This window comes from Engystomops pustulosus, chromosome 11 (genome assembly GCF_040894005.1).
Source record: "Engystomops pustulosus chromosome 11, aEngPut4.maternal, whole genome shotgun sequence".
NCBI classification, from domain to species: domain Eukaryota; kingdom Metazoa; phylum Chordata; class Amphibia; order Anura; family Leptodactylidae; genus Engystomops; species Engystomops pustulosus.
Window position 1 is genome coordinate 51,417,051 of NC_092421.1, and position 288,358 is coordinate 51,705,408.

General features: G+C 43.9%; 1 protein-coding gene across 4 annotated transcripts; it reads right to left on the reverse strand.

Annotated features, from left to right (window-relative positions):
- Positions 1-5,597: 5,597 nt before the first annotated feature.
- PLPP4 (phospholipid phosphatase 4) lies at positions 5,598-112,518 on the reverse strand. 4 transcript variants are annotated; one of them, XM_072131026.1, is made up of 7 exons: positions 112,151-112,518; positions 39,966-40,074; positions 37,553-37,643; positions 36,823-36,886; positions 35,749-35,873; positions 8,279-8,449; positions 5,598-6,771 (listed from the first exon to the last, which is right to left on the reverse strand). In XM_072131026.1, the coding sequence occupies exons 2-7, from the start codon at positions 39,969-39,971 to the stop codon at positions 6,572-6,574; spliced, it is 657 nt and encodes a 218-aa protein (XP_071987127.1). In that variant the 5' UTR covers positions 39,972-40,074; positions 112,151-112,518; the 3' UTR covers positions 5,598-6,571. The 4 variants fall into 4 exon arrangements, with proteins under 4 accessions (XP_071987127.1, XP_071987126.1, XP_071987128.1 ...); XM_072131025.1 differs by having other exon boundaries at positions 112,058-112,518; XM_072131027.1 differs by lacking the exon at positions 112,151-112,518 and adding an exon at positions 99,138-99,222.
- Between the last annotated feature and the right edge of the window lie 175,840 nt (positions 112,519-288,358).

Below are 288,358 nucleotides of genomic sequence, written 5' to 3' on the forward strand. Positions count from 1 at the left end.
AGAATTAAATAAATGTTTTATCCCCATAACCCGTGATATTTTTTCTCTCCAGAAAGGCATCCAGGCCTCTCTTGAACATGTACATAGAGTCCGCCATAACAACCTCCTGCGGCAGAGAGTTCCACAGTCTCACTGCTCTTACAGTAAAGAACCTTTGTCTATGTTGATGGTAAAATCGCCTCTCCTCTAGGCGTAGAGGATGCCCCCTTGTCCTGGTCACAGGCCTAGGTATAAAAAGATCTTTGGAGAGATCCTTGTACTGTCCGTTCAGGTATTTGTACATTGTAATGTGGTCTCCTCTCAGTCGTCTTTTTTCCAAACTGAAGAATCCCAAATTTTGTAATCTGTCAGTGTATTCTAATCCCCACCATTCCACTAATAATCCTGGTTGCTCTCTTCTGCACCCGTTCCAGCTCTACTATATCCTTTTTAAACACTGGTGCCCAAAACTGTACACAATGTTCCATGTGTATTATATTAATGTTATCGGCTCATCAGGTGGTGCTTGGGAATAGCGGAATCTAGAGAAAAAAATTCCAACAGAATGGGAAGCAACCTATAAATGGATGTAAATAGTGGGTGGAGGAGGGTGGGTAGAAACAGGGAAAGAGTAGAAATTTATGCTTAAGGGGGACAGATGATACCATCAATTAGTATTTGAGAGTTTTATTATATTATTGTGATTAACAACGCGTTTTGACACCAAACTGGTGTCTTCATTAGGTCAGACAGGATCCTCCAGTTGGCATCCTTTTCCAACAGTTGTGTGATAATTAACCTTGAGACTCTTAATGGAGCCCCATCTGTCCAGCCATATCTGACCAGACGAAAACGCCAGTTTGGTTTATAATCTGTCACCCTTAAGCCCAAATTTCACCCTTTCCCGTTTTTTCCCCTACATTTTACTTAATTTATTTTCTGGTCTACTACTGGAAACATAGAGGGTGTGTGCTGCATCCATTGGATGAAACAATGAATGATTTTATGATTGACTTTTTAATACTTCTGAAAACAATACTGTCTACCACTCTACACCATTGGACGCACCCTTTTAAAATTTCATTTTTTAGGTGTTAATGAATATTGTGATTTATATATTGAATTAAAGAAAAACAAACAATTAATGTAGACATTCATTTAACTTTACATATAATTGTTGTCACGGTTTGTCCCTAGGAAAACTCCTTATACCATCTGGTAAATTTCCTGCAGAGAACAAGGGTGTTTACCTCCTACTTCTCAGTTCTATCTTTGTCTGGAGCTACAGCTAGAGATGCTCCTGCTCAAGCCGGGTCGTATTAAAACCAGGCACAGGATAAATGGATATCACCAAGTTCCTGTTTCCTTTATATATATTTCCAGTTTTGAAAGTCAGAAGAATAATCTGGATTTTATTTGTATAGTGTATTCAGCTAGCTTTCCGCCTCCCTGTAAAGATGGATATATGGAACCAAGCTTATCATTTTAAAGGGTATGTTTTTATAGGACTGGTTATCAATTCTGGATCATGTGAGGGTCTGACAATGAGATTGACCACAGTCCTGGATGTCAGCTTACCGTAAATCAGAATTAATAGAAATAGTTCTGGAATATCCCTTTAAGTCTTTGCCCATGCATAGAATGTATCAGACAAACATTTAAAAGCATAAAAAGAAAAAAAAAAAAATAGTATTCCTTGACAGACATTCACTTGCAGAACACTGAATGCTGGCAGCATTGTGCCAGGGTGATTGTGTTGTAATGAAATCTCCTTTTAAGTCTACGGCTTAAGTGAGCTTTTGTTCTGTTGTCATTAAACAGAGAATTGTTAAATCACCCCATGCGGTATAATGGATTGTTTTCTTATTCTGCAATAAATCCAGGTTTAGGCATAAAAAGAAAGCACAAAAAACCCCTTTGTACCTGTGGATGCACACTGCTGGGCAGAGTTGATGTAGACAGCTTCATTTTCTCTCTCGGATCATGCTTCCTCCTGGGCACTTAATCTCGCAATCTTCCCCTGCATGTACACCAACTGTTTATGAGCAAAGCAATATCTGCTAATAAACAAGACATTGGTTTCAGACAACCCTGTAGCGGAGTTTGTGAGCTAGAAAATGTACTTTTCATTTAATAATTTAAAAATCAATATCACCATTTTAACCCATCATCATCAGAGAAAAAGTCATAGCCATTATCTGTCTTCTGTGATAGATACAGATTTTTCTAGCAGAGGTGAGGTGTGGGCAGTCTAATTGATGAAAATGTCATAGGAAATGATGATATTTCCTGCCCAGATAGAAGTACAGGACAGGGAATGGATAATTCATGGCATTGAGCTGTATAGTAGTGTATGCTGGAAGAATCGACTGTCATAACAACTATCCAATAGAAATAGGTGATAATAATAGCTACAGTCAGGGCCGGCACCAGCACTGGGCAAATGCTGGGGCTCAGAGCTGCTAGGAGGCCCACATAAGGCTGTATATAAGGAATTCATGGGAGTAAGGGGGTTGATTAGGATGATAAACTAGGGAATATTTTAGGGACAGGAGGCTGTTTTAGTTTCTGAATTTTTAACACTTCCATGGGAGTTCACTGCAAAGGGGCCTGATGAAACCTGGAGCTGGCCCTAGTTATGGTAGTCACAGAAAACCCTGCGTATAATGATGGATTCCATTTCATAATTAATGATGACTCATCAGGCTGCATTCATCCCAGACCTGACAACTTTAACCCCCCCTCCCCTCTATCTGCCTTGATAGCAAGAAGATAGAAAGATACTAAAGTGTCAGATCACATTGAAACTTTAGGTAGAGGGAGGGGAGGAGGGAGTCACAGCTGCTAGAAAATTACAGCTCAAATTAGATAGACACTGCAGTAAGAAAAACAGCAAGAGAGACTATTGGACACATAGGGGGATATATTTATGTATGCCAGCATTTTCGCAGCACGATACATCAAGAGGCTTCAGCCTCGATGTATCGGACAGACCCTGTGCAGTGAGTGCGCAGGCGCGGGATAGTAACGCCCCGTGGCGGCCCACCCCGACCCCACTGGCTTCAAGGTGGTGGATTAGGGAAAATATTTGCATGTGCTAGCAACAAGCTAAAATTTGCAATTATTTTAGGCGTGGCGCAGAGGTCCTGATAAATATGCCCCATAGTGTACAGAAACTGTGTTATTTATCATGTATCCACACCAATTTCTGCAGACTTTGCTTCAATGTAAGGTATGCTTTACAGTTTTCATTTTTAAATAAAGGCATTTATTGTTGTCTAATTCCATTTGGTCTCATTGGCTTTCATAAAAATGTTGCATTTTGCTTCCATAGCTTCCATGTATCACAGGACATGGTAGGCTGCCGGATGCCAGAATTCAAGAAGTCCATTAGGATACTGATCTGATAGCCCTGTCTTTAGTGCAATCGGTGTTCTCCAGATTCATCATCTAAGCCTCATGTTGAACCAAAAAATGACAGGTTTGAATTTGGACAACAATGAGATATGATAATTGTTGAGAGCAATACAGGAATCACTGGAGTGGAGCCGTGTTGTCAGAAAACACCTCTTCTGGATACAGCTGTGACTGGCACTCCGCTGCTTTCTTGGTGCTGTGATAGACGAACATGAAGATGCAAAAGTTATTTTTAAAGGGGGAAAATGCTGTGGCTAAACTTGACAACATTTTTGGAGATCGTGTTCTGTTTACAATACTTTCCAGGTCCAAGTCTATGTGAAAGGTGCCAGAAAAATATGAAACCCAGAACATGCCATGTTGTGAAAATACCTCCTGGCCTCAGAAACATGAGACAAACTGCAAAAATATTACCTTAAAAAGTTTCAAACAAAGTATAATTATTGTAAAAAAAAAAAAAAATTCACAAGCACTATTGAAGTGGTTCACATGGTTTTCATAACCACTGCTTCGTGTTATTTTATTATTTGTGTGGTATGTGTAAAAAATTTTTGATATATAATTAAGGATTTTTTTGCTTTTATTAAAAATGTAGCTTGAATGCTTTGCCGGTCCTATTCCCTTACTGGTTGTTGCTACAGGAGGAATAGGAGTGTCTAAGATCTACACTCGCTCTGTTGCTTTCCACATCTATATATTTGGTTTCATCCTACTAAGGCTAGGTTCACTGCACGTTTTCTGTATACTCAGGGAACGCTTCCCACGTATATACGGAAGGTATACATTGACATATAGCTACAGTTGGAGGCATAGTTGTTTTTTCCATCTGATCACTATGCATCGCATCTGGCGGGAAAGGCAGGATGAAAACAGCTTGTACATTGGCAGCAGCCAATCTCTGGCTGCTGGCGATATACACTCCCCCCCCCCCCCACATTCAGGGGGGATGTGGGGCCACCGGGCAACGTATCCCACTGTATAAGCATAGAACAGGATAAGTCTATGCCATATGTTGTAAGGACAAGTCAAATTTCAAAATGTGAACCCTGCCTAAGAAAACTACTTATTCTTTGTTTTTACCAACTAACAAAAGGGAACCTGTCAATTAAACTAACGGACGTTAACAAAAACTGTTATTATGCAGCAGTACAAGTGTCTTTATATTCTTATGTCCCATGCCTGTAAAGTTCCACAGCCTGTTTATAAAATTTACTCACCATCTATGCAAACGACCCCATGCGCATCCTATCATTGTCCATCCTTTGAGCTGAGGCTGGGATATTGATATTATTCCAGCTAAGATTCAGCTCCAGCATACCAATTGACAAGGGATGTGCTCTCTTCAGCTGAGTATTCAGCTCACCTACCTCATTACCCCTCCCTCAGGAATGAGAGAGACGCTGGTTGTGTGCGAGTCACTGAAGAGAATTCCTAAGGGAGGGGGGAATGAGATAACTGATTTCTCTTCAATAATTCACATGCAGCACACGTCTCAGTCAGTCATTCTTAAGGGACTGGGGGAATGAAGTAGCTGAACTGACTTCTCAATTGAAGAGAACTCCACATTTCAATCAAAAAGCTGGAGGTGTGGCTGAAGTGGTAGAATATAAATTCTACCAATTTTACAAAAAGACTGTGGAACTTTACAGGCATGGGGAGGAACAATATAGGGATAGTTGGTTGTAATGTAAAATAGCAGTTTTCAAAGATAGGTTTGGTTAGTGTGGGTTAAATTAACCTGCAGCTTCCCTTTAAGATCTACTGGGGACAGAAACTATCCAGATAGTAAATCACCAGAGGTCAGACAGTATGTAAATCTGAGACAATCTGAGGCTTCCCTCTGACTTTGTTTCCTGTGATTTCTGGTGGTTTAACTTTTTTGTATCTGATATTCCTTCAACACAATTTAATAATAGACATTGCATACTATCCAATCAATGCCAGCACTATCAAGTAGGGACACAGTCTTACATCAAGGGGAAAAGTATTACGCAGTTGTAAATTTCATAATGAATGTCCAGGTATGGTATTTTCTATAACAAACATGTCAGAAAAGTTTATAGATTCTCTCCTAATTCAAGACAAATATCAAATTGAAGGGTTTTTTTCTTCTATTTTTCTCTATCCAAATCCTCTTTGTAGCATGAAGCTCATTGCATGAGTCCTCCAAAGAAGGGCCCAAAAAGCATGTTTTCTACAAAAATCTTACAAATAATTTTTATTGGCAGTAAGTAGGAAACCCGTATTACCATGTAATTTGTAAATCACTGTCTCTTGTTCTAGGGTTAGGGAGACGATGGTGCCGGCTACAAGAGGAAGTGGTCCAACATACACAATACCATTAGCAGAGACGAGTCCAATGAAATTGTATGGAATAGACATGTGATTCCAAAGGGTCAATCATTTGGATCAAAGGTTCATCTGAATTACGTGGCTTTGTGTATCATGCAGCAGTAAACCCCTCGCTAGGTTACCATCACCAACCACTAGAAGATTATTGCACTCACAGGATATGACAGGAGTCATGACGAAAAAGCTTCACATGCATCAAACTCTTCTGCGCAATCCCCAAAAATTACACAGGACACCATAAAAAAACTACATGCATGGACAACTAACTATATCTATCATGTCTTCTTCATCAGTGCAAAACATCAAAATGTAAATGCAGACATTTAGAAAAACCTGTGTTACACAGCAACACGCCAGGAGACCTCATACGTATACAATGAAGCTACAGGAATGCCTCCTAGGAAGAGTGGGGTACAGGACATCTTAGGAATGGGGTCGGAGTCTGTATAAGTGCATCAATGGTTGAAGTAAAGATTCCTGCACTGTGTTTAGACAGGAAGCGTGAACCTTCAATCACAAACTGGTACAATGATCTTCTATCACGGCTGAAAAAATGAGATGTAAAAGTATCAGTTGGTGGACAATGGGGAGAATGAATGTGCACATTTAAGTAACACACAGCACCATTTTAAAACCATAGTACAGACTCTGTATGGAGATACCATGCTTCTTGAATGTGGGCGACACTGTCAAGACCTTGTCAGGGCATTCGTTGTAGTACTGCTGGTCACATAGATACATTGTCTGATACTATACACACAGTGCAGGAAACCTCTTAAATGAGGCAATGTGTGGCTACAAGTCATATGGGACCACTTGCTGGTCATACAGGGCCTTCCGTCAATCCTTCATGCATTAAGCTTTCGTTGTTTTCAGTAGGTGTTGGTTCTTCTTTCTTTTGGGTGCTGACCTGGCGGAGACATATGGAGGGGCGGTGGCAGGAAGAATGTGTTAGTTCTGGGTAATGTTGCCGATAGCAGAGATAGGCTAGAATCAGACCAATCACACCACCTACAAAGGCATCTGGAAAAAAAGGTGAATTAATAAAAATTAGAGGTAATTTATAAGTCTATTCAAATCATTGTGCCATGCAGGACAGGTTGTCAAGAACGAGAAGTGCTCCACATAACTACTCAAACTTCAAACCTCACTAATATACGGCAGTTACTTTTTGCAAACGGAGCACATTCACCACCAGCTCTAACTCTCAGAATCCTTTAATAGGTAGTCCTCCACCAATTCCAGTGGAGTTGAAAATTTGCATGTAGCAGTTGATGGCACCAATTTAAGCATCAAATCTTATTAGGCTCTCTACTTTCAAGTGGTGCTTGGCTTGTTTTTCAATTCCAAGGATATCTACTTGCCAGCAGAGAGCATAGTTGTCATAATGGATGCCGGATTTACCTATATTCATTGAATAGGAACAGTGGGAGATATAGAGAAAAATGAAACTCCGCCAAAATAAGTGGAGAAGGAACTATCAAAGGATGCAAAGAGTTGGAGTTGATTTAAGGAGATGAAAGGTTACCTTTAATACTAAGGGGTGTTAATATATTTTAAAGGGATAAGGAGTTTAAATAAAAGCGAATCCATTTATGCCATGTCCAGTTCTGTAAAGCATAGACAGTAGTGTACGCAGCACCAGCGAGATTTATTCACCAGTTTTGCACTGGCCAACCAGATCTGACTTTATATTGGACTCCTATATAAACAGCACAATATTCGATGCTAGTAAGGTCTGTTTCCTGGGGATGATGAAGAGTAGACACGTAGAAAAAAAAAATTATCTGGTGGGTACAAGGAATCCCAGTCCAACACTGCTTTGACCTTTCTGTTTCTATGTTTGCAGACTACAAACATTATGTAGTCGGATTCTATAGTGATACTTCTATCTATCAATTAATACAATGTTATATTATGTAATATAATATTATACCTTATATACTCGAGTATAAGCCTAGTTTTTCAGCACAAAAAATGTGCTGAAAAACCCAAACTCTGCTTATACTCGAGTCAAAAAAATAAATAAATCAAAACTTGCCTTTCTGGCGGCACCCGTAGATCTTCTGTGCGATCCATCCGGTATTGTTGTGCTGCATGACGGGGAAGGGGGGGGGGGGCTATATACACTGGGGCAGGGGCTGGCTGGCTACATACTGGAGAGGCTGTGACCAATGCATTTCCCACCCTCGACTTATACTCGAGTCAATAGGTTTTCCCAGTTTTTTGTGGTAAAATTAGGGGCCTCGGCTTATACTCGGGTGGGCTTATACTCAAGTATATACGGTAATTATTATAATATATATTATATATGTACCATAACAATATGGGTGCAGATGAAACAAGGCATAACTGTAGGAACCAGCTACATAAAGTTTGTAGTCTATAGCCATAGTTTTTCATGGGAACAAACTAAATTGTAGGTCATATTTAACACAAATTGCTTGATTTTTTTCACAAATCAGATTCTGCTTTTTTACACATATATAGGAAATAGTAGGACGTCAGTATCACAATTGTAGATAATTACCTTGCCAGTGATGTTTGTAATCACACATACGTGACAGGGCGATCATCATAGCACAATACAGGGGCAGGATAGCTGCACAGAGGCGCCAGCTTCTCCCTTGTCCAAATTCTGTAAAACAATGTAATTTTCCTGCCAAGTAGAAGGAAGTAAAACCCAGGCCAGAAAATGCAACTGTAGTAAAAAATAAAAGCAGAAAAAAAATAAAAGATTATATGTATAGATAGATGTTCGCAAACAGATGAAACATGGAGGTAACATCCATTCGTAGCCCAATTAGCAAAAGGTAAAATGATGAGAGACAGATAACTAGGAGTAAAAATAAAACACAGTATAGAAGATTCCTGGGGTAAGGCAAATGTCCAGTCGTTTGATTGGAAATGTATTAATATTATACAAAATTGACAGAAATAGTTACCAAATAATTAGAGAAGTCTTCAAGTTACAGAATTTGTGGCAGCTGCCAATTTATTGGATAGATATGTTGTGTAAAATAGTTCTAGGGGAGCTTCAAGTTATCCTAGTTCTCTGGTTTGTAAAAACTGGCCACGATATAGCTTATGGCCATCTTCCCTGACAACTCAAGGGATAAGATATTTGATAAGATGAAAGTCTTAAAAAGTCTACCTCACCTTTCCACAAACTTTGCAGAAATCAGTAGTCCATTGTGTGTATATGAGTGGTCAGGGATGTATCTAGTAGAGACATGGCCTCATAGCAGACTTCTGAATGCCCCCCCCCCTATTCCCTCCAAAAAAGGGATGGAAGCATACCATTAGCCAATGTAAGTAGGCGAATAGACAGTTTGTGTTAACTTTTAATCTTGATTCATGCCATTTTTCTGGGACATTAGAGCGTATTCCTGGTGCACATTAAATAATACATTGGCTATCCTTACCCTGCCCTGGTACAGCTATGTAGGTGCCATCAGTTTACAGACACCAAAAGCTCAGCCAAATTTGTTGGTGGCCATGGGCTTGATATAGCTTATCAGTGGCCTCAGTAGGCCCCACAGACAGCACTCACAAGGCTGCGCTGATGTCACTTATTGACTATTGCTGTAGCGCATAATAGAAGACTTTGGGGATCGGTTAAAAAAAATTGCTGTAAGAATAGCACCCACTGCCATGGATGATATCACCGCGTCCCTGGCTTTCCAGAAATACCAAGGTGCCTTCATGTTAGTTCCTAGTACAACATGGTTTCTCTTTCAGTTCCACACAGAATTGGTGGGACCCTTTTTTATTGCAAAGCTGCTTTAAGACTTTGTTTGACTTTGTAGACTTCTTGAGAGTGTTATTAAAGGGGTTATACCATTTCTATTTTCTCTCCAAATGTCATTGCTGCTTAGGTATATAATGATAATTACATTTACCTAGAGGTGCCCTGGGGCTGTTCTTCCCATAGTAGTGCTATAGCTCCTTTGCTCATTTTATTATGCCAGAGGACACAGTTTGTGAGAATGAGAAGGTCCCCAGGAGACATGATAGGGAAATTAATCACAGTGAGGAATCTGGGTTAAGATCACTTTGGCATCTCTGCTATAAAAATGTGGGGCGAACAATAAGCTGTCGAGGGAATTGTATAATGTAAAGGCCTAACTATGCGCAGGAAAAACTAAATACTGAGACAATTCCAAACATAAGAATGGAATGAACACCTGCTCTGAAAACAGACAAAAAAATTAGAGTATTAGCCACAGGATGATGTAAACAGTACAATGCATTAAGTCAGTGATGCCCAAACACTGGTCTGCGGCCCAAGACAGGGTGGTGGAACACCACGGCCAATGTAAAAAAAAAAAAAAAAAAAAAAAACAATACTCGCCTCCCCGTTACCCTGAAAGAGAGGGTGAGGGTATCTAAAGGAAAGGGGACATGGGAGGGGGGCATGCTGCAGGAAAGGGGACAATATAAGTGAGGGGGGCGCTTTTCAGGAAATGGACAATATAAGCTAGGCATACAGGGAGTTATGGAGGGGGATGCAAATGTACATTTTTGGCTATAAAAATATGACACCAAAACAGAACACCCCCCCCCCCCCACACCTACCGGTCCCTGGAGAAAATGTATGTTTACAGCAGGTCCCTGTTCAATAAAAGGTTGGGGACCACTGCATTAAGTGGAATGTCCACTCAACCTACAACAAGTACATCATCTGAGAATTGTGATGTTCTGCAGCAGCTGAGGCGTGCATTGTGATGTTCTGCAGCAGCTGAGGCGTGTATTGTGATGTTCTGCAGCAGCTGAGGCATTCTATTTCAAATTCTCTTCTGAGGCAGTTTCGTACTTGGCAACTTAGGGCCCACGAGTGAAGTTTATTCTGGGGGTCCAACTACTGCTACATAGGAATATTAAATACACACTTTTAGGCCATCCTCAAATGATGTGCTTGAATTGCATTTTGAAACACATTGCAAATGCATCAAGCAAAAAACATCATTATTAATGGTAAAAATGCAGATGTGTTTTTCACCTCGTGTCTTGCAATGCGTTTTAATAAATAATGTAAAGGCCCACATATAGCAAAACTAGTACGGTCTGTACTATGTGCAGTTTGCGCCAGATTCATAAAAACTGGCGCAAGGTCTACATGATTCTGGCGCCTCCTGCACTGCTCTGGAAGTGTGCACCATTTTTTTTTTGGTGCACTTTGTTCATGCTGCAGAATTGTGGTGCATACAGAATTGTGGTGCACATTGGACAGCATAGTGGCGCAGACACTGACAAAGCAGTAACACGCCCCTTTAAGTGCACATTTTTTCTGTCTTGTCGGAGACAGCGCAGTCATGACACAAAACTGGCGCAGACACTTTATAAATACATACTTTAAAAAATACTTGGGAACTGGACCCTTATCTGCAGATGGCATTTTCAACTATGTCAACTTGCTGTCTGTATCTCTAGTTCCGTAGCTCACAAAGTCTCATTTGAAAGACTCAATCCTTATGTGATATTTTACATACAAAAGGAAATTCTAGAAAGGACATTCACATCATTCATTTTGCCCAAAACACTCATCACTACTGAGAACTTAAACCCTTTTGAGTTTATACTTTCTAACAAGTTTGATCCCTTGGAGAGGGATTCATTGGGAATACCTAGTATACACTACAATCTAGTCTTGGCCACAAAAGCAATCTAAATTGTTGTCCATTACGGGAATAGATTTGGAAGAGATTGGACCCTTGGCTTTCTATGGTTCTCTCAGAAGTAGGCCGTAGGTTCTGATTCTGTAAGGAGTGACATATGGTTTCCTATTAGTCCAAACCATATGCGACTAACGGAGTAAGTAAAGGGAATTGGAAGCACAATTTGTTTGTCCAATAGCTCTCGAATGGTCTACAGCATCTGTAGTTACACCATCACCCCATGACTACAGGATATTGAGAGTTCAAACTTATTTTCTGAGTTTCTGATGCGTTTAATCTCCACATCATTAATCATTTATTGCCGTATTATATTGCCAGATAGCTCAGGCAGAAATATTCTTTAAAGGCATTACAGTCTTCCACACTTCATATAACAGCTACAAAAGTTGGCTTCATGCTGCAATATTTTTCCAGTAGCATTAAATTCTCTGTTTTCGGCAGATTGTATCGCAGGACATGTCCCACCTCCTGTACTGTAACCAAGGAACCATGGAAAAGAAGATTGTAAAGCAACTAAATGCTTGATGCAAATCCATGTTCCAGACATAATAACTGATAACTGAATAACTGACAAAACTGATCTTTTCTGGGGATGGTCTTTTCAGTGAAGAAGGCAAGTATGCATGGCTTATGGTAGAACGTCAAATTGCCCACTGCCCATTTATCGTCTGTTGACCCTTGTGTGATTCCACATTCATTGTCTATTGTCATTCATTGTCTTCATTGTCTTTCCGATTTAGATTTAAATTTTTTTTTTTTTCTATAAAGACCATGTAGATTTTCAAAAACCAATGCAATGAACTAGTTTGGTTCATAGAGGCCATGTTTTTTTCTAAATTATTTGTTCACAAAAGATCTTTCACACTAGATTTTGTGCATAATTGAATCCAAGAGAAGGTGCTATACCTTCCCAATGCATATGATCCCACTGCTTCCTGTTTGCCCATTGGGCAAAGATAGTTACAGACTTTGTTGTTTTGAATAGACCCCCATAAGATATCCAAATAACATGCATATTATGTATATGTAAGTTCTGTGTGCCACAATCTCGCATCTTTTTACTTAATAGGCGGGGATGAAAACTATTGGGAGAATGTGAGGTATTAGGCAGAAAGTGGCAGTGATAAAATGATTCAATGATCCAATTTTTATGGACATCTTTGAAAGCTACAACAAACTTTGACTTACAACACTGGGGTAAAATTTAGGATATGTTATTAACTTAATAGATGGGGGCCTCAGATATGGGCCAATGATGAAAATATAGGCCGTACAACCTTATCTTGAACAGCTTAATTACGTTAGGAAGACAAGTTGGAGAGTGTTATTAACTATCTGGGAAGTATATCCTCAACGAATTAAACCAGCTCTGGAGGCACAAACACAGAATTCCATCCACATTTTTGACGAGGACACAAAGAGTCATAAAAACCACGTAAATTAGATCACCAATATGCCAGGTATAGAGTTATGGTCCTTCGCAACCCAAGGACAATTACATATTTGGGATCAGGCAAAAGCGTTCCTGGGTCTCAACTTGCTCTAGCGATGTTGGAAACTGAGATATACAGAACTGTCAATGGGAACATAGGAGATGGATTATGTCTAGTCTCAATAGAATCCAAAGATTCATTTGATCAGAACCCTGATCCTATGACTTCCCATTGAGAAGCTAGAACTCATCCATGGTCCTGGATCTAATCCAAAGTAGGAGGTTTCCTATGACCCTCCTTTGGGAGTGAAGGGGTATGTCTACTTTTATATAAGCAAATAATACCTTCTGCCCACGGTATTTGCGTAGGGCAACTTTTTTTCCATCATTAAAAGCAGGAAAGATCTACAATTTCAGATGAACCTCTTTCTCCAATTAGTCCAGCACGAGGTAACCGACTCACAAATTGCTTGTACTTGTAGTGGTGTGCTTGTACTCTGTTACACCAGGTTTAATCTAACCCAATATAATCCTATTACAGGCTTATATCAAATGAGAGTTGGTGGCAGTCTACTGTATGGTGCTGGTAAGTCTCTGTTTCACTGAGGCTAGTGAAAGGGGACCTTCAGCTGTCCCCAAACGTCACAAGCCCTCCTCTTAATGGCATCTAAAACAAATTCGGTGAATATCTCATGAATGTCTGTGTCACGGGTGCTCCCGCAATCCCGGGCTCGGATCACGAGTGCACCCGTGCCTCTCCTTGGTCCGGTTGCCGGCTTCACTCACCTCCCCCAGCTCCAGCGGAGTCCTCCAATGGCCTTATTTAAATTCCAGCCTCTTCCTATTGTTCTTGCCAGGTCTTCAAACTCCCCTGAAGAGAAAGCTCCTGCGTTCCTGTGATTCCTGAGTTCCTGTGTGCCAGTCCGTTCCTGTGATTCCTGCGTTCCTGTGTGCCAGTCCGTTCCTGTGATTCCTGCGTTCCTGTGTGCCAGTCCGTTCCTGTGATTCCTGCGTTCCTGTGTTCCAGCTCCTGCGATTCCTGACGCGAGTACTGGCGTGCCTTCTTGTGCTATTCTCCTCCCGTCACTCCGTGTACAGACTGTCTCCTGTGTTACAACCTTGGCAGCCATCACGGGCTAGTCGCACCTGTGGAACGACCTGGTGGTATCCCGCCGCAGCAACTCCATCCCGCTTTGCGGCGGGCTCTGGTGAACACCGGGTTCCACTTAGACTCCGGTCCCAGGTCGGCTAGTACCACCTCCCGTGGTGGTCCCGGGGGTCCACAGACTCCCAGTCCTTACAGTCTGAAGTAGCAATGCCCCTTAAATTCTGTGACTTTACATAATGCAATGTAAAATCTTCACAGTATAAAACTTTTCGCTTCAATAGATATTTAATGCCCATATTTCCATATTACTTTTTGGTAATATAAATGTCATTAAATTCTTTGAGGGAAAATGGATTATTTGTGGTAAACATACAATGGGGCAGATTTACTTACCCGGTCCATTCGCGATCCAGCAGCCCGTTCTCTGCGCTGGATTCGGGTCCGGCTGGGATTTATTAAGGCAGTTTCTCCGACGTCCACGAGGTGGCGCTGCTGCGCTGAAGAGCATCGGAAAGCGCTGGAGTTCACCGAGCCAGGCTGAGTGAAGGTAAGTGCAAGCTCCGTGACAGATTTTTTTTTTTTAAATGCAGCGTTTTTTCCGAATCCGTGGGTTTTCGTTTGTCCACGCCGCCCTATTTCCGTCGCGTGCATGCCAGCGCCGATGCGCCACAATCCGATCGTGTGCGCCAAAATCCCGGGGCAATTCAGGGGAAATCGGCGCAAATCGGAAATATTCGGGTAACACGTCGGGAAAATGCGAATAGGGCCCTTAGTAAATGACCCCCAATGTCTTCAGTTTCAGTTCTACTTTATCCAGGATAAAAATTTCGATATCTAATTTTTCTGATGCCTACGTTATAGATAATAATAATAATAATAATAATAATAATAATAATATTTTGATCTTTAGAGCCAATTGCTAAGCCTTTTCTTATAAAATGATCAATTAAAATAATTTTTGTCTCAGAAATCCATCATGTATTTACTGGATCACATAAATAATTTTTGGTTTAAGAAGAAAAACACAATTTTTATTTTCATTTTCTATTTCTAAAAAACTTACACAGATATGGAGACGAAATTTAGAGAAATGGATGAAAAAGCACAAATTTAATGTGAAAGCTCAAGAGAAAGATAACAACAACTTAATATGAATTAAAACAAATGGAGTATGTAGTTGTTTATCAGTTATCCATGACGAACTTCAAAATGATAAAATCCACTATGAGATCAAATCAAAATTATCACCTAAACATGAATCAGTTACATTATGCTAAAATTCTGAGTTGCTATAATGGTTTTCTTTGCACCTTCTATATAACTATAAAATATATGGATATGTGACAATGAAATGTGTCACATATTTTTTTGTAATAAGTTTTTTTGTAATAAGTTTAATTGTAGATTTTTTTCTCCTATTGTTATGATGATTAGAGCTGCCATCTTGCCCAAGTTCTATTAAAAGCATTAATCGATATGATTTACAGCAGCCGCAACTCCTTGCACGGCAACTCCTTTTAAAATCAAGCCGAATTCGGGTGTCCAAGTGTCAGGATCTAAGGTAGTGGATCCTCTGTACCACCGTGAGCGATGGCGTAAGCAGACACCTGGGAGCGGAGTCTAAGTGGCACCTGCTTTTCAGAGCCCGGCATAAAGCGGGATGGACTTGCTGTGGCAGGGTACCACCAGGTCGCTCCAGGGGCGCAACTTTGCCCGCGGTGGTGGCCAAGGCGTAGTATAAAGTTGTGAGGCAGAATCAGGGTCAGGGACAGACAGGTCAAGACAGGCAGCACGGGATCAACGTCAGAAACAAAGCAGGAGGTCAGGACAGGCAGCACGAAGTCAAAGTCAGGAACGGAATGGGGGCACAATGGGAAATCAGCAGACCGGCACTAGGCGACAAAACAAACTTTCTCTGAGGTATGAAGCACAAAGATCTGTCAGGGAATGTAGGAAGTGGCCTGCTTTTATAAAATTCCTGGAAATGGCCGGCACCAATTAGCTGTGCACTGGCCCCTTAAATCTTTGAGCGCCGGTGCCGCGCCTCCTAGGAGGTGGGGATGCACGTGCCGGGATGCTGGATCTGGAGCAGGAGCGTGGAGAGGTAAGGAAGTATGTAGGGGAGCTGGGGACCGGAGCGAGGCATGGGTGTGCCAGGGACCCGGGACGTGGATTGCAGGGACACTCGTGACACCTAGAATGTTACCATAACTCCCATGGAAGTAAACAGGACTTTCGGAAATAGAATAGCACAATCAACTATGGTGTTTCTCTAACTCCCAAAATTATAGATCCAGATCCAAGTTGCTCTGCAATGATGCTTTTGTTACTCCCATTATGGTGAATTGTTGTAACAGAAACAACATAGAACTTTTGCATTCAGCGGTTTCCCATAATTCCCATCCTGGACAGGAGAAGAGGTACAGTAGGTATTCCCTATCTTGTTTGGCCAAGATAAAAAATTATCTGCTTTAAGTCTAATTAATTCTATAGCTGAAGTTTTCTTTGTGTTTTTCCTAGTGTTTTAGGAAAGCATGCCTCGAGCCTCAGTCCTTGCATAGGTTCCCAAAAATTATGGCACCATCATCATGTTCCCCGCATGAAAGACAAGCTGGTTTATCGCTGACGGCTCCGATATAATGAAAGCCTTTTATCACTAGTAAAGGAGATTAAAACAACCTCCGAGTAATTATCAGATGCAGATAATGAACAATTTCAATCCAGAGACTGCCCTGGAATACAAAGATCCTGGAGCAGCAGAATGCCACAAATTATCTAGTCACCTCCGGGAAATTAGTCATATTTTCTTAACACTCAGCACTGTGATGCCATAGCATGATGGATATGCTGACAGTCACAGCAGTCCTGGTTTCCCATTTATTCAAGCAACAGGTTTGGCTTAGGCAGTCAAGCTGAAACCTACCTAATATCCAATCTCAGACCATGTACCATTTAGTTCTTGTACCCCTGCTACAGATCCTGGAGACGGAAGATTGCATTCTCCTGCTTGGTTTTATTGAAATGGTTAGTGATGGTCATTGATTTATATCTCCATAATATAATGGCAAAATTTTATGTTACGCCAAGAGGTTTTTATATGAAATGCATTATGGTTCATCTCTGCAACATAAAATTCTATTAAAGGGTATCTCCTTTCCACTGTATAGTGGATAAATGTTTGTTCTCTAAGAAACATACAGTAGTGCCGGAACCCCTGGCTTCCTGAATCAGCTTCTCCCTTAGATATTCTTGATGTCTCATAGAAGTTAATGGATCTCTGCCCTGCACTTCACAGATTTCTACATTATTTCCGGGACACTGTACAGAATGAGTGATCCCCAAATTCCTATCAGGATAGGGGAGTTCACACCCAAAGTGATTAGAAAATTGGTGAGGTGTTCAATACTTTTTTCACCCACTGGGTGTCCAAGTATGCATTTTTAAAGGTGCCATTGACATGAAATCATCACCAGATGTTGGTAACAAGCCATCAATTTACATTGGTAAATGATTTAAACGATGAAAACATTGACAGAGGAAAATGTATTGAACACATGAAGAAATAGAGATGGAAAAAGCCATGAAAAGTCATGACAGCATCTGAAATCTATCAGTAATTAGAAAACAATTATGCCCTGTAAAAAATAATACGCAATCCACTAAAATGATTATTAATTTAGACAGTCACCTTATGGTAGGAACTGATATCATAGCTGACTGGTCAATAGTGTTGGGATGACCCAACCTCGAATTTCATTAGAAGTTCAGGTCCACTGGCGGCTTTCAAACAGTTAACACCTGCGATTAGTACCAATCCCAGACAGATTTTTAAAATCAGTTTAGACTGAATCAAAATTTTTGCAGGTCGGCTCATCACAACTGTTCAATGATATTCCGACCAAAATCTGGTTTATGGCCAGCTTGAAGGACATCTACCACCAGGATCAAGGATTGTAAACCAAGCACACTGACACAATGGGGTGTGCCTCCTCTGGCAGGATCTGCTCTTCTCTTAGCTTCTTATGCCCAGGTTTTTACAAAAAAAAGAAGAGCAGATCCTGTCAGAGGGGGCACACATCAACATGTAAGTGTGTTTGTTTTACAACCCTTGATCCTGGTGGTAGATGTCTTTTAAAAGAACATCTACCATTAGGAATATTGATTGTAGGCGCCTGTAAGGTACTTGCACATCAAGAAGATTTCTTTACAATAGTGTTTTTATGTAATCCTGGGACAGCTCATTAGGGTTTTTATTAGAGATGAGCGAGCACTAAAATGCTCGGGTACTCGTTATTCGAGACAAACTTTTCCCGATGCTCGAGTGCTCGTCTCGAATAACGAGCCCCATTGAAGTCAATGGGAGACTCGAGCATTTTTCAACGGGACCAAGGCTCTGCACAGGGAAGCTTGGCCAAGCACCTGGGAACCTCAGAAAAGGATGGAAACATTTCCGTGGGGAAATGGACAGGAAACAGCAGGGGCAGCATGCATGGATGCCTCTGAGGCTGCTTAATCGCACCATTATGCCAAAACTATGGGCAACAGCATGGCAATGACAGAGTGACCGAATGAGGCTAGATAGAATCTAAAACATCCAATAATTGACCCTGACACTATAGGGGACTATGCAGAGGCAGCGGCAGGCTAGAGTGTCTTGGCAACATACCCCAAATGGACTCAGGCTTAAAACCAATGGGTGGCAGAGAGGAACCAAAGGAGGTGAGCAAGAAGCGCTCAAATAATATCGGTAAATGATAAAAGTTTGCCAGTATATTTTGTGGATTACACAGCAGGGTGGCGACAAAGTTAACATGGAAGCCATGAAAACAATACAAAATTCTGCCTGACACAGCTCGTTTGATAAGGGGACCATGTATGGAGGCAGCTATATGGACTACTTTTGGAGGCAGCTATGGCGATGACGTGTGGAGGTAGCAATGGAGACAACGTGTGAAGGCAGCTAAAAAGACGACGTGTGGAGGCTGCTATGGAGACAATTTAATTTGGATAGTGCCTGTATGTGGCAGTCCAAAAAAGTTTTCAAACCAGAGGAGCAGGTAGCTGGTCCTCCAGAAAAATTACATAGATTGAGTGCCTGTATGTGGCAGTCCAAAAAATTGTTTAAAAACAGAGGACAGGGTAGTTGGCCCTCCAGAAAAATTAAATACATAGAGTACTATAGCCAGAGCCAGTTGGCCCTGGCAAAAAAAATAGCCAGTTTCCTCTGCTTTAGTGTACAAAGAGGAGGAGAAGGAGGACAATGAGGAGGAGGAGTAGTGCATACATTATTCAGGTTCAGCTTCTTTCACCTGGTGGAGAATGGAAATGTGAAGAAATCCAGGCTTTATTCATCTTGATAAGCGTCAGCCTGTCAGTCGACAGGCGTGTACGCTTATCGGTGATGATGCCACCAGCTGCACTGAAAACCCGCTCGGACAACACGCTAGCGGCAGGGCAGGCAAGAACCTCCAAGGCGTACAGCGCCAGTTCGTGCCACATGTCCAGCTTTGAAACCCAGTAGTTGTAGGGAGCTGTGTGATCATTTAGGACGATGGTATGGTCAGCTACGTACTCCCTCACCATCTTTCTGTAAAGATCAGCCCTACTCTGCCGAGACTGGGGACAGGTGACAGTGTCTTGCTGGGGTGACATAAAACTGGCAAAGGCCTTGTAAAGCGTACCCCTGCCAGTGCTGGACAAGCTGCCTGGTCGCCTACTCTCCCTCGCTACTTGTCCCGCAGAAGTACGCCCTCTGCCGCTAGTGCTGTCAGAAGGGAAATACTGTTTCAGCTTGTGCACCAGGGCCTGCTGGTATTCATGCATTCTCACACTCCTTTCCTCTCCAGGGATGAGAGTGGAAAGATTTTGCTTGTACCGTGGGTCCAGGAGAGTGAATACCCAGTAATCGGTGCTGGAATAAATTCTTTGAACGCGAGGGTCACGGGATAGGCAGCTTAGCATGAAATCTGCCATATGCGCCAGAGTCCCAACGCGCAAGAATTCACTCCCCTCACTGGCCTGACTGTCCATTTCCTCCTCCAACTCCTCCAACTCCTCTTCTTCTGCCCATACACGCTGAACAGTGAAGGACTGAACAATGGTCCCCTCTTCTGTCTCGCCAACATTCTCCTCCTCTTCCTCCTCATCCTCCTCCACCTCCTCCGATATGCGCTGAGAAACAGACCTAAGGGTGCTTTGGCTATCAACAAGGGAATCTTCTTCCCCTGTCTCTTGTGACGAGCGCAAAGCTTCCGACTTCATGCTGACCAGAGAGTTTTTCAACAGGCCAAGCAGCGGGATGGTGAGGCTGATGATGGCGGCATCACCACTGACCATCTGTGTTGACTCCTCAAAGTTACTCAGCACCTGACAGATATCAGACATCCACGTCCACTCCTCATTGTAGACTTGAGGAAGCTGACTGACCTGACTACCAGTTCTGGTGGAAGTTGACATCTGGCAGTCTACAATCGCTCTGCGCTGCTGGTAAACTCTGGATAACATGGTTAGTGTTGAATTCCACCTCGTGGGCACGTCGCACAACAGTCGGTGAGCGGGCAGTTGGAGGCGGCGCTGCACTGCCCTGAGAGTGGCAGCATCTGTGCTGGACTTCCTGAAATGCGCACAGATGCGGCGCACCTTCGTGAGCAAATCAGACAGATTGGGGTATGTCTTGAGGAAACGCTGAACTATGAGATTTAACACATGGGCCAGGCATGGCACATGTGTCAGTCTGCCGAGTTGCAGAGCTGCCACAAGGTTACGGCCGTTGTCACACACAACCATGCCTGGCTTCAGGTTCAGCGGTGCCAGCCACAGATCAGTCTGCGCCGTGATGCCCTGTAATAACTCTTGGGCGGTGTGCCTTTTAGCGCCTAGGCTCAGCAGTTTGAGCACCGCCTGCTGTCGCTTAGCGATGGCACTGCTGCTGTGCCTAGAGCTACCGACTGATGGCGCCATGCCCACGGATGGTAATTCAGAGGAGGAAGTGGAGGAGGGGTGGGAGGAGGAGGAGGCATAGTAGGCCTTTGAGACCTGGACCGAAGTAGGCCCCGCAATCCTCGGCGTCGGCAGTATATGACCAGGGTCAGACTCGGTCCCAGCCTCCACCAAGTTAACTCAATGTGCCGTCAGCGATATATAGTGGCCCTGCCCGGCAGCACTCGTCCACGTGTCCGTGGTCAGGTGGACCTTGTCAGAAACGGCGTTGGTCAGGGCACGGAGGATGTTCTCTGACACGTGCTTGTGCAGGGCTGGGACGGCACATCGGGAAAAGTAGTGGCGGCTGGGGTCCGAATACCGAGGGGCGGCCGCCGCAATGAGGTTTCGAAAGGCCTCGGTCTCTACCAGCCTATAGGGCAGCATCTCCAGGCTAAGCAACTTGAAGATGTGGACATTGAGGGCTTGGGCGTGTGGGTGGGTTGCGCTATACCTCCTTTTGCGCTCCAGCGTCTGGGGTATGGAGAGCTGAACGCTGGTGGATGCTGTGGAGGATCGTGGAGGCGAAGATGGGGTTTTTGCACGGGAGGTGTTTGGGCCGGGGTCCTGGGCAGGGGGCTGACTAGCAGATGACACAGGGGAAGGAGCAGTGGTGTGCCCGGCCGGAGGTGAACGGCTTGGTTCCATTGAGTGGGGTGTTTAGCATTCAGATGCCTGCGCATACTGGTGGTAGTTAAGCTAGTAGTGGTGGAACCCCTGCTGATCCTGGTTTGGCAAAGGTTGCACACCACAGTCCGTCGGTCATCCGGTGTTTCTTTAAAGAACCTCCAGACTTCTGAAAATCTAGCCCTCGCCACGGGAGCTTGACTACGGGCGCTGATGCACCAGCTCTGGCCCTGCCTCTCCGTCTGGCCCCACCACTGCCTCTTCCAACGTGTTCTGCTATAGGACTCGCCTCCGTCTCAGAAGCACTGTGTTCACCCGGCCTATCAACCCAGCTTGGGTCTGTCACCTCATCATCCTCCGATCCCTCAGTCTGCTCCCTCCTCGGACTTCCTGCCCTGACAACAATTTCACCACTGTCTGACAACCGTGTCTCCTCATCGTCCGACACCTCTTTACACACTTCTTCCACTACGTGAATAATGTCATCATCACCCACAGACTGCGACTGGTGGAAAACCTGGGCATCGGAAAATAGCTCAGCAGCAGCAGGACAAGTGGTTTGTGACTGTGGGAAGGGTCCAGAAAACAGTTCCTCAGAGTATGCCGGTTCAAATGCCAAATTTTGGTGGGAGGGGGCAGACTGGGGGGAAGGAGGCTGAGGTGGAGGAGCTGGAGGAGTGCCGATTTCGGTGATATGGGTGGACTGCGTGGAAGACTGACTGGTGGACAAATGGCTAGAAGCATTGTCCGCAATCCACGACATCACCTCTTCGCACTGTTCTGGCCTCAACAGTGCTCTACCACGAGTCCCAGTAACTTGAGACATGATGAACCTAGGGAGTGTACCTCTGCGGCGTTCCCCTGCTCCCCCATCAGCAGGTGGTGTCTCACCCCGCCCAGGACCACGGCCTCTGACCCCTGCAGTAGTTGGACGCCCACGTCCACGCACTCGTCCTCTACCCCTAGCCCTCGGGTTAAACATTTTCCAAATTAAAGTGTAAACTTGAAAAAAAAAAATTGTGTGTTTATTTTTTTAGTTTTTAATTTTTTTTAACAAAACGATGCTATCCTATTGCTATGGCTAGTTTCTAACCTACACTGACAGCACACAACTGGATTTTGTGCTTTGCAAGATGAGTTTGAGCTATAAAATGAAATAAAGGTAAAAAAAAAAAAAAAAAAAATCAGCAGACTCTGCCTAATTCTACTCAAACCCCTAATAAATTGTCCCACTTTGGTGTTTGAGGTGGATATGCGTGTCACTAAGAGCTAAACACAACGGTAGCAAGTCCCCCTGCAAATTCCTCACAGTATGGTACTAGCTGCACTACTAGTGCCAGCAAGCCCAGTCACAAGCAAACAAAAAAAAGGAAAATATAACGCTATTGTAGGCCTAAGTAAGCCGTTGGGGTTCTCCTATGGCTATTTTGTAGCCTACAATGAAAGCACACTGCTTTGCAAGAGGAGTTTGAGCTATAAAATGAAATACAGCTAAAAAAAAAAAAAAAAAATCAGCAGACTGCCTAATTCTACTCAAACCCCTAATAAATTGTCCCACTTTGGTGTTTGAGGTGGATATGTGTGTCACTAAGAGCTAAACACAACGGTAGCAAGTCCCCCTGCAAATTCCTCACAATATGGTACTAGCTGCACTACTAGTGCCAGCAAGCCCAGCCACAAGCAAATAAAAAAAAAAAAAAGTATAACGTTATTGTAGCCCTAAGAAGGGCTGTTGGGTTCTTGTAGAATCACTCCTGCCTAACACTATTCTAATAGAACACCCTAACGCTTTCCCTGACCAGCAGCAGCTCTCTCCCTAGCGGCATCCAGACACAGAATGATCCGAGCAGCGCAGGCAGGGGCTAGTCTATTCCAGGGTCACCTGATCTGGCCAGCCAACCACTGCTATCGACGTGTAAGGGTACCACGTCATGCTGGGTGGAGTGCAGAGTCTCTTGGCTTGTGATTGGCTCTGTTTCTGGCCGCCAAAAAGCAAAACGGCGGGAGATGCCATTTTCTCGAGCGGGCAAAGTATTCGTCCGAGCAACGAGCAGTTTCGAGTACGCTAATGCTCGAACGAGCATCAAGCTCGGACGAGTATGTTCGCTCATCTCTAGTTTTTATCTAATCCAGTGATTTCCCTAAAAAAGGTTTATAAAATATGCTATCGAAAAGAAAGCCCCTTGATGTGTAAGTAAGTTATCAGTGTCTACCATTAGTATTTCTGATGATAGATGTCCTTTAAAGCAAACCTTTTGTAAAAAGCTCTAGCTCTCGAAGTGATAGATAAATGCTCTAAAATAAAGTGCATCAACTCATTCTATCATTGATCCGGATGGATTCCTGCTTTTAAATTGGACTATGTAGCAATCGTAGTAAGTTGCATTGTATGCAGCTATGGATCTGTGTGCTGTCTATGTGCAGTTCATTGTACATTCAGAGAGCACAAGTGTCAAAAATGGAATCCTAAGCCCCATACAATGCAGAGTTATTTTCTTTATAGATGTTTTTAGTGCCACTCTATTTTTGGTTTCTTCCGTATACCATTTGCAGTATTGGAACTAGTGTAAATGAATACTGGCCAGACGTGTCGCCAGCTGACATTGTCATCCCCATCGCAACAGGGGCACAAATGCATTCAGCTTCTATGGAAATGCATTTTAAGGTGTAAACATATCTGTCACCAGAATCACCCTTGATGCAGATAATAGATGAAGGACACAAGGACAGGCACGTTGGTATAAAATATTAGGCTTCAAATGCACCCTTCTCTGCGGAGAACACATACAATCCTTCATATCTGCTGTTCCTGCTGCTGTACTGCTACAACACATCCATTCAATTCAGCTGTGCCCTGCAGCTATCTGTTTGCTGGCGCTGCTCTCACCACTGAAGGCAAACATTGAATTAAATGTCACAATGGATGCTGAGGCATTGAGTATCGCTGATCAATGTCCTGCTGCAGAGATGTATGATACATGAATTCTGAATTCTCCCTGCCACGTGTGTACTGTAATAAGCAGTAAAAGTATAAGCAAAAGCTTAAAAGGGGTATTCCCATGTAGACAAGATTCTTAAATATACACACTCAAAATATCACATTTTCTAATTCACTGTTAAGAAAAATACAGCATTTCACCAATAGAATTCCAACCTGTCTCCATCAGTCCTGGTGTACAAAATTTTGGTTGCCCCTGGATCTGACTATAAATCTTCTGACTGTAGGGTCGGAGATACATATTGGGGCTCATTTACTAAGGGCTCCGCGGCCGCACTTTCATCGGGTTTACCGACTTTTTCCGTTTTGCGCCGAATTCCGCCTGGATTTTGGCGCACGCAATCGGATTGCACCAGCTTTCACGCGACAGAAATGGGGGGCATGGCCAACAGAAAATCCGACGGAACGTGGAATTTAAAAAACGAAGTATATCGCAAAATCAAGCACTTACATGCACCGGGAAGAACAAGGTGAACTCCGTCAGACCTCGGCGCAGCAGCGACACCTGGTGGACATCAGGCGCACTACCTTAGTGAATCGCCGGAAGACCCGAATCCTCCACTGAAAACGCGCCGCTAGATCGCGACATGACCGGGTAAGTAAATCTGCACCATTATATACAAATTGACACATTTACTCTAATGTCAGTTTGAGCAAGACTCTCTCATTATCTACCCTATATGCAACAGCTGAAGATCAGCTTATATCAGTATATTGTTCTATTTATCCAGACGGCTGGTTCGCTAACACCTTATATAGACACCACCTGCCGTACTCTGGGAGCTAGATCAGGCTGGTCGGTGTTTATGGTCTCATTCAAAAATACTTTATTCATGCATTAATCATGTAATCATCTATATCTACTTATTTTTCAATCATGCATATATCTATTTTATTAATTGTATTCACACTCATTTTATTTTTAATAGAATACAAATTTCTTGCATGTTATACACAGCACCAACTTTTTAGAATTTTTTATTTTTTGAATTTTTATTTCTTTTGTTTTACTGAAAAAAATTGTTTTATTATGTACACTTATACTATTGTCCTGATTAATAGAATACATGTGCTCTTTATGGACGTGAAGAAGGGTGCAATCCGAAACGCGTAGCCCGACATATTGCTCTTATCCCATCCTGCTCCATTGAAATAAACAAAGTGTCCGATTGAGAAGGGCGTTTCCTGCTTTATTTTCTTTCTCCAGTGTAATGTAATAGTACGTCACACGTCGTCTGGAAATGTTTGGAGAGGGCTCATGGGATGAGCATTTTGCAGCAAACACCCTCCGGCAACACCCACGATCGGTGTTTACACGGCCATCGCCACCGGCGGCTTTAAATCAATAGCGGCGCATGGGAGATAGTGGTAGATTTCCTTTAAAAGCTTTTCATGAAAGATCTACATCTCAGAGGACTTGAGCAGGATTTACACCTATTTTCAGGAAAATCCATTTGCTATCCATAGTTATAGATTTTTCTTTATATTGTTTGTCATGTCATTTTTGATAAACACTGCCCATTATACTCCATTAACTTTTTAACAAAGTCAATAAATGCTAATTATACAAATTATATGAAACACCTTCTGTTCTATACTGATCTCTAGTTCAATAGTCGGTCTTGGACCACGAGCTTGAAATAAAGTTGTTATTGCATAATATTTTGTAAGGCTTCTTTATGCACTCTTATGTAAGATTTATACAAGGTTGGACAGACCTTGCTTTGAAATATGTTCCCCACGATATCAATATATCACTGGACACATTTTTTATTATTACACCCATTGTGAGCTTCAAAGATATAAAGCAAGTGGAGAAAGCATGTTAATAATTAATGTCTTCCGCATGCCGAGCTCTGACAGCATAATGTAATAATAGAAGGCTAAGAAATCCCTGCCCTCCGGTGCCACACCGGCTATTCAGAGGGAACATGGTGTGCATTGGTGTAACTTAGGAATTGTTATTCTGTTTTACATGCAAATTGTGTTGGATATAAATAATAATACCCACTTAGGGGGTGAAGGTAATAGTGAGATAACCACCTCAGGCAGTGTGTATAAGAAAGTGATGATCTGTACATTGCGAGCACCAATTGTAGTAACAATCTCAAGTATTTTCCATTGTTCTTTAGACACTTCTGGAAGTATCGGCAGTCACAGTGGACACAGCTCTGTGACAGGACCAAGGTAAATAACTTTTTTCTTGTCCCCTCATTGGCCTCCTTGGTGTTTTCTTGCCAAACTGGATAACCACCATAATATTGTGCCCACCATCTTCAGGCCCTTTAACAGAATAGAATCCATGTACTTCTGTGGCTTTTTCATGCAGTTTGGAGTACGGACAAGTTTTTGAAAAGTCTTTTTCGTTAAAGGGGTATTCCGGGAATATGAACATCTTGTCATTAGTCACAAAACGGAGCTTAAATAGTTTGATTTTATGATTTACAAAATTTATGGCTTCTCTAAAGTAGGTGGAGTTATCACTAAGATGGCCGCCACTGGAAACTACAAGTTCCATGATCCTTTAGTTCTCAGTAACTCCTCCTACCTCTTATGCTCTGCTCCCAGTGATGATGTAATAGGTTTTCTTGCACTGTTACCATAGTAATGATGTGTAACTGCCATCACCACAACACTGACCATACTGGATGCACTGCAACCAACCGACAACAGCCAAACGTAGTGGTGATCACATGACATGCCCAGCCAGGTACAGGACATGTGATGTGGACATGTGACCAGCGGCCATCTTCTGTCCTGCAACGGACCGCACGGAGGAAATCAACGGACTGCTACGGGCCAGTAGCATTTTAATTCTTCATTACAGTCTATGTCACCAGCATTTTCTGCTAAGGGGAGCAAAATTTTAAATAACAACTAATTACACATTAGCTTATATTTTGAGTGCCCACTTGTATATGAATTATGCTGATTTCTGGAATACCCCTTTAAGGGTCATTAGACGTTTGCATGCCTTAGAGCCTATGTACTGGCTATGTACTGGATTTCCTGAACTGAGCCTTACTGGACGGAACTGAACATGTCAGTAGTCCATTGGTTCAAGGTTTTAGAAATCCCTCCAGCACACAGAGCAAGTTTCTCATTGGTGACTTTGGTGTAACTGTACATAGCTTTGCTAGTGCCAATTGTAGTAATGAGGTGGTGAAAGGTCCTGAAGGGTTCTTGAGCACCTGTCTCCCTAAAAATTTGGTGGCAGTAGATGGGAAATGCCTCTCACCATTTCCTGGTAGAGCAGAAAGAGGTATTTTCATTTTGAATGCAAACTTAGCTTCCAGCTGTAAATCTATGAACATTCTATCCTTTTGTATTTTGTCTCTTTTTTTTAATCACAGTTTTTGTAAATGGAGTTTATTTATTTTGATCGCAACAGTATCACCCTAGAAATAAGTGTACAGTTTCTCTTCAGCACCTAAACAGTAAAAATCAAGAATTAACTTGCTGTAACTGTATTTTAAGGGGTGAACAAACAGGGGCACAGCATGGAGGGACAATGTAATTACTAGTTTATTTTTTTGGGCAGCAACCACCCCCCTTCCCTGGGCAACTCAGAATTCTGTCCTATTCTCGGACAACTACTTTAATGGGATGTGTTTCTGGACATGCTGTCCGGAAAGATACATAAGCACTGTTAGATATTTACTTAAATTTAGGTATCCCAATCCTAGTCTTCCAGTTATGGAACCCAACAAAAGCTTTCCTGCTGCTTCCTGGGACACATAGCACCCTGCAGGCTGACACTAATCACCTCTTGGGAGTAAATACTTAATTCAACTTCATGATCATATGTAATGCAAAGAGAATACAAGGTTATTTTACTGAACCAGGTGAAAGCTATTTATTTGTGATGTTCCCACAATAATGTAATGAATTATAACATAACATAGTAAATTGGACTTAATTATCTTTCCTTTTCACTACCACAAAGATACATTGGCAAGAATATATTGCAAAACACTGAATGCTTAGTCAATTAGCATTATCATGCCGCAGATTAACAACGTGCCGGGAGTTCACCATTGACAAACCAGAATGCATTAGGGAATGATGGGAGTAATTATGGCTAAAAACCTAATTCTCCTTGCAGTACCACTTTTCTGACATATTCTGACAATAGAATACTTTAAGGAGGACTGGTAACCATGTAAAAATGCTAAATGACACAAATTCCATTGGCATTGTGCCCCTGATCAACATGGACATGGGATTATTTATCATGAGAGACATTTTTGAAGTTACTTGATGTAGTGTGTATTGCTATACTTTACAGTGAATGGCACATGGTGTTTGACAAATTTGGCATTTCTATAAGTTTGTTCTTAAATAGCTTGGTCACCTTTAAGAGAGTTAACCCCTTTCTGGAAACTGCCTGGACTCTACGGAAGTGCTTGTACTATCCAGCAGAATTCCAGACTTCCTTTGACCTCCTGTGTCCTGCTGGCTTCTGGCCAATGGAGGAGATGTATAGTATATATTAGTATATCACCATACATGGCTGGAGGGGCATGCGGCTGAGCCTACCCCTCCAACCACTCATAGGAGAAAAGTTATGATGGAGGGGGTGAGCAGACAGTAACGACTGCATAGTTCCTCAGCCAGAAGCCAGCAAAGAATGCACCCAACAGCTAATCCTTGCTCTCCTGGATGGTGTGATTATGTGACCCACTGCTCACGGAGCCTTCCAGCTGCTCCAAGGAGGGTTTGATGGGGGGAATATAATATGGGTGACCTTATTAGGGCAAGCCACTTACCCTGCTAAACGTCCTTAATTGGGAACAACCCTTTAAAATATTTAAATCTCCAAGAGAACCTTCCAACAATTTTTGCTACTTTTTTTCTTTTTTTTTTTTAAAAGTCAAATTACCTGATTTGGTCCATAGAGGCTAACCAAATCTACTTTGCCACTCACTTATTTTTAAAGTGAAGTGTGTGGTGTTAAAGAGGAACTGTCACCCCGAAAATGACCCCCACAAAATGTGCCCCCCCCATACTCCTCACCCCAGCCCCTTTCTCCCCAGACAGTTTTTAAAAAAATGTATTTGTGGTTAATTGCTTTAAAGCGATCCGACCTCTTACTAAATAAGAGGTCGGATTCTCCTATCTTGTGCCTGGGCAGTCGGCCTTATTCATTAGGGGGCCGGCCGACACAGCCCCTCCACACCCCCTTCACACCCCCTGTCTGCGGGGACCTGCAGGAGAAGCCGGCAGCATCGCATGTATTGTGTATTGTCGGCTCTCCGAGATTCGGTGCTGTATATAAGCCTGGCGCGGCCCCAGCTGCTGTTAGTGCAGCGCGGCCGGCCGGCAATGTATAGGAGAAAGTCTGTGGCCGCAGCCGCTGTCAGTGTGGGGCAGCCGCATCTCGGAGTGTCGGCAGCAATTACGCAATACATGCGATGCTGCCAGCTTCTCCTACAGGTCCCCGCAGACAGGGGGCGTGGAGGGGGTGTGTTGGCCGGCCCCCTAATGAATAAGTCCGACTGCCCGGACACAAGATAGTAGAATCCAACCTCTTATTATTATTTATTTAAAATTAAAAAAAAAAAACTGTCTGGGGAGAAAAGGGGCTGGGGTGAGGAGTATGGGGGGGCACATTTTGTGGGGGTCATTTTCGGGGTGACAGGTCCTCTTTAAACTTCAAAAAGTTGCAACACTTTGGACCAAGTAAACCCTTATAGTTCTATTTTACAACTTTTTGATGCCAGAATTTTGGTGTGCCCAATAGCCAAGAGGTAATCTTTTATTTGCATACACCACACAGAATATTAACGGTACTGTAACAGTTCCGAAGTTAAAGGGGTTTTCTACAATATTAATACTGATAATCTACAATAGATGGAGATCTGACACTGTGCACCCACCGACCAAATCCGCATATGCAAATTTAGGAAAAAAGTATGTTGTTCTATAAAAGATAGTACAGTTTTTATTTGTTCATACCAATTAAGATAAACCCATACATTCTTATTTTTAAAGTCTACACTTGCATAATGCACAAATTCTACCATTGTGCCTCTGTCAAATTGGCTGAAACCTTGCCAAGTCATCGACAGATGCTAATATGAAAAAGTCCTCGCCTCTGTCACTCTGAAGAAAATGTCTGTCTGTCGGTGAATATCAGCAAACCTGCATTGATGTAAAAAAAAAAAAAAAAAAAAAAAAAAAAAAAGGGTCCCCAACCCCTCCCATAGGAGATGTTCAGGTTCAGGTTCAATTAGAACATAAAGGAGGTGGAAAGAGAATCCCATTTATCTTCGGTTTCATTGTTGGAATAATCTACTAAGAATTTAGCAGTTCCATCTCCCCAGACATCCGCCGCAGCCGGCAATCCAGCAACTCATTCATCTTAGTGTTCCCACAGCTCCCAGGCGTCTACTTAAAGCCTGCGGGAAATGTTTACAGGTCCAGACAAGATGCGCCTCCAACTACTGTCAGAAGTGTATTAATATATTGCACTGTGGCGAATTTCAGGGGTTTGAGCATCGCTTCCCTCATAATATAGTTTTATATTTCACACTGTGGATTCACTCATTGGGATTGATCACACATATGGTTGCTTTACATTTTCTACATTAAAAAAAAATCTAAATCTAACTACTTGACATTGTCAGTTTTCCTAAATATAAATTGAAATCCTGTAGAATTTTACACAATACTCTCTGTATCAATCTCAGAGGTGGACTTCTCATATAAAAATGGTTTTCAAGAGGATTCTTGCAAAAAGGGAATTTAAAACCACCTTGTGCAGGGACAAGCATGGGTACAGGGTAAAGGGTCTTTGGTACAGCATCTAACATATATAATTTCAAGACCTATAACTAGATCCGGTCCCTAAACTAATGCTAGCCCGAGACCAGACCCTGTAATTAATACAAACCACAAACCTCTCCATTTACTAAGACTACCCCAGACCCCTCCATAAAAATATACACCAGACCTCTAAATTAATACAAACCCCTCAATTTATTGATTACCCTAGACCAAAATAGACTCCTACATCAATGTTAATCCCAAGACACCTGAATAAACTTAAAACCAGAACCTTTGTTTTAAATAACAGATCCAGCCTCTAATTTTAGACCCCAGACCAATATTATAATATATAACTCTCAAGCCTGACCTCTTCAGACTTCAAACTAATGTAGTCACCCCTTCTATATCATTACTAAATATTGATTATTCTAAATAGCCCTATTAGACAATGTTGGGACCACCAAGACCACTCCAGAGAAATAGAGCCTTTAATTTAGGATGTCTTCTGCTGTATCTATGGGACCCAGTATTGGGTAGGAGCCCACATCCTCTGGTACTCTGGTGGGCCAGTCCAAGACTGTTACAAAGCCAACAGGCTTGCATGTATTGTAATCTGTAACCGGTTGCAAAGCTCACTATTGTAGACCTCTTATCACCTGGCAGAACAGTTTCAGGACATAAAGTCTAGTCAAATCAATAAACATCATCCAAAATATGAATTTAAACAATATGGAAAAGTTGCTAAATTCTAGGCAGCCTGCAGCACCAATCCATCTGTCTCATAGACCCCCTGCAATGTCCCTAATACTGGTCCCTGTAGGAGACTGGCTGTGTGAATAGAGAAATTAACTCCGCAGACTGGTATGGAGTTGAGTGCTGTCATAACATGCCGCTATTATTATCATCATGTCCTAGATCCTGAGACATTAAGGAAGACTGCAGAGACGCGGCCATTGTATGGCTCCTCAGGTGTCAGAAGTAGGACAACTTAAAGAAAAGCTCTTGATGGACGTCCACAAGTAAACTGCTCTGCACAGTTCCTCCAATACTAACAAAAAACAGCTTTAGCTAAACAAGAACAGGATTCAGCCCTCTGCCAGTGCAGGAACTTTGCAGTGTGATCTCATTGCGGGATGAGAATACAGAGCGCTTTGACTAGAAGATATTTCTCTTGCTGCGGCTTATAGATTAAAGGAAATCAACCAGGGTAAAAAAAAACACAACATATATTTGCCTCTGCCTCTTCATCTTGATCCAGATGGTGTTCTTCGCTAGTCTTGACACACTGGGTTCACCTAGTAATGAAACTTATAAAGAAACTGCAGCACGGAGCATAGGACAAGATGTCCGGTGCTCCGGGCTCCTAATTATGCACGCCCCCCACACTTACGCTGGGAGAGGGAGGTGACGTCACACAAAAGGCATGAATTCACGCCTCTTGCGTGACCTCAGCTCGCTCTCCCATGCTCCCAGCATGCATAAGAATGCTGCCAGCAGAGCCAGACATCTTGTCTCAATGCTCGTAATTACTTGTTCTTTACCGGGTGATCCTGGCGTGTCAAGACTAGTATAGGAAAGCACCGGGATCATGATGAAGAGGAGACGAGGTAAGTATTTGTAACCTTTTTCTATTTTTTTTAGTGGTAGATTTCCTTTAAGTAACATATTCTTGGTTCATCTTGTCTCCTGGGTAATAGCAATAAGTTTGCTTTCTATAGTACAGTAAATCACATTGCAGTTTATTAGCATAGTAGTAGTAATCACTGGTGTAACTTGAAGCAGTTTGGCTCCAGAGTAAAATGTGTGCCAGGCTCCTCAATTTACAATCATTCACCTTTTATCTACACTAGAGCACAATAGCCGACATTAAACCTGTCTATGCCCTCCACCACCGAGGACATTGACATTAACCCTGTCTTTGCCATCCACTTCCATTGATGTAGACATTCAATTCTCTGCTTAAACTACCAAGGGTGCTGAAATTAACCCATTCACAGTCCTTGATCACCAGGAATCTTTCAATAAATCTCTTACTTTTGGGATAAGGGATTTGAACCTTTACCTACTCTACAACTACTCTATAATATTGGTTTCATAGACACCAAGTAGCCCTTCACTATATATCCGGCTGTTGTATTAATAACTATTTGGGCTTTATACAGAAAGAATTATTTGGCAATATTTGGGATTGCCCTTAATGAACAGTGTCCCGTTCTCCTACTGCCAGACTCTACACTCACCGGCCACTTTATTAGGTACACCATGCTAGTAACGGGTTGGACCCCCTTTTGCCTTCAGAACTGCCTCAATTCTTCGTGGCATAGATTCAACAAGGTGCTGGAAGCATTCCTCAGAGATTTTGGTCCATATTGACATGATGGCATCACACAGTTGCCGCAGATTTGATGGCTGCACATCCATGATGCGAATCTCCCGTTCCACCACATCCTAAAGATGCTCTATTGGACTGAGATCTGGTGACTGTGGAGGCCATTTGAGTACAGTGAACTCATTGTCATGTTCAAGAAACCAGTCTGAGATGATTCCAGCTTCATGACATGGCGCATTATCCTGCTGAAAGTAGCCATCAGATGTTGGGTACATTGTGGTCATAAAGGGATGGACATGGTAAGCAACAATACTCAGGTAGGCTGTGGAGTTGCAACGATGCTCAATTGGTACCAAGGGGCCCAAAGGGTGCCAAGAAAATATTCCCCACACCATGACACCACCACCACCAGCCTGAACCGTTGATACAAGGCAGGATGGATCCATGCTTTCATGTTGTTGACGCCAAATTCTGACCCTACCATCTGAATGTCGCAGCAGAAATTGAGACTCATCAGACCAGGCAACATTTTTCCAATCTTCTACTGTCCAATTTCGATGAGCTTGTGCAAATTGTAGCCTCAGTTTCCTGTTCTTAGCTAAAAGGAGTTGCACCCGGTGTGGTCTTCTGCTGCTGTAGCCCATCTGCCTCAAAGTTCGACATACTGTGCGTTCAGAGATGCTCCTCTGCCTACCTTGGTTGTAACGGGTGGCGATTTGAGTCACTGTTGCCTTTCTATCAGTCTGCCAATTCTCCTCTGACCTCTGGCATCAACAAGGCATTTCCGCCCACAGAACTGCCGCTCACTGGATGTTTTTTCTTTTTCGGACCATTCGCTGTAAACCCTAGAGATGGTTGTGCGTGAAAATCCCAGTAGATCAGCAGTTTCTGAAATACTCAGACCAGCCCTTTTGGCACCAACAACCATGCCACGTTCAAAGGCACTCAAATCACCTTTCTTCCCCATACTGATGCTCGGTTTGAACTGCAGGAGATTGTCTTGACCATGTCTACATGCCTAAATGCACTGAGTTGCCGCCATGTGATTGGCTGATTAGAAATTAAGTGTTAACGAGCAGTTGGACAGGTGTACCTAATAAAGTGGCCGGTGAGTGTATATCAACAATGCCTTGGCGGGATAATGTGTCTTCAGTAAATGACACTTTACACAGCACGACATCCATTGTATTTCTGTAAGTAGCTAAGTCACTATTTACTATCATTTGATGAAGCCTCGGGTAACATCTTTAAGAACTATAGCTACCTGCCAGCAGCTTTGTCTTTTGTTGGTCCTACACTCCAAGGGTCCTTATATGAAGACAGATTTCCTAACTCTGGTGGTATGTTCTCTTAGAAGCAATGTAGAGGAAATATGGCCAGTGCAAGAACATGAAACACACATGTTATCATGATGTTCTGATCAAGCACATCCCCTTTAAAGAGGACTTTACTGGGAGGTCATGTACCACCAATTTTGGCACAGCAGAAAATATTTCTCTAGCCTCTGACCATTCCTTAGCTCTTTACTGTAGTTGGTCTTCTCCAGTCTAGAGCAACCACACACATGACTGCAGAAAGCATATTGGGGGTGAAAAGAACAGCACTAATTGGGGCTGGAGAAGAAACTTCCACAAGCAATAGTGCAGATAGGTGGAAGGTCCCCTTTGAGCATATATTCACTCAAGGCCAGCTCCAGGTTTCAGTAGGCCCCTGGGCAACAAAGCCTCAGTGGGCCCCTTTGCAGTGAAATCACGTGGTAGCATTAAAATATTCAGAAACTAAAACAGTACCCTATTCCCTAAAATGTTTCCTAGTTTAGCATACCAAACAGCCCCTCATGGTTATTTTATGTACAGCCCTCATATGGTTATTTTATATAAAGCCCCCCTCACCCCCTATGGATTAATTAGATACAGCCCCTCTCCCCCCCCACAGATTCTTTGTGTATAGCCTTATGTGGGCCCCCCAGCACCCCTGGGCCCAGGTACTTGCACGGGTATGCCCAATGCTGGCACCAACCCTGTGTTAACTAGTCGTGTGAATGGGAAAAAAAAATGTAGAATGAAGCAGAATACTCACAGGAGGAGTGGATACTGGGAAAACTCTTTCGGCCCTCAGACACAAGGCTGGCATCTCCAGTGCAGTGCATCTCTTCATTCGATACACCATCAGGAAAGCAGCGGTAAAAAAAATCAGGACGTGGCCTAAGAATTCAAATACATTTTATTAGCCAGACCTTCAAAAATACAGATCTTAAAGGGGTTGTCTGGAACTAACTTCATATAGCTGTGGAAGGAGGTGGCTCCGTTCACTGTGTAGTAGCAGTGCTGGATTACTTCAGCTCAGCTCCATGACTTGAACAGGAGCAGAGATGCAATACTCTGGCACTGCCACTACACAGTGAATGGAGCTGTCTTATTTCAGCTGTACATAGTTGTAGACCAGAAGGCTGCTGTCACAAGGGTCGATTCACAGTACCATGCATCATGCGACAGGATTTAGTGTTAGGATGAGGTATGCTCCTAAGAAGCTCTACACCTCCAATATAAAATAGTTCTTCAAAATCAATCTGTTAGCAAATGCTGCCTGAAAGAAGGGCAGTATATTACAGTTCTGGTAAGTGGTCTATACTACTACAGTAGTAGCCAATGCAACATTATGCTGTTTAGCTATTTGAAGCATTAAAAGAATACAATGGACTACTGGTTTAGGAGTCCAGTAGATTCATGAGGAGTGGTTGGTGACACTTCCAAAGTATAATAATTCATTTCAAACAGACAACCTATGGACAGCTGTTGCTTCTAGAAGAGAAGAGCCTTGCACAACCCCTTTAAGAAATACTTTTCAATTTGTTCTCTATGAAGGTTTCCCTTCCATTACTGTAATTTTGAGTGAACCATTTGCAAGTGGTTTTCCAAGAAAGCCAAGAAGAGTAATGATGACATTATAGAGAGACGTAGGAAGCAATTGATATTTTCATCTATTACAGCAATAATGACACACTCCTCTCACTTCCAGAAATGATCTGGTAATGATTGCACAGGAGCAGACATTCTCCAGTAAACAGGACTTGTATTGGACTGTATGACACATGGTACAGAGTTATCAAGTGGTTTCTATTGCAAACATTTCTAATCATTTTCATGTACCTACCTTCCCACTATGAGCTTGATAGTATTAGTGCACACTCCATTCAGTGCCAAGGCCAGGGAGACAGCTAACGAAACATAACATATGGTGAATTAAAGCTTTGAAATATCCTTCCCCAAGTGACAGACATGGCTGATACTACTTCCTTATAGGAAATCTAATTTATATGGGCTGGACAAAGCTTTAAACTTATAACCTGAATGGGATATATATATGTAAGATTTTTGGGTTCTGATTGCCGAAACCCAAAGAATGACAAAAGTAGGATCTCATATTCCTTGTACGATTTAGAGTGCCAGGTCGAGCATGTGTTCCTCTACTCCATTCATCTGTCTCTATCGCAGAGCAAAGTACAGCTATCAGGAGCTGCAAGGAGCTGCAAGGAGGTGAATGAAGAATCTAAGACACAAGTCTACTTGACTTTACAACCCTACAGAGAAGAAGGGACCGCCATTCCTTAGGCCTTCACTGATGAGGAACCTATCTTGTTCAACTTTATCCAAATTGGGCATTTAGGAACAAATAGTATTAGGGGGTTATAAAGAATTTTCCGATAAATTATATAGACAGTAATTGATCTGATAAATGTTGGACCACACATACTAGATAACTATGGAGTCACACATAAGGACATAGCCTTGTGCTACAATCAGACTACCACTCTCTTTGGATGTGCAATTGCCTAGAAATGAGACTCTCGTCTTAAATTAACTTTAATTAGTTTGTTACTTACCCAAACAAGCTTCTTTGATCTCTGTTCTGTCTGTTCGCTGGATGATCTTCACCACAAAAATCACAGCGAGGGGAGTTAGAAATGAAATGGCCTGTGCAAAATGTAACAAGAAGAGTCCTTAAAGGGAACCTGTCACCAGGGACCTCATTTTCACTAAATACAGGTAATAAAAGCTCATTACACCTGTACTGCAAATATGTCTTTGTGCCTTCTCTAAGCATTTGTTATAACTTACCTTGCACCCTGACAGAATCCTCTGTAAAGTCCCAGGGGTTGGTCTCTGGTTTGGATGCATTTCAAAAAACAACACGTGACTTGTCTGTGCTGTGCACTCTTGAGCTCTCAGCCCAGGGTCACTATCATGGGGGATCTAGTGTTACTGTGTTTAAGGGACCCCCCCCCCCGCTTTCCAATGAAAAGGGAGGGGCTCACAGTACCCACTACCCTCCTTTACACCCAGGCCCTATCAGTCTGAAAGAAAAAAAATCTATACTCACATTTCGGCTAATTCTCTCTGACCCAGTGGCTCCATCTTCTCCCCTTCTGGTTCAGTCTTCTCCCCTTCGTGTCCATTGCTATAACGCGGCGGCGGGAGCATCTGGGGTGACATTTTATTAAAAGAGAGCATCCAGGGTGGAGATTTCATTAAGGAGGGGCATCTGGGGTGGACATTTCACTATCCGACTATGGGCTGGGGGGAACTATCTATACACTGAATGGGCATGTGCATAGGCTATCTATACACTGAGTGAGCACATGCAATAGAGTGGGGTCCTGTCAAAAAAGTGTCTAGCTTGTCATGGCTTGAAAATGTTTAGGTTAAAAAAAAATGTGTATACAATGTTATGTATCAAATGTGGGAATGGATACTGGAAGGAAGTGGGCCCACAAAAATCTTCCACTCAGGGGCCCCAAAATTCCTAGCTTTCCCCCAGTGATGTCAGCTCACCAGGCAGTGAGCTCTGTTCCTGTGCACAAAGAAGGAGGGGGGAACTGTACAGTAACACAAAGGTGGGGGGCTGAGAGCTGAGAAGTGAGTAGCACAGACAAGTCACTTGTAGTTTTTTTTAAATGCAGCCAAACCAAAGCCCAACCCCTAGGACTTGGCAGAGGATTCTGTCAGGGTGCAAGATAACACACAATTATATTGTAATGCAAATGCTTAGAGAAGGCAGAAGGGTATATTTGCAATGCAGCTGTAATAGACTTCAGCAACCTGTCTTTAGTGAAAATGAGTGCCCTGGTGACAGATACCCTTTAAGGTAAAAGATTGACTAAATAAAATATCAGATCTGTAAAAGGTCCAAATCTAGATACCCCTATTCATACATAACTTATAAAGAAGTGTCACTGACAAAATCCTCTTTATAAGCTATAAATCATACGGTAGGTTTCCTTTAATGTGTAATAAGTGTTTAGGGCATGCTTGCTCCTTCCTAGACAAAATCAATGGATATAGTTGAAGAGAACCTGTTTGCTAAACTAACCCACACTAACTAAACATATCTTTGAAAACTGCTATTATAGAACAGTACTTGTCATTCCACATACTTGTCCGTATGTAAAGGTAACTCATCATCTATGCATAATCATGTTCTTCTAGTTCAGCCATGCCTCTAGCTTCATGGTTGCCAAGGGTCCTGCTCTCTCTTCAGCTGAGCCAATTCAGCTCTACGACATTATTTGCATGGTGGCTGTGTGACTTGTTTAAGAGAATTTGTAATGGAGGGGTGAATAAGGAGGCGGAGCTATAAACTGGCCGTATGTGATTGGCTGAAGAGAAATCAGCTCACCCCTCCTTTAGAAACTGTCTTCAGTGAAGGGAATGATCTGGAGGTGTGGTGAGGAGAAAGAGGTTGGTTGGCATTGGAGAGTCATTTATTTTAAATGGACTGTGGAATTTTTCAGGCATGGGGAATAACAATATAGGGATAGTTGTACTACTGTATAATAACAGCTTTCAAATATATGTTTAGATAATATGAGTTAGTTTAGAGTGACAGTACTTGGCTCCTTTCCACTTAAAAGGAATCTAAGAAGAGGCTGGATAAACAGTCATAGAGGTCTTGCCAATCCAAGGGATTGAATGTAAAGTTGCGTTGGTCAGGGCAGTTATAATAATCATAACTATAACCAGCTTGTGTGTTTGGTTTGAAGGGGCCCTTGAGAGGGTAACAGTGGGACCCTTATGCCTAAATTTCTTTAATCCATTCTTTATACTACAGAGCCACTAGGAATGGTTAAAATAAACTTACAAAAAAGTATAATACACTTTTATTCAATACAACATAAATATTTAATCAGTAAGCTCCCCTTCAAAGATGGCTTCAGGCAGCACAATTTATCATTAAAACACAACAAAGTAAACACAGAAATTTGGACCAAAAAAAATCAAAAGAGTTTAATAACTTACAAACATCAGCCGTGTGGGTATGTTGTCTGATTGTACCAGGGGATTCTTATACAGCCAGATCTCTTCTGGTTGGATTACACGCTGGAAAGGGTCCAAAAACTCTGTAAATCTAAAAGAAACAAATACAACAACATTGGTTTAGTAAATAAAATACCAAAAAGGTAATATTTAACACATAGACAAATCAGATATATGCATTCATTTGGTCACTTTTCTTATTTAAAACTATATACTGTATTAATCTTCTCAGCTCCTCCTGCTCTATAACACACTGCCTACAAATAGGACACTATACAAACTCTGCTCAGCTCCTCCTCCTGTATAACATGCTGCCTGCAGATAGGACACTGTGTACACTCTGCTGATTTCCTCCTGCTTTATAACATGATACCTGCATAGAGGACACCATCTATAATCAGAGACAGATGACACCGGACCATGGACCCTGGGCTGTGTGATTATTATAGACCCTGGAAGTCTGGAATTCATATCCTACATATAGTACTAGAATAAGCTTCTTGGAGCATCGAGGATGCGTCCCTTCCGCCGGCTTTCAATTTGCTGTTTCTGGACCTTTGGAGGACCACCAAAGGTCCCAAAATGGCTCTCGTACATATGAATTGGGAGCAGAAACAGATGTATGAGGTTTTCATGGGTGAAGGCCCTTCCCAGTCTTGAGAAAATTTGGTGGTTTGTTTGGGTAGCCATGGCCCCCTAGAAGGCTTGGGCCCTGTGCGAACGCCCAAACCACCTATATTCTAATCCACTACTGGAGATAAAACGCTGTAGCCCTTTAGGGTGTAGATTTAAATTCTGTTATTAAAATTGTGTCCATGTGTTGTATCTTAATATGTACATACTATATACCAATTTGGTTTCCCTATTGTTATCATGATCACAGTTGGCACATTGACCACTCAGCTAATACCGCTGGATTTGTAAAAATGAACGGCGCTGGTGATATGTATACTGGGACAAGTCACATTTACTAATTAGTTCAACTCCTCTTCAGTCTTTACATAACAACCCCTACATATACACTCACCGGCCACTTTATTAGGTACACCTGTCCAACTGCTCGTTAACACTTAATTTCTAATCAGCCAATCACATGGCGGCAACTCAGTGCATTTAGGCACTGCTGATCTACTGGGATTTTCACGCACAACCATCTCTAGGGTTTACAGAGAATGATCCGAAAAAGAAAAAACATCCAGCGAGCGGCAGTTCTGTGGGCGGAAATGCCTTGTTGATGCCAGAGGTCAGAGGAGAATGGGCAGACTAGTTCGAGCTGATAGAAAGGCAACAGTGACTCAAATCGCCACCAGTTACAACCAAGGTAGACAGAAGAGCATCTCTGAACGCATAGTACGTCGAACTTTGAGGCAGATGGGGTACAGCAGCAGAAGACCACACCGGGTGCCACTCCTTTCAGCTAAGAACAGGAAACTGAGGCTACAATTTGCACAAGCTCATCGAAATTGGACAGTAGAAGATTGGAAAAACGTTGCCTGGTCTGATGAGTCTCGATTTCTGCTGCGACATTCGGATAGTAGGGTCAGAATTTGGCGTCAACAACATGAAAGCATGGATCCATCCAGCCTTGTATCAACGGTTCAGGCTGGTGGTGGTGGTGTCAAGGTGTGGGGAATATTTTCATGGCACTCTTTGGGCCCCTTGGTACCAATTGAGCATCGTTACAACGCCACAGCCTACCTGAGTATTGTTGCTGACCCTTTATGACCACAATGTACACAACATCTACTTTCAGCAGGATAATGCGCCATGTCATAAAGCTGGAATCATCTCAGACTGGTTTCCTGAACATGACAATGAGTTCACCGTCTCAAATGGCGGTGAGGCAGTTCTGAAGGCAAAAGGGGGTCCAACCCGTTACTAGCATGGTGTACCTAATAAAGTGGCTGGTGAGTGTATTTCACAAAGCAAAAACAAGTCATGAGGCGGCAACTAGGAAGTGACAACGAATAATGCTTTATTAGTCAATACAAAGGACCAAACATATAAAACCATATTCAAAGTACATACAAATATATAAACAAAAACTGAATGAATTTGAATGAATGTGTTTGCACACGTCAGTGTGCTGGAGAGGAGGAGAGAAGTGCAGGTCCTGCGCCTTAACATGGCAAAATATAGCGCATGTTGTGGGGAAACATGTGCTCAACGCCAAAAGGCTTCAATGGGGCCGCAAATGGTTCTGCCGGATACCATGTAATGCACTCTTCGTTCGGACACGGTCTTGTCCACCCAACCATCATGTCTAGTCTTTACGGGGTAAAAAGGGCCAAAAAAAAAAAAGTGTCTCAAAATCCATAAAAAGTCACAGCACATACACTAGGAGGGTACTGGAGTAACTAGGAGACTTTTTATGGGACTTTTTGCTAAAGTCCTAAGTTATGACTCTGGCTTCGCACGGCATTACACTAGCAGTAGTTGTATGTTTATGTGAAATTAATAAAGAGGTTAAAATAATAAATAATTCCTTTATTTATATAGATCTACAGATTACGCAGCGCTACACAGATCTTTCCAAATCGGTCACAATCTAATCAACCTACCAGAATGATTTTGAGTGTGGGAGGAAACTGGTGGACCCGGTGGAAACCCACGCAAACATGGGGAGAACATAAAAACTTTGTGCAGATCCCTTTGCAGGTCCCTGGATGGGACTTGAACACAGGACCCCAGTGTTGCAAGACCAAAAGCCTCAATGTGGCTATTTTTTACACCAAAAACTAAAGAAAACCAGTGATAAATAATACCTACTATCACTATCATCAAGGACAGGTAAAGAAAGAAGATTAAGAATTATAACCAATAAAGCATTTTAATAAATAATATGTTGCTACCATAAATATAATCATTTTCTGTAAAAAAAAACAAAAAAACAAAAGAAACAACACACACATATTTAAAAATGACTCGATAACAAAACCTCAAGCGGTGAGTTTCCTTTAATAACAGGCCAGATGGGAAATATAAAGGTTTAAGCAAAAAGATAGAAAAATCGGTAGAAAGTGAAACAAGGTTCTTGTTGGATACAAATCCCTTTTACTTCTTTTAAACAAACACATCTCACCTTGTCTCATGTTAACAAGAGATGTGCAGGTTGAATGGCAGCAGAGGAAGACAGAACAGAACCAAAAGAGCATTAGGAGATCCACTAATGAGACAATACTGGAGTCTGTAATAAGATGTGACATAGCAGGAGACGACCTGTGATGTTAGTAGTAGGTACCGCTGCCCCCTCTGAGAAACCATAACCATCACAACGATATTGTAGGAGAAGTACTGCTGTTAGAGTAGTGTTATACGTTGCATATACCGGAATTTATTTAACAACCTTTGATATCAACAAGTGTTAAATATTAAAATCAAAACATTAAAATATAAAGATCAAAAAAAGCTTCTAAAACTAAATGACAGAGCTGTGTATTGTGAAAGAATGTTCTATAGCAAATCCTTGAGATTACAAAATGAATTTGTTTTGGGAGCTGTATGTGTAAAGCTTTTCCTTCCACTAACACAGTAGGAAGTCACAGCAAGATCCTTTTCCTACACTACATAAATGGTTACTGTAAAATTAAGGGGATGTCCAAATGATTATTTTTTTTTTTATTTTTTTTTAGAAAATACTCAGAATGGTGTAAAAAAAAAAAAACACACAAAAAAAACCCACTAAATATAAACACTAAATCATATCAATCCCCTACCACTTCTGTTTACATACTTTCTGGTACCCTGCTTTTTGTTGCATATTTTGTAGGAAAAAAATTCTGCGTACAACGGGGGAGATTTAGGAATGTGTCCAAGACAGAATTCTGTCGTTGTTTGCACTAGAAAACTGTCTGCGCCACATTTATAAAGGGTTTAGACACTTTTCTGGCTCTCCTACGACAAAATGGGTGGGGCCTGTGAAAAGGGCGCATGGCCTCACTCCAAAAAGTTCCGTGCACTAAAAATACTTCTAACCCGACAGAATTGTGTCCTAATTTTTGGGTGTAAAGTAAGCCAACTAATTGGAGGTTCAGAGTACGTCTAGACGGTCTTATACTAGAACAGATTTATCATCCAGCACAGACAGTTGCAACATCCCCCACCGGGGCCTAGCCTTTTCTCGGGGCCTGGAGTCAGCCGGGGCCCGCAGTACCTGAGTGGCTGGCGGTTGCGGCCTAGGCACGCTAGTGTCACGGTGCTTGGTATGGGGAACCGGAGGGCTGTCCTACAGCCTGGCAGGTCTCCAGTAGGGTGGTGTTGGCAAGAAATGATGAGGGAGAGGCTGCTATAGCGGATCTCCCTGGGGCAACCCTTTGGTCTCTAGAGTATGAGTCTCTGTGTAGTGGACAGGGTGCCTGTGATGATGGTAGTTGTAGCAGCAGGGACCAGACGGAGGCAGAGGTTGAACAAAAACAACTTACAGTTCTTTATTGGAACCGACAGGAACTTCAGCAACGTGCCTTTAACAAAGTGATGGAGTGCTGAGATGCTTTTGGAGGAAGCCACAGGAGGTAGATCGCCAGCCTGGATGTAGAGGGCAGGCTGGGAGGTAGCTGTGTCCTAATAGGAAGCTTCAGCTTGTCCTGGAGTGCTTCAGGTATCACCCTGGAAGGTAGGATGATATCCCTTTCCTCACTAACTCTAATCTATTAGCTCCACTCTTAAAAGGCAGGGGCTAGACTCTTCCTGCTCTTATCTGGTATGGTATGCTGGCTGAATATTGTCTGGACTGGGGTAACCCAGTCTGCTTCTCTTCTCATCTGAGCTAGGCTAAACTAGTCTCTAGCTGTTCTGATCTTGTGCCCTGCAGACCCAGAGGGTCTGACTGGAACTGGTCTCTTCTCCCTCCTGGGAGAGACTGCTCTCCTCTCTCTCCTGAGAGAGACTCCTCTCCTCTCTCTCTCCTGAGAGAGACTTCTCTCTAGAACATTCCTGGCCAGGGGTTTTATAACTCCTCTGGTCAGGTGGTGGCTTCTCCTCCAATCACATCTCAGCTTACAGAGGACAGGATGTAACACAAGACATTGGATGATAGATCTTACATCATACAAAACACTTAACTCCTGGCCTGCCAGGCAGGATTCTACCACTGCAATGTCCCCTGTGTGATGTGATGACATGCTGTGGGGCTTATTCACAAGCACTCCTTCGCCATCGCATCGGCGAGGGTGTTGCACAGTCTTATGCTGCACCAGATTGATATAACTGTCTGTCTAGCCTTAGGACACTTTTTATAAATCTGCTCCATCGTAGATCAAAGAGAATATCTGTTCTTTATAGGCTTATGAGTCCAGAGTGTGGCACTTCAACGGACAGCTTAGTGTGGTCATACAATGAAATTCCAAGAAGAGAAAAATAAAACTGTCCATTGTACTCTCCAATCTGGTAAAAAAAACTAAAAAATGGATCTATCCATCTATATTTATAAAGCTATAAATGGATCAATGACATGTTATACTAAATCTATACATCAACAGTATATATACAATCATTTCAGCCCCTCCTGCTCAAGAACACTGTATAATCTGCTCAGCTTCCACTGCTCTATAACATGCTGCCGCCAGAGAATACAGTATTCTTATGGTGACCGGATATGTCTGTGTATCTAGTTTTGTAATATGGATACAAGTGAAACTTAATATTCTCTAAATACTTAGTTGTGGCCTTTAAACTATTATCAAGAGTAATAGTCATGTGATTTGACATTTAGAATACATTAATAAGGAATTGGTCATACGGAAAATAAACCTACATTTAATAAATATTTAGTTAATATACTACACAAAGTCCAATTACATTCACCTGGAAAATATCAGAAGGGTTACACTGTGTAAAGTTTTCCTGTACATTTCCTGTACATTTTTTTTATATTTAATTTTCCACACCTAATAGACATGAAGATAAAATAAAGTAATAAAATACAGGTTTAAGAATGCAAATCAAGAATGAGGTGCTAATTTGTAATTGATCTGTGGAGGACCTTCAAAGGTTCTGAAATGGCTATTGTGTACAGGTGTATAGAGAGTAGGAACAGATGTACAAGGATTTCATGTGTGAAGGTCCTTCCCAGTATAAAATTTGGTGGGTGGTTGGGGTGGGTCCCCTAGAAAGCTAGGGCTCAAGCTACCATCCAAACCATCTATATTATAATTATATTATAATCCACCACTGATTTGTCTACCATAGAATTTTATGCCTGACTGTATGAACTTGAGAAGGCTTTCAGACACACTGCTCACTGCAGGATAAGAAAAGAGGAAACAAGAAGCTTTTTCCTTATTGAAGCATATTACAAAGTTTATTATTGTCACCTGCTCAATTCATTTCTGCAAGAATTAAATAATGCTTTACAGGTTTAGTTATGCTTTAAAATAATAATCAAAAAGTTAAAAAAAGTCAACCTTTATTTTTTGGTGAACCTGTCACCAGGAGTGTCAATTTTAGCTGGTAACAGATTCCAATAGCCAATTCTATGCAGATTTACTTCAGTAATTTATATAAGTTTGGTTCACATTACCAGGCTCCCTGTCAGCAGCATGTGGTGAGTCCCAGGGGTGGGGCAGCTGCAGCGGCCTGTGTCTCCTCACTTCACAACATGCCCTCCCTCCCCTGCCTGCTCAATGCACATGACAGGAAGTGCAGGGTGGAGAGCGAGATGCATGAATGTGGAGAGGAGACCGACACAGGTACACACAGGCGCTTCCCACCCCCAGGACTCACTACACACTGCTGGCAGGGAGCCAGGTAATGTGAATAAAAAACTCAAACTACTAAAATTATTCAGAATACTGACAAAGACATTTATAAAATCAGCATAGCATACATTATGGGAACCTGTCACCTGCGAAAGATGACATTCCAGGTGACCGAAAAATAAGTTACAGGATTATAAAGAAAATCTACAATCAAAATCCATAATGATAAACCAAGGCCTCTTCCCTTCTAAAATCAACTTTTAAAAATATGACAATGAGCCTGAAGGGCTCTGGGGGTCTTTACCAGTGTTCCCCTGTACTACAGATTGAAAGGTTGTTTCAATGAGGTCTTTCCTCCCCCTTCCTCAACCTGTGAAATCTAGCAGCAGCAGGAAGTGCAGGGGGAGGGGCCTTCTTTGCTGTTGTAACAACCCCAAAGTTACTGTACTGAGGGGCCCTTCAGGCTCATTAGCAAAATTATAAAAAGTTGATATTAGAAGGAAGGAGGCCATGGATAACACCTATAAGAAGATTACCACCGTCACGGTGCCTGGATCTAGGAGTAAGTGTCCCTGGTCCCTTGATTTTGAAGGTTGATTTACTTTAAGATCAGGTGAGCCACTGCAATTTCCTGCACTACTTTACATGTGTGGCCATGTCTAGTAGTGCAGATTGTCTATTCCATATTAATATGAATCACCTTATTATAGCCTTGTCAGATTCCCACTATATAGATTTATCCATCGGTGCCTGCACTTGTCTCAGTTTTACAAAATCCTTCAGAAACAGATGTTAGTCTTGTTACAAGTGAAGCGTAGAATGGAACCTGGCTTGGTGTGATATACAGACACTGAAAGGGAATTATAAATAGCTGTGAATATTCAGATGACAGCTCCAGAATGAAATATATCTCTGACTACAGACTGTAGGAGGAAAAAAAATAGCTCCACATTGAAATTGTCACTAGGAACATATTCATCCGTGATGTAATTAATGGACTTTAAATAAGGGACGTAACATAAAAGCCATTAATATTGCATGTTATGGTAATTTGAATAAGGATCACAATTTTATTGTATACAAAGTCTTAGGTACACAATACCAGAATACTAATGTCTCTGGGGGAAACAATCCATTATCTATTTTATATTACAATATTTTCAGTCTCACCAAAATGAAATCCTTACACAACCGGCAATGCGTTTCAAGCTCAAGATGCCACAGGCAGTGTCGCCCTCACAGGGTTTCACAGACCCTAAAAAATATAGTTTTGAATTATATCCAAGTCCCATCCAGGTCATCTGCAAAGAGTTTCTATGTCCTCTTCGTGTTTGCATCGGTTTCCTCCGGTTTCCTCCCACACTCAAAAACATACTGGTAGGTTGATAAGATTGTGAGCCCCATTGGGGACAGGGATCGATTTGGCAAGTTCTGCGCTGGGTAATCTGTGAGATCTATATAAATAATTACCGTATATACTCAAGTCTAAGCAGACCCAAGCATAAGCCGAGGTCCCTAATTCTTCCACAAAAACCTGGAAAACCTATATATTTTTTTACTCGAGTATAAGCCGGGTTTGGCTTTTCAGCACATTTTTTTGTGCTGAAAAACTAGGCTTATACTAGAGTATATATGGAATTAATTATTATATCCCATGCAAGGTCTATGGAAGACAGTTTGGAGTAAAATAACTCCAAAGTGGCTGATAAGTGCACACTTCAAAATCTTATATTTTTGGTTAATATTTTATTTTCAGGAGGAAATAAACATATTTTACATTTAGATCTAGAAAACTGCTGCATCCCTCAACATTTTATTGATGTTTATAGATGATAAGTTCTCAGATCTAGAAAAAATTGTGTAACAAACTGCCAAAATAACACAAAGAAAGAGGAATGGAGCTTCACTATCTACAACGCTATCCGTGTGATTAATGTGTTCATAAAGTTAAAAGAATCCTTGTCTACATACAGACATCTTCAATAAAAAGCACATTGAGTAGTTCTGAAATGAAAAATATCAGGAAATTCACTGTGTAATATTTCAAGATTTGTAGCTTTTCCTTAAACAAGTTAAACACGCAAGAATAGACAGTTGGCATATCGATCTGTCACTCAACTGTCGTAAATCTGTTTCCCCCAGCCGAACATTGTTGTCATTTCCTTTTTTATTGTATATAAGAGTATGTGTCTTATAGTAAAATTATGTATATGTTTTTATGCCTGACGAAGATCTCAGTCCGAGATCGAAACACATAGCAAAACAAAAAACAGATTATTTTAAACTACTTACCTGGAGTGCATGCAGCGCCTCGACCCAAGACTCCGTTCATCTCTATCCATGCTTGTATCCCAGACGTTCCTGAGCTTAGACAGTGGGATCTGTCTTGTTTGGTCTGTAGACGGAGACGATGGCCAGCAGCATGCCATTTTAAAACTAAGCTGATATCTTTTCTAAAAAGGTGAGTAGAATATTTTCTATTATTCTAACTCAACCATAACAAAAATAACCTTGAATCTGGAGCGCTTGTCCTTTTTCTCGCCCCCAATCTACGTGGACCCGTCTCTCTCAAGATCGTTTGAAGACGTCCCCAAGAATTTCCCAACTTCTTACAAATATTATATTTTCACATGATCTGTTGCCTTCTGGTTTTTATGTGTGTTTGTCAGATGTTTTTATCACATACAGAACTACAAGTGCAATCGTATTATGAGTAACAAAAGCTTTTATTGACTGTTAGAATGAGTTAATGCAGTAAGTCAATATTTGCAGTGTTGACCATTCTTCTTCAGGACCTCTGCAATTCTCCCTTGCAGCTCTCAATCAACTTCTGGACCAAATCCTGACTGTCAGCCGTCCATTCTTGCACAATCAATGTTTTCATTTTGTCACAATTTGTTAGGTTTTTGTTTGTCCACCCGTCTCTTGATGATTAACCACAAGTTCTCAAAGGGATTAAGATCTGGGGAGTTTCCAGGCCAAGGACCCAAAATCTCTATGTTTTGTTCCCTGAGCCATTTAGTTATCTCCTTTGCTTTATGGCAAGGTGCTCCATCAAGGAAGAAAAAAAAAAAAAAAAGAAAGGCACAAGGAGCGGCGCCTCGGGTGATATCGTCTTGGTAAGTGTTATTGGTATCACAGAAAATGTGCTCACCTTGTTCGTTCTTGGTGATTGGCAGCCTTAACCCAACCTGGGGTCCGGTCAGAATATTCCCATTCATGGTAGGCAGACACTAGTTTCCTGGATGTACCAAAAAGCAGCTCCCACGGCTCAGTGAAGAAACAGGCATCAAAATAAGATGCAAGTAGCGATTATGACAATGGAAAAGAAAAATCTTGAGCACTATTGGGGCGCTTAAATAGACAATCCAAAGGAGCAAAAATAAGTGTCTATAATACAGCTTTATTTATAAACCAATAAAAATTCATTATAATACAATAGGTAAAAATCGTAGCAAAGTACCTTGTAATAAAATAGTCCCTTTAACGTGTTTCGAGTACTTGGACCCCTTCTCAAAAAACAGACAGGTGAATAATAGAAACAGTATGAGTATTACAATCTTAAATACCTTAACCAACCTTTGTTGAGGTGTAGGGGGTAACGGGATTGGTCTTAGTTGTTGTTTTGCCACGCACAGAACATGTGTGGTTTGGCGCGAGTGCAGCCGCTGTCTCCGGTACCGCAGGTTCGCACATGCGCGCGAAAAACTGCGAGCGTACTCCAGCATGCCACTGCGCAAGTACCAGAACGGAAGTCTGTGTTTGGAGCGTAACCATGGAAATATAAACAAACTCTCGGCAGAGATAACCAGTATGGTAATGGTCACCTATGTAAGTGGTATGTATAATAAATAATTATTAGAGATGAGCGAGCACTAAAGTACTCGTTATTCGAGATGAACTTTTCCCGATGCTCGAGTGCTCGTCTCGAATAACGAGCCCCATTGAAGTCAATGGGAGACTCGAGCATTTTTCAAGGGGACCAAGGCTCTGCACAGGGAAGCTTGGCCAAACACCTGGGAACCTCAGAAAAGGATGGAAACACCACGGAAATGGACAGGAAACAGCAGGGGTAGCATGCATGGATGCCTCTGAGGCTGCTTAATCGCACCATTATGCCAAAATTATGGGCAACAGCATGGCCATAACAGAGTGACCGAATGAGGCTAGATAGCATCTAAAACATCCAATAATTGACCCTGACACTATAGGGGACGGCATGCAGAGGCAGCGGCAGGCTAGAGAGTCTCATGGCGACATAGCCTAAATGGACTCAGGTTTCACCAAAGGAGGTGAAATGATTTCCTATGTGAACAAAAGGTTGACGGTATATTTAGTCGATAACACAGCATGGTGGCGACATAGTGACCAAGTTCCATAACGTATCTGGTGAAACACCCGAAAAATGAGCCTGACACAGCTCTTTTGATAAGGGGACGACATGTGGATGCAGCCATGGAGATGACTTCCATGATTAAGAGCGACAGTATGGGGCATTCATATTGCGCTGCTATGATTGCAACTTCAGGTCTCCAGCATGGCGGCGACAGATGGGCCGAGTTCCACTATGTATCTGGTGAAACACCTGAAAATTCTGCCTCACATAGCTCGTTTGATAAGGGGATGATATGCTGCATATCCTCTCGTGCTCCAGCGTCTGGGGTATAGAGAGTTGAAATGAGACATTGGTGGACGCTGTGGAGGATCGTGGAGGCAAAATGGACAGGAAACAGCAGGGGCAGCATGCATGGATGCCTCTGAGGCTGCCTAATCTTGGGATGGAGCTGGCGGTCCAAAGCCAGGCGAGCTTTCGCCTGTCCAAGCCCCTGTCTCTTGGCTCCTCCCCACCCAAAATGGGCCTGGGGGCCAGAAGCGTTTACTTTGAAAAAATTATAATTTTCAAATCAGGCCGGGTCGTTTGAATATTTCACCTAGGAATAATGGAATAGCATATTGGTTCTTACGGAATTGTTTTTACGGAAATGGTTCCATGATTAAAAGCGATAGTATGGGGCATCCATATTGCGCTGCTATGATAGCAACTTCAGGTCTCCAGCATGGCGGCGACAGATGGGTCGAGTTCCATTATGTATCTGGTGAAATACCTGAAAATTCTGCCTGCCACAGCTCGTTTGATAAGGGGACGATGTATGGAGGCAGTGAACTAGTAGTAGATTAAAGGTGCTGCAGTTAAAACTATGTTAGTTGGATCTTGAGATGGAGCTGGCGCTCCGCTGCCAGGCGAGCTTTCGCCAATCCAAGCCCCTGTCTCTAGGCTACTCCCCAAACAACACTTCTAAGAACCTTTTGTATAAGATCAAGTGTAGTAGCGTTCTTATAAGTTTGGAATATGGCGGGTGAGGGGAATGTAAACAGATGCGCAAGAAGCGCTGAAATAATATCGGTAAATGATAAAAGTTTGCCAGTATATTTTGTGGATTACACAGCAGGGTGGCGACAAAGTTAACAAGTTTGAACAGGAATCCATGAAAACAACCCAAAATTCTGCCTGACACAGTTCGTTTGATAAGGAGACAATGTATGGAGGCAGCTATATGGACGACTTTTGGAGGCAGCTATGGCGATGACGTGTGGAGGTAGCAATGGAGACAACGTGTGTAGCCAGCTAAAAAGACGACGACATGTGGAGGCTGCTATGGAGACAATTTAATTTGGATAGTGCCTGTATGTGGCAGTCCAAAAAAGTTTTCAAACCAGAGGAGCAGGTAGGTGGTCCTCCAGAAAAATTAAATGCATAGAGTACTATAGCTAGAGCCAGTTGGCCCTGGCAAAAAATAGCCAGTTTCCTATGCTTTAGTGTACAAAGAGGAGGAGAAGGAGGACAATGAGGAGGAGGAGTGCATACATTATTCAGGTTGAGCTTCTTTCACCTGGTGGAGAATGAAAATCCGGAGAAATCCAGGCTTTATTCATCTTGATAAGCGTCAGCCTGTCAGTCGACAGGTGTGTACGCTTATCGGTGATGATGCCACCAGCTGGCAAGAACCTCCAAGGCGTACAGCGCCAGTTCGTGCCACATGTCCAGCTTTGAAACCCAGTAGTTGTAGGGAGCTGTGTGATCATTTAGGACGATGGTATGGTCAGCTACGTACTCCCTCACCATCTTTCTGTAAAGATCAGCCCTACTCTGCCGAGACTAGGGACAGGTGACAGTGTCTTGCTGGGGTGACATAAAACTGGCAAAGGCCTTGAAAAGCGTACCCCTGCCAGTGCTGGAAAAGCTGCCTGCTCGCCTACTCTCCCTCGCTACTTGTCCCGCAGAAGTACGCCCTCTGCCGCTAGCGCTGTCAGAAGGGAAATACTGTTTCAGCTTGTGCACCAGGGCCTGCTGGTATTCATGCATTCTCACACTCCTTTCCTCTCCAGGGATGAGAGTGGAAAGATTTTGCTTGTACCGTGGGTCCAGGAGAGTGAATACCCAGTAATCGGTGCTGGAATAAATTCTTTGAACGCGAGGGTCATGGGATAGGCAGCCTAGCATGAAATCTGCCATATGTGCCAGAGTCCCAACGCGCAATAATTCACTCCCCTCACTGGTCTGACTGCCCATTTCCTCCTACTCCAACTCCTCTCCTTCTGCCCATACACGCTGAACGGTGAAGGACTGAACAATGGTCCCCTCTTCGGTCTCGCCAACATTCTCCTCCTCTTCCTCCTCATCCTCCTCCACCTCCTCCGATATGTGCTGAGAAACAGACCTAAGGGTGCTTTGGCTATCAACAAGGGAATCTTCTTCCCCCGTCTCTTGTGACGAGCGCAAAGCTTCCATCTTCATGCTGACCAGAGAGTTTTTCAACAGGCCAAGCAGCGGGATGGTGAGGCTGATGATGGCGGCATCGCCACTAACCATCTGTGTTGACTCCTCAAAGTTACTCAGCACCTGACAGATATCAGACATCCACGTCCACTCCTAATTGTAGACTTGAGGAAGCTGACTTACCTGACTACCAGTTCTGGTGGAAGTTGACATCTGGCAGTCTACAATCGCTCTGCGCTGCTGGTAAACTCTGGATAACATGGTTAATGTTGAATTCCACCTCGTGGGCACGTCACACAACAGTCGGTGAGCGGGCAGTTGGAGGCGGTGCTGCGCTGCCCTGAGAGTGGCAGCATCTGTGCTGGACTTCCTGAAATGCGCACAGATGCGGCGCACCTTCGTGAGCAAATCAGACAGATTGGGGTATGTCTTGAGGAAACGCTGAACTATCAGATTTAACACATGGGCCAGGCATGGCACATGTGTCAGTCTGCCGAGTTGCAGAGCCGCCACCAGGTTATGGCCGTTGTCACACACAACCATGCCTGGATTCAGGTTCAGCGGTGCCAGCCACAGATCAGTCTGCGCCGTGATGCCCTGTAATAGCTCTTGGGCGGTGTGCCTTTTATCGCCTAGGCTCAGCAGTTTAAGCACCGCCTGCTGTCACTTAGCGATGGCACTGCTGCTGTGCCTAGCACTACCGACTGATGGCGCCATGCCCACGGATGCTAATTCAGAGGAGGAGGAGGTGAAGGAGGGGTGGGAGGAGGAGGAGGCATAGTAGGCCTGAAAGACCTGGACCGAGGTAGGCCCCGCAATCCTCGGCGTCGGCAGTATATGAGCAGCCCCAGGGTCAGACTCAGTCCCAGCCTTCGCCAAGTTAACCCAATGTGCCGTCAGCGATATATAGTGGCCCTGCCCGGCAGCACTCGTCCACGTGTCCGTGGTCAGGTGGACCTTGTCAGAAATGGCGTTGGTCAGGGCACGGATGATGTTCTCTGACACGTGCTTGTGCAGGGCTGGGTCGGCACATCGGGAAAAGTAGTGGCGGCTGGGGACCGAATACCGAGGGGCGGCCGCCGCCATGAGGTTTCGAAAGGCCTCGGTCTCTACCAGCCTATAGGGCAGCATCTCCCGGCTAAGCAACTTGGAGATGTGGACGTTGAGGGCTTGGGCATGTGGGTGGGTTGCGCTATACTTCCTTTTGCGCTCCAGCGTCTGGGGTATGGAGAGCTGAACGCTGGTGGATGCTGTGGAGGATCGTGGAGGCGAAGATGGGGTTTTCGCACGGGAGGTGTTTGGGCCGTGGTCCTGGGCAGGGGCTGACTAGCAGATGACACACGGGAAGGAGCAATGGTGTGCCCGGCTGGAGGTGAACGGGCTTGGTGCCATTGAGTGGGGTGTTTAGCATTCATATGCCTGCGCATACTGGTGGTAGTTAAGCTAGTAGTGGTGGAACCCCTGCTGATCCTGGTTTGGCAAAGGTTGCACACCACAGTCCGTCGGTCATCCGGTGTTTCTTTAAAGAACCTCCAGACTTCTGAAAATCTAGCCCTCGCCACGGGAGCTTGACTACGGGAAACATTTGGCGCTGATGCACCAGCTCTGGCCCTGCCTCTCCGTCTGGCCCCACCACTGCCTCTTCCAACCTGTTCTGCTGTAGGACTCGCCTCCGTCTCAGAAGCACTGTGTTCACCCGACCTATCAACCCAGCTTGGGTCTGTCACCTCATCATCCTCCGATCCCTTAGTCTGCTCCCCCCTCAGACTTCCTGCCCTGACAAAAACTTCACCACTGTCTGACAACCGTGTCTCCTCATCGTCCGACACCTCTTTACACACTTCTTCCACTACGTGAATAATGTCATCATCACCCACAGACTGCGACTGGTGGAAAACCTGGGCATCGGAAAATTGCTCAGCAGCAACCGGACAAGTGGTTTGTGACTGTGGGAAGGGTCCAGAAAACAGTTCCTCAGAGTATGCCGGTTCAAATGCCAAATTTTGCTGGGAGGGGGCAGACTGGGGGGAAGGAGGCTGAGGCGGAGGAGCTGGAGGAGTGCCGATTTCGGTGACATGGGTGGACTGCGTGGAAAACTGACTGGTGGACAAATGGCTAGAAGCATTGTCCGCAATCCACGACATCACCTCTTCGCACTGTTCTGGCCTCAACAGTGCTCTACCACGAGTCCCAGTAACTTGAGACATGATGAACCTAGGGAGTGTAGCTCTGCAGCGTTCCCCTGCTCCCTCATCAGCAGGTGGTGTCTCACCCCGCCCAGGACCACGGCCTCTGACCCCTGCAGTAGTTGGACGCCCACGTCCATGCCCTCGTCCTCTACCCCTAGCCCTCGGGTTAAACATTTTCCAAATTAAAGTGTAAACTTTTAATTTTTTTTTTTTTTTAACAAAACGATGCTATCCTATTGCTATGGCTAGTTTCTAACCTACACTGACAGCACACAACTGGATTTTGTGCTGTGCCTGATGAGTTTGAGCTATAAAATGAAATAAAGGTAAAAAAAAAAAATTAAATCAGCAGACTCTGCCTAATTCTAATCAAACCCCTAATAAATTGTCCCACTTTGGTGTTTGAGGTGGATATGTGTGTCACTAAGAGCTAAACACAACGGTAGCAAGTCCCCCTGCGAATTCCTCACAATATGGTACTAGCTGCACTACTAGTGCCAGCAAGCCCAGCCACAAGCAAATAAAAAAAAAATGTATAACGTTATTGTAGCCCTAAGAAGGGCTGTTGGGTTCTTGTAGAATCACTCCTGCCTAACACTATTCTAATAGAACAGCCTAACGCTTTCCCTGACCAGCAGCAGCTCTCTCCCTAGCGGCATCCAGACAGAGAATGATCCGAGCAGCGCGGGCAGGGGCTAGTCTAATTCCAGGGTCACCTGATCTGGCCAGCCAACCACTGCTATCGACGTGTAAGGGTACCACGTCATGCTGGGTGGAGTGCAGAGTCTCCTGGCTTGTGATTGGCTCTGTTTCTGGCCGCCAAAAAGCAAAACGGCGGGAGATGCCATTTTCTCGAGTGGGCGAAGTATTCGTCCGAGCAACGAGCAGTTTCGAGTACGCTAATGCTCGAATGAATTTTTATAGGTTTATAAATTCATTAGTATTCATTAGTAGCAGTATTATAGACACTTATTTTTGCTCCTTTGTATTGTCTATTTAAGCTCCCCAATAGTGCTCAAGATTTTTCTTTTCCATTGTCATCATGCTGGAAAAGGCATTGTTGATCACCAAACTGCTCTTGGACGGTTGGGAGTAATTGCTCTTGGAGGACATTCTGGTACCATTCTTTATTCATGGATGTGTTTTTAGGCAAGACTGTGTAAGAGGCGATTCCCTTGGCTGAGAAGCCGCCCCACACATGAATGGTTGCAAGATGCTTTACAGTTGGCATGAGAAAAGAATCCGAACAAGCTGTTTTCCAGATGTTCCAAACAACTGGAAAGGGGATTCATCAGAGAAAATGACTTTACCCCAGTCCTCAGCAGTCCACTCCCTGTACCTTTTGCAGAATATTAGTCTGTCCCTGATATTTTTTCTAGAGAGAAGTGGCTTCTCTATATATAGAGAATCATGAGGTCTAAGGAACTGCCAAAGGAGCTCAGACACAAAATTGTGGCACAGGCATAAATCTGGTCAAGGTTACAAAATAATTTATGCAGCACTCAAGGTTCCTAAGAGCACAGTGGCCTTCCTGATTATTAAAAGGAAGAAGTTTGGTATCAACAAAACGGTTTCTTGAACTAGCAGTCCAGGCGAACCAAGCTCTAGAGATGCAGTAGGGACATAAGAGAAAGCTCCACAATGTCAACTATCCCTGCAGCCTACACCAGTCAGGGCTTTATGGAGGAGTGTGTCGACGGAAACTTCTCCTCAGTGCAAGACATATCAAAGCTGCATACAGTTTGGGGGTCCTTCATATGTTTATTCGCAGACTATGAGAAATAAGAGTCTCTGGTCTGAAGAGACGAAGATCGAATTTTTGGTGTTAATTTTAAGCAATATGTAGGAGAAAACCAGGCACTGCTCATAACCTGCCAAATACAATCCCAACAGTTACACATGGTGGTGGCAGCATCATGCTATGGGGGGGAAGGGATAGAATGACTGTCACAACTGAAAGAAAGATGAATGCAGCCAAATACAGAGATATCCTGGATGAAAACCTCTTCCAGAGTGCTCTGGACCTCAGACTGGGCGAAGGTTCACCTTCCAACAAGACAATGACCCTAAGCACACAGATAAAATAACAAAGCAGAGGCTTCAGAACATCTCTGCGACCATTCCTGACTGGCCCAGTCAGAGCCATGACCTAAACCCAATTGTGCATCTCTGGAGAGACTTGAAAATGTCCTCCACCAATGTTCACCATCCAAACTGAGGGAACTGGAGAGGATCTGCAAGGAAGAGGCAGAGGATCCCCAAATCCAGGTGTGAGAAACTTGTTGCATCATTCCCAAGAAGACACATGGCAGCACTATCTCAAAAGCTGCTTTTACTCAATACTAAGCAAGGGGCTGAATACTTATGACCATGTGATATTTCCGATTTACTTGTTTAATAAATTAGCAAAAATATCAAGATTTCTGTAGGTGCAGATTGTACTGAGAAAAAAAGAAAAAAAAAAACTTTTTGATGTTACCAATTGGGTGCAATGAAGCAAAGAGTGAAAAATGTAAATACAGTTGTATTGCAGTATATGGTAGGAAAGATCTGACCATTTAGGGTTAAAGTAAAAAAAAAAGTTGAAAAAATTAAAACAAATGTAAACATAATAAACAGTAAAAATCACAAACACATTAGGTATCGCCGCGTCCCCAAATGCCCGATCTATCAAAATATATAAACTGTTATAGCCGGCGGTGAACTGCGAAACAGGAAATGGTGCCAAAATGTGTGAAATGCGACTTTTACACCATTTTGATCACATAACAAAATTGATTAAAAAGTGATCAAAATGTCACAGACCTCAAAATGGTAGCCAGTATATATAGAAGAGTGTGTCTGGCGGGCAGAGTCCCAATACTATCGCTGACAGCTTAATACGCAATTTAGGATGATGTACTAGGCAACCTTTGTCTAAGTTTGCTTGTTTACCTCCCTGCATGCTTATTCACCAATAAAGGACGACAAAATGGTAGCAATGACAACATTGGCTCATTTTGCAAAAAAAGACCCCTCCCCCAGCTCCATACCCCAAAGTATGAAAAAGCTATTAGCATCAGCAGATGGCAAAAAAAAAATGTTACTCTTTTATGTGCACACTTGTTTCATTTTTGAAAATGTATTAAAACGCAATAAAACCTGAATAAATTTGGTATCACAGCGAATGTGCCAAACGAAAGAATAAAGCAGAGGTGTTATTTGGAGTGCACAGTCGTAAAAACTAAGCCCACAAGAACGCACATTTTTTTTTTCATTTTTTCCACATTTGAAATTTTTTTTCCAGCTTCCCAGTACACGGCATGTTATAATAAAACTGAAATTACAGAAAAGTAAAATTTGTTACACACAAAATAAGCCCTCACACAGCTCTGTACACGTAAAAAATAAAAAGTTATGGATTTTTGAAGGTGGAGAGCGAGAAATTAGTGAAAAAAAACCCTGCGTCCTTAAGAGGTTAATCTAAGTAAGGCTGCATTCAAACGACCGCAAGGGGGACGTATATACGGCCGACGTATATACGGCCGATATACATCCCCCATAGACGGCAATGGGCGTGCGGCGCCCTACGGGAGCGGTACGGTGCCGCACACGTGCGGCCCCGTACTGCTCCGTGCCCCGTGAAAAAATAGGACATGTCCTATTTTTTCAGGGCATACGGCGCCGTGCGCCATATATCCCTATGGAGAGGGGCGGGGTGAGCAGCGCTCTCCCCCTCTCCCCGCACGCTGCCGTGTGCCCGCCGTGCTACGGTACGGCGGGCACCAGTCGTGTAAATGCAGCCTTAAGATGTGAAATCATTTATAGTCAGCATGTAAGATTGGATTTTTTTTTTGCCCACACACATTCATTTGCAAGAAGTCTGATCTAATAATAGTATTTCAGGGAAAATAAAACAGCCAATAACTAAAAGGATTATTCACAAATGGCTGATGTTTTCTAGTAAATACAGGGTTTACCCCATGTATCTAAAGGGGGCATGTAATGATTATTGTAGTGATTTTTCAATATATACTTTTATATTGTTGCTTTCTTCGCTATTATCCTACAGGTCCGCAGCTGAATATGCAATTTACACATGTAGAAAAGCCTACATCTCCTGCCGGTTGAGCAGCAAGGAACTTCGGCGCTTATTGCTGATAATGCAATCCTATTTCAATAAAAGTACTCTACACCAAAGGTAAACCTACACTTTAAATCCACTGTGACAGATTAGATCTTGATAAAAGTAGCTACACGTACACCAAAAGGCTGTAAAAATGCGTTGGAAAATGACAGCTTGAAGGAAGCATCACTTATTTATACGAACTGGGTCATTAAAATTTATTCAGATTCTTTAATTTTTTTTCGTCCCTTCTCACAACAAATCATCCAAATTCAAAAATGATGCTTAGATATTGCCTTTACTAAAATACATTTTTCGCAGCTTACAAAAACATGTGAATAGCTAGAGGAGCAAACAAATGCTTTTACCAAAAAAAGAAAATAAAAATCAAATCCCTTTTGTCTTGTTGGTTTAAGGTGAACGAACTTAAAGGGATATTCCGGGAATATGAATGTCTGACACAAAAACCCATGATGATATAAATAAATGAGTACAACAATACTCAATGTCATTAGTCACAAAATGGAGCTTAAGTAGTTTGATTTTATGATTTACAAAATTTATGGCCTCTCTAAAGTAGGTGGAGTTATCACCAAGATGGCCACCACTGGAAAATACAAGTCCCAAGATCCTTTAGTTCTCAGTGACTCCTCCTCCTCCCTCTTATGCTCTGCTCCCAGTGGTGATCTAACAGGTTTTCTTGCACTGTTACCATAGTAATGATGTGTAACTGCCATCACCAAAACACTGGCCATACTGGATGCACTGCAACCAACTGACTACAGCCAAACTTAGTGGTGATCACATGACCTGCCCAGGCAGGTACAAGACATGTGATGTGGACATGTGACCAGCGGCCATCTTCTGTTCTGCGACGGAGCGCGCGGAGGAAATTAACGGACTGATTAAAGGGCCGGTAGCATTTTAATTCTTCATTACAGTCTACAGTATGTCACCAGCATTTTTCTGTTAAGGGGAGCAGAATTTTAAATAACTACTAATTACACATTAGCTTATATTTTGCATATGAATTATGCTTATTCCTGGAATACCCCTTTAATTTAACTTCCTTTGTTGAAACTGTACTGGTACCAACTATAATCGGAGGGAATAAAAGTATTTTGATGCATGAGCACCTTAAAGATGGGCTTAATTATGTTCATCTTGTGTAATGATGCTTACAGGTAAAGTACAACCAAGGAAAGTAAGGGAAGATGTAGATGGTGAGCCCTAAACTACTTGCCGACCCTACCCTCGATAGTAGCCAACAACTGAGCGATGTTCCCTTCTTACTCCATAGTAAGAACACAGAGACAAAAACAGAGAGGTAAAAACAAAGAGGACTATGTAGAACAGGAAAAGAGTTAAGCAGTCAAAAAAGAGATGAGGACAGAAAAAACAAAGGAGTACACAATTCTCTAGCAAGCTAAAGAAATGACTTATAGTAAGTAGTAGGAAGAGGGCAAATAAACCAGGTGTGCTTGGACCAACTCTCCTAGCATCTAAAACAAACAGAAAACATACCAGCAGGGGAGAAATGTGAGTGGAGAAAGAATCTTTCCATCACAACCAGATTAATTATGTTCAGCCAAGAACAAAATCTGCAGGAGACAGACAGGTGTGGTGGAATTCAATTATAATGGCCAGGAGTGAAATAGAGCAGAGTTCAGACTAGGGCAAGACACAATGTAAAATAAGTACAAAATAATAATCCACAGTGCCATACCATATTACCAGAGGATGCCGAAGGGCACAGATGTTACATTCATATCAAGTATATGAAAAAATCTGAGATGTCCAGATGAATCAGGTCAAAAAGTGATGCTCTGGAGGGACCATTAAGTCAGGTAACACCTATATTAACTCTCCCTATCTTTGCCCAAGTTATGATGTTGCTGTAGGGTTATTATTGTCCCATCAAAATTTGTGAAACAGCGAAAGAACCACAAAAAGGACAGCCACTTTTAACTTTGATGTCAAAGTTCATAGTTTTACAAAAACTTCACGAAGAGTAGTCTGGGACCAGCATAGTATTGCAACCACTTTACTCTTGGAACTCAGATACATCATAAGTTGCCAAAATCTCCCTACCTTTTACATTACCACTCCTTTAGCATGTCTTTTGGCATACTACAAACTATGGCAATGGTGGCAAACCTATGGCACGGGTGCCAGAGGTGGCACTCAGAGCCCTCTCTATGGGCACCCACGCCATCACCCCAGCACAGAGTTTGCCAGACAGGACTCAAGGCCTCTTGCAGTCCCAGGCAGCCCAGGACCCTGGAAGGAAGCTACAATGATAATCCTAACTTGTTCTCCTTCTTTCTACTGTATGTGTGTCCTCAGGTGCCTATAAAATTTAAACATGTGACAGAGTAGGGAGTAATAGGTTATTGCTTAAATTGTCACATTGGCACTTTGCAAAACATACCTGGGTTTTGGTTGTAGTTTGGGCACTTGGTGTCTAAAAGGTTTGCCATCACTGCACTAGTGCATGCTAACTAACAAGAAATCACAACAGAACCCCCAAGGCTGTCCAATCCTATTGATTTAGGGAAGGATATGACTAACCCCGAGGCGTTAGCCAAAAGTCCCAGAACACCCTTTAATTCAGAAATAAAAGAGAAACTATATCATATATCTAAGTACTCCAGCAAGTCATGTAAAAAATCAGAAATATCATAAATTGATTGCAACAACCAGACTTGCAATTTTGCTTGTGCTTCAAAAGTTCTACTAATCCCAGTCATCCAAATATCTCTCAAATCCAAAAGTAAGGAGAAGCAAGTGACTATAAATCAGTAACCCACAAACCACCAGTGCAAACCACCCTAAAATATTCATCAACTTCATCTTATTTTAACCTTTTTTACTCCAACTTTCTTTACTTCAGTGAAACATGACAAAATTAAATTCCACAAAACGTGGAGCATTTTTTTTTCGGAGGTGAAGGTCAGGCAAAGCTTCACTTTTTCTTTTTGGGCAAAGCTGAATCTCAGATTATAAAGCTGAACAAAACTAATATATAACAATGAACCAAAAAAAAACTTGTGACAGGGAAGTGTAAAATCTGAGCATGTAATATGTGTTGAGGAAGAGAGAATCCAAGTGCGCGATTAAAGGGAGTTTTATACATCCTTGTAGATTTTATCTCATATTAATGATCACAGTGTTCTATTCTGGCAGGGCTTCTACATAAGAATAAAGTAGACTGGATGTTCTGTTGGCGAAGCGACAGTGCTGTACCGAGACCTTTACTGCACTACACATTTTATCAATCACATCCTCTCGATATCAAACTGACAGTGTGGCCTGATTTACGGGGTGATACAGTTGTCACACCGTTCCCTGGAAACGCGGATGAGGGACCTTAAAAATTGCAAGAAAAAGTCAAGATACTGGAGCAAAGTAGAAAAGTAAAAAAAGAAGCTGTAATAGTAATGAGCCTCTAATGTCCCGACGATCAGAGGCAAATCTGTAAAATCGAAATGTCCTTTTTATTAATACATAATAGCTTAGTAATACCTTTTAAAGTCCTCCCATGGCTTCTTAGAAATTGCCAGCAAGTTTTGAAATATGTCACCTAATTTGTGGAGCACAGGCTTCGAGCAGCGCGGCATATTAATGATGTCTCCCTGTTGTTTACACTCTTGATTGCACGCTGTGTTAAGGAATAATACTAATTAGCAGAATTAAAGGGAAAACTTGATTACGTTATTGGCCAGATGTATTTTTGACAAGATGTTCATTAAATGGCTTTTTTACTATTGTAGTTACATGAAGGTTTGTAATTGAAATGAGGCTTTGTGTGCTTGTACCATGCATATGCAAAGATCAAATGGCGGCAATGACAGGTCTCACAGTTGTAATACAGACTATGTTTACGGAAGGCACAGAAACAACTTGATCCACCCACTATGAGACAGTCAAGTAGCCATTATACCACCAGAAGTGGATACACAACCTACATATTCCTTGGAGCTCAAGAGATTAAAGGGATCACATATAGCTGATTTTGTTAAAGAAAAAATTGCAGTTTGAGGGGAGATACGGGATTCTGACCTTCCTTCAATGCAGTGGTGCACAAACTCTACTCTGCGGTCTCCAGTAATATTATTTATCTACTTATTGTCTGCTCTGGAGGGTTTTCCTTATTACTGTCAGCTCTTTGGTCTCCATTATAATTATTTTTTCACTCATTATTATCAGCTCTTGGGGGTCTCCATTGTTATTAGTTTGTTCTGGAGTTTCCCCTTGTCTGCTCTTGAAGGTTCTTCCTTATAAATGCTTTGGGGGGTGACTCCATTATTATTATTTTAATTTCTGGGGTCTCCAATATGTTTTACCTGGTTTGGGCACTGCGTTTATTGTCTGGTTTGGGGGCACTTTTTGGTTTCTTGGGTGGTAGTTATCTTTTCTGGGGTGGTATTTTGTATTGTGCTGTGGTTTTCGGGTGCATGTAGGGTTTTGGCTACTAGTGCAGCCCCTTGAAGATGAGTGGTATAACAATACGGCCCTCAGACCACTCCTTCTCTGAAGGCTGCTAACACAGTTTAAGGCTGGACGAGCGCTGGAGAGGAGGAGGGATGATCGTTGCTAACCCCTCCCTTCTCCATAGGAAACAGCGCTCACAGCCGAAGATAAAGTCTACTCTAAATGTTTTGCACCAGTGGCACAGTACGGTGAGCACACTCTACAAGCTTGGGAACCATAGGCATCTATGGGGACATATATTTACGTGCCCACAATGGTCGTGTAAATGCGGCCTGAAGCTATGGAAAAGCAGATACTCTATTCTCTGCTATTCAAAGTTTATCTGTCTTTTTGGTGTTGGGGCACAAACTTTGCTTTGATCCCCAGGAATTTCAAATTTGTCTCTGCAGCTCACCAAAGGTCACTGTGTTACCCTGCAACATCACAACTAAGACTTCACTTTCGACCAGGTGGAAACAGTGCTGGTCTGGTTTGGCTTAATCCCACATCATGTTTTTAGACTTCTTGTAGGTCATTCTTGGTGTTAAGGGGGCTGCCTGTCAAGGTAGCAAAAGGAGGCATTGTTTTCTATTTAACACCTTGGAAAACATATTTGCATTCTTCCCAGAATCTTAGAGGTCATGGTTACGCAAAGATATAGATCAGTGCTGAATTTTTATGGAAGAACCCTGCAATATCACCCAATTCCCATACTATGTTGAGGGACAACAAGGTGCACCAAGATTGTGTTACCCTAGTGTAGATTATTTTTAAGGCTTAATAATGACTTTTGAGATTTAAAAAGTGCCCGTTTAACCCTTCCCTAGAGGAAGCTCCTTTGTTGTCTATGGGCTCAGTCTGGTTAGGGGGCTTATCCAAATAGAAATGGTGAGGTACAATATCAGACACATACTGTGGACATATTTACATCAAATAGTGCAAACTGTATTAATTAGGAGCACAACAGAAGACATGTTCATACTTTCTAGAATTGCACCCCTTCACGACTTGGCAATGTCCCCAGCGCAGCAGTCTATAATACATCACATGATATGAAAGCTTTAATATCAAATTATCCAAGATACATTTTCCATCTATTTCACAACTTTGATTCACTTTAATTTTGTTACCGCAAATAATATTTTAGGACTAGAAGAATTCTTGCTAGATTTGTTTACTCAGAAACGAGAGAAATCGCTACGCAGTGTTTTTTTTTATTTGGTTAGGGGGGAATAAAAAATGGTGATTTATTCACTGTTTAATTTTTCAATGCAGTGAGGCATTGCAGGAAATGTATGTTTTTACTGGGAAATATGGCTTGTTAATGACATTAATGCAAGCATAAATTATTTGAAGACTATAAACTTCATTAAGAAGGAGAAGCAGATTGCATTTCCTTGCGGTTTGGAGTGCGCACAGCCCTGCATTTATGGCTTATTATCATGATCTGTATGGTGGAGATTTAGAAAGGTGATAATCACAGAGAAAGGGGCCGGTGACAGGGACATAAACCATGGGAATGAAGCACAAGCGCTTTATGGAGCATTCTCACATACCAATTTGATCTTTCTTTCCCATGGCTGGGTGATCTGAAATCTAAGAGTGATCTATTCTCATCATTGTCTACTTTAGGAGCAAACGGATCACATGAAAAGAGAAATTTATTGCAATTATATAAAAACATTTTTGGTTAAAATAGAATTTTTTTTTTTTAGTCGTTTTCATTATTCTTACAGAGATTTTGAACGTTACATTGACAATCTAAATGTCCTCTAATAACAGAAGTAGCAACAGTAGATGCGATGAGTACAGTACATATACTATATGTGAGGGCTGTCAAAGGATAGTCTAGTACACATAGAACAGGTAAAAGCAGTGCACTGCACGAAATACAAGAAGGTGGCCATGAAGAACAGAAAGCAAAAAGGTAGATAATCTCCAAGGCACATATTGTACCAGAAAAAAAAAAAATTGCTGCACTTGATTTGTAGTAAAGGTAGCGAACAATACAGTATACGAACTACAAGACAGTTGTACAGGTAAAGAGCAATATAGTGCATTATATGTAGAGCACTGTTGTACAGGCAGGGGACAGTACTTTATCTGTAGTATAAGTTGAAAGCAGTATTTGAATTACTATTAGACACTAATACAATAGATGTTGTAGTAAGCAGAATAGTACATGTAGTATGTGTAGTATGCTGTATAGTTCATTTACTGCTGGTGGTGAGCAGTACAGTACATGTAGCATAGGTAGAAAGCAGTGCCATACGTGTACTACTAGTAGAGAGCAATACAGTACATGTAGTACAGGTAAAGAGCAGTACAGTACATGTAGTACAGGTAGAAAGCAATACAGTACATGTAGCATAGGTAGAAAGCAATACAGTACATGTGCAACACCCCTGCCAACACAAGGGCAAGGTGGGTTTTGCGAATAGCGAGGTCTCCGTGTAAAGAGCTGTTAGGGAGATGACCAATAAGAATATATGCAATAAGAATTTTTATTCTATTGTAAAGCAATCTGGAAGCTGATTGGAGAGTGCTGCCACCTGACCAGGGGAGTGTAAGAAACTCGGTTGGGCGGGCACACATGGTCAGAAGTGAGAGACTCCATCTTGGAGCACATGTCAGCAAAGCAAGCAGTGTCACAATACCAGGAAGCAGAAGTGTCTCAGGCCACCACCCTGACACACTACAAGCCCAGCCTGAAGTTACTACCAGGCTGTGAACAATCCTCCTGTGGACAAGCTCTCTCTTACCAGCTTTTCAGCTCTTTGGAATCTGCAGCTGTTTGGCCGTTGCTTGCTGTTTGAAGTTAAATAAAGAACTGTAAGTTGATTTTCGCAACGTGCCTTTAATCTTGCACACACCACCTGCTGGAGACCTGCCAGACTGTAAGCCCATCCTCCGGTCCCCATACCAAGCACCGTGACCACAGCGTGCCCTATAGCAGTACAGTACATGTAGTATAGGTATAGAGCAGTACAGTACATGTTGTATACGTAGAAAGCAGCATAGTATGTGCACCACTGGTAGAGAGCCGTACATTACATGTAGTACAGGTATAGAGCAGTATAGTACATGTACTATATGTAGAAAGCAGTGTAGTACAGATGGAGATCAGCACAGTACATGTAGTTCATGTAGAGTAGGGGTGTAATGATCAAGGTTGCAGGGTGTGCCACCATGACCGGGCCCAAAGGTGGAATGGGTCTGCATCAGCCTGCATCAGCCTGAAAAAAGTGCAGGCTCCCTCCACCACTTAAAGAGGTGGAGGCACTGGAGCCAGTGCCAATGCCTGCCGACTCATTAAAGAATAAATATAAGAGTGTTCGCTGGCAGAGATACCTCTGCTAGCGGCCTCCCTATGACCCAGGACTGGGTCTCTCTCTAGAAAGCCAGGCAGAAGAGGACAACAGCAGGAAAGAACAGATTCTAGTTTTATATACATATATTTTTTTTTACTATCCACTAATGAGGAGTGATGCTAGTAAATGAGGGGTGCTTCTAAGGTATATATGAGGGGTGCTCCTATTGCAACATCCCACACCAGAGCCTAGCCTTTTTGTGGCTTGGGGACAGCCAGATCCCTAGGTACCTTGAGTGGCTGGTAGAGTGTGGCCTAATGCTCATCTACGTCACGGTGCTGGGTAGCAGGTACCAGAAGCTTTGTCCACAGCCTGGCAGGTGGGAGTACAAGAAATGGAGGGAGAGGTTTCCCTGGTGGTGAATGGGGTTCCCTTGGTGGTAAACAGCCTTACATAGGGATCAATCAGAGGCAGGGAATGTAAACCATTAAACTTACAGTTCGTTAATCGGAACTTGGCAACGGCCACAACACCAGTAACATCAACTGGGTCGAGATGGTTGGTTGGATGTAGTTCCACAGGAGATGCTCACAGCCTGGTAAAGGTAGCTTCAGGCTGGAGACGGATAGCTGGTGGCTTCAGCAGCAGGGTAAGACAGACTCCTGAAGGTGGTCTCCACATTGGCCAAGTATGCCAGGGCAGCGTTCCACAGACACATGTGTTTCTAGGCTGGGCTCAGTAGAAGAAGACCTCACGACTCTGACATGGAACTTTTCAGTCACAAGGGGTTTTATCAACTTCCCTTATGAGGTGGCAAGCTCATTCTCTTTACATTGCAATAATAACAATGCATTTTATTGATCACACAATTACAGCTCCCTTCTCATGGCAGATATTTACCAGATGCTTTACCATTTCTCCCTGGGTTGATCAGGCCATAGAGAAACCATATTGAATTTAGAGGGATGTTGCGTTTAGGTTCAAATGAGGGGTGCTGCCATTACATACAAATGAGGGGTGCTGCCATTACATACAAATGAGGGGTGCTGCCATTACATACAAATGAGGGGTGCTGCCATTTCATACAAATGAGGGGTGCTGCCATTTCATACAAATGAGGGGTGCTGCTGTGGTACTTCTTGATTAGGGATGCTTGAACAGCATATGAATTAATAAACAGGATGCTGGTGCTGTATAGCAATGTGTGGATACTGCATATAAATTAGGGGCTACTGTGTAAATATTTCTAGTGGGTAAAATATATATTTATGCACGGGGTATTATAAAATGGAATATAGTGTATATGATTATATATTGAGGGGGTGAGTCTATTTAGTTTATATAAGGTCTAGATTGCATGACACTATACTGTAACTGATATTTTTAGGGGCTGTGGAGATGTGTGACAAGGAGCTGAATAATTACAAAAAACCGTCTTGAGACGGCATAGAAGAGCCCATATCCCTTACAATAGAGCGTGGCAACTAAAACTTAGCTTTTATTGTTATATAAAAAAAATTATAAAGTAACCACTTAGTGCTCAATTCAAGAAATGTATATTAAAAGCACAGATGCCCCAGGTAGGGTCGTAGGTGTGAGGTCGTAGCTTGAGACTATGTCAATAAGTCAAAATTGGCTGGAGAAACAGCCCCCTGTAGGAGGAGGGGGAATGGGTTAACACCCTAAACAATGCGGGTGATGGAGTAATAGGTATGATGTTTCAAAAGCTGGTAAAAAGTATTTGCTAGTGCTGAGAAGATACAAACCTGAACGCAATGAGTTATTATCCTTTAAACCCATGCATTGATTTCTGTGGTATGGGATCAGTACGATCCCAACCTTATACAGAAACCTGTTACTAACACTTCAGACGTAACCCTAAGTTTAACCAGCCAAATAGATGAAAGTCACACCCCTAACTGGGTACACTGTAATTTAAAATGAAGATAGAGATTAGCCCCCCGACATGTTTCATCAGGGGTCGGGCTAATACTGATCGGTGGCGGGGTTTAACGTAGTGAAAAAACTTTATTATATTTTGATAGATTTTTGGACGCAGCGATATCTATTTATTTTTATATCAGTTCTAGGGAAAGGGGGGTGATTTGAATTTTATTTTTTTTTATTATAATTTTTTTTTTAACCTTTTTTTATTTTTACTTTTACTATTTTTCAGACTCCCTAGGGTACTCTAACCCTAGGTATTCTGATTCATCCTATCATGTACTGCCATACTACTGTATGACAGTATATGTGGATTTTACTCCCCAAGCATTACAATGTGCAATTAGCACATTGTAATGCATGGGTTAAAACCAGGGGCGGACTGGCCATAAGACCCACCGGGAGAAATCCCGGTGGGCCGATTGGTTTGGGGCCGGTCCGGGGCCGGTCCTGTACTGGTGGGGCCGGTATAAAAACAATAACACATGAAACTCACCTCTCTGACGGCCCGACGCTGCTCCCCTGCTTGATACCAGTCCGGCCGCGGTGACAACAACGTACGCGCCGGCGTCGCATAGACCATGACGTCGGCAAGCGGCTGACGTCATGGTCTGTGCGACGCCGGCCCGTACGGAGCTGTCACCGCGGCCGGACTGTGTTCAAGCAGGGGAGCAGCGTCGGGCCGTCAGAGAGGTGAGTTTCATGTGTTATTGTTTTTATGTACTGGCTGTATACCAGGGGCTGATGCTGTATGCCTGGGGCTATGTGCTGTACGCCTGGGGCTGGCGCTGTATACCTGGGGCTGGTGCTGTATAGCGGGAGCAGGCTGTACGCTATGGGCTGTAATACTGGGGCTATGGGCTGTACACCAGGGGCTATGGGCTGTATACAGGGCTATGGGCTGCAATACTGGGGCTATGGGCTGCAATACTGGGGCTATGGGCTGTACACCAGGGGCTATGGGCTGCAATACTGGGGCTATGGGCTGCAATACTGGGGCTATGGGCTGTAATACTGGGGCTATGGGCTGTACACCAGGGGCTATGGGCTGCAATACTGGGGCTATGGGCTGTACACCAGGGGCTATGGGCTGTAATACTGGGGCTATGGGCTGTAATACTGGGGCTATGGGCTGTAATACTGGGGCTATGGGCTGTAATACTGGGGCTATGGGCTGTAATACTGGGGCTATGGGCTGTAATACTGGGGCTATGGGCTGTAATACTGGGGCTATGGGCTGTAATACTGGGGCTATGGGCTGTAATACTGGGGCTATGGGCTGTAATACTGGGGCTATGGGCTGTAATACTGGGGCTATGGGCTGTAATACTGGGGCTATGGGCTGTATACAGGGCTATGGGCTGTATATCAGAGGCTGGCGCTGTGTACTGGGGCTATGGGATGCACACCAGGGGCTTTTGGCTGTAATACTGGGGCTATGGGCTGTAATACTGGGGCTATGGGCTGTAATACTGGGGCTATGGGCTGTAATACTGGGGCTATGGGCTGTAATACTGGGGCTATGGGCTGTAATACTGGGGCTATGGGCTGTAATACTGGGGCTATGGGCTGTAATACTGGGGCTATGGGCTGTAATACTGGGGCTATGGGCTGTAATACTGGGGCTATGGGCTGTAATACTGGGGCGATGGGCTGTAATACTGGGGCGATGGGCTGTAATACTGGGGCTATGGGTTGTATATCAGAGGCTGGCGCTGTGTACTGGGGCTACGGGCTGTATATCAGAGGCTGGCGCTGTATACTGGGGCTACGGGCTGTAATGCTGGGGCTCAGGGGCTGTAATGCTGGGGCTCAGGGGCTGTAATGCTGGGGCTCAGGGGCTGTAATGCTGGGGCTCAGGGGCTGTAATGCTGGGGCTCAGGGGCTGTAATGCTGGGGCTCAGGGGCTGTAATGCTGGGGCTCAGGGGCTGTAATGCTGGGGCTCAGGGGCTGTAATGCTGGGGCTCAGGGGCTGTAATGCTGGGGCTCAGGGGCTGTAATGCTGGGGCTCAGGGGCTGTATACTGGGGCTGTCTGGCTGTATACTGGGGCAGTCTGGCCGCATACTGGGGCACGGGCAGACTGAATATACTAGGAGGGCTGGCTGGCTGTATACTGGGGGGCTGTATATATACTACAGTGGGCTGGATGTATACTGTGGGGGGGGGGGTTGGCTGGCTATATACTGGGGGGGGGTAATGGCTACTAGTAATAGTAGCTATATTCTTGTACATAGGGGGCAGTATTATAGTAGTTATATTCCTGTACATAGGGGGCAGTATTATAGTTGTTATATTCTTGTACATAGGGGGCAGTATTATAGTAGTTATATTCCTGTACATAGGGGGCAGTATTATAGTAGTTATATTCCTGCACATAGGGGGCAGTATTATAGTAGTTATATTCCTGTACATAGGGGGCAGTATTATAGTAGTTATATTCTTGTACATAGAGGGCAGTATTATAGTAGTTATATTCCTGTACATAGTGGGCAGTATTATAGTAGTTATATTCTTGTACATAGGGGGCAGTATTATAGTAGTTATATTCTTGTACATAGGGGGCAGTATTATAGTAGTTATATTCTTGTACATAGGGGGCAGTATTATAGTAGTTATATTCCTGTACATAGGGGGCAGTATTATAGTAGTTATATTCTTGTACATAGGGGGCAGTATTATAGTAGTTATATTCTTGTACATAGGGGGCAGTATTATAGTACATATAGTAGAGGGCAGTATTACAATATATTTTACTTAGGGGCAGTAGTATTATACTAGTTACATTCATGTTTATTGGAGAAGGTATTGTAGTATGTTTTTAGTGTACATATATGGCAGTATTAAGTTGTGTGCTCTTAAAATAGAAGTGTTATTCCTTTACAAGGAGGCAGTATGAGTCTCTTTCTCTGCGGTGTACATGTTGATTTAGACCATCTATTAACAGTTTGCATAGAGTTTAGTAACTCCACCCACATCACAAGGCCACGCCTACTTGTTTTGACCCCCGCCCACCGAATGGGGCCACTTTTACAGTTTTTTCCAGGGCCACTTTAAATTCCCAGTCCGCCCCTGGTTAAAACGAAGTAGCCTCGGGTATTCGGAAGACCCGAAGCTACCATGGCGACGGATCCACGACAAGGTGGCGGCACCCATACGGCGCCATCTCTTTGAAGCCGCCGGCAGCATTGCCGGCGGCGATCGAGGTGAAAACACCCGCGATTGGTGCTAGCACCGATCGCGGGTGTTACCGGTAAGCCTTTGCTGCAATATGCAGCAAAGACTTACCGGCTATGGAGAGGGCTCGGCCCGTGAGCCCTCTCAATGCACCGGAACCCGGTGCGCGCCGTACTAGTATGGCTCGCGTCGGTAAAGGGGTTAATATACATTTCTTGAATTGAGCACTAAGTGGTTACTTTATAATTTATTTTATATAACAATAAAAGCTAAGTTTTAGTTGCCACGCTCTATTGTCCGGATATGGGCTCTTCTATGCCGTCTCAAGGCGGTTTTTTGTAATTATTCCTAAAAAAAACCCTGTCTGACAATTGGTCCAACCTTTGTAAAAATTGAAAACAAGGAGCTGAAGACACCTGACTGGAAAATCCTGTGGTGATGGCCAAAAGTCATGATCAGGTGCTATGCCTAATGGAAAAAAAATTGTAGCCTGTGAGGAGGCCCCAGGTTACAGACTAGGATAGGCCAGCACAGGGAGAAGGCAGCAACTGAGACTGGTTTAATCAGTAATACTATAGGGGAGATTTATCTTAAAGGCAGAGGTCGCACTAACATTTTTCCAGAAGGGTAAAAATACTCCTCTCACCATTTTTGAGGAGTATTTTTACCCAAGGAGGAGTATGAAAATTTCAGTAATACGGAGCGCACACACACACTCACAGAACGCGGCACACCACACTACACTCACAGAACGCGGCACACCACACTACACTCACAGAACGCGGCACACCACACTACACTCACAGAACGCGGCACACCACACTACACTCACAGAACGCGGCACACCACACTACACTCACAGAACGCGGCACACCACACTACACTCACAGAACGCGGCACACCACACTACACTCACAGAACGCGGCACACCACACTACACTCACAGAACGCGGCACACCACACTACACTCACAGAACGCGGCACACCACACTACACTCACAGAACGTGGCACACCACACTACACTCACAGAACACCGCACACACTACACTCAGCTTCGCGCCCACATGTCTCCCCCGGGGCCTGCGCTCTCACTCCGGGTCTCTCCGGCGCGCCCCTGACACTGATCACTGTCACGTGTCCTGCTGAGCTGTTCGGCGCGCGATGTAATCGCGCTACTGACATGTACCTCATTTGCAGCACACGCTGAACCGCTCAGCCTGCGCGCTACAGGGAATAATTGCCAAGCGTAACTTTACGCATGGCAATTATATTGGGGGGTAATGTCGCCTCATCACGCGTCTATGGCGCGTGGTGAGGCATTAATGCGACCTCTGCTTAAAGGGGTATTCCGGGAATATGAACGTCTGACACAAAAACCCATGATGCTATAAATAAGTGAATGCAAAAAAAATTCAATGTCATTAGTCACAAAATGGAGCTTAAATAGTTTGATTTTATGATTCACAAAATTATATGGCTTCTCTAAAGTAGGCAGAGTTATCACCAAAATGGCCACCACTATAAGTCCCATGATCCTTAAGTTTCCAGTAACTCCTCCTCCCTCTTATACTCTGCTCCCAGTGATGATGTAACAGGTTTTCTTACTCTGTTAACATAGTAATGATATGTAACTGCCATCACCACAACACTGACCATACTGGATGCACTGCAACCAACCCACTACAGCCAAACATAGTGGTGATCACATGATCCACCCAGGCAGATGCACGACATGTGATGTGGACATGCGACCGGCGGGATCTCCTGTCCTGTGTCTTCTCAGCGTGGAGGAAATTAACGGACTGATTAAAGGGCCAGTAGCATTTTAATTCTTCATCACAGCCTATGTAACCAGCATTTTTCTGCTCAGGGGAGCAACATTTTAAATAAAAACTAATAACATATTAGCTTATATTTTAAGGACACATTTGTATATGAATTATGCCGATTCCTGGAATATCCCTATAAGTCTCTGAGAGCTCAGCTTTCATTTTCCCACAGCTGTTTATAAAATTAAAGCTGAGCTCTGATTTGGCAACTAGAACAGTTTTACCTAAGAAATGTAGAAAGCACTATACTACATGGAGTGCAGGTAGAGGGCAGCAGAATACATGTAGAAAGCACTATATTTCATGGAGTGCAGGTAGAGAGCAGCAGAGTACATGTAGAAAGCACTGTGCTACATGGAGTGCAGGTAGAGGGCAGTAAAGTACATGTAGAAAGCACTGTGCTACATGGAGAGTAGGTAGAGAGCAGCAGAATACATGCAGAAAGCACTATACTACATGGAGTGCAGGGAGAGAGCAGCAGAGTACATGTAGCATGCACTAGACTACATGGAGTACAGGTAGAGAGCAGAAGAATACATGTAGTAAATGTAGAAAGCACTATACTACATGGAGTGCAGGCAGAGAGCAGCAGAGTACATGTAGAAAGCACTAGACTACATGGAGTACAGGTAGAGAGCAGTAGAATACATGTAGAAAGCACTAGACTACATGGAGTACAGGTAGAGAGCAGTAGAATACATGTAGAAAGCACTAGACTACACGGAGTGCAGGTAGAGAGCAGAATACATGTAGAAAGCACTAGACTACATGGAGTACAGGTAGAGAGCAGTAGAGTACATGTAGTATATGTAGAAAGCACTATACTACATGGAGTGCAGGTAGAGAGCAGCAGAGTACATGTAGAAAGCACTAGACTACATGGAGTGCAGGTAGAGAGCAGCAGAGTACATGTAGAAAGCACTAGACTACATGGAGTGCAGGTAGAGAGCAGTAGAATACATGTAGAAAGCACTATGCTACATGGAGTGTAGGTAGTGAGCAGCAGAGTACATGTAGTATATGGGCAAATTTGTTACTTTCATGTAGTGCAGGGTACGTTGTCATAGGACTAGCTGTGGACTGTTCTGGGATTGATGAGGGTCAGTGTTCGCTGGGTCTGAATAGAGAGGCCGGATTTTATTTCTCTCCTATATGGACAGCTGGATCCCAAGACCCATGCATGCTGAACCCTGACCAGCGCCTGGTACCACTGACTGGGTGAGATTGTTCCTGTTGCTACATACACGCTTTGTTGGTATACATGGTACGGATACAATTGTTCTTACTCTAAACTTCAGGTTTGATATGGAGATTGTTAAATATATCTGAGTGAAACATTTTACCATTTTTGATATTTCTAGGCCTTTATCTCTTGTATTTATTTAATGGCTTACCGGATGATGCAATTTTTTAGATATATATGAGTAAAAGTTATGTTTTATATAACTTTTTTCACCGATGCTTACACATATAGTATATGTAAAAAGCACTAGACTACATGGAGTACAGGTAGAGAGCAGTAGCGTACATGTACTATATATAGAGAGTTGTAAGGGACATGCAGTACAGTACATGTAGAACACAAAATGTAGTAAAGGTTCAGAGCAGTACAGTAAATGGAGTACAGGTAGGGGGCAGTATAGTACCTGTTCTATATAGAGAGAGTTGTAAGGGACATGCAGTGCACTACATGTTGTACAGGTACAAAGTAGAACACAAAATGTACTAAAGGTTCAGAACAGTACAGTTAATGGAGTACAGGTAGGGGGCAGTATAGTTTGTGGAGAGCAGTACAGAACATGTAGTATAGGTATAGAGCAGTCCAATACATATAGTACAGGTCAAAAGCAGAAAAGTATGTGTATTGTAATTGTGAACTGTGTCATACAAACTGCAAATTGGATGTTATCGGTTTTACTCTAATTCAATAAAGCAAGAATGATAAAGAAAAGTATGTGTATTACTGGTAAAGAGCAGTACAGTACATAATACCTAGCTGTACATGTAGCACTAGTAGAGAGCAGTACAGTACATACCCACTTTCAGACTACGATACCTAGGGCCCACCTAAAAAATATTGTGGCTCACCATTGTACAGCTATATATAAACATTTCAAAACATTAATTCACAAATTACCCAGGAACCAAATAACTTATTTGCAGGGGTATTAGGGGTTACAATACTGATCTGATATTAAATAGCTATACTAAAGATAGGAGATTAATAAATTAATTGCTTAACATCCCTTTAAGTAGGTGACCACTCTTGTGTTCCCTTTCTTCTGTATACACCAAATTGTTTACACACAAGTTCTTACTATCTACTTACATTTACGGCTTAATTTTAAGCATTTCTGTTTCTTGAAAATTAAATATGTGGACAACAGAGAGAAGGAACAGAGACAAAATCCAAATTTGTCATCTCTGCTGATCCGAATGACCTCTTCTGCAATGCATTCTTTATAAGCATCATTTATTATCTAAATAAACATAATGCAGAAACTATACCTGATGTAGGGCACATAAATAATGTATGCTGGATGGCACATACAACACTGACCGACACCATCTTATTTAGTATGGTTTATTGAGAGAGAACGAACAAAAGAGAAAGAACGAAAGAGAGAGAACGAACAAAAGAGAAAGAACGAAAGAGAGAGAACAAACAAAAGAGAGAGAAAGAACCAGAGAGAACGAAAGAGAAAGATCGAGAGAGAACGAAAGAGAAAGAACGAGAGAGAACGAAAGAGAAAGAACGAGAGAGAACGAAAGAGAAAGAACGAGAGAGAACGAAAGAGAAAGAACGAGAGAGAACGAAAGAGAAAGAACGAGAGAGAACGAAAGAGAAAGAACGAGAGAGAACGAAAGAGAAAGAACGAGAGAGAACGAAAGAGAAAGAACGAGAGAGAACGAAAGAGAAAGAACGAGAGAGAACGAAAGAGAAAGAACGAGAGAGAACGAAAGAGAAAGAACGAGAGAGAACGAAAGAGAAAGAACGAGAGAGAACGAAAGAGAAAGAACGAGAGAGAACGAAAGAGAAAGAACGAGAGAGAACGAAAGAGAAAGAACGAGAGAGAACGAAAGAGAAAAAACGAGAGAGAACGAAAGGAGAAAAAGTCGCTACTGGCTAGTCGCTACTAGGTGCATTATTAGTTCTGGCTACTGGTGGACTTATACTACTGAGATTACCTGTCCTGTGATTTGTTAGTTCTCCGGTGAGGGGCAGCTGCACAGAGACTTTTTGAAAGGAGTTTGTCTTTGTTATTCGGAAGTATTGATGTGCAGAACTTGGTTTTTGTGTTGTATTTATGTACAAAGCTTGTTTCTGGTGGTGTATGTGTTCTATCCAACTTCTAGATCAATGCATGATCCATGAGCCATGGTACACGACTGACAAAGTAGAAAGCCAGTTTAAAAAATTTGAATCCCAACCCTGGTTGGACTTCCACCAATCAAGCTGTTATCAAACTTGGATCAACCCCTTTAAGACAACTTGCTGATAAAAGGTAGTCATACAGATTAAAGTATAGTGCTGGAAGCATTAAGCAAAACTTTGTGAAGGTGGCTGAACCCATATCGAATGGCAGAAGCTTTTAAATAAATGGCAATCCACCCCACCTGAATAAATCAAAAGAAGGGACTAAATGGTTTTTTGGACAGTAGACATCCTAGGACGCACAGAGTGTCATCCATCCCCAAAGCACTTGCATGTCATTCCAAATACCACCCAGAGAAATCACATTTTGGGGTATGTATGGCTGAGCATTTCAAGTGAGAAGACAGCGTCTTTTCTGAACACTTGTCATAAAAGATGTATGCTTCAGAATTCGGCTATGCTGGTTTATGGATCACAGAGTTTATGGATTCACTCAACACAATATCCAGGTGAGCGATCTACATTAAATGGCAGGCATCGGACTAGAGAAAATGTCTTTTGCCGCCCGTCTGGCAATAAAAAGGAAATCAATGCAAACAAGAGTAGTATTTTTCTCCACAGAGAAGAAACTATAAAACAAAACATCTAATTGGTGTCTGTAAATGAGTACAAGAATTCTCCAAGGCTTCTCCTAATGCTAGCGGAAACTGGCACACACTTTACTATTACTAATGGAATTAAACAAATGGCTGACTACAATAGGATCACTGACTACTATGGCGCTATGCACCTATTATTGCTATGCTAATAATACATAGGGGACAATGAAGGTGGGTGCTTTAACCATTCATCAGTGGGGGCCCCAGACTATATGAGGATTGTACCCACTAATCAGTCTTAATTTTTTTTAGTATTATTAAATAACAAAATGTATCTTATATGGCCGGATTACAGTGTTTGGGTTGAGTCTTTGTAAAGGGCTAACACTTACCTCATACTAGAAAAATGATGTTATATGCACACCCTTGATCCAATCAGGGAGGAGGCTGCTACCCCTCTAGTGTTCAGGGGGTATCTTTATAAAGGGCCAAGACTTATCTGGCCATATGAATTACATTTTGCAAGTTTAATAGTGCTCTAGCTGGTGACAGGTTCCCTTTAAAGCATCTGATGCTTACTGCTTTGATATGGTACATTAACCAAACTTATTACGTTGATATGGTACCAGAACCAAGTATATTGGGGGAGATTTATCAGAAGCCTTTGAGGTAAAACTGTTATAGTTGCTCATGGCAACCAATCAGAGCTCTTCTTTAATTTTATAAACAGAGGTTGGAAAGTGACAGAAGAGCTCTGATTGGTTGCTATAGGCAACCAGAACAGGTCTGCTCTCAGACACTTCTGGTAAATCTCCTCTTTAGTATATAAATACAGTATCTGAACCAAGCTTACTATTGCTGTATAGATTCAGGATAAAATCAAAATCATACACACAGACACACTATCCTACATATGACCTCTAAGGTCTTTTAATCTCTAGTTACGTCTATGTTGGTAGCTGATATTACAGTTCTATTTATGGACTTGTATTAGGACCCCTATAGAGATGTCAGATACACCTCTGTATCCACGCATTTCATTTCATAGAGGTTTATTTATGTCACATGGTGCAAATACCCCCCAAAGAAAATCCTGAGGGGACATTAGCATTATATGACTTGTGAACATTATTGACCCTGTAGGCATCAAGACAATCATAATCAGAAATATATATCTCTTTCTGGAAAGAAATCACCTAGTGCTGGATAAAGTAGAAAAACTAGATAAATATTTAAAGAAATTAACAAAATGCAAAGTGTTAGGTGATTCATGTTCTAAAATGTATCTATGCTCTTGTATTATGTTATCAATCAGCCAGCAGGACCAGCAAGGCAATGGACAGTTTTCAGATTTTCAAATTTGTAAAAAAGATATACAGTATGTTTCACATGGGTGTAAAATGTGTGACTGTTTGTTCAAGTCTAAAGGATGCTCAGACTGTTTTTGTCTATAGAGTGTAGTGATCTTTTAGAAGGGTTGTCCTAAGTATCTAGAGGATATGAAATAACTAGCCGATCAGGGAGGGTCCCCACCAATCAGGAGAGCTAAAAGTTTTCAGCCATCTAGGTGGGAGCCCCAGCACTTGGGAAGTCCCCTTTAAGGAAATCCACACCTGCAATCTACTTTTTTTTTAGTAGATCCAGAGGTAGGTACCTGATGTCCGCATGTGCAGTTTTTATTTCATCTTAACTTGCCTGTTGGTTTTTATGCAAAATTACCTGCAGAGGCTACATGGATTGTGGAGTTGCTTGTGTAAGATCCCAGGGGTAAGGCAACTCCACTTCCAGATCCTCCTCCTCCTCACATGGCCGTGCCTCTTGTGTAGTTACTCCTGGTGCATTGTGTCTCAGTGAAGCTGGCAGGGGACCAGGAGCTTCGGCATAGGAGTTTCCCTCTACCAGGCTACTCGGAGAGTGGAGTGGGCTTAGACCTAGGAGCTCACAGTGACTACTCCATGTCGTGATTAGCTTCTACAGGTAATTTGCACATCAGTACAATAATGTTCAGAAACCGATAGGCAGGTTTACAAAATAAAATGAAAACAGTAGATCCAGGATAAGATTCTCAATGTCTGCCTCAACCATGTACAAAGAAAAGTAGATCCTAGCCCAGTGATGGTGAACCTTTTAGAGCCTGAGTGCCCAAACTTCAACCAAAAGCCACTTATTGCAAAGTGCCAGTGCTGCAATTTAAGCAGTAATTTAATTCTCCTTGTTCTTCGACAACTTTCAATCGTTCAGCCTCCTAAAGACACCAACGCAGTTGAAAGGAGGAAGGCAAATTCCCATATCATTGTAGGAAGACTTTTTGAGTCCTGTCTAGTGAAGTTTATGCTGGGGTGATGGCCAGGGTGCCCACACAGAGGGCTCTGAGTGCCGCCTCTGGCACCAGTGCCATAGGTTCACCACCACCGTCCTAGATGATAGATTTCCTTTGAGAGCAGTCTGCAGAATCTACTTCATGAAGCTGTCTGAGGAAATACTCCTAGCTTGCTAGTGTGGTGCCTAGGAGATCTGCAATTGCTTGCTAGTGCCTGTGTTTTAACCCTTGGCCTGTATTTTGGACTTAATCTGCCCCACCAATAGCCCGGACTTGCAACGGCCCTGAATTTTTGCTTCTTTGATCTTTGATAACGCAGACCATCTACCTGCCTTGACCTCAGATTGCCCACTGACTACTTCACTGCCTGACCCTGTCGATCCTGTTTTCATGAATGATAGGACTATTTCACATTGTAAAATGGACAATAAATATAATTTGTGTCTCTAGGATGGAGTCAAGTCATACAGGAAGCCCCCACGATGTGCTTTGGTGCACGTTACTACTAGATTTTTAAACCGGTTATTTGGTTTTTTTTCCACACGTAACAATATGTTCCAGTAAAATGAAAACTCTGTATTCAAAATAAAAAGAGTTCAATGATATTAGTAATGACTTTCATGGGAAATGAAATCACAAATTGAATTACTTCATTTGAGGCAGAATCAAGATTCCTAGAATTAAATACCGTATAAAAGAATCAGTCTCAAACAAAGACACACACAGAGCAAACCACAAGCTGACCCGCCCTGCTGTACCGGGGATCTGGTCTACACCGTAACGACAAGTCCTCCCCTCAACACCAGAATCCTGGCCATAAAGGTTACCTGGCTTTGAAACACACTGCGAGGGAGATTTATCATCAAGTTTCTGATGTAAAACTGGTCTAGATGCCCATGGAAACCAATCAGAGCTCAGCTTTAATTTTATAAAAAAAAATAAAACTGTGGGAAAATGAAAGCAATACCCTGTATTGCAGGGTATTAGCAGTGTCAGTCTATGCATAAGTTGGCACTGTGCCAGTAAGAAGATGTCACAGACGCCATCTTACTGGCAGTGCCTGCAGGCAGTGCTGGGGACCAGATCGGACCCCAGCAATTCCATTACACTGGGGTGCCGGCTATCAGTCACAGCCGGCACCCCGTGTTTTCCAATGCCGGTTCAGCTCATCAATATATCGGACGCAGAGTGGGAAGGGGTTAAATTAGACGGAACTGGCCATGTTGTTGATGGATATGAAGAGCTTGGTTAAAGGAAGTGTAGTTTAGTGGAGCCAAGTGGGACCAAAGGATAGGTCATGTTGGATTTCAAAATATGGTCTTCTTTTGTTCACAAGGCAGACCGGTTAACTGGCAGCTGTATATTTTACAATTTAGGACTGACTGTGCATGTGTATAGGGGGTAATATGTTTGAGTGATCGCATACCACCACAGACGGAAACACTATGGCTCACATTAGTAGTGTAGAGTGTGCAGTGTGAGGCAGGTTCATAATATGTGTCACACATTCTTCATGAATCTGGTGCCCACTAAACTGCTCTGGCAAAAGGTAAATTTTTTTTCTGGCTTTGTTCATGGTGCAGAATTGTGGCACAGACAGAATTGCCGCACGTCAAACAGAATTGAGGCGCACATTTTTCTGTCCTGTCGGACAGAGCAGCCCCGACATAAAACTGGCGGAGACACTTTATAAACACATGTGTGAGCATTTGCACATTCTTTCTAGTGCAAAGGCGGACAGAAAACTGGCGCAATTAATAAATGTGGCCTTATGTTTTCCTGCTAAGGGACCCCAAATATCTTGTCTGCCAAATAAGACAGCAGTAAAAAAGTGCATGGGGTCCAGATTCTTAATTCAAGGGGTTTTATCACCAGGATGAGTAATAATAGTCAGATCACTGAGGAGGTCAATCCTATGGGATTTTCGATGATTGATCCAACCAAAAAGTAAAGGATTTCTGGTATAGACCATCCTGTAAGATGTTCAGGACTTGTCCCATGCTCTATTGCCTTTTATGGGACATTTAAATTCTCTACCATTTGTTTTCATGCATCGTGAACCAAACATACCTTGAGAATGCTGTAGCTACACTGATGCAGAAACGTATCTGGTTTAAACCCCGAATTCATAGTATCATAGTATATAAGGCTGGAAAAAGACACAAGTCCATCAAGTCCAACCTTTAAGAATTAAATAAATGTGTTATCCCCATAACCCGTGATATTTTTTCTCTCCAGAAAGTCATCCAGGCCTCTCTTGAACCTGTACATAGAGTCCGCCATAACAACCTCCTGCGGCAGAGAGTTCCACAGTCTCACTGCTCTTACAGTAAAGAACCTTTGTCTATGTTGATGGTAGAATCGCCTCTCCTGCTGGCGCAGAGGATGCCCCCTTGTCCTGGTCACAGGCCTAGGTATAAAAAGATCTTTGGAGAGATCAGGTATTTGTACATTGTAATGAATTTAGTTGGTTTAGCTGAAAAAACAATTATAAAATTATGAAAATGAGGCTCTGGCGCTCCTGTGGCTTCCCTGGCACTCCCATCTTACCCCAATTATGCAATGCTTCAGAGAACGCTGTATTCACGCGGTTGTCCCTGACAGACAGAAGTAATCAATCACTGCACCATCCCCCCAGCTGCTGAGCAAGAGTCATCCAGCTCATATTGATTAGTCCTGTCTGGACAGTTCAGGAAGTTCTTTGTAATGGCATCCAGCATGCACCCAGCTTTCCCTAGGTCCCGAATTGTAGAATTGTTTTTTGTGCAAAACTACAGCATTCTCAAGGTATGTTTGGTTCACAATGCATGAAAACAAATGGTAGATTTCCTTTGAGGCTCTGCATCTACAACCTACAGGTCAAGTTTTAGAGATCTATTCACCCGAAATTTTCTGTTGTGAATAATATTACTAAAAACGCACAAAAGTACTTTTTTTCCTGTAGAAGTCACACATCGCTCTAACCAAGCCACTGGAATTGCAATCTTTCCCTTTAATCCATCTCTTCTCCTACATTGCATTTTGTCTCAGAACAGAATGTATGTTTGGTTACACAATACCTAGATAGATTGCAGAAAAAGTATTATCCATCTGTTAAGGGGAGTTTGTCATGCACAAGAAATGGATTGCTAGCAGCTCCTAATGAAACTGAACAAAGGGCTAGAATGAATATGTCAGAGTCATATCTCTCCTCTCACCGACAAGGGAAACGCAATTAGATATGAATATTATTTCACCTCCCAGATATGGCAGCGGCAACGCTCCAGGCCCTGGGAGGAATCAGAGAGTAATACTATCCGTGACTAACAGAGGCTTCTGTAGAACTACAGGAAGAACAATGATGCATGTGTATTCCTAGATATAAAGGTTTCTAGTACTCCTATGATAACGGACATTTGTCTTTGTTACAGTAATTGTCTCAGTCATGCTCAGAAAGAGAACTCACTGGCACTTACCTATTGATATACATTCTTATATGGTGACACATAAACCAATATACTTAGACTTCGGAAAGTCATATATACAACATTACTTAAAGGGGTTTTCCCCGCGGGAGAAAATTCTTACATTTCAATCCCCCAGTGAGGCTAACACAATAAAGATCATTTTAACCCCTTACTTTACAATTTTACTTAGTTTTATCACTCTCTATGGTGCCCAGTGAAAAATCCCAGGGTGTGGGCGGGGACTCTCTAGAAAGAGAGTAAGTAAATGTACTCCATTATGACCCATCTAGTTCTGTGGGGTGACAATGTCGTTACATTATCAAGGTACAAGGTGTAAATACACTTTCATCTGGCTTCTGTACTAACACACTCACACATAGAGAGAGATGAGACAGATCAGAGATGCATGAGATCCATTAGACTACACACACAGCACTGCTACATCTGTGTTCTCACAGATCTGTACCTGCCTCCCCCTTCCCCAGGATTACTTATCTCCTTGTAGCTTGTAGTTTGCAGCTTGTCTCTCCTCACAATCTCCTGCCAGGAAGTGAATCTGTATCTGTGAGCAGAAACATCTCCCAACACTCTTATCACATTTACTGCACGGTAGTTTAACCCGTTAGGGACTCTTTTTTTTCATTTTTCACTCCCCACCTTAAAAAATCTAACTTTTTTATTTTTCCATGTAAAGAGCTCTGTTTGGGCTTGTTTTCTGCGTAACAAACTGCACTTCATAGTGATGGTATTTATCATTCCATGTTGTGTACTGGGAAGCGGGAAAAAAAAATTCAGAATGCAGTGAAAATTATGAAAAAGCACCATTTTCTTGTGGGCTTGGATTTTACAGCTTTCACTGAGCGCCCCAAATCACAAGTCTACTTCATTCTCTGGTTCGGTACAATAACGAGGATACCAAATGTGTATAGGTTTTATAATGTTTTCATACATTTAAAACCTTCTGTACAAAAAAAAAAAAAAAAATTCTTCATTTTGCCATGTTCTGGCATCATTAACTTTTTCATACTTCAGTGCAAGGAGCTGTGGGTGGTGTCATTTTTTGCGACTTTTGACAACGTTTTTTAATGCTATCATTTTGAGGACTGTATGGCCTTTTTATCACTTTTTTTTGGATTTTTTTTTTCAAAATGGCAAACAAGTGGGCTTTTGACTTTGGGCGGCAGTTTCCGTTACAGGGTCAAACGTCATGGGAAAAAAAAAAAATTAAATCGCTCATATATTTTGATAGATCGGACATTTTAAGATGCGACAATACCTATTGTGTTTATGATTTTTACTGTTTATTTATATTTATATCAGTTCTAGGGAAAGGGGGGCGATTTAAACTTTTACTTTTTTTACTATTCTTTTCAGAATTTTTTAAAATTCTTTTTTACCATTATTTTAGATCCTCCAGGGTACTTTAACCCTGCAGGGTCCGATTGCTAATACTATATACTGCAATACTACTATATTGCAGTATATAGCCATTTTACTATGATTTCTAATAGCCTGCTATCTGCTGGCTATTAAAAATCATTGTACATGGCAAGCCTATAAGTCTCAATGAGACTGTAGGCTGCCATAGTAATCGATCGCCGCCCTCCAATGACGTCACAGGAGGTGTCGATCGGCCATCCAAGATGGCGGCACACATATAACGGTTAGTTAGGTGCCGCGGTCGGGTTCAGCTGGTGGGCATCAGCTGTGTCATACAGCCGTCAGCCGCTGTGTATGGAGAGAGCTCAGCTTGTGAGTTCGATAAAGTTTGTCCTCGGTCGCAAATGTGTTAAGGATCATAATTCCTTACCCCTCCTCTCTGCATGGAGATTTTTGATACACCTCCCTCTGAGACTATAGAGGAAAACACAGTTGCAAGGTTACAGCATTTCCATCACACATGCATGTTTAGCTGGTGACAGATTCCTATAGTCTATGCCAGTGATGGCGAACCTTTTAGAGACAAAGTGCCCAAAATGCAAACCCGACCCACTTATTTATTGCAAAGTGCCAACACAGCAATTCTAGCATTACATTATTAAAATCTTCTTGCTCCGTGCTATACAGCTATATGCAGATTTCAGCGGTCCGGAGGACACCAATATCGTTGACAGAAAGTTGGAAAATTCAGATTGCTATTGGAACTTCCCTTGACAACCAACTGAACAGGAAGAATTGTGTGGCCAAGAGCAGGAGCTTCAGTGGCTCCAATGATAATCTGACCCTGTCCACACCTTCTCTTCCTGCAGTCTCAGACCCAGGGTGGTTCACGTCCAGGGCTACCTGGGCCTGCAGTAGGATCCCTCAAGTCCTGTTTGGTGAATTCTAAGCTGGGGCAACAGCCTGAGTGCCCACTGAGAGGGCTCAGAGTGCCACCTCTGGCACCCGTGCCATAGGTTCGCCAACACTGGTCTATGCTATGCCAATTTTTTAAAAAAGGCCTTCATCAGCATTACAAATCATTTCAATACTTTAAATAAACCTAATTCACATTACTGGGTTTCCCAACAGCATGTGGTGCGTCCCAGGGAACTCACTATTCCTTGATTCTACAAAATTATCACACATGTCAAATTACAAAAACTATGGGTGGCGCAAAAAATTTACACAGCTTCCAACACCTAATGTAATGTAATGCCCGTTTTAGTGCTTTAAAAATAATTTGCTAGCCCTGGCCAAGGAATATTTACCCCTCAATCCCCTCGGTAACGACAAGGAGTCTTACCATTGTGTATAATGTGCACACACACACAGACAGCTCTGTGGGAGAGGGTAATGATTGGACTCAGTTTCAGACTGATTTTCTCTGGTGGGCCTAAGGAAACCCAATCTGGGGGCCCACTCTTCATTATCCCCCAGGAAATATACTCCCTCTAAACTGTGTTGTTTTCCTATGGACCTCTGGGGTTCAGTATTGGGTTGAGCCAGGGCCCCACGGGGGATCCTCTGGTAATCTGGTGGCCCAGTCCGACACCGATTGGATTCTAGTCCCTTTGCAGCACGGGCGGCTATTTTTATACAGCGTTCCAGCATTTGTAGATTAAACGGGTTTAAAATAAAATAACCAACATTTACCCCCAAAATAAGATATGTATAAAGTTGAGACATGTTTTATAGATGGGAATGTTTCTTCCAACATACATTTAATGGCCGTACAACCCCTTTAATTGGTAAAGTAAAACCAGTAAGCTAAAGCTACAGCCTATGGGAGAATCTTGGAATAGCTTATCAGACCACTAACATAAAAAAGATCATTCTCCACTTTATGAAAATAAGAAAATAAAATGCAGATATTAAATCTATAATTGCCCATTTGATCTCCCAGCCTCCAAGCAACTAGAAGTGAAGATCTAAAATGGCAATTGCTTGCGACCGGAGGGAACTGTTCTGTGTCACACAAACCTAATTACACATTGGCTGGTCCTGTGTAGTCATCTGCAGCAGAGAACATTATTACAGAGTAAAAGGATTATCTGACCCGACCAGATCTCTCAACCCCCGCTGTATGACGCAGTGAGAGCCACGAGGCCCAGGTGACCTAACACTCATAGCCATCAGTAAATCAACCGTGTTTCCAGATAAGAGATTAAAGGAGTTGACCACTTTACCTCATGTATTTTGTAATGTGTGTGTAAGTGTGAGGGGCAGGATATTAGGGAATTTACCAAAATACATCTATTAACCCCTTCCCGGGTCCCGGTGCATGGAGAGGGCTCGCGGGCCGAGCCCTCTCCATAGCCGGTAAGTCTTTGCTGCATATTGCAGCAAAGGCTTACCGGTAACACCCGCGATCGGTGCTAGCACCGATCGCGGGTGCTTTCACCGCGATCGCTTCCGGCAATGCTGCCGGAGGCTTCAAAAAGATGGCGCCGCATGGGCGCCGCCATCTTGGCGGGGAGCGGTGATCCGTTGCCATGACAGCATCGGGCCTCACGAAGGCCCGAAGCTGTCTTGTTTTAACCTATTCATTACAATGTGCTACCAGCACATTGTAATGAATGAGGAGTAAAATCCCCATATACTGCCATATTGCAGTATGGCAGTATATGGTAGGATCGATCAGACAACCTAGGGTTAAAGTACCCTAGGGAGTCTGAAAAATAGTTAAAGTAAAAAAAAGTTAAAAAAAAAAAAAATTATATTAAAAAAACCTAAAAATTCAAATCACCCCCCTTTCCCTAGAACTGATATTAATATTAATAAACAGTAAAAATCATATGTCCGATCTATCAAAATATTATAACGGTTTTTCACTGCGCTTAACCCCGTAACGGAAAATAGCGTCCAAAGTCAAAAATGACATTTTTTTGCCATTTTGGAAAATATAAAAAAATTAATAAAAAGTGATCAAAAGGTAGCACAGTCCTAACAATGATAGCAATGAAAACGGCATCAAAAGTCGCAAAAAATGACACCACCCACAGCTTCGTACACCAAAGTATGAAAAAGTTATTAGCGCCAGAAGATGGCAAAATCAAAAAAAAAATTTTTGTACAGGAGGTTTTAATTTTTTTAAATGTATGAAAACATTATAAAACCTGTACAAATGTGGTATCCCTGTGATCGTAGCAACCCAAAGAATAAAGTAAACATGTCATTTGGGACGCAGAGTGAAAGCTGTGAAATCCAAGCCCACAAGAAAACGTCGCAAATGTGTTTTTTCACCATTTTCACTGCATTTGGAATTTTTTTCCCGCTTCCCAGTATGCGCCATGGAATATTAAATACCGTCACTACGAAGTGCAATTTGTTACGCAGAAAATAAGCCATAACAGAGCTCTTTATGTGGAAAAATAAAAAAGTTATAGATTTTTGAAGGTGGGGTGTGAAAAATGGAAGTGAAAAAACTAAAAAAGGCCAAGTCGTTAAGGGGTTAATAGTTCTGCTCTGCTTTGTTGATATATATGTAAAGAGACTAGAGATGAGCGAACATACTCGTCCGAGCTCGAAACTGCTCGTTGCTCGGACGAATACTTCGCCCGCTCGAGAAAATGGCATCTCCCGCCGTTTTGCTTTTTGGCGGCCAGAAACAGAGCCAATCACAAGCCAGGAGACTCTGCACTCCACCCAGCATAACGTGGTACCCTTACACGTCGATAGCAGTGGTTGGCTGGCCTGATCAGGTGACCCTGGAATAGACTAGCCCCTGCCTGCGCTGCTCGGATCATTCTGTGTCTGGATGCCGCTAGGGAGAGAGCTGCTGCTGGTCAGGGAAAGCGTTAGGCTGTTCTATTAGAATAGTGTTAGGCAGGAGTGATTCTACAAGAACCCAACAGCCCTTCTTAGGGCTACAATAACGTTATACTTTTTTTTTTTGTTTATTTGCTTGTGGCTGGGCTTGCTGGCACTAGTAGCGCAGCTAGTACCATATTGTGAGGAATTTGCAGGGGGACTTGCTACCGTTGTGTTTAGCTCTTAGTGACACACATATCCACCTCAAACACCAAAGTGGGACAATTTATTAGGGGTTTGAGTAGAATTAGGCAGAGTCTGCTGATTTTTTTTTTTTAGCTGTATTTCATTTTATAGCTCAAACTCCTCTTGCAAAGCACAAAATCCAGTTGTGTGCTGTCAGTGTAGGTTAGAAACTAGCCATAGCAATAGGATAGCATCGTTTTATAAAAAAAAATAAAAAACGAAAAAAAAAATAAACACAAAAAAAATTTTTTTTTCAAGTTTACACTTTAATTTGGAAAATGTTTAACCCGAGGGCTAGGGGTAGAGGACGAGGGCGTGGACGTGGGCGTCCAACTACTGCAGGGGTCAGAGGCCGTGGTCCTGGGCGGGGTGAGACACCACCTGCTGATGGGGGAGCAGGGGAACGCCGCAGAGGTACACTCCCTAGGTTCATCATGTCTCAAGTTACTGGGACTCGTGGTAGAGCACTGTTGAGGCCAGAACAGTGCGAAGAGGTGATGTCGTGGATTGCAGACAATGCTTCTAGCCATTTGTCCACCAGTCAGTCTTCCACGCAGTCCACCCATGTCACCGGAATCGGCACTCCTCCGGCTCCTCCACCTCAGCCTCCTTCCCCCCAGTCTGCCCCCTCCCACCAAAATTTGGCATTTGAACCGGCATACTCTGAGGAACTGTTTTCTGGACCCTTCCCACAGTCACAAACCACTTGTCCTGCTGCTGCTGAGCTATTTTCCGATGCCCAGATTTTCCACCAGTCGCAGTCTGTGGGTGATGATGACATTATTCACGTAGTGGAAGAAGTGTGTAAAGAGGTGTCGGACGATGAGGAGACACGGTTGTCAGACAGTGGTGAAGTTGTTGTCAGGGCAGGAAGTCCGAGGGGGGAGCAGACTGAGGGATCGGAGGATGATGAGGTGACAGACCCAAGCTGGGTTGATAGGCCGGGTGAACACAGTGCTTCTGAGACGGAGGCGAGTCCTATAGCAGAACAGGTTGGAAGAGGCAGTGGTGGGGCCAGACGGAGAGGCAGGGCCAGAGCTGGTGCATCAGCGCCAAATGTTGCCCGTAGTCAAGCTCCCGTGGCGAGGGCTATATTTTCAGAAGTCTGTAGGTTCTTTAAAAAAACACCGGATGACCGACGGACTGTGGTGTGCAACCTTTGCCAAACCAGGATCAGCAGGGGTTCCACCACTACTAGCTTAACTACCACCAGTATGCGCAGGCATCTGAATGCTCAACACCCCACTCAATGGCACCAAGCCCGTTCACCTCCGGCCGGGCACACCACTGCTCCTTCCCCTGTGTCATCTGCTAGTCAGCCCCCTGCCCAGGACCCCGGCCCAAACACCTCCCGTGCGAAAACCCCATCTTCGCCTCCACAATCCTCCACAGCATCCACCAGCGTTCAGCTCTCCATACCCCAGACGCTGGAGCGCAAAAGGAGGTATAGCGCAACCCACCCACACGCCCAAGCCCTCAATGTCCACATCTCCAAGTTGCTAAGCCTGGAGATGCTGCCCTATAGGCTGGTAGAGACCGAGGCCTTTCGAAACCTCATGGCGGCGGCCGCCCCTCGGTATTCGGTCCCCAGCCGCCACTACTTTTCCCGATGTGCCGTCCCAGCCCTGCACAAGCACGTGTCAGAGAACATCCTCCGTGCCCTGACCAACGCCGTTTCTGACAAGGTCCACCTGACCACGGACACGTGGACGAGTGCTGCCGGGCAGGGCCACTATATATCGCTGACGGCACATTGGGTTAACTTGGTGGAGGCTGGGACCGAGTCTGACCCTGGGGCTGGTCATATACTGCCGACGCCGAGGATTGCGGGGCCTACCTCGGTCCAGGTCTCAAAGGCCTTCTATGCCTCCTCCTCCTCCCACCCCTCCTCCACCTCCTCCTCTGAATTACCATCCGTGGGCATGGCGCCATCAGTCGGTAGCTCTAGGCACAGCAGCAGTGCCATCGCTAAGCGAAAGCAGGCGGTGCTCAAATTGCTGAGCCTAGGCGATAAAAGGCACACCGCCCAAGAGTTATTACAGGGCATCACGGCGCAGACTGATCTGTGGCTGGCACCGCTGAACCTGAAGCCAGGCATGGTTGTGTGTGACAACGGCCGTAAACCTGGTGGCAGCTCTGCAACTCGGCAGACTGACACATGTGCCATGCCTGGCCCATGTGTTAAATCTCATAGTTCAGAGTTTCCTCAAGACATACCCCAATCTGTCTGATTTGCTCACGAAGGTGCGCCGCATCTGTGCGCATTTCAGGAAGTCCAGCACAGATGCTGCCACTCTCAGGGCAGCGCAGCGCCGCCTCCAACTGCCCGCTCACCGACTGTTGTGCGACGTGCCCACGAGGTGGAATTCAACACTAACCATGTTATCCAGAGTTTACCAGCAGCGCAGAGCGATTGTAGACTGCCAGATGTCAACTTCCACCAGAACTGGTAGTCAGGTCAGTCAGCTTCCTCAAGTCTACAATGAGGAGTGGACGTGGATGTTTGATATCTGTCAGGTGCTGAGTAACTTTGAGGAGTCAACACAGATGGTCAGTGGTGATGCCGCCATCATCAGCCTCACCATCCCGCTGCTTGGCCTGTTGAAAAACTCTCTGGTCAGCATGAAGTCGGAAGCTTTGCGGGGGAAGAAGATTCCCTTGTTGATAGCCAAAGCACCCTTAGGTCTGTTTCTCAGCGCATATCGGAGGAGGTGGAGGAGGATGAGGAGGAAGAGGAGGAGAATGTTGGCGAGACAGAAGAGGGGACCATTGTTCAGTCCTTCACTGTTCAGCGTGTATGGGCAGAAGAAGCGGAGTTGGAGGAGGAGGAAATGGACAGTCAGGCCAGTGAGGGGAGTGAATTCTTGCGCGTTGGGACTCTGGCGCATATGGCAGATTTCATGCTAAGCTGCCTATCCCGTGACCCTCGCGTTCAAAGATTTTATTCCAGCACTGATTACTGGGTATTCACTCTCCTGGACCCACGGTACAAAATCTTTCCACTCTCATCCCTGGAGAGGAAAGGAGTGTGAGAATGCATGAATACCAGCAGGTCCTGGTGCACAAGCTGAAACAGTATTTCCCTTCTGACAGCGCTAGCAGCAGAGGGCGTACTTCTGCGGGACAAGTAGCGAGGGAGAGTAGGCGACCAGGCAGCTTGTCCAGCACTGGCAGGGGTACGCTTTACAAGGCCTTTGCCAGTTTTATGTCACCCCAGCAAGACACTGTCACCTGTCCCCAGTCTCGGCAGAGTAGGGCTGATCTTTACAGAAAGATGGTGAGGGAGTACGTAGCTGACCATACCATCGTCCTAAATGATCACACAGCTCCCTACAACTACTGGGTTTCAAAGCTGGACATGTGGCACGAACTGGCGCTGTACGCCTTGGAGGTTCTTGCCTGCCCTGCCGCTAGCGTGTTGTCCGAGCGGGTTTTCAGTGCAGCTGGTGGCATCATCACCGATAAGCGTACACGCCTGTCGACTGACAGCGCTGACAGGCTGACGCTTATCAAGATGAATAAAGTCTGGATTTCTCCGCATTTCCATTCTCCACCAGGTGAGTCCCGAGTCCCCCAGACTCGGCCGTGCAGCTGAAGGCCTGCGTTCTGCGCATGCGCAGAACGCAGGGGACCCGGACAAGGGCGCACAGCTACCAGGAGCTGCGCGCCGAAGATTACCTGATAGGCGGAGTAACATGGCTACTGGGGCGTGGAGTAGCCGCGACTAGTAGCCTCATGTCCGGCTACTCCACACCCCAGTAGCCGCATAAAAAATTTTGCATATACCTGCTATAAAGTTTTCTAAAAGACACCCGGGACATGAGGATTAGCCCAAATCGGGGTGGTAGGTTCCCTTTAAATGTTTATGATTTTTACTGTATATTTATATCAGTTCTAGAAAAAGGGGGTGAATTGAATTTTTATGTCTTATTTTTTTTTACCTTTTTAAAATTATTTTTCTTATCATTTTTCAGACCAGGCTTTGTATGACCCAAGTTTGTCATAATAACAGATCGCCTTCCCCTGATGACCTCACAGGGGATGGTGATCTAAACTAAGGCATTTACATGGTCACACCTGGCACCGACCCCGGGTGTTACCATTGGGCGTTTACTGCAATATGCAGCAAACACCCCACCTGGTACGGAAAGGGCATGCGCCTTGAAGGGGTGAAACCAAGAAGTATAAAAAGTTACTAAAAATGTCCTGTTCTTTAAAGCCTAGTCAGAGAGGGGTTAAGATGGGTTCATCCTGTAGGAGTGACACCAATGGATAAAATCTTAACTTCTTATCCCATTGAAAAAAAATATTAAAACTATTTTAATGTATATTAATAACCCCTATCCATGACTAAGGACGCCGTGAGCGTCTGAAACGCGTTGGATTCTTCCTTGCTGTTCCCATGTCTCTTTTAAAATGGTCTAAATAAAAATAAAGATATCGTTTTATGCTGCAATCTACCTGGATCTGAGCTGGATCATTCCTTTGGTTTCATATTAATAACCCCTCTAGTCAAAACTTGGTATGAAAAACAATCCGGTTCCACTATCAGACTCTGCATAGGCCACAGGTTCTTCTGTTATTGATTGGATCCATAGAATACGGCGCTGCTGTCTACTTCACCTTCGAGAAATCAATGGCAAAGAGCCTATAAGGAATGACCAAACCTGCTGAAACAATGAGCCGTGAATTTGGACATTAATCTAAGGGACAAGAAGTGCTTCTATTCCAAATAACCTGATTATGTGAAACTTGGTGAGAAAGACTGTGCTAAAGTGCACACTATTAAAGCAAAACGCTGGAATATCTGAAATCATAAAAAAATACTATAATGACATCCTAAATTACTTTAGGCAGCGCTGAAATTGAATTTTTCTGAACAACAATATTAATTTGGCTCAGAATTGCCCTAAACGATGGCACCGTAATTGGGTACACATGAGGAGAGAATACACAGAAGGGGCCACGGCTGGATTGATGCTGCTTGTTCATGGCTTCATGCATGGTCTCCTCCACTGCTGTAATCCTTGATGCCCAGTTTGTTGTGCCCAGCTGGCATTCATCTTATTTTGTTCCATGGAGTGAAATAGATCCTGTTCTCCAAGCTCAGTTTAAAGTGTAAGCAATTCTAACCATATCCATTAAATATTATGAAGCTTCTGCTCACAGACTTGTGAATAGTATGAAGCCAGACTGGAGAGCAACTCTGTGACTTCATCTCCTACTATGCCAAACCTAAGCAGTCAATTTAAATGAATGAATGGGGTTCCTTGCATTCTCAAGCTATGATAATAATTAAATATATATTAGGTTACAAAATAGTTTGCCTCCCAATTGTGTACTGCACTGTCTTCTTGGTTTTGACCCGCATTTGTAAGACTATTCTTCTACATTTGTATGTTTTTAGTCTGTGTTTTAATGTTGGTGCAGGAAGGGAACATTGACCAATTGTCACCTCCCGATTATGGTAGGATAAGTAGACAGATGGAGGTAATGGGTTGGGTGTAGCTTTAGGGCTCACGGTCTGTCCTTCCTTTTCTATTTTTGGGTATATTCTGAGAGCTGTTTCAGGGTCTGTGTTTCAAGCTGTTGATATTTTTATTTATTACAATGAGAGCCAGGCATTTTTTTTGAGTTACATGTTTAACAAAAAAAAAAAAAAAAAAAATATTTACATACATTTTGTAACATTTGTACCACAGCGCTATCCTCTGCCTGAGAAGGATGGCAAAAGACGTGCTGCTGGTTATGATTTTGTACTTAATTTACATTCTGTCCTGCAACAGTCTGAGCTCTGCTTTATTCCATTCCTAATTGATTTCTAACACACCTGTCCATCTCCTGTTAACTTAACTGTGATAGACAGATGCCTCATCCACTCACCCATCCATTCACATTTCTCCCATGCTGGTCTGGCAGTCGGTCCAATCACTCTCTGGACCAAGACTAGGTCATATCTGTCCAATTCGAGTGCTTTTCAGAAGTTTTCTTTGACACTTACTAGCTGTAACAATGTATCTGTGATGTGTACCTGTAAGCGTTTGAGCTGCATCCTGTTAAAACATCGGAGGTGGAGGGCTGTTGAATAAACAAACTACAGACATTATGGAGCCGCTCCTCTGTGGAGGGGCCGTAGGAGGAGTGGACGTTCAGCTCTTTGTAGTACACACATTTCCCAGGAGGAGGGGAGGTTAATTACCGTATATAGTACAGTGCGGCTTATATGTGAACCATACTTACACTTGAATTGTGCACAGGTCTGCCACCTGCTGGTCATTGATTCTCACAATGAGGTGCGCCTTATAATCCGGTGTGCCTTATATATGAACCTAGACCTTTTAGCAGGCATTTATTGATAGTGCACCTTATAATCCAGTGTGCCTTATAGTCCAAAAAATACTGTATTCACCCTCACCCGCCCATAGGCTGGGCCTCAGAGGAAGACAATGGGTGAAGCCTATACGAGCCGGGGGTTGTGGTGTGTGGACTTGCAGCATGGAAGAGGCTAGGACCTGCGACCAGGTCCTGGTACCAAACTAAGGATCATTTGGGACTAACACAGAAAGAAGATTCTATCCAGGACTCTCATTGTCAATGGACTACTTGAGCGATCGGAATTCGGACCCGGCGTTGGTTTACTGGGTGGCGCCCCTGGAAGTGATTGATTTTGTGGGCCATACTGGTCTGTTTATCAATGGATTTCAGTGCATGTACCCTCCTCGAGTCTCCGATTCCTGTCTGCCCTCTAATACTAATCCCATCACATTAGCGTTTTCGGGGCTCCTGTATTCTTTTACGTTTTGACCCTTGCCCACCTTCTGAATATAGTTTTTCTCCCGATTGTGTACTGCATTGTCCTGCATTTGTACAACTGTTCTTCTACATTAGTTGTCCTGTTTTTAGATTCATTGTTTTTATTTGGGTGCACCAGGGGCAGATCGAGCAATTGTCACCTACCGAGTAGGGCAAGACAGCTGGTTGGGTGTTGCTTTAGAGCTCACGGTCTATCCTTTCATTTCCATCTCTTTCTCTGTTCCCCAACAGCAGAATTACAACTATTTTATTTATATCAGGGTAGACAACATGGTAATTGCATTGTTTTATTGTTATTTTTTTTAACAAATTATTGCATAGAGTAAATGAAGATTTAAAAAAAAAAAAAAAAAAAAAAAAGTTGCTTTTAATTTTATCTAAGAAGCTTGAGCCTTAATCTATTTTCTTATATAATACACTGAAATAGTTCTCTGTTGAATTGTATTTCTGTATATCTGTCAGTTTCGAGAGGAACAATAGAGAAATGCCACAATTTCATAATGGTTATAGAAAAAAAAAAATTTATTTTAATAATAAATTAAAAAAGGAACTTGCAACCAGATTTGGGATGAAATGTCTTTTCTAGAATTCCCTCTTTTATGTGAAATCTCATGCTGGTGTCATATTAAATAGGTTTTTCCTAATTTCAGAGTACATTGAGAGAAGTGGCAGGAGGACAACAGAATGGTAAATATGTGGAGTACATATCCCAATATACGCAGATGTAAATCTGACAAAAAAAAAAAACTGTACTGTAGTTGACCTGCACATGGATTAGCCATGTTGTAATATAATAATAGGATGTAGGTTTCATCATCTGTCTTCATATTTATTGGATGTTATCATGAGTTTGTGAATTGGGCATAAAATAATGTTTTAATGACTAAGCGGTAGACTAACATCACCGACTGCTCTGCGTAGACCCTGTTACTTAATTATTCATCAGCTGGGAGGACGTCAATAGGTAACAGGATAAATGAGAAGAAACTAGTAAATGCCAAAGATCATGGACTGATATGTATATAGCGTAGGGATGGCAGTAGGTGATCTCTGGAGGGATCATTTATACAATGAAATACAGTACAGATATGATAAGGACACATCTTATCCACATTGTATTACTAATGGGCCCACCAACTATCCAGGGGAGGAGAAGCTGGGCCCCATGGCATATTTTTGCCCTCTACCCCCCCCAAAAAAAAAAAATAATATATATATATATATATATATATATATATATATATATATATATATATACACACACACACACATTTGTAAGCACGTTTATAAAATCACTTGCATTTTTAAACTTATATAGACACACAAAAAGTTCTACACTCATATTTACACACATATATATACTCTCACCGGCCACTTTATTAGGTACACCATGCTAGTAACGGGTTGGGCCCCCTTTTGCCTTCAGAACTGCCTCAATTCTTCGTGGCATAGATTCAACAAGGTGCTGGAAGCATTCCTCAGAGATTTTGGTCCATATTGACATGATGGCATCACACAGCTGCCGCAGATTTGTCGGCTGCACATCCATGATGCGAATCTCCCGTTCCACCACATCCCAAAGATGCTCTATTGGATTGAGATCTGGTGACTGTGGAGGCCATTTGAGTACAGTGAACTCATTGTCATGTTCAAGAAACCAGTCTGAGATGATTCCAGCTTTATGACATGGCGCATTATCCTGCTGAAAGTAGCCATCAGATGTTGGGTACATTGTGGTCATAAAGGGATGGACATGGTCAGCAACAATACTCAGGTAGGTTGTGGCGTTGCAACGATGCTCAATTGGTACCAAGGGGCCCAAAGAGTGCCAAGAAAATATTCCCCACACCATGACACCACAACCACCAGCCTGAACCGTTGATACAAGGCAGGATGGATCCATGCTTTCATGTTGTTGACGCCAAATTCTGACCCTACCATCTGAATGTCGCAGCAGAAATCGAGACTCATCAGACCAGGCAACGTTTTTCCAATCTTCTACTGTCCAATTTCGATGAGCTTGTGCAAATTGTATCCTCAGTTTCCTGTTCTTAGCTGAAAGTGACACCCGGTGTGGTCTTCTGCTGCTGTAGCCCATCTGCCTCAAAGTTCGACGTACTGTGCGTTCAGAGATGCTCTTCTGCCTACCTTGGTTGTAATGGGTGGCGATTTGAGTCACTGTTGCCTTTCTATCAGCTCGAACCAGTCTGCCCATTCTCCTCTGACCTCTGGCATCAACAAGGCATTTCCGCCCACAGAACTGCCGCTCACTGGATGTTTTTTCTTTTTCGGATCATTCTCTGTAAACCCTAGAGATGGTTGTGCGTGAAAATCCCAGTAGATCAGCAGTTTTGAAATACTCAGACCAGCCCTTCTGGCACCAACAACCATGCCACGTTCAAAGGCACTCAAATCACCTTTGCCGCCATGTGATTGGCTGGTTAGAAATTAAGTGTTAACGAGCAGTTGGACAGGTGTACCTAATAAAGTGGCCGGTGAGTGTGTGAGATATATATATATATACACACACACACACACACACACACACACACACACACACACATTACCATACACAAATACAGTATAAAAACCAGACACATCCATACATTTGTGTACACATATGAATGTACTCAAAGTCAGGCAGCCGTCTTATCCAGGGACTACTGGTAGTAGCTGCTTACCACATGGAGGAAGTAGACAACAGGAAGTAGCGATGACCGATTCCTAGTCCTTCCGTTCCTACCCCATTTTCTATCTGAGCTTCTGGTTCACATGGTTACTGTTGAAGATGTGCACTGTTATATACATATTATGCTGTACAATGTGGATAACAGAGGTCGCACTAACATATTTCTAGAAGGGTAATAATACTCCTCTTACTATTTTTGAGGAGTATTTTTAGCCGGGAAGGAGTATGAAATTTTCAGTAATACAAATATATAACTCATAGCTGTATATAATGTTGATAGACGCTAATTATATAAGAAAATCATGTGTCAGTATCTTCTGTGTTTAAATAGCAAATGGAGGCAGTTGTAGTGATGTTACATCATGCATTGACCAAACTGGAGCTGACGCCCCCAACCACAGTCGGCGAGACCTCCCACCACCAGACTGTGGCTAACGCCGCTGACACCAAACGTCCAGACTGCGGCTAACGCACAATGTATCCCTCTCCCCATGTGACCAGACTGTGGCAGCCGCCGCCGAGCTCCAGTGTCCAGACTGCAGCCGACACTGCAAATCCATGATAGTTGCTTTGTAAAATGATTTTTTTTAAAAGAAATTTTGGTTTATTTTTTTGGTGTCTGTGTTGGGGGGGGGGGGTAGGGTTTTTTTTAGGTTTTTTATTAATTGAATTTGTGTCTGTCATTTTTTACGTGTTTTTACTGTTTATGCATTCCTGTTTCACATACACCTCATGCCACCTCAGCACCCGCCAGACACGCAGTCCCACATAACCTATACCTCATGCCACCTCAGCACCAGACATGTAGTCCCACGTAACACACACCTGCCACCTCAGCACCCGCCAGACATGCAGACCTATGTAAAATACACCTCATGCCAACTCAGCACCTGCAAGACATGTAGTCCCATGAAACATACAGGTCTTCCCTGACCTTATCACATCCACTCCTGTCAGGCCCCCTCACCTCCAAACACTTGTATGCACACAGTACCTGTACACGTTCTACTTGCAGGCAGCCATTACAGCTCTACTTCCTGTGAGGAGACTGCGTAGTAAGCCACGCCCCTTTCCAGGAGGCTCCGCCCCCTCTCGTGACATCACGGCTACCCGGAGCAGCTCCATTCTAGAAGCTACCAGCGCTGTAGTGTGAGCTGAGCAGTGCCGGCCCGCGCGGTGCCAGTGTAATGTCCTGCACACCATTGCTGTGTGCTGCGGACCGCTCAGCTCACACACTTCTGGGGAGTAAAGGCGCCTCATCATGCGTCTATGACGCTTGGTGAGGCGTTAATGCGATCTCTGGTGGATAATATGTATATAATGGTGCTGTGAGACACTGAAGGGGTTAACTGTGGATGGGCGGTATGTTTCCCCTAGGTTTTCCTATTATGCAAGGCCTTAGTGCTGAGGTTTGTGTCCAGCACCTTGGACACAGGTGGTGGGAACAGCCTAATCAGTTTTGCATAAAGCCACTGAGCAGAGCTAAAAGTGTTGTCTCTCTGGAAGGAGGCTGGAGAGCACGCAGCCTTGACCTCTGTGCCTGAAACAGCGAAAGTGTTTTGTTAAGTGGTGAGTTAGAGAATCACTGTATAGTTAGCACCCTGACGGGTAGGATATTATTTTGTTTTTTATGCCTGAATGTGAAGGCTGTTTTATTTTGTTCCTGCTGAAATAAACACAGGCTAGACCTGTTTTGGACTGTACCTTGGTGTCACTGTCGTGAACTGCATCACAGCACCCCGCTACCACGGTCTCTACTGGGCCAAATCTCCCACATATGGTGCTTCGGATTGCGGGCAGTTCAAAAGACACACACCTGAAAGGCTCGCTACATCCTGCAACATTGCATGGCCTGGGTGAAAGCAGCAGGCAAATTGCAGGATAAAGCCAAGATGGAGGACTTTATTAAAGCCATGCTCCAGCAGCAGGAGGAGAGATCCCGCCAGCAGCAGGAAGAGTCCCGAGCTAATCGACAGCTGCAGCAAGCCATGCTCCAGCAGCAGGAGGAGAGGTCCCGCCAGCAGCAGGAAGAGTCCCGAGCCATGTTCCAGCTGATGATGGAAAAGTTTTCCGGCATTATGGCAGCACCGCAAGCGATGACTACTGAGGGGTCCCATACTGGTTTGCAAGGGTATCCGGTTGTCCAGCGTTCCGCACGGGCTGCAGTACAAAAGGCTTTACAAAAAATGACGGTGACCGACGACGTGGAGGCGTATCTCACTGTGTTCGAGCGAGTAGCTGAGCGAGAGGAGTTACCAGCTGAGCAGTGGGCAGATGTCCTGGCACCGTTCCTGACGGGCGAAGCGCAGAAGGCTTACTATGACCTGAGTGAAACGGAGGCCCGTGAGTACCCCGAGCTAAAGGCGGAGGTTCTGGCTCGTCTTGGGGTCACCGTTCAAGTTCGTTCCAGCCGGGTCCACCAGTGGGCGTACTCAGAAAAACTACCCCCACGCTCCCAAATGCATGACCTGATCCATCTTGTACTGAAGTGGCTACAACCGGAGAACTGCAGCCCAGCACAGATGTTGGAGAGAGTGGTTCTTGACAAGTTCATCCGTTCTCTGCCCTCTCGGCTCCAGCGATGGGTTGGACAGGCCGGTCCCACAAATGCTGAGGAACTCGTGTCCCTAGTAGAGAGATATCGGGCTACGGAGGATCTTCTACTTACCTCTCCCACACGAAGCAGTGCCAATGACAAGGTCACCAAACCATCTGGCAAGACTGCTACTGCGGAAAAGGGGAGACAGGTCAGGTTGGGAGGGGGTTCATTGGGGGGCGTGGATACCCAGAAACCCAGTGAGGCTCGTGACAGAGGTCATAGTCATATCCAGTGCTGGCGATGCCATGAAATGGGCCATATTGCTGCCAACTGTCCACTGTCAGTGGAGCCAATGGACTGCAACCAGACCCGGCGAGTGTCACTGTTTGCCTGGCCGGTTCTGGCAGCCGAGTCGGTCACGGATGCAGAACCCCAAGTGTGTATGGTCACAATCGGGGGTCACACAGTGGAAGCCTTGCTAGACTCAGGGAGTCTGGTCACCCTGGTGCGGGGAACTTTGGTTGATCCTGGACTATACAGTGGGCGGAAAGTGGGAGTGTTGTGTATACATGGGGACACTCGCGAATATCCCACTGCTGTCATCAACCTACATACACCTTGTGGTACTATTACCCATGAAGTGGGGGTGGTGGGGACCCCGTTTCATGAGGCTATTATCGGCAGAGACTTGCCGGTGTTTTGGGACCTCTGGAGACGAAGACCCACCTCAGGTGCTGTTGCAGATAATGGACATCAGGTATGTCCGGCCTTGGCCCCTGAACCCTTTGAGGCCGATGTGCCCACACCAGCAGTAGGGGTGACCCCATGTGATGAATTCTCTCCTCTAGAGGTCCTAGCTGGTGAGGTCGAGGGCCACGAGGAGGGGGCCGACCTGCCGGACCTTGAGATTCCCCGTGAAAATTTTGGGGCTGCACAGCTACAGGACCCTACCTTGTTTAAAGCACGGGAGAATGTTAAGGTGATAAATGGGGTACTCCAAATACCAGGGGCTGACAAAATATACCCCCGAATGGTGATTGTTGGGGAACTGTTGTACAGGGTTGACCAGATACGGGGTGAGGAGGTTGAGCAACTTGTAGTACCCCAATCTCACCGTAGGCTGGTGCTAGAGTTGGCACACAAACATGTGCTGGGAGGGCACTTAGGTGCTGAGAAGACCCGAGAGAGGATCCTGCAGAGATTTTTCTGGCCCGGGGTGTGGGAGGAGGTAAAGCGGTATTGTAGCTCCTGCCCTGAGTGCCAACTTACTGCCCCGGTGTCCCACTTCAGGAGTCCTCTGGTCCCGTTACCAATCATAGAGGTGCCGTTTGAACGGATTGCAATGGATTTGGTTGGCCCCATAGTCAAGTCCACAAGGGGGCACCAGTACATCCTGCTTATCCTGGACTACGCTACGCGGTATCCAGAGGCAATCCCGTTAAGGAACAGCTCCTCCAAAAACATTGCTAGGGAGCTGTTCCAGGTATTCTCCCGCACAGGCCTCCCCAAGGAAATCTTGACTGACCAGGGAACCCCATTCATGTCTAGAGTAATGAAGGAGATGTGTAAATTACTGCAGGTTAAACAGCTCCGCACCTCTGTATATCATCCTCAGACAGATGGTCTGGTCGAGAGGTTTAACAAGACCTTGAAGGGGATGCTAAAGAGGGTGGTCAGCAAAGATGGGAAGGACTGGGATTGTTTGTTGCCTTATTTGATGTTTGCCATACGTGAAGTTCCCCAGTCCTCCACAGGTTTCTCACCCTTTGAGCTGTTATATGACCGTTCCCCACGTGGGCTTTTGGATGTAGCTAAGGAGACCTGGGAACAGGAGAGGACCCCCCACCGTAGTGTGATTGAACACGTCTCCCTTATGCAGGACCGCATAGCGGCGGTAATGCCCCTTGTAAAGGAGCACATGACAAGGGCACAAGAGGCCCAGTCTAGGGTCTACAATAGATCAGCCAGACTCAGGACCTTTAACCCAGGCGACAGAGTGCTAGTTCTGGTGCCCACCGTTGAGAGCAAGTTCTTGGCAAAATGGCAAGGACCATATGAGGTCAAGGAGAAAGTGGGGGAGGTAAACTACAAGGTATCTCAGCCGGGGAGGAGGAAACCGGAACAGATATACCACGTGAACCTCCTAAAGCCATGGAGGGAAAGAGAGTCCCTGATGACCATGGGAGTAGAAAAAGCGTCTGTCCCCAAGAAGGTGACACCGGAGGTAGGTGTACCCGATGCCAAGGTGCCTGAAGTACGGATCTCGGAGTCCCTCTCCAGGGCCCAGATTCAGGAAGCGAAGGAGTTTGTGCTCCGAAACGTGGATGTGTTCTCTAAGTTACCGGGTCGTACTTTAGTCATCAAGCATGACATCATAACTGAACCCCACATCCGGGTACACCAAAAACCCTACCGGGTCCCTGAAGCGCGCCGGCTAGCCATATCCGAAGAAGTCAGGCAGATGTTAGACCTGGGGGTTATCGAGGAGTCTAAAAGTGACTGGTCGAGTCCTATTGTGTTGATTCCCAAACCTGATGGTTCCCTACGGTTCTGCAATGACTTTAGGAAGTTGAACGAGGTGTCCAAATTTGATTCTTATCCTATGCCCAGAGTTGACGAGTTGATAGAACGACTTGGACAGGCTAGGTTCTTCTCCACCCTTCACCTGACTAAAGGCTATTGGCAGGTACCCCTTACTGACAGGGCTAAAGAAAAGACCGCTTTTGTTACTCCTGATGGGCTATTTCAGTATGTGGTACTTCCCTTTGGGCTACATGGGGCCCCCCCACATTCCAGAGGTTAATGGATCTCATGCTAAAACCTCACCGAAGATATGCCTCGGCCTACCTGGATGACATCATAGTCTTTAGTAACGATTGGGAGAGTCACCTGGCCAAGGTACAAGCAGTGGTAGACTCCCTGAGGGCAGCAGGGTTGACAGCGAACCCCCAAAAATGTGCACTGGGTCTGGAAGAGGCCCGTTACCTGGGGTACCGTATTGGGCGAGGTGTCATCAAACCCCAAGTAAATAAAGTGGAGGCGATCCAGCAGTGGCCACGACCTATGAGCAAGAAGCAAGTGAGGGCTTTCCTAGGCATAGTGGGCTATTATCGCCGATTTATCCTCGATTTTGCTACCATAGCGGCACCCCTGACTGACCTGACCAAGGGTAGAAGGGCGGTGATGGTAAAGTGGAGTGAAGAGGCTGAGGGGGCGTTTCAGCGACTTAAGACGGTTTTGTGCGAGGGACCGGTACTGATCACCCCTAACTTCACCAAGACCTTTATTGTGCAGACTGACGCTTCTAACGTGGGCTTAGGGGCTGTCCTGTCCCAAGTAGTGGAGGGTGAGGAACATCCCGTGACATTCCTGAGCCGCAAGCTCACACCTCCTGAGAAGAACTATAGTATAGTTGAGAGGGAGTGCTTGGCGATAAAGTGGGCTCTGGAATCCCTGAGGTATTACTTGATAGGGCGACAGTTTACACTGGTGACCGATCACTCTCCCCTCACCTGGATGAGTCAGGCCAAAGAGAGGAACGCCAGGGTCACAAGGTGGTTCCTAATGTTGCAGAATTTCAAATTCACGGTAGAACATCGAGCAGGAAAGCTGCATGGGAATGCTGATGCCCTGTCTCGTACCCACTGTCTGATGGCCAAAAGTGTTCGCCCCCACAGGGTCAAACAGAGGGGGGGGGGGGTATGTGAGACACTGAAGGGTTTAACTGTGGATGGGCTGTATGTTTCCCCTAGGTTTTCCTATTATGCAAGGCCTTAGTGCTGAGGTTTGTGTCCAGCACCTTGGACACAGGTGGTGGGAACAGCCTAATCAGTTTTGCATAAAGCCACTGAGCAGAGCTAAAAGTGTTGTCTCTCTGGAAGGAGGCTGGAGAGCACGCAGCCTTGACCTCTGTGCCTGAAACAGCGAAAGTGTTTTGTTAAGTGGTGAGTTAGAGAATCACTGTATAGTTAGCACCCTGACGGGTAGGATATTATTTTGTTTTTTATGCCTGAATGGGAAGGCTGTTTTATTTTGTTCCTGCTGAAATAAACACAGGCTAGACCTGTTTTGGACTATACCTTGGTGTCACTGTCGTGAACTGCATCACAGCACCCCGCTACCACGGTCTCTACTGGGCCAAATCTCCCACAGTGCCCTTTCTCCAGTGAGGCTGGTCGGGGTCTGGGGCCACTGACACTGCACACCCCCTAGATGTAGTTACGCCCCTGTTAAAACTGTCTCACCCTCCCCCTGCTCCCTCAGCACTGAGATTAAAGCAGGAATTGCTGAACACACAAATTCTGATAGACCAGGGGGAGATTGAGAGAGTGTGACAGCCTCTAAAGCCAGAACACAGAGGGGCTGGGGTAGACCCCAGGATTATTAGAAGGAAAGATATCACAGGTAACAAATACTCATAGATCCAGGCACCACAACTGTGGTAATCTTTAAATAAGTGCTGCTGGTTTATCATGCTCGATATTGATGGTAGATTTCCTTGTACGATCCATGAAGAAATATTTCTAGATATTTACAAAATAACTGAATACATCAATAACAGGATAATTGACATTTGTGAGGTCATCAATAGAATTTTCATTATTATGCAGCAAATTATAGTCATTTCTTCTAGAAGACATATATCCATGTCTGAGTAACGCTAATAGATAATAAATATAATGATCTAAGTTGCTATTTAACATAATAGGTACCAACTCTAGTAAAGTAGCGCATGGCGCTATATTGGTCACACTGTCACTATGGTGCCATTAGTTGCTATTCATCGAGGGGGACAAGTATCACTTTATTATAAATAGCAGCTGTGATACTCGGTAACCTCAATCTCCTTCATTATTTCTGTGGATTCAGACTATAAAGCAAAGGTTCAGGTTTTCTCCTGCAGAGGTTTTTGGCTTTTGTGGTTGGAATCTCTATGACATGTCTTCTGCGCAGATTGTGGTGGGTGACTGTCTCTCCATCTGCGGGTACTGGGGTGCACATGATAGGGGAAAACACGCTCTTTGGTTGGGGTCCAACTGCAGGGATCACGAGAATGGTGAATGGGTGTTCTGTACTCATTAAAGAGTAGATCGGCAGTGAATTGAACATGAATGGGAGCGCTGGAGATACCGGAGAACCGTGCTCAGTAATTTATGACAGCTTCAATAATGCTCATTCTGCCGCTCTAATGGGACCCCCATTCTCTGGATTTCTGGGTGTCCCATGCTCTGTGGATATGGATAACTGCCTAACTTGGGACAACCCCTTTAAGATGAACCTTGTTAAGCTGTACAGGAGTCCTATCTGTGGGCAATATGGTATAGAGCAGAACATATAGTTGTACTAGAAAATTTTTAGTGCAACTTGCTATTTATTTCTATAAACCAGTGCATATTCTGTATATACTGTAGGGGTCCAGGGGGTGGTTAATTAATTAATACGCACACAGATTACTTCCCTGTCCTCAATGGGGCTCTCAATCTAATCAACCTACCAGTATGTTGTGGAGTGTGGGAGGAAACCGGAGGACCCGCAGGAAACTCATGGAAACATGGAGAGAATATACAACCTTGCAGATGTTGACCTGGGTGGGACTGCATATTGTATATTGTACTGCAGACTATTCCTTCTGAACACTGGCAGGAAACACTCTTTTCATGGCTACTTGTATATTGGGGTCCTAGGGGTCTGTCTAGTTTACGTGCAGAGATCTGCCGAGGCACTGAGAGAGAAATGCATTGTGAACCTCCGACAAGACAACCATATGAAATTATCAGGAAACAGACACACATATCCTGAGGCAAGGGAACTTCAATAAGCAGGAGCTGAAATATGCATCTACAGTAGAAGCTTTTACTTTTTATGGAATTACAAAATCCAAGCAGGAGTCATATGTACGTGCAGAACAACATAGAAAAGTCCTACAAGGAGGACAAAAAGATGATGAATTATTACAAAACAATGACAAAGGGAGGAATGAGCATAAAAGGGGGAAGTGATAATCAATTATTCCTTTTTTTAATTTCACAGATTTTACCCCATTGTGCTCTCCGGTAGGGTAGAAATCCATTCTACAATTCCTTCTTTTATGAGAAATTTCAATTATTTACCACCAAAAATAAATAAATAATTCTCAAAAGTCATGTTAAAATAAGCAGAATAAAGGAGTCATATTTGCCCAGGATAAGTTAAGTTTAGAGGCTGCAGGGGGGTGGGGGGCGGCACTTCAGAACTGTCTTTGGTTCAACAGTACTTAGAAAGATGGTGTCTAGAGAGGAGCGAGTATACTCGTCCGAGTATACTGCTCGGTCGAGTATTAGCATACTCGGACCGGCTCGTTACTCGGACGAGTATCTCGCCGGCTCGAGATCGAGCAGTAAATTAATAAAATAAATTGAATAAAAGTATTTTTATTGTAAAAAAAAAATATTACACGTTTGCAGATGTTTTACTTGTAAGAACACATTGAAATAACACTATTCTTCACTTTGCAGGTGTTCGCGCGTGTTTCCCGCTAGGTTCGGAGATGTTCGGAACATCTGGAATGTGAAGAATAGTGTTCTTTCAATGTGTTCTGCACTTAAATGCTCCTGTGTTCACTGTTTTTAATGTTTTAATTCTATTCTTCACTTTGCAGCTGTGCGCGCGTATCTCCGAACCTATCGGGAGACACGCGCGCACACCTGCAATGTGAAGAAAAGAATTAAAACATTAAAAACAGTGAACACAGGAGCATTTAAGTGCAGAACACATTGAAAGAACAATATTCTTCACATTCCAGATGTTCGTGCACATCTCCTAACTTAGCGGGAGACACGCGCGAACACCTTTTATGAAGCCTTTTATTCTTAAAAAAATAAGGGCATAGGAAGCTTAAAGAAGAGCAGATCCTGCCAGAGAGGGCGCACACCAGTATGTCAGTGAGCTTGGTTTGTAATCCTTCATCCTGGTGGTAGTTGTCCTTTAAAGGAAATCGACTGTCTGATTCATACTATGTAAAGAAGCGTCACTGACAGAACTCTCTTTGCACCCCGATGCCGAATCTGGCTTAGTAGTAGTTTTTTTATGACCTCCTTTTCCTAAAAATGATGTTTTAAAAATATGCTAATGAGCTACACGAGGAGGGTTGTCATTTCCTGTGCAGCTGGAGCATAGAGGGGCTTTGGCGACACATTTTGGTTTTGTAGATCTGGTTCTACTCTGTAGCTTATCCGATTGATGACATATTTTAACAGCTGCATTTTTTTTGTTGCTGAGCACCATATGTCGATGCCACAATTTAGCTTCTTTTACGTCATTCACAACTTTTTTTTTTATCTTTTAGTATAGTGGTGGTGTCTGGTATTGCAGCTCAACCCCATTTACTTGGGACTGAGCCAAATCCATGTCATGGAGATAATGGATAACACACCTCAGGCCTGGGAATAGCATTAAAAAACACAATTCAAGCGCAGAGAGGAGAAGCTTCTCTCGAGCGCAGATTTAGACATAAACACTTGCGATTGGAATTGAGCAACTTGTGTTTTGCATTGTTTACCACCAAATGTATTGCTTGTTCCTTTTTAGATTCTGCGATTTGGAGATCTTCCTCTTTGCTGTATTTGAATCGGGTTTCCTAACGCAATTCAAACATTGTGTGAGGCCACATTCAGTTTTGTCCTGTGTTTTCATTGCGTTTGAAAAGCATTACAACAGCTGTGGAGAGGTTATTTGCCCAAGTACTGTTAACATTTGTGTTTACAAGATGCAAATAAACAAAAATTCCAATGTGTAAACACATGCAATAACAAAACACATGCGCAAAAGTTGCGTTAACAAATATAAAACAGTAATTTAATTGGGCAAACTTCTCCTCAGCTGCTGTTATGCGTTTCAAAACACAATGACAACACAACCAATAGGTAACATGCGAATGAGCCAAAAGGCTATATTCACTTTCACATCTCTTAGAGATGTCATTGAAATTAGACAAAAAATAATGACCCTCTCATCCTACCCCAGTTAGGCCGAGGTCACACGTTCATAACACTACGCCACCACACAGGGGAACACAGGCCGGGGTAACACGTTCCGCTAGCAGTGCTCCAGGAAAACGCATGCGATTGGTGACCAGGCCCCGGTGTCTTGCATTTAAACGATACAAGACACTGGGGCCAGGTTACCGATCACATGTGTTTCGTGGAAACGCATATGCGGTTGAGTCAAGGCCCGCCCCCTGTGTGTCGAGTGTTGCGTTATGAACAAACGCTAGCGGAACAGGCTATCCCGGCCTCAGGGGAACCATTCACCTCCTAAAGTGCACTATTTATTTGTGAACAGACATGCCAGACGCCGTATGGCACCGTTCTTTCATCATTGTACGGGGCTTTTATTTTGCCATTCCATTACAGTTATGAATAGCTTTGTTTTTATTTAGCGTAGAAGTAAAGTGAACAGGGTAGGTCACATTAAAATACTTTGTCCAGAGACCAGCACAGACCTCACAGACACACACGTGGCGTTTTTAGTTAGTGCGTTGCATGCGTTTTTGACAGGGTTGACCAATTATCTTAATTCAAACCGGTCAAAAACGCATGCGTTTTCAAAAAACTCACGCGTTTTTTAACGCATGCGTTTTTTCTGATCTGAAAACGCAATAACTAAAAATGGCCCAAAAACGCCATGTGTGTCTTCACCCTGAGGCTGGCTCCACACGTTAATTTAACGCGAAACACCGACGGCTCGTTCCCGATCGCAGGCGTTTCCATAGAAACGCCGATGCGATCGGGCCGAGGCCCGCCCCGGTGGGCGCGACTTTGTTTGCAAGCTCAGACAAAGCGCCACGTGTGGCGCCGGCCTAAGGCTCGACACTTGTAGATTGTCATGCGGAAAATCTGCAACCAATCACGGGCATTTGTCTATATAGTGTTGTGTTTTATATGCAGATTTTCCACGTGTTTGCGTTTTCATTGCGTTTGACACGTATAACAACAGCAGAGAGGCGATTTGCCTAATTACATTACTGTTAACAAAGCTAAAACTGTTAAGTTCTATTTCACCTTCATGAATGAAGAGACAGTTCTGAACCTTTTTCGGTCTTGCGCCAATGTATTAACCCCTTGCGCCAAACACCCAAGTATAAAATGCACAATGCTTGCACAATTCTTGGCACCCTGTGCCACAATGTCACCTGACATGGTACATGCTTCTGAATCTGGAGTAACTACATTATAAAAATGCAGACAATTGCTGACAATGTTGTAGCTTTTCCATCCATGTAACTGTACTGATAGAATGAAATACAATATCCCTTGTCTAATAGATGAGCTCCACTGAATTGTACATAATCCTATCACCATTTCATTTGAGTTAATGAATCAAAGCCAATGTTACACCTGTGGAATAAGGAGTCAGATCCCTGGATAATAGAGCAAAATGTGCACCATAATATAGTATATACATCAATATATGTACATGACTGAAAAAGATGCCTGGCTCTACGACATTACCATCTGCAGACTATGATTAGAGGTACAAGATGAAGCTTATCACCTGATCATACAAGAGATAAGAGGTTTATTGGAGGCTTAGCATCCTGCATCTAGAGTTTGAAGCAACTTGCAGACACTCCAATTCCCCAGATACATACTGCGTAGTATAATTTAACTCATTAGCAGTGGTGTATATAAGAAAGATTGTATCATAGTACGTGTGTGGGTAAAACCAGAGTTAATTACGGATGAAAAAAAAAACAAAACAAAAACCAAATGCAATTGTATTGGCATAGGATCAATCATAGAATGTAAGCTCTTGGGAGCAGAGCCCTCACTCCTATTGTTCAATATGACTGTTTGTACTGTAATGTAATATATTTGCATACGTCCGCAATGATTTGAAAAGCGCTATGGAATATGATGGCGCTATATAAAGATTATTAATATTACAAAAAATAGATTTAGAGCAGGTGCATTGACATTTGGCAGATTTGCCCAGTGATTGGGTACTTATTCTATGATTCATTACATCTACACTACCAACATGATTGGATGCAATCATCAGAAATCTCTTGAGCCATTAGCAAAACTTCTTGGACAGGATTTACCATCTTGCTCGATGCTTATTGTGACTTGTGAAGAAGCATTGGCTCTATACTCACTGTGAGAGACCGAATGGGTTATTTATGAGGCAGCCATTAAAGGGTTAATACGAGCCGATTAGGCACTGATCACAGCATATGGGATTGTTGATGGAACATATTGCATTGTTTATTGTTTTGTCATCATTTGTTACATTCTGTTTCCGGCAAATAGTTATGGCACGTGTAACACCTGCTACATGCAGAATAATAGAGCTCTAATACTACACCAGTATTCACACAGAACAAGGGTACTTACACAAAGACCCCGAACAGCAATGCCCGGACCCCCAGCTCTTCTAACAGTGCCCTCATCATCCTCAGGCATCAGAGGCACTGGCACCAGGCTTACCCAGGGATAGGCACAATGCTGGCAGAGTTGAAGTGAAGGATACAGGATCTATGTTCTCTTGCTTCCAGGTCTGGAGACAGCTGGGATATCCTGGGAGATCACTCCAGAGAGAGTTGTGCTGCTGTCACAATGGTGAGAAGGAGATCAGCACTGAGAGCTCCTCCATATGATGAGACAGAGCTGCAGTGAGATCCAGAGACTGCTCCAGTGTTCTATCAACCCCCAATCAAGTCTGTGTATGAGATTCAGGTTGTTCCACACACATGCAAGGAATCCCCCTACTGCAACTGCACAGGATCTCCTCAAGTATACAATGACTTGTGCATTGCCTCCTCTGCACACAGGCTCTGCCTCCTACACTGCCAGGAGAAGCCTCTGATGACTACACTGAGATTCAATGACTATCTGTTATACACTGGCACCTAAAAGCAAAGCCAGACATAATCTATGATATACAAAAGCAACATCTTCATATTGTTGTAAAAGCATGATGGTCGATTTTGTTTTTTACTTTGTCGCTAGGGGGGAAGTTGCCAGTTGCTGAATATTTGTCTACCATTACACGACACTCATTAAAATGTAAGATCGTATTTGGGATAATAGCAAACAGTTAGTTTTATGGGTAAAATATGGAGATCTTTCAGGAACTCGGCTTAGGATGAACCATAAAAAACTGATGGCGGAATAACTTGTTTAGTTATAAGAGCTGAAAGTGAAAAGTGTTTGACACTGCAGTTTTCTGGTCGGTATTTGGCATCAGTATATGGAAGCCACAAATCTGAGATTGTACACATTGGCGCAGATATATTAAAGAGAACCTGCCACCACCATAAAGCCCATAAGTCTTAAAAAGTATATTATTTTTGGATGAACGTGTGTCTAAGGCTGCATTCACACTACTGCGCTCTCCCCCTCCTCCTCTCCCCGCGCTGCCGTGTGCCCGCCGTGCTACGGTACGGCGGGCACCGGTCGTGTGAATCCAGCCTAATAGATATTTAAATGAATTCTGTATGTGTGAACTTTGCTGAAAAAAATACTTTTACTCCTTGTTAGACAAAATACCCAGTCACTAAGGATTCTGTTATGTGTAGCCGAGGAGAGGATAGAAGGGTTGCTGGTCTGAAGCTGAGAGTTATCCAGTCAAGCTATACCCCATCTCATCCAGATCAGCATCATTCACATGTGCGAAATTCAGTCAAACATATATTGGACACACGCACATCTGTGAATAATGTACTTTTTAATGCTTATGGAGCTCTATAGAAGTGACTGACAGCTTTCCTTTAAACTAGCTGTGCCAAGTTTCTGTCTGTTTCCGCCCTGGAAAGAACATGTAATCTGCCTGCACATGTATTCATAAAGTGCCTGAGCCAGTTTTGTGCTACAGCTGCACGTAAAAAAAGGGTACCTAAAAAGGGGTGTTAGTGCTTAGTCGAAGTTTACAACACATTTATAACAGCGTCTCGACAGCATTGTGTCACATACTGTATATTAAAGGTGTACCAATAAAAAGGGGCACACTTGCAAAGCAGTGCAGGGTGCGCCAGTATTCAATTATGGAACACCCTGCACATTCAGGAGCCAAACTGCACTAGAGCACTTTGCCTCACTTTTAAAATATCTGGTCCAGTGTCCTATCTGAGGCAGGATGTTATAGAGCAGGATAAACTGAGCAGGTATACATAGTATCCTATCTGCAGGAAGCATGTTATAGAGCAGGATAAACTGAGCAGGTATACATAGTATCCTATCTGCAGGAAGCATGTTATAGAGCAGGAGGAGGTGAGCAGGTTGTACATAGTGTCCTATCTGAGGCATGATGTTATAGAGCAGGATGATCTGAGCAGGTATACATAGTGCCCTATCTGCAGGAAGCATATTATAGAGCAGGAGGAGCTGATCAGATTGTACATAGTGTCCTATCTGCAGGCATCAAATTATAGAGCAGGAGGAGATGAGCAGACTGTACATAGTGTCCTATCTGCAGGCAGCCTGTTATAGAGCAGGAGGTGTATGTTGATGACATATGGAAGAAGGGTGAGGAACAGAGATTGGGGCAAATTTACAAAGGGCCGAGCGCACATTCTTTTTAGTGCAAACTGCTTGTACAGATATTTAAGAAGTCTCTGTGCCACATTTGTGGCGCACACGAGCCTTTTATGGCACAGCTGCATTAGTCATCATACAACAGACATTAGGGGGCGTCTGAGGCTCTGTGCACCTGATTTAATATGCAAAGTCTTACAGAATTGTGTCGCACGCCCAATAAAAAAAGTGGTGCACTCTGCCGGAGATGTACAGGGTGCACCAGATTCATGAAGAACAGACGCCAGAAATCCTGAATCTGGCGCCCCCTGCACACTACACAGGCAAACTGCACTTAATGCGGTTTTCACTGTTGTTAGTAAACGTGCCCCATTATGCTTTGACTTTTCTTGCTAAACCTTTAGCACTAAAACCCACAAACGGTTAAACAAGTAAAATAGATAACTAATGTTATACTGGTCATCTAAAATGGGCTGACATGTTTTTTGTGAACTTTCTATACGTGAGTTTTTCAGGAAAATCTCACATTCGATTGAGATTTTGTTGACTTCAAAAATTGCTGATATAATATGTGGTCATGCTTGTCAGGACATTCACCCCAGGGCACAACATATACAGCTGGAATAATAATGTTGGTAACAAAATCAAATGAAATGGACAATCATGTTATGTGTAATAACCTCCAGAATGAGCCAGGTCTTATAGAGATAAAGCAAAGCCTTGAAATAAAAGATAATTGAATGTAGTAAAGTGGAACTGAGTGCAATGTAGACCTCTGCTCTGTGGCCTGAACCAATGTTTGCTGCGAGTTAGTTCCAGTGTAGAAGCAGAATTTATTCAATCAATAGGCTGGAATGACATAAATACTGGTTTTGTGACTGGTCTTAAGCAAAATTTTGTTCAATTTTGGAGTAAATATATGGAATGGGTGATGCCTGCCCAAAGGGAATGTAGTAATGTATGTGGAAGTATAACTACTGCATGTGGGTACCTCCAGCTATGACATAGTTCTCCTGCCATATATCTACTATCAAGAAAATCTGGTTTTCAATCATTTCTGTGGTCATGTATTAGTACCACCAACCCCAGTGACCCATAGGTGCAAATTGCTGCCAGTGCCTACAACTGCTTCTACTGTACCCAGACTGATGCTTGCAGAATTTGATTTTTCTGCAGCGCTGAGACATTGAATTCCGCACCTTGTACCCGCAGCAGTATTTGACTTGATCATTTTATACCGCACACTTTTTACACAGCTTGTGAATGCTGATGCAGCCAATTGCCGCAGGATAGCTGCATATGGTCATTTATTATTTGATCATTTATTATTTGTGTCGCAAGGTCAGTTTTTTTATGGCGCACAAACCGTGTGGTTTATTAGACTGAGTTTTTTAGTGTGTCACAAGGACTTAGTGAATTGGCACATGGTCGAAAATATCTGAAATGACACCACGTTCATGAAGGCGAAATAGAACTTGGTAGATTTGCTTTTTGTGGGTCTAAGTGGGCAACACAAATTTGCGCCGGAAAGAGGCAGGGCGGTGCCAGCACTGAGCATACCCGGGCAACATAAGGCTTGGGCCCAGAGCTGCTGGTGGGCCACATAAGGCTGTATGTAAGGGGCCCACTGAGGCTCTGTCGCCCAGGGGCCTACTGTTACCTTGAGCTGACCATGGAAAAAGTTATTAGAAAACTAATAGTGCAAGAAAAGTGTTGGGATTTAAAAGATGTACCCAAATTGAGTGACAAAAAAACCCAAAAAATGGTGTGAGTGTCAGAAAAGGAGCTGATTTGCAGAGGCCACACATAATAAATAGGGCATACATGGTGCAGCAGCAAAAAAATAACGGCGGAAATCCAATAAAAAATTAACCTTAGTGTTCCATGTTTTATGGCTGCGGATACATAGATAAACCCCACATTTCCCTTACTGTACTGTATATTTCCATTATAGAAGCACAGCAGGACCCCATGAGTACAGTATGTATGATGCCGGGCTGATTCAGTCATACACAGAATCCTCCTGCCAACTGATATCTACTGTGAGGTTCATCTACTGTATTAATAGGATGATATTTCCTCACAATGTAAAAGAAGTTGTGAGGATAAAATTAGCATCTCATTAATTAATCAGACTTCCCACAACATGGCATATGACGTGCACCTAGTGTAAGGGTTACTACTGCTGAATCCAACACAGATGAATGTTATGCCTGAAAACGTATTGCATTGTATAAACCATAAAAAAGTTTATAACGTTGGATCTTCAACTTTTGGAGAAACGCTAAACAGGTTAATCTGGAGTGGAACGTTTTGTCATCTCCACAAATAGTATAATTGACTTCAGTATAATTATCGTCATAGTAAAAGGCTTGGAAATTCTAAGGAATATTATGAGGTTTGCTATGGCCTATAATTAAATGTGACTGAGCTTCAGTAAGTTGCAGTAACACACACAGCCACTACAGAATGAATGGCACGGTGCTTGGTAACAAGAGGGTTGCTGTTGGGATAGACCATCATTAACACTGTTATAAGTTACTCCAGATAATCTTCAGAGAATGGATTAGAAGCTATAACAGAAAAAGAGGTGCTGCAATAAATACAAAATGAATCCAAAATCAATGCATTTTTGTTACAAAAATTGCCTAATTTAAAGGGGTTGGACACTCCTTTACATAATTTGTCCACATGCCTCTACTGCCTTAATGTTCATCAAGTAATTCAGCAGTCCCGCTACTTACTTTAGTCATGTAAAGGAAGGAGCCACAGTACAAAACTCTGCTGAAAAGGAGGAGCTGCAGCAGGAGATGATGACTCCTTCTGCTCCCTCCTCCTCCTCTCTTCCTGTCTCTGTCTTTGTAGATGGAATGCAAGGAGATAGGGTGACATCACATGGAGGACCTGGACTAGACCTCCATGTGCACAGGGCAGCATGCTGAAATCAGGGAAAGGCTGCAGCTTTCAAAGGAGGCAAATACATGGGTACATATACATATATAGACATGTCTAATGGAAGAGATTTTTTGAAAAGTGGCCTACCCCTTTAAGCGGTTGTCCTACAGAGGCAGAATGCCAATATTTGAACTGTGCACCATTCATTTGACTGGATGGTGGTCCCATGCAGCCCTGTAGAAGTGAATGAAGCAATGGTGATGCATAAGCACTGCCCCCCATTCACCAAGAGGGCCTTATATTGCCCATTGCTTTGTGTCCCAGTGGTTACAGTGGTCAGACACCCAGCAATCTATAACTTATCCACTATCCTGTGGAAAGAGGATAAGGAACTTTTGTGAGTCAACCCTTTAAATGGGATTGATACATCGATACTCAGCACAGTCTCAAAGGTCCTTAAAAAATTCAGGATAGAAGCAATATCTACTCTTCATACCCTTCTGTTTTGTCAAACAAATTCAGACTTTTCTTTTTTATAACTGTCTGCCAATTATAAGTTACTAATCGAATATACAGATCTCCTTAATTAATTGTATACATAAATCCAATTTTTTTCCTATATTTAGCATTTCTGCTTTCCAACAAATACCTATATGGATGTTCTTCCACCACATCTATGGACATCTAGATACCATCTGCCAGATGTGATGTGAGGAATGTAGATGATGTTGTCCTAATTATGTTGCCAATGTAATCCTCCGACCCAAAGTGCGATGTGTAGGTGTGAAGGCGGTGGGGTGGTGCTGCGGTTCTCCATACTGGTTGCCAAGGCTTCTCGGTAGCTACTAACTGTGTTTGGAGGCTGATTTAATCTAACAGTGCTATAAATATATTTATATGTGAAGATTTGTTCATAGATGCTTAGCATTCCCTGACAATACTTGCTACATAGAAATGTGACCTGTAGACGTGTAGATGTGAAGCAGTAGATGTGTACACCCCTACCTTATCTTAAATACGGAGAACCACTATAATTTTAGTTGAAACAAATTCAATACAATATTGCTACATAATAACAGAACCCTTGACTGTCTGCAATCCACAGCGCGATCATTTGGTGGCCACACATAGGGGCTTATTTACTAAGGGTCCCACCGGACGCATTTCCGTCGGGTTTTCCGACTTTTCGGGGACAGGGATTTAAAAGGGGATTGTGTTGCACAAATCGGGGGTCGGCCCGTCCGACATTCCAACGGATTCGGACAAACCACGGAATTTAACATTTAAATTGTGTCCCAAGCCAAGCACTTACATGCACCAGGAAGAAGAAGGTGAACTCTTGTCCAGCTGCTCGTAGTGAGTCGCGGCAGCTGTGCATTCTCCTCGAGGAACACACCTCGGGGATCGCACAGGGACTGGTAAGTAAATCTGCCCCATAGGCAAAACAAAAGAGGGAAATGCGGCACTCACCGGAATGATGAAAAAATGCTTTCTTTATTATTGTTGTAGAGGTGCAGAGCAGAATGAGGAGCTGCCTCGCCAAGGCGCGGGCCGTTTCGCGTGCAAAAACGCTTTCTCAAGCCTTCTCAAATCTGCCCCATAGACTTATAGAATAGACATCTCTCGACAAAATATTGCAATATATTATATGTTAAGAAGATATAAAAAAAAATTGAACACACTAAAATAGGGAGACAGATAATAATGCATTGGTCATGCAGTATTAACGTACTATAATTGTATTTATCCCTATATAATTTAATACCATGAAGTTTGTTGGTAAACATCAAATAAAACCTATTGTTCATCCCTCCGTAAAGAGGGGTCAAAGACCCAACAAAAATGCACGAAACATGTAATGAAAAAATTAAATACTTTATTATAACAAAATAACACACTGGTTTAAAAATGATCCTGCCCCAGAGGGGACACAAGAAAAGGTTGCATGCCAAACCAACGGCCATGTGCAAATACAGGGTGGTTATGGGAAGTACTAGGAGTAAAGTAATTGTTCAGAAAAAGTTATAAGAGGTAGAACAAATGGCTTACCCATGTTTAGCTGATCATTGCCTGGAATGAAAACAACCCCGACGCACGTTTCGGCTGGGTGGCATGCACGTGATGGAAATCGGGGGGCATGGCATTTAAAAAAAAAAAAGTGTTGCGGGACTCGCGCTTACCTTCACTTGGTCCGGTTTGGTGAAGATCAGTTCATTCCGGGGAACTTCAGCGCAGCAGCGCCACCTGGTGGATGTCGGAGGAACTAGCTTAGTGAATCCCGGCCGGACCCGAATCCACCGCAGAGAACGCGCCGCTGGATCGCGAATGGACCGGGTAAGTAAATCTGCCCCATTGTTGATGAAGTGCCTTAAACAAATGAATACAAGATTATATATATATATATATATATATATATATATATATATATATATATATACACTCACCGGACACTTTATTAGGTACACCATGCTAGTAACGGGTTGGACCCCCTTTTGCCTTCAGAAGTGCCTCAATTCTTCATGGCATAGATTCAACAAGGTGCTGGAAGCATTCCTCAGAGATTTTGGTCCATATTGACATGATGGCATCACACAGTTGCCGCAGATTTGTCAGCTGCACATCCATGATGCGAATCTCCCGTTCCACCACATCCCAAAGATGCTCTATTGGATTGAGATCTGGTGACTGTGGAGGCCATTTGAGTACAGTGAACTCATTGTCATGTTCAAGAAACCAGTCTGAGATGATTCCAGCTTTATGACATGGCGCATTATCCTGCTGAAAGTAGCCATCAGATGTTGGGTACATTGTGGTGATAAAGGGATGGACATGGTCAGCAACAATACTCAGGTAGGCTGTGGCATTGCAACGATGCTCAACTGGTACCAAGGGGCCCAAAGAGTGCCAAGAAAATATTCCCCACACCATGACACCACAACCACCAGCCTGAACCGTTGATACAAGGCAGGATGGATCCATGCTTTCATGTTGTTGACGCCAAATTCTGACCCTACCATCCGAATGTCGCAGCAGAAATCGAGACTCATCAGACCAGGCAACGTTTTTCCAATCTTCTACTGTCCAATTTCAATGAGCTTGTGCAAATTGTAGCCTCAGTTTCCTGTTCTTAGCTGAAAGGAGTGGCACCCGGTGTGGTCTTCTGCTGCTGTAGCCCATCTGCCTCAAAGTTCGACATACTGTGCGTTCCGAGATGCTCTTCTGCCTACCTTGGTTGTAACGGGTGGCGATTTGAGTCACTGTTGCCTTTCTATCAGCTCGAACCTTTCTGCCCATTCTCCTCTGACCTCTGGCATCAACAAGCCATTTCCGCCTACAGAACTGCCGCTCACTGGATGTTTTTTCTTTTTCGGACCATTCTCTGTAAACCCTAGAGATGGTTGTGCATGAAAATCCCAGTAGATCAGCAGTTTCTGAAATACTCAGACCAGCCCATCTGGCACCAACAACCATGCCATGTTGAAAGGCACTCAAATCACCTTTCTTCCCCATACGGATGCTCGGTTTGAACTGCAGGAGATTGTCTTGACCATGTCTACATGCCTTAATGCACTGAGTTGCCGCCATGTGATTGGCTGATTAGAAATTAAGTGTTAACGAGCAGTTGGACAGGTGTACCTAATAAAGTGGCCGGTGAGTGTATATCTAAGCAACCTATTTGCGTCACCCTTTCAGAGTTAGGTTTATTTGTAACCGCCCATTATGACGTATGCCCGCAAACCACACATGCTGTTTTGTTTATCTGTTGTTGCTCATGTCCGGATATAGCGCCTGACAAACACATTTACTCTTATCTTGCGTGTCCGGGCCCGCATTGCGCACCCTACCGATCGTTGCGTCATCAGAGGCATAACAGAATACACTTAGACATACAACACTTATTTAGAGATTGCCCTAACTGCATCGGCATTGCAGCTAGAGCTTGCTACACACACATCCAGCACTGTTGCAGCCGCATACTCACAGGTGAAGATCGGGCTCTATTGACTATTGCTGCAGAATTCAACCCCAGATGTCATGGGTTCTTGAAACAAATTCCCACAGTGTGCCCCTAAAATATGTATAATGTAGGATTGGCTGCATTTTGGCAGTGCGGGTGGGACACAGGAAACAGAGAATGTTAAAAAGTCAATTATTATTACTGGAAGGGGACATAATATGATGTGGGTAATTATACAGTGTGGGACCCATTAAGGTGGGTATTATATTGTGTGGGAATACTAGGGGCTGAGTAAGAGGCAAGTAATGGGCATGGCTTATGGCATAAAATGTATTCACCCCAAAACATGTCTTTCTGGTGGGTCTGCTCAGCAGGGTTTTTGGGATTAATTTTGGAAAGTGTCTCCCCTACCCCCATTAGTGAAAGACGCTGAACACAGCAGATAGATAAAGTATATTCTGTGGGCAGTTGCAGATCGTCTTCTTCCTGCCCATTGTTTTCTGTTTAGGTTGGATATTGGCTAAAGAGGGGCTCCACAGGTGATGAAGCTCAGTTATACTCCAAAGACATTACACATGGTTAAGGCAGAGTCCCAGTTATTACAGACAGATTGTCATCATTGTCCTATTGTGTAGAGATAGCAGGCACTTACTAGGCCTATTGAAGCGTGCGATATTTTAATAAACACTGCCATCTTTTTATAATTGTCCTTAAAAGTTCTGGTTTCAGATGATTTAACACTTATGAACAGAGATGATTATAATGGTGACATCGTAAAAGGGAAATAATTAGAATTGTGACAAGGTAAAGAAGTGTTTCATCAGTGACATAGCTATAGGCAGGGTTGCCCAACCCTGGGGCACAAACATATTATACATAATTATTTACATGATACACATAATAATTATTATAATCATTTTTAGTCAAAAGATTTTGACAGGCTCCCTAAACTAAAATCCATTAGGTTTTCATAAAATATGTTATATAAAATTACCAGGTGATACCCTGTGTGCAGGGGTGTAACTAGGAGAGGCAGAACCCCATAGCAGACTTGTTAATGGGGCCCCACTTAAAAACATATTACACTGATATATACATGTGCATTTCTATACCTATATACATATGTCATCTGTAAGCGGTTTCTGAGGCAGCGCCTTAAAAATCAGTAGCAACTTCCATTTACTGCAATACAGTAGTATTACAGTAGCTGTAAACACAAGCAATTTAAAAAATATGGATTTTTTGAGACGGAAATCAAAAGATGGAAACACAAAAACAAAAAAGGGCAGGTCATTAAGGGTTTTAAAAAAATCTTGAGTTTTAGATTTCCCAGCTTTTCCGCTACCGTTTTGCCCTCAATCCCATGATGTCTCAGCACAGCATCACCTAATCAATCATATAAAAGCCATCTCTGCCATCTGTAAAGTGTCTCTGTTTTTTTTTTACATATTTTGTCATACGTATGAACTAAATATCTTTTCTGATAAAAGGACTAATGCTACACTATTTAACTTCAAACTAAGAAGAAACACTATTGGACATTTTCTCAGAAACCATCTAGAATAATATTGTACAACTGGATATAAGTGCATAATATTTACTGTATGTCAATTAATGATTTTTATTTTATTTTTTGAATGTTTTAATAATAATATTTTATTGTTTAAATTGCAACAAAGTCTGAGACAGTTCGCACTTAGTGCCCACATCCAGTATATATGAAAGTTTTTGAGGTCATGGCTGTCTACAAAGCAAAAACTCACAGGAAAGTTTTGGCATTGCTGCCAATCAATAAAATAATATAATGCATGGCTGCTCTTTCCACACCACTACAAGCACATGAGGCTTACAATGTACCGAAATAGACAGTATTGCTGCTGAATTACCTGCAAAGGAGAGGAAACCATATGGAGAAAATGGATAGAAATTAAAGGGGTTTTCCATCTCATTGAGAAAAGTAGAAAGAAGGGTTGTATGATTACATAAGGTTTCTCTTCTCTCCTATTCCTCTGCTGCAGTCCATGTGTGAGAATGTGCAACGTCCCTATAGCAATCAGGTATGTGCCGGAGGAGGTAAAGCCATACCCAGCCCACATACAAATTTTTTTAATAGTCAGACAACTCCTTTAAGGTCCAATGGGCAGCACTTCTATTTTGTGAACACCTGTCTTTTGTGAATTGTTAGCTCTTATGAGCATACGCCGCTGTCCTGTACATTGTAAGATCCTATGGGCAGATATATTATTTCCTGTAGATTGTCAGCTCCTATGAGGTAGACACCTCTGTCCTGTAGACTGTAAGCTCCAATGCGGAGATATCTGTCCTGTACATTGTAGGCTCCTATGGACAGATATATTATTTCCTGTAGATTGTAAGCTCCTAGGGGCAATCATATCTTTCCTATGGATTGTAGGCTGACACATTTTTCCTCTAGATTGTAAGCTTCTATGGGCAGATATATTATTTCCTGTAGATTGCCAGCTCCTATGAGGCAGACACCTCTGTCCTGTAGATTTTAAGCTCCTATGCGGAGATATCTGTCCTGTAGATTGTAAGCTCCTATGGGCAGACACCTCTGTCCTGTAGATTGTGAGCTCCTATGGGCAAACACCTCTGTCCTGCAGATTGTAAACTCTTATGGGCAGACACCTCTGTCCTGTAAATTGTAAGCTCCTATGGGCAGACACCTCTGTCCTGTAGATTGTAAGCTCTTATGGGAAGACATCTCTGTCCTGTAGATTGTAAGCTCCTATGGGAAGACACCTCTGTCCTGTAGATTGTAAGCTCTTATGGTTAGACACCTCTGTCCTGTAATTTGTAAGCTCCTATGGGCAGATACATTTTTCCTGTAGATTGTAAGCTCCTATGGGAAGACACCTCTGTCCTGTGGATTGTAAGCTCCTATGGGAAGACACCTCTGTCCTGTGGATTGTAAGCTCCTATGGGAAGACACCTCTGTCCTGTAGATTGTAAGCTCCTATGGGAAGACACCTCTGTCCTGTAGATTGTAAGCTCCTATGGGAAGACACCTCTGTCCTGTAGATTGTAAGCTCTTATGGGAAGACATCTCTATCCTGTAGATTGTAAGCTCCTATGGGAAGACACCTCTGTCCTGTAGATTGTAAGCTCTTATGGTTAGACACCTCTGTCCTGTAATTTGTAAGCTCCTATGGGCAGATACATTTTTCCTGTAGATTGTAAGCTCCTATGGGAAGACACCTCTGTCCTGTGGATTGTAAGCTCCTATGGGAAGACACCTCTGTCCTGTGGATTGTAAGCTCCTATGGGAAGACACCTCTGTCCTGTAGATTGTAAGCTCCTATGGGAAGACACCTCTGTCCTGTAGATTGTAAGCTCCTATGGGAAGACACCTCTGTCCTGTAGATTGTAAGCTCCTATGGGAAGACACCTCTGTCCTGTAGATTGTAAGCTCCTATGGGAAGACACCTCTGTCCTGTCGATTGTAAGCTCCTATGCGGAGATATCTGTCTTGTAGATTGTAAGCTCCTATGTGGAGACGCCTCTGTCCTGTGGATTGTAAGCTCTTATGGACTGACATGTAGATTATAAATTCTTATGGGCAGACACGTCTTTATGTTATTTGCCTACTAACATTGATAATCTCTATGGAATATAAGAATATACCTATCACTGCTTTTTTGCTGGCAACTTTGAAAAATTTAACAAAGTTGTAGACTGAAAACCATCAAAAAGAACAACAGAAACCCATTAAAACTTTATAATAGAAAGTAACTTTTCCTTTAAAAAGTTGAACTCCTACTTTCAATGATTTAGTAATTTGGTATCAGATAATTTACAGTGCTCCCTGCAACATTTTAATAAATACGTCTCACTTGTCACTTTAACGTAGAGCCTGAACTTGCCTTTGCAGCCGTGTCCATAAATCTACCTCTTCATCATCAATACTCTGCAGCTTTATCAAGGTGAACTGTGTTGTTGTAACCGCTCATCATCCTCGTCATCTTCTCCTCTAAGAGTTAAGGTCAGGTGAGGGGATGTAATTTGGTGATGGCTGGGAAGGTGAAGGGTTGAGCGATTTAATGCCATTGTTGGCAGAAAGAATAGTATAAAACCTCTGCCAGAAGTTACCAGAGCAGAAGCAAGTAGCGAGGTCCCGGAGGCAATTAAGAGAAAGCGATTAACTTGTGTCATTGTGACTTCAATCTCAAGCCTTGAATGATGGGAGGACTATATGGAGAAGTGTGTGAAACAATGGGGATGGACACTGGGACACTTTTCTTACGTCAAGGTTAAGGTTCCTTCAGATAGGAAGATCTCTAGATGCCTGGATAGAGTTAAACTTAAGACAGCTCTAGATAAGTGGCCTTCAAGGGCTTTTTTTCTATGTTGATAGTAGCAGCAGGACTGTGAAAAAAAGATTCAGTTTCCTGAACTTTAGCACCAGTGGAGTGTCTTCACACTTCTGTGCTCCCAACATTACTCCCTACATTGAGCTACCCCAAAGCCCTTCCACTCTGCTCTAGTTCAGGTGTGTATATACATTGGTAGCAGGTGCTATGGGGCCCACAGTGTCAGGGGCCGCCTCATCCGACCTGACACTAAAGAATGAAGAATGTTCACCATTATATACATACTATGCTACACACACAAATGGGGACCCCATTCAGAAGTCTGCTATGGGGTCCTGCTCTCTCTCTCTCACGCCCCTGCTCTAGGTGACTGCTGTAACAGACTTCTGGTTGAATACTACAGCAGTCGTTCAAAGAAGAGGGGAGGGGTTGTGCAAGAATTCAAAGAACAAAGAACACAGCAGTGTGAGGACATTCCCCCAGTCCTCTTAGTCCTGCTACAGTCTTATGTATTTATCTAATGTTATGGTTACGCAGTTCTCCACTGTCTGCAGTTTTGTATGGTCCCATACTGACAGATATTTGATATAGCTTAGTAAATGAATAAAGTGTGATTTGGAATTCACAAGGGGAGAGCTTGTCACAGAACATGTCCGATATCACGGAGTAAGAAGTGCGAGGGTTGATTTGTCTTGTTATCATGCTAATTAGTGGAGAATGTGGTGTCAGATAGCGCTGGTTCTAATGCACAGCAACCTCGCAGATGAACTCTTAGATTACTGCATTTACAATGTATCCTCTTGGGGCATATACTTGATCTCTTGGTGTCTCATTAATTATCTGAGCAACTACATAGCTTGTTCTGGCATTTAGTATACATCAGTCAGATGCAGCAGAGCTAAAAAAAAATATATGTCAAGAGCCTGAAGGCAAATCCTACAACCAATACAAAATGTATATTATACATACATTATATATTAAGAAAAATACCAGAGAGGGAATATTGTCATTTACTCCCACGCTCTTTCCATGTAATAAAATGAAATTGCAATATCCACTTGGTTCTAACTCTCAGCCGCCTTCTTTCTTTTTCAGACAAGTTTTGGGTCATCTTAATGTAGATCCAATATTATCACCTGAAAGCAGAAGCTATAATATATTCTTAGGCTATATTCACACTGCCGCTGCCCGCCCGTACCGTACCATAGCGGGCAACGGCAGTGCTCGGAGAGCGGAGGAGGAGGTGAGCGCAGCTCACCCCGCCCCTCTCCATAGGAAGTTATGGCGCACGGCGCCGTATTACGGAAAAAGATAGGAACGGTCCTATCTTTTTCCCGGGTACGGAGCGGTATGGTGCCGCACGTGTGCTGCACCGTACCGCTCCCGTAGGGCGCCGTGCGCCCATTGCTGTCTATGGAGGACGTATATCGGCCATATATACGTCGGCCATATATACGTCCTCCATACAGTAGTGTGAATGTAACAGAACCTGAAGAAAGAAGCGTGGAGCCCCACAATCTCCGTCAGCTCAATAGAGATCAATGGAGAAGAACGGACAGAAGCGGCCGTCTGCTCTATTTACCTTCGGGAGGGACCAAGGGTCTAACGGATGTACCTCAGACCCAATCAGAGCCCCCATTCTCATGATTTGTGGGGGTCTTATCACTAGGACCCCCACAGATCAGCAAGTTAGGCCCCTATCTCACACCTCAGTGATATTATATCTGTATTGCTAGCAAGATAGAATTTAGCAGAGATTTGAGAGTGAGGGTGCGTTCACACATCGCCGTAACACATGCGTTTTTAAACATACCAAAACAGCTGAGAAGAGGACATAGCTTTTAATATAACGTTAACAAGTGCATGTGTTAACCCAATGTTAACACATGCGCTAAAGCATGTCTTTGGTAATGCTATGTTAACGAATGTGTTATCATTGTGTTAACCCAAACATATTGTAAAAGGAATTTTAACAGGTAAGTAATCTGGAAAATCTCCTCTATTCATATGTTCTGGTGCATTTGAAAAAGCATGCGAAAAGCAAAGTAGAAAGAAAGTAAAGGGAAAGATTAGAACCAAAGGAGAAAGATTTTAGGAGTGCTCTATACTAAACATTGTGCTCCAGCATTGATCTCCCCCCGATCATGGGAGTTAACCCCACATACACCACGGTCAAACATAAACGCAATGTGTAAGAGGCTTGTCCAATGAATTGGACTCCACCCATGCTGTTTACCAGGGGGATCTGATCCTTTCTATGGCATCCCCAGGGTCTGATGAGTGCCCCGGCCTGCCCAATACATCCAGCAGTCCCTTCCAGGTCTGACTGTAAATTGTCTGCGCTTGCATCTGCATGGTCAGACAATTTACACTGCACTGCAATACATTAAGATTACTAATCATCATTAGTGCATAAGTAATACATTAGTATTCAAGTTGGACTTGAATAAACTATTAGAGCAAGGCCAAGCGTTTAAAAAAGTTAAAAAATGGATAAGAAAAATAAAAATGAAATTACTACCCTCTGCAAAAAAAAAAAAAATGTTCTAACAACTGATCAAAAAAAGGCCGCCAAATGATACTGCTGAAAAGAACAATTCTTTTGGCAAATAATGAGCTTTCAACCAGCTTTGTTAACAGAAAAATACAGTTATGCCTCTGAATACATGGCAATGCTAAAACAATGCTAAAACATGAGAAAACTTTTTGAAAATTATATAGCTGGAATCATATTGACCAAGAGAATTGATGATCTTAGATTATTCTAAACATCAAACTTTATGGTGGATTTTGTTATTTAATACATTGTGAAAGTGTCATTTTTGCACATAATCGCACCACCTCTGTGAAACATGTAAATTTGAGGGGTGCAATGTCTAATGGAGTAATTTATGGAGTTTTACTACTATTGAGGCCTCTAAAAGTCACTTTAAAGTTGAGCAGGTCCCTCAAACTGAAGAGTTGTCGTTTTTCATGAAAACGTGAAAAATTGCACCTAAAGTTCTAAGCATCATAACACCCTAGACATTCAAGAAATGTTAGATACCAAGTTATTTGGGAGGTATCTGCCTGGATAGCAGCCAAACTAAACACAAAACACATCACACAAATTTTTCAACTAACATGATGTACAATGTGTGACAAGGCAGCAATATCAGATTCTAAAAATAGGGTGTCCGATACCTGTCCAGTAAAACCACGACTGGACTGTCAGACTGGTTAAATGGAGGCAAACACCCTGCTATGCCCCTGGAGCCTACAGACCTGGCTACAACAGATAAAGCAACCCTGATAAGAACAAACCCGCTAACACTCAGGAACACGCTAACAATCTCTAAGAGACCCTGAAGATTGATGGGGAAAACTTACTTTGTTTGGCAGCTGCTGGATGGTGGAGCAGACATGTAGATGTCGCCAGATACAAGCCATTGTACTCATAAGGACTCAGAGAGGCAAACAGCAGATACAGACAAAAAAACAAAGTCGGATAGAATCAGATCTAAACTAAGATGGCGGTGCAGCACAGAATCTAATTACTAAAGAGAGGTCGAAAAAACATAGCAGAGGTCAGATGCAAAGAATAGCAAGGTCATAGCAAGCAGAAATCTGGAAAAGTTATGAGGAAAGTAGTAGAACCAGCAAGCTGTAATGGAACTGAGCAGGTATATAATGGAGTTCCTGGACGCTTCCCTCAGCAGCTGACTGGATCGGTCATCCATCAGGGCGGGCTGCAGAGGAGCTGGGTGTAGATCAGTCTATCCCAAACCTGCAGCGACCTAACCACAGTTCAGACACACAAAAGTCGGACAGAAGACGATGCTGGCATAGATATCACATAGGGCCTGCTCAGGAAGGTGAAAGCTGGCTTCAGTGGCAAAGGGTTAAACTAATTCTCCTTGGAAAAGTAACATTCAGAACAGAACAGAAAACAGCGTATCCAGAGCCACCTATAGATGTCTCCACGGTAGGTCAATGGCTGGAGACATTCATCTGCGGACTCCACTGTAAACATTGAGGAGTGTGGGTATTAATGTAGTATTTTTGTGTATTATTTGTTCATTTCACAACATTTACAATGGTTTGGGAGTGTGTAAATAAGAAGACGATGCAAATGAAATACATAAAGATTCTCCTGTGTCTGGAAAGAAATTGTGCATTATAATCATATTCCCTGCATGAAGCTGCAGTGCATATTACTGGCTTCCAGAATTGTAGAACCACACGCTGTGTACAAAATTTGCATAGTTTTGTGTATGGAAGTATAACATCAAGTCACACAGACACAGTTTCAGTCTGAATATAGTGTAGCATAATAATGGCTGAATATAAGGGTATTGCTTAGCAGACAAATATTATAATACCATCTAATACCAGGCTGCAGCATGAAAGCTCCTTCAATATGTTGAAAAAGTATGAATTTTTTCTTTTAAAGAAACTTTTTAAACAAATGCTGAAAATGAATTTGGCAGTGGACATTATATTTATGGTTTTTACTATGTGCTTGGCTTAACAACCTACCTGATGTGATTTGTCTAATGACTCACTGGAGGCCCTTGTCCCCACTATTGTCTAAGGCCAGGGGTAGACTTCAGAGACTTGGAAATGCAACAGACTTTTCCACTGCTAATCTGTCCCTGGCTTAAAGGGGTATTTAAGGTATATGCCGCAACTTCTTTGAAGTAGCTTCCTCCTATGATTAGTGGCAGTGCATCAGCCAGACATCACATAGTTTAGCTGTTCCGGCAGCAGAAAACTGTACAGAGAATGGAAGTAGAAAGAGAAGTCTCCATCACATTGTGTATTTCTATACAGAGTCTAGTTCTGGTTCTGTATTTCCATACAGAGTCTGTTTTTCTGAATGGAGCTTAGTTCTGGTACTGTATTATTTCTATGAAGCTTGGTTCAGGCACTGTATTTCCGCATTGAAGTTTGGTTCTGTTGCTGTATTTCTTTATAGAACTCAGTTCTGGCGTGGTATTTCTGTACAGGGCTAAATTCTGGTTCTATCATTATCCACAAAACTTGATTCTGGTGCTATATTTCTATATGGCGCTTGGATCTGGTGCTGTATTTCTTGAGATTTACTCCATTGGGTAAATCCCATGGCAACTACCCTGGGTGCAAGGTGTGGGTGCTGAAACCCTACTGATTACATCCTAATGACCAGTACTAATTAGAAGTGGTAGGAGTTATATGCAGCACTATGGGGCACATTGACTAAGGGTCTGTCAGACGCATTTCCATCAGGTTTCGAAAATTTTTCCGATTTGCCCTGAATTGCCTTGGACTGTGGAGCATTGGTGCCGGCTTGCATGCACCACAAATTGGGGGACATGGCCATCGGACATCCCGACTGATTTAGACAAACCGCTGAATTTAACTTTCAAGATCAGCACTCACATGTACAGGGAAGAAGAAGGTGAACTCTGGCGGACCTCGGGGCAGCAGCGACACCTGCTGGATATCGGGCGCACGACCTTAGTGAATCACAGCAGCTCCGAATCCTTGTTGGACATTCTGGATCGGCAGCGTCGGGACGGGTAAGTAAATGTGCCTCTATATGTACAGGCATTGTGCATATGAATTATACTGGGTTTCTAAAGTGTAATGTAGTTTGGTGACAACATTATAGTGAGAATATGTGGACAGGAAAGAGTCACAGAACGATGGGAAGCATCTGATCCTCCGAAACTTGCATTAAAAGGAAGCAGCGAGTGGGTGGTAAACAGCTTAATGTTCCGGTGAAGTTAGGCTTTTCCTTTCTAGGTGGTATTAGCCGGTAATGGGAACAAGCTATAGATTACTCTGTGACATAAATTAGATTAATAAATTATACATATAATCCTACCTATAATCTGCTGCGGCATCAACTATCAAATTACCATGCACAGAGAATGTAATGGATCTGACTGACAACAAGCAGCGGTCCCGCTCCTCTCCCATCATCAAATACAAACCCGGACATTAATATTATTATCATTCTCCTCCACATAGCAGTCCAGCAAAACAACATGGCACTAATGCTCCTCGCGGGTGCTTTTGCATGATTTAATTTTAGAGATTACTGGAATCCAAGTACTAATTTTATTTCATGGTGTTTGCAGGGGGACAGAGAGCTTTTTATGTGTTTGGTTCTTAATAGCTTATTGTAGCAGCAGTACGTCCTCAGAATATTTATGTACAGTAAGCGCTCCACATACAGGAATTCATCTAATATTGTTTACTACTCCTTTAATCGAAAAGGATGAGACAGATAATTGATGACGATGAGATAAATAATTGAGAACATTGAGATAGATCATTGATGATGCCATAGATAAGTTAATTCCACGTTGTCCTTAGATTTTTATTGTATTTTTAACAGGATTAGTTTAAATTTGCCTTTGTTTCTGCAAAGTTTGCAATTCCCCGCTCACTTATTGCCTGTTTAACATAACTTTGCAATATTATTATACATATTGTGCTTTAGGAAAAGTCTGATCACTCCTGCTGGCAAAATGTATCAAAAGGAAACAAATTAATGGAAACAAAACTGAAGATGGACCCAGATTTTAGTACTAATAATACAGCACGGGAAATTGTTGCTCTGTCAGCAATATAGCTAAATAGCAACTATAGTAACAAGCAGGGCTACACTAATGTCTGTTCATGATGAGAAAGGAGGTGGGAGCGAGACCAGGACTAGTCATAGGGAAATAAGTCCAGGTAATGCCTTAGGGCTCTTTCACACTGGCGTTGTTTTTCCTTTATTCCTTTATTTTTATATAACACACACAGATTATGCAGCGCTGCAGAGACCTTGCCAAATCGGTCCCTGTTCCCATGGGTCTCACAATCTAATCAACCTACCAGTATGTTTTGGAGTGGGCCCCTTTATGGGCCGCCCTCCAGTAGTCACACTGCCCCCCCATCCCCGTGTACATATTCCTCCCCTCCCCCTGTATACACATTGCCCCCCCTCCTCCTGTATACACACTGCCCCCTCCTCCTGTATACACACTGCCCCCCCTCCTGTATACACACTGCCCCCCCCCTCCTGTATATACTCTGCCCCCGGTCCTGTATACACACTGCCTCCTGTATGCACACTTCCCCCTCCTCCTGTATACACACTGCCCCCCTCCTCCTTTATACACACTGCCCCCCTCCTCCTGTATACACACTGCCCCCCTCCTCCTGTATACACACTGCCCCCCCTCCTGTATACACACTGCCCCCCTCCTCCTGTATACACACTGCCCCCCTCCTCCTGTATACACACTGCCCCCTCCTCCTGTATACACACTGCCCCCCTCCTCCTGTATACACACTGTCCCCCTCCTCCTGTATACACACTGCCCTCCCTCCTCCCGTATACACACTGCCCTCCCTCCTCCTGTATACACACTGCCCCCCTCCTCCTGTATACACACTGCCCCCCTCCTGTATACACACTGCCCCCCTCCTCCTGTATACACACTGCTCCCTCCTCCTGTATACACACTGCCCCCCTCCTCCTGTATACACACTGCCCCCCTCCTCCTGTATACACACTGCCCCCCTCCTCCTGTATACACACTGCCCCCCTCCTCCTGTATACACACTGCCCCCTCCTGTATACACACGGCCCCCCTCCTGTATACACACTGTCCCCCTCCTGTATACACACTGCCCCCCCTCCCTGGCCCCTGTCATGTCTGCCCCTCACCTGATGCAGCTCTCTCCGTGTGGTCGCTGTGTTCCCTGGCAGGTCATGTGACCATGACATCATCAAAGGTCCTTCAGCTTTCAGCCTCCGGGAAAAGCAGTGAGTGCAAATGCTCTCATCGCGATCTGTGTCCGGAGGATGAGAGAGGAAAGAAATCTCCCGGGCAGATGTCCTGCTGACCCGGGGAGATCCGGGGGTCCGAGTGGGCCCCTCCAGTACCCTGGGGCCCCGGCACTTGCATAGCTCCCAACCGTCCCGATTTTGACGGGACTTTCCCGTTTTTCGTACCTCTGCCCCGCGTCACGGGCAGCTATGATATTGTCACGGATTCTCCCCCCAGGTCCCGCTGTGTCCCGCTGCTGTGTCCGCATAGTAAATACTTTGAAAGTCTGAACTCACAGTACAGAATGGCTTCTACAGACATCGGGAGGGAATCCTTTTCAGAGAAGTGTCGGGCTTAGCGCAGAGCAGGGACCACGTCATCAGCTTCAGATCTGTCCATATATGGTCTCTGCATCTCCTAGGGTTCCCCAGAGCAGACATCGGGCAGGGAATCCTTTTCAGAGAAGTGTCGGCTTAGTGGAGAGAGCAGGGACCACGTCATCAGCTCAGATCTCTATCTGTCCATATATGGTCTCCAGGTCTTCCCCAGACACAAGCTCTTTATATAATTAAATTACATAAAGTTTTGGCCAGGCTGAGATTCGAACCTGGGACCCTCTGCACCATAGACAGGAGCCTAACTAACTGAGCTATAAGCCCAGTGATACAGAGCTGAGGATTTCTGGTAAGTAAGACATGTTATCTGCCATTTACACTGTGACACAGACTAATGCACTGATATATAGAGAGGGATCTTCTCAGAGATTATTATTGTAATTATTGAGACTATTATTATTATTATTATTATAAATTTTATTATTATGGAGATGATTATTAATAATGGTAAAAATAATAATAATCATCTCAATAATAATAATAATAATAATAATAATAATAATAATAATAGTCTCAATAATTACAATAATCTGAGAAGATCCCTCCCTATATACCAAGGCAGTATATAGTTCTTAGTTACCAAAATTCTCCACTTGTTAATCACAGAGATTATAGCTCAGTGGGTTGAGGCGCTGTGTTATTATTATACATGGACACTGCAGGTTCTGGGTTCAAATCCCAATGAGGATAATATATTTTTTTTTTTTTAAATTATGATTTTTATTATTTTTAATATGGCTAAAATTTGGGGCGTGGCCAGGGAGTGATTGGGGGTGTGGCTTAGGGGGTTCGCCGCGGCACGCTACGCGTGCCGCCATTTTGTCCCTCTTTCCTTTTCCCAAATGTTGGGAGGTATGGCACTTGCCCGGGTTAGGCGGGTGCTGACGCCGGGCCTGTAACCACAGTTGGAGAGAGCATTTGATAAGAACAATACCAACGATACCTGTACCATGCTGCTGGCATTTTCGTAACCTGAGAAATATCTGGTATAGTTAACATTATTTCTTACTAAATCAGATTCAGAGATTCCTGATATTGGTGGGCACGTCTGGGTTGTGAAATCCGCTAACCCTACTGAAGCCAGAACCCTAACCCACTAACCCTACTGAGTCACATGCTTGTGACATCACTGAAGGTCTTTTGCCTGAACACTAAGGACTTTCAAATGATGCAGGACAGCATGTCTGTAATTGGACGACCTGAAGCACGTGATGAGTCACATGCTTGTGACATCACTGCAGGTCCTACAGCCACTCTCAACAAGCCTCCTGTCATCTCTGGCTGTTCTATACGGTTTCCCATGGTTACCAGAAAGCTTGGCAAATGGAGTTTAGCCCGTAGGGCAAGGTAAAACCTCTGCTAAGCTAAGCCTTAGACCTCATAAACATGGTCCAGATTGTGCAACACACAGTCATAATGCACCTTGTAGACTACTGTCGCCTTTTCTTTTGAGCTCTACAATTACTCACCAGAGCACATTTAGGTTTCTTGAGTTTATAATGCTTAATCACAGCTTAACACATTCATATCCCAGTAACAACTAATCCAAATCCTAACATAACAAGGCTACTTTCACATTGACATATGCTCGTCCGGCTGTAACAGAGGCGCAAATATGGCAGTGCACTGGAGATGGGGAGGGATGTTCCTACGGCTCCAATGGCATCAAAACCCGGAAAAAAACATCATGCCTCATCATTGCCATTTTAAGTCCATGTGAAAATCGTCCTGGGTATATCCCGTTAGCTCTGTAATGTGAGACATTATACCGTAGCATGGATTTAATACAGTACTGCAGGTTTTAGTAAAAGGGATTAAAGCCAATTTGCTAATCTTTCATATGAAACGAGACATTATCTGAGGAACGCTTTGGATGAATCCAGCACAAATATTTATTTATGTTTCATTTCCCCGAATATCCCCGGTTTATCAATCTGGTCACATGTGCAGCTATAGCCGAGCCGGAGATTACTCTGCCTGTTAATAATTTTGTGCAAATGTGACAAAACAATTACTGCCGCAAATGCCCCAGGCTTGGATAGGCTGATAAGCATTTTAGTCTTCGGATATTGGTCATAGGACAAGTACGTGGTGGAGTAGATAGCGTTCGGATTGAATTATCTAGCTCTTGGTTACACAGACTGGAAGCTTAACTCCTGCTGCACCGCTGATTTTCTGAGAATTTTGTGAGCGAAGACTTTCCTGTTTAATTGAAGGGAAAAGAACTCCAAGACATCATACTTCATGGCCCTCAAGGTTCTGCCAAGGGGCTTTTTACAGTCAGCAAATGTATCTGAAACCGTTGCTATGCAACAGCCATTATTCTTCAACGAAAGTTGTTAGATTTCTTATTCTTTCAAGTTATTCTCATAGGACAAAGCTGCTACTATGACAAAATAAAAATGTCAGGGTGGTTACAAAATAAAGACATGTTTTCCTCTGCTCTCTCATTGACATATAACTCCGGGTGCAAATTTAAAAAAACACATAGCAAACTATCATTAAAGAGAACCCGTCAGGAAAATTAACCCCCTAAACTAAATATATTTTCATAAACTGCCATTACAAAACATTGCCTCTATCCCTTCATTGTCCCTCTACATGCCTGTAAACTTAAGCAATGAGGACCTAAAGCTGTATGCAAATGACCTGGGAGGCATAATGGTGTAATGGCTCCTCCCTGTGCTTCCTGGTGCTGGCGCCCACTGTATCCTGTGTGTGTGAATAGGAAAGATACAACAGCTCCAGACAGCCATGTTATAGCAGAACATGTCAGGTACTTGTGTAGCTGATGTCTGTGTCTCTTTGTATTAGGAGGATGCAGCATGTCAGCAGATAAAGCACAAACACTAGCAATGCTTTACTATACATTACACACAGACCTGAGCAGGGGGAGGAGAGGGGAGGGGTAATAGGGGTGACATCACTGCCTCTTACCATGTGACCAGCCTCATTTACATAATGAAGAAAAGATGATTTTACAATGATAAATGTATGAATTGACTAGATAAAGGCTGGGATGGATCCTTGTGAGCTGCTCCAACAGGTGGTGACAGAAATAGTGACAGAGACCTGATGACAGGTGTCCTTTAAAAGATTGTACATTGGCCAAATATTGCTTTTTTCCTAAATACTTGACCACATCTTGCTTGAAACTGATTACGATCTTAAAGGAAATCTACCACCGGTATATGAGTTTTTTTCACTAAAGGCACTTACAGGTGTGCTGCTAAAACTGGAACATATTGTGGTTAGGCACAAAAAAATTTTACTTTTCTCAAAAAATCAACAAAACAATGGTTTTTGTGCCTAGTCACGATATGTTCCAGGATCAGCAGCACAGACCTCTCTAGTAAGTGACTTTAGCTAAAAAAAACCTCATATATACCAGTGGTAGATTTCCTTACAGAATGAATTGATGTGAAATTCTGTGATTCCAGCAATTTAATGCCTCATAAAGACATAAAAGCTATATACTAGGAATATCATATATTTTCACAGATTGTAAGCTCCGATGAACAGGGACCTCCTTCCTATTGTTTCACCTGATGACTATGGTATGGTCCTGTATTGTCCTTATTTTTTCATGTAACCTATGATTTAAAAAGTGCTGTAGAATATGATGGTGCTATAAAATAAAAGATAAAAAAATAAAGATTTATTATTGAAGTACTCTTTTATCAAAGGCTTAAAATTGTAAGCATAACTAAACTTTCATAATTATTTTATAAATCAATTGTGGAGAAAATGAAAGCTTTGTAATATACTTTATTAAATAAATAAGTTTCTGTGTCCTTTTTCCTTTGCCTATCTTCCTTATTTAAGCCTTTTGTGCAAATCACTTTTAGGCCATGTATAACAAACAAAAGACAATTTACCACAGTCACGGCGCCTGGATCTATGAGTAAGTGTTTCTGGTTGATCATGCTTGATTTTGATGGTAGTGTTCCTTTGTGTTAGATGGGTTACCTGGGACATTGTTGGGCTTTGTCCAAAACCCATATTGCTAATTCTCGGAGAAGTCTTGGTGTAGGTTAGGAGACTCTGGAGCAAAGCAAGCTGAGGTCAGGGCAGGCAAACTACAAGCAGATAAATTTTTTAATAGAAAAATAATGTGTGTTATTTTTGATAATGGATTATGCAAAAATTGGAATGGTCTGCAACTCTGTAGAACAGGGGTTCCCAAACTACGGCCTGAGGACCGGTCCTGCCTGGTTCCCATCACTTGGCGCGCCCGCGCCTCGCCCCCGGACAGTAAGCTCCTGCCTGTCACTGTATAGTGCTCAATGCGGCCGGAAACGTCTGCTCGAGCACTATTACTGGAGCGATGTGGCTGGAAGACAACCCCGACGCAGCCGCGTGATGGGAGACTGAGGTGAGTACAACGTTTTTTTTTTTTTAAACGGCAGTAGAAAGATTGTGGTGGCCAGGGGGCCCTAATATATAAAATAATGAATTATGAGGGGCAGCATAGGAAATAATTAATGGTGGGTGCAGCAAAGGAAATAATGTTGGAGGGCAGCTTAGAAAATAATTAATTGCGGGGGGCAGCATATGAAATAATTAATTGTGGGGACATCACAGGAAATAATGGTGGGGGGCAGCATAGGAAATAATTAATTATGAGGGGCAGCATAGGAAATAATTATTGGAGAGGGGTCCTAGTGTATTTAATTAATTAATTGACCCAAATAATTAATTAATTTGGCCAATATATAAAATAATTCACAAGCTGGTGCAGTATATTAAATAATTAATTGAGAGGGGGACCAGTGTATTACGGATGCGGTCACATGTACCGCTATTAATTTTCTAATTTAGTTCGGCCCTCCAACGGTCTGAGAGGGACAGTGAATCTGCGGTAGAATCACATTCAGTATAGGTGGTAAACCATATGGTCTCATTAATCTTGGTTGCTCCTACAAGAAGGTTGCAGATAGACCTGACCTAACAGTGGACAAGTGTTATAGATGAAGGATCAGGTATAGAATGGTAAGTATCATTTTTGGTATGGGAAGCACATTTTTTCTTATAATTATCGTGGGTCCCTGAAAATCCATTTAGCAATCAATGAATTCATTTTCAGTGACTTGTTCTTCACATGCATGATACGACTTGCATCTGAAAAATAATCTCAGAAGACCAAGGAAGAAGACCAAGACAAATGTCATACGGAATAAACGGAATAAATATAGAATGAATATGTTCTCTGCATGTAGCATCATTAATTAAGAACCGCTCATCCTAAATAGAAAAAACAAATGCAAATGACAGTAAAAATGGACAGGGACTAGAGATCAACAAATCTATTTGATGATTTGTAGATTAGGGATCAATCTTTTAAAATAGCTAATAGTTTTATATAGCTAATAGTTATCACTAGCTAAGCGTGTAGGACAGGCAATGGCAATGGACTTTTCTTAAAAGTGTCATTAGTGTTCTAGTAGACTAGAAGGTGTTATATACCAGTTTTCAGGAAAATTGGAGCAACATTGGTTCATGCTGCTTCTATTCAGACCCGAACCGAATCTTTTGAAGTCTCAACGAATTAATCCCTGGATGATTGGCCCATCCTCCAGCATTTAAAGCAATGCTTTTTGCCCAGTGTCATTACATACCCAGAATCTTCTTCATGCATCCGCCCAAAGAGCTCTTCTATTTGATTAATCTTCAATGAAATCTTCTGCAGAAATTCATCTTTCCTAATATCCGTCACATATCATAAGACTCCGTTCTGTATAGGCTTTGTGAGGTTTCAGAAAGTTGAGGACCTTGCCAGTTAACTAGAGTTGCAGTCAATGAGGTTACAAGATCAGGCTTGCGTATGCTGGACTACATTGCCTCATGACCTATACTCCAGAATTTTTTTCCACATACACTGGGCTCCCTTTACTGGAACAGACCATATTCAAGTGGGACTGAATTGAAGTACATGACAAAAACAATAGTTAAACGGCCCTTTTAAGAGCTAAAACAGAGACATCTACGCATTATGCCAATACCGCAATATCGGTGACTTGCATGCTGACATCATATTATAATGCAAGTAATAGCATTGTATGAATCATTAGGTAATGTTTTTAATTTGTAGACTTGATGACCTTAAAACTGCGAGGGACTTTCTTTACTTCTCTTCATTTACAGCATCAATAATAATTTTTACATAGCCTACCTGAGACTACATTTTTTCGGATTGTAGAATCCTTTTATCTTGGAGTTTAAATATATCGAGAAAGCTGTGAATGTACAATTTGCTGAATGCAAATCATAATATGTGAGCACACTTTTACAAACTTGGCGGCCATTAAAGTTATATATGAATCTATACACTCCATAAGCAAGAGCATAAAAACTGCTGGGAAATGTAAAATCTTTAAATGTGGAGCTGTTCTGGGACACTGCACCACGTATAACAATAGCTATATAACCCCAGCTTCATCAAAATAGACGATAAAGTGGTGATATATGTAAACGCTAAAGCAAAATACCGAAACAATGATATAATGGGAACATATAGTTGATGTAATTTGACCATAATGAGACCTTTTGTTGTCCAGCTCTGCTCCTTATTGCACAGGGCTCCATTTCTAATGACATACTCCTTACTGGGACCAGAGTCTAAGTGGCACCTGGTCTTCACCAGAGTCCGCCGCAAAGCGGGATGGACTTGTTGCAGCAGGGTGCCACCAGGTCGTTCTACATGTGCGACTGGCAGGAACACACAGGAAAGCAGGAATATCGCTGGGGAGCTTTCTATAAGGCATAAGTACCTAATCCGGCAAGGAGCACAGGAAGGGCCTGGGAATTCATCAGGAAGGTGGGTGGCCAGCGCCAATTACTGGTGCACTGGCCCTTTAAATTTAACAGCCTGTGAGCCCTAGGTAGATTGGACTCGCCGCGGGAGACGCCAATGGAACCTTGCTAGGTGAGGGGCGCATAGGGGCACACCGAGGAACAAGGGTGCGCCTGCGGCCCGGGACAGTGGTTGCAGGGGCACCCATGACAGAATGCAGGATTTGCACTATTATATGTATATATATATATATATATATATATATATATATATATATATATATACATACACAGTATATTGTACTGTATAATATGTATATAACTAACAAATGTAATGTATACACTCACCGGCCACTTTATAAGGTACACCATGCTAGTAACGGGTTGGACCCCCTTTTGCCTTCAGAACTGCCTCAATTCTTCGTGGCATAGATTCAACAAGGTGCTGGAAGCATTCCTCATAGATTTTGGTCCATATTGACATGATGGCATCACACAGTTGCTGCAGATTTGTCGGCTGCACATCCATGATGCGAATATCCCGTTCCACCACATCCCAAAGATGCTCTATTGGATTGAGATCTGGTGACTGTGGAGGCCATTTGAGTACAGTGAACTCATTGTCATGTTCAAGAAACCAGTATGAGATGATTCCAGCTTTATGACATGGCACATTATCCTGCTGAAAGTAGCCATCAGATGTTGGGTACATTGTGGTCATAAAGGGATGGACATGGTCAGCAATAATACTCAGGTAGGCTGTGGCGTTGCAACGATGCTCAATTGGTACCAAGGGGCACAAAGAGTGCCAAGAAAATATTCCCCACACCGTGACACCACCACCACCAGCCTGAACCGTTGATACAAGGCAGGATGGATCCATGCTTTTTATGTTGTTGACGCCAAATTCTGACCCTACCATCCGAATGTCGCAGCAGAAATCGAGACTCATCAGACCAGGCAGCGTTTTTCCAATCTTCTACTGTCCAATTTCGATGAGCTTGTGCAAATTGTAGCCTCAGTTTCCTGTTCTTAGCTGAAAGGAGTGGCACCTGGTGTGGTCTTCTGCTGCTGTAGCCCATCTGCCTCAAAGTTTGACATACTGTGCGTTCAGAGATGGTCTTCTGCCTACCTTGGTTGTAACGGGTGGCGATTTGAGTCACTGTTGCCTTTCTATCAGCTTGAACCAGTCTGCCCATTCTCCTCTGACCTCTGGCATCAACAAGGCATTTCCGCCCACAGACATGCCGCTCACTGGATGTTTTTTCTTTTTCGGACCATTCTCTGTAAACCCTAGAGATGGTTGTGCGTGAAAATCCCAGTAGATCAGCAGTTTCTGAAATACTCAGACCAGCCCTTCTGGCACCAACAACCATGCCACGTTCAAAGGCACTCAAATCACCTTTCTTCCCCATATTGATGCTCGGTTTGAACTGTAGGAGATTGTCTTGACCATGTCTACATGCCTAAATGCACTGAGTTGCCGCCATGTGATTGGCTGATTAGAAATTAAGTGTTAACGAGCAGTTGGACAGGTGTGCCTAATAAAGTGAGTGTATATGCTGTATATGTGATCTGTATACACTGTGGGGCACATTTACTTACCCGGTCCATTCGCGTTCCAGCGGCGGCTTCTCGGACGAGCGTTCGGGTCTTCCGGCGATTCATTAAGGTCCTGCGCCCGATGTCCACCAGGTGTCGCTACTGCGCTGAAGTCCGCCCAAGTGCCCCAGAGTTCATAGTCTTCATCGTGGTGCATGTGAGTATGACCCGTGCGACCAATTTTTTTTTTAATGCGGCGGTTTTTCCGAATCCGTCGGGTTATCGTTCGTCAACGCCCCCCCCGATTTCCGTCGTGTGCATGCCAGCGCCAATGCGCCTCAATCCGATCCCGTGCGCCAAAATCCCAGGGCAATTCAGGGGAAATCGGCGCAAATCGGAAATATTCGGGTAACACGTCAGGAAAACGCGAATCGGGCCCTTAGTAAATGGCCCCTGTATGTCTGTATATGGCACTCTATGTGTATATGTAATGTGTATATAAATGTGTGTGAGTGAAGAACTGTATGTTTATGCATTTAAATGCGTGTGTATATATATATTAAGCAGGAAGGTGGACCCATTCACAAGTCTGGTATGGGGCCCTGCCTCTCCTAGTTACCCCCTGTTTTAAATGGCTTTTGCTAGTAGAAACATCAGATCATGACTAACGCCTAACGTGACAATCTTTACCTTAGAAGATTGTATGTCTGTATTGATGAACTTTTCAGAAAGATATAAAGCTGATAGTTGTAACACTGAGAGTTGCTGGACACTTGTTTTATTTTCGAAGATTCTCCTGCGTTTTTGCAGTGTCCATGTATGCCACAATCCAGGAATGGAGAGTTGGTACTTTGCCTGTTATGTTACAAGTCTTACTTACAGCTTGCTGCTGTTTATCTTGAATTCTGTATCTTGGATTCCATTACCCTTTGCCTGTTTTTGACCATCCATTTTCTGATAGATTCTGTACTGCATTTGACCTCTTGTTCCTTATTTGTTAACTACTATTCTATGTTGGTATTGTCCAGTGTTTGGGGTGCAGAAAGGGAACATCCACCAGTTGTCATCTACTGCTTTGGGTAGGCTGGGCAATTAGGTAGGGACAGCTAAGAAGGGTGTTTAGTCTTAGGGTTACTGTCCTTGTCTGCCCTTCCAAGCCATTCCCACACTACACTACAATAATGACACAAAATCAAAGTGCAGTAAAATGTTAAACGAAAAAAAATATTCTAACAGAGCTATTGTATCAATCCCTAGAATGAAGTAATCAGGTATTCTGCAGGATGAACACCTTAAAAACAGAACTCAAAAAAGCATAATAGTATAAGCCCCCTACACCTAAAATGAATACCAGTCACCCAAATATGTATTCCTGAATGGTAGCATTAAAAATTAAACCATTCCTTTAAAAAGAAACTCTATACTAACTACAAAAAGTTATAAAATTGCAATAATAGGCTGCACACCAATATGTAAAAAGAATGTACTTGGGTGAATAAAGTACCCACTTTCTTTTTACATATTGGTGTGCAGCCTATTTTTACAATTTTGTATTAAAGAGTGCAGAGGCGAACCACTCAGGAGGGCGAGCACCCACACTGAGGTGGTGCAGCTGGGAATTTTGTTCTAATACAAAAGGTTATAGGTATTGGAAGATGACATAAAAAAGAAAAAAAAAACAAATACAGAGGGTCCCCTTTAGGACACCCAACTTACAGACAACCCCTAGTTAAAGATGGATCCCTCTGCCCACTGTGACCTCTGGTGAAGCTCTCTGGATATTTTACTATAGTCCCAGACTGCAATAATCAGCTGTAATGTGTCTGTAATCAGTGTCTGTAATGAAGCTTTATTGATAATCATTATTGATAAACCATTACAGCAAAAAATTTTGAAACAAAAAATTTTTTTGTCTGGATCTACAATTATAAAATATGTGGTTCCGACTTACATACAAATTCAACTTAAGAACAAACCTATGGACTCAATCTTGTACATAACCCTATCTTGCAGGACTGCCTGTATATTGGAAATTAAGGCCAAGACTGCTTTAAGGGGAAAAAAAGTAAAAAATTCGGTGGATAGAATAAGTAGCTAACGCAAAAATTATTATTTTGCAGTAAGGAATGATCTGCTATCTATCATATTACAGCCCAGTGTCCCATGACTCTTATCACCCGGTTACTGAACCTAGGATTATATATATTTTTGTGCATTGGTTTTTCTTTGCCTAGATAGATTGAACACGGCTGCGTTGTTTAGTTCCAGCAGACTTTTACAATGTAATTTATTCCAAACCCATTTACTTATAATTACCAAAGAGTGAGAAAACATAAGGGTCATTTCCCTGCCTTCATTTGCTCGACGAAGACCATCTGTTAATCGTTCATTTTTTCTCTTGCCTATTCATTTCATAACTGGCTACCTGTTCAGTCTGATCAACACTCAGAAGGCCTCAGTGTGTTTCAGATTATGCCATATACACATGTATTTTTTGTTGGCCTAGGGCCACATTGTTAAGGAAAACTAAAGAAAATAGTAAAGACTGAGTAAGAAAACCATACAGAAATACAAGGACTCAAACTACTTTTTAGGAGTGGGTCAATCAAGTGGGTCAGCATCCTTTTGACCATCACCGTTTTCCTGGTGGCGTGTTACCAGAACGAAGACAAATTGAATTAGCTAATGTTGCGTTCCCTATAACAAGTGCCCACTGTATTACCACTATATCTGTAATACATGTTTGTTTTAACCCACTCATGCTGAATAATTTGATGAGCTCCAATTAATCCTATGCAGATGCTGTCGGGAATTGAATCTTTACGTGTAACTCACATTCCTCAATATGTGTAGCAGGGTGGCTCAGTGGTTAGCACTGGGTTCAAGTCCAATCCAGGTCAAAATCTGCATAGAGTTTGTATGCTCTCTCTGTGCTTGTGTGGGTTTCCTCCAGGTCCTCTGGTTTCCTCCCAAATTCCAAAACATACTGGTAGGTTGATTAGATTGTGAGCCCCATTGGGGACAGGGACTGATTTGGCAGCTCTGTGCAGCGCTGCATAATCTGTGTGCGCTATATAAATAAAGGAATTATTATTATGTCTTTCAGCACAAAGAACTGTTGTTATAATGTGATTGCAAAGCATCATAGTGACACCAGAAGCATAGTTCTAGGTGCTATGGAGCCCAATTTAGCACCATTAGTACGGATGCCCCTCAAGCTTCTCAGTGTGACTCGTCTCAGACATCTTTTCAGCTCATCTGCATGTACTGTCTCAGCGTTTTTTTAGTGTAGATAAATGGACAATTTTTGACATAAAAGAGGGAATTCTAAAAAAGGCTGTTTTATAGATTGCTTCCTTCTAAATGAAGGAAATACGACTGATAGGTAGGAAGTGAGGTGGCCAGAAGGGTAGTGGGTTTAAGGGAACCTATCTTCAAAATTTATCCCACCTATTTACATAAGAAATCCTAGTGATATTATCCAGTATGCCAGCAATGTTCTCAGAGAAGAACATCACAACTTGACACACATGGTATAAATCTATCTTCTATAGCCAATCTGCCTGTAGGTTGTTTCTGTGCCCTTTGTTGTACGGTAACACACTTATGGTCTAATTTTACACTCATCAGTTCTATAAAGCAATTATACAATGTCTAATGTGTATAAATGTGATTTATTTAGTAGAGGGAAGCACACTAAAAGGGGTTGATAATTAAACTCTGATGCAGGTTAATGACGGAGCCTACTTTACCAGACCACAAGTGGCTGACATGAAACTGTAAATTACATTTTTGGGTAGATGTCCTGTAATTGACAAATGATCTAAAGCTGTAACGATCAAGATGAAAGCCATCAGGCCAAAGGTTATGTACACTTTTGCATCAAAATTTTTTATTGGTTCTGTGTATCTTCAGTAACATAAACAACTTTAAGAAACTATTTAAGCATCTAGTTAGAATTCCACATACAATTTCATACATACATTTCTATCTTTATACATATATGTATATATATCTCACAGAACCTTGTGTCTCCATGATAATAGACTACTAATGAACGCTGTGCAGTCTCATCCAACAGATTTGTTTCCTATTTTTACTTTTTCTTCCATGTAGAGGTGGTAAAAGCGGATATGATGGCAGCAGCAGCTGACGTCAGAGCCTGTGTGTCTCAACGTTGCGCCAAACTGAAGGATGTAAGAAGAGGATCTACAGGGGGCGTCGGGAAGCTGTGTATTGACTTTTTTATGTGTACTGATCTTTTTATTATGTGCTTGGACTACTAGGGCTGGATATATAGCCAGCAGAGGGGGCTGGCTGGCTATATACTGTGGGCTGACAATCTTTATTAGTGCGCAGTCGCGTAAATAAAATACAGAAAATCATCTTCAAAGGGTGTGAAATGATAAATACTGCAATGCTATAGGCCAGCTTGAATATCTCCCCATAAATTCACTTTCCTAAAACATGCAGATGAACTTTACATAAGCTTTGTCTCCAGGGATACAGAATGTTTTTACTAAAGGTCCTGAGAAGAAGACTCCAATGGCTCCTCCATTTTTTACAATATGGCTGACAGTGGTCAGCATGACCTCCCGAGCTAAGACAAAAATGGTGTCTGTTTAGACCAAAATGGCATCTGTAGAGAAATATATCCCTCACACTATATCCTTGGGGCTGGCTGGCCTTATAATGGGGCAGGGGCTGGCTATATACTGGGGGCTATATACTAGGGGGCAGGGGGTTGGCTACCTATATACTGGGGCAGAGGGCTAGATGGCTATATACTGGGGGACAGGAGGCTAGAGGGTTGTCTGGCTATATACTGGGGGCAGACATAGTCTGGCAGGCTATCTACTGGGGGCATGAGCTGGCTATATACTGGGGGGAGGCTGTGAGAATGTGTTTACCAAATAAACTTATACTGGAGTCAATACATTTTCCCATTTTTTTGTGTTAAAATTAGTCTCGGCTTATATTCAGGTCGGCTTATACGGGAGTATATAGGGTACTTTTCTTTCAGTATCAGACTACCTCTAGCCTTCTTTCTTACATCCATACTTTGAAATGTATATTTTGTTTAATTCCAGGTTCATTGGAGCAGTAAAATAAACATGTTGGCAGAAGCCAAAGCTAAGTTACATTTCTGTGAAAAGTGGCTAAAGCTTTTAATAAACAGTGAAGTCTCTGCAAATATTTGAACATGATATAAAATCAATTTGCAGGTTTTAATATCTTTTCATTTTAGGGCTAGAATTTGAAGCTTATTTACCTTTAATGCCCATGTATATTTGCAGTGGACCTAGTGCAGTTTGCACTGTTTAATAATAAATGGGGGCCAATGTCTTTCTATAGAGCTATAGAGGATTTATTGGGGCACATTTAATTACCCGGTCCAGTGGGTTCCCCTGAAAATGCATTGTCAGGCGATAAGGTGCGCTGCCGCAATTCACTAAGATCGTGTGCCCGATATCCTGCATGTCAATCCAAACAAAACAAGAAAAAAGGTGGGATGCGTACACAAGGCTTGACAGAAATAACAAAAAATGTTTATTGGATAAGTAACAATTTTAAACACAATCAAGACGGGACAACAATAAATATAAAAACACTTAAAAAGTACACCAGAGGTGTGTACAAATCTGCCAAGGGCCAAGTTGCCCTAAAAATCCCTACTACAGTCTGCCAAGAGTAGAACTGCAGTAACCATAAGGACCAGAATATGAATAACCATATAGAGCTAAAGTTCAAAAAATGATGCATGAAAAGTGCAATTGAACAATGTAACAAAGCTCTGATGCATTGATCCCTACATGCCCAACATAACCATGTTGTCGTAGAATGAGACAATAAAGCAAGGCAGCCAGGTGTAGGCAGAGAGCGAGGGGGGTAGGCAGACCTGGGTACCTGGGTGCCTACCCCCCCTCTCTCTCTCTGCCTACACCTGCCTGTACTTTTTAAGTGTTTTTATGTTTATTGTTGTCCCGTCTTGATTGTGTTTAAAATTGTTACTTATCCAATAAACATTTTTTGTTATATTTCTGTCTAGCCTTGTGTACGCATCCCACCTTTTTTCTTGTTTTGTATTGGATTGTATAGCTATTGGCTTACATACATTCGTATACCTTGGTAGTGCTTGTCCTACACAATTTCGGTCTTGATATCCTGCATGTGTCACTTCCCCGTTGAGGTCCGACAGAGTTCCCCTTCTTCTTCTTGGTGCATGTACGTGCTTTGTCTTGCGACACAAATTGAAAGTGAAATCTCGCGCTCAGTTCGAGTCAGTCGAATCATCTGACGCCACCCCCCCCCATTTCTCTGTTGCATGGAAGCCAGCGCAGCTGAGACACAATCCGATCGCGTGCTACATAATCCCAGCACAAACCCCTGTTAAATACCTGTCATAGCTGTGCAAACCCCAAAAAGGTCAAACAAGCAGGCAAAAGTGCATTCCGCGACCCTTAGTTAATAAACTTCATTGTTGTTAAGCAGTTTCTAGTGTTAGTTATCAAGTTTATTTATGGCCATTTCCATGTTCCCGTTAGTGCAGGGCAGTAGAGAACACACTCACAACTCTCCATCCACTAATATGGGAGTGTTTATGATGGAGGAACTTGCTTACAATACTGACTCCACAGCCTCCTTCTTTGCAGGAAGTCAGCAGGACACAGGATGTCACAGGAAGTTCTGAATCCTTTTGCCAGCAGTTCTCATTATCTGTGGCTCCTAGCAGCAAACAACAAATTTAACAGTCTAAGTATAAAATGGGTGACCCTTATAGGGGGTTATACTTATCCTGTGTTAAAGTTTGGTATAAGTGACCAAAGCTGATTTGGTGAAGGTGTTGAAAGGATCTCTTCAAATACAATAACACCCTTCAGATCAGAGATACCTTATTTAAACCCCAGGCCATGATCAACTAGGGAATACTTTAGGGAACAGGGGAGTGCTTTAGTTACTGAATTTTTAATGCCTCCTCCTGAATTAAATACAAAGGGGCCTACTGAGGCTCTGGCGCCCAGGGACCTACTGAAACCTGGAGCCGACCCTGCACAACCCATTGCTCTCAGCCATTAGAAGTATTTCTCTTCTATGGAATTGTAATATTACCATGAAGCACATATACACCCGATACAATCCTCACAAATTACAAGTGCCAATGTCCAAGTGGTGCAGGGGACTGGGAAACACAGTTAATTTTCCAATACTCTAATATTCCCATAGGACTTCAATAATCACTGCAGTAAAGAGAGACAGGGCTATATCTTTCTTCCAGAAAAGTGCATTAATAGCTACTGTTATATTCTGCTTCAGTTCCCAACAAATGAATGTGAAACACTGGGGTATACTATAGTTAAACAATAAATGTGTTTACCATCTACGAATAACAGGACAATGTTAGTACGGAGTCAAAAAGTCAATAAATAAATGTTACCATATAAATTATGTCATTGACATCTATAGCCCTTGTGAGGGAATACTTAAGAGGGTCATACAGGTAATTAATAGGCATTTCATTAGCCTGATCAATACATTGATGTAGCTGAAGGGAGTCTAGTACTACAATAGATGTGGTAAGTGCTCATTAACTATATATATATGGCTGGAAGAAAAAGTAAATGAACTCTCTGGATTTACCTGGATTTCTGCATTGATTTTAAAATCCCTCCACTGTAAGGTGCCAGTTTCGGCTATAGGAAATATTTTGTGATTGCAGATAATGGTGGGTTTACAAAAACTAAATGCAATGGTTCACATACTATTTCCCATTGCACAGTGAAAGTTAACCTAACATGCTTTATAATAATTCTGGTGCACTTTCAATTTTGCATTAATTTAAGCAGCTTTCCTGGGGGAGTGGTTGTGGCCTTTTGCCATTTGCAATTTATAATTTAATTTACAATATCTGGTCATTCAGAATTGGTCCCTAATTTTTGTCATCCCAATTAGTTCATATGGAGTCTTGGTGCATGGTCAGCCAAGGGAAGGATCCTAAAGCAACAATTGCCACAACAGGAAATGATCATGTTCACCGCTGTATTCCACAATGCAGACCACCAAAACCCCCCTTTCCCTCAACTTCCTTCTACTATGGGTCATGCTGCTCATATGACACTGGTTTCTTGTCCTAGAGTATATGGTATTCAGGTAGAAATCAGAACATGGTTGGATATAGCTATGCAAACAGAAGTCCGAAATTTTGTATATAGACAGACTAAATGTACTCCTTTGCAGCAATTCTATAGAACATTACCTTATTGCTCAGGCACCTAAAATAATCCTGGGTGGTCCAAAATGTAGGTCCTATACATGTGCACCCTGAATGTACGGCAAGTCTTTGAGTTATGTCTACAAAAGACATGGTGCCATAAAAAAGATCTTAACTTCTAATAAAAATATTTGAAGAATTGGATCAGCTCAAAAAAACCACCACCATTTCCAGGCCATATCCAGGTAATGGGAACCTGTCATCACTAAGGGAATTTTTTGTGATGACAGGTTCCAAAAGGGCATGTAAAGTCGAAAAAAATCATTTTTGCTTAGTCCTTGAATCATTTTACTTCTTTACAATCCTTTAGTTTATCTTACCTGGCTCCATGTCAGAATCCTGTGCTGAGTCCTGGTGGGGGGCGGGGTTCAAATCTAAACGGTCATTTGCAGGGGGGGGAGGCAGGGTCGGACTGGGGTACCTTGGGCCAACCAGTGAAATTGATTTTGGGGTCCCACCGACTACTACATAGAAATATTCTGTGATAAGGGAATTTCTAAGTACTAGCGGGAGCAGTGAAGTAAAGGATAATCTAAGCCATTTTTCCCTCCCTCTGCTAGTGTTCGGCTCTTGGTTTGTGTACAGGGGCTGCAGTGGTGATGTTACCTCAGGACATTAATGTTAGGAATAGTATCAGAGTTACCCCTGGTTTCCCTAGCTTTCTGCTGGTGGCTGGGCTGTGGTTAGGGATAGTATAAGAGTTACCCCTGGTTTCCCGGGCTTCTGCTGGTGGCTAGGCTGTGGTTAGGGATAGTATAAGAGTTACCCCTGGTTTCCCTGGCTTTCTGCTGGTGGCTGGGCTGTGGTTAGGGATAGTATAAGTGTTACCCCTGGTTTCCAGGGCTTCTGCTGGTGGCTGGGCTGTGGTTAGGGATAGTATAAGAGTTACCTCTGGTTTCCCGGGCTTTCTGCTGGTGGCTGGGCTGTGGTTAGGGATAGTATAAGTGTTACCCCTGGTTTCCAGGGCTTTCTGCTGGTGGCTGGGCTGTAGTTAGGGATTGTATAAGTGTTAGCCCTGGTTTCCCGGGCTTTCTGCTGGTGGCTGGGCTGAGGTTAGGGATGTAAAAGTTCGCACTGCACCAACCTTCCAATAAGGAAATGCTGAAAGCCCTGGTTTCCCGGGCTTTCTGCTGGTGGCTGGGCTGAGGTTAGGGATGTAAGTGTTCGCACTGCACCAACCTTCCAATAAGGAAATGCTGAAAACCTTTATAAGAACTGATGACAATAACCCTACACTCTGGCATCTCCGCACCACATAGACAAGTTATACCAGGCTCTCTGACCCTATAGATATAAAAGTACATAAGCTGAGAGCTCTCTCACATGAAAAGGTTACTCAGTGATTACAATACAGATCTGACACAGGCAGAAGTAGCTCTAGTACCTCACAGGTGATGTGTCTTCTCCTTCACATCCAGAATCATCGTAAAATCTGGATGCAGAATTTCCTGGCAAATGTGTTCAGCTCTGGGAAGCAGATCCCCCTCACTGCGCCCCTAAAAATACCACAGTTACTTACAGTATAATGTCAACTGGATAAAACAATGTACCATACTGTACTTCTAAAGAATCTACACAAGAAAATCCTCTGTGCCCCCAGCATATCAAAAAATACATTGTTACCCCGAAATATATTACTATGCTACAGTCCGTAAATTAATAATACTGTACCATTAAAAAGTATGTGTGATTCTCCCCCCTCCCCATTAATTACATAATATATGTGAATTATTTTAATAAAGGTATCTATTTAATGTCCCTTCTCATAATTTTTATACATTTCCCCTACTAAAAATTTGTTATATAACAATCTACTTATTATTTTATACAAAATGTACTAATACAGTTTTATACCATGTCCTAATTATTATTATACATATAATCCCCTCCAAATTATAAATGAGCATATAGCACCCCTTCAATTATACATTTCTACAACTTGCCACCTATTAACCATTTACACATAGTATCTGCACATTATTTATTATTCTATTATCACCATACATACTCAAGTATAAGCCGAGACCCCTAATTTTAACACAAAAAAAATTGAAAAACCTATTGACTTGAGTATAAGCTGAGTATGGAAAATGCATTGGTCACAGCCTCTCCAGTATATAGCCAGCCGATCCCTGTATTGTACAGCCAGTCAGCCCCCCTGTAGTATACAGCCAGCCTGCCCCCCTGTAGTATACAGCCTGCCAGCCGGCCCCTGTAGTGTACAGCAAGCCCCCCTGTAGTATACAGCCTGCCAGCCCCCCTGTAGTATATAGCCTGCCAGCCCCCTGTAGTATACAGTCTGCCAGCCCCCCTGTAGTATACACCCTGCCAGCCCCCCTATAATATACAGCCTGCCAGCCCCCTGTAGTATACAGCCTGCCAGCCTCTAGTAGTATATGGCCTGCCAGCCCCTAGTAGTATATAGCCTATTTCAGCCAATGGCAGGTATCGGGGCCCAACGGGGAGAATCCCTGGCCCCCTGGTGGGCCAGACCAAGCCTGGAGAGAGGAGGAGAGGGATGATGTGGGAGGGTTTGATTTGATGAGAAGAGGGAAGCAATGCTGAAGGGAGGAAGGGATACGATTGAGCATACAATCTTTTATTTTTGAAGGGCCCCTCTCCCTACTCAGCACAGACAGGATTCTGGCAGGGAGTCAGATAAACTAAAGTAAAGAAGTAAAATTTAAACATGATTTATATCAAGAATTACATGTTCTTTTGGAAACTGTCATCACTGAAAAATGTCCTTCGTGATGACAGGTTCCCTTTAAGAAAAAACTACCATGACTTTTGCCCTTAGTAATATAACCTCCTAATAATTCCTCCAACCTCAGCAACAGCCACATATCTAGAATCTCTACCCTATGAACAGTTCTCCAGGCTAATCATTTCATTCCCTAATAAAGATTTTGAGGTCACAATTCTTTAGCATAAAGCCTGGTGCTATGATCGTATGATCGTAGTCCTCATTACTGTTTGTATAGTAATTGCTAGCTGGGGTATTGATGCGTTTCGCTAGGAATCTTAATCACAGAGCTGATCATTCCTCCGCTATCAGCATGAAAGATTGTGTTCAGTAGTTGGGTATGTGTGCGGATCAGAAGCCTTCATTATAGGCAGCTCTAGTTAATTCTTCACTCGCCTGTCACGGCTCTGCACAGAGATCCAGGTGGAGCTTCATTTCAGCTGAAGGCTCCTGGTGTTTGATGCTTTCTGTAGCTTGAGTCTCCCCAGCTCTGTAAATCCAGGAGAAACAATGTAAGTTCTAGATCTCCTCAGGCGGTTCGAGGCAAGACATGTTTAACAGGTTAGGAAAAGTTTATTAAATGCAGCTGAAAGTAGGAAATATATGTAACCTGAGGGACAATGGAGGATAGGTCAAAGAAAGCAGCTGGGAAGTAGAAATATTGTGTGACTCGTGGGACACAATATGGAGGAACCAGATTAAATTTTAAATGTATGATGTCTTAGGAAGAATACACTCACCGGCCACTTTATTAGGTACACCTGTCCAACTGCTCGTTAACACTTAATTTCTAATCAGCCAATCACATGGCGGCAACTCAGTGCATTTAGGCATGTAGACATGGTCAAGACAATCTCCTGCAGTTCAAACCGAGCATCAGTATGGGGAAGAAAGGTGATTTGAGTGCCTTTGAACGTGGCGTGGTTGTTGGTGCCAGAAGGGCTGGTCTGAGTATTTCAGGAACTGCTGATCTACTGGGATTTTCACGCACAACCATCTCTAGGGTTTACAGAGAATGGTCCGAAAAAGAAAAAACATCCAGTGAGCGGCAGTTCTGTGGGCGGAAATGCCTTGTTGATGCCCGAGGTCAGAGGAGAATGGGTAGACTGGTTCGAGCTGATAGAAAGGCAACAGTGACTCAAATCGCCACCCGTTACAACCAAGGTAGGCAGAAGAGCATCTCTGAACGCACAGTACATCGAACTTTGAGGCAGATGGGCTACAGCAGCAGAAGACCACACCGAGTGCCACTCCTTTCAGCTAAGAACAGGAAACTGAGGCTACAATTTGCACAAGCTCGTCGAAATTGGACAGTAGAAGATTGGAAAAACGTTGCCTGGTCTGATGAGTCTCGATTTCTGCTGCAACATTCGGATGGTAGGGTCAGAATTTGGCGTCAACAACATGAAAGCATGGATCCATCCTGCCTTGTATCAATGGTTCAGGCTGGTGGTGGTGGTGTCATGGTGTGGGGAATATTTTCTTGGCATCCTTTGGGCCCCTTGGTACCAATTGAGCATCGTTGCAACGCCACAGCCTACCTGAGTATTGTTGCTGACCATGTCCATCCCTTTATGACCACAATGTACCCAACATCTGATGGCTACTTTCAGCAGAATAATGCGCCATGTCATAAAGCTGGAATCATCTCAGACTGGTTTCTTGAACATGACAATGAGTTCACTGTACTCAAATGGCCTCCACAGTCACCAGATCTCAATCCAATAGAGCATCTTTGGGATGTGGTGGAACGGGAGATTCGCATCATGGATGTGCAGCCGACAAATCTGGGGCAACTGTGTGATGCCATCATGTCAATATGGACCAAAATCTCTGAGGAATGCTTCCAGCACCTTGTTGAATCTATGCCACGAAGAATTGAGGCAGTTCTGAAGGCAAAAGGGGGTCCAACCCGTTACTTGCATGGTGTACCTAATAAAGTGGCCGGTGAGTGTATATCTCTAATGTTAGACAGTATGCACTAATCTCTTTAACTACTCCAAGTGCTCAATATCCAATAGTGATTAAGATTGTCAGGAGATTGGGTATGCCGCCAATTTGGTTCGTATTGTCCCTGATACTTGACAGTCAATACCTTACATTCGGTAGGGAGGTCAGTGAACCATTTCCTAGTGACACTACTAGAGTCCTTGGTGGTTATTTATGGCTTCTATGCCAGAAACACCATGATCTGCAAGCATTTGCAATTATTTTCCCTTTTATGCCAGTTCCCCATCAAGGGGGCTTGGAGCACCGTGAAAGGGGGTAGGGCAAGGCTTGCAGCGCATTGGGCCCAAATGGGGAGTTGCTGGACCCACCTGTGCACAAGCAGAAGCGAGCAAAGTTTCAAGTAAAATAAAACACAGCCGGCCACCAGATACACCAGAGCCTTGCTCAGGAGGGGTATCTGGCTAGTCTCCCTTTGCTGGCTGTATGGGATCTCTATTTCTGATCACGCAAAGATGGATTAAAACATAAGTGGCTATTTATTCACAGGATGAAGGAAGGAGGTTCCATGCCATCTGGGACACATGGCTTGACTCTCCCTTTTACTGCGGTTCCCCAAATTCCAACCTAGTCACAATCTCTCTGAAATGTATGGGTCTTTCTTGCTTTTATCTAGTTACACCATGGGTGGGAATATACTGCAGGTGTGTAGATAGGTGCTTTGTGCTGTATATGTTTTAATTTGTTTGCCGTTATAAGGGCATGTGCTAAATTTCAGCCATTGTTGTACGGTACAACAATGTATGATAAACACATGTACATATACATGTATGATAAACATGCTTGACAATTCTACATGTTCTTTTTTTCTCTTTGCTGTGGAGACAATCCGGCTATGGTAGAAGACCAAGTATGCATACTGTATAACTGTAAGCTGCTCACTGTACTTTTTTCCACCATTTTACCACTGAGACTACCGTTTATGTGCTGTATCTCCACATGGCCTTTAATAAAGCTTATTAATATAGCTATCTTAAATAGTCCCCCCAGACATGTTTTACCACATCTAATGTGGTGTCCTCAGGGGTACAGGGATTGGTATGTACAACATACCTAGGGCGTGCGCTTCTAGGGCGTGCGCTCGTCGGCGCTTGAAGATTTAAAGGGAGAGCGCACCACTAATTGGTGCCGGGCATTTCCAAGAATTCTATAAAAGCCTGTCACTTCCTGCATTCCCCACCGGATCTTTGTGCTATATGCCTCAGAGAAAGCTTGTTTCGTTGCCTAGTGCCTTTCTGCTGATTTCCCGTTGTGACCCCGATTCCGTTCCTGACATTAACTCCGTGCTGTCTGCCCTGGCCTCCTACTTTGTTTCTGACTTTGATCCCATGGTACCTGTGTCTACCTCTTGCCTGTCCCCGACCATGATTCTGCCTCATGACTTTGTACCACGCCTTGGCCACCACTGGGAGCAAAGTTGTGCCTGTGGAGCATCCTGGTGCTACCCTGCTTCAGCAAGTCCATCCCGCTTTTGAGCGGGCTCTGGTGAAAACCAGGTGCCACTTAGACTCCGCTCCCAGGTGTCGGCTTACACCAGCGCTCACAGTGGTACAGAGGATCCACTACCTCAGATCCTGACACCCTGAATATTGGCAATAGCCAATCACTGGCTGCTGTAGATGTTTACTCCTTCTCCCACTTTCAAGGGACGAATAGGACGATGTATCCTACCGTATGTGGAGAGGGTCTGGACCGATTCTATGAATCAGGAGTAGAAGGGAAAAGACCAGGGCGCATCGACTCAAGTGTAGGTTTGATTAAAAAAGGTATTTAAAAAATGCTAATAAAAGCTGCTCACCTTGCGGCTATCTTTTAGCCTAGCATGTAGTCAAGTATGTGGAGTGCTGCCGGTGGAGCCACGAGGATTGAAGGTCCAGAAGTAGAATCCCGCGGTGTGGAGATGCTTGTAGGTAAGCAAGACATCTAACCACCATACATAACAAAGATTTTAGCTGTATTACGATCACTCCCACTGAACACATCCCGGAGGATACCCCAGATAGAACAACTATACTTAACAAAAAAGAATCTTATTGGATCTACAGGCTACACACATTAACCCCTGAAGGTTTAAATGAAGCTATAGAGACCTTCGAAAATTGAGATATACGGCCACCACACTCCAAGAGAACTAGCAGACCCAACTACCCCCATCATAATGTAAGAGGCCACTGCGACTGAAAATATAGTGAACACTATGCTCCTCACTTGGTCCTTTTTGACACAACGAACGGAAATCTTTTTGTCCCAGACCGGCTTCCGTAGAATCTTGCTTCAAGCGTCCGAACACAAGGAACTTTAACTAAAGCGTGGGACTGTTTCTTGCCCCTTCTATCCCCAAGCTGGAGGATCTAGACATTGAGGTAAATTGTGACTTTCTATAGACTATATGCTTGATGCTCATCTTGGTCTTTCATTCCTACTTATGTCCATTTTTACTTTAGCCTCAATGACCTATATCTCCATTTACCTACTATATCTTTAGCAGATTTATCTACCATTTGTGATAGTGGGGCATGTGCAGCACAGAATTGTGCTTTTTAAATGTTTTTAAAAATACATTTGTCTTCTGTAATTAAATAAACTTGCATATTTTGCATTGAAAAAACTTTCATAGACATCCGTCTTTTCTCTTTCATTTAAGTTATTATATTGGGTGTCTTATAGTCTGATAGACCCAACTATATAAATATTGTTCAAAGTAACTAAAGCGTCCGGTTACCATGACCACAAGTAGCCCACAGAGGTACACCCTCCACCTCAGCGATGAGTAGAGAATCCACACTTGAGTCCCCCAGGTCCCAACCAAACATAAGCCCCAACAATACACCTTCCCACTGGATCCAGCGTAAACCCCTTATTATTCTTTTTCAAAATTGTTTTTTTTTTTTTCTTTTCTTCTTTATTAACATGCTATTTTTAACCCGTTATTTTAACCAACCTATCTGTATCTATATGAAGTATGCGGGATTATTACTGTGATATTATTGTGTTTTTGTGTTATTATTGTGTCATTGTGTTATTATCCAAATATTTATTGTTTTAACCTGTAAAAACACGGGGCTGCCACTGATGGACAGCAGCATCTTCCTATCCCACCATCTTACCTATGACGTACCTCCCCTTTTTGAGAATGAGGCTCCCAGCCTCTGTGTATATAATATAGCCATGAATGTTACCTTTTATCTTGTTTGCCGAACCTGACGAAGGCGCTGGTCCAAGCGCCGAAATGCGTAGTTCATTTGCAATAAAGATTCTTACCAAAGTGAAGTTGCGCCACACTGTGGATCTTCTCTGTCTTGCTTACCTACAAGCATCCTACTGTATGTGCATACAATGGGATACATCGAGACGTTCCGTTGGAAGGATCCGTTGGGTATCCACCTGACACCACAATAAATTCACATTTTTAAACTGGTCTTGTTATGTTTGCTATTAATTCTTATTATATTTAATATGCAGTACAACTACTAGACAAAATAGAGCACTTTGTTTTTTGTAAGGTAACATTTCTGCTTCATTCAAAAACATTCACACATACACAGTGTCGGGACCCCTACAATTGGATGTTAATGATGTATCCTTGATGTAGTCATTATCTTTCACAATCAGTCGGTGTCACGATCAATCATAACAGTCAGTAAATGTATGATGCCAAGAATGATCTATTATGACCAGTGGAAAAGTGCTTGAAGTGCTGCCATTACCACATTGGTAGGGCTATAAATCTGTGAAAAGACCACAGAAGCCATAAATTTCTCCTGTGTTCTGCTCACAGTGACTAGGCAAGCGGCTGATGGAGTTTAAGAATCAAACTTATTTCTCCAATCTATATCCTATTCAACTGAACTTACAAAGCTTTGCTAGTATATTATTGTAAATACTACCTTTACAATGATATTAAATTTAAAGTGCAGACTCCACACACTAACAGGAGTGGGGCCTTGAGCAAAGTCATAGGGGCCCCACTAATAAAGAGATAGATGTATACAAGAACCTGGAAAAGTGCTTGAGGGCATCAGCATCCGTAGCTTATAGAAGGGTTGGTCAAAACAAGCAGAGGCCTAATTGGGACTTGATGGAAAGTGTCTTCAAGAACATTTGATCCATATTAAATCGTACAGACACATGCGGCCATCTTATAAGCAGCATTCTGGGAACGCAGACCCACCGGAAAGTACTAGCCCTAGGATCTTATAGTCTCTGTGTTTTTCTGTATACAATGATGAATGCCAGTGAGCAGAGAGATGGGGCTCAACCAATGGTTGTTTTGCCTAAAATTCAACCTTAGAGGCCCCGAAGATCGGGATCGGGAGCATTGACAGAAAGCTACTGGAAACCTCTCCTTGGCGTTGCAAAATACTCCAGGTGTATATATATATATATATATATATATATATATATATATATATATATTTATTGTCACGGGTGGTCCTGCCACCCATATCGCTGGACTGGTTTCCCGGTATCACATTCCAGTGGTCCTATGCGACAAACCACTGGTTATTTCCTCGGTTAGTGAACAAGTCCTCTCTGATCCGGTACGCTACCGCACTGAGATGATAACTATGCAACGTTCTGCCATGCTCTACTTCGTCTCTCCTGCTAGGGCTTCCATGGTTGCAGTGCCACGCACCAGTCCTTAATAGGAGGATGGGAGAGGTTCTCCTTTGGGCTCCGGACTGTCAGTATCATTGCTTAGAAGTTCCTCAACCAGTGTCTGTTTTGCCAACTACCCTGGTCGACAAGCCTTTGAAGAGTCTTTCAGAGTGCTACCGAGACTATGCCAACATTTTTTCTGAAAAGCAAGCGGAGATCCTGCCTCCACACCGCCCCTATGACTGTCCTATTGACCTGCTGCCGGGTACGTCTCCTCCACGAGGGCGAGTATACCCGTTATTGGTGCCTGAGACCGAGGCTACGTCTGCCTACATAAAGGAAAATTTGCAGAAGGGATTCATCCGGAAGTCTTCTTCTCCTGCTGGTGCTGGCTTGGCTTTGTATCCAAGAAGGATGGTTCCCTCTGTCCATGCATAGACTACCACGGTCTCAATAAAGTCACTGTGAAAAACCGCTACTCTTTGCCTCTCATCACCAAACTCTTTGACCGCTTACGGGGTGCCAAGGTTTTCACCAAGCTGTGTCTGCGAGGGGCATACAATCTCATCCGTATTCGGGAAGGCGACGAGTGGAAGACAGCTTTCAATGGACATTTGGAGTATTTGGTAATACCCTTTAGAATCTGTAATGCTCTAGCAGTTTTCCAAGAATTTGTTAACGACATCTTCAGAGACTTGCTCTATTCCGGTGTCATTGTCTACCTGGACGACATTTTGGTGTTTTCCCCAGACCTGCAGTCTCACCAGACCCACGTCCAACAGGTTCTCAGGTGCTTAAGGGCCAACCATTTATATGCCTATTTCATATAGGCTTCCATTTCTGGGATACATCATTTCTGATAAGGGACTTCCGATGGATCATTCCAAGTTGGCAAAGGTACTTCAGTGGCCTCGCCCAGTGGGCCAGATTTCGGGGCTTCGCCAACTATTATCGACAATTTATTCCACACTTCTCCTCCCTTGTGGCTCCCATCGGTGCATTGACTAAGAAGAATGCCAATCCGAGACAATGGGCTCCGGCTGCTGAAGATACCTTCACTAGGTTCAAGTCTGCCTTTGCCTCTGCACCAGTACTCACAAGGCCTGACACGGAGAAGCCTTTCCAGTTAGAGGTTGACGCCTCATCCGTTGGAGCTGGGCGCGCGCGACACATTTAGGAAATTTAAAGGACCAGCACATCACTAATTGGTGTGCTGGCTGATCACTTCCCTTTTAAACTCCATCACCTTCCTTACTGCCTTGCCGGACTTTTGTGCCTCACAGCCTGAGAGAAAGCTCCACTGCGATTTACATGCGTTCCTGTGTCTCCTGCGTTCCTGTGTCTCCTGTGTTCCTCAGTCCCTCCATGTTCCTGTGTTACCTAAGCTCCTCCGTGCTGCTGTTCCTGTGTACCAGTGTTCCTCCGTGCTACAGTCCTGTGTGCTGTGTTCCCGTACCCATCTGCTTGGACCTCCTGTTGCTGACCCCGGATTGGATGTTGCATCTCTGCCACCTGCCCTGACCTGTGCCTGGACCGGACCACAAGATTGTTTGCCGTTCCTGTACCTTAACCTTGGCCGCCACTGCAGCCACGCTGCAGCTTGTCTAACCCGCTTTGAGGCGGGCTCCGGTGAAAAACGGATACCACTTAGACTCTGGTCCCAGGTAGTGGCTTGTGTCATCGTCTGCAGTGGTCCAGAGGATCCACAACTCGCAATCCTGACATATATTTATATATACAGATTGTATGTGTGTAGGCTGCCTATTGTGTAGTGGGTATCAGTGAGACATGGCTGGACAGTAGCTATGACTGGGCTGTTACTATAGATGGTTATAGTCTTTTTAGAAAGGATCGTATAAATAAAAAAGGGGGAGGGGTTTGTTTATATGTGAATTCTTGCCTCAAGCCTGTCTTGCGAGATGACATCAGTAACGCAAATGCAAATGTGGAGTCCCTATGGGTGGAGATAAGGGGAGGGAAAAAGAATAATAAAATATTACTAGGGGTTTGTTATAAGGCTCCTAATATAATGGAGGCAGCAGAGGAAATGCTGATAAGTGAAATGGATGCGGCTTCAAAGCATGGTGAAGTACTTATCATGGGGGACTTCAATTACCCAGATATTGACTGGGGGGCAGAAACCTGCAGGTCCTTCAAAGGCAGCAGGTTCTTGTCAACAACAAAAGACAATTACCTGTCGCAGCTAGTCCTGGAGCCAACAAGAGGGGGGGCGCTGCTGGACCTTATCCTAACCAACAGACCTGATAGGGTATCAAAACTACAGGTTGGGGGTAACCTGGGGAATAGTGATTATAATATCATTGATTTTGTATTACGCTTTACTAAGAACGTTTAAGGGAAGACCTTAAAGGCATAGACTGGGATAATGTTCTCAAATTATTAAGGTAGTTCCTCCGACGTTCACCAGGTGGCGCTGCTGCGCTGAAGTTCCCTGGAACGCACTGAAATACACGAAGCCGGGCTGAGTGAAGGTAAGTGCAAGCTCCGCAACAAATTTTTTTTTTTAAATGCGGCGGTTTTTCCGAATCCGTCGGGTTTTTGTTCGGCCACTCCCCCCGATTTCCGTCTCGTGCATGCCAGCGCCGATGCGCCACAATCCGATCGCGTGCGCCAAAATCCCGGGGCAATTCAGGGGAAATCGGCGCAGATCGGAAATATTCGGGTAACACGTCGGGAAAACGCGAATCGGGCCCTTAGTAAATGACCCCCATTGTTTTGCCCTTATACAAATCCCTGGTCAGACCACACATGGAATATTGTGTACAGTTTTGGGCACCAGTGTATAAAAAGGATATAGTAGAGCTGGAACGGGTGCAGAGGAGAGCAACCAGGATTATTAGGGGAATGGGGGAACTAGAATACACTGACAGATTAAAAAATTTGGGATTATTCAGTTTAGAAAAAAGACGATTGAGGGGAGACCTCATTACAATGTACAAATACCTGAACGGACAGTACAAGGATCTCTCCAAAGATCTTTTTATACCTAGGCCTGTGACCAGGCCAAGGGGGGCATCCTCTACTTCTAGAGGAGAGGCAATTCTACCATCAACATAGACAAAGGTTCTTTACTGTAAGAGCAGTGAGACTATGGAACTCTCTGCCGCAGGAGGTTGTTATGGCGGACTCTATGTACATGTTCAAGAGAGGCCTGGATGACTTTCTGGAGAGGAAAAATATCACGGGTTATGGAGATAAAACATTTATTTAATTCTTAAAGGTTGGACTTGATGGACTATTATTATGGAAGCAGGAGCAGCAGCAATACTTGTAGAGTACATATAGTTTATGTTTCAAGAGGACAAAAAAGACAAACTAAATCCCAGTTAATATTTCCAGATGAACATGGGCTTGAATAACCCAATATTACAGTATCTCATGTCTGTGTAGTTTAATTAAAATTGGATTGAATCAGCTAAAAGCAGATATAAACTAGGACACAATTCAAGTAGTGGAGCACACAGCGCTCGTACATAATGAAGAATTACTATTAGAGACACTTAACGCTTTGTCTTTTTCCTGTAACTGAAACATAAAAGAAAAAATGATCCAGAGAGGAGGAACAGCAACACCTCCCATTCCCTGTACCTTCTGCTGTGTGAAACATTACTCTTGAATTATTTGCACTGATTTAAAGAGAAATGTAGTTAAATACCTGGTGTTACCAAGGACGAGAGAAGTAGAGAGGGATTTTATGGCTTCTACAATATTTTGGTTAGATGACATGTTGGAGGGGTTAAAAGAGGACTCCACGAGAGGTGAAATAAAATATTTTATTTTAGAATATACCTTTTTATGGTGGTGTGAGCAGAATTTCATGTGAATCCCATTCCAATTGCCACCATACACATCCAAGGCTGGACTGGCCGAGAGAATCCTCCGGTGGGCCTAGATTCTAACACATTATAATGGGCCCCCTAAATCCAGCAGGAGACAAATTACTTTGGATGTGAGTGAAGCAATCATGTGACACTCTTTTTCTGAGTCATGAATAATATAGGTTAGTAGATTGTATTGATGAGACATTATACATGGGGATTTTATGGATGGAGGATGGGTCATCAGTACCCCTGGTGGGTCAAAGTTACCCCAGTCTGACACTGTACACACTATGATTTATGGTACAAGGCATGCTGATGACAAGACAACAATGTATAGTGATCTCTAAAAGGAGTCTCTGGTCGATTGCATAAAACAACTCAGGTCTGATTTGCTCTGACCCCAGCCATTGTTTGATGTACTTTACAATCTTTAAAGGCGTATTCTCGTCTGGGCATTGACATTTAATTTAAATCATCTGACATATATTTACCTGTGAGAAAATAATTTCTCATAAAAGTAGTCCTGTTGTTCCTTAGAAACTGATTGCTGTCCTTCGATACGACCACCACTGCTGGAGTGATTGCTAAAAGAAACTAATTTTTTTGCTTATGAATTGGCAGGGAGTTACTGTATGTCCTATAGCCATCCTGTCATAAAGATCACTGAATCCAGGTGTGTGGTCAGGCCTCAATGAGACATATCTGACCACTGCTGCCAGAGTGCAGGGTGGTCATAACCAAGGACAGCTATTTCTAAGGGACAACATGTCTACATTTATAGGAAATTATCTTCACACAGGAAAATGTAAAAAAAAAAAAAGTTCTATTTGGCAGATGAATCAAATTACATGTGAATGCTCAGATGAGAATGCCCTTTTAACCCCTTAATGACTTGGCCCTTTTTAGTTTTTTCACTTCCATTTTTCACTCACCACCTTCAAAAATCTATAACTTTTTTATTTTTCCACATAAAGAGCTGTGTTATGGCTTATTTTTTGCGTAACAAATTGCACTACAAAGTAATGGTATTTAATATTCCATGCCGTGTACTGGGAAAAAAATACAAATGCAGTGGAAATGCAAAATTTTCTCGTGGGCTTGGAATTAACGGCTTTCACTGCGCGCCCCAAATGACATGTCTACTTTATTCTTTGGGTCGGTACGATTGTGGGTATACCGAATTTGTATAGGTTTTATAATGTTTTCATACATTTACAAAAATTAAAACCTCCTGTACAATTTTTTTTTTTAATTTTGCTGTCTTCTGGTGCTAATAACTTTTTCATACTTTGTTGCCCGGAGCTGTGGGTGGTGTCATTTTTTGCGACGTTGCTATTTTGATAGATCGGGCATTTTCGGATACCTAATGTGTTTATGATTTTAACTGTTTATTAATACTTATATCAGTTCTAGGGAAAGGGGAGTGATTTGAATTTTTTCACTATTTTTCTGACTCCCTAGGATACATTTACCCTAGGTTGTCTGATCGATCCTATCATATACTGCCATACTACAGTATGGCAGTATATGGGGATTTTCCTCCTCATACATTACAATGTGCTGATAGCGTATTGTAATGAATGAGCTAAAACGAAGTAGCCTAAGGTCTTCAGAAGACCCGAGGCTACCATGGCGACGGATCGCCGCTCCCTGATGATGTCACGGGAAGCGACAATCTGTGACAACCCGACGATCCATCTTTTTGAAGCTGCGATCGTCGGTAAGACTTGGGCCCCTTTCACACTTGCATTTTCCATTCGCGTTTTCTGCGCGTGCTTTTGACAAGCAGAACTTGCATTGCACTCTGACCCATCGTAATCAATAGGTCTTTTCAGACTTGCATTCTTTTTCACGCACACATGCGCGTTTTTTTTAAAACCCACATGCACGTGAAAAACGCACCATACAGGTCTATGGAGATGCATCAAAAACGCACTGCACTCTGAGACACTTGCAAGTGCAATGCGTTTTTCACTCATCAATTGCCATAGAAAAGATAGAGCTCAGTCCTGAGTTCATTTCACGCGCATTTTCTGCACGTGAAAAACGCATTGAAATTGCATCAAAAACGCACGTGAAAAACTGAGACACTGAACAAACTCTGACTGAAAACTGATTGCACTCTGATGCAAAATGTGTGTTTTTCACCGACCAAACCCTGATCGCACCCTGATCAAACTCTGACGTGATCTGCAACGCGAGTGTGGAAGGGGCCTTACCGGCTATGGAGCGGGCTCGGCCCGTGAGCCCTCTCCATGCACCGGGACCTGGGTTGCGCTGTATTAGTGCGGCGCAAGTCGGGAAGGGGTTAAATAATGCTTTGAACTGCATTTAAAAGAAACCTATTATTTGTTTTCATGCATTGTGAACAAAACATACCTTGAGAATGCTGTAGCGACACTGATACAAAAAACATATCTTGTTTAATCCCTGAGCTAAGTGGTTTTGCTGAAAAAAAAAAACAAATTATAAAATTCTGGACCTTGTAAACGTCAGCAACCATGCAACCAGCTTTCCCAAACACATTACACAGAGCTTCCTGAACTGTCTAGACAGGACTAATCAACCTGCGCTGGATTACTTATATACAGCAGTTGGGGGATGGTGCAGTGATTGATTACTTGTACCTGTTAGGGACAACAAAGTGATTACATCATTCTCTGGAGCAGTGCATAGTTAGGGTAAGTGCTGAGCCATCCACAGGAGCACCAGAGCTTCATTATCATAATTTTATGATTTTTTTTCAGCAAAACCACTCGGTTCAGGGATTAAACAGGTATGTTTCTGTATCAGTGTAGCTACAGCATTCTCATGGTATGTTTGCTGCATAATGCATCAAATCAAATGGTAGTTTTCCTTTAAACATGACCTCATCATGTTGGGGAATCTAAAGGTGAAGTCATGCAACATTTATACCCTATAATGGTGACCCCATAGTACACCTACACAAAAAAGATGTACAATTTTCAACATACCTCACAGTATTCATATTAATATAGAGTCCTCTTACTGAATTTGTGTGGACAAAGGCATTTTACAAAATATTGAATGCATCAGGTTTACATTACAAACTGTAGGCACAAAAGAACACAAGAAAAAAACAGCAATGTGTGAATATATGGGGGCTGGTTATATTGATAAACTGCAAATATGTGCTAATTGGATTGAAGTGAAATTATAATATATAAAACAGGGCGATATTATTATTACGTTTGTTTTTTATTACTATTATTACAGTGTATGATCTAAATGTTTCTGTAGATGAAAAAATGCACTGGATTTTTTTTCTGAAGGGGCTCAGTAGTAAACACCACTTTTCTTATGCCACCCATGCTGAACTTATCACACATAAAGTATAATAAATTAGGAAAGGGTGAAGTATGTAGCAGGGCTGATATAATTTAGTGCTGCAATATGTTTTGTGCTTTATGGTTACCTGCAGATCTTGGCATGGCTACAGATCACTACAGACACATGATGAGTTATCCCGAATGACAAACTTGTAGCTGGAAATACCTACCTTATATACTTGAGTATACGAGAAAAGAGAGAAAAAAGACAGCAGAGGACGGCGCCTCGGGTAATATCGTCTGGTCAGTCCAACACTAGTGCAAGAGAAGGCAGAGGTGCTCACCTGAAGGATTCTTGTAAAAGGCACGTAGATATAGTGTATGAAGAGGTTCCTTCTTGGTTCTTGTCAGGATCCAAGGAAAATTATTTGGGTATATGCTAGGGTGTACACTGTCTTGAGCAGCTCCCACAGTCAGGAAGGACCGGTAGCGCTTATAGCGTCCGGTAATGCAATGGTCAAAAAAGGGAGAAAAAGTGTCACCAGACTCACGTGGGGCGCTGGCAGTGTACTTCCCAAAAATAAACAATACCCTCAATATAGGAAAATCAATGAAAATTTAATCTTTTAAAATACATACAATAGTAGATGTCCAAAAAGTGACGCGTTTCGGGTGTGCAACACCCTTTCTCAAACAAAGGACAATAGATGATACATTACAAATACATTCATATATAGTACAAGGCAGGTCAAGTGACTTACGTGTTCAGATGCTACTCCGGCTCAGATTTCCGGGTACGCTTGCCGAGAAAACCCGCGAACGGCAGTATAGTGGTGCGCATGCGCAGTTGTCACTGGGGCGCCGGATGTTTGACCGACACACCATGGCAACACTCAAGCGCAAGAGGTGAGTGTTAGTAAACATGATTGGGAAGGCAATTAAGTTCAATCGGGCGCTAATGGAATTGATTTAAATAGGTAAAACTACTACAAAATAAATAAGAGCATTGATAAGTGGCATGATTAATTAGTTCATAGCGGAGATGAAACAATATAAATAACTTAATTATACAGATTCTAAAGTAACAATTGCGTGTAAAAACATGTATTTTTAAAATGATATAAAGGGAATTCTAACCAACCTATTCATAAAATTAATAAAAATGATGACAGTTGGTGATCAAAATTGCGGGTGTATAAATAAAATGTTAATAACCAAGGTTTAAAACACATAAAGGTATAAGTAAATATAAATATATATATATATATATATATATATATATATATATATATATACAAATAGACATAAGAATAATTAAAAGATTTAAATACATGAATTGTATATAAAAAGGCTATGCCTACGTTATAGAAGGTTCAGAGTTGTGTGTAAAGGGTACAATTGCATATACGGGTACTCTAGTATATGTTTTCTAGGCTTTCATTTAGTCCTGCGGGTATCAAGCTCTGAAGTTTGAATATCCAATACATCTCACGCCTTTTAAGATAATTAAATCTCTGTGGAACAGTAGAACTAATATGTTCGATCGGAAGTATACTGTACTCTTTCATATTACAGTCGTGATGAGTAGCTGCGTGCCGTGACACACTATGCAAAGTAAAACCATTTTGGATATTGTATCTGTGGGTATTTAATCTCTCCCTCAGAGGTTGAATAGTGCGTCCAATGTACTGCAATTTGCACTTACATTCTATAAGATAGATAATGTAGTTGGATCCGCAATTGACAAAACTCTTTATTGGATATGTTTCTTTTGTTATATTTGACATAAATGTCTTCTGTCTATGTTTGATGGACTCACAGCACTTACACCGTGCATGTCCACATTTGTAGCTGCCCACAACTTTGGGGAATAGGGTGGTTAAAGGATTCTTGGCTTTCATGGGTTTTAGACGACTAGGAGCCAGGATGTTCTTTAGTGTCTGGGCCCTCCTGAAGGTTAAACGTGGGTTTTTGGGAATGATACCCTTAAGATACGGATCATGTAGTAGAATATCCCAGTGTTTAGCTAGGATGTTTCTAATTTTTTTGCTGTCTGAAGAGAAGGTTGTGATAAAATTTATGTCAAAGGACCCCCCTTCCCTTGATTTCTCTTTGGGTTGTAGGCAGACTCTCTGTGTTAGTGCACCCGCTTTTTTGTTAGCTGTTTTAATCAGGGAGGATGGATAGCCCTTTGCTCTGAACCTTTCTGTAAGAACTTTGCTCTGGGTGGCATAATCCAAGTCGTCCGTACAGTTCCTCCTAATTCTTTTATATTGACCATAGGGTACATTCGTCAGCCATTTTTTAAAATGGTTGCTATCAAACCCCAGGTAACTGTTGCTATCGACTGGTTTGAAGTAGGATTTTGTTCTAATTTCCCCTTCGGGTGTATGGAATACTTCTACATCTAAAAATTCGGCATTGTTTTTCACTATACTGCATGTGAACTCTAAACCCCACTCATTCTCATTGATATTTTTAACGAAATTCCTTGCCTCCTCTTCACTCCCTTTCCAAATGATAAACACATCATCTATGAATCTTTTGTATAACTGGCAGTGTCCAAAATCTTTATGTTTGTAGATGACCTGCTCCTCGAACAAACCGACATAAAGATTCGCAAAACTGGGAGCAAACTTGCTCCCCATGGCGGTACCTCTATTTTGTAAAAATATTCTGTTCAAGAAAGAAAAATAGTTATGTTTGAGAATGAACTCGGTGGCTCTCAGTATAAAGTTAGTTTGTGCATTGTTGACTGAGGGGTCATTATTTAAATAATGGGAAATGGCATGGATCCCGAGGTCGTGTGGGATGTTAGTGTACAATGCACTGATATCCATTGTGATGAACAGCCTTGACTTGTCCCATTTTTGTTCGAGGACATGTCTAATTAGGTCCGATGTGTCAAGAAGAAAGGCATCTAGACCCCTGACATATTTCTGGAGATGTAGATCCACATAGTGGGAAAGATTAGACGTTAGGGAGTTTATTCCCGATATAATGGGTCTACCGGGGGGGTTTATCTGGTTTTTATGTACCTTGGGTAGATGGTAAAATAAGGCCATCGCTGGTTCCTCCACTCGTAGATACTTGTGTTCTTTAGTATTAAGGATCCCTACCCTTAGGCCCTCATCTAGTAATTTATAAAGGGTAGTCTTATATTCCAAAGTGGGGTCACGCTCTAACCTAGAATAAAAAGCCTTATCAGCAAGGAGACGTTCTGCTTCCAGAATGTAGTCGGACCTGTTTTGAATGACAATCCCCCCCCCTTTATCTGCCGCCTTTATTACCAGGTCCTGTCTACTGGCTAGGTCCTTGAGTGCTGACCTCTCTTTGTATGTTAAGTTGTTTTCTCTTTTAATAGTACCGGTATTATTTGAAGTGTGGAGGTCCTGGAACTCGGTGGACACCAAACTGTAAAAGGTCTCCACGAAGTTCCCTTTATGATGGACCGGATAGAATGTGGATGCTGGTTTTAGGTTAGTATGTTGGAAAGGCCTATCGGAGACTGTTTCTGTTGGATGAGGGGTGGAGATGGGGGTGGTGTGGTCCTCACCTGGAGTTGTGAGGTCAGAAACACCACCATTTTTGTCGGTAAGGTTAAAATGCCTTTTCAATGTTAATTTCCTAATAAATTTATTGAGATCAACGAACAGGTCGAAGTCATTGGATCTAGACATAGGACAAAACGAAAGCCCTTTTTCTAGTAGTGTAGTCTCTTGTATTGAGAGGGTGTGGTTAGATAGGTTAAAGATCTTGACTAGATTATTTTTCTTTCTATCATTACTCAATGGTGATTTTACCACTACCTGTTCCTTTTGTATTTGGGAGTCTCTATTAGTGAGTCCTCCTGGGATGAGGCTGTGTCGGTATCTGTTCTTGCCTCCTCTTCTACCTCTCTTGTGTTGTTTTTTCTTTTGAGGCTTAGAGGGGGGGCTAGAAGCACTGTTTCTTTCAATACTGTGTTTAGGGTGTAGGGGTGTAACGATCTTTGTTTTAATTCCCCTGGTAGCCCTAAAAAAGACTCGGTGTCATTGAGTGAGGGTATGTCCCTAAATCGTGTACAGTCAAGTGATGTCTTATTAATGTTACTATCATTTAGAGGTGTGAAAAATTGTTGTTGTTGTTCTTCTTGTGGACTACTTGGGGAGGGGCTAGCTCCATGGGTAGTTAATATCGAGTCATTAGGATCAATAACATCTGTATGAGGATATTTGCCTGATGGGAGTGTAGGTTTGGGTAGATTCTTCATGAGCTGGTCCAACTCTATTTCGTCCCTATTCTGGAGTTGGGTATTTTGGGTGGCCTGATATTTTGATGTAGTAGGTGCTTCTAGTTCATTGGTACGTTCCAGGTTGGTTGTGCAACGTTTGTCCACCCTAGGTTCAGATATGGTTTTATTAGTAGTTGGTTTAAATGTTCTAACTGGTACCTGTGCTTTCTTGGGGTAGTTCTTTTTATGTTTTCTGATGGGGCCGCCGGGGGAGTCCGTATGTGTAGCATATTTCTTATTTATAGTTGTATATTGTTCCTTGTTCTCACGTGACTGGTGATTTCCCACACTTATTTGTTCCCTGTTAACATTTTTTAACCAGTATTTAATGTTATTGGACCCATAATCCCTACGGTCCCTAGCTAATTTACCTAGTTTTCTGTTTAGTATTTCCTTCTCAAATGCCTCTATACTTACTGATACTTTCTTATCTAACTTAGTGTATAGAGAGAAATGCTCAAAAGGAGTTAGTTCAATAAGGATATCATCTATTTTCTTGGTACAATCTGCTGTGAGAGATAGTCTCTTTTTAGATAAGGTATCGAGGAGTGATATAGAACAATCATGCAGAATATTATCCCAAGCTGTCACAAAGGATCCATCATTTTTGAAAGCAGGCTCTGGACGTAACCTTAACCCCCTTGGGATAATTCTCTCATTGAGGTAAGTGTCCAGAAAAAGTTTGTCCAAATGATGTTGTGACTCTGCTTTCCTCCATTTTTCCAGTTCAAAGAATAAATGTTCAATTAGTTTCTCATCTGTCTTGTTTTCTTTAACTGTTTCGCATACCTGGACAGGTTCTTTCCATGTGGTTTTGGTGAAGATGGTGAATGCATGCTCCCTCTCCCGGAATCTCAGTTCTCCTTTGGACATTCTTGCTGGGCAGACAGGTATATCCTGGCGTCCAGATAACTCTCTGGTAGTCTGTACCCGGATTCAATATTTGAACCGGCAAATAGTATACGAGAAAAGAGAGAAAAAAGACAGCAGAGGACGGCGCCTCGGGTAATATCGTCTGGTCAGTCCAACACTAGTGCAAGAGAAGGCAGAGGTGCTCACCTGAAGGATTCTTGTAAAAGGCACGTAGATATCTCCGCTATGAACTAATTAATCATGCCACTTATCAATGCTTTTATTTATTTTGTAGTAGTTTTACCTATTTAAATCAATTCCATTAGCGCCCGATTGAACTTAATTGCCTTCCCAATCATGTTTACTAACACTCACCTCTTGCGCTTGAGTGTTGCCATGGTGTGCCGGTCAAACATCCGGCGCCCCAGTGACAACTGCGCATGCGCACCACTATACTGCCGTTCGCGGGTTTTCTCGGCAAGCGTACCCGGAAATCTGAGCCGGAGTAGCATCTGAACACGTAAGTCACTTGACCTGCCTTGTACTATATATGAATGTATTTGTAATGTATCATCTATTGTCCTTTGTTTGAGAAAGGGTGTTGCACACCCGAAACGCGTCACTTTTTGGACATCTACTATTGTATGTATTTTAAAAGATTAAATTTTCATTGATTTTCCTATATTGAGGGTATTGTTTATTTTTGGGAAGTACACTGCCAGCGCCCCACGTGAGTCTGGTGCCACTTTTTCTCCCTTTTTTGACCATTATATACTTGAGTATAAGCCTAGTTTTTCAGCACAAAAAATGTGCTGAAAAACCCAAACTCGGCTTATACTCGAGTCAAAAAAATAAATATATCTAAACTCACCTTTCCGGCGACCCCTATATATCTTCTGTGCGATCTGTCCGGCAGCGGCGGCAGGCTATATACACTGGGGCAGGGGCTGGCAGGCTATATACACTGGGGCAGGGGCTGGCAGGCTATATACACTGGGGCGGGGGCTGGCAGGCTATATACTGGGGAGGCTGTGACCAATGCATTTCCCACTCTCAGCTTATACTCGAGTCAATAGGTTTTCCCAGCGTTTTGTGGTAAAATTAGGGGCCTCGGCTTATACTCGGGTCGGCTTATACTCGAGTATATACGGTAATATTAAATTTTAAAGGGAACCTGTCACGTTATCTTACAGGATCTTAAAAGTCATTTATGTTTTTTTCAAACGATCCCCAAGGTTACGTAAGTAGTGCTGAAAAATTAAGTTGTTACTGGTCACTCGGGGGTGCGGATCCAGAGATACCGCAGACTCCCCTTGGTTAATGACTCCTTCTACATGCACATCCATCATCCGGCAGCCGGGAGTATTTGGGAATCACTCTTGAGGGTGACTAAATCCCTGGATTTCTACCCTCCCACATCTGAGTTACAGCCAATTGGTTTGCACAGAATTTTTCACCAATACTTAACCCTGGGGCACAATGGATGAGGTCATTACATGATTCCCAAGCTTCTGTGGCTAACTTTTTCAGAGGTTAAAGTGGTGTTCCCAATTAGCAATTAAATGTTGTTGTTTGTAATGAAAAGTTATACAATTTACCGTATCGATTCCTTCCAATTTTTTTTAGATCTCTGCTTGTTGTCATTCTATAGAAACCTTTAGGGTGCAGTCACACGTTGTGTTTGATGCATGCATTTTAAAACGCATTGCAACAACTGAAGAGAGATTTGCCTAATCAAACAGATGTTAAACCGTTAACGCAATGTTAACATGTGTGCTAAAAATGCGTTAACACAAGCGTTTAAGGCAATGTTACTGCATGCGTTAACAGCTGTTTAAATAAGCAAATCTCTCTTCAGCTGTTGCAATGCGTTTTTAAACGCATGCTTCATACGCGATATGTGATCGCACCCTTAATGTTTATTTCCTATATGTGATGTCACACAGGTGCATAGGCTCTTTATATCACACAGCTCTGATTACGCTCTGTAATATATAATGAAACATGCACCTGTGCGACATCACATGACCAGGGACAGTTATTTTATGTACTGGTGGTAGAGAGCTAGAAAATCACGAGGAATTGAAACAGAAAGCTTATTGATAATTTGAATATATTTTCATTATGCAAACAATATTTAGTTGCTGAATTTGGAATACCCTTTAAAATGTTGGAATTTATTATTGTAATCACATCAGTGTCCTGGCATACAAATGTCTAACAATTGTTTCACCAACAAATGTGCAACTTTTTTGCAACATTTGCCAACCTACTCCATATTTCACTTTCACCAAAATGTATGAATTTATCCAGATGTGGAAGACTGATTTATAAATAGTGGCTTTTTAAAAAGTGTTAAATGAATGGGTATGTTCATGAAATAAAGTCCTCAAATCTAAATCCATAAGTGATGCTAACATCATAAAGATAACTTTTAACCTCTTACAATTTTACTCACTTTCTTTTGGCTGCTTTAATAGTTCCTGAATGTGATATTCAGCCCGGTGGTTGGGCGCTGGCTGAGCAGGCACTTCCTGATTCCGCTGTGTTCTGCTCATGCACATTCCTCCTATCCACCTGTCGCTGTGTGCAGACAATGTGCTTGGATTATCATGGTGCAGGGATTAGCTACACTTTTATTTAGCTTCTGAAGATTCTACTAATATCTGACATGTAGAATAAGAGAGATGATACAGATCAGAGTTATGAGATGAATGTAAGATCCCTAATAACAAACTTAGCTCTGCTACCTCACCTAATGAATCAAACAATCCCTCATCACTGCTATGTATTGTTTGTAGCGCTTTTCTCCTCTTCAACTGCTGGACAGGAATTGCCTCCTGCTCTAGTGATCTCCACCTCCCCCTGCTCCTACAGTACAGCGTTCATAAGAGAGGAAGACCTGCCCGACCATAGTCAGGACTGAGTTTGTGGTTGCATCCCCGGCCAACCAAAGCACACAACAGCAGGACTGATAGAGACGGGTTGGAATTATATCTGTGAAATGTTGAATGTTTGTTGATAACATTACAAAATATTTTATTTTGTCAACCTGTGTATAGTTAAGAAGTTTTTCTTTGTGGGAATACCCCTTTAAGTTGCTGATTCATTACCCTTGGTTTAGGAAATACTTAGGAAATCAGCTGAACAAAAATCTGTAATTTTTATTTGCAGCTTTTCACCCAAAAAGTCTCAAATTCAATGTAGATAATAGCACCCCATATGGCAGACTTATCATGCAGTCTAAGCCACAATAATAAATCTGTCACACAGAAAGCTGCTAAATCCTGCTTAATGATAGATTTATTTCTATAGCGCCATCATATTCCGCTTTACAAATCATAGAGGACATATACAAATATGGAATATGGAATAATAGGAATGAGGACCCTGCTCACAAGAGTTTTGTCTTGACTCTTTACTGAGTAAAGTGAGGTCTGTATATTTTATAAATTCATTACCACATTTATTGGGCCACATTTATGGAAGCGTCTGTGCCAGTTTTCTGTCTGACTTTGCACTGAAAAGAAGGTGCAAACTGCTTGCACAAGTATTAATAAAGTGACTGCGCCAGTTTTGTGTTGTGGCTGCGCTGTTTGGCAAGATAGAAAACTGTTCATCTAAGATTACAGGGCTTGGTGTCACACGTACTGTTTTGAACCCTTGTTAGTCAGTTTTTAGTCATGCATTTTCAGTCCATTAAAAAACGCATGTGTTTTTGTCCATTTTTTATTAAGATAATTGGGAAAAGTTGTCAAAAACGTATGCGTTTTTTAATGGACTAAAAACGTGTTCAAAGCGCTAACATGACACCACCCTTAGTTGGAGGTTAAACGGGAATATAGTCATAATGGCTGGTATCAACTTTAATTCTATTTATGAAAAAAAAAAAACAATAACAGAACTTTTGGCACATGATTTAGAGACTCCTGGTCTTTCTCTGGCTACATGTGAACGGAATAGCAATGCAGCAAAAAACACTGGTGGCCTCATTGAGCTGTGAGCAGTTTCAAGCCTGGATAGCAGAAGTTATACCAGCTATCAGTCAAAAACATCAGCTGGAAAGGTTAGCTTCTCCCCTACAGATCTAGCCGGCATAATATATTCCATCCACACATGGGGAGACAGAGATGAATTCTGATCAGACTCGGGGAGGGATCATGTATCAATCATGCTGCCATTTTCTCATAATTAATTACCACCACAATATTTAATGTCTTTGTCAGAATTGTCAAAAGGCAGAGCCGAAGAATAAGAGGAAGTGAAGAGGAAGACGTGGCATCACTGAGGCTATTTAAAGAATTCTCTGCAAAACATATGAGGCTCCAAGATGTTCCGCTAGATTCGGGTTGTCTGGAAGCGAGACAATGCTATTTCTCCGCCAAGCTGGCGAGAGCTGTCATTCGTATTTATGCCAATGTATTCACGCTGTCAGCTGCTCTCCCCTTCATCATTGTGTTTATTTGATACGTCCAGGGAATCCGCTTATTTCATACCATTTGTGCATGGGCTTTGGATCCACTAGGGAAGTCAGTCTGGGTCATGCATACAATTTGTATGAATAGCAACAGAAATATGGAAAATAGCTTCAGCAATGAGAGAAATATTCCACATCTGGACACACAGAATAACAATGGGAAATATTGCTGTATAGAAATGAGTGAGTTCATTGACTTTGCTTGGTTCTCATAATGAGAAAATAAGCCAAAAAAAATTATATTTTTGCTTTGTTTGAGTTACATTTACAGATAAATGAATATATTTTATAAAGATATTGTTACATCTGTGACTGTTCAGGCTTTAGTATCACCATAAAATGAGGCAGAGGATACACTACTGACTGTAATTTTACACTTAGTTTGCATTCTGTCCTGTACTAGTTTGAACACTACGTTATTCTACTCCTTGCTGTCTTAATTGATTTCCACACTCGTCTGTCTCCTGTGACATGATCTGGGCGGTAGAAAGTTATCCAAGCTGGACAGATGCCTCCTCCATTCACTTTCTGGACCAAGACTATAAAATCCCATAAGAGCTTTGTCTGCTCACTTTCTAAGGCTTGCTATAAGTATTCCTTTGGAATGTGCTAGCGTTTTCTGGACTTTCAAATTTTAGCTTAACACCTTCTTCTGACCCATATGTCCGGTTGTCACCTGGCATTTAGGCTGGTATGGGCAATTGGGTAAATACAGCTGGGTGGTGTCTAGATTTAGGGCACACTTAATAGCATTAGTAGTGGGAACTCTGACAACATGTATTTGATACAATTGATAAATTTGGATCCATTGATTGTACAGGATCTGATTACTTGTATTTCAAGGGATTGCTAAAGGTAAACCTAGTAGTCAGCTGGTTAAGGGTACATAGGTTGCACTATGTTACATTTTATAGGGTTTTTATCAAGTAAGCCATTGTTTTTTGTCATTTCCAACCCTATTGTCCTTTTCGTTGCACCTAGTTCAACCTCAGGTCTAAGGGGGTTTCCAGCTTGCTCCTTCTCCTCCCCACTCCATATACTTTGATGGATCAATGACTTTCTGTCTATATCATTGCAAACCAGAATACAGAAGAAACAAAGTAACAATCAAATAGTTGAATGGAGCAGCACCGTTGTGCATAAACGGTCTATAGCCGAAAAAAAGGGTGCCAGCCTCGGTTCAGCTGACTCAAAGATGAAGCACAGGATATCCGAAAGAATCCGTAAGAATAAAGGTATTTATTCACTTAAGGTACAGGTGCGACGTTTCAGCTCCTCAATGGAGCTATTTTTAACCATGCTTGAAATTAGCTCCATTGAGGAGCTGAAACGTTGCCCCTGTACCTTGGGTGAATAAATACCTTTATTCTTATGGATGCGCTGCCTCAAATTTCTTTATTTCGAAGAAACGAAGTAAAAGCACCAGTTATAGTGGCTGCTGTGAATTGTGTCCACCATACCTGTATCTTTGCAGCCAGGCTCTTGACCAGAAAGAGTTAATACCATAACTCTAAATAAATACACTGCAAAATATGCAAATACGTTTCCAGGATGGGACAAGGAGGTATCTAGTATGACTTTCCCGGAAGCCTAATGACATGATGTGGGATTCAAGCCAAACCAGTATATCTATTACAGAAGGTACACAGCGCTGTTAGTTGTGGTTGAGTGAGAGGCTTTTGACTAGGGTCAGAGACTAAAAGTTGTACATACTGAGAAATTGCCAATTAAGGCTGCCTTGCTCCTTGTGGAGACTTGTAGCCATTGACGCTCCACTAGGTAATTCTGGAAAATATGGCAAATAAGTTTTCCAATGTGGGACAAGGAAAACCCACACCTCTTTTTCTTCTTATAAGGCAGCCCACTTACCATCAAGCATGACCCTCACGAAGTCTAATTACATGATGTGGGATTAAAGCCAAACCAGTAGATCTGTTTCAGAAGGAATAGATACCAACTGCCGACAGCTCGGTTTCAATGTGGTTGCATCTTTTCAGTACTTGCAGATCATTCCTTGCTTGTTAAATTCTTAGCCAGCTTAATTTCATCTTTGCTGTTTTTGCTATTTCTGATTTCTTGGTATTTGATTCTTTGACTTATGTTCCTTGTATTCTCTCTCAGTTGGGACCCGGACTGTTCACCACCCCTTATTGTGTTAATCTGTTTGTTTGTCTTGTTAAGTGTCTGCACAGCAGACTATGAAGGGATTCACTATGTGGTTGTCCCCTATCAATAGGATAGGCAGAGGCAAGCAGGCAGGGCTGCTGGGAGGTTGGAGTTTAAGGTTCAGTGTCCTGTCTCGAGTCCAAATTACCGTACAATAGGAAAGAAGTAGGAAGAAAAAATATTACAAACATTATTTGTTTGTACTATTGTTGTATGCAAAGTTTAGTCAAAGCCACACCCTAGTTTACAAAGCTATGCCCCTTTACATAAAAGCATCAAAAAAAGTGTGTAAAACCAGTAAACAATATGGTACATGAGTTGCATATAGAGATGAGCGAGCACTAAAATGCTCGGGTACTCGTTATTCGAGACAAACTTTTCCCGATGCTCGATGCTCGAATAACGAGCCCCATTGAAGTCAATGGGAGACTCGAGCATTTTTCAAGGGGACCAAGGATCTGTACAGGGAAGCTTGGCCAAGCACCTGGGAACCTCAGAAAAGGATGGAAACACCACGGAAATGGACAGGAAACAGCAGGGGCAGCATGCATGGATGCCTCTGAGGCTGCTTAATCGCACCATCATGCCAAAACTATGGGCAACAGCATGGCAATGACAGAGTGACCGAATGAGGCTAGATAGCATCTAAAACATCCAATAATTGACCCTGACACTATAGGGGACTATGCAGAGGCAGCAGCGGCAGGCTAGAGAGTGTCTTGGCAACATACCCCAAATGGACTCAGGCTTAAAACCAATGGGTGGCAGAGAGGAACCAAAGTAGGTGAGCAAGAAGCTCTCAAATAATATCGGTAAATGATAAAAGTTTGCCAGTATATTTTGTGGATTACACAGCAGGGTGGCGACAAAGTTAACAAGTTTGATGTGGAAGCCATGAAAACAACCCAAAATTCTGCCTGACACAGCTCGTTTGATAAGGGGACCATGTATGGAGGCAGTGAACTAGTAGTAGATTAAAGGTGCTGCAGTTAAAACTATGTTAGTTGGATCTTGGGATGGAGCTGGCGCTCCGCTGCCAGGCGAGCTTTCGCCAATCCAAGCCCCTGTCTCTAGGCTACTCCCCAAACAGCACTTCTAAGAACCTTTTGTATAAGATCAAGTGTAGTAGCGTTCTTATAAGTTTAGGATATGGCGGGTGAGGGGAATGTAAACAGATGCGCAAGAAGCGCTGAAATAATATTGGTAAATGATAAAAGTTTGCCAGTATATTTTGTGGATTACACAGCAGGGTGGCGACAAAGTTAACATGGAAGCCATGAAAACAATCCAAAATTCTGCCTGACACAGCTCGCTTGATAAGGGGACCATGTATGGAGGCAGCTATATGGACTACTTTTGGAGGCAGCTATGGCGATGACGTGTGGAGGTAGCAATGGAGACAACGTGTGAAGGCAGCTAAAAAGATGACGTGTGGAGGCTGCTATGGAGACAATTTAATTTGGATAGTGCCTGTATGTGGCAGTCCAAAAAAGTTTTCAAACCAGAGGAGCAGGTAGCTGGTCCTCCAGAAAAATTACATAGATTGAGTGCCTGTATGTGGCAGTCCAAAAAAGTTTTCAAACCAGAGGAGCAGGAAGCTGGTCCTCCAGAAAAATTACATAGATTGAGTGCCTGTATGTGGCAGTCCAAAAAAGTTTTCAAAGCAGAGGAGCAGGTAGCTGGTACTCCAAAAAGATTAAATAAATTGAGTGCCTGTATGTGGCAGTCCAAAAAAGTTTTCAAATCAGAGGAGCAGGTAGCTGGTCCTCCAGAAAAATTACATAGATTGAGTGCCTGTATGTGGCACTCCCAAAAATTGTTTAAAACAGAGGACAGGGTAGTTGGCCCTCCAGAAAAATTAAATACATAGAGTACTATAGCCAGAGCCAGCTGGCCCTGGCAAAAAAATAGCCAGTTTCCTCTGCTTTAGTGTACAAAGAGGAGGAGAAGAAGGACAATGAGGAGGAGGAGTGCATACATTATTCAGGTTCAGCTTCTTTCACCTGGTGGAGAATGGAAATGCGGAGAAATCCAGGCTTTATTCATCTTGATAAGCGTCAGCCTGTCAGCGCTGTCAGTCGACAGGCGTGTACGCTTATCGGTGATGATGCCACCCGCTGCACTGAAAACCCGCTCGGACAACACGCTAGCGGCAGGGCAGGCAAGAACCTCCAAGGCGTACAGCGCCAGTTCGTGCCACATGTCCAGCTTTGAAACCCAGTAGTTGTAGGGAGCTGTGTGATCATTTAGGACGATGGTATGGTCAGCTACGCACTCCCTCACTATCTTTCTGTAAAGATCAGCCCTACTCTGCCGAGACTGGGGACAGGTGACAGTGTCTTGCTGGGGTGACATAAAACTGGCAAAGGCCTTGTAAAGCGTACCCCTGCCAGTGCTGGACAAGCTGCCTGGTCGCCTACTCTCCCTCGCTACTTGTCCCGCAGGAGTACGCCCTCTGCCGCTAGCGCTGTCAGAAGGGAAATACTGTTTCAGCTTGTGCACCAGGGCCTGCTGGTATTCATGCATTCTCACACTCCTTTCCTCTCCAGGGATGAGAGTGGAAAGATTTTGCTTGTACCGTGGGTCCAGGAGAGTGAATACCCAGTAATCGGTGCTGGAATAAATTCTTTGAACGCGAGGGTCACGGGATAGGCAGCTTAGCATGAAATCTGCCATATGCGCCAGAGTCCCAACGCGCAAGAATTCACTCCCCTCACTGGCCTGACTGTCCATTTCCTCCTCCTCCAACTCCTCCAACTCCTCTTCTTCTGACCATACACGCTGAACAGTGAAGGACTGAACAATGGTCCCCTCTTCTGTCTCGCCAACATTCTCCTCCTATTCCTCCTCATCCTCCTCCACCTCCACCTCCTCCGATATGCGCTGAGAAACAGACCTAAGGGTGCTTTGGCTATCAACAAGGGAATCTTCTTCCCCCGTCTCTTGTGAAGAGCGCAAAGCTTCCGACTTCATGCTGACCAGAGAGTTTTTCAACAGGCCAAGCAGCGGGATGGTGAGGCTGATGATGGCGGCATCACCACTGACCATCTGTGTTGACTCCTCAAAGTTACTCAGCACCTGACAGATATAAGACATCCACGTCCACTCTTCATTGTAGACTTGAGGAAGCTGACTGACCTGACTACCAGTTCTGGTGGAAGTTGACATCTGGCAGTCTACAATCGCTCTGCGCTGCTGGTAAACTCTGGATAACATGGTTAGTGTTGAATTCCACCTCGTGGGCACGTCGCACAACAGTCGGTGAGCGGGCAGTTGGAGGCGGCGCTGCGCTGCCCTGAGAGTGGCAGCATCTGTGCTGGACTTCCTGAAATGCGCACAGATGCGGCGCACCTTCGTAAGCAAATCAAACAGATTGGGGTATGTCTTGAGGAAACGCTGAACTATGAGATTTAACACATGGGCCAGGCATGGCACATGTGTCAGTCTGCCGAGTTGCAGAGCTGCCACCAGGTTACGGCCGTTGTCACACACAACCATGCCTGGCTTCAGGTTCAGTGGTGCCAGCCACAGATCAGTCTGCGCCGTGATGCCCTGTAATAACTCTTGGGCGGTGTGCCTTTTATCGCCTATGCTCAGCAGTTTGAGCACCGCCTGCTGTCGCTTAGCGATGGCACTGCTGCTGTGCCTAGAGCTACCGACTGATGGCGCCATGCCCACGGATGGTAATTCAGAGGAGGAGGTGGAGGAGGGGTCGGAGGAGGAGGAGGCACAGTAGGCCTTTGAGACCTGGACCGAGGTAGGCCCCGCAATCCACGGCGTCGGCAGTATATGACCAGCCCCAGGGTCAGACTCGGTCCCAACCTCCACCAAGTTAACCTAATGTGCAGTGACCCTGCCCGGCAGCACTCGTCCACGTGTCCGTGGTCAGGTGGACCTTGTCAGAAACGGCGTTGGTCAGGGCACGGAGGATGTTCTCTGACACGTGCTTGTGCAGGGCTGGGACGGCACATCGGGAAAAGTAGTGGCGGCTGGGGACCGAATACCGAGGGGCGGCCGCCGCCATGAGGTTTCGAAAGGCCTTGGTCTCTACCAGCCTATAGGGCAGCATCTCCAGGCTAAGCAACTTGGAGATGTGGACGTTGAGGGCTTGGGCGTGTGGGTGGGTTGCGCTATACCACCTTTTGCGCTCCAGCGTCTGGGGTATGGAGAGCTGAACGCTGGTGGATGATGTGGAGGATCGTGGAGGCGAAGATGGGGTTTTCGCACGGGAGGTGTTTGGGCCGGGGTCCTGGGCAGGGGGCTGACTAGCAGATGACACAGGGGAAGGAGCAGTGGTGTGCCCAGCCGGAGGTGAACGGGCTTGGTGCCATTGAGTGGGGTGTTTAGCATTCAGATGCCTGCGCATACTGGTGGTAGTTAAGCCAGTAGTGGTGGAACCCCTGCTGATCCTGGTTTGGCAAAGGTTGCACATCACAGTCCGTCGGTCATCCGGTGTTTCTTTAAAGAACCTCCAGACTTCTGAAAATCTAGCCCTCGCCACGGGAGCTTGACTACGGGCAACATTTGGCGCTGATGCACCAGCTCTGGCCCTGCCTCTCCGTCTGGCCCCACCACTGCCTCTTCCAACCTGTTCTGCTATAGGACTCGCCTCTGTCTCAGAAACACTGTGTTCACCCGGCCTATCAACCCAGCTTGGGTCTGTCACCTCATCATCCTCCGATCCCTCAGTCTGCTCCCCCCTCGGACTTCCTGCCCTGACAACAACTTCACCACTGTCTGACAACTGTGTCTCCTCATCGTCCGACACCTCTTTACACACTTCTTCCACTACGTGAATAATGTCATCATCACCCACAGACTGCGACTGGTGGAAAACCTGGGCATCGGAAAATAGCTCAGCAGCAGCAGGACAAGTGGTTTGTGACTGTGGGAAGGGTCCAGAAAACAGTTCCTCAGAGTATGCCGGTTCAAATGCCAAATTTTGGTGGGAGGGGGCAGACTGGGGGGAAGGAGGCTGAGGTGGAGGAGCTGGAGGAGTGCCGATTTCGGTGACATGGGTGGACTGCGTGGAAGACTGACTTGTGGACAAATGGCTAGAAGCATTGTCCACAAATGGGCCCAAAAGGTCTGGAGTATGGAAGGTACCTGGTGCCGGCGCTCGTGGATGAATTGCTCCGCAACTTGTGGTTTCTTAAAATCGGGTTTTATTTGATAAGCAACGCGTTTCGGCCCGGGAGACGGGCCTTCGTCAGGCTTAAAACATCTCCCGGGCCGAAACGCGTTGCTTATCAAATAAAACCCGATTTTAAGAAACCACAAGTTGCGGAGCAATTCATCCACGAGCGCCGGCACCAGGTACCTTCCATACTCCAGACCTTTTGGGCCCATTTGTATGCATCATCACAGCGTCTTCTGAACCTTTGGAGCAGACGACCGTGAGGAAGGAGGAACCGGCAAGCTGCACAGAACAACTCTGCATTAAAGCGCTTAACTTAGCGCTACAAGGTGAGCGCATGATATTGTCACCATATACTTCTATCATTTACACTTACTTACTACACTAGGAAAGCGCCTGTTTTTTGTCTCTCTCCCTCCTCTTCTCCTCCCTGCATACGGGTCTTACCCCGAAACACTCGAGGGCACCGTACAGAGGGGATCCAATACGACCACTATAGAAGCATTGTCCGCAATCCACGACATCACCTCTTCGCACTGTTCTGGCCTCAACAGTGCTCTACCACGAGTCCCAGTAACTTGAGACATGATGAACCTAGGGAGTGTAACTCTGCGGCGTTCCCCTGCTCCCCCATCAGCAGGTGGTGTCTCACCCCGCTCAGGACCACGGCCTCTGACCCCTGCAGTAGTTGGACGCCCACGTCCACGCCCTCGTCCTCTACCCCTAGCCCTCGGGTTAAACATTTTCCAAATTAAAGTGTAAACTTGATAAAAAAAAAAAATTGTGTTTATTTTTTTTTAGTTTTTTATTTTTTTTAACAAAACAATGTTTCTAACCTACACTGACAGCACACAACTGGATTTTGTGCTTTGCAATATGAGTTTGAGCTATAAAATGAAATACAGCTAAAAAAAAAAAAAATCAGCAGACTCTGCCTAATTCTACTCAAACCCCTAATAAATTGTCCCACTTCGGTGTTTGAGGTGGATATGTGTGTCACTAAGAGCTAAACACAACGGTAGCAAGTCCCCCTGCAAATTCCTCACAATATGGTACTAGCTGCACTACTAGTGCCAGCAAGCCCAGCCACAAGCAAATAAAAAAAAAAAAGTATAACGTTATTGTAGCCCTAAGAAGGGCTGTTGGGTTCTTGTAGAATCACTCCTGTCTAACACTATTCTAATAGAACACCCTAACTCTTTCCCTGACCAGCAGCAGCTCTTTCCCTAGCGCAGTGATGGCGAACCTTTTAGTGGCCGAGTGCCCAAAAGCAAACCCAAAACCCCCTTATTTATCGCGAGGTGCCAACCAAAAATTAAATCAGTAACTTATTGCTCCCTGTTCAACAACTTTCAATCATATTGGCCTCCTGAGGACACCAACACAGTATAAAGATGGAAAATTTACATTATTTTAGCTTCTTTCCAGTGTCCCTCTGTACACAGAGAATCGTGGGGCCAGCAGGAGGTCCTCCAAAGGTAATTCAGCCCTGTCTACTCATTCTCCCTCTTCCCACAGTCCCAAGTAGCGAAGGAGGTATCAAAATACGCCTGAAAGCTGCATCTTTTAAATTGCTTGGAACTGCAGGAAGATTCTTTGAGTCCTGTCTGGTGTGCTGGCCCAGGTGCCAACAGAAAGGGCTCTGAGTGCCGCCTCTGGCACCCGTGCCATAGGTTCGCCATGACTGCCCTAGCGGCATCCAGACACAGAATGATCCGAGCAGCGCGGGCAGGGGCTAGTCTATTCCAGGGTCACCTGATCTGGCCAGCCAACCACTGCTATCGACGTGTAAGGGTACCACGTCATGCTGGGTGGAGTGCAGAGTCTCTTGGCTTGTGATTGGCTCTGTTTCTGGCCGCCAAAAAGCAAAACGGTGGGAGCTGCCATTTTCTCGAGTGGGCAAAGTATTCGTCCGAGCAACGAGCAGTTTCGAGTACGCTAATGCTCGAATGAGCATCAAGCTCAGACGAGTATGTTCGCTCATCTCTAGTTGCATACCATATTGTTATCACATTTTCAAATATTTCACAGCTGACAAGATTGGTTAAAAATATCAATATAGTGTAAAGTAGTCAGGCTAAATGGCTTTACAGTCCTTCTGTAAAAATCTTTGTTGGTCATGTTTTTCCTTTCAAACGGCCCCAGCTAACATTTTTATCCAAAATCACTAAAAATGTTAGAATTAATATTAGACATTTTTAGCAGTCAGAGCTAATCAGAGTGATTTATGTTTGCAGAATAAATGGAGAATAGAGATCATCTATAAAGACATTAGAATGGATCATACGGGTGGGGGGTTTTAAGGAATCATTTTAAGGAATCAATGCAAAATAGTTAAAAGAGTCGTTTAGGATTTACCCATCTCAAAGACCTTTGCAATAATTTAGAAAGAAAATTTAGAAAGATAATATCTAGCAATAAGTGATTTAAGAATACAGATAAGAGTTATCATGTGTAAGAGATGACAAAATAATTGGTTATTATTGATTTGTATCATTAAAAGAATGTATGTATGTTTTATATGTGGAGTAGTGGGATTGCTTTTGGGGAAGCAAAAAGATTCAAGCTATGATTTGCTGAGAGAAACATGATGGGACTGTAGATAGATGGATAGATAGATAGATAGATAGATAGATAGATAAAAGTAAAAAATAGGCTGCACACCACAGTATAAAAAGAGTGGGTACTTAATTCACTTCAGAATCCTTTCTCAAGCAAAACATTGGGTGCTGACCCCATGGGAAATAACAATTAATATATGATATCACAAATAATAATTCAAAACCACTACAGAGAGGAGGAAGAAATATGTTCAAATTGCTTGAGATATGTGACTTCATAATCTTTCAGATCATATATTAATTGTTATTTCCTATGGGGTCAGCACCCAATGTTTTGCTACCGCTGTGGTTATTACCACTGTAATAGAGGTTAATCTGCCGTTCTTTGTTTTTTCCCCTGGGTAGGGGTTAGACAGTCACTGGCACCTCCAGCCTTATTAGGCACTGTTCGCATTAATTGCAGTTAACTTGTGGTCATTATGCGTTTTCTGTGTGGCTAATATGTACATCTTGCCGATACACAGGTTGCTATGGTGCATTGCCCCCATAGTTTATTGCCCGGACCGTCTGGTCAGCTATATATTGTAGCTGACACCTGCCTCTAACAACCGCGATCGGAGATTTCTCTGATCGCGGGTGTTAAACCGCTAACACACCGCCGTCGCGCTGACTGCGGTGTATTAGGGCATTTCACAAGAATCTGACTCCCCCGCGGCGCTTACCGGGGGGGGGTCCGCTGCTCCGATCGCAGCCCCTGGACTGCCAGTGCCCGGGGCTGCGCGATCTGCTTCCTGGTGCCGGGTCCCTGCCTTCTGGCAGGACCCGGCTATAACACACTGAGCATGCGCAGTGGATCGCTTGTTCAAGCTAACCTTTAAAAGTGAATAAAAACAGTTAAAAACATTTTTTAATAAAAAGAATTAATTAAATAAAGTCCCCTAAACACAAACATTCCCTATACACATGTAATAAAGTAAAAAACCCACAAAAATCGGCAAAACCCCCACATATTTAGTATAGCCGCATCCGTAGCAATCTGTACAATAACTCAGAAACATTATCGGGCCCGCTTGGTGAACCCCGTAAAAACCAATCACGAAAAACTCATTTCATAAAATCTCTTCACAAAAAGGTTCTAAAAAGTTATCAAAAAAGTTATGTGCGCCAAAATGGTACTAATTGAAAGGACAACTCAACACGTAAAAAATAAGCCGTAATCTAGCTCTGTCAACCAAAAAATATTAAAGTTACGTCTCCGAAAGATGGCGATGCAAAAACAAATGAGATTTCCTCTATATTAGTTTTTTCCAGTAAAATTGTAAAAATAAATGGAAAACTATATAAATGAGGTATCACCGTAATCGTAGTGATCTGTAGAAAATAGATGATATAGTATTTTTAGTGTACGGTGTATGACCTACAAAAAATACAAAAAGAAAGGAAACCAAAATTTACAATTTTCTTTTCACCCATACATTGAAGAGTTAATAAAATCTTATCAATAAGCTAATGACCCACTAAAATGAAATATTTGTAAAGTGCATCTTATGTCGCAAAAAATAAGCCCTTATATGTCCATATTGCCAAAAAAATAAAGATTGTATAGCCAATAAAAAGTGACAATGCATTATCTGCTCTGAATGGCGCAGCTTCCCTTCGATGCCCTGGCGTGTGCATTGTTATACGCGGGAGGGATTGGGTATCAAATTTTGTGGAGTGTTTTGGTATTTTATCCACTGAGAATTTGTACATTTTTTGAAAAACACATTAATTTAGCCAAAAAAAAAAAAATTTACTTTCAATATTGTATCTGATTTTGTTTTAACCCCTGTAAAACAATAAAAGGGTTAACAAACTTCTTAAAAGTTGTTCGAATATTTCCAATTTGCGACGATTTCCCCTGGATTGCCCTGGGATTTTGGCGCACGCGATCGGATTGTGGCGGGTCGGCGCTGGCATGCACGCGAAGGAAATCAGGGGGCGTGGCCGAATGAAAACCCAACGGATTCGGAAAAACCGCCACATTTAAAAAAAAAAAAATGTGTTGCGGAGCTTGCACTTACCTTCACTCAGCCCGGCTCGGTGTACTCCAGTGCATTCCGGGGAACTTCAGCGCGTGGCCGAATGAAAACCCAACGGATTCGGAAAAACCGCCACATTTAAAAAAAAAAAAATGTGTTGCGGAGCTTGCACTTACCTTCACTCAGCCCGGCTCGGTGTACTCCAGTGCATTCCGGGGAACTTCAGCACAGCAGCGCCACCTGGTGGACGTTGGAGGAACTGCCTTTAAGAATCCCGGCCAGACCCGAATCCACCGCAGAGAACGCGCCGCTGGATTGCGAATGGACCGGGTAAGTAAATCTGCCCCATTATGGTAGAGAGTTCCAGAGTATGGGAGATGCACGGGAGAAGTCCTGGAGATGGTTGTGAGAAGAGCAGATGGTAATAGGTCCTGCGAGGAATGGACATTACATGTGGGGTGTTATTGGTTGATGAGTTCAGAGATATTTGTATGGGACAGGGGACATTCATTTCATAGTTGAAGCAATAAAACAAATAAACAATAAATAAAATGTGATATTTGTGAAACAAAGGAAGGAATATGGTGCTCTCTATTCTCCTTCTTGTACTGATCATTGGGACATAAATCCTCCCTTACATGGATAATACCTGTAAGGAACCTTTAATGAAAATGTCACAACTCGCTATCTGCTCTGAATGGGAACAGATTTCAGCTTACTATGCTTAAAAACCACATCCAGGTCTGGCTTGATTGACAGCTCCCTTTCAGGCTATTTTCTTGGGGAAAGTTGGGTGTGAGTTTGAGTGATAGATGGCTGTACCAGTCGGTGCAAGGGGCAGTATCCATTACTCCCTTTATATTCTGCCCAGTTCCATCAGAGGTTGCTGGTTAACGAAACCCTTTCTTTGCCTTTCCTTGCGCTACTGCTATCTGTGCTATTCTTTGTATCTGACCTCAGCTACATTACTCAACCTCTCTCTAGTGATTCAATTCTTTACCTTTGCCGACATCTTGGTTTTGATCAAGGTCTGTCTGACTCTGCTTGTTTGTCTTTATCTATTATTTATTCCTCAGTCCGAGTATAATGGATCAAGTCCAATGATGGGTGCACACCTCCAACAAACCCGATCCACTGGTTTGTCAGATCAGATATCCAAAAAAGATATGAGACAGCACTCCGGTAAGGATAAAGGTGATCTTTATTCACCTATGGCAAAATAAGTTGCAAAGTTTCAGCTTATCCATAGAGCCATGCTTGAAATGCAAACCGTGTTTGCATGGGTTTCCTCTGGGTCCTCTGGTTTCCTCCCACACTCCATAACATACTGGTTGGTTGATTAGATTGTGAGCCCCACTGGGGACAGGGACTGATGTGGCAAGCTCTGAGCAGCGCTGCGTAATCTGTGGGCAGTGCACTATATAAAGGAATTATTATTATGTTAATATATATATATATATATATATATATATATATATATGATGTTTAATAAATAATAGTTATGTCTATTTTTATAGATATATGGATATAAAATACATAGATAGATGTAAAATATAAGCTTGAAGTGCTGAAGTGCTTGAAGCATTTAATTTCTCAAATTCTGAGCACGAAATACTATTCCTTCCACAAAAGTTTTGTGGTGCTATAAAGGATAGTTCAAAATGAGATTGATTTGGGGTTATAAACTCTATAAAAGGGTATGAATCATTGCAAATTACAAAAAAAAAAAAAACTATTTTGCTGAGTGCTGTCAGTCTTTTGATATGAGCTATAGGTACATAGCTAAAAGATTTGAGAGATAGATATTATTATTATTATTATTTATAGAGCACTATTAATTCCATGGTAGTATACAGTAAGGGCAATGAGGGATTCACATATGTTACAACAAGACATGAACAAATACATGTACATAACACAAAATGTGGAAGGAAGATAGATACTCATACATGGAAATATAAATATTAATTAGATATAAAGATACATTCAGAAGAGATAAATGTCGACAGTCATACTTATGTTGTCTATACATAAACTATAAGAGTACATGGAGCCATATGGGTCAGTAATATCAGTAATATGGTGTACATCACTTGCACATCATACACTGTAACAAAGGAAAGATTTGATAGATTATCCAGAGAATAGGGACGCACATTGCAGTGGGTTCTGTCCTGTCTACATAATGCAACCATTTGTCTTACTTACCTCTCCAGGAGTCTTCACCTTCAGCTTTCAGGATGAAGCTAAACAGAGAAAATATGAACTCTATTTGCTCTAGAGCACAGGAGAAGATGGAAAGTCATTCCCAGTTTTATTTTACTTCTGATTTCCATACAATTCTCCTCTCCTGATGGTAGTTTTCTTTGTGCCAACTTATCCATTCAATGTTTTCATTTATCTTCATGTCATTTTCTCCGGTACATCTTGTATTGAGAAGAAGAAACTAGGAGAACATTGTGCTGGTAAATGATTAAGAAGAGTTTCAAATATTATTTTGCTCTGTCAGGTGAATATGTTGATGGTGTAACAAGCAGTTTGTTTTAGTGCGCTGTGAATCTTTACACTCAAATTGGTATAATATAAAGTTAATGCAGTGCAGACCTAGAAAGCTACATCACTTATATGTGCCACTTCTTTCTACATGATATTGTATCACCGTACAGGACTGGGATTGTGATATATTTTATGATAATGCTTTTGTTCTACTGCTTTAATATTGATATTGCACAGGGGGCTGCAGTGTTTTCGTAGTCAATGAAAAATGAGCTCATAATATGCAATAGAATAAACATGATTCAAGAATAGTCCCAGATTTAAAGGAGCTCAGTCCCCGGATTTATTCCATTGAAATACCAGCTCCTTCAGGTCAGGTATGAAAAGGTAATTTGCTTAACTCCCTTTTTTATATGAAATCTCACCTGCTTATCTGTAAAAAAATCTCCTTCAACCTTGTCTGTATGCTATGGTTAAGAGGTGTTCTCCAACTTGATGTACTCTTCTTTTTTTTAAATAAAGTGAATAGAACAAAACTTCTTCAAAGTCATGTAAAAATGAGCAGAGACAAGTCATATTTTCAATTCATTATTATCAATTCAGGCGCTGCCATCTTCGGTTTTGTAGCACCTAGAAACATTCTGGTATTATATTAAAGATAAGAACCTAATGTTTCAGATCACATCAGGCTTGTGGTTCTTTATGCTGTAGAACCAGAGATACAGTTGCAAAAAGCAATCTAAATGGGATCTATATCTTCAGCTCAAATATGTCTTTAACTCTCTGTAGCTCCAGTTCTGTAGATAACAGAACCACAAATCTGATGTGGTCTGAAAGATGAGATTCTTAACTTTAAAATGTCACCAGCACCATGGCGGGTGAGCAGCTGATAATAAGTTCCTGCAGCTGAACTGGGGGGCCCAGGGGGGCGGGCAGTTCAGATACTTACGAATTTCCCAGACAATTCAATGACTTATAGTCATAACTAATTATAAATTATAATTGTTTTCTCTTGTACCTGTATAGAAAGAAATTGTGATTTACTCGTGAAAAGTTTTAGAAGCATCAAGAATAACTCATCAGGAAAGTGTCTGCTGGAAAGGCTTTGCTTAATAGGTTTCACGAATCAGAGACCTGTGCGGAGCAGTGACAGGATGAAAAGCAGTAGCTATTAGTGGAAGAGCCAGAGGATCAATGGAAGCAAATATGATAAATCAATGGAAAGGAGCTGTCCTTGGTGCTGAAAGTCAGGACAGGGACAGAGAAAGGGGAGAGCAGCCTTTGTTCTGTTCTATGTGACATCTTGTCACCTTCTAATGACAGACCTCCACATGAGCAGCCGCTCGCCCCTCACGGACAACAATTCTAAAGCTTATCTAATGAAAATCTATCACAAAATATCGCAACACCCCCCTACACACACACACCTAAACTGATGTCATGTATGATAACTCTGACATTTAACTCAGTAATGCCCAGTGCGCACCTATATCGTGGTAAGGAATGTCACAGGGCCTATTGATCCGGATTCTGTCCTTGAATGGAAATTCATTTAGTAACAGATTACAATGATTGCCTTGAAGGGGAATTCTTATTATCTAAGAATACTTATACTTAGACCTCCATCAATCTGATATAAAATGCCTACTCTGACACTCGGAAATCTTATTAACAGCTGTTGGAATGGTCTACCAAGCATGGTGCTGTACATTGCATAGTGGTTGTAACTGGTATTACAGATCAGCCCTATTTACTTGAATGGGACGAAACTAGAAACAGATTAATCAGCTAGGAAAAGGAAATGCTGCTTACACTAATACTATAACTACTTTAAATTGCAGTAAAGTGGGGGTACCATGTGTCAGACTCCATTGTGCCATTATGATATTGATGACCTCTTCTTAAGGAAAAATAAGCCATATCATTCCCTATGTTATTTGAATTTTGTGTCCATAGGAGAATATAGAAGATTTAAAGAAGTTCATATCAGCACCTTGCCTCATTTCTCTGGAAGGATTGCTTTGGGATTTCATATTGGGATATTATTAAAGGGGCTTTCCCATGGGATAGGGCCTAACTTGCTGATCAGTGGAGGTCTTAGTGATGAGACCCCCACAGATCACGAAAACGAGAGGTCCGATCGGGTCCCATGTACCTCCGTCGAACCCCTTGTCGCTCCGTCAGAGTGATAGAGCAGACGGCCACACATGACCATTATACTCTATTATCTCTATGAAGCTGACGGAGATTGCCGAGTGCCATGCTCACCGATCTCCGTCAGCTCCATAGAGGTTAATGGAGCAGAATGGTCATGTGCGGCTGTCTGCTACATTAGTCTGACGGAGCGACGAGGGGTCTGACAGAGGTATGTGGAACCCCATCGGACCCCTTGTTTTCTACCTTCCTTTGCCATAGTGAAAAAAAAAGGATAAATAGAACAAAGAGCCGTCAAACTATTACAACTCAAAACCAAGAGTACACTGCAATACAGAAACTAGAGACAAGCAAGGGTCAGAAGAGCAAATAATATGCAAGTCAATAAAATGCTTGCAAGTCCCAAAGAAACTTATAGCAAGCAAGCATGGGAAGTAGGCAGACAATCCTCTAATAAGATATAACCAGGGCCGGCGCTATGGGTAGGCAAAGGTGGCAATTGCCCAGGGCCCCCAGGGAGAAAGGGGAGAATCTCTTCTTTCAAATGAATCTTGAATTTTGTTTCTAGGTGCTATGGATCCAGAGATATTCAGGTTTAAAGTGAGAATATCAGGTGCCATTTTTATATATAAATATCTCCGCTTTCCTACATTAGAAACACAAATTTAGATTCATATAAAAGAGGGGACTCTCTTCTTTCATAGGAAAAAAAGGAGTGAGGTTCTATGAGTCACAGAACCAGAGATACAGCCCCCTGAATTGTCTCCCCCATCTCCAGATTCTTAGCCATCAGGCTGCGGGAGCATTTGCTGCACACAGGAGCTGCTGCACCTCACAGATAATGGAAATATTCACTTTATATGTTACTACATTTTGAGAATGGATAATATCAACTAATATTCATGTTTTTAACCCTTCTCTGCAAATCTAAGAACACACTTTGGGCCACATGTATCAATTGTTTTTTTCTGTTGTTTTTGCGCCTTTTCATTCAGGCGCACCGTTTTTGTGCCATTTTTGCGACTAAATGCTAGCTGCGCAGCAAAAATAACCAGCTTTCCCTCATTTATCCTAGCAATCCAGATGTTTTGATGCTCCTAATGATATTCATCACTTGCGACTTTTAATTTAGGCGCAAAAACGGACGCAAAAACACTCCAGCCCGAAGCTGGCGTTAACTGAGAAGAAAGCACTGAGCCCCTTTGCAGAACAGCTCATTTCTAGAAGCAAAGCACATCCAGACACTGCAGACACTAGAACAGATCATACAGACATGAGATACTCTGCAGACACTAGAACATATAATAGATACATTAGATACTCTGCAGACAGGAGCTGCAGACTCTATTTACAGTTCATCACCTTCTATTTACAAAACATTCTGCAGACTCCTGAGCTCAAAGCAAGAGAGAAGAGAACGTTACAGAATGTTGCAGATAGTACTGACAAGTGTCCCCCATGTCATTCTGCACAGTATCACCAGTGTATCTGAGGAGGATACTGTGCAGAATTACAGGGGTGCAGCAGGAGACCAGCACTGGGGGATCCCCTCCAGGAGAAGCCCCTGCTGAGGAGGTCACTGGGTGCAGGGTGTCACACACCTGGGTGCTGCTGTGAGTGTTATCTTCATTCTGGGATGTGGGAGAAGCAGAGAGGAGCTTGTAGCAAAATCACATGTAAGTGCCTGAATCTAACATTGCGCCTAAACTGCACCAAAATTGCGCCTAAACTGTGTTAAAGTAAAGTGATTAATAAGAGGCAGGAAATTACCTTATCACAGATGGTTGTAGCATGTGATAATTCTGGAAAACAGTGCGACAGATTTTAGGCGCAACTATTGCTCTTAGACGCACAAAAGTGATAAATGTGGCCCATTCTCTCTTATTCCCTTTTATTTTGTGACTACGCCTAATGTGACTACACCGCGACCAGAATATGTCCATAAAGCTATATGTAACACCAAAAACACACACATGTTCTGGAATAAAGTTTTTATTTCCCATCATCCCCCATTACTTACCCCTATGTTATGACGTTCTCACTTTCATTCTTATGAAGCGCGGAGGGTTCTGTTATTGTGCAGCTGATACAATGGCGCACATCTAAACGTGACTTTAATTATCTCATTAGAGAGGTTTATGGATATATAGTTATTTATTTGGGTTACCATTGTGTAAGGAACAGACACGTGTGGGGTGTGTATGCTCTCCTCACATCTTACTGTTTTAGGAAAGTATATTTTCTTTATATAAGTATCTGGATTTGTACAGATTTTAGAGGAAATTTTGAATGTTAATTGCCAAATGCATCTCCTGGTTGTCTGCTTTCAAAATTCTATAGGTTTTATGGCGCCTTTACTTTTTATTCTGTTTTATTGATATATTTTGCAGGTTGTGACTGTCTAAAACTGTCTAGCTGAAAAGTTATCTAGTTATTACAGTTTTAGTGATATTATGTGGATTTATTCATGTGAACATATCAATAGGGCACATTTGTGAACTCTACAAATGTCCATGTATTACATTTAGGAGATGTGAAGGTAAACATTTTCTGTTTGGATCAAATTTTTTGCCATCAAAATCAAATTTTAAGTATTTTTAATAAAATGTTTCAATTTGAATCAAAATTGCATGAAGGCGCCTATGTCTATAAAATCTTTGTTGCAATTTTGAAAATGGGGCAAGTGTCTGCTTTCAGAAAATATCCGTCCCTCTCCCCAATGGGCTTCACAGTCTAATCAACCTACCAGTAATTTTTGGAGTGTGGGAGGAAACCGGAGGACCCGGAGGAAACCCACGCAGACACAAAGAGAACATATAAAATCTTTGCAGATGTTGACCAGCAAGGCTGCAAGGCTGTAGTGCTAATCATGGAGCCACCATGCTGCCCATCGATCTCCCTATCATCTATCTATCTCCTATAAAATTCTCCTATATTACAGTTTGTTTTACCATACTAAAGGAGCCTCTTGCTGACTGTGACTGGTTATAAAATAGTTTTATTTTGGGGTCCCACTTTTAGTTTTGCCCAGGGCCCCACTTTGTCTAGAACCGGCCCTGAATATAACAGTCCCCGTCCAGAGAGGAATGAACTGGTCCCCTGAGAAAAAAACTAGACAATTATGAGTGGAGGAAGCATCTATTCATCACAACTAGCTTAACCATCAGCAGCCCGGAAAAAAGTCAACAGGAGACAGACAGGTGTCACAGAAATCAATTAGGACAGCCAGGAATGAAATAAGGTAGTTTTAAGACTAGTGCAGGACAGAATGCAAACTAAGTATACAATTGCAGTCAGCAGCACATCTTCTGCCATACTTTAAGGGCCTTGGATGGTGCTGAAGCCCAAACAGGCATAGATGTTAGAAATTTTCACATGTTTGGCAATATGTGGAGTTTTCTGTTTGTGAAATATTTTACAAAGTTTCATCACAACTCATCTCATGATGAACTACTACAGTGGATACGAATAGTATTCAGACCCATTTAAATGTTTCACTCTTTGTTTCATTGCAACCAATTGGTAAGATCAAAAATGTTATATTTTTTGGCTCATTAAAGAGAACCCGTCATGCAAAATAACCCCCCTAAACTAAATATATTTTCATAAACTGCCATTAGAGAGCATTGCCTCTATCACTTCATTGTCCCTCTACATGCCTGTAAACCTAAGCAATGAGGTCCCCCAGTGCTTGACTGACAGCCTGTATGATGATGTGAAGCTGTATAATGATGTGCTTCCTGGTTCTGGTGGCCACACCCCCTGCAGCCTGTGTGTGTGTGTTTAGGAGAGATACAGCAGCTCCAGGCTGCAGCCATGTTATAGCAGAACATGTCAGATTCATGTGTAGCTGATGTCTGTGTCTCTCACCTGTATATTAGGAGGATGCAGCATGTCAGCAGATACAGCACACACACTAGCCATGCTTTACTATACATTACAGGGGGAGGAGAGGGGAGGGGGAACAGGGGTGACATCACTGCCTCTGACCATGTGACCAGCCCCATTTACATGATAAAAAATAGATGATTTTACAATGAATAATGTATGAAATAACTAGATAAAGGCTGTGATGGGATCCTTGTGAGCTGCTCCAACAGGTAGAGGTGACAGGACAAGTGACAGAGACCTGATGACAGGTGTCCTTTAATGTACACTGTACAATGTAGATATTTTTGCTAATGTATTAAGCAAGTAAAAGTGAAATACCACATCATCATAAGTATTCAGCCCATTTCCTCAGTGTTGAGTAGAAGCACCTTTAGACCCAGTACAGCCACTAGTGGTGCTTTGTAGAGGTTGAATTGATGTGGCAGCAGGCTCGGACTTACCTGCCGGAGCACCGGTGATCCTCCGGTGGGCCCCCGATATCTCTGCTATGGCAGGGCCCTCCATCCCCATCTGGGGGCCCTGCCAGCCGGGTCGCACTGGCCCACAGTGGGCCTCCGATACCTCCGCTACGGCAGGGGCCTCCATCCCGATCGGAGGCCCCTGCCAGTGAGTGACAGCAAAGGTACTCGATGTGGCCGTAAGTACTATATCTAATAATAGTGCGTGCGACGCGGCCGGTTTTTTGCCAGCACGTGTCGCACTGTGTCCCTTGATTCGCGGCAGCGTGATGATGCACTCACGCTGCCGTGCGGCTTCTTCTTGACAGTTCCAATGGCGCAGGGTCCAGGAGAAGAGACGCCGAGGACGCGGGAGCGCTGCTAAAGGTGAGTGAATTTTTATTATTTTTAACTAGCAGACTATATTTATTATAGGGGGGCACAGTAGTAGGGGACCCCATTGAAGTAATAAATATAATTAATGGCCACTAGAAGATATATGCAGTATAATAAGGGGGCACCATATGTTATAAGGGGGGAGGGCATTGCACCTATATACAGGAAAGGAGTAGTAATGTGTTGTGTCCATACATACAGGGTAGGAGTAGTAGTACTGTGCTAATATATACAGGATAGAAGTAGTAGTACTGTGCTGTACCAATATATACAGGATAGGAGTAGTAGTACTGTGCTGTGTCCATATATACAGTATCGGAGTAGTAGTACTGTACTGTGTCTACATATACAGGATAGGAGTAGTAGTACTGTGCTGTGTCCATATATTCAGGGTAGGAGTGGTAGTACTGGGCCCATATATACAGGATAGGAGTAGTAGTACTGTGCTGTGCCAATAGATACCTGAATAGGAGTAGTAGTACTGTGCTGTGACAATAGATACCTGAATAGGAGTAGTAGTACTGCGCTGTGCCAATAGATACCTGAATAGGAGTATTTATTAGGACTTTTATATAAAATATTTGATAAGCGGAGCAGTAAATATAAGGAGAGCATTGGAAATGATATATTATGTAATTAAAGGGAATGATGTCATATTTAATTTATTAGGTTTATCATATTATTTACTCAGGGGTGTGTATTGTAATACACTAAGAAGCTCAATGTAATATTTCATTTATGGAAAGTGCACAGTATGTTTTTTGTTATGGGCATATATTTGGTATTGGTGGGGGGGGGGGCACAGTGCGGTCAGTTGTGTTGCGAGTGGTAAATATTATTTAGGAGTGGGACATTGTTAACCAGGTGACATTATGCTGTAGTGACGGTGATATTTTTAGTTGCACAGTGTGGAAATGTGCCTCATAGAGATGAAGAAAATTCTCAAGTGATAAGAAAAAAAAAGGGAGAAGTCGTCCTGCATCTTGAGGTACTGAATCCACTTTTGAGTCTGATAACTGTAATTACTGACTAACTATCTAGACTATTCCTATAATGTCAGTGCCTTGTCTTCTTATGTTCTGCAGAAAACATACAAAGGAGTGGATGTGTTATAGTTAACTCCTGTGAAATAACAAATATTTCTAGGCAGCGGTGATGGGCCCCCAGGATCAATTTCTCTGGTGGGCCCCAGGCACCCCAGTCCGACCCTGTGTGGTAGCTTTAATTTAAGTTACCAAGCTCTTATGGCCAGAAGTAGGATAGATTGTGTGACAGATTACTCTGCTCAATGGAAATAACAACCTGCATTAAGAGTTACAAGAAGCATCTACAGAAGAGAAAGCAAGCTATTTTTTATGAAAACGTTTGAGGAAAATAATTTTACCCCATTATAGATGCAATGCAATAATTTAAAGAAATTGCTATGGAAGGAGTAGCAAGCCTTTAAGGCATTGGTCAACTCCAACCGTCACTACCAAAGAGGAACCTGGTTTTAATGGCTCATTTCCCTTTGGATGAGTCCGGCCTTGTAGTACAGTAACAAAGTGTCTTTCAATGATACGAGTTAAAAATAAAGACCAAGAGCAGGCAGTAAATGTCATTACTCATCCTGACTGCTGTAATTAACACTACAAATTAGCCAATTAAAGGCAAGGAGCAGTTTCCAGAGGGAAGCAGTGACCTTGATGCCCCTCTGGACAGTGATTTATGCGGCGTTTATTCAAGACATTTCCTTAACCTCTGCTAGGAAGGATCACTACTTGTCAGAGCATGGAGTGTGTACAGAGAGGAGAGAGCTGTTCAAAGGGGAAGCCGCAAACAGATTGCAGCACACAGATGGGTACAGAATCTAGGGAATAGCAGTAAAGAGACGGCAGAAGAGTTTTCCATAGATTGTAGTGGCTCTTGAGAGACAATCTCTGCCATGGACTGATTTGATTTACTAATATCCAGGAGCTACGTCTGGGATTCCTTTTAATTTGCATGTTTCCTTTGAATATTCCTCCTATTTGTGCAGGTGCTTATACAATGTTTCTCATAGGTGACATATTAAGGTAGTAGATTATAGCATAATCTAATGTAAAACAAATGACAGATGTGGAGAAACCAAAGGCAATAAACTTCCAAACACTCCTGGCTAGTGTGCGCCGCGCTACTTTATCTGACCATGTATCATTATCACAGATTATCACTGGCAGGGGTTAAGTAGCCTAATGCATCACATCAGGTAATTCTGTAGCTCTATCATCTATCACATGAACGACAAGAGGATTGTTTACTACTGAAACATATATTGTATTTTACAAACAGAGACAATTCTGTGTTTCAATAAAGGTGGATGATTTGTGTTTTTGGGGGGGATGATTCATACAACAAGGAGAAGTACAACACTCTCAAGGGATATAATGCAAAGTACAAAATAGCTCATTGGACACAAAGTTCCAATGTGTGCCAACTAAAAATGAATTGTGGCTATTTTCTGTTGTTTCAGCCAATCCAGACCTTATGCATACAGTCACATTGGTGGTACGGTGGATGAAAGGGGGGGGGGGGCACTCATATCGCTAATGCCTCACTATCCTCCTGACATTATACTGATTCATACTCTCATACAGGAGGATTTCATGACTTCAACTTAGGTCCATTAGTCACGGACCAAATGACCTAATAATTCAATGGCCCACATTTATTAAAGCGTTTGCGCCAGTTTTCTGTTTGATTGAACATGCATGAAAAGAACATGCAAACTGCTTACACATGTATTTATAAAATGTATGGACCAGTTTTGTGTCACGGCTGCGCTGTGTCCGACAAGACTGAAAAATGTGTACCTAAAGGCAAGTGTTGCGGCAGATTTTGTGCCACATTTATTACTGACGTGCACCACAATTCTGCAGCATGAACAGAGTGCAATAAAAAAAAAAAAAAAAATGGTGCACACTTCCCGAGTAGCCCCCCGGCAGATTAATGAAGACTGTGGGCAAGTTTTGATCAATCTGGCACACTCACCACACACAGTGCAGTTTGAAATAGTTTTGATAAATGTGGGTCAGTGGGGCTTATTTACTAAGCGTTGCGGATCGCACTTTCGTCAGACTTAGCTGTTTTAGGGATTTGTGCAGCTTTGACAGGTATTTAACAGGGGTTTGCGCTGGGATTATGCTTCACGCGATCGGATTGTGGCGCTGCTATGATGGCTTCCATGTGGCAGAAATTGGGGGGCATGCCTAGAGACGATCCGACTGACTCGGACTGAGCATGGGATTTAACTTTCAAATTGTGTCACAAGCCCAAGCACTTACATGCACCAGGAAGAAGAAGGTGAACTCTGGCGGACCTGAGCGGGGAAGCGGCACATGCAGGATATCGGGGGCACAAGCTTAGTGAATCGCAGCACAGTTTGTTATTGTTGGGCAATGCATTTTCAGGGGACACTGCTGGAATGGGGAAGTAAATGTGACCCAATGGGGGTCATTTACTAAGGGCCCGATTCGCGTTTTCCCGACGTGTTACCCGAATATTTCCGATTTGCGCCGCTTGTACATGAATTGCCCCGGGTTTTTGGCGCACGCGATCGGATTGTGGCGCATCGGGGCCGGCATGCGCGCGACAGAAATCGGGGGGGCGTGGCCGAACGAAAACCCGACGTATTCGGAAAAACCGCCGCATTTAAAAACCGAAAATGTGTCGCTTGGGGAGCGCTCACCTTCACCTTCTATGGGATGGTGCATTCCGGGGCGTTAAGATTATTTTCGGCGCTGCAGCGCCACCTGGTGGACGGCGGAGGAACTACCATCTTAAATCCCAGCCGGACCCGAATCCTGTGCAGAGAACGCGCCGCTGGATCGCGAATGGGCCGGGTAAGTAAATGTGCCCCAATGTCTTTAGTCAAACTTAATGGGGCAAATTTACTTACCCGGTCCATTCGCGTTCCAGCGGCGGCTTCTCCGCTCTGGATTCGGGTCCGGCCGGGATTTAATAAGGTAGTTCTTCCGCCGTCCACCAGGTGGCGCTGCTGCGCTGAAAGTAAACTCATCGCGCCGGAATGCACCGAGCTGGACCAGGTGAAGGTAAGCGGTCCTTATGCGACACATTTTCGGTTTTTAAATGCGGCGGTTTTTCCGAATACGTCGGGTTTTCGTTCGGCCACGCCCCCCGATTTCCGTCGCGCGCATGCCAGCGCCGATGCGCCACAATCCGATCGCGTGCGCCAAAATCCCGGGGCAATTTAAGTACAAGCGGCGCAAAACGGAAATATTCGGGTAACACGTCGGGAAAACGCGAATCGGGCCCTTAATAAATGACCCCCAATATGTTTGCCCTTAAAAATATCAAAATAATCCAAACCAACTGAAAGAACACAAAATATTTATTTATCCAACAACATTACAACTAGTGTTGAGTGGACCTGAACTGCAAAGTTGGGGTTCGTACCAAACTTTTTGAGCTTGGGTTGCCTGGACCCAACCCCAAAGTTCATTAGAAGTTCGGTACCAGGTTCAGCTCAACTGCAGCAGCAGTTCATGTCAATCTTTTTTCACTTAACTATTTCAATGCCGCTGGCAGAGTTGCCATCAACATTTGGCTGCAGCTGTTGCTGATTTGAAGGCACTGCTGGGTGCCGCCATTTTAGAGAGGACCGTCGTTCCCTAATGATGTAATCAATAGTAATGACTCTCCTAAAAATGGCAAATTATTGTTGGGGTGAGCGCGGCCACAGTAGTTTTAATGTCGCTAGCGACTTTGCCAGCGGCATTTAAGCAGTTTACATCAGAACCGATTGCAGGTGTTTCTGGTTGGTGTCTATTTTTGTTACCCAGACGCAAGCAGGATTTAAAATTTGGGTACAACCAAAGTAGAATTTTCATGGATCCGTGCATCACTAATGACAACCAATTCAAGGCCATTACTTTTAACATCTTCAGCAGCATAACATGGAACATAAAGTATAATCTAGAAAAAAATGGCATGCAAGTAATGTCGCCCATACATTAGGGCAGCAATGGTGAACCTTTCAGAAGCAGAGTGCCCAAACTACAACCAAGGCAAGAAAATAAAAATATTTTTCGCAAAATGAGTGCACGTGGAGCGCTAATAGTAATATTTGCCCAAAATTTTAACTATACCAGTAAATACGCCAATTATTTCGATCATAAAAATAATATATTAAAACTAAATTATATATAAAAAATATAATATACCGAAAAGATGGTCCAAATAACGCGTTTTGGGTCATTTACTTACAATCAGGATACTGTGAATGGATGAAAAGGGCGCCAAATGCAAATATTGGCGCGCCATTGGCAAATGCCGAGTGGCGCATGCATAGTACAGTGGTTGAAGCCGGAGATACCGGAAGTAGTTCGCGGCGGAGATCGCGACAAGCGGCCGTCATGGAAACGGCGCATGCGCGTTAGGTACTGCAGGTAGAAAATGATGGGAGCGACATCTATGATGAGAATCAGGAGTCTTAACAGCGCATGTCTAATACTGAAATGATAATACTGTACATACCGTTAATTCAGCGCATCATTTCAGTATTAGACATGCGCTGTTAAGACTCCTGATTCTCATCATAGATGTTGCTCCCATCATTTTCTACCTGCAGTACCTAACGCGCATGCGAACTACTTCCGGCACTTCCGGTATCTCCGGCCGCAACCATTGTACTGCGCATGCGCATCACAGTATCCTGATTGTAAGTAAATGATCCACATTCAATATAAATACCTCTGTATTGCTTTGTATGTATCTACTTGGTCCAAATAACGCGTTTCGGGTCGCAGACCCTTTATCAAATTCAGGACACATCTTATCGGTATATTATATTTTTTATATATATTTTAGTTTTAATAAATTATTTTTATGATCGAAATAATTGGCGTATTTACTGTTATATTTCAAATTTTGGGCAAATATTACTATTAGCGCTCCAGGTGCACTCATTTTGCGAAAAATATTTTTATCTTCTTGGCTTTGTACCTCCGGACCCCTGTAGGGGACCCCCACGCCTCTGAGTTGTGAGAGCTGCATATATAGTATATTAGCCCCGGAATGATACCATTTTGACCTAATATATATACTCACCGGCCACTTTATTAGGTACACCATGCTAGTAACGGGTTGGACCCCCTTTTGCCTTCAGAACTGCCTCAATTCTTCGTGGCATAGATTCAACAAGGTGCTGGAAGCATTCCTCAGAGATTTTGGTCCATATTGACATGATGGCATCACACAGTTGCCGCAGATTCGTCGGCTGCACATCCATGATGCGAATCTCCCGTTCCACTCCATCCCAAAGATGATCTATTGGATTGAGATCTGGTGACTGTGGAGGCCATTTGAGTACAGTGAACTCATTGTCATGTTCAAGAAACCAGTCTGAGATGATTCCAGCTTTATGACATGGCGCATTATCCTGCTGAAAGTAGCCATCAGATGTTGGGTACATTGTGGTCATAAAGGGATGGACATGGTCAGCAACAATACTCAGGTATTGTGGCTTTGCAATGATGCTCAACTGGTACCAAGAGGCCCAAAGAGTGCCAAGAAAATATTCCCCACACCATAACACCACCACCACCAGCCTGAACCGTTGATACAAGGCAGGATGGATCCATGCTTTCATGTTGTTGACGCCAAATTCTGACCCTATCATCCGAATGTCGCAGCAGAAATCGAGACTCATCAGACCAGGCAACATTTTTCCAATCTTCTACTATCCAATTTTGATGAGCTTGTGCAAATTGTAGCCTCAGTTTCCTGTTCTTAGCTGAAAGGAGTGGCACCCGGTGTGGTCTTCTGCTGCTGTAGCCCATCTGCCTGAAAGTTTGACGTACTGTGCGTTCAGAGATGCTCTTCTGCCTACCTTGGTTGTAACGGGTGGTGATTTGAGTCACTGTTGCCTTTCTATCAGCTCGAACCAGTCTGCCCATTCTCCTCTAACCTCTGGCATCAACAAGACATTTACGCCCACAGAACTGCCGCTAACTGGATGTTTTTTCTTTTTCAGACCATTCTCTGTAAACCCTAGAGATGGTTGTGCGTGAAAATCCCAGTAGATCAGCAGTTTCTGAAATACTCAGACCAGCCCTTCTGGCACCAACAACCATGCCACGTTCAAAGGCACTCAAATCACCTTTCTTCCCCATACTGATGCTCGGTTTGAACTTCAGGAGATTGTCTTGACCATGTCTACATGCCTAAATGCACTGAGTTGCCGCCATGTGATTGGCTGATTAGAAATTAAGTGTTAATGAGCAGTTGGACAGGTGTACCTAATAAAGTGGCCGGTGAGTGTAATATATATATATTTATTTATTAATAACTGGATATCACAACCACAAATACCACCTCCTGGAACTTGGGATCTCATCCTACTCTATATGCTTATGAATCAAGAATTTACCAGGTGAGCACCCTCTATTCTACATCGAATCATCATCCATTACCAAACGTTATCACCCGAGGCACCGTCCTTTGTGTTTCCCCTTTTTTGTGGTTCTTGGCCTTCAAACTACAACCAAAACCGACTTATTTATTACCAAGTGCCAACACAGCAGTTACTGAATTGCTCCCTGCTCTGTTATATCTTTCAATTGGTGTCCCGTAGATATCAATACACTCAAATTAAGGAGGAGAAAATTGGATTATCATTGCAGATTTGCTTGAGGAACCTCCTGAACAGGAAAAATTGTTGGCCTCTAAGCAGAAGCTCCAATGATATTCCAGCCCTACTCATTCCTCATGCTGTCCTAGGCAGCCCACAATGTTTAAAATAGTGCTTATTGCAGCACATCGTTGGCATCCTGCAAAAGAATGCCTTGGGTCAAACATTGTGCTGGGGCATCAGTCTGGGTGCCCACAGAGATGGCTCAGAGTGCCACCTCTAGCAGCCGTGCCATAGGTTTACACCACCGCTATAGGGGGTAGATCATGTGGCTACTTTGGAACTATGTAAAGAGTAGGCTCAACTCTGGTTTGTCCTATTCCCTTCTAATACGTGTAAAACATTTTGGAGAACTATTGGGAAAAACTGCATTGTATACAAAAATGGTGGAGGGGGGGATAGACCCATGGTCATTGGGGGAAGTGGAGGGGAAGCATAAACTAAATAATTGTGTCGTAAATTACACTACCTGACTCCGTAATTTCTGCTTTATATAACTCCAGGTATGAGAGTATGTCATGTCTTTTACAAAGTACCAGACTTTCCATTATCACCATTATATTTTGCCATCATAGTGCCAACCATGCTTTGACTATTTCAGCAAGATAATGTAGACTGCTCAATTCATTGGAGTGCAATGTCCAACCAGGGCTGGATAATAGGGTGGGGGGGGGGCGCACGGGATGTGAGCCCCGGGGCCCCCACCACTTTGCCCTTAAAGGGGGCCTCGACCAAATGTGGGCGATTCGGGCGATCGCATGACTGCCGGAATCGCCAACCGTTTATTTGGCTCTGGGCGCCCCAGGCCAAATCCCGCGATGTGCCCTGAATCTGTCTATGGCAGAGCGAGGGAGCAATGAGTTCCCTGCTCTGCCATAGATGATAGGATGTAAATAAAGATGTCGGCGCCCTGTCGCTGGCGTTGCAGCGTGTGACTATGGCGCCACCATCTTAGTTGACATCATATATCCACGCTGACACCGTGAGGGATGGCGCGTCTCGGGGGAAAGGTGGAAGGTGAGTACAATGTTATTATTATCCTATGACTGTATATATTTATTATGGGGGGGGGGGCTGTATATAGTTGTTATAGGGGGACTGTATGTAGTTATTATAGGGAGTCTGTATATTGTTATAATAGGGGGACTATGTGTAATTAGTTATTATAGGGATGTATATTGTTATTATAGGGGGATTGTATGTAGTTATAGGGGGCTGTATATAGTTATTATAGGGGGACTGTATAAAGTAATTATAGGGGGTTTATAGTTGTATATAGTTGTTACATGGAGGTTGTATATAGTTATTATAGGGGCCTGTGTATAGTTATTATAGGGGGCTGCATATAGTTAATGCTGTGGGACTGTATATAGGTAATGTTGGGAGGGCTATACTTAGTGATTACTGCGGGAGCTGTGTATAGTGATTGCTGGGGGAGCTATATATAGTGATTGCTGGGGGAGCTGTACATAGTGATTGCTAGGGCAGCTGTACATAGTGATTGCTTGGGCAGCTGTACATAGTGATTGCTTGGGCAGCTGTACATACTGGTTACAGGGGAGCTGTATACAGTGGTTACAGGGGGAGCTGTATACAGTGATTGCTGGGGAGCGGTATATAGTGGTTGCTGGGGGAGCTGAATATAGTGGTTGCTGGGGGAGCTTAATATAGTGGTTGCTGGGGGAGCTACATATAGTGATGTTTGGGGGAGCTGTATATAGTGATGTTTGGGGGAGCTGTATATAGTGATGTTTGGGGGAGCTGTATACAGGGATTGTTCGGGGAGCTGAATATAGTGGTTGCTGGGAACTGTATATAGTGATGTCTAGGGGCTGTATATAGTGATGTCTGGGGAGGCTGTATATACTTATTGCTGGGGAGCAGTATATAGCGCTGTGTCCAATCTGGCCCTGTGTCCAACCATTCTAAAAAGGCAATGCTTATTTACATAGCAAAGTGCACTATTTTTTGCAAAAGTCAGTAGTTGGGTGTGTGTACATTAGGAATAACAGCTTCCTGGGACTAATGTGAATTCTGTATATATACTGTGCAATTCTCTCCTTGCTGACTCTTGGTGACTCACTGGCCAGGCTAGATCAAATTATCAAATTATCAGGAAGGGAGGGGGCATGATAAGAGCAGAATACAAAAGGGAAAGAAGTATTTTCTCTAATAAGATATATTACAAAGTTTCATGCATTCACTTCTAATTCATGCAAAGTTTGTTAAAAAGTTAGTTAAGGACATGATGGCACTAAGGCAAATGCAAATAGAATAATCACTCTGCAATTTTCTCAGTAATTGTATTTCGTATTGTAAACATACACTTAGATGGCCACAAGTAGTACATTAATAGTAAGAATAGGACTGAAGGTCACATTCTCAGAGACAGTATGTGTTCCTTACACACTTGTATTAGTTGCCGTTTAGATTTTACTAATCAAACCTATAATTTAAAGCCTCCATCTTTCCTTTCTCTCTAGGACATTCTAAACCAGAAAATAATAAGAATAACATTTCATTTTAATAAGATTAGAGGCAGAGTAATAATGTTTTATAAAGAAACCAGAACTCAAAAATACTAAATTGTTATTTGAAATATTGTAACAACATCGGCCTTACCCTAATGCTTGGGTATCTAGATGCTTTAGTATATAACTTCTAATAAATCCATAAGACCGACGAGTTAAAGGAGTATTCCCACAAAGACAAATTTCTTAAATATACTCAGGATAACAAAATAACACATTCTCTAATTCACTGTTAAAAATGCAGGATTTCACAGATACAATTCCAAGCTGTCTCTATCAATCCTGGTGTACACTATTTCAGTTGCCTCTAGTTTCCGACCCTGAATCTTCTGACTTAAGGGTTGGCAGCCATCTTGCTTTTCTGTCTGATGCTGCGGAGCTGAGCTGTTCTCTGGCTCTAGCCCCACCCCCTCCATTCAAGGACCAGCTCACACTCACTGACTTCCTGCCGGCAAACAGTTCATTGCATTGCATCGTGAGGAGAGCTACAAGCTACAGGCAGATAAGTTCTGCCCATCAGATCTAGCAGTATGTTGTTTAATAGCATAGATGTAGCAGAGCTAAATGTGTCATTGTGTGCTATATGCATCTCATGGATCTCATATCTGATTTGTCTCATCTCTCTTTCTATGTGTCATATGCTTAAAAAGTAAATGAAAGTGTATATAAACCTTGTACCCTGATAATCTAAGCCCATTGTCAGCACAGAGCATCTCACAGCACAGTGAGATGATGAAGTGTCTGTTTAGAGAGTCCAGGCTCACACCCTGGAATCTTACACTTATCTTATCTCTGAGTGATAGGAACTAAAACAGCAATAAAACATTGTAAAGTAAGGGGTTAAAATTATCTGTATTGTGTACACATCACTAAGGGATTGAAATTTGAGAATAATTTTCGCGGGAAAACCCCTTTAATGTCTGAAATTCTCACTGATTAAATCAAAAGTACAATATCTTCTCATGAGGAGACATATGATGCTTGAGGTGAAAAGGAAGAACCACTAACTAAGTAAATGTATAAATTGACCTTCACAACAATACCTTAATTACTAAAAGCGGTACAACGTGATCTCCAAGGTTACCTACACAACAAGAACAGAGGTCTCCGTATTTGAATCGGTTGCAAGGTTGTGCAAGTTTGCTTCAGTTCCCTTCAACTCTATAGGACTGCTGTTTCTCTTTTTCTGGAAAACCCCTAAAGTCTTCATGAATTATATTTTTGTTAGTGACTGAAAACTCGTCTTTAAAGCAATCAACCCGGCCCCAACACCCCATGGGAAATCTGAAATCTGCTATACATCTGCTTTGTCTTCTATTGTCTTGGTGATACTACTACATTTGACCCCATACAAATACTTCTGCTTCTAAAGTTGCCTCGTTACAATACCATCAAACAAATAACGTATAAATAGTGTTGGAAAAAAACAGGTTGGTATAAGACACGCTGCCCGAATTAACGTTGGTCCAACACAGAGTGCTTAGGTAAGGGATTTTTATTTGTATGGTCAGAGGACTACGCGTTTCGGGGGCGGTCCACCCCCTTCATCAGGTCTGTAACAGGTACTCTAGCGCACAGATGATACAGGTAAGCAAGATATCAGATCCAGAATCAGAGCAGTTTGTCCAAAGATGTAAGCTGCCTGCCTTACCAAACGCTCTGGGGATAAAAATCCCTTACCTAAAGCACTCTGTGTTGGACCAACCTTAATTCGGGTAGCGTGTCTTATACCAACTCAGTTTTTTTCCAATACTATACATACGTGATTTCCCCATCCGGCACAACCCAGTACCGGATTCCGGGAAGACACAGCATACCCTATCTACGACTATTAGAGAACAGACTGAGCGTTCTTGACTAGAGGTGAGCGAGCACTAAAATGCTCGGGTGCTCGTTATTCGAGACAAACTTTTCCAGATGCTCGAGTGCTCGTCTCGAATAACGAACCCCATTGAAGTCAATGGGAGACTCAAGCATTTTTCAAGGGGACCAAGGGTCAGCACAGGGAAGCTTGGCCAAACACCTGGAAACCTCAGAAAATGATGGAAACACCACGGAAATGGACAGGTAATAGCAGGGGCAGCATGCATGGATGCCTCTGAGGCTGCTTAATTGCACCATTATGCCAAAATTATGGGCAACAGCATGGCCATGACAGAGTGACCGAATGAGGCTAGATAGCATCTAAAACATACAATAATTGACCCTGACACTATAGAAGACGGCATGCAGAGGCAGCGGCAGGCTAGAGAGTGGCATGGCGACATACCCCAAATGGACTCAGGCTTCAAACCAATGGGTGGCAGAGAGGAACCAAAGGAGGTGAGCAAGAAGCGCTGAAATGATTTCCTATGTGAACAAAAGGTTGGCGGTATATTTAGTCGATAACACAGCATGGTGGCAACATAGTGACCAAGTTCCATAACGTATCTGGTGAAACACCCGAAAAATGAGCCTGACACAGCTCGTTTGATAAGGGGACGACATGTGGAGGCAGCCATGGAGACGACTTCCATGATTAAGAGCGACAGTATGGGGCATCCATATTGCACTGCTATGATTGAAACTTCAGGTCTCCAGCATGGCGGCGACAGATGCGCCGATTTTTATTATGTATCTGGTGAAACACCTAAAAATTCTGCCTGACACAGCTCGTTTGCTAAGGGGATGATGTGCTGTATATCCTCTCGCGCTCCAGTGTCTGGGGTATAGACAGTTGAAAGTTGCGCATGGAGACATTGGTGGACGCTGTGGAGGATCGTGGAGGCGAAATGGACAGGAAACAGCAGGGGCAGTATGCATGGATGCGTCTGAGGCTGCCTAATCTTGAGATGGAGCTGGCGGTCCGCTGCTAGGCGAGCTTTCGCCAGTCCAAGCCGCTGTCTCTCGGTTCCTTCCCACCCAAAATGGGCCTGGGGGCCAGAAGCGTTTCCTTTGAAAAAAGTATCATTTTCAAAGCAAGCCGGGACTACAAACAGCACTTCTAAGAACCTTTTGGATAAGATCAAGTGTAGTACTGTTCTTATAAAATTTGGCTATGGCGGGTAAGGGGAATGTAAACAGATGCGCAAGAAGCACTGAAATAATATTGGTAAATGATAAAAGTTTGCCAGTATATTTTGAGGATAACACAGCAGGGTGGCGACAAAGTTAACAAGATTGATGTGGAAGCCATGAAAACAACCCAAAATTCTGCCTGACACAGCTCGTTTGATAAGGGGACGATGTATGGAGGCAGCTATGGAGATGATGTGTGGAGGTAGCAATGGAGACAATGTGTGGAGGCAGCTATAAAGACGACGTGTGGAGGCAGCTATGGAGACAATGAAGAGCAGGTAGGTGGTCCTCCAGAAATTTAAATAGATTGAGTGCCTGTATGTGGCAGTCCAAAAAAGTTTTCAAACCATAGGACCGGGTGGGTGTCCCTTCAGAAAAATTAAATACATAGAGTACTATACCTAGAGCCAGTTGGCCCTTGCAAAAAATAGCCAGTTTCCTCTGCTTTAGTGTACAAAGAGGAGGAGAAGGAGGAAAATGAGGAGGAGGAGTGCATACATTATTCAGGTTGAGCTTCTTTCACCTGGTGGAGAATGGAAATCCTGAGAAATCCAGGCTTTATTCATCTTGATAAGCGTCAGCCTGTCAGCGCTGTCAGCCGACAGGCGTGTACACTTATCGGTGATGATGCCACCAGCTGCACTGAAAACCCGCTCAGATAACACGCTAGCGGCAGAGCAGGAAAGAACCTCCAAGACGTACAGCGCCAGTTCGTGCCACATGTCCAGCTTTGAAACCCAGTAGTTGTAGGGAGCTGTGTGATCAGCTACGTACTCCCTCACCATCTTTCTGTAAAGATCAGCCCTACTCTGCCGAGACTGGGGAGAGGTGACAGTGTCTTGCTGGGGTGACATAAAACTGGCAAAGGCCTAAAGCGTATCCCTGCCAGTGTTGGACAAGCTGCCTGCTCGCCTACTCTCCCTCGCTACTTGTCCTGCAGAAGTACGCCCTCTGCCGCTAGCGCTGTCAGAAGGGAAATACTGTTTCAGCTTGTGCACCAGGGCCTGCTGGTATTCATGCATTCTCACACTCCTTTCCTCTCCAGGGATGAGAGTGGAAAGATTTTGCTTGTACCGTGGGTCCAGGAGAGTAAATACCCAGTAATCGGTGCTGGAATAAATTCTTTGAACGCGAGGGTCATGGGATAGGCAGCCTAGCATGAAATCTGCCATATGTGCCAGAGTCCCAACTCGCAAGAATTCACTCCCCTCATTGGCCTGACTGTGCATTTCCTCCTCCTCCAACTCCTCTTCTTCTGCCCATACACGCTGAACAGTGAAGGACTGAACAATGGTCCCCTCTTCTGTCTCGCCAACATTCTCCTCCTCTTCCTCCTCTACCTCCTCCGATATGCGCTGAGAAACAGACCTGAGGGTGCTTTGGCTATCAACAAGGGAATCTTCTTCCCCCGTCTCTTGTGACGAGCGCAAAGCTTCCGACTTCATGCTGACCAGAGAGTTTTTCAACAGGCCAAGCAGCGGGATGGTGAGGCTGATGATGGCGGCATCACCACTGACCATGTGTGTTGACTCCTCAAAGTTACTCAGCACCTGACAGATATTAGACATCCACGTCCACTCCTCATTGTAGACTTGAGGAAGCTGACTGACCTGACTACCAGTTCTGGTGGAAGTTGACATCTGGCAGTCTACAATCGCTCTGCGCTGCCGGTAAACTCTGGATAACATGGTTAATGTTGAATTCCACCTCGTGGGCACGTCACACAACAGTCGGTGAGCGGGCAGTTGAAGGGGGCGCTGCGCTGCCCTGAGAGTGGCAGCATCTGTGCTGGACTTCCTGAAATGCGCACAGATGCAGCGCACTTTCGTGAGCAAATCAGACAGATAGGGATAAGTCTTGAGGAACCGCTTAACCATGAGATTTAACACATGGGCCAGGCATGGCACATGTGTCAGTCTGCCGAGTTGCAGAGCCGCCACCAGGTTACAGCCGTTGTCACACACAACCATGCCTGGCTTCAGGTTCAGCGGTGCCAGCCACAGATCAGTCTGCGCCGTGATGCCCTGTAATAGCTCTTGGGCGTTGAGCCTTTTATCGCCTAGGCTCAGCAGTTTGAGCACCGCCTGCTGTCGCTTAGCGATGGCGCTGCTGTGCCTAGAGCTACCGACTGATTGCGCCATGCCCACGGATGGTAATTCGGAGGAGGGGTGGGAGGAGGAAGAGGAGGCATAGTAGGCCTGAGAGACCTGGACCGAGGTAGGCCCCGCAATCCTCGGCGTCGGCAGTATATGAGCAGCCCCAGGGTCAGACTCGGTCCCAGCCTCCACCAAGTTAACCCAATGTGCCGTCAGCGATATATAGTGGCCCTGTCCGGCAGCACTCGTCCACGTGTCCGTGGTCAGGTGGACCTTGTCAGAAACGGCGTTGGTCAGGGCACGGATGATGTTGTCTGACACGTGCTTGTGCAGGGCTAAGACGGCACATTGAGAAAAGTAGTGGCGGCTAGGGACCGAATACCGAGGGGCGGACGCTGCCATGAGGTTGCGAAAGGACTCGGTCTCTACCAGCCTATAGGGCAGCATCTCCAGGCTAAGCAGTTTGGAGATGTGGAGCTTGAGGACTTGGGCGTGTGGGTGAGTTGCACTCTACTTCCTTTTGCGCTCCAGAGTCTGGGGTATGGAGAGCTGAACGCTGCGCATGGAGACATTGGTGGATGCTGTGGAGGATCGTGGAGGCGAAAGTGTGGTTTTCGCACGGGAGGTCTTTGGGCCGGGGTCCTGGGCAGGGGGCTGACTAGCAGAGGCAGCAAGTGACACAAGGGAAGGAGCAGTGGTGTGCCCAGCCGGAGGTGAATGGCCTTGGTTCCATTGAGTGGGGTGTTTAGCATTGATATGCCTGCGCATACTGGTGGTGGTTAAGCTGGTAGTGGTGGAACCCCTGCTGATCCTCGTGTGGCACAGGTTGCACACCACAGTCCGTCGGCCATCCGGTGTTTCTTTAAAGAACCTCCAGACTTCCGAAAATCTAGCCCACGCCACGGGAGCTTCACTACGTGAAACATTTGACGCTAATGCACCAGCTCTGGCCCTGCCTCTCCGTCTGGCCCCACCACTGCCTCTTCCAACCTGTTCTCGTCAAGGACTCGCCTCCGTCTCAAAAGCACTGTGTTCACCCGGCCTATCAACCCAGCTTGGGTCTGTCACCTCATCATCCTCCGATCCCTCAGTCTTCTCCCCCCTCGGACTTCCTGCCCTGACAACAACTTCACTACTGTCTGACAACCGTGTCTCCTCATCGTCCGACACCTCTTTACACATTTCTTCCAGTATGTCAACAATGTCATCATCACCCACAGACTGCAACCGGTGGAAAACCTGGGCATCGGAGAAGAGCTCAGCAGCAACCGGACAAGTGGTTTGTGACTCTGGGAAGGGTCCAGAAAACAGTTCCTCAGAGTATGCTAATTCAAATGCCCAATTTTCCTGGGAGGGGGCAGACTGGGGGGAAAGAGGCTGAGGTGGAGGAGCTGGAGGAGTGCTGATTTCGGTGACATGGGTGGACTGCATGGAAGACTGACTGGTGGACAAATGGCTAGAAGCATTGTCTGCAATCCACGACATCACCTGTTCGCACTGTTCTGGCCTCAACAGTGCTCTACCACAAGTCCCAGTAACTTGAGACATGAACCTAGGGAGTGTAGCTCTGCGGCGTCCCCTGCTCCCTCATCAGCAGGTGATGTCTCACCCCGCCCAGGACCACGGCCTGTGACCCCTGCAGTAGTTGGACACCCATGCCTTGGTCCTCTACCGCTAGCCCTCGGGTTCAACATTTTCAAAATTAAAGTGTAAACTGTAAATTTTTTTTTAGTTTTTTTGGTGTTTTTTTTGTGTTTTTGTTTTTTTAACAAAACGATGCTATCCTATTGCTATGGCTAGTTTCTAGCCTACACTGACAGCACACAACTGGATTTTGTGCTGTGCCTGATGACTTTGAGTTATAAAAAAAAAAAAAAGTAAAAAAAAAAAAAAAGAAAAAGCAGACTGTGCCTAATTCAATCAAACCCCTAATAAATTGTTCCATGACATGGATATGTGTGTCACTAGGAGCTAAATAGAACGTTCCCAAGTCTCCCTGCAAATTCGTCACCATATGGTACTAGCTGCACTACTAGTGCCAGCAAGGCCAGCCACAAGCAAATCAAAAAATATATATATAACGCTATTTTAGCCCTAAGAAAGCCGGTTGTGTTCTTGTATGCCTAGTTCTGAACTACACTGATAGCACACAACTGGATTTTAAGTCATTTTAAGTTTGGAAAAAAAAAAAAAAATCGTCAGACTGTGCCTAATTTAATCAAACCCCTAATAAATTGTCCCACTTAGGTGTTTGAGATGGATATGTGTGTCACTAAGAGCTAAATATAGCGTTCGCAAGTCTCCCTGCAAATTCCTCATAATATGGTGCTAGCTGCACTACTAGTGCCAGCAAGGCCAGTCACAAGCAAACAAAAAAAAAATATATATATATATAAATATATAACGCTATTCTAGCCCTAACAAGGGCTGTTGGGTTCTTGTAGACTCACTCCTGCTAATATACAGTACAGCTAATATAACAGCCTAACGCTATTCCAGACAGGGAATGATGCGAGCAGCGCGGGCAGGGGCTAGTCTATTCCAGGGTCACCTGATCAGGCCAGCCAACCACTGCTATCGACGTGTAAGGGTACCACATTATGCTGGGTGGAGTGCAGAGTCTCCTGGCTTGTGATTGGCTCTGTTTCTGTCCGCCAAAAATCAAAACTGTGGGAAATGCCATTTTCTCGAGCTGGCGAAGTATTCGTCCGAGCAACAAGCAGTTACGAGTACGCTAACTCTATTCTTGACACAAGGGGGGTCATTTACTAAGGGCCCGATTCGCGTTTTCCCGATGTGTTACCGGAATATTTCAGATTTGCGCCGATTTTCCCTATATTGCCCCGGGATTTTGGCGCACGCGATCGGATTGTGGCGCATCGGCGCTGGCATGCACGCGACGGAAATCGGGGGGGGGCATGGCCGAGCGAAAACCCGACGGATTCGGAAAAACCCCCGCATTTAAAACAATAAAAGTGTTGCTTGGGATGCGTTTACCTTCACTTAGTCCAGCTCGGTGAATTCCAGTGCGTTCAGATGATTTTGGGCGTAGCAGCGCCACCTGGCGGAGGAACTGCCCTGATGAATCCCGGCCGGACCCGAATCCACCGCAGAGAACGCGCCGCTGGATCGCGAACGGACCGGGTAAGTAAATCTGCCCCATGGAGTCTCAAGGTGAGCAGATATCATAGTTACTTCACTACGTCCTCAAGTTACCCATTGCACTAGGGGCGCCACCTGTGTCTCTTTCTATTTATCAAATAAATAAGTCATACGTGCCTAACCAAACTTCTCACCGGTTTAACCAAAATTCAGCTTTAATCAGCTGTATTGATAATATATAGTCACAAAACATAAACTATTTCTTCCAATAACTGGAGTTAACAAATGTTGACTAGTGATGAGCATTCAGGACTAGAGAAGAGCGAACACACACGTCCGAGCTTGATGCTTGTTCAAGCATTATCGTACTCGAAACTGCTCGTTGCTCGGATAAATATTTCGCCAGCTCAAGAAAATGGCATCTCCCGCCGTTTTGATTTTTGGCGGCCAGAAACAGAGCCAATCACAAGCCAGGAGACTCTGCATTTCTGCACTCCACCCAGCATGATGTGGTACACTTACACGTTGATAGCAGTGATTGGCTGGCCTGATCAGGTGACCCTGGAATAGACTAGTCCCTGCCCGCGCTGCTCGCATCATTTGCTGTCTGGATGCCGTTAGGGAGAGAGCTGCTGCTGGTCAGGGAGAGCGTTAGGGTGTTCTATTAGATTAGTGTTAGGCAGGAGTGATTCTACAAGAACCCAACAGCCCTTGTTAGGGCTACAATAGCGTTATTTATATATTTTGTTGATTTGCTTGTGGCTGGCCTTGCTGGCACTAGTAGTGCAGCTAGTACAATATTGTGACGAATTTGCCGGAAGACTTGCGAACGTTCTATTTAGCTCTTAGTGACAAACATATCCATCTCAAATACCTAAGTGGGACAATTTATTTGGGGTTTGATTGAATTAGGCACAGTCTGACGATTTTTTTTTTTTCAAAACTAAAAGTCATCAGGCATAGCACAAAATCCAGTTGTGTGCTGTCAATGTAGGTTAGAAACTAGCCATATGAGAACCCAACCGGCTTTCTTAGGGCTACAATAGCGTTATATATATATTTTGTTGATTTGCTTGTGGCTGGCCTTGCTGGCACTAGTAGTGCAGCTAGTACCATATTGTGATGAATTTGCCGGAAGACTTGCGAACGTTCTATTTAGCTCTTAGTGACACAACTCCTAAGTGGGACAATTTATTAGGGGTTTGATTGAATCAGGCACACAGTCTGCTTTTTCTTTTCTTTTTTTTTTTTTTTCAAAACTAAAAGTCATCAGGCACAGCACAAAAAAAAAAAAACCCCCAAAAAAATTTACAGTTTACACTTTATTTTTGAAAATTTTGAACCCGAGGGCTAGGGGTAGAGGACGAGGGCGTGGGCGTCCAACTACTGCAGGGGTCACAGGCCGTGGTCCTGGGTGGGGTGAGACACCACCTGCTGATGAGGGAACAGGGGAACGCCGCAGAGCTACACTCCCTAGGTTCATGTCTCAAGTTACTGGGACTCGTGGTAGAGCACTGTTGAGGCCAGAACAGTGCGAAGAGGTGATGTCGTGGATTGCGGACAATGCTTCTAGCCATTTGTCCACCAGTCAGTCTTCCACGCAGTCCACCCATGTCACCGAAATCAGCACTCCTCCAGCTCCTCCACCTCAGCCTCCTTCCCCCCAGTCTGCCCCCTCCCAGGAAAATTTGGCATTTGAACCGGCATACTCTGAGGAACTGTTTTCTGGACCCTTCCCAGAGTCACAAACCACTTGTCTGGTTGCTGCTGAGCTCTTTTCCGATGCCCAGGTTTTCCACCAGTCGCAGTCTGTGGGTGATGACGACATTGTTGACGTAGTGGAAGAAGGTGTAGGACGATGAGGCGACACGGTTGTCAGACAGTGGTGAAGTTGTTGTCAGGGCAGGAAGTCCGAGGGGGGAACAGACTGAGGGTTCGGAGGATGATGAGGTGACAGACCCAAACTGGGTTGATAGGCCGGGTGAACACAGTGCTTCTGAGATGGAGAGGCAGTGGTGGGGCCAGACGGAGAGGCAGGGCAAGAGCTGGTGCATCAGCGCCAAATGTTTCACGTAGTGAAGCTCCCGTGGTGAGGGCTAGATTTTCGGAAGTCTGGAGGTTCTTTAAAGAAACACCGGATGACCGACGGACTGTGGTGTGCAACCTGTGCCACTCCAGGATCAGCAGGGGTTTCACCACTACCAGCTTAACCACCACCAGTATGCGCAGGCATATGAATGCTAAACACCCCACTCAATGGAACCAAGGCCGTTCACCTCCGGCCGGGCACACCACTGCTCCTTCCCCTGTGTCATCTGCTGCCTCTGCTAGTCAGCCCCCTGCCCAGGACCCCGGCCCAAACACCTTCCGTGCGAAAACCACACCTTCACCTGCACGATCCTCCACAGCATCCACCAATGTCTCCATGCGCAGAGTCCAGCTGTCTATATCCCAGACTCTGGAGCGCAAGAGGAAATACAGTGCAACTCACCCACACGCCCAAGCCCTCAATGTCCACATCTCCAAATTACTCAGCTACCCTATAGGCTGGTAGAGACCGAGGCCTTTCGCAACCTCATGGCGGCGGGTGCCCCTCGGTATTCGGTACCCAGCTGCCACTACTTTTCCCGATTTGCCATCCAGCCCTGCACCAGCACGTGTCAGACAACATCATTCGTGCCCTGACCAATGCCGTTTCTGACAAGGTCCTACTGACCACGGACACGTGGACGAGTGCTGCCGGGCAGGGCCACTATGAATCGCTGACGGCACATTGGGTTAACTTGGTGGAGGCTGGGACCGAGTCTGCCCTGGGGCTGCTCATATACTGCCACCTTGCGGGGCCTACCTCCGTCCAGGTCTCTCAGGCCTACTATGCCTCCTCCTCCTCCCACCCCTGCTCCACCTCCTCCTCCGAATTAACATCCGTGGGCATGGCGCCATCAGTCGGTAGCTTTAGGCACAGCAGCAGTGCCGTCACTAAGCGACAGCAGGCGGTGCTCAAACTGCTGAGCCTAGGCGATAAAAGGCATACCGCCCAAGAGCTATTACAGGACATCACGGCGCAGACTGATATGTGGCTGGCACCGCTGAAGCTGAAGCCAGGCATGGTTGTGTGTGACAACGGTTGTAACCTGGTGGCGGCTCTGCAACTCGGCAGACTGACATATGTGCCATGCCTGGCCCATGTGTTAAATCTCATAGTTCAGCGGTTCCTCAAGACATACCCCAATCTGTCTGATTTGCTCACGAAGGTGCGCTGCATCTGTGCGCATTTCAGGAAGTCCAGCACAGATGCTGCCACTCTCAGGGCAGCGCAGCGCAGCCTCCAACTGCCCGCTCACCGACTGTTGTTTGACGTGCCCACGAGGTGGAATACAACATTAACCATGTTATCTAGAGTTTACCAGCAGCGCAGAGCGATTGTAGACTGCCAGATGTCAACTTCCACCAGAACTGGTAGTCAGGTCAGTCAGCTTCCTCAAGTCTACAATGAGGAGTGGATGTGGATGTCTGATATCTGTCAGGTGCTGAGTAACTTTGAGGAGTCAACACAGATGGTCAGCGGCGATGCCACCATCATCAGCCTCACCATCCCGCTGCTTGGCCTGTTGAAAAACTCTCTGGTCAGCATGAAGTCAGAAGCTTTGCGCTCGTCACAAGAGATGGGGGAAGAAGATTCCCTTGTTGATAGCCAAAGCACCCTCAGGTCTGTTTCCCAGCGCATATCGGAGGAGGTGGAGGAGGAGAATGTTGGCTAGACAGAAGAGGGGAGCATTGTTCAGTCCTTCACTGTTCAGCGTGTATGGGCAGAAGAAGAGGAGTTGGAGGAGTAGGAAATGGACAGTCAGGCCAGTGAATTGTTGCGAGTTGGGACTCTGGCGCATATGGCAGATTTCATGCTAGGCTGCCTATCCCGTGCACCGATTACTGGGTATTCACTCTCCTGGACCCACGGTACAAGCAAAATCTTTCCACTCTCATCCCTGGAGAGGAAAGGAGTGTGAGAATGCATGAATACCAGCAGGCCCTGGTGCACAAGCTGAAACATTATTTCCCTTCGGACATCACTAGCGGCAGAGGGCGTACTTCTGCGGGACAAGTAGCGAGGGAGAGTAGGCGAGCAGGCAGCTTGTCCAGCACTGGCAGGGGTACGCTTTACAATTCCTTTGCCAGTTTTATGTCACCCCAGCAAGACACTGACACCTGTCCCCAGTCTCGGCAGAGTAGGGCTGTTCTTTACAGAAAGATGGTGAGGGAGTACATAGCTGACCATACCATCGTCCTAAATGATCACACAGCTCCCTACAACTACTGGGTTTCAAAGCTGGACATGTGGCACGAACTGGTGCTGTATGCCTTGGAGGTTCTTGCCTGCCCTGCCGCTAGCTTGTTGTTTGAGCGGGTTTTCAGTGCAGCTGGTGGCATCATCACCCATAAGCGTACACACTTCTCGACTGACAGCCCTGACAGGCTGACGCTTATCAAGATGAATAAAGCCTGGATTTCTCAGGATTTCCATTCTCCACCAAGTGAAATAAGCTGAACCTGAATAATGTATGCACTCCTCCTCCTCCTCTTTCTACACTAAAGCAGAGGAAACTGGCTATTTTTTTGCCAGGGCCAACTGGCTCTAGCTATAGTCCTCTCTAGCCAGGTCCTCTGTTTTAAACAATTTTTGGGAGTGCCACATACAGGCACTCAATCTATTTAATTTTTCTGGAGGACCACCTACCTGCTCCTCTGGTTTGAAAACGTTTTTGGACTGCCACATACAGGCACTATCCAAATATAATTGTCTCCATAGCAGCCTCCACACATGGTCTTAATAGCTGCCTCCACACGTTGTCTCCATTGCTACCTCCACACATCATCTCCATAGCTGCCTCCCAAAGTCGTCCATATAGCTGCCTCCATACATCGTCCCCTTAGCAAACGAGCTGTGTTAGGCAGAATTTTGGGTTGTTTTCACGGCTTCCACATCAAACTTGTTAACTTTGTCCCCACCCTGCTGTGTTATCCACAAAATATACTGGCAAACTTTTAGCATTTACCGATATTATTTCAGCGCTTCTTGCGCATCTGTTTACATTCCCCTCACCCGCCATAACCAAAACTTATAAGAACAGTACTACACTTGATCTTATCCAAAAGGTTCTTAGAAGTGCTGTTTGTAGTCCCCGCTTGCTTTGAAAATGATACTTTTTTCAAAGGAAACGCTTCTGGCCCCCAGGCCCATTTCGGGTGGGGAGGAGCCGAGAGACAGCGGCTTGGACAGGCGAAAGCTCGCCTAGCAGCGGACCGCCAGCTCCATCCCAAGATTAGGCAGCCTCAGAGGCATCCATGCATACTGCCCCTGCTGTTTCCTGTTCATTTCGCCTCCACGATCCGCCACAGCGTCCACCAATGTCTCCATGCGCAACTTTCAACTCTCTATACCCCAGACGCTGGAGCGCGAGAGGATATACAGCACATCATCCCCTTAGCAAACGAGCTGTGTCAGGCAGAATTTTCAGGTGTTTCACCAGATACATAATGGAACTCAGCGCATCTTTCGCCGCCATGCTGGAGACCTGAAGTTTCAATCATAGCAGCGCAATATGGATGCCCCATAATGTCACTCTTAATCATGGAAGTCGTTTCCATGGCAGCCACCACATGTCGTCCCCTTATCAAACGAGCTGTGTCAGGCTAATTTTTCGCGTGTTTCACTAGATACGTTATGGAACTTGGTCACTATGTCGCCACCATGCTGTGTTATCGACTAAATATACCGCCAACCTTTTGTTCACATAGGAAATCATTTCAGCGCTTCTTGCTCACCTCCTTTGGTTCCTCTCTGCCACCCATTGGTTTGAAGCCTGAGTCCATTTGGGGTATGTCTCCATGCCACTCTCTATCCTGCCGCTGCTGCCACTGCATGCCGTCCCCTATAGTGTCAGGGTCAATTATTGGTTGTTTTAGATGCTATCTAGCCTCATTCGGTCACTCTGTCAATATGATCACTAAGATTTATGCGCAGAACTTCTTATCCCAACAAACTCGGACATTTAATACTTTTAATAGACTTGTTTGAGTACATAATTTAGTCATCTAGAAATTTCTTGTAATCCAGCTAGCAATAAAAATAATTCTCAGACAGAATTACCTGGTAATAATAAAGTATGTGTTATTGGACCAGGAAGAGGAAATATGCTTGCAGCAGCTGCAGGCTCTCTGGAGATGATATATAATGACCCTGCAAGTTATACAGGTAAATCAGTTTAATTGTAAGTCATAAAATGTTCACTAACCAAAGCAAAATTAATTAGGAGCACTAAACCTGGATCTGAACGTGTTAGGTAAATAGGAGAAGTTCCAGTTACAATGTTTGCATGGAATTCCTCAATACTGTACCCCAGAAATCAAAAACTTCAAAAACATGATACTTTTACATCCCCCAACCATCTTGGCAATTATTGGAAAGAAGCATGCATGCGCACACTGGAATAGAATAATGGAGCAGTGCAACAGATTGACGAATACACACAGTGGAGACAACCAATCACAAGCTTGCATGGGAGTAGCAAGAACTATAGGGGTCATTTATATTAAGATTTTCTCTTTAAGTTCTCTTATATTTATGACTTTTTCAGCACATTTGTAAATTTGCAACTTTTCCACTTGCATAGCAAAGTTGGCCATGTAAGAATTTTTCAGTGTTGAGTCTGATATATCTTCAAAATGCATATAAAAAGTAGATTTTGGTGCAAATCGTGGTTAAAAAGTTGTGAATAAACTCCAGTCCTTATCAGGCATGGGAAAAACTTCAGAAGAGCTGACAGAAAAGTTTGAGACTCTTGTGTGACTTTTGAGCTGCCTCATAGATAAACCAAAACCCGGAATAACCATAAAAAGAAATGCACACATATCCTAACTAAAAATAAATGACCCCCTGTATCTCCAATGTATGGATGTATTGTGTCTCCAACATCTAGGCCATCCGAATGAATCATATACAGAGAGCATGGTATTGCCCAGGGTTTTAGCACTTGCATTACTCATCATCAGTGGAACCATGACTGCAGCCTGGGGTAGATTAACATCCTAGCCACAGTGAAGGGAGATGCAGCATTGCTGCTACAATCGGACCTGGCTCTGCTTGACCTACTGCCCGAGGCCCTTTTCACATGGACATTTTCTAACCCAGTCGTAGCCCAGTGAGCATATAGCCGCGCTGGCATAGCATCCAGGAAAGGGAAAGGATTGAGCTTGCTCTTTCTTTGTACCATGCACGGTATGGTACAAAGGCACGTGTGTGTGCTCACCATACTGCGGCATGGCACCATAAGCATCTATGGGGATTTATATCTGGCCGCAAATTTATGGCGGCATACATGTCCCCACAATGTCCATGTGGAAGGGAACTGATCATATAAGTGACAATACACCACAGCACTTGTACTGGCCAGTGGTGCTAATCTTTGGTTTTGACATACCTTCCTTTTCAGACTGAGGGTCATGGCTTCTTAAAGTGGTGGCGATTAGTAGAATGGGATGGTGGGCTCTGGTGTATTTGCTATAGCTGTTTTAGTACAATTTTATGCCTTTTAGTATATCTTGCATGACCTGCGGGACAGAGGGAGCATCAAGCATGGTTATGCAATGTCCCAGCACTTGATACCGTATATACTCAAGTATAAGCCGACCCAAGTATAAGCCGAGACCCCAATTTTACCACCAAAAACTGGGAAAATTTATTGACTTGAGTATAAGCCGAGGGTGTAGTATACAGCCAGCCCCATCTAGTATACAGCCAGCCAGCCCCATATAGTTTACAGCCAGCCCCCTGTATGTTAAGCACATTTAAAAAAAATAAAACTTAATACTCACCTTCCGGCGATACTCACCCCCGATTCTCAGCGGTGACACTGCCGCATCATAGTGTGCGCCGGCAGGGAGATCGCATGGATGCGACTCCGCCGGCTAGAGAAGAAAGAAGACAGAAGCCGAGGATTGGGGGTGAGTATCCTCGGAAGGTGAGTATTAAGTTAATTTTTTTAATGTGCTTAACATCGGGATCAGGAGCTGCCGCCGGGGATCCGGGCACCGGGGGGTGAGTATTACATTTTTTTAAAAATTGACTCGTGTATAAGCAGAGGTGAGGTTTTTCAGCACATTTTTTGTGCTGAAAAACTCGGCTTATATATGAGTATATAGGGGATAAATATAGGGGTAAATCCCTCCCGCAAACTGTCTCCTATCCTTCACAGAGCAATGGGGGAGTCCCATTTCTCGAGCATGGTGCAATACCAGACAGAAAAGGATCAAAGAAGAAGTTGAGAGATTGACCTACCGGTTATCTACAGTCTGAGTGCCATCTCTAGATCTGTAAATTTTGTAAGAAACTGGTTAGCTGTGCCTTTAGACACCCACTGGCCCCGCACTTGTCCATACACACTTAAGTGGGCTTCAATGAAAGAAAGAAGGAACTGTAGAATTTTCTAAAATATTTTTATGTATTTCTATAGCAGCTTCAAAATACATCTCTAGAGGGTATCATGACAATGGCAACCATTCTTCAATATCTGTAAATGTTGCCAAAAATGTTATTTCTTTTAACCACAACGTATGGTTTCTACCTCTTATTTCCAAAGGTTTCTTTTTAAAGTATCGGAAGAAGCAAGGAACATTTACTCAAGACTGAAGACTCAAGGCTGATACATAAAGGTTTCCCTATATAAAAATTTAACACAATGACTAGTATTGAACTGGGTCAAGTTTTATGTTGCCCCAGTTGGCCCATTCAACAAGTTCCACTAAAATAGGCAAGTTTGATAAAAAGCACACGTCAAGTTTAATTGTAATTCCGTTATATTGATTCCGAGAAAGGTAAACAAACATCAATTTCGCAGTGTATTTCCAGCAGGTTTCTGTATAACCCCAGGGCTCTATCATGCTCAGGTAAGAAGCCCAGCATGCGGCAAGGAGATATTTTATAATGTGATAAAGTTTTCTGGCAGAACAGATATTAAACATATTGATGTGTTTCCCACATATGACTCCTTATTGCGATGTAGTAAAACGTCTTCCTTATAAATTCAGTATCTCTGCCCAGAGGCAAAAGAAATTCAGCTAATAAGAAGAATGAATTCACACAACGCATAGTGCCATACACATTACAGGCATCACTCGGGGTAACTAGGTCTGTAGATGTGTAACGGTTGTGACAGTGCCCAGTGCCTCACGTGGAGGAAGGGGGGGGGGGGGTCACAGCTGAGCGAGAACATAAAGCCTGGAGCAGATCAATAATAGGAACATAAAAGCTGAATTAGTGGCTACTGTTCATTTAAACTAAAATGTAGTGAGTTGTGACATTGTAACAATGTCAGATAAAAAAAAGATTACTGCAACTTCTGCAACTTGTACAACTTTGTGGATTATAGATAGCAAACAAACACAAAGCTAGTAGGCCAGGTCTCTGCCAGGTCATGAATTGAAACTTTATCCCCCCAACCCTCACACAAAGTGGGTGGTGTTTGTAAGGGCGGGCTGGTTCAAACCAGGCTGTAGGCACATTAAAGGGTTGACCACCGTATCTCGCGTTTTAGGCAATTTAACATCTATTAATAGTTCTGCTCTGCTTTCTTCAAGTAAAGTGAAGCCTCCTGTGTTTTACCTCATCAGCCAGAGATTCCTGTCCATAAAATGGCCGCAGACGGAGGGTCATGTGACCCTATCTGTCCATGAACAATCCTCAGTTAGAGATCACATGACCCTCTATCTGCGGCCATTTTACGGACAGGAATGTCTGGCTGATGAGGTAAAACACAGGAGGCTTCACTTTACATATCAAGAAAGTGGAGCAGAACTATTAATAGATTTTTTTTGGTAAATTACCTAATATCCTGCCCCCCATACATTACAAAAACATGAGGTAAAGTGGCCAACCCCTTTGCCTATAGCCTGTACCAAGTTAGTGGCATGAGTTATAACATAATTCAATGTCAGGCCTGTTCTGGCATAGAATTTATCCAGACACACGATCATGGAGCCTCGTATTATATTAGGCAGCGAGGAATATCACTACTAGGACATGATGGGCTCAGTCATGATGAATCCTCCATCCCAGTAAGTTCTTTCATAAACCAAATATTTGAACAATATTCAAAATATTTGAATATATAAACAATATATTGTATAGCAGTGATGGCGAACCTTCTGGAGACCGAGTGCCCAAACTACAACAAAAATCCACTTATTTACCGTGAAGTGTCAGCATGGCATTTAAGCAGTAAGTTATTGCTACCTGTTCTTCAAATCTTTCAAAAAAGGGCAAATTCAGGCAATGTAGCTTCTCTGCAGGGTAGAAGAAGAATGGTGGGTCCAGCAGGAGGACCTCCAAAGATATTGCAGTTATGTCAACACCTTCTCAACTTTCATACAGTTCCAAACAGCTTTAAAATAGCACTGAGAGCAGCATCTCTTGCCTGGGACTGCAGGAAGATTTGGTGAACTCCGTCCTGGGGCGATGATCTGAGTACCCACAGAAATGGGTCTGAGTGCCACCACTGGCACCCGTGCCATAGGTTCACCACCACTGTTGTATAGCATATAGATGGTCATTTGACCAGTGTAGATTCGGTTCCATGTTTGAAGTAGCAGACAGCAACCGGCTGAATAAAGTAAGGAATATATGCAAGGACAGGAATACATTTGTGTCAGAAATTATGGATTATGAGTTCCCTTCTTATGATAGGAGAGTCACCTTTGCCCTATAAGATAACGTAATTAAAGGTCACAGATCCCACCCCCCTCTGTGATTCCCTTTGTTCTCTTTTCCCCCATATCAAAAGAATTGGTAACTGGTTTCCTCTATCCCTTAGAGGTGTTAATTGGTTTCCTGTGAAATGGTAGACTTGGTGTCTCCAAAAGCCTCATGGTTTTTCATGTGTCTTAAAATGACTCCTTAAGAACATGAAAAATTATACTTCAAAGAAAACTTAGTCATAAAGCAAATATTTCAATTTCTGGTCAACGGATCTGGATCAGTATCCCCTTATAGTCCTGGGGTGTCAAGCCCAAAGGATTTTAGAGGAAGGAAGCCAAGAAAACGCCTATTAGACAATTGAGCCAACATTTAATAATGGTGTTTGGTACTGTTAGATTTGTTAATTCATGCTGGTAAATGTGGTGGGCATGTCTTCTTATCAGGGGACTATTTTGGAAAAATGTCCCTGATTTTCCATCTTGATTAAGGTGTAGCCACACCCCTCTCACATGACCGAGGGGGCGGATCAATTGTGTAGTTAAAAGTACCATGCCAGCCTTGAATCCTTGTTGTCCATGGGGAATGCCTTCAAGCGTGCAGGACTTCCAAAATTTTCATCGGTTTTCCCCACCGCGGATCTTTATGCCAATCTAATTAGTAAGAGGTCTGTCTTTTCTTTTCTTTTTTCCCCTTTTTATTTTACTGTTTGCTGTTGTGTATGTCTGTTATTTTACCCTTTTTGTAACCATTAAGCATTGTGCCTATTTTGCATATTAAATAGTCCTTTAATGAGTTTTTCCTTGTGCGCTACACGTTCCCATACCTCTGGAGAGGGGAATTACCGCTAAGCTGTGTTATCGTGTGAATGTCTGTACTAGCAGTAGCTATAGGCAGTGCGTGTCTGTAGGCGAGTAGTAGCTATAGACCGTGTGGGTCCATGTGAACTGTACTGCATCTAGAAGAGTGTGTATCTGGGTGTATGTGTGCGGTCCTGGTGTGGGCTTCTCGTAGGCCGTAATTACGAGTGGTGGCAGCTGTGATAAGTGAGTTGTATGGAATGGGTGACTTTCGGGTGCAGAGCGTTCAGTAGGCCCTGTGCAGTAGCGTTCCATAGGCACGTAAGTGGTAGGGGGGTACATAGTGTGGTTGTGCACCCCCTGGGCTGTGCGTGTGTAGTGTCTGGGATCCGGATGCGTTTGGTTTCCCTGACATGAGAATTGAGCTGAGTGGGTTTGCCGTGTGCTAGGGGAGTAGGAATTAGCACAAGGACGCCATTTTGTGTGAGTGGGCGGAGCTTAGGGCTAATTTGCGTGGTCCCCTGGTGTAAGCAAACCCCGTGTGTGGTGAGTCGGGTTCGTGACAAATTATGAGGCTTTTGGAGACACCAAGTCTACCATTTCACAGGAAACCAATTAACACCTCTAAGGGACAGAGGAAACCAGTTACCATTTTTTTTGATAAGGGGGAAAAGAGAACAAAGGGAATCACAGACGGGGGTGGGATCTGTTGCCTTTAATTACGTTATCTTATAGGGCAAAGGTGACTCTCCTATCATAAGAAGGGAACTCGTAATCCATACTTCTGACAAATTGGATTCTGCAAAAGGACTTATTATAGACATTATCTACCGAAAATGGTATTCCAATGCAAGTCTGTGAGAAGCTAATGGACAAATAAGCTTGTTATCCTACAACAACCAACAAAGAATAACTAGGGAAGGTAAACTGTGAGCAATATTTATGGCAGTCAAAAGGAAAAAAATAACATCCCAAATATTTTAGCGTATTAAGGAATTAGTTAAAAAAAAGTTATCAAAAATAGCAAATCCGTAAGTTTACTATGGGACTCCTAGTGAGTATGAAATAGGTATTGTAACAGGATTAGCTCTAGGATCGCCGTCTCCTGGGATAGACGAGCACTTTTTAGCACAACTCAGTCACAGTCCACTCCAGACAAGTTGGGTGCAACTGGCCGCAACCAGTTTTATTGACTTGTTTCAAGAAGAAAAAATGGCAAAACAATACAGAAATAAAATCTGGCCACTAACTATACAATACAGTAGTTTCCTCACTACCAAGAAACTGTACAGCTTCCCAACCACAGCACACAGCAATTGGCAACTCACATATAAGGTTTTCCCAGGAGCAGAGAGAGCAGCTCCTCTTGTGCAGCTTCTGACTTTTTTTTTTTTTTTAATCCACTCTTTTTTATTAAACATTTTTTCAGTTTACAACAGTCAACATAAAACAGATACCCCCACCCCCCCACCCTCCAGAGACCGTACAGCATAAAAAGATCATATTCACATATAATTTGCATTATACATCAAACAATGCGTATTAGGGTTCTCCTTATACACAAAAGCAGACCAAATCTGTGACCTCCAATGACAATCACATCAATAAAGCTCATGACTGCCAGTTTCTGCTTGCAATGATTACACCACATTTCTTAAACCATATCTTACAAAGTGTTAAATGGGTTCCTGCGCAGGTGCACTGATGGAAGTCCCGGTGAATCAAGCCAGGGCCCCCATATTTTCTCAAATCGCTTTTCAGCCTTTCTCTTAATGTATACCCCCTTCTCTAGCCTAATTATCCTGTTCATTTTAGTGATAAATTCCTGTTTAGTAGGAGGAGCAGCCTGTATCCAGTGGTACGCAATTAGTTTTCTCGCTTGATATAACATACGGGCAATGCCCAGTTTAGGTCCCCTTTCATCTGTTACCTCATCTACCCAACCCAGAATGCAAACCATAGGAGTGGCAGGAATCTGCACATCATATACCTTTTTCACAAGACTCAGTACCGCCTTCCAGAACGTGCCCAGTTCAGGACACTCCCACATCATGTGGAGCAGATGTGCCCCATCTCTACCACATCTGGGGCAACAATCATCCCCCCTAATACCAATTCTGCACAACCACGCTGGCGTCTTATATGTTCTGTGGCATAGGAATAACTGCGAGAGTCTATGTTTCTCGCTTGGAGACAGATCTGGTGTCCAAGCTAGAATGGAGGTCCATTGTTCGTCTGTTATGGGCCCAATATCGGCTTCCCATTTAGACCGGATTGTTAACGGGAATTTTTTATGGTATTCATCTAGCAGTTGTCTATATATAAGCGATATTATTCCCCTACCATTTCCTGGGGAAATCAAAGTGTTAATAACTAAATGGTTTTTAATTGTCAATGGGGTACTTTTCATTTGAGTGTCCAGGGCATGCCTTAACTGGAGATATCTGTAGAACATGTTATGTGGCAGTTGATGTTCCTCCCGTAGCTGCTCAAAGCTTCTCACCACTCCATCGGATACTACTTGTTCCACCCTATGAATCCCCTTATTTTCCCATATCCCAATCTCTTCTAGTTTATTTATTTCAGTGAGTTGTGGGTTCCTCCACAAAGGAGTGATCTTTGTGCAGCCCTCCAGTCCAAGCATCAGCTTAGCTCTCCTCCATACCTCTACCACTAAGGCCACCGTAGGGAGCATGTCCGGGGGTCGGGTCTGGGCACCTATTTCCAACAGATAAAGAGAGGGTCTTCCACCATTACAGTAGGACATAAGGCGCTCCACTGCTATGATACTATCCGGCTGTCCCCAGCCCTTCAGCTGTTGTAGCTGGGCAGCCAAAAAGTACAAATACGGATTAGGCACCGCTAATCCTCCTTCATCTTTTGCCCTTTGTAGCGTTTCTAGCCTAATGCGTGCCACCTTCTTACGCCAAATCAGAGACCTATATATACTTTGTATGCGATAAAAGTATGTCATTGGGATCCATATTGGTGAGTTATGTAATAAATAGAGAAACTGTGGCATCAAAACCATTTTTGTTAGGTTTGCTCTCCCCACTACAGACAATGGCAATTTACACCACGCATCCACCTTTTCCAGGGCCCTGGCCATCATTGGTTGAATATTTAAGGATATATACCCTTTGGGATTAGGTGATATCCATACACCCAGATACTTGAATGTGGATACTACTTGTAGCTGACCCGTGCTGAAGTTCCCAGGGAGAGGGTCTAAGGGTAAAAGTACGGATTTGTTCCAATTTATTTGGATACCTGAGAACTTTCCGTACTCTATCATGAGAGCCATAAATGGGGGTAGGGAGTCCTGCACATTGTTAAAAAATAATAACATGTCATCAGCGTATAACGCAATGCGCTCATCTAAAAGTCCATATTTAAATCCTCCAAGAGCCGCTGATGCTCTAACCATGCACGCAAATGGCTCCAGTGCTAACGCAAACAGGAATGGGGATAGGGGACAGCCCTGCCGGGTTCCCCTCCCCAAGCTAAACGGGCTGGATAGCTTTCCATTTACTCGGATTCTGGCCTTAGATTCCGAGTACATAAGCTGCACCCACCTTAAGTAGTATGACCCGAATCCCATTTTTCGCATGACCGCCCATAAAAATTCCCACTCGACGCTGTCAAAAGCTTTGGCAGCGTCGAGTGAGAGGACAGCCCTATAGGCAGCGTTTTCTGGAGACATCTGTAGGTTCATAAACAGGCGTCGGATGTTAATAGTGGTAGATTTTCCTGGCATAAAGCCGGTCTGATCATTATGCACCAGGTTAAGGATGACTTCTACTAGCCTATTGGCCAATACTTTGGCAATTAATTTGACATCCGTACACAGGAGTGATATGGGGAGATAAGACTCCGGCTGGAGCAGGTCCTTGTCAGGCTTAGGGATCAGTACAATTGTCGCCTCCTTCATAGATGCTGGAAGACTGCCTGTCTCATGGACAGTTGCAGCTACCTCCAATAGTTTGGGCAGAAGTATTTCCTGGTACTGCTTAAATAATTCTACAGGGAGACCGTCTACCCCCGGGGCCTTGTCATTCTGAAAACTTGCCAGAGCCTGCTCTAGCTCTTCTATGGTTATGGGGCCATCTAACATTGATCTCTGTTCCTCTGTTAGCTTAGGTAAGGAGACCTCAGCTATAAAATTCTCTATCTCTCCCCTACTGTATGTCAATCTTGATTTATAAATATCTACATAGTATTGCTGCATGACCCTCATTATTTCAGTGTCTGAGTTGACTAGTGTTCCATCCCCATCTCGGAGTGAGGAGATATGAGCTGGGCCACCTTGTGTCCTAATAACCATTGCTAAGAGATGTCCTGTCCCCTCCCCTTCAATCAAGTACTTCTGTTGAGTGAAGTATTGTTTAGCCTCTGCCGCCTGCTGATAATGCGCTTTTAGAAGAACCTGCGCCTCTGTCCAATCTCCCTTTGTCGCATCATTGGGACTCAGCACATACCTTTCCTCCGTGTCACTAACTCTCTGCTGTAGGGTCGTGAGATATTCCCTCTTTTTGGCCTTATGCCCACAAATTTTACAGAATGGGTTGAGGCGCCACAGTCTCCCCCCCGTGTCTGCATCCCTAACTAGCGTAACCAACACGGGGGAGTGATCTGAAACGCTTCGCGGCAGGTATACAACATCCACCACATGCTGCACTACCTGATTGCTGCCTACAACCAAGTCAATTCTAGACAAGGAACCATGTGAGGTGGAGAAGCAAGAATACTGCTTAGTATCAGGATGACGCTGTCGCCAGATGTCTACTAGGCCCACCTCCTGCAGCAATTTCGCCAATACCGTGGATATTGCCCCACTTCCCCCTCCCGATACTGAAAATCTGTCAAGAGTTGGATTAAGACATTGATTGAAGTCCCCTACTATAAGAACTGGGATACCATGGGCTTCTGTGATAACACTCAGGACTTTTTTTAGTACTTCTCCTGAGTATGGCGGAGGTATATAGACCGCTACCAGCAGTAATGTCAAGTTATATATGCGGCATCGAATGCAGATATATCTACCATCTGCATCCACATGGACAGCGAAACATTCAAAAGGGATCTGCCTATTAACAAGTATACTGACCCCTCTTGAGTGCGTAGAATAAACTGAATGAAATTCTTTCCCGATCCAAGCTCTTTTAAGCCCCTGTATAGAGTCAGCCACTAGGTGCGTTTCCATCAGACATATACTGCCGGCTGATATTGTTGTATTACATTAAACACTGCATAGCGCTTGGAGGAGTCCCCCAGGCCCCTAACATTCCATGCTACTATATGCCACTGAGCAGCCATAGCTTATGTGTGACAATAAGTTTCCCTGACTCTTTTGGTCTCCGGTCTTCCCTCATGTACCCCTCATCACTAATTTTCCACTCCTTCCCCATTTGCATCCATGCTGTACGATCTACCTCCCAAAACACCAAACCCCTCCCCCAAACATACATTGTACCCTTCAACTCTGGTACAAGAGGTCACTCAGATACCTGGGATGTGAGCAGTAGCGAAAGTTTCCCCTATCATCCACAGACAATTAGATAGTTCAATAATACAATTAAACAGCATGAAGAACTAATCCTCCCGCCAAACTAAGAGGATAATGTATTCCTGTTTACCTTATGACATGAATATATTATTAGGATCATATGGCACTGTCGTTATTGCAAAGTATAACAGCCTAACTCATGTAAGCCTATTTTCAGCATAGGACAGACTTAAACAATAGACATCAACATATTATATAACTGTTAAGCATGAAAGGATATTTTTGCCGCCTGCCGACAGCATAACTTCAGAACCGCAACACACGGAGGAGAAGACAAGTCCCCGTGTTTAACTCTAACACCAGCCAATAAGAAGGTAGTCTTCCCTCAGAGAAAAAGAATTATGTCCACCTCGGTGTCATCCATCATTATGACGAAGGCATTGGCATCCAGCCATTGCAATGCCGCCTCCGATGTCTCGAAGAAATGGGTTGTGTTTAAGGCCACTACTCGCAGTCGAGCCGGATAGAGCATAGAATATCGTAAATCCAAAGCCCTCAATCTTCTTTTGACACTCATAAATTGTGCCCTCCTCCTCTGCACCTCAGCCGAGAAGTCCGGGAAAATGGAGATCTTACTATTATCAATGCTGAGGTCTTCTCTGTCCCTCGCCTTACGCAGGATTATATCACGGTCCTTGTAATGTAGGATCCTCAGCAGGACAGGTCTGGGCGCATTGCCTGGCGGGAGAGGTCTGGAGGGGACACGATGTGCCCTTTCTATTGCAAAGAGGGGGGTGAGGGTTTCCTTCCCAAACACCCCCAAAAGCCATTCCTCGAAGAATTCTCCGGGATCTTTCCCTTCCGCTCTTTCAGGTACGCCAATGAGCCGTAAGTTGTTCTGACGTAGTCGATTCTCCATATCATCGGCTTTATTCTTTAGGGCTACTACATCATTCTGTAGCCTAGAAACATTATCCTGGACTGGTAGGAATTTATCTTCCAGCTCCCCCACGCGTTCTTCTAGAGCTCCCACTCTCTCTGACACTTTGCGCATATCATGCCTTATGACATTAACATCCTCTCTGACACCTCCAATTGTAGCAGTGAGAGTGGTCAAGGCAGCGCTACAGTGCTGGACTACTTTAAACACATCAGCCAGTGTAGGTTCAGAGGGCAGTATTGTAGTGTCCATATCTGCAGCCGTGGCTGCCTCTTGAGATCGTTGGGGGAGGGGGACCACGAGGTCTGCAGAGAGTCCCGATGAGGCCTCCTCCGGCGTGGCCGATGGCAGTGGGGGCCATTCCTCATTATCATCTCCCTCCTCTCCCCATTCTGTACCTGCCGGTGCTGCTGGTGCTTTCTCTGCTGCCGTAGGATTCCGGGCAAACCGACCCAGACGGGCCGCTATGGCCGTGGTGTCATGACTTCCGGTCGGCTGGACAGCGTTACGGGAGCCCGCGGCTTCGGCCGCCTCTCGCTCCTTCGGGCCGCGACTCTTATTTCTTCCGCCGGCCATCGCTGTGACAGGGGGTGTTCACTCACTGCCTCGGACACCGTGTGGGCTGACAAAATGTCGGTAAACTGGTAAAAGGATAAGATATCAGGATATGCAGCGGGAGCTCCGTTCCACACGTCTGCTCACATCCTCGTCCAGGCCACGCCCCCAGCTTCTGACTTTTTAAAGCAACATCTCAGAGCTGCTGGTGATTAGCCCCAATCACCTCAATCACCTATAGTGGCTGAGCGGAGCAGGGACCAAGCCCTACACTCCAAACTGCAGCAGCCAGGTCTTCCAGACCAGGTTTTAGCTCCCTAGACAGTGTAGGACAGAAACCTAGGGGAAACATACACGCCATTTAACACTTTTCCCCTGGTCCTGTCACAGTATATTAACAGATTTCCATGCACAGCTTTCACAATTACATAGAAAAGGACCAAACTTTGTTTTAATAGTTCGATTTACAGTTCTTTTCTTCCATAATTGTATGTCTATAATCCTTCAATACCATCTTAAGCTTACCCCTACCCTATAAAGTGCCGCTATCACATTCATGCCATTGCAGCAGTGGAGAACATCAGAACAGAAGAGTGAAGATGGGACAAAATTGGTTGTTTTGTTGTTTTTATCACTATTTAGTAAAAGATCACTATTAGTTATTATGAATGCAAAAAATAGATTTGCTATTTTTACCCTCCTAGAACTAAACTAGAAAAAAAAATTAAGCTTGCAAGGTAAAATTTATCTGTGGACCAAAAATTGGAGGAGGTTGTTTTGACTCCCTCTTCCTTATAAAATTAGATTACAGGCAGCCTCTGGGTTATGTACAGGATACGTTATGTAGGTTTGTTCTTAAATTGAATTTATATGCAAGTCTGAACTGTATATTTTATAATTGTAACCCCAGAAAAATGTTTTTTTGTCTCTGTGACAATTGTATTTGAAAAATGTTGGGTTGTCATAAGAACCAGGATTAACAATAACTAGAGATGAGCGAGTACTAAAATGCTCGGGTACTCGTTATTCGAGACAAACTTTTCCCGATGCTCGTCTCGAATAACGAGCCCCATTGAAGTCAATGGGAGACTCGAGCATTTTTCAAGGGGACCAAGGATCTGCACAGGGAAGCTTGGCCAAGCACCTGGGAACCTCAGAAAAGGATGGAAACACCACGGAAATCGACAGGAAACAGCAGGGGCAGCATGCATGGATGCCTCTGAGGCTGCTTAATCGCACCATTATGCCAAAATTATGGGCAACAGCATGGCCATGACAGAGTGACCGAATGAGGCTAGATAGCATCTAAAACATCCAATAATTGACCCTGACACTATAGGGGACTATGCAGAGGCAGCAGCGGCAGGCTAGAGAGTGTCTTGGCAACATACCCCAAATGGACTCAGGCTTAAAACCAATGGGTGGCAGAGAGGAACTAAAGGAGGTGAGCAAGAAGCGCTCAAATAATATCGGTAAATGATAAAAGTTTGCCAGTATATTTTGTGGATTACACAGCAGGGTGGCGACAAAGTTAACAAGTTTGATGAGGAAGGCATGAAAACAACCCAAAATTCTGCCTGACACAGCTCGTTTGATAAGGGGACCATGTATGGAGGCAGTGAACTAGTAGTAGATTAAAGGTGCTGCAGTTAAAACTATGTTAGTTGGATCTTGGGATGGAGCTGGCGCTCCGCTGCCAGGCAAGCTTTCGCCAATCCAAGCCCCTGTCTCTAGGCTACTCCCCAAACAGCACTTTTAAGAACCTTTTGTATAAGATCAAGTGTAGTAGCGTTCCTATAAGTTTAGGATATGGCGGGTGAGGGGAATGTAAACAGATGCGCAAGAAGCGCTGAAATAATATTGGTAAATGATAAAAGTTTGCCAGTATATTTTGTGGATTAAACAGCAGGGTGGCGACAAAGTTAACATGGAAGCCATGAAAACAATCCAAAATTCTGCCTGACACGGCTCGTTTGATAAGGGGACCATGTATGGAGGCAGCTATATGGACTACTTTTGGAGGCAGCTATGGCGATGATGTGTGGAGGTAGCAATGGAGACAACGTGTGAAGGCAGCTAAAAAGACGACGTGTGGAGGCTGCTATGGAGACAATTTAATTTGGATAGTGCCTGTATGTGGCAGTCCAAAAAAGTTTTCAAACCAGAGGAGCAGGTAGCTGGTCCTCCAGAAAAATTACATAGATTGAGTGCCTGTATGTGGCAGTCCAAAAAAGTTTTCAAACCAGAGGAGCAGGTAGCTGGTCCTCCAGAAAAATTACATAGATTGAGTGCCTGTATGTGGCAGTCCAAAAAAGTTTTCAAACCAGAGGAGCAGGTAGCTGGTCCTCCAAAAAGATTAAATAAATTGAGTGCCTGTATGTGGCAGTCCAAAAAAGTTTTCAAACCAGAGGAGCAGGTAGCTGGTCCTCCAGAAAAATTACATAGATTGAGTGCCTGTATGTGGCACTCCCAAAAATTGTTTAAAACAGAGGACAGGGTAGTTGGCCCTCCAGAAAAATTAAATACATAGAGTACTATAGCCAGAGCCAGTTGGCCCTGGCAAAAAAATAGCCAGTTTCCTCTGCTTTAGTGTACAAAGAGGAGGAGAAGGAGGACAATGAGGAGGAGGAGTGCATACATTATTCAGGTTCAGCTTCTTTCACCTGGTGGAGAATGGAAATGCGGAGAAATCCAGGCTTTATTCATCTTGATAAGCGTCAGCCTGTCAGCGCTGTCAGTCGACAGGCGTGTACGCTTATCGGTGATGATGCCACCAGCTGCACTGAAAACCCGCTCGGACAACACGCTAGCGGCAGGGCAGGCAAGAACCTCCAAGGCGTACAGCGCCAGTTCGTGCCACATGTCCAGCTTTGAAACCCAGTAGTTGTAGGGAGCTGTGTGATCATTTAGGACGATGGTTTGGTCAGCCCCTCCCTCACCATCTTTCTGTAAAGATCAGCCCTACTCTGCCGAGACTGGGGACAGGTGACAGTGTCTTGCTGGGGTGACATAAAACTGGCAAAGTCCTTGTAAAGCGTACCCCTGCCAGTGCTGGACAAGCTGCCTGGTCGCCTACTCTCCCTCGCTACTTGTCCCGCAGAAGTACGCCCTCTGCCGCTAGCGCTGTCAGAAGGGAAATACTGTTTCAGCTTGTGCACCAGGGCCTGCTGGTATTCATGCATTCTCACACTCCTTTCCTCTCCAGGGATGAGAGTGGAAAGATTTGGCTTGTACCGTGGGTCCAGGAGAGTGAATACCCAGTAATCGGTGCTGGAATAAATTCTTTGAACGCGAGGGTCACGGGATAGGCAGCTTAGCATGAAATCTGCCATATGCGCCAGAGTCCCAACGCGCAAGAATTCACTCCCCTCACTGGCCTGACTGTCCATTTCCTCCTCCTCCAACTCCTCTTCTTCTGCCCATACACGCTGAACAGTGAAGGACTGAACAATGGTCCCCTCTTCTGTCTCGCCAAAATTCTCCTCCTCTTCCTCCTCATCCTCCTCCACCTCCACCTCCTCCGATATGCGCTGAGAAACAGACCCAAGGGTGCTTTGGCTATCAACAAGGGAATCTTCTTCCCCCGTCTCTTGTGACGAGCGCAAAGCTTCCGACTTCATGCTGACCAGAGTTTTTCAACAGGCCAAGCAGCGGGATGGTGAGGCTGATGATGGCGGCATCACCACTGACCATCTGTGTTGACTCCTCAAAGTTACTCAGCACCTGACAGATATCAGACATCCACGTCCACTCCTCATTGTAGACTTGAGGAAGCTGACTGACCTGACTACCAGTTCTGGTGGAAGTTGACATCTGGCAGTCTACAAGCGCTCTGCGCTGCTGGTAAACTCTGGATAACATGGTTAGTGTTGAATTCCACCTCGTGGGCACGTCGCACAACAGTCGGTGAGCGGGCAGTTGGAGGCGGCGCTGCGCTGCCCTGAGAGTGGCAGCATCTGTGCTGGACTTCCTGAAATGCGCACAGATGCGGCTCACCTTCGTGAGCAAATCAGACAGATTGGGGTATGTCTTGAGGAAACGCTGAACTATGAGATTTAACACATGGGCCAGGCATGGCACATGTGTCAGTCTGCCGAGTTGCAGAGCTGCCACCAGGTTACAGCCGTTGTCACACACAACCATGCCTGGCTTCAGGTTCAGCGGTGCCAGCCACAGATCAGTCTGTGCCGTGATGCCCTGTAATAACTCTTGGGCGGTGTGCCTTTTATCGCCTAGGCTCAGCAGTTTGAGCACCGCCTGCTGTCGCTTAGCGATGGCACTGCTCCTGTGCCTAGAGCTACCGACTGATGGCGCCATGCCCACGGATGGTAATTCAGAGGAGGAGGTGGAGGAGGGGTGGGAGGAGGAGGAAGCATAGTAGGCCTTTGAGACCTGGACCGAGGTAGGCCCCGCAATTCTTGGCGTCGGCAGTATATGACCAGCCCCAGGGTCAGACTCGGTCCCAGCCTCCACCAAGTTAACCCAATGTGCCGTCAGCGTTATATAGTGGCCCTGCACGGCAGCACTCGTCCACGTGTCCGTGGTCAGGTGGACCTTGTCAGAAACGGCGTTGGTCAGGGCACAGAGGATGTTCTCTGACACTTGCTTGTGCAGGGCTGGGACGGCACATCGGGAAAAGTAGTGGCGGCTGGGGACCGAATACCGAGGGGCGGCCGCCGCCATGAGGTTTCGAAAGGCCTAGGCAACTTGGAGATGTGGACGTTGAGGGCTTGGGCGTGTGGGTGGGTTGCGCTATACCTCCTTTTGCGCTCCAGCGTCTGGGGTATGGAGAGCTGAACGCTGGTGGATACTGTGGAGGATCGTGGAGGCGAAGATGGGGTTTTCGCACGGGAGGTGTTTGGGCCGGGGTCCTGGGCAGGGGGCTGACTAGCAGATGACACAGGGGAAGGAGCAGTGGTGTGCCCGGCCGGAGGTGAACGGGCTTGGTGCCATTGAGTGGGGTGTTTAGCATTCAGATGCCTGCGCATACTGGTGGTAGTTAAGCTAGTAGTGGTGGAACCCCTGCTGATCCTGGTTTGGCAAAGGTTGCACACCACAGTCCGTCGGTCATCCGGTGTTTCTTTGAAGAACCTCCAGACTTCTGAAAATCTAGCCCTCGCCACGGGAGCTTGACTACGGGCAACCAGCTCCGGCCCTGCCTCTCCGTCTGGCCCCACCACTGCCTCTTCCAACCTGTTCTGCTATAGGACTCGCCTCCGTCTCAGAAGCACTGTCTTCACCCGGCCTATCAACCCAGCTTGTGTCTGTCACCTCATCATCCTCCGATCCCTCAGTCTGCTCCCCCCTCGGACTTCCTGCCCTGACAACAACTTCACCACTGTCTGACAACCGTGTCTCCTCATCGTCCGACACCTCTTTACACACTTCTTCCACTATGTGAATAATGTCATCATCACCCACAGACTGCGACTGGTGGAAAACCTGGGCATCGGAAAATAGCTCAGCAGCAGCAGGACAAGTGGTTTGTGACTGTGGGAAGGGTCCAGAAAACAGTTCCTCAGAGTATGCTGGTTCAAATGCAAAATTTTGGTGGGAGGGGGCAGACTGGGGGGAAGGAGGCTGAGGTGGAGGAGCTGGAGGAGTGCCGATTTCGGTGACATGGGTGGACTGCGTGGAAGACTGACTGGTGGACAAATGGCTAGAAGCATTGTCCGCAATCCACTACATCACCTCTTCGCACTGTTCTGGCCTCAACAGTGCTCTACCACGAGTCCCAGTAACTTGAGACATGATGAACCTAGGGAGTGTACCTCTGCGGCGTTCCCCTGCTCCCCCATCAGCAGGTGGTGTCTCACCCCGCCCAGGACCACGGCCTCTGACCCCTGCAGTAGTTGGACGCCCACGTCCACGCCTCGTCCTCTACCCCTAGCCCTCGGGTTAAACATTTTCCAAATTAAAGTGTAAACTTGAAAAAAAAAAAAAAATTGTGTTTATTTTTTTATTTTTTTTAACAAAACGATGCTATCCTATTGCTATGGCTAGTTTCTAACCTACACTGACAGCACACAACTGGATTTTGTGCTTTGCAAGATGAGTTTAAGCTATAAAATGAAATAAAGGTAAAAAAAAAAAAAAAATCAGCAGACTCTGCCTAATTCTACTCAAACCCCTAATAAATTGTCCCACTTCGGTGTTTGAGGTGGATATGCGTGTCACTAAGAGCTAAACACAACGGTCGCAGGTCTCCCAGCAAATTCCTCACAGTATGGTACTAGCTGCACTACTAGTGCCAGCAAGCCCAGCCACAAGCAAACAAAAAAAAGGAAAATATAACGCTATTGTAGGCCTAAGTAAGCCGTTGGGGTTCTCCTATGGCTATTTTGTAGCCTACAATGAGAGCACACTGCTTTGCAAGATGAGTTTGAGCTATAAAATGAAATACAGCTAAAAAAAAAAAAAAATCAGCAGACTGCCTAATTCTACTCAAACCCCTAATAAATTGTCCCACTTTGGTGTTTGAGGTGGATATGTGTGTCACTAAGAGCTAAACACAACGGTAGCATGTCCCCCTGCAAATTCCTCACAATATGGTACTAGCTGCACTACTAGTGCCAGCAAGCCCAGCCACAAGCAAATTAAAAAAAAAAATGTATAACGTTATTGTAGCCCTAAGAAGGGCTGTTGGGTTCTTGTAGAATCACTCCTGCCTAACACTATTCTAATAGAACACCCTAACGCTTTCCCTGACCAGCAGCAGCTCTCTCCCTAGCGGCATCCAGACACAGAATGATCCGAGCAGCGCAGGCAGGGGCTAGTCTATTCCAGGGTCACCTGATCTGGCCAGCCAACCACTGCTATCGACGTGTAAGGGTACCACGTCATGCTGGGTGGAGTGCAGAGTCTCTTGGCTTGTGATTGGCTCTGTTTCTGGCCGCCAAAAAGCAAAACGGCGGGAGATGCCATTTTCTCGAGCGGGCGAAGTATTCGTCCGAGCAACGAGCAGTTTCGAGTACGCTAATGCTCGAACGAGCATCAAGCTCGGACGAGTATGTTCGCTCATCTCTAACAATAACGCTTAATTTGATAACTCTTACAGCTGTTTCTTGTAGCCTAGGGCTAAAGAACAGTACATTACCAATTACCGGTGGTCCGTTTGTAAGTAGGGGTTGTCTGTAAGTCGGGTATTCTTAAGTAGGGGATCGCCTGTATTTTATTCTCTGCTAAATTCCATTTTCCCATAAAGATAGGCCATTAAGATCACTGAGGTATCAGATTGCATAGAAGTTCTATGGGGAGGTGGCACAGTGAGTCACAGCTGCTAGATATCCTTCCAGGTAGAGATTTAGAGGGGAACGCTGACGGAAAATGAAGATTTTGATAATGATCGAATAGACTGGACTGCAGTGGACTACAGTTTACAGCTGCCTGGTCAAGGCAAATATTGGAGTTTTATAACAACCAGAGAACTACCAGCTGGGGACCCTCACTCTACATGGCGACCTCCAATTATAAATTCTGGCAATTATGTTCCCTGTTTAGCTGGTGATAATGCAGAAGGCAGATAATGGTGTTTGCTATTTTTATCATCGTGCAGGCTCACCAGCGTGGTTCCAAGCACAAGTCGTATTTTAATCAATACTTTTCATGACCTGCACAGACATTTTAATAGAAAAAATAGCGTTTGAGTGGAGAAGTGTTCATTAAAATTTACAATCCAGAGTGATTAATATTTAACAGATGAAGTTTTATTTTCCTGGAAAATGAGGATTTGCAGAACCTTACATTACATTCAAATATGAAAGTGCTTGTCTCCTATCCACATTTAAGAGGCATTCAGGCATGGAAATATCGGATTGTTCAATAACCATATTGATTCATGTGTATTTTATAGACTCCATTTTTATTGCTTTGCCACCACAATTAATGTGCAGAGCCTGTAAGAAATGAAGATGGAATCCCAAAGCATGTGAGCAAATAGAGATATCAATGTGTAATGTAGAATATTGACATGAAAAAAGGGCCAAGTTTTCATGTTTGCTTATTTTCTAGGTAACAATTTGTACTTCTTACTTCAAATGACACATCCCCTTTCTTTGGGTCACTATGGCCATGGAGCTACCAAATTTATATAGATTTTATGTTTTAATTAAAAAGAAATTTGCCGTACCCGCATATTCTCACCATTATTTCATAAGTTTTTCATACTTTAGTGTACAGAGCTGTGTAAAGATGACCACATGTTTTCATTGATATTATTTTAGGGACTGTACATCCTCAGAGCAGTTCCCGGCTGCTAAAGCAATGGATCAAAGCCACCCCACCATTAACACCAGGGGGGTTGGGAAATTTAAAGAATGGGGTTGTGGGAAGGAGTGATGATTAAAGGCAATATGGTGGCACAGATGTGTTGGACCAACAAAACACACGCAACTTTAAGGGGCCTCAGAGAAGAGAGGGAACACCCAATTGGAGAAGATAAGGGGGCTTCTAAATTTGGGATCTCCAAAAGTCCTAATCCTCTCCTGAGTGCACCATTTGATTGCAGACTGATACTTGAGCACTTAATTTGATTCTATAAGACAGTTTTTCTATGGAAGTTGGGAGATCAAATGAGCCAAAAACACACAATTGCCTAAATGTCAAGGTTAACGTCATTGGTCGTAAGCTGGCACCTGGTGTTAATTATCTACCAAACCCTATTTAGCTAGCAACCTACCTTTCCAGTTTGCACTGCACTTGCAAAAATGCTGTGCCGTTCAAAAGTTACTGAAACCCTCTGGCAACTGGTTGTCCAGATGGAGGCCCAAAGGCCTAAGGGGTGCACTGCAGCACTGGACAGGGTATGGATCTGTCAGATCCTACAGTGACATGACTTTTGAGAGCATTTGGACTTAAAGCCCACTCTGCATTGATCAAACCTCTCATTAGCAGGAATAATCAAAAGGCTAGATTCCCTTTTGCTCAGGAGCATATTGTGTGGACAGAGCAGAAATGGTCCACAGTTCATTTTTGTGATGAAAGCAGGGTTATTTATTTGGATCTAAAAGGAAATATGTTGACAAACTGCCAAAGACTGAACCCAAAGTGTGTAAAGAAGTCAGTGAAAGGTGGTGGAGTTAGTGCCACAGTTTAGGGAAAGTTTTCTGCAGCAGGAGTTGGAGCTCTCATACAGCTACATAGCAAAGTGAATGTAAATGCAAAGTGAATGCAAACATTTTCTTCAACAACCTTCTTTTCTTCCTTTGCTGTCACACAGCAAAATGGGTAAAACAGATCCTTGAAAACAATGAAAAAATTAAATGGCAAGCCCAGAGTCCTGAACAAACCCAAAAGAAAACCTCTGAAAAATCCTTGGTGACAAAGTCATGGCAAAGAGACCCACAACAGTGACAGAACTGTGGAAGAGCCTAAAAGAAAAGTGGACCAAAATCCCAGCGGATAAGTGTGACTCTGACTCTGTTCTGAAGTCATTCAAAGCAAAGTCCTGCACACTTCCTACTGACTGTTATAACCTTCAGAAAATGTAATTATAATTCTCTGTGCTACATTCATTGTTGTTCTCTAATCATAATCACATTTTTTTCATAATAAATGTATGTTGAGATACTATGGTTTTTTTCACTGTTCTGGTGGCATGGTGTACCTCTTAAAAATCAAAGGATCATACATTGTTCTATCATTTTGATATACAGCGTACATCAAAGAACATCTACATTTAAATTTAAGGATTTCAGATCACCACTGATATCTACAAATACCCACATCTATGAACCTCTTGCCTAAAACCTCTCGCCCTTGTGTCTTTTCACCTAGTTGCCTGCTCTACAGCAGGAATGTTTTATATCTTGGAGAGATTTTCTGGTTTGGCCTTAATCCAAAGTCATGTCACAAGGCTTCATGAAAGTCAATCATTAAGTTTTAGGGAGTTACCTTTGTAAATAAGTTGTTAGAAGCACAGTTTTTCTTTCTCCAGATAGACAAATTTATTTGCATATTATTTCCCAGGATTCTAAGTGGAACATTCTTATGGTTAGTATCAGAATTATATCATAAGTACCACATATAATACAATTCAGCAAGCAAATTATTTACTAAAAACCCTGGAAGTGACAAGCGATCTTTAACTTTCAGTTACTTTTTTTTTTATATCTCAATTGCTCATTAATAAACCATTGCAGCAGAGTTGCCCGGGGCCTGGAAGGAAATACTACATGATATAAGAAAATGGAAGAAACACAATAAGAAAACATTAGAGTAGATTAAAAGACATTTTTCATAGAAACTGAAATGGACGATTATGTTCAATTTTAAATAACATTTAAAAGTTACACTTCGGAGGAACTTCCTCAACTTCTCCTCCATGAAATGTTTAATATGTGTCTCTATCTGTGATAATGAAATCCCTGGTGTTAAGTTTGCTTTGCTTCTAGCCACTAAACCCCCATCCATAGGAGCTCTAATAAAGGACTATCAAACTGTAATAGTGTAGAAGAGGTATTAAAAAAATCCATCTTTATCTCCTCCAATTACACCATTGAACAGAAGAGGAGCAAAGAGTAATAATCCAGAAATCCTCCTTCACTATAATACCACAGTTATCTAGTTATAGATGGGAAGGTGAATAATTGCACAGTACTGTGTATTGGACAAGTGCAGAAAAATATCAAATCATAAGCTTTTATCCTTGAAGTGTACTGCTCATCCAGTATGTGACCATAGATGAGGATAATTCTAATAAAATGAGCATTAATCATTAAAAATCCAATCATACAAATATGTCCAAAATTAAAGGGAATTTGTCTTTGTGTATTAGATCTGCAATCAGCATGTAAAAACATGAGGAAGGAGCTGACAGATTGATATATAGTGCCACTTTTATCAGGGCTTGTACACCGTTTTTTTTCCCATTGCACCACCTCCATGCCAACATGTCTGTTCAGGCTCAGGCTATGGCGCAATTCGAGACCAAGCCGGATCGGACATTGAACTGCCCCCTGGGGCATCGCTGACGGCCACTGGGATTTATCAGAATGTCATAGACTCCAGATACCTCCAATAACAGGGCAACATCAGCCAGCATATTATAAATGTGCCCCATAGTGTTGTGGAAAAGGAAATTGCAGAATTTTCCTTCCATTGATTCTTGGACTTTTTAGTCTCAGTAGTCCAGTGGGGGGTCCAAATAAATGTTTACTAGCCAACTCAGTAACCATTGGTAGCACTGCCTATTGGATTTTCACGCCCAAAATGAGCAGTGGGTTACATAAAAAAATTACAAGCTTCATTAAACATCCTGGATAATAATATACAGTCTGTATACTATGTTAGATCAATCTGTTCAGCTCCTTCTGCTATATAACATGCTGCTTACAGATAAGACACATTGTACGATCTGCTCTGCCCATTTTGCTATTTAACATGTTGCCTGCACTTAACTCTATGTAAAATGTGAGAGATTTATCAAGCTGCGCCTGCATTAGAATTCTGCAGCAATGGGGGACATGTATTATCATATCTGCCCCTAAAAAATGGCAGGATCTTTCTTTTTTTAGGCACAGAATTGTTGCGGACGATTTATAATGAGTTTGCGCTAAAAAGAACAGATTTTTCCGACTATCCCGACTCCTCCGTCTTTTTTTGGCGCAGGTGGGCTTAGCCTAAATTTTCCACATTATCCGTTACATTTATGTGTATTTTGTTGGCATTTTTAGGTGCAATTTTCGGCGCACAATAGACCAGGAAAAAAATGGTCAGAGATCAAAAGTAAGGCGCAGTCCATGTAAGATTTTGGGGCACATCTCATTGATGTCGGCATTTTTATGGCGCACGACTGATTATTACCGTCTACCAATTATTTACTTACAGCCGTGCGCCACTTTAATACATTGGGCTGTGCATTCCGGAGATTGATCTTCGATGCCGACAGTCGTGCTTGCGCCAGAATTAGTAAATCCCCCCCCAATGTGTCTCAAAAAAACTGTCTGAAATGTGCCCATTTATTTAAGGGTTTTACAACACATTTAGTTACTTTTCTGACTTGTGCAGAAAAGGGCAGGGCTTCCAAAAAGGGGGATATGGCTTCACGAGAGAAAAGTCTAAAGAGGAATCCATTTGGTGTATTGAACTAGACCAACTAATTGATGTTGCACAGTACAAATCAACAGTCTTAAACAATTCCAGATTTATCATTCAAGATCAGATACAATGATAAATGTGGCACAGTAAAATGTGGAACACATTCATAAATCTCCCCAATCTGCTCAGCTCCTCCTGCATTTTTTTCCTATTTTTGAGACCCCCCACTGTACTTTGAACTGGCATACTACAGTATGGCAGTAAATGGGGATTTTACACTTGATCTATTACAATGTGCCACTGGCACATTGTAACATCTACGAAAATGACACAGCCTTTGGTCTAATAAAGACTCTTGCGGCTTTGCCGGCAGCAATCAAAGGGTTAACACCCCAATTGGTGCCAGCATCATGTATAGATACGTCATACGTTCCTAATAGGTAGATTCACTATATGATATTGTGAATATTGCGTGTGGAGTAAAGAAACAGACTGCAGATCTTTCTACCAGGACTCTCCCTCTGTGTTTGTTACACAGCTCTGAGAAGTGAGTGTTAACCCTTTCTGCTTTCTCCCTGGCTGTGGTATGGTATTTTCATTATTTGTAAACATCAAGTTGAAAATGGAGGGGTTAATGCACACTTCTTACAGCTGTGTAAATGAACACAGGATATTAGATGTAATCTGGTAGTCAACCTCAATGTACTGACTGGAATACAAGAGGGAGCATTGCAAACAGTTTTTTTTACAAACAAAGTAAATCAGTTGAAGTAGGTGGGTAAAATTTAATTCTTACCTCTTATTCCAATTAATTTAATCGCCTTCTATTTGTTCTTCTATGAGCAGTGCACATACACTGTACCGTTCCCTGTGTCTGTTCCCAAAATCTAATCAGCAAAATTAAACATTTAGTGCAGAGCAAAAGAAGAATTTACTGTAGAGTTGATTGTTCGTCCTTTATACTTGTTTTGTTTTTGGATTTCAGCATCATGGATCTTTATGAATTTGAAGCCTGTGATTCATATGGTCTCCAGCCCCACGATGAGCTGTATTGACCACATTTCGAATATTGGCAGGTACTACAGCTTCCAACAATCAGCTGTTATCTGTGCAGAAGTACGAAGTTTAATTTCCCAGCATGCTCTTCTCTTTCCAATAAATGGGGTGCTCTCTAAATTTGTGAAATTTGATACACTGCTTCTTTGGTATTTAATGTGCATTTAATGTAATTTTAAGTTTACAAGTGTAAGGAAGAAAAAATGCGTCACAGCTCTGGGTCACATGAAAGGTCACATTAGTGCTGATTCCCAAACCTTTTCTTAATTAGATTCTTCACAAGAAATAAATGCGGTGAATAAATGTTGTGTTAATCTTTATTACTGCTGGAGGCCTTCAGTGCATGGCGGAAGAATTTTCTGATGTGACCTCTAGATTAAAGCTATTACTGGTTCATCTACAAAATGTTTTCTAAGAGCTGCTATGGAGTTACTCGCTTCACACAATTAATTTACTATCCTTAGTGCTAGTAGAACTTTATACTTTATTTTTGTTAAGTTTCTTGGATCAGTTCTCAAAGAGCATTTATTGGGGCCTCTACAGGATTATTAAAGGGGTTGTCAGATCAAGTTCTCTCTCTTGGGAACAGAGTGGCTTTATTGATTTGTTGATTCTAGATATGAGCGAACACACTCGTCGAAGCTTGATGTTCGAGCATTAGCGTACTCGAAACTGCTCGTTGCTCAGACAAATATTTCGCCAGTTCGAGAAAATGGTATCTCCCGCCGTTTTGATTTTTGGCGGCCAGAAACAGAGCCAATCACAAGCCAGGAGACTCTGCACTCCACCCAGCATGACGTGGTACACTTACACGTCGATAGCAGTAGTTGGCTGGCCTGATCAGGTGACCCTGGAATAGACTAGCCCCTGCCCGCACTGCTCGGATCATTCTGTGTCTGGATGCCGTTAGGGAGAGAGCTGCTGCTGGTCAGGGATAGCGTTAGGGTGTTCTATTAGATTAGTGTTAGGCAGGAGTGATTCTACAAGAACCCAACAGCCCTTGTTAGGGCTACAATAGCGTTATATTTTATTTTTTTTAATTTGCTTGTGGCTGGGCTTGCTGGCACTAGTAGTGCAGCTAGTACCATATTGTGACGAATTTGCAGGGAGACTTGGGAACGTTCTATTTAGCTCTAAGTGACACACATATCCATCTCAAACACCTAAGTGGGACAATTTATTAGGGGTTTGATTGAATTAGGCACAGTCTGCCTATTTTTTATTTTTTTTTCAAAACTTAAAGTGACAGGCACACCACAAAATCCATTTGTGTGCTGTCAGTGTAGGTTAGAAACTAGGCATACAAGAACCCAACCGGCTTTCTTAGGGCTACAATAGCATTATATATATATATATATATATATATATATATATATATATATATATTGTTGATTTGCTTGTGGCTGGCCTTGCTGGCACTAGTAATGCAGCTAGTACCATATTGACGAATTTGCAGGGAGACTTGCGAATGTTGTATTTAGCTCTTAGTGACACACATATCCATCTCAAACACCTAAGTTGGACAATTTATTAGGGGTTTCAATGAATTAGGCACAGTCTGCTTTTTCTTTTCTTGTTTTTTTTTTCAAAACTAAAAGTCATCAGGCACAGCACAAAATCCTGTTGTGTGCTGTCAGTGTAGGTTAGAAACTAACCAAAGCAATAGGATAGCATCGTTTTGTTAAAAAAACAAAAACACAAAAAAAACACAAGGATGATGAGGTGACAGACCCAAGCTGGGTTGAGAGGCCGGGTGAACACAGTGCTTCTGAGACAGAGGCGAGTCCTCGACAAGAACAGGTTGGAAGAGACAGTGGTGGGGCTAGACGGAGAGGCAGGGCCAGATCTGGTGCATCAGCGCCAAATGTTTCACGTAGTGAAGCTCCCGTGGCGAGGGCTAGATATTCAGAAGTCTGGAGGTTCTTTAAAGAAACATCGGATGACCGACGGACTGTGGTGTGCAACCTGTGCCACACCAGGATCAGCAGGGGTTCCACCACTACTAGCTTAACCACCACCAGTATGCGCAGGCATATAAATGCTAAACACCCCACTTAATGGAACCAAGGCCGTTCACCTCCGGCTGGGCACACCACTGCTCCTTCCCCTGTGTCATCTGCTGCCCCTGCTAGTCAGCCCCCTGCCCAGGACCCCGGCCCAAACACCTCCCATGCGAAAACCACACCTTTGCCTTTCACGGCGCAGGCTGATCTGTGGCTGGCACCGCTGAACCTGAAACCAGGCATGGTTGTGTGTGACAACGGCCGTAACCTGGTGGCGGCTCTGCAACTCGGCAGACTGACACATGTGCCATGCCTGGCCCATGTGTTAAATCTCATAGTTCAGCATTTCCTCAAGACATACCCCAATCTGTCTGGTTTGCTCACGAAGGTGCGCCGCATCTGTGCGCATTTCAGGAAGTCCAGCACAGATGCTGCCACTCTCAGGGCAGCGCAGCGCCGCCTCCAACTGCCCGCTCACCGACTGTTGTGCGACGTGCCCATGAGGTGGAATTCAACATTAACCATGTTATCCAGAGTTTACCAGGAGCGCAGAGCGATTGTAGACTGCCAGATGTCAACTTCCACCAGAACTGGTAGTCAGGTCAGTCAGCTTCCTCAAGTCTACAATGAGGAGTGGACGTGGATGTCTGATATCTGTCAGGTGCTGAGTAGAGATGAGTGAACATACTCGTCCGAGCTTGATGCTCGTTCGAGCATTAGCGTACTCGAAACTGCTCGTTGCTCGGACGAATACTTCGCCCGCTCGAGAAAATGGCATCTCCCGCCGTTTTGCTTTTTGGCGGCCAGAAACAGAGCCAATCACAAGCCAAGAGACTCTGCACTCCACCCAGCATGACGTGGTACCCTTACATGTCGATAGCAGTGGTTGGCTGGCCAGATCAGGTGACCCTGGAATAGACTAGCCCCTGCCTGCGCTGCTCGGATCATTCTGTGTCTGGATGCTGCTAGGGAGAGAGCTGCTGCTGGTCAGGGAAAGCGTTAGGGTGTTCTATTAGAATAGTGTTAGGCAGGAGTGATTCTACAAGAACCCAACAGCCCTTCTTAGGGCTACAATAACGTTATACTTTTTTTTATTTTCTTGTGGCTGGGCTTGCTGGCACTAGTAGTGCACCTAGTACCATATTGTGAGGAATTTGCAGGGGGATTTGCTACCGTTGTGTTTAGCTCTTAGTGACACGCATATCCACCTCAAACACCAAAGTGGGATAATTTATTAGGGGTTTGAGTAGAATTAGGCAGAGTCTGCTGTTTTTTTTTTTTTTTTAGCTGTATTTCATTTTATAGCTCAAACTCCTCTTGCAAAGCAGTGTGCTCTCATTGTAGGCTACAAAATAGCCATAGGAGAACCCCAACGGCTTACTTAGGCCTACAATAGCGTTATATTTCCCTTTTTTTTGTTTGCTTGTGGCTGGCCTTGCTGGCACTAGTAGTGCAGCTAGTACCGTACTGTGAAGAATTTGCTGGGAGACCTGCGACCGTTGTGTTTAGCTCTTAGTGACACGCATATCCACCTCCAACACCGAAGTGGGACAATTTATTAGGGGTTTGAGTAGAATTAGGCAGAGTCTGCTGATTTTTTTTTTTTTAGCTGTATTTCATTTTATAGCTCAAACTCCTCTTGCAAAGCAGTGTGCTCTCATTGTAGGCTACAAAATAGCCATAGGAGAACCCCAATGGCTTACTTAGGCCTACAATAGCGTTATATTTCCCTTTTTTTTGTTTGCTTGTGGCTGGCCTTGCTGGCACTAGTAGTGCAGCTAGTACCATACTGTGAGGAATTTGCTGGGAGACCTGCGACCGTTGTGTTTAGCTCTTAGTGACACGCATATCCACCTCCAACACCGAAGTGGGACAATTTATTAGGGGTTTGAGTAGAATTAGGCAGAGTCTGCTGATTTTTTTTTTTTTTTACCTTTATTTCATTTTATAGCTCAAACTCACCTTGCAAATCACAAAATCCAGTTGTGTGCTGTCAGTGTAGGTTAGAAACTAGCCATAGCAATAGGATAGCATCGTTTTGTTAAAAAAAAATAAAAAACCAAAAAAAAATAAACACAAAAATTTTTTTTTTTCAAGTTTACACTTTAATTTGGAAAATGTTTAACCCGAGGCCTAGGGGTAGAGGACGAGGGCGTGGACGTGGGCGTCCAACTGCTGCAGGGGTCAAAGGCCGTGGTCCTGGGCGGGGTGAGACACCACCTGCTGATGGGGAAGCAGGGGAACGCCGCAGAGGTACACTCCCTAGGTTCATCATGTCTCAAGTTACTGGGACTCGTGGTAGAGCACTGTTGAGGCCAGAACAGTGCGAAGAGGTGATGTCGTGGATTGCGGACAATGCTTCTAGCCATTTGTCCACCAGTCTTCCACGCAGTCCACCCATGTCACCGAAATCGGCACTCCTCCACCTCAGCCTCCTTCCCCCCAGTCTGCCCCCTCCCACCAAAATTTGGCATTTGAACCGGCATACTCTGAGGAACTGTTTTCTGGACCCTTCCTACAGTCACAAACCACTTGTCCTGCTGCTGCTGAGCTATTTTCCGATGCCCAGGTTTTCCACCAGTCGCAGTCTGTGGGTGATGATGACATTATTCACGTAGTGGAAGAAGTGTGTAAAGAGGTGTCGGACGATGAGGAGACACGGTTGTCAGACAGTGGTGAAGTTGTTGTCAGGGCAGGAAGTCCGAGGGGGGAGCAGACTGAGGGATCGGAGGATGATGAGGTGACAGACCCAAGCTGGGTTGATAGGCCGGGTGAACACAGTGCTTCTGAGACGGAGGCGAGTCCTATAGCAGAACAGGTTGGAAGAGGCAGTGGTGGGGCCAGACGGAGAGGCAGGGCCAGAGCTGGTGCATCAGCGCCAAATGTTGCCCGTAGTCAAGCTCCCGTGGCGAGGGCTAGATTTTCAGAAGTCTGGAGGTTCTTTAAAGAAACACCGGATGACCGACGGACTGTGGTGTGCAACCTTTGCCAAACCAGGATCAGCAGGGGTTCCACCACTACTAGCTTAACTACCACCAGTATGCTCAGGCATCTGAATGCTAAACACCCTACTCAATGGCACCAAGCCCGTTCACCTCCGGCCGGGCACACCACTGCTCCTTCCCCTGTGTCATCTGCTAGTCAGCCCCCTGCCCAGGACCCCGGCCCAAACACCTCCCGTGCGAAAACCCCATCTTCGCCTCCACGATCCTCCACAGCATCCACCAGCGTTCAGCTCTCCATACCCCAGACGCTGGAGCGCAAAAGGAGGTATAGCGCAACCCACCCACACGCCCAAGCCCTCAACGTCCACATCTCCAAGTTGCTTAGCCTGGAGATGCTGCCCTATAGGCTGGTAGAGACCGAGGCCTTTCGAAACCTCATGGCGGCGGCCGCCCCTCGGTATTCGGTCCCCAGCCGCCACTACTTTTCCCGATGTGCCGTCCCAGCCCTGCACAAGCACGTGTCAGAGAACATCCTCCGTGCCCTGACCAACGCCGTTTCTGACAAGGTCCACCTGACCACGGACACATGGACGAGTGCTGCCGGGCAGGGCCACTATATGTCGCTGACGGCACATTGGGTTAACTTGGTGGAGGCTGGGACCGAGTCTGACCCTGGGGCTGGTCATATACTGCCGACGCCGAGGATTGCGGGGCCTACCTCGGTCCAGGTCTCAAAGGCCTTCTATGTCTCCTCCTCCTCCCACCCCTCCTCCACCTCCTCCTCTGAATTACCATCCGTGGGCATGGCGCCATCAGTCGGTAGCTCTAGGCACAGCAGCAGTGCCATCGCTAAGCGACAGCAGGCGGTGCTCAAACTGCTGAGCCTAGGCGATAAAAGGCACACCGCCCAAGAGTTATTACAGGGCATCACGGCGCAGACTGATCTGTGGCTGGCACCACTGAACCTGAAGCCAGGCATGGTTGTGTGAGACAACGGTCGTAACCTGGTGGCAGCTCTGCAACTCGGCAGACTGACACATGTGCCATGCCTGGCCCATGTGTTAAATCTCATAGTTCAGCGTTTCCTCAAGACATACCCCAATCTGTCTGATTTGCTCACGAAGGTGCGCATTTCAGGAAGTCCAGCACAGATGCTGCCACTCTCAGGGCAGCGCAGCGCCGCCTCCAACTGCCCGCTCACCGACTGTTGTGCGACGTGCCCACGAGGTGTAATTCAACACTGACCATGTTATCCAGAGTTTACCAGCAGCGCAGAGCGATTGTAGACTGCCAGATGTCAACTTGCACCAGAACTGGTAGTCAGGTCAGTCAGCTTCCTCAAGTCTACAATGAGGAGTGGACGTGGATGTCTGATATCTGTCAGGTGCTGAGTAGAGATGAGCGAACATACTCGTCCGAGCTTGATGCTCGTTCGAGCATTAGCGTACTCGAAACTGCTCGTTGCTCGGACGAATACTTCGCCCGCTCGAGAAAATGGCATCTCCCGCCGTTTTGCTTTTTGGCGGCCAGAAACAGAGCCAATCACAAGCCAAGAGACTCTGCACTCCACCCAGCATGACGTGGTACCCTTACATGTCGATAGCAGTGGTTGGCTGGCCAGATCAGGTGACCCTGGAATAGACTAGCCCCTGCCTGCGCTGCTCGGATCATTCTGTGTCTGGATGCTGCTAGGGAGAGAGCTGCTGCTGGTCAGGGAAAGCGTTAGGGTGTTCTATTAGAATAGTGTTAGGCAGGAGTGATTCTACAAGAACCCAACAGCCCTTCTTAGGGCTACAATAACGTTATACTTTTTTTTATTTTCTTGTGGCTGGGCTTGCTGGCACTAGTAGTGCAGCTAGTACCATATTGTGAGGAATTTGCAGGGGGATTTGCTACCGTTGTGTTTAGCTCTTAGTGACACGCATATCCACCTCAAACACCAAAGTGGGACAATTTATTAGGGGTTTGAGTAGAATTAGGCAGAGTCTGCTGTTTTTTTTTTTTTTTAGCTGTATTTCATTTTATAGCTCAAACTCCTCTTGCAAAGCAGTGTGCTCTCATTGTAGGCTACAAAATAGCCATAGGAGAACCCCAACGGCTTACTTAGGCCTACAATAGCGTTATATTTCCCTTTTTTTTGTTTGCTTGTGGCTGGCCTTGCTGGCACTAGTAGTGCAGCTAGTACCGTACTGTGAGGAATTTGCTGGGAGACCTGCGACCGTTGTGTTTAGCTCTTAGTGACACGCATATCCACCTCCAACACCGAAGTGGGACAATTTATTAGGGGTTTGAGTAGAATTAGGCAGAGTCTGCTGATTTTTTTTTTTTTTTAGCTGTATTTCATTTTATAGCTCAAACTCCTCTTGCAAAGCAGTGTGCTCTCATTGTAGGCTACAAAATAGCCATAGGAGAACCCCAACGGCTTACTTAGGCCTACAATAGCGTTATATTTCCCTTTTTTTTGTTTGCTTGTGGCTGGCCTTGCTGGCACTAGTAGTGCAGCTAGTACCATACTGTGAGGAATTTGCTGGGAGACCTGCGACCGTTGTGTTTAGCTCTTAGTGACACGCATATCCACCTCCAACACCGAAGTGGGACAATTTATTAGGGGTTTGAGTAGAATTAGGCAGAGTCTGCTGATTTTTTTTTTTTTTACCTTTATTTCATTTTATAGCTCAAACTCATCTTGCAAAGCACAAAATCCAGTTGTGTGCTGTCAGTGTAGGTTAGAAACTAGCCATAGCAATAGGATAGCATCGTTTTGTTAAAAAAAATAAAAAACCAAAAAAAAATAAACACAAAATTTTTTTGCTTTCAAGTTTACACTTTAATTTGGAAAATGTTTAACCCGAGGCCTAGTGGTAGAGGACGAGGGCGTGGACGTGGGCGTCCAACTGCTGCAGGGGTCAAAGGCCGTGGTCCTGGGCGGGGTGAGACACCACCTGCTGATGGGGAAGCAGGGGAACGCCGCAGAGGTACACTCCCTAGGTTCATCATGTCTCAAGTTACTGGGACTCGTGGTAGAGCACTGTTGAGGCCAGAACAGTGCGAAGAGGTGATGTCGTGGATTGCGGACAATGCTTCTAGCCATTTGTCCACCAGTCAGTCTTCCACGCAGTCCACCCATGTCACCGAAATCGGCACTCCTCCACCTCAGCCTCCTTCCCCCCAGTCTGCCCCCTCCCACCAAAATTTGGCATTTGAACCGGCATACTCTGAGGAACTGTTTTCTGGACCCTTCTCACAGTCACAAACCACTTGTCCTGCTGCTGCTGAGCTATTTTCCGATGCCCAGGTTTTCCACCAGTCGCAGTCTGTGGGTGATGATGACATTATTCACGTAGTGGAAGAAGTGTGTAAAGAGGTGTCGGACGATGAGGAGACACGGTTGTCAGACAGTGGTGAAGTTGTTGTCAGGGCAGGAAGTCCGAGGGGGGAGCAGACTGAGGGATCGGAGGATGATGAGGTGACAGACCCAAGCTGGGTTGATAGGCCGGGTGAACACAGTGCTTCTGAGACGGAGGCGAGTCCTATAGCAGAACAGGTTGGAAGAGGCAGTGGTGGGGCCAGATGGAGAGGCAGGGCCAGAGCTGGTGCATCAGCGCCAAATGTTGCCCGTAGTCAAGCTCCCGTGGCGAGGGCTAGATTTTCAGAAGTCTGGAGGTTCTTTAAAGAAACACCGGATGACCGACGGACTGTGGTGTGCAACCTTTGCCAAACCAGGATCAGCAGGGGTTCCACCACTACTAGCTTAACTACCACCAGTATGCGCAGGCATCTGAATGCTAAACACCCTACTCAATGGCACCAAGCCCGTTCACCTCCGGCCGGGCACACCACTGCTCCTTCCCCTGTGTCATCTGCTAGTCAGCCCCCTGCCCAGGACCCCGGCCCAAACACCTCCCGTGCGAAAACCCCATCTTCGCCTCCACGATCCTCCACAGCATCCACCAGCGTTCAACTCTCCATACCCCAGACGCTGGAGCGCAAAAGGAGGTATAGCGCAACCCACCCACACGCCCAAGCCCTCAACGTCCACATCTCCAAGTTGCTTAGCCTGGAGATGCTGCCCTATAGGCTGGTAGAGACCGAGGCCTTTCGAAACCTCATGGCGGCGGCCGCCCCTCGGTATTCGGTCCCCAGCCGCCACTACTTTTCCCGATGTGCCGTCCCAGCCCTGCACAAGCACATGTCAGAGAACATCCTCCGTGCCCTGACCAACGCCGTTTCTGACAAGGTCCACCTGACCACGGACACGTGGACGAGTGCTGCCGGGCAGGGCCACTATATGTCGCTGACGGCACATTGGGTTAACTTGGTGGAGGCTGGGACCGAGTCTGACCCTGGGGCTGGTCATATACTGCCGACGCCGAGGATTGCGGGGCCTACCTCGGTCCAGGTCTCAAAGGCCTTCTATGTCTCCTCCTCCTCCCACCCCTCCTCCACCTCCTCCTCTGAATTACCATCCGTGGGCATGGCGCCATCAGTCGGTAGCTCTAGGCACAGCAGCAGTGCCATCGCTAAGCGACAGCAGGCGGTGCTCAAACTGCTGAGCCTAGGCGATAAAAGGCACACCGCCCAAGAGTTATTACAGGGCATCACGGCGCAGACTGATCTGTGGCTGGCACCGCTGAACCTGAAGCCAGGCATGGTTGTGTGAGACAACGGTCGTAACCTGGTGGCAGCTCTGCAACTCGGCAGACTGACACATGTGCCATGCCTGGCCCATGTGTTAAATCTCATAGTTCAGCGTTTCCTCAAGACATACCCCAATCTGTCTGATTTGCTCACGAAGGTGCGCATTTCAGGAAGTCCAGCACAGATGCTGCCACTCTCAGGGCAGCGCAGCGCAGCGCCGCCTCCAACTGCCCGCTCACCGACTGTTGTGCGACGTGCCCACGAGGTGTAATTCAACACTGACCATGTTATCCAGAGTTTACCAGCAGCGCAGAGCGATTGTAGACTGCCAGATGTCAACTTGCACCAGAACTGGTAGTCAGGTCAGTCAGCTTCCTCAAGTCTACAATGAGGAGTGGACGTGGATGTCTGATATCTGTCAGGTGCTGAGTAACTTTGAGGAGTCAACACAGATGGTCAGTGGTGATGTCGCCATCATCAGCCTCACCATCCCGCTGCTTGGCCTGTTGAAAAACTCTCTGGTCAGCATGAAGTCGGAAGCTTTGCGCTCGTCACAAGAGACGGGGGAAGAAGATTCCCTTGTTGATAGCCAAAGCACCCTTAGGTCGTTTCTCAGCTCATATCGGAGGAGGTGGAGGAGGATGAGGAGGAAGAGGAGGAGAATGTTGGCGAGACAGAAGAGGGGACCATTGTTCAGTCCTTCACTGTTCAGCGTGTATGGGCAGAAGAAGAGGAGTTGGAGGAGTTGGAGGAGGAGGAAATGGACAGTCAGGCCAGTGAGGGGAGTGAATTCTTGCGCGTTGGGACTCTGGCGCATATGGCAGATTTCATGCTAAGCTGCCTATCCCGTGACCCTCGCTTTCAAATAATTTATTCCAGCACCGATTACTGGGTATTCACTCTCCTGGACCCACGGTACAAGCAAAATCTTTCCACTCTCATCCCTGGAGAGGAAAGGAGTGTGAGAATGCATGAATACCAGCAGGCCCTGGTGCACAAGCTGAAACAGTATTTCCCTTCTGACAGCGCTAGCGGCAGAGGGCGTACTTCTGCGGGACAAGTAGCGAGGGAGAGTAGGCGACCAGGCAGCTTGTCCAGCACTGGCAGGGGTACGCTTTACAAGGCCTTTGCCAGTTTTATGTCACCCCAGCAAGACACTGTCACCTGTCCCCAGTCTCGGCAGAGTAATTCTGATCTTTACAGAAAGATGGTGAGGGAGTACATGGCTGACCATACCATCGTCCTAAATGATCACACAGCTCCCTACAACTTCTGGGTTTTAAAGCTGGACATGTGGCACGAACTGGCGCTGTATGCCTTGGAGGTTCTTTCCTACCCTGCCGCTAGCGTGTTGTCCGAGCGGGTTTTCAGTGCAGCTGGTGGCATCATCACCGATAAGCGTACACGCCTGTCGGCTGACAGGCTGGCGCTTATCAAGATGAATAAAGCCTGGATTTCTCCGCATTTCCCTTCTCCACCAGGTGAAAGAAGCTGAACCTGAATAATGTATGCACTCCTCCTCCTCATTGTCCTCCTTCTCTTCCTCTTTGTACACTAAAGCAGAGGAAACTGGCTATTTTTTTGCCAGGGCCAACTGGCTCTGGCTATAGTACTCTATGTATTTAATTTTTCTGGAGGGCCAACTACCCTGTCCTCTGTTTTAAACAATTTTTGGGAGTGCCACATACAGGCACTCAATCTATGTAATTTTTCTGGAGGACCAGCTACCTGCTCCTCTGGTTTGAAAACTTTTTTGGACTGCCACATACAGGCACTCAATCTATGTAATTTTTCTGGAGGACCAGCTACCTGCTCCTCTGGTTTGAAAACTTTTTTGGACTGCCACATACAGGCACTATCCAAATTACATTGTCTCCATAGCAGCCTCCACACGTCGTCTTTTTAGCTGCCTTCACACGTTGTCTCCATTGCTACCTCCACACGTCATCGCCATAGCTGCCTCCAAAAGTAGTCCATATAGCTGCCTCCATACATGGTCCCCTTATCAAACGAGCTGTGTCAGGCAGAATTTTGGGTTGTTTTCATGGCTTCCACATCAAACTTGTTAACTTTGTCGCCACCCTGCTGTGTAATCCACAAAATATACTGGCAAACTTTTATCATTTACCAATATTATTTCAGCGCTTCTTGCGCATCTGTTTACATTCCCCTCACCCGCCATATCCTAAACTTATAAGAACGCTACTACACTTGATCTTATACAAAAGGTTCTTAAAAGTGCTGTTTGGGGAGTAGCCTAGAGACAGGGGCTTGGATTGGCGAAAGCTCGCCTGGCAGCGGAGTGCCAGCTCCATCCCAAGATCCAACTAACATAGTTTTAACTGCAGCACCTTTAATCTACTACTAGTTCACTGCCTCCATACATGGTCCCCTTATCAAACGAGCTGTGTCAGGCAGAATTTTGGGTTGTTTTCATGGCTTCCTCATCAAACTTGTTAACTTTGTCGCCACCCTGCTGTGTAATCCACAAAATATACTGGCAAACTTTTATCATTTGCCGATATTATTTGAGCGCTTCTTGCTCACCTCCTTTGGTTCCTCTCTGCCACCCATTGGTTTTAAGCCTGAGTCCATTTGGGGTATGTTGCCAAGACACTCTCTAGCCTGCCGCTGCTGCCTCTGCATAGTCCCCTATAGTGTCAGGGTCAATTATTGGATGTTTTAGATGCTATCTAGCCTCATTCGGTCACTCTGTCATTGCCATGCTGTTGCCCATAGTTTTGGCATAATGGTGCGATTAAAAGTGCTGTTTGGGGAGTAGCCGAGAAACAGGGGCTTTTATAGGCAAAAGCTCGTCTGGCAGCGGAGCGCCAGCTCCATCTCAAGATCCAACTAACATAGTTTTAACTGCAGCACCTTTAATCTACTACTTCTTCACTGCCTCCATACATATCAAATAGAGCTGTGTCAGGCAGAATTTTCAGGTGTTTCACCAGATACATAGTGGAACTCGGCCCATCTGTCCCCGCCATGCTGGAGACCTTTAGTTGCAATCATAGCAGCGCAATATGAATGCCCCATACTGTCGCTCTTAATCATGGAAGTCGTCTCCATGGCTGCCTCCACATGTCGTCCCCTTATCAAAAGAGCTGTGTCAGGCTCATTTTTCGGGTGTTTCACCAGATACGTTATGGAACTTGGTCACTATGTCGCCACCAGAGGTCGCACGAACATATTTCTAGAAGGGTAATAATACTCCTCTTACTATTTTTGAGGAGTATTTTTAGCCGGGAAGGAGTATGAAATTTTCAGTAATACAAGTATATAACTCATAGCTGTATATAATGTTGATAGACGCTAATTATATAAGAAAATCATGTGTCAGTATCTTCTATGTTTAAATAGCAAATGGAGGCAGTTATAGTGATGTTACATCATGCATTGCCCAGACTGGAGCTGACGCCACCAACCCCCCAACCACAGTCGCCGAAACCTCCCACCACCACACTGTGGCTAACGCCGCTGACACCGAACGCCCAGACTGTGGCTAACGCACAATGTATCCCTCTCCCCATGTGACCAGAGTGTGGCAGCCGCCGCCGAGCCCCAGTGGCCAGACTGCAGCCGACACTGCAAATCCATGATAGTTGCTTTGTAAAATGTTTTTTTTAAAAAGAAATTTTGGTTTATTTTTTTTGGTGTCTGTGTTGGGGGGGAGGCGTTATTTATAAGGTTTTTTTATTAATTGAATTTGTGTCTGTCATATTTTACGTGTTTTTACTGTTTATGCAGTCCTGTTTCACATACACCTCATGCCACCTCAGCACCCGCCAGACACGCAGTCCCACATATACCTCATGCCACCTCAGCACCAGACATGTAGTCCCACGTAACACACACCTGCCACCTCAGCACCCGCCAGACACGCAGTCCTACGTAACATATGCCTCATGCCACCTCAGCACCAGACATGCAGTCCTACGTAACATATACCTCATGCCACCTCAGCACCGGCAAGACACGCAGTCCCACGTAACATATACCTCATGCCACCTCAGCACCAGACATGCAGTCCCACGTAACATACACCTGCCACCTCAGCACCGGCCAGACACGCAGTCCCACTTAACATATACCTCATGCCACCTCAGCACCCGCCAGACACGCAGTCCTACGTAACATATACCTCATGCCACCTCAGCACCAGACATGCAGTTCCATGTAACATACACCTGCCACCTCAGCACCGGCCAGACACGCAGTCCCAAGTAACATATACCTCATGCCACCTCAGCACCAGACATGCAGTCCCACGTAACATATACCTCATGCCACCTCAGCACCTGACACGCAGTCCCACTTAACATATACCTCATGCCACCTCAGCACCCGCCAGACACGCAGTTCTACGTAACATTTACCTCATGCCACCTCAGCACCAGACATGCAGTGTCCCACGTAACATACACCTGCCACCTCAGCACCGGCCAGACACGCAGTCCCACGTAACATATACCTCATGCCACCTCAGCACCAGACATGCAGTCCCACTTAACATATACCTCATGCCACCTCAGCACCCGCCAGACACGCAGTTCTACGTAACATATACCTCATGCCACCTCAGCACCAGACACGCAGTCCCACGTAACATACACCTGCCACCTCAGCACCAGCCAGACACGCAGTCCCACGTAACATACACCTGCCACCTCAGCACTCACCAGACACACAGTCCCACGTAACATATACCTCATGCCACCTCAGCACCCACCACACGCAGTCCCACGTAACATATACCTCATGCCACCTCAGCACCAGACACACAGTCCCACTTAACATACACCTGCCACCTCAGCACCCACCAGACACACAGTCCCACGTAACATACGTCATGCCACCTCAGCACCCGCCACACGCAGTCCCACGTAACATATACCTCATGCCACCTCAGCACCAGACACGCAGTCCTACATCACACACACCTGCCACCTCAGCACCAGACACGCAGTCCTACGTCACACACACCTGCCACCTCAGCACCCGCCAGACACGCAGTCCTACGTAACACACACCTGCCACCTCAGCACCCGCCAGACATGCAGACCTATGTAAAATACACCTCATGTCAACTCAGCACCTACAAGACATGCAGTCCCATGTAACATACAGGTCTTCCCTGACCTTATCACATCCACTCCTGTCAAGCCCCCTCACTTCCATACACTTGTATGCACACAGTACCTGAACACGTTCTGCTTGCAGGCAGCCATTACAGCTCTACTTCCTGTGAGGAGACTGTGTAATAAGCCACGCCCCTTTCCCGGAGGCTCCACCCCTCCCGTGACATCACGACTACCCGGAGCAGCTCCATTCTACAGGCTACCAGCACTGTAGTGTGAGCTGAGCAGTGCCGGCCCGCGCGCTGCCATTGTCATGTCCTGCACACCATTGCTGTGCGCTCAGCCCACACACTACAGGGGATAATTGCCAAGCGTACTTTTACGCTTGGCAATTATTCTGGGGAGTAATGGCGCCTCATCATGCGTCTATGATGCTTGGTGAGGCGTTAATGCGATCTCTGGTCGCCACCATGCTGTGTTATCGACTAAATATACCGTCACCCTTTTGTTCACATAGGAAATCATTTCAGCGCTTCTTGCTCACCTCCTTTGGTGAAGCCTGAGTCCATTTAGGGTATGTTGCCATGACACTCTCCAGCCTGCCATTGCTGCCGCTGCCTCTGCATGCCGTCCCCTATAGTGTCAGGGTCAATTATTGCATGTTTTAGATGCTATCTAGCCTAATTCGGTCACTCTGTCATGGCCATGCTGTTGCCCATAATTTTGGCATAATGGTGCGATTAAGCAGCCTCAGAGGCATCCATGCATGCTGCCCCTGCTGTTTCCTGTCCATTTCCGTGGTGTTTCCATCCTTTTCTGAGGTTCCCAGGTGTTTGGCCAAGCTTCCCTGTGCAGAGCCTTGGTCCCCTTGAAAAATGCTTGAGTCTCCCATTGACTTCAATGGGGCTCTTTATTCGAGACGAGCACTCGAGCATCGGGAAAAGTTTGTCTCGAATAACGAGTACCCGAGCATTTTAGTGCTCGCTCATCTCTAATTGTAATCTATTAGAATATAAATTTCATGCTTGTTATACACAGATAGCACCAAGTATTTTGACATTTTGAATTTTTGATTGTGAATCTTTCATTGTGAATTTTTTATTGAGAATTATCGATTCAAATTTTTTAAATTTTTTTATTGGAATTTTGTTGATTGTGTTTTACTGAAAAATTGTTATATTATGTACACTTATACTATTGTCCTGATTAATAGAATACGTGTGCCTTTATATGGACCTGAAGAAGGGTGCAATCCACCCCAAAACGCGTAGTCCAACTTTTACTGTTATTCTGTCCTGCCCCTTTGAAATAAACCAAGTGTCCAATTGAGAAGCGCGTCCTGTTCTTCCTGATTTATTTCTCCTCTTCGATTGCATCCTGGAAATTCTGGCAATCTCCTCTGGCCAGAGGTGGGTCTGGACTGGCCCTGGGCTGTATGAATATTACAGGCCCTACAAGTCTGGAATTCAATTCCTACATATGGTACTAGAATCAAGCGTCTTGGAGAATGTAGGATGCGTCCCTTCTGCCTGCTTTCAATCTGCAGTTTCAGGACCGACCATTTGGAGGACCATCAAAAATAGATGTACTAGGATTTCATGGGTGAAAGTCGTTCTCCGAATAAAATTTGGTGGGTGGTTTGGGTGGCAATGGACCCCTTAGAAGCCCAAACCGCCTATATTATAATCCACTACTGTTTCTGGCTTCCCATATAATTTTGTTGCAATATCTTAATGCCCTAGTTTCGGTTTTTTACCCACACTTTTCAAAAACTTTTTTATTTTACAGAATCATATTAAGGCTTGTAATCTGCAAGACAAATTGTAGTTCTTTGTATCAGTATTTAATATTCCATGGGGCACATGTATCAACTTTTCAGCTGCCACTTTTTCAACTTTCCTGAAGTTGGCCTACTTAATCGTTGCAATGTATTTTAAGTTTTTTCCCTTTGTGATACATGTGATAAGTTGCGTGTTTAGTCTCACTTTTTGCGGCTTTTTGTGTGAGACTTTTTAGTGTCAAATAGTAGCCCTCAAAAATCAGCCTGGGTCTAGCATGTTCTGTTTTGGGACATATCAGGTGCAAGAATGGGACAATTATAAGCCCAAAAGTCTCACATGTTGAACAAAGATCTGGGCTACAAAGTTAAAAAAGAAAAAGAAAGCAACAAAAGTCATACATGCTCCCCATAAAATGCACTCGGAAATAGGACAAAAAAATTGCAAATACTTTACTATTAACAAATAAACGCGGTTTCATCATTTTAGGGCGGGCTTTGTTTTTACAGCTTTCACTGTGTGGCTCAAATAACAAATCACCTTTGTTATTTGAGTCAGTACAATCACAGAGATAATAAAACATAACAAGGCTATTAAATTTGGTAACTTTAATTTTAAAAAAAAATTGTCGAAGAGAAGCCCATAACTTTTTCATACAGTACACGGAGCTGTGTAAGATGTCACTTTTTGTGGGGCCAGAGAACATTCTCATGTATGATTTTTTGATCCATTTTTTAATCTTTTATGTGACCAAAGTTCCAGGTCGCACATGTGCATTATTAATCCACTAATTCTATATGGAACTGATGGAGATCTGGGCTAAGAACTTGGATCTGTAGACAGCATGAAACTGTTGGTAGGGACATTAAAAATGTATCTTGTATTTGAACTCTTACTTAAATAAAATCTCACTTGGGTTATGTTCACATCTCATTTTTAGCCCTCCGTTATAAGGATATGTTGGGTGTTTTCCTGACATTGCCTAACAATTGAGGGCTAGGGTGTGTCCCAGTGATTGGCAGAGGCCTATGTGCATGGTGTTTCCTCCAGTGCTGTCACTTTTCTTATATGCACAGTTACACCAATGGGTACCTCAGTGTACACTCAGTGGATGTCCGGGATGGATGAAATACTTTGCACCCGTACACCATTGGTTATTATGGCCCCCGTTGCATATTTGTCTCTCAGCAGGAGGGAGCATGTTGGAATGATGCAGCTTGCTACATCCATCCTATGCTTCTCACAGTATGCAATGTATAATTTTTAGACCATCCACTTTGCCTCTATCTGCAAGGTTTAAGCCTATGGATTTGCTCAAAATACATGTTGGGAGCCTTCCTGGCAAATATGTTAAGCATATAAAAGACAAGAGCATAGAGCCCAGTATAATAAATAATAATCCAATTTTCTGGGTCCTAGAGTTGACTTTGGAGCTTTTATGCCCCACTTTTAGAAATCTAGATATTTAATCGATATTTAATTATCCTTAAAAAATGTGATTTTAAAGGGATCCTATCACCACATATCTACCTATAAAGGTAAATGGGTGGTAAGTACATATATAGGAGGTGAGGATAGCTCTTTTAAGGGCTAATCCTCACGTCCCCTGCATCTTTTGCTAACTTACTGAAATATGTATATTTTCTTAAGCAGCTACTGGGGCGTGGAGTAGCCGGAGCTGAGGCTACACGGCGTGGCCACTCTACGCCCCAGTAGCCTCTTTGTTCCTCCTACCAAAAATCTATGGCTCACAACTCCTCGTAGCTGCCCACCCTCTTCCGAAAATCCTGCCATATGTGCATGCGCAGAACAGCAGGCCCAAATTTACATATTTCAATAATATAAGTTAGCAAAAGACACAGGGGACGTGAGCATTAGCCCTTAAAAGGGCTATCCTCACGTCCTATAGATGTACCTACCACCCGATCTAACTTTATAGGTGGATATGTGGTGGTAGGTTCACTTTAAAGTCAAATGCATAATTCCGAGCTGTACGCACCTCATTATATTTATAGCATTAGTTTGTTATATTTGTCAGTGGCTCCATATGGGCTCCCTAAGGCTCCTGGGTGTAAATGTAGCATCTGCACCCCATCAAGCCCCTGGGTATTATAAACTTTTGTCTACTTAGTGAAATATACTTTAATACATGATTGCGACCATGATAATCCATTTGATAAAATTACTAAATAATTTCCAACAACTACATTTCATACTCATTGCATATTGTTCTTATAAATTATAATTTTTAAAATGGAACTTTCTCACATATTAAATAAACCTAATGAACAATTAATAGTAAGAGATTAGGACTAGATTAAATTAATGCCTCCAGAAAAACGAAAGAATCATTTATATAAAGTAATAAATCAGTTTTATATCCCATCAGACAGGAATCTAGAAGATCAGTTTACTGTGGTATTCCTTAATATCATTACACAAAGGTGTCACCACAGAATTTGAAAATGAAAGAAAAACTAATTTCAATCTGGATATATTTATTGTATGTGTAATTACATAAAATTTGATTACTCTTTAATCTACCGACCTACAGTGTAAGTCTCATATTTTATAATTTTCATCAGGTAAATCAAGAGGGAAATTAATCAACCCCGGATCGGTTTCCTTAGCTCCATATTCAGAATCTCATTGCAAACCATTTTTGAATATTCCCAGTTTGGAAGCACATGTTGGAACAAAATCTATGGAAGGCTTGTGTTCCAGATGGCATCTGCCCCAAAGTATAAAAGCAAAGTGCTAAGTACGGGTTGACATCTTTAACCGGTTAAGGACCTTTCCTGTTTTTTCATTTCCATTTTTCACTCCCCACCTTCAAAAATCTATAACTTTTTTATTTTTACACGTAAAGAGCTGTGTGATGGCTTGTTTGTTGCGTAACAGATTGCACTTCATAGTGATAGTATTGAATATTCCATGCCATGTACTGGGAAGCGGGAAAAAAATTCCAAATGCAGTGAAAATGGTGAAAAGATGCATTTGTGCCATTTTCTTGTGGGCTTGGATATTACGGCTTTCACTGAGCGCCCCAAATGACTTGTCTACTTTATTCTTTGGGTATTCGGGGATACCAAATTTGTATAGGTTTTATAATGTTTTCATACATTTACAAAAATTAAAACCTCCTGTACAAAAATGTTTTTTTTGATTTTGCAATCTGCTGGCGCTAATAACTTTTTTATACCTTGTTGTACAGAGCTGTGGGTGATGTCATTTTTTGCAACATTTGATAATATTTTCAATTATATAATTTTTAAGACTGTACAACCTTTTAATCACTTTTTATAGATTTCTTTTATATAAAAGTGCCATTTTCGACTTTGGGCGCTACTTTCCATTACTGGTTTAAACGCATTGAAAAACCTACCGAGTCTGGGGAAATTAGCGTTTTTTCTACTCAGGTGACAGGAGAGGAGGAGCAGGATCATCCGGAGGAGGTAGAAGACGAGGCAGATGACCCAGAAGCACTCTGGCAGTAAACAGTGGAGATGGAGGCCGGGAGTCCCTCAGAGTCACTTGCGCAGATGGACCGCAGCATGCTGCATGTCAAAAATGGGTCCCTTTTTTCCAGCTGCCGAGAGGGAGGAACAACTGGCGTAATATAGAGATATACTGTGGAGACAGTTGGCCACTGCCTTTGTGCACCATTGTCCATTCTCTGTCAGGTCTGAACAGGGGATTCCTGGCAGTCATCGCTCACGTAATACTGCCACGGCTGCTGTGGGGAGATTGGTGGGTAGGAGCAGTAGCAGCTCCTTCAGCAACAGCTTTAGTCTGGAGTCCTTAATGAGCAGTTTCCTTCACCTGCCTAGTGAGGAGGGCAGACACCACCAGCAGCAGCAGCAGGATATAGAGCAGACCCTGCACCAGCATGTAGTGGCCTACTTGGACAGCACTCTACCACCCCAGGTAGAGGATCCCATGGACTACTGGGCAGCCAAACTTGATGTGTGGCTGAAACTTGCGGAGTTTGCATTAGAGAAGCTGTCCTGCTGGCCAGTAGTGTGCATCAGAGTGGGTGTTCAGTGTGGCGGGGGCCATCACTACCCCAAGGAGAACACGCTTGTCCACCTGTAATGTGGAGAGAATGACCTTTGTCAAGATGAATCAGGCGTGGATCGGCCAGGATTTCAACACACCAATGCCTTATGCATCAGATCATATCAGCCATGACGCCTCCCCCAAACGTTGAGAAATGAGTCTAGATTCTAACTACCTGCCTCAGCCACTATTCTGATGCTGCCACCAGCCTGGGGTCACATATCTACTGCCAGTTGCTCCATCTGCCTCCCACCATCTTTACCAGGGACTGGAATTGTCACCCACCTCCACACTCATTGTACCACTTTCTAACCTCCTGCTGGTGCTGCTGCTGGCACCTCCACGCTCTATCATTGTGCCACTCTGTGGCCTACCATGTTGCTGCCACCTCACAAATTTTTTATTGTGCCACTCTCTGAGTTCATGCTGCTGCCACTGCCGCCTCCATGCTCTAACATTGTGCCACACTATGGCCTACCATGTTGCTGCCACATCTCGAATTTTTCATTGTGCCAATCTCTGACCTCCTGCTGCTGCTGCCACTGCCGCCTCCACACTCTAAAATTGTGCCACACTGTGGCCTACCATGTTGCTGCTACCTCCCGAATTTTTCATTGTACCACTCTCTGACCTCATGCTGCTGCTGCTGCCACTGCCACCTCCACGCTCTTACATTGTGCCACACTGTGGCCTACCATGTTGCACACCTCATGCCGCTGCTGCCAGGTCCACCTTTGGGGTACTTTTTTGGCAAAGACATAATATTTACAGGGAAATTGTAATGGATGATGCATGTGGCATCTCTAATCTTCAAATTTAAATAAAGGGGGGGCGTGTCCGGATGCCGCGTGGAGAGGCCGTGTGCTATGCTAGCTCCTTCTCATCACAGGTCCCATCAGCCTTGAATAAGCAGCCTACCTCGGCAACAAGGGCAACAGGAGGAAGCCCAGGACTCGGGTTCTCCCCCAAACACATGGGAAAGCAGCACTGGCCGAGAGAGGCCATATCAGGAGGCCCTGCTGCAACCCCCATCGCGGCTCTCAGCCCCCCAGCAGCCATGCGCCCAATACGGGGACACTGCACCTTGCAGTAATATTCCTCAGACACAGAAGATCTCCCAGACCACGCATACAGGGTCCCAGGAGCCATGCCATCAGCTCCTCATCGACTTAGCCCTCCCTCCTGGGCCTGTGGGCTTCTTTCCTAACATAAATGCAGGGACCCTCTCTTTAACCCATTCCTCTCCACCCCAACCCCTACCACAGAGAGACTCAGCCTCATTGGGCCGGAAATACAGGGGAATGGACCCTGAAGCAGCGGAATATGCTGCTACCCCGCAAGTCCTGTGGTCATCATCGCTCCTGGTCCCCAGCATCAGATGGGGCGTATGCCACTGAGCCCCCATCTCAACCACCCATGGACTGGTGGACACAAGTACATCAACTGCCTACTAAGCTGGATTTTCAAGCTCTGATATCTGAGGTCAAAGAAACATGCAAGTCAGCGATAGTTGAAGTACGCAGAGAGATATACAAAGGGTGGATACCTTGGAAGATGATCATGCTGCAGCATGTAAGCCTAATAATGTGCTCCATAACCGTGCTTTATCCCAAGAAGAGATTATCCAAGACCTGCAGTCCCATATAGAGGATTTGGATAACAGAGGGAGAAGGCATAAAATACGAGTCCGGGGGACTCCAGAAGCTAGGGGCCCAGAAGATGTGTTCTTGGTCCTACAGGATATTTTTTATTCTATCCTGGGCAATCCTCATGACGCCCCCATCAGAATGGACAGGGCGCACCGGGCCTTACATCCTAAGATGTCCACCAACTGCCCCAGAGATATTATCTGTTGTATCATGGACTTTCAGCTCAAAGAAGACATAATGGCGAAGGCCAGACACATGCGACATATCGACTATCATGGGACCCTGATCCACCTATTTCAAGACCTTTCATGGGTCAGCCTGCAACCGCACAGAGCTCTGCATCCCTTATTGACAATTCTGCAAGAACGCAACTTTCCATACCGTTGGGGTTTCCCCTTCAGTCGCCCGTAAAGATGGTGCCACAGTTACTTTCCGGAACCCCAAAGACCTGCCGGATTTCTGCAAGTTACTGGATATTCCAATTCCAACAACTATGCAGACGGGACCTATCCTATCACTTCCGCCTTTATTACCAACTTGGCAACGGGTGCCGATATGCAGACGGGGACGACGCTCCACAACACAAGAAAATCCCCCCCCGCTTCTTCACATAGGCTACAACCTTCTCCACGCTGAAAGAATGGAGTTAAAGTCGTTTCTATGCTTGCTATGTGACACCTATTCTCTTTTCTTCTTTCCCTCCCCCCTCCTGTTCACAAAGTAAATGTCATATGTTTCTCGTTTTGCCAAGAGGTAGGCAGTATTGTCATGCATCTTTAGGGACCACCAGGAGACTGGGTGATGCCTGTATGCGTCACTTCCTGTGACTGTCATGATCCCCCAAAACAGGCGTTTGGGATGCCTTGGAGACACCCCGCCTTTGCGGGATGTTTCCCATGAATCGTGTGGGAGTCATAGGCACGCTTGTCAGCTCTGAATGGTCCTCCTCGAGATCTAAGCTATAGAGAGTTTTTTTGAGTGTAGTTGTATTATTGTATTCCGGTGGACATCGTGGGAGCAGCTTGGCACAGCTACACAGGGATTTTTCCGGGACGAATCCCTGTGTGCAATCAGTATTACGCGGATAAGCATTCTGTACGAAAACCCTTGATATGGCGAGGTTATTATCTTTAAATGTGAAGGGCCTTAACTCAAATAGTAAACGTCACCTGCTGTTACAAGACTTAAAGCGGTTAACCCCAGACATCGCATTCCTGCAAGAAACCCACCTTTCTAGTTCGGGCTCTTGCAGATTTGCGAGACGTCACTACCCCCAGGTTTTCATGGCATGTTCCCAAACAAAAAAAGCAAGAGTCGCAATCCTAGTCTTCCGTACTTGCCCTCTTACAGTAACTAGTTCCTTCTCCGACCCAGAAGGCAGATACATTATTTTACAGGGGTCCCTGGGGGGCCTCCCTATAATACTGTGTAATATCTATGCACCAAACTCAGGGCAACTTATGTTTCTTTTCCAAATCCTGACACGACTGGCTGGGTATAGGCCGGGGAACCCCAACTTTAATAGGTGGCGACTTTAATGTCCCTTTTACAGAAAGCAAAGACAGGCTTTCCATTTTGGGCCACCCACCACCACGACAGACCCAGCGGCTGGCCTCTGGTTTCCCCCCCACACAACACGTACATTCGCGTAGACTACTTTTTTGGGGACATCCCCATCCTTAGAACTTTGCACGAGTCTTCCATTGAATCAATGACGTGGTCGGACCACTCTCCAGTAACACTTGATCTTAGCTTCACCTCCTCCACTACATTGGAGACTCATCAATGCCTTCTGCGATATTTCGCAGAAAATACCCCCTCTGCCCCCTCCCACGCCATTCGGTGGGAAGCACATAAAGCAGTCATCCGGGGTGATTGTATCTCAGTCGCCTCTAGGAAAAAACGCCTTAATCAAGCATTTCTGTTACAGTGTGAGAATGACCTATGCTCCCTAGAAACCAGACTGATGACTAACCCTTCCTTTAGACTGCTAAGACAAGTGGGAGATGCTAGAGCTAGTCTGCGGGAATATCTACTCATGAGCAGCGAAAAACTTCTCCGCTACTCCCGTAGACGTTTCTACGAATATGGAAATAAAGCCCATACCCTCTTAGCAAATCACTTAAGAGCCCAAACAGGTGATAGCAACCCCTATGGTATTAAAGACTCCTCTGGGGTAACCCAGTATGACCCATCTAAGGTAGCACAAGTTTTTGAGGATTTCTATAGCAACCTATACGCTGTTCCCCCCAGGATCCCCAGGGATGACACAGTAATGGCAGACCAATTGCACCGCTACCTGGCAGACTGTAACCTCCCGTGCCTTCCTTCAGAGGCATTGAGCGATTTGAATCAAGAAATAACAACAGAAAAATTGTCAGAAGTGGTCAAAGCATTGCCTAATGGCAAACCCCCTGGGCCAGATGGCTTTACTTATCTGTATTACAAAACATATGGGGAGGTTTTGCTACCTCACATGGTTCAGTTATACAATGCCTTTCTGAAAGGAACGCCCATACCTGATACTATGCCAAATTCTTATATTACGGTGATCCCCAAACCAGGAAAAGACCCATTAATTTGCGCTAACTACAGGCCAATAGCTCTCCTTAAATCGGATTTAAAAATCTTTACAAAACTACTAGCAGATAGATTAAATAGCTGGCTCCCCCAACTGATCCACAAGGACCAGGTGGGATTTGTCAGATTTTGCCAAGCATGGGATAACACATGAAGGGCAGCCAACCTCCAGGAAGTCATCAGACACCAGGGGAAGCAGGCGCTCTTTCTTAGCCTCAATGTTAAAAAAGCATTTGATCGCCTGGATTGGACTTCAACGTTTCGGGTTTAGGGCCCCTTTTTTACAAGCTTTGCGGGCGGTATACTCTACCCCACAGGCAGTGGTTCAGCTACCACATGCACATTCATCCCCTTTCCCTATACGTAATGGCACACATCAGGGGTGCCCACTCTCCCCGCTGTTATATGTCCTAAGTATCGAACCCTTAGCGGCATATATTAGAGCAAATCCTGACGTTTTAGGAATAACGGTCCGCAACACACAATTTAAAATCTCCCTGTTTGCAGACAATGTTCTGCTTACCCTATCCAACCTGGCGTTGAGTTTACCAAACCTACATGAAACTCTGAAACAATATAGCAGTGGTGGTGAACCTTTGGCACTGGTGCCAGAGGCGGCACTCGGAGCCCTCTCTGTGGGCACCCGGGCCATCTACCCAGCATGAAGTTCACCAGACAGAACTCAAAGTATCTTCCTTCAGAATCTTCCTACAATGATAGGCGAATTTGCCCACTTCCTTTCAACTGCATTGGTGTCTTTAGGAGGCTGAACGATTGAAAGTTCTCAAAGAACAAGGAGAAATAAATTACTGCTTAAATTGCTGCGCTGGCACTTTGCAATAAATAAGTGGCTTTTGGTTGAAGTTTGGCCACTCAGGCTCTAAAAGGTTTGCCATCACTGCAATATAGCAACCTATCTGGATATAAAATTAACCGAACAAAGATAGAGGCCCTACCGATTAATATACCCCAGGGGGAACTTGAGGCATTGCAGTCAGCATTTCCTTATTCTTGGAAAGGTTCCTCTTTAAAATACCTGGGTATCAACCTAACCACTACCTATGGTGAGCTCTTTGGGGCCAATTTTACACCCTTGTTCCAAGATATTCAGTCCCTACGAAACAAGCGGAAACCATTGCTATCTCGCTATTGGGATGCATTGCAGGAATAAAAATGTCAGTCTTGCCTAAATTACTCTATTTGTTTAAAACATTGCCTGTTAGGGTGCCGATGTCTTGGTTGAATAAAATGCAGTCTAGACTTGGACTATGTCTGGAATGGGCGTAGGCACCGTATTCCCAAATCAGTCATGACAGCTGGAGCCTCCAATGGAGGCTTAGCTTTTCCCGACTTGAAACTGTACTATTTTGCGACCCATCTCAGACATATAGCCTCCTGGTCAGTCCAACCGGCGTTTAACAGGTGGACTGAAGTAGAAAAATTGTGGCTAGCCTCCTACTATCCATCCACTTTAATATGGGGCCCCGTTTCAGATACAACACCCTTCTCCCTCCTAGGACCTATGCAACTCACTCGAGACATCTGGCTTAAAAGCAGGGTCCGCTTACAATTGGCCACCTTGCGCTCACCACTGACCCCAGTCCTTTTTACACCACACCTCCCTGATAGCGTATCTTCAGCAGGGTTCAGACCCTGGTCCCAGGCTCAGAAATTCCAGATAAAGGATTATATTGATGCCCACACAAGGCAAATTCTCTCGTTTCCTACGTTGGTGGACAGACATCCCGAATTAGCAGGTGGACTATTCTGTTACCAGCAGATTAATTCTTTTATAGTAGCTACCATAGGCCCAGACGTGGTCCTGAGGCCAACCCCTTTTGAGTGGCTTTGCGCTAGAGGCCCATCCACTAAAGGCCTGATTTCTTCTATTTATAGCTTCCCAGTGTCATCAGAATTTTTGAAGCATAAATACATGGATAGATGGGAAGCTTGGAAAGGCACACACTTCTCAAAAGAACAGTGGGAAGTTATTTGGGCTAGAGCCAATTTGGGCTAGAGCCAATCTTCAATTAACATTCTTTACAAAGAATACCAAATTAAGATCCTCATGCACTGGTATCATACCCCGGAATTGCTCCACAAATTCAATCCTGACATACCTGACGTGTGCTGGCGCTGTAATGCAGCAAGGGGCTCCCTGATGCATATATTTTGGGACTGCCCACTTATACGACCCAATTGGAGCTTAGTTATGGAATTGCTAGTTATGGAATTGCTAGGTTTGGACATATCCTTAGACCCAGCTGTATACCTTCTCAACCTGCTGCCTGGGAACATACGAGGTTCAAATGCCAAACTGCTCCTTCATGTACTGACCGCTGCCAAATGTCTAATCTCCCTCTTTTGGAAGAAACCTTCTCCACCGTCTACTATTGATTTATATGCTCAAATTAAGGACATGAGGTCAATGGAGCACTTGACTGCCCAATTAAACGATCAGATGGACAAGTTTGATGCTGTATGGTCCACCTGGGACAATTTCTCTACAACATATGAACCAAGATAAACCTGCCAAACACTCAAGCTGTCATCCCGCCTTCTCCTTTTCACTAGCTGCAATATATGAGACAGGAACTCCAGTTTTCATGTTTTAAAAATGTTTTTGTTTATTACTTATATATGCTTCCCATGTTAATTGATGTTCACAGATTTTCTAGATGTGGGCGCTCCTCCTGCTGCATCAGGAAGATGCGCCATGACTTTCATATATTTTTTGCCCTTGCTAGGGCCGATGTAACTGTGATTGATATACTTGAAAATATAAATAAAGAGTTGATCAAAAAAAACAATTTTAAATGAAAATTTAAACTTCAAATTCATAGAACACAGAGGACATGCAATCGCATTTACTGGTCATCTCTGTTCTGGATCCACTACTGCTTGTTTTTGGCTTTAGCAATACTGATGGGATTATTGACTGATTGAAAGCAGACGGACGAAATGAAGGGCAAAATGATCAGTGACGTCAATACATAATTACTGCTGACACCCTCTCCACTCTTTAGGGCAGTGATGGCGAACCTTTTAGGTCTGAGTGCCCAAACTGCAACCCAAAACCCCCCTTATTTATCCAACTAAAAATTAAAGTAGTAATTTATTGCTCCCTTTCAATCATATTGGCCTCCTGAGGACACCAACACAGTAGAAAGATGGAAAATTTTCATCACTCTAGCTTCTTTCCAGTTTCACTCTGTACACAGAGAAAATCGTGTGACCAGTAGGAGGTCCTCCAAAGATAATGAGGCCCTGTCTATTCATTCTCCCTCTTCCTACAGTCCCAAGTAGCGAAGTAATAATCAAAATATGACTGTAAGCAGCATCTTTTAAGTTGCTTGGAACTGCAGGAAGGTTTTTTGAGTCTTGTCTGGTTTGCTGGGGCGATGGCCCAGGTGTCCACAGAAAGGGTTCGCCATAGGTTCGCCACCACTGTTTTAGGGGGTTTCTACATGTATCAGGCTTTAATAGAACAGGTTCTGTCGTAATCTATGGAATCATCTGATGTCAGTGTAAAAAGAGTACACACTTTGATGTTATAGTGGGATTTTGGCCCTCAGCTCAGTCCTTTCAAGCTGGAACAGACGTTTCCTTGTCAGGCTGCGTTATTTGGTGAAGTTGGCCTATGTAAGTGCACATGGAAGTGAAGAGTGAAGCGATTCTAAGAGCGGAGGCTGTCATGTGCATGTCATACTAAAACACAGCATTGTTTGATGAACAAACCACGCTCCCTATGCATATTTAAGCATAGTACAACGTTCTACAACACCTTACAGGCTCTCTGCAGCCAGGAAATACCTGTTTTCTAACGTGATTTGTCATGATTCGATTCAGGTCGAAACAAATTTTCTCAAAATATTTGCTGAATCGGATTGAATCGAATTTCAACAAATTCACCCATTTCTAATCAGTATTGCTAAAGCCAAAAACAAACAGGAGTGGATCCAAAACTCTCCTGTACATGACCAGTACATGGAATATTTGCATGTCCTCTGTGTTCTGTATCCACTCCTGCTTTTTGCTATCAATCCTGAAGCTTTTCATTCATTCCCATAGATGATATGAAGGGGAAAACCAAACATAGTGGCAATGTCATAGAGTGATAGAGGGTGGAAACAGCATTATGGAAATCACAGGGTGTGCCAGGGAGACAGCGGTCGGTTGGCAGCAGCATGAGTAGGCCGCAGAGTGGCACAATGACAAATTATGCAGGTAACGGAAACATGGTAGGCCACGGAGTGGCACAAAGACAAAGTGTGGAGGTGGCAGCAACCTCCACACTTTGGCCAAATTGCTGACCAATAGATTAAAGTTAATGGTTCCACCTTTGGTTCATAAAGATCAATGTGGCTTTGTGGAGGGCGTCACATCAGTACGAATATCAGACGGCTTTTTACAAGTTTGCAGTTGGGTAGAGGGGGGTCCTGCTCCATCCTGTCGTTGGATGCCTCTGAGGCCTTCGACAGGGTGGAGTGGGACTTCCTTTGGGAGGTACTAGATAGATTTGGACTGGGCAGGATGTTTGTGCAATGGGTTAGATTGTTTTATATCGATCCTAAAGCTTGTGTTAAGGTAAATGGTGATTTCTCTTCCCTTTTCTCCTTAACACAAGGAACTAGACAGGGTTGCCCCCTGTCCCCTCTGCTATTTGCCCTGTTTATTGATCCTCTGGCAATAAAGGTTAGAGCCAGTAAAGAGATCGGAGAGCAGGTGACGGGGGCCCTATTGACAAGATCATGCTTTATGCCGATGACATTCTTCCTTGCCTTAAAGACACAGGAAAGTCAGTCCCGCTGGTTCTTAGTATGATTAACGAGTTTGGAAGATATTCTGGTTTCGAGATTAACGTATGGAAATCTGTTTTGGTACCCTTGGATGAGGATTCATTGGTTAATCAGAAACATCTAGATTTAAAGGTCTCTCAATCGCTGGAGTATTTGGGCCTAAAGATCAGTTCCAAGGTGAGCGATTACATCGTTTTGAATTTGGCTTCCCTCTTGACGAAATTAAAACATAAGGTGAATAATTGGAGTTCTCTTCTTTTAATTTGAGCAGAGAGGGTTGTTTTGGTTAAAACTAGAGATGAGCGAACATACTCGTCAAAGCTTGATGCTCGTTCGAGCATTAGCTCGTTGCTCGGACGAATACTTCGCCCGCTCGAGAAAATGGCAGCTCCCGCCGTTTTGCTTTTTGGCGGCCAGAAACAGAGCCAATCACAAGCCAGGAGACTCTGCACTCCACCCAGCATGACGTGGTACCCTTACACGTCGATAGCAGTGGTTGGCTGGCCAGATCAGGTGACCCTGGAATAGACTAGCCCCTGCCTGCGCTGCTCGGATCATTCTGTGTCTGGATGCCGCAAGGGAGAGAGCTGCTGCTGGTCAGGGAAAGCGTTAGGGTGTTCTATTAGAATAGTGTTAGGCAGGAGTGATTCTACAAGAACCCAACAGCCCTTCTTAGGGCTACAATAACGTTATACTTTTTTTTTTTTTTATTTGCAGCTAGTACCATATTGTGAGGAATTTGCAGGGGGACTTGCTACCGTTGTGTTTAGCTCTTAGTGACACACATATCCACCTCAAACACCAAAGTGGGAAAATTTATAAGGGGTTTGATTTCAATTAGGCACAGTCTGCCATTTACTTTTTATTTTACGTTTATTTTTTCATAACTCAGCGTCATCTCATCTGGCATAGCAGTGTGCTTTCATGCTTGGCTAGAAAATAGCCATAGGAGAATCCAAACGGCTTACTTAGGCCTACAATAGCGTTATATATTTTATTTCTGGTTGATCTGCTGGTGGCTGTCCTTGCTGCAGTGCATCTACTACCAAATTGTGAGGAATTTGTAGTGAGACTTGCGACCTTTGTGTTTAGCGCTTAGTGACGCACATATCCATCGCAAAGACCGAAGTGGGAAAATTTATTAGGGGTTTGATTTCAATTAGGCACAGTCTGCCAGTTTCTTTTTATTTTACGTTTATTTTTTCATAACTCAGCGTCATCTCATCTGGCATAGCAGTGTGCTTTCATACTTGGCTAGAAAATAGCCAAAGGAGAATCCAAACGGCTTACTTACGCCTACAATAGCGTTATATATATTTTATTTCTGGTTGATCTGCTGGTGGCTGTCCTTGCTGCAGTGCATCTACTACCAAATTGTGAGGAATTTGTAGTGAGACTTGCGACCTTTGTGTTTAGCGCTTAGTGACGCACATATCCATCGCAAAGACCGAAGTGGGAAAATTTATTAGGGGTTTGATTTCAATTAGGCACAGTCTGCTGGTTTCTTTTTATTTTACGTTTATTTTTTTAATAACTCAGCGTCATCTCATCTGGCATAGCAGTGTGCTTTTATACTTGGCTAGAAAATAGCCATAGGAGAATCCAAACGGCTTACTTACGCCTACAATAGCGTTATGTATATTTTATTTCTGGTTGATCTGCTGGTGGCTGTCCTTGCTGCAGTGCATCTACTACCAAATTGTGAGGAATTTGTAGTGAGACTTGCGACCTTTGTGTTTAGCGCTTAGTGACGCACATATCCATCGCAAAGACCGAAGTGGGAAAATTTATTAGGGGTTGGATTTCAATTAGGCACAGTCTGCCATTTCCTTTTTATTTTACGTTTATTTTTTCATAACTCAGCGTCATCTCATCTGGCATAGCAGTGTGCTTTCATACTTGGCTAGAAAATAGCCATAGCAATAGGATAGCATCGTTTGGTTTTAAAAACTAAAAAACACAAAAAAACACAAAAAAAAGTTAAAAAAAAATTAAAGTTATAACTTTCATTTTCAAAATGTTTAACCCGAGGGCTAGGGGTAGAGGACGAGGGCGGGGACGTGGGCGTCCAACTACTGCAGGGGTCAGAGGCCGTGGTCCTGGGCGGGGTGAGACACCACCTGCTGATGAGGGAGCAGGGGAACGCCGCAGAGCTACACTCCCTAGGTTCATGTCTGAAGTTACTCGTGGTAGAGCACTGTTGAGGCCAGAACAGTGCGAACAGGTGATGTCGTGGATTGCCGACAATGCTTCGAGCAATTTGTCCACCAGTCAGTCTTCCACGCAGTCCACCCATGTCACCGAAATCGGCACTCCTCCAGCTCCTGTACCTCAGCCTCCTCCCCACCAGTCTGCCCCCTCCCAGGAAAATTTGGCATTTGAACCGGCATACTCTGAGGAACTGTTTTCTGGACCCTTCCCACAGTCACAAACCACTTGTCCGGTTGCTGCTGAGCAATTTTCCGATGCCCAGGTTTTCCACCAGTCGCAGTCTGTGGGTGATGATGACCTTCTTGACGTAGTGGAAGAAGTGTGTAAAGAGGTGTCCGACGATGAGGAGACACGGTTGTCAGACAGTGGTGAAGTTGTTGTCAGGGCAGGAAGTCCGAGGGTGGAGCAGACTGAGGGATCGGAGGATGATGAGGTGACAGACCCAAGCTGGGTTGAGAGGCCGGGTGAACACAGTGCTTCTGAGACAGAGGAGAGTCCTCGACCAGAACAGGTTGGAAGAGGCAGTGGTGGGGCCAGACGGAGAGGCAGGGCCAGAGCAGGTGCATCAGCGCCAAATGTTGCCCGTAGTCAAGCTCCCGTGGCGAGGGCTAGATTTTCAGAAGTCTGGTGGTTCTTTAAAGAAACACCGGATGACCGACGGACTGTGGTGTGCAACCTTTGCCAAACCAGGATCAGCAGGGGTTCCACCACTACTAGCTTAACTACCACCAGTATGCGCAGGCATATGAATGCTAAACACCCCATTCAATGGCACCAAGCCCGTTCACCTCCGGCCGTGCACACCACTGCTCCTTCCCCTGTGTCAGCTGATAGTCAGCCCCCTGCCCAGGACCCTGGCACAAAAACCCCATCATCGCCTCCACGATCCTCCACAGCATCCACCAGCGTTCAGCTCTCCATACCCCAGACGCTGGAGCGGAAACGGAAATATAGTGCAACCCACCCGCACGCCCAAGCCCTTAATGTCCACATCTCCAGATTGCTTAGCCTGGAGATGCTGCCCTATAGGCTAGTAGAGACCGAGGCCTTTCGCAACCTCATGGCGGCGGCCGCCCCTCGGTATTCGGTCCCCAGCCGCCACTACTTTTCCCGATGTGCCGTCCCAGCCCTGCACCAGCACGTGTAAGACAACATCATCTGTGCCCTGACCAACGCCGTTTCTGACAAGGTCCACCTGACCACGGACACGTGGACGAGTGCTGCCGGGCAGGGCCACTATATATCGCTGACGGCACATTGGTTTAACTTGGTGGAGGCTGGGACCGAGTCTGACCCTGCGGCTGGTCATATACTGCCGACGCCGAGGATTGCGGGGCCTACCTCGGTCCAGGTCTTTCAAGCATACTATGCCTCCTCCTCCTCCCACCCCTCCTCCACCTCCTCCTCCGAACTACCATCCGTGGGCATGGCGCCATCAGTCGCTAGCTCTAGGCACAGCAGCAGTGAGGTGGCTAAGCGACAGCAGGCGGTGCGCAAACTGCTGAACCTAGGCGATAAAAGGCACACCGCCCAAGAACTATTACAGGGCATCACGGCGCAGACTGATCTGTGGCTGGCACCACTGAACCTGAAGCCAGGCATGGTTGTGTGTGACAACGGCCGTAACCTGGTGGCGGCTCTGCAACTCGGCAGACTGACACGTGCCATGCCTGGCCCATGTGTTAAATCTGATAGTTCAGCGTTTCCTCAAGACATACCCCAATCTGTCTGATTTGCTCACGAAGGTGCGCCGCATCTGTGCGCATTTCAGGAAGTCCAGCACAGATGCTGCCACTCTCAGGGCAGCGCAGCGCTGCCTCCAACTGCCCGCTCACCGACTGTGCCCATGAGGTGGAATTCAACATTAACCATGTTATCCAGAGTTTACCAGCAGCGCAGAGCGATTGTAGACTGCCAGATGTCAACTTCCGCCAGAACTGGTAGTCAGGTCAGTCAGCTTCCTCAAGTCTACAATGAGGAGTGGACGTGGATGTCTGATATCTGTCAGGTGCTGAGTAACTTCGAGGAGTCAACACAGATGGTCAGTGGCGATGCCGCCATCATCAGCCTCACCATCCCGCTGCTTGGCCTGTTGAAAAACTCTCTGATCAGCATGAAGTCAGAAGCTTTGCGCTCGTCACAAGAGACGGGGGAAGAAGATTTCCTTGTTGATAGCCAAAGCACCCTTAGGTCTGTTTCTCAGCGCATATCGGAGGAGGTGGAGGTGGAGGAGGATGAGGAGGAAGAGGAGGAGAATGTTGGCGAGACAAAAGAGGGGACCATTGTTCAGTCCTTCACTGTTCAGCGTGTATGGGCAGAAGAAGAGGAGTTGGAGGAGTTGGAGGAGGAGGAAATGGACAGTCAGGCCAGTGAGGGGAGTGAATTCTTACGCGTTGGTACTCTGGCGCATATGGCAGATTAGCCAAAGCACCCTCAGGTCTGTTTCTCAGCGCATATCGGAGGAGGTAGAGGAGGAAGAGGAGGAGAATGTTGGCGAGACAGAAGAGGGGACCATTGTTCAGTCCTTCACTGTTCAGCGTGTATGGGCAGAAGAAGAGGAGTTGGAGGAGGAGGAAATGCACAGTCAGGCCAATGAGGGGAGTGAATTCTTGCGAGTTGGGACTCTGTCACATATGGCAGATTTCATGCTAGGCTGCCTATCCCATGACCCTCACGTTCAAAGAATTTATTCCAGCACCGATTACTGGGTATTCACTCTCCTGGACCCACGGTACAAGCAAAATCTTTCCACTCTCATCCCTGGAGAGGAAAGGAGTGTGAGAATGCATGAATACCAGCAGGCCCTGGTGCACAAGCTGAAACAGTATTTCCCTTCTGACAGCGCTAGCGGCAGAGTGCGTAGTTCTGCAGGACAAGTAGCGAGGGAGAGTAGGCGAGCTGGCAGCTTGTCCAGCACTGGCAAGGGTACGCTTTACAAGGCTTTTGCCAGCTTTATGTCACCCCAGCAAGACACTGTCACCTGTCCCCAGTCTCGGCAGAGTAGGGCTGATCTTTACAGAAAGATGGTGAGGGAGTACGTAGCTGACCATACCATCGTCCTAAATGATCACACAGCTCCCTACAACTACTGGGTTTCAAAGCTGGACATGTGGCACGAACTGGCGCTGTACGCCTTTGAGGTTCTTGCCTGCCCTGCCGCTAGCGTGTTGTCCGAGCGGGTTTTCAGTGCAGCTGGTGGCATCATCACCGATAAGCGTACACGCCTGTCGACTGACAGCGCTGACAGGCTGACGCTTATTAAGATGACTAAAGCCTGGATTTCTCATAATTTCCAATCTCCACCAGGTGAAGGAAGCTCAACCTGAATAATTTATGCACTCCTCCTCCTCCTCATTTTCCTCCTTCTCCTCCTCTTTGTACACTAAAGCAGAGGAAACTGGCTATTTTTTGACAGGGCCCACTGGCTCTAGCTATAGTACTTTATGCATTTAATTTTTCTGGAGGGCCACCTACCCGGTCCTCTGTTTTAAACAACTTTTGGGAGTGCCACATACAGGCACTCAATCTATTCAAATTTTCTGGAGGGCCACCTACCTGCTCCTCTGGTTTGAAAACTTTTTTGGACTGCCACATACAGGCACTCAATCTATTTCATTTTTCTGGAGGGCCACCTACCTGCTCCTCTGGTTTGAAAACTTTTTTGGACTGCCACATACAGGCACTCAATCTATTTCATTTTTCTGGAGGGCCACCTACCTGCTCCTCTGGTTTAAAAACTTTTTTGGACTGCCACATACAGGCACTATCCAAATTAAATTGTCTCCATAGCAGCCTCCACACGTTGTCTCCATTGCTACCTCCAAAAGTCGTCCATATAGCTGCCTCCATACATCGTCCCCTTATCAAACGAGGTGTGTCAGGCAGAAATTTGGGTTGTTTTCATGGATTCCACATCAAAGTTGTTAACTTTGTCGCCACCCTGCTGTGTTATCCACAAAATATACTGGCAAACTTTTACCATTTACGGATATTATTTCAGCGCTTCTTGCGCATCTGTTTACATTCCCCTCACCCGCCATATCCCAAACTTATAAGAACGCTACTACACTTAACTTGGTGCAGGCTGGGACCGAGTCTGACCCTGGGGCTGGTCATATACTGCCGACGCAGAGGATTGCGGGGCCTACCTCGGTCCAGGTCTCAAAGGCCTACTATACCTCCTCCTCCTCCCACCCCTCCTCCACCTCCTCTTCCTCCGAATTACCATCCGTGGGCATGGCGCCATCAGTCGGTAGCTCTAGGCACAGCAGCAGTGCCGTCGCTAAGCGACAGCAGGCGGTGCTCAAACTGCTGAGCCTAGGCGATAAAAGGCACACCGCCCAAGAGCTATTACAGGGCATTCCACATCAAACTTGTTAACTTTGTCGCCACCCTGCTGTGTAATCCACAAAATATACTGGCAAACTTTTATCATTTACCAATATTATTTCAGCGCTTCTTGCGCATCTGTTTACATTCCCCTCACCCGCCATATCCCAAACTTATAAGAACGCTACTACACTTGATCTTATACAAAAGGTTCTTAGAAGTGCTGTTTGGGGAGTAGCCTAGAGACAGGGGCTTGGATTGGCGAAAGCTCGCCTGGAAGCGGAGCGCCAGCTCCATCCCAAGATCCAACTAACATAGTTTTAACTACAGCACCTTTAATCTACTACTAGTTCACTGCCTCCATAATAATAATAATAATAATCTTTATTTATATAGCGCCATCATATTCCGTAGCGCTTTACAAATCATAGGAAACAAATACAAATGTAATGTAACAGAGCACAACATTTGTATGGAACAACAGGAGTGAGGTCCCTGCTCGCCAGAGATTACGGTTTATGAAGATGATGGGGTAACACGAGGTAAAAGAATATTTAATGGTGAAGCCATTCTTCTTAGGGAATAGAACAAAATATAATAAATGGAATTGCTGTCGCTTGAACCACTCAGCCGCCATCTTATATACCAGGTCCAGGGTGAATGGGACTGCAGAGAAGTCTGGTGCCTGTTGGTTGCTGGATAACAGATGGGAGGACGACACAGGACGGGTTAGTAGAAGAGTTAAAACTTCATGCAGTTAATGAGTGTTATAGGCTTGCCTAAAGAAATGGGTTTTAAGAGCACGTTTGAAACTTTGGAGGTTAGGTATTAGTCTGATAGTCCGGGGCAGAGCATTCCATAGAATTGGTGCAGCTCTAGAGAAGTCTTGGAGACGCGAGTGGGAGGTCCGCACTAGGGTAGAGGTTAATCTAAGATCACTGGCGGATCTAAGAGCACGGGTTGGGCGATAGACTGAGATAAGAGAGGAGAGGTAGGGGGGTGCAGCATTATACAGAGCTTTATGGATGAGGGTTATTATTTTAAACTGTATTCGAAAGGAGACTGGCAGCCAGTGCAGCGACTGGCATGAACTGTAGGCATACATGGTCCCCTTATCAAACGAGCTGTGTCAGGCAGAATTTTGGGTTGTTTTCATGGCTTCCAAAACAAACTTGTTAACTTTGTCGCCACCCTGCTGTGTAATCCACAAAATATACTGGCAAACTTTTTTCATTTACCAATATTATTTCAGCGCTTCTTGCGCATCTGTTTACATTCCTCTCACCCGCCATATCCTAAACTTATAAGAACGCTACTACACTTGATCTTATACAAAAGGTTCTTAGAAGTGCTGTTTGGGGAGTAGCCTAGAGACAGGGGCTTGGATTGGCGAAAGCTCGCCTGGCAGCGGAGCGCCAGCTCCATGCCAAGATCCAACTAACATAGTTTTAACTGCAGCACCTTTAATCTACTACTAGTTCACTGCCTCCATACATGGTCCCCTTATCAAACGAGCTTTGTCAGGCAGAATTTTGGGTTGTTTTCATGGCTTCCATGTTAACTTTGTCGCCACCCTGCTGTGTAATCCACAAAATATACTGGCAAACTTTTATCATGTACCGATATTATTTGAGCGCTTCTTGCTCACCTCCTTTGGTTCTCTCTGCCACCCATTGGTTTGAAGCCTGAGTCCATTTAGGGTATGTCGCCATGCCACTCTCTAGCCTGCCGCTGCTGCCGCTGCCTCTGCATGCCGTCCCGTATAGTGTCAGGGTCAATTATTGGATGTTTTAGATGCTATCTAGCTTCATTCTGTCACTCTGTCATGGCCATGCTGTTGCCCATAATTTTGGCATAATGGTGCATTTAAGCAGCCTCAGAGGCATCCATGCATGCTGCCCCTGCTGTTTCCTGTCCATTTCCGTGGTGTTTCCATCCTTTTCTGAGGTTCCCAGGTGTTTGGCCAAGCTTCCCTGTGCAGAGCCTTGGTCCCCTTGAAAAATGCTCGAGTCTCCCATTGACTTCAATGGGGCTCGTTATTCGAGACGAGCACTCGAGCATCGGGAAAAGTTCGTCTCGAATAACGAGTACCCGAGCATTTTAGTGCTCGCTCATCTCTAGTTAAAACCATACTATTGCCCCAAATTCTCTACGTATTGTATAAGTAAAAGTGTTTTTGTGATGCATACTATCCCCTATAGGAGCTGCCAAACAGTCACAGATGGATGTGGTATTGTATAAGTGCCAACGCTGGATTGATAAGAAATGGTTTGGACTCATCCGCGCTATGTTTAACAAACTTCTATGGGGGAGGAAAAGGGTCCGCATTAAGCAGGAGATTTTAATGAGAGATAAGGATAAAGGGGTCTTTCTCTTCCGTCATTTTTTCATTACTTTTTGGCGGCCCAGATACAACTACTTATAGAAAATAAGGAAAGCAGGCTTTTTTTTGATACTATCTAATATGGTTGGGAGGAGATTTGATTCTATTTTTGTACTACTAGAGTCGGGACGTCTGAGTTCTCGGGATTGCAGAAAACTCCCCTTGGTTATTCTATTGCTAAATAGGAGAGAGGTGAAGAGTTAAGGATGGAGGGTGGATTTAAATTTACACCTTTATGGGATAACTGTAATATGCCAGAACTTTTTAAATTGGAGGATGTCGAATTTTGGGAGAAAAGAGGAATTGTTTCTTTGGAGCAACTGGGGGTGAATGGGGAATTACCGTCATTTCAATATTGGGTAGATACGGGTAATCTCAAAGATGGGCATTTATTTAGGTATTGGCAATTATCACACGCTTATAGAAGTGAAAAAAATAAGGTTGGTTTTAAGACCAAAGGGAGTGGTAAATTCACAAAATTACTGGATTTAGGGGTGATTTCTAATTTTTAATTTGACTAAGGTGTATCGGTTTTTACGTAAAGATATTGATCTGGACTTAAGTCACAGTAGTCAAGTTAAGTGGAGGAATCAAGTTGGTCTAATTACTGAAGTAGAATAGGGAGAGATTTATAAGAATGTGGTTAGAAGCACTTTAAATTTAAATCACAGATGCACACAATTAAATATTTTGTATAGGATTTACTTTTCACCACAGTTACTGTATAAGATTGGGTTAAAGGATAACTCCAATTGCACGAGGTGTAATAGACCCAATGCCGACATCCTCCATGTTCTATGGGACTGCCTGGGGATTGAGAAATATTGGCTGGAGATATTTGAGACTATTGAGGCCCGGGCAGGATGCGCTCTTTTGCGAACGGCTACCCTCGGTCTTTTAGGCTTAATCCCACCTACTATAGGATCAAGATCCAAGCGAGACCTGATTTTGAAGGTCTTATTCTTGGCAAGATTGGTGTTGATTAAACACTGGAAAGATGGCAATGCTCTGGGGGTAAGAGAATGACAAAACATAATAGAGCATACTAGGTCATATGAGATTTCTTCCAATTCACTTCAGCAACAAAAAAGAACTGCTATTTGGGTATACAGATCCCCTAAACGGACACCCTTGGAGCAAATATCACTACAGCAAAGTACAGTACAAGCAACCGGATGCTACAAACAGCACATGCAGTGTGTAGTGCCGAGATCGAAAATGGCTGCCTGTTTTTATAGGGCTGTGTAACATCACATAAGCCTTCCGGTCGCTGATTGGCATACAGGTCTGCACATGTGATCAAGGGTGCTCTTTTCTCCTTCCCAGAGTTTTCTGCCCCATGTAACACGTTGTGCTCACACCCATTTTGTTAATAAAGGAGGGAAAAAAAAAACTTTGTTCCCACAAATCACCGTAAACTTCGGATTCGTGACGAATCAAAGTTTTCTGAAATTCTAACCGAATTCCAATTCTCCCATCTCTACTGCTGACATTGTATATCATGAAACTCTGAAATGGATGGTTCTTCAGAACCTAATATTGTTCCTGTTATGGAAGTCACTCTCACACATGGAAAAAAGTGGCACAATAGTCAGAATATTGTATTTTGACTTTTCAAGTGTCTTCAACACTATTGACCCAGAATTAATGAGGATAAAGATGATAAGTATCGGTGCTAGTAAATCTGTCTAATTGGGTATTCGACTACCTGACTGATAGCATGTCTTATCTGATCATATTGTGGTCGAATGTTCAAGTTAGTAAATTTGGTGCAACACAGGGGACTGTCCTGTCACTGTTCTTGTTCACCTTGTACACCTGAGACTTCAATGATGGCACAAACATTTGTTATCTACAAAAATTCTCAGATGGCTCAGTGATTGTGTGGGTTTCCTCTGGGTCCTGTGGTTTCCTTCCACACTGTGAAAAACATACTGGTAGGTTGATTAGATTGTGAGCCCCATTGGGGACAGGGACTGATTTGGAAAGCTCTGTGTAGTGCTGCGGAATATGTTGGCACAATATAAATAAAGGAATTATTATTATTAAAGGAATTGTAAGGTGCATCCATTAAAACAGTTAAACTGAGTACAGGCAAGTCTTTCATCAGGAAAAGAAATGAACTGCCACTAAATGTAAAAATGTAAAAGAAATGGTATTGCTTCCAAGGAAAAAGCAGAGGGGGTGCTTGCTGTATAGCTTTTTTTTCACTCCTACTGCAGTATGGCAGTATATGGGGATTTTCCTCCTCATTCATTGCAATGTCTTTGGAAGACCCGAGGCTGTCATGAC

What these genes read in the sequence shown, in the direction of transcription:
- PLPP4 (XM_072131025.1), bottom strand. Translation starts at nt 112,116, where the DNA reads ATGATGAGGGCACTGTTAGAAGAGCTGGGGGTCCGGGCATTGCTGTTC. An exon ending in TACCCACACGGCTGATGTTT is followed by an intron (nt 37,644 to 39,965) that starts GTAAGTTATTAA and finishes CATTTTGCACAG; the next exon opens with GCCATTTCATTTCTAACTCC. An exon ending in TTACAAACATCACTGGCAAG is followed by an intron (nt 6,772 to 8,278) that starts GTAATTATCTAC and finishes CTTTTTTTCCAG; the next exon opens with ATGCCTTTGTAGGTGGTGTG.